The sequence below is a fragment of the Meles meles genome, chromosome 15 (assembly GCF_922984935.1).
Source record: "Meles meles chromosome 15, mMelMel3.1 paternal haplotype, whole genome shotgun sequence".
NCBI classification, from domain to species: Eukaryota; Metazoa; Chordata; class Mammalia; order Carnivora; family Mustelidae; genus Meles; species Meles meles.
In genome coordinates, this window is record NC_060080.1 from 33,042,099 (window position 1) to 33,330,456 (window position 288,358).

At 36.2% G+C, this 288,358-nt stretch overlaps 1 long non-coding RNA gene and 1 pseudogene across 1 annotated transcript; both read left to right on the plus strand.

The window, feature by feature from the left end:
- Nucleotides 1-22,650: 22,650 nt before the first annotated feature.
- On the plus strand, nucleotides 22,651-196,078 carry LOC123925651 (annotated as a pseudogene).
- Nucleotides 196,079-268,137: 72,059 nt separating this feature from the next.
- LOC123926085 lies at nucleotides 268,138-280,630 on the plus strand. The gene is made up of 4 exons (XR_006815153.1): nucleotides 268,138-268,174; nucleotides 278,608-278,745; nucleotides 279,502-279,801; nucleotides 280,595-280,630. It is a non-coding gene; the product is annotated as an uncharacterized LOC123926085 (long non-coding RNA).
- Nucleotides 280,631-288,358: the final 7,728 nt, after the last annotated feature.

Here is a 288,358-nt window from a genome sequence, read left to right on the forward strand (position 1 = left end):
AGCTTGCATTCCCATCAACAGTGTAGGAGATGCAACATGTGGGTTAGGGGGATAGGAGAAGAATAAATGAAACAAGATGGGATTGGGAGGGAGACAAACCATAAATGACTCTTAATCTCACAAAACAAACTGGGGGTTGCTGGGGGGAGGTGGGGTTGGGAGAGGGGGAGGGGGGTTAAGGACATTGGGGAGGGTATGTGCTATCGTGAGTGCTGTGAAGTATGTAAACCTGGCGATTCACAGACCTGTACCTCTGAGGATAAATATACATTATATGTTTATAGAAAAAAATAAGAAATAAAAAAAAGTGGAATACATCTAGTTTATGGGACAATTCCAATAACTAAACATTTGGGGTCATATCCACAGGAACTAAAAACTTTTATTTACTTTCCATTTATATTTATTCATCTATCCATGCAACCCCACATTTCACAAAATTTAGTGGGAATCTAATCTAATCTGATCAAATGCTCTTCTAGGTCTTGGGAATATGACAAACAATAGAACAGATAAATATCCACACCTATATGAAACTGACATTCTGGGGAAAAGGGTGTAGAATAAAAATGGTCAAGTAAATAATTTACAGTACAATATGTCAAGTAAGATAAGTGCTATTTCACGGGAAGAGAAGAAATGCCATAATGGGGCACAGATGGGTATTGTCTACAGTGTGCTTAGAAACCAATGAGAACCAGATTCCTGGGGATGAAAGACTAGCTGAGACTAGTCCTGATGGTCTCAGGTGGAGAGTGGAAGCAAGACTGTAAGTGCTGTGGACAAGGAACAGACAAACTTCTTGCCAGGAACTTGCAGAATTCTGATAGTCACATCTTCTGTTTTGCCAGAAAGATGTTCTTACTCAGAGCTCACAGAGCTTAACTCCCTTTTGACTGCTCTGAGGGGAAGCAGGGGGAGGAACAATACATTTTCCGATATCCAGACTTTTCACTTCATTTATATAATCCTTCTAGTCTATTCATTTTTTCCTGTTCCATGTGTGCATAAAGGCATAGGAGTTTATCTTTGCCCTGAATTTTTCCCAAATTATAGAGCTCAAGGGACATATAAACTTTCAGTTCTTTTAGTGAAATATAGTAGAGACAACAGAAATCCTCAGATTAAAATCTCTATAGAGGAAATTTATCTCTATCACTGGAAGAGATAGAACTGTAATTAGTAAATAAACCAAATGGGGGAAGCATTTAGATGCCATTCATAATACATACATAAAGGCACACTGAATTTTAGAAAGAGACTATGGTAGTCATCTTGGTACAAAGATGACTCCACTTTTAGGTTTATGGTACATGTTCTAGTTTTTTGTTGCTGCATAGCATATAATCCTAAAAGTTAGCGGAGTAAACCAATAATAATCTTGTTATATTTTCTATTACATGGGTCAGACATTAAAGAAGGGCTCTTTGATTACTGGTGGTGGCTTCAGTGCTTGGACACAGCTGGTTCACTTGACTGGAGTCTTAAAGCTGGGACCTTGGGTCAGGGCGTTGGATGGGTTCTTTAGTTCTTCTCTACATTATGCCTAATGGCCAGGCAACTTTCTCCATACACTCTCCCCATGGATCTTGCTTTGGGTAGAGTCTCAAAGCAGGACCAGGGTAGTCAGAAATGTTGCATAGCAACTGGCATCTCCCAGAGTATTCTGAGTAGAAAGTGGAAAACTGCTAATCTCTTAAAAGCTGGGCCTGAAAACTGGTACAGGGTCATTTCCTTATACTCTATTTGTAAAAGTAGTCATGAAGCCTTCCCAGGATCAAGAACAGAGGTCACAGAACAGCTTCTTAAGGAGAGGAGTGTCAAAGAATGTATGGCCCATCAGGAGCACAATTTTTGACCTTCTGGGAGTTGAGTGGGTCCTTCTGACTAACTGTGGCCAATGAATTGTGGGCAGAATTGTCTGTGTCACTTTCAGAGTGTGGCATTCATCTCAGATTAAAAACCTTCAGAAGTCTCTTTCCTTTAGACATAGAACCTGATAGCATTTGAGATATTAAATTGAGTCAAAATTGAAGAGCATGGAGCAGAGGTCTCAGCTAATTTACAATGGACGCATGATATATAAGTAAGAAATATACTGTACCTTATTAACTGAATACCTTATTAAAATACTGAGGTTTGAGAGTCGTTTTGTAAGTGTACAATAACCTATTCATTCTGACTGTGACACAACTGTGTTTCTGCTTTCCTTATTATCCTCCCTAACTACTGAGATATGCTAACTCTATTATCAGATGGAACTTCTAATGATTTTCATATGTGAAAACAGATTTATTCAAAGAAATGATTGCTTCCTAGACATATCACATATGGCAAAGCAACCAGAGAACAACTCAAATACTAATTCATCCTCTCACAAAGCTAAACAGAGAAAAATTGTTTTAGGCAGTATTTATTTTTCCCTAAATAGACAAAGCATCCCAAGTAGAATTTATCAAATTCTACTTGTTTTCTTGGCATTGTTATATTCCTGTCAATGTTTGCTAATTCATTTTCCTTCCCATTTTTTTCCCCATCTATTTCATCTACTTAAATTTGCTTGTGCAGGAATCAATTTCCAATGTTTTATATTTCAGGAAAGCTTCATGTATGTTTAGGAACTACAAGTGATAAGGAAGTTACTTCAGTTTCACATTAAAAAATTATTTGGCCAAATAAAGAAAATAGCACGTTTTTCAGGGCCCCTTTTTGTGCCTTAAGTATTTAATTTCAACATGCACAATGACCTTTCTTCCCATGTTTTTGCAGCTGCGCTTCATGTACAGGATTGATTTAAATTGTACATTCTGACCTTTAGGTCAAAGGGGCAACTACTAGATGATGACACTCATTAGATTTGCATTTCTTTAAATATCCTAAATTTGTAATCTTTAAAGCAGAGGTGAGAAACTAATAAGGAAGCAGGGCTTGAAACCCTGAAAAAGGTGTGACACACCCCCTGCAATATTCTATGCTTCTGTTCTATGCAAGCAGGAGAATGCTCAGGATGTTGTATCAGGTCAGTTGAGCATAATTAAAAGGGAAAACTTGAGGGCACCTGGATGGCTCAGTTGGTTAAGCAACTGCCTTCGGCTCAGGTCATGGTCCCAGAGTCCGGGGATCGAGTCCCACATCAGGCTCCCAGATCCATGGGGAGTCTGCTTCTCCCTCTGACCTCTCCTCTCATGCTCTCTCTCTCTGTTTCTCTCTCTCTCTCTCAAAATAAATAAATAAAAATCTTAAAAAAAAAAAAAGAGAGAGAAACCTTGAATTACAAAATTCGAGAATGTCAAAATTGGAATTTACAAAAGTCGTATCGCCACCTGAATCACACATTCTTTCCATAGTTCTGAATGATGATCATCTAGAATGTACTTGAGTTCTCAGGTGACAGGAAGATCAAAGGACCAGAAACAACTCATTTCCTGTATGGATTGCTCTAGGTATTAAAAAGGACATTCTTCACCGGTATGGAGTTTGTTTACTGTCAACTGGTACACCAGCATACAATTTCCAATCCTTACATGACAGAGAACAACTATGTCTTCTCATGTTTTTAACATTTGAAATGACCACCACTTTGCCTACATGGTCCCAAATTATAACACTAATACAGAAGCACTAGTGTACTGAATGGTTCTAAAGCGGGCACACTTGTAACCACCCTACAAATCAAGAAATGAATGTGTTCCTCCCATCCCACTCCTTTATTCTTCTGTGGAGGTGGTTAGTATTCTGACTGGGTATATTAGAATTTCTTGGTTTTTCTTTGTAATTTTACCATGTAAACGTTTTATCTGTCTTTGAACTTGATTTAAATCTAATCATTCTATTTGTACTGTTTTGAGTCTTGCTTTTTTTTTTTTTAAGATTTTATTTATGTATTTGACAGAGAGAGAGATCACAAGTAGGCAGAGAGGCAGGCAGAGAGAGAGGAGGAAGCAGTCTCCCTGCAGAGCAGAGAGCCCGATGTGGGTCTCGATCCCAGGACCCTGAGATCATGACCCGAGCCGAAGGCAGCGGCTTAATCCACTGAGCCACCCAGGCGCCCCGAGTCTTGCTTTTTGAACTCAGTTTTATAGTTGTAAGAATTGACCATGATGCTGTATATGAGTAGTTTATTCATTTTTGGTACACCATGGTATACCTTTGTATAACTACACCACAATTAATATGCTTTTATTTCTAAAGCCACTAAACATCATTGTACATGTGTCTTGAGTATGTAAGTATATCATTTCTGTGGATATATACTCATGACTGTAATTTCTCTATGATAGGATACATGTATCTTATATTCTACTAGATATTGCCAAAATGTTCTCTAAAGTTATTATTCTGATTTTCATTCCCACCAGCAGGGCAAAAAAGTTTCTTTTGCTTTACATCCTTCCAACATTTTTACTATCAGATTTAAAATTTTTGCCCATGATAGGGACTATAATTTTAATTTTCATGTCCTGATTATTGAAGTTGATCATATTTTCCTCTGTTTATTGGCTGTTTGAATTTTCTTTTTCGTAATATGCCTTTTTCTTCTATATGATAGCATTTTAAAATGAAATCAACTCCAGGTTTTTGCTTAGTTCTATTCTTTAATGTTCATTAAATTATAGTGTCTTAAATTACTGCTGTAGGTACTTTTTTTTTTTTCAGCGTAACAGTATTCATTGTTTTTGCACAACACCCAGTGCTCCATACAAAACGTGCCCTCCCTATTACCCACCACCTGTTCCCCCAACCTCCCACCCCTGACCCTTCAAAACCCTCAGGTTGTTTTTCAGAGTCCATAGTCTCTTATGGTTCGCCTCCCCTTCCAAATTTTTTTTTTTAATAAACATATAATGTATTTTTATCTCCAGGGGTACAGGTCTGTGAATCGCCAGGTTTACACACTTCACAGCACTCACGATAGCACATACCCTCCCCAATGTCCATAGCCCCCTCCCCCTCTCCCAATCCCACCTCCCCCCAGCAACCCCCAGTTTGTTTTGTGAGATTAAGAGTCATTTATGGTTTGTCTCCCTCCCAATCCCATCTTGCTGTAGGTACTTTAGATTGGCTTTTTCCTTACTATAATACAACACTGAGAATGAAACTCAATATGATCTGAACAATGCAGAATAAATCATTTTAAGCTGAAGTCTATACTTAGACTGTGCTTTGCATTAGTAATTTTAGGTGCTTTGTTAGAAAGTTAATTTATCCGACAGCATTGAAAGTCACTGTTCTATTAAGCTTGGTCGGATTCTTATACAGTGATGTGAACAGGTGGGTTAATTTCTCCTATTCACCGAGGTCAGTTAATAGTTGTTATGCTTTACCTACACACTAAGCAGGTTGTCTTTCCGTTGTATTGGTGAGACATTTTTGAAACATGGGTGTTTTTTCCTCCTTGGTCAAGAAGAAGAGTGAGCTAAGAACAATGATTTTCTTGTGTGTGAAAGTTGAACAAATTTTATTAGGAAGGAAATTGAGTCCCTATGAAATTTTCTTAGGGTAAGTTTTCATATGAAAAAATATAACTATTTCCTATGGAAATGATTATACTAAGAACATTGTTTTGGTTCTCAATGAATATTTAACAATATCATTGGGCAGGGCACCTGGGTGGCTCAGTGAGTTAAAGCCTCTGCCTTCGGTTCAGGTCATGATCCTAGGGTCCTGGAATAGAGCCCACATCAGGCTCTCTGCTCAGCAGGGTGCCTGCTTTACTGTCTCTCCCTGCCTGCCTCTCTGCCTACTTGTGATCTCTCTCTCTGTCAAATAAATATATAAAATCTTAAAAAAAAATCACTGGACAAACATGTTTCATGGGATATAATTAAGCAACTTAATTTTTAATTCTCATTCTGGCTTTAAGTTTATTCTGTTGGGTTAATATCTCCTCCTGCCCCTGAGATGAAATCCAGTAGTCTCATGACTTTGGTGTTATTTTTGGAAATTGAAATCAATTTACATAATTAACATATCCTTTAATATATTAATAAAATTTTAACCTTCTTGATTCCAGGATCTCCTAAGTCTTGACCTGATCCTGCACCTGTACAAATGGGATACAGACAGAAGAATCACTTTTTCCCTCCTTTGCAATTTGATTCTTCTGCATCTTCCCAACAGCGGTTGTTGGCCTCACCAGGGCTGATAAATGAGAGAAGATGAGAGAAGAAAATGGTCAGAAAAAAGTTCTCACTTGACATGTATTATTGTGAATAATTGTAATGCTCTCTGAGCTTTGAACATATTTCAAGTTCACATTGACTTCTGCGACACACTCATGGAGTCTTAGAAGAGATCCTTATTGGCTGGCATCCCTCCCCTGAAGTTCTTAGATGTAGATGATACACTCCTCACTGGTTGGCTGCTTGGTGGTGAACTTCCACATAAACCATCTCTCTGCTGGGGTCAGTTGACCCTCCTGGGTAAATACTCCTTTAAGGAGTTTCCAACTGTATTTTTCTTTTGTGCACATGGTCCACCTCTGGGATACTCACTCTTAACTCTTCATCAGGACTACATGTACTAAACTGGCACCTCTCTGCGATGAAAATATACCTCAACCAACTTCTCAAATTCTAAGTTTCCAAGGCACAAATTAGATCATGGCTTGTGTCATTTAAACTCCCCAAGTGTCCTATGGAATCCTTTCTTCCTAGCTTTGAGTTGAAAAGTAGATACCCTTCCCTCTTTCTACTTTGAAATAGGCTCTCTCTGTCCAAAAATTCTTTAACTATTAGATTTCTGACTTTTCTATGCCCTTATTATGCGTGAGGGAAGATTCTTCTTTGGAGTGTAGTGTATAGTATTAGAGAATTTGAACTGAAAATAAAACTAAAATAATTTTATTTATGCATTCAGAAATAAAAGCACATTGTATACTTCATTCTTTTATCCAACTAATATTTACTTTCTGTCAATTACATCAGACACTATTTTAGAATCTGGGATCATACTTTGGAAATAAAAAAAACCTGTGTTTTACAGAGTTTGTATTCTAGTTTGGATAAAGATATAATAACAAAGCAAATAAGTAATGTATATAGCAAGTTAGATGCTATTAAATGCTAAGACAAGGCAATAAACAAAAAAAAAGAAGACGACACAATAAGTATAGTTTTAGATAGAGTGACCAGGGAAAATCTCACAAGAGGCCAATGTTTGAACAAAGACTTGAGGAAGGTGAAGGAATGAACTATAGAGTTGTTATGTGAAGGAAATTCCAGGTAAAGTGGTGATATTGAACAAGTGCTCTGAAATGGGAAAACCTCTGGCTTGTGTGAGGTAAGGAGGGAGGCTGATATAGTTAAAAGGGGGTAAACCAGGAGAAAAGTAGTGAGAGACATGGTTAGAGAGGAAAACAGAGGAAGAAGCTACATTGTTTAGGGTCTATAAGTCATTGAGAGGACATTGGTTTTTGCCCCAAGTACAACTTGGAATTACTGATGGGTTCTGAGCAGAAAAAAGACATCATGTAGCTTATATTTTAGTAAGATGGTTCTGCTCCCACGTGGAACATAGACTATGAGGCAGGGACACAGGAGGAACCAGTGACCATTTAGGAAGCTACTAGAATCACCTAGGTAGGAAATGATGATGTCTTGAAAACAGTTCATGATGTGGGAAATGGTAAGAGGCAGTCATAATTTAGATGTATTTTAAAGTGAACTGACCGGTATTCCTAATGAACTGGAGAAGGGATGAGTCAAGGATGAATACAGCTATTTAGCCTGAGAAACTCAAAGAGAAGACATGTCATATACTGAGGTAGGAAAGCTGAAGAAGAAGCACATTGGAAGGGAAATATCAGTGGCTCAATTTTGGACATGTTAAATTTGAGATGTTGTTAGCATTTAGGTAGAAATATCAAGGAAATTTTTGGTTACTAAGTCTGAGGTTTAGTGAAGACCCCAGGCTGGAGATATAAATTTTATCCCTATTAAAGTACAACCTTATAGTAATTTAATTTTGTTGTTTTAAAACTTTTTTTTATTAATGGTAATTAGCAGTAATTAGAAGTTATCATAAATGTTATTTCTGATGAGTGTTGTGCTTGGAAATACCTAAGAAGCATTCGTGATATTAAAACATGAATACCTGAAGAACAAAAATAATCCTGAAAGCACAATCCAGGAATGAAAAATTCAAGCAACTTCCAGAAGCTTACACCAGTTTGAAAGCTAAGGATAAAAAGTACTCCTTATTGCCTTCTCCTTTCACTCTTCCATCATTGAGTGCCAGGCCCTGTGCTGTTCTGTAGGATTCAAGGATTTATGGCCTACAGGAATCCATACTCAAGGAAACAGACGAATATCTAAGATGTATGTGCCAAGAGTTAGAATAGAATAGGTACCCCCAAGTACTATATTAGCCTGATGGAAAGGAAATCATCTCTATCTGAGAATGTCTGGAAAGTGTCACAGAAGAAATAATGGATCTTAATAGCCCATTAGTATTTCAGCAAGCAGAGATAAGAATCTTATTATTTTAGACAGAGGCAGATGTGAAGTCAAGGTGTACGAGGACATGCCATTCAGAAAAGAGCTTGGCATCCTGGAACACAGTGTTTGAGTTGGAGAAAGAAGAGAAGAGATGCTTGAATAGACAAATGGTGAGTTATCTTTCTCCTAAAGGAATATATTGAATCCTAAAGTACAAAAATACCTTAGAATTGTTAAGAGCTGGGACTAAAACCTTACACTCAGATGGTGCCTATCCCTATCTATCTTTGCTGATGATAAGGAGACCTGTGTCACTGAAGCCTCCACCTTCTAGTCTTTAGCTCTTATAAAATCCTTGAGCTGAATATGAAAGTCAAGCTGAATCAAAGTGCAGTAGATATAACTTGGGATAAAGTTTGTAGTGGCCAACTCAACTTCAACCATAGTAACAGGAAAGTCAGTGCTCCTAACCTAGAGACACAGGACATTCTGTGGCACTCAACGTTGCTGATTGTCTCTCCAAGGTGGGAATGGAGATGCTGGAGGACACTTCCTTAATGTGACACGTTGCTATAAACTTCAAGCACTTTAGGGACCTATAATGTGTCCCTCTAAGGTAGTTTTGGGATGACAGGAAAGACATAGAAAGATAATAAAGTTGAAGCCCAGGAACAGTAGATTCCCAGGCAGGCTCCCCAGGGCTACTCCAAAGCGAGTCTGCACCTTGCTGCCTAAAACTAAGATTTCCAGGGTGGTGGGCCCTGGCCAAGTTCAAAGCCTACAAAGATGAAATTCTAGGTGAAGTGCCATCAAGGGAACAAAACAAAATGCAAAACTCAGTAATCTTATGTTTGGAATTATTAATTCAGTCTTATATTATTTACTTTTGCAATTTACTTCAGGTGTGGCATTTCGGGAAGTGAAGGATTGATCCAGGATTGACATAAGCTATATTTTCATTGAATAAGAAATATTTCAATCACCATGTTAAATTGGTTCAGCTGCCTTATTTTTAAATTATTCTTTAATTTATTTCATTTATTTGTGATATGGATTTTGATGGACCACGGATTCAGAATTATCCTGAAAAGAAATTGCCTTTATTAAGTCATTTTTTTAGCACATGGCTTTATTTTTCTCATTGTAGGAAGTTTACACCTGGAAATAATAAGAAACAGATCAAATTTACTACATCCCCTTTAAACTTAGGGTGCACAGTGCCATTGCCAACATCATTCCTAAAATTATACTAGTTTACAAAGAAGTGCACATAAATACACACACCTACACACAAGTGTTTCCTTTTCTTAAATCCATACACATTCATGCACATATATGAGTGGACAGTGAGTACCAGTATTTGGCTTCTGCAGGATCGTTTGAATACTTTTTGAAGAAGAAATTATCCCCAGGGTGGTCCTATGAAACACACCACGTATTCTAAATGTCATTTTGGGGGTGCCTGCGTGGTTCACTCAGTTAAGTGCCTACTTTGGCTCAAGTCATGATCCTGGGCAGGAGGTGGGGGGGGGTCCCTGCTCAGTGGGGAGTCTGCTTCTTGCTCTCCCTCTGCCCCTCCCCCTGCTCATGTTCTCTCTCTCTAGCTCTCTATCAAATCAATCAATCAATCAATCAATTAATCTTTTTTTAAAAAATGAAATAAATGTCATTCTGGCCACCAGTGTGTCTTCATTTTTTTCTACATAGCAATAGCTGTTCTAGTTCACATAAGTCATGGCTATTAATAAATCAGAAACATCCGATGGAGCCAGTCTTCTCCTCAGGCAACTTGTGCTCTCTCATGGATGGCTCTTGCTGTCTATAATCCAAGTACAAACAGTTCCTTCAGGAGAACGACAATGACAAGAGGAAACAGGAGAGGCAGAAAATGATACCCTTGAAGAAGCAGAACAATACAGACGAGTACCTAAGAGAAGTGCAAACTTGTCTAAACTTCCACACATCAAGAGATGTGAAATAATTATATCGTGTGGAATCATAGAATTTCAGAATTCAAAGAAATATTAGAGGTCTTTCAAGCCACACAGATAAGGAAAGTGAAAAGTTATGTGATTTTTACAATTTCTCAAAACTGGTTTCCAGCAGAACTAAGAATTACATGTTAAGTGTTGTCTAAAGCACCTTGGGGCAGAAGAGCAAAGGTCTTGGAAGTACCCTCATTTCCTACTCTCTGACAATGAATAGGTCAAAGCTACATAAAATCTAGAGACCAGACTTATGGTAACAATGGGGGCCTGGGGTCATTTAAAATCTTGCCCAGGCAACTGTCTAGGAGAGTGAAGGGCCACCCAAAGAGAGAAAGCATTTGGCATGGACACTGGAAAACTCAGACATAAGAGAAGTTGCTTGCCCTCTCAGCAGAAGTGTGGGTGGAGGGACCAGCAGGGGAATTTCCAAAGAAGTATCTACGAAAGAGACATCTGCCAAAAATCTAGCTATCCTTTACAAAGTAAAGGTCCTCTTATAATTATACCAGTTACATATGAATACATTTTCCTCCTCTCCTTCTCTTTCTTCCATTCTAACAGGATGGAAATTCTTATTAGCCAGCTTCAGGAAGCAGAAAGAAGGATTGGGGAGAAAATTGAGGAAGTACCACTTTCCCTTCTCTCATTGCAAGCAGCTCACAAGCAGACCCTAGCTACAGAGGGGAAAAGACTGAATTTAACAAATTCAAATTTATTTTTATTAATTATTATTATTATTTGGCACTGGAGGTAATGTTTGCTGAATTTAGTTGTGTCTGCTTGTTCTAATGAAGTATAGAATTTCTTTTTTTTTTTTTAAAGATTTTATTTATTTATTTGACAGAGAGAGATCACAAGTAGACAGAGAGGCAGGCAGAGAGAGAGAGAGGGAAGCAGGCTCCCCGCTGAGCAGAGAGCCCGATGCGGGACTCGATCCCAGGACCCTGAGATCATGACCTGAGCCGAAGGCAGCAGCTTAACCCACTGAGCCACCCAGGCGCCCTAGAATTTCTTATTATTATCTATAAGTAGTCCAAAAATGTCATGAGATAGTTTGAGCTGAAAAAGGCCTTCATTGCTCATTCCTTGCTCATTCTTAGTGTCAAAGGAATAGTGGAAGAAATTATGAACTTGTTATGATGGCATCATGAGAAACTGATTTCTTGACATGCCATTATACATGCACACACAAAGAAATGTAATTAGCTTGCATCTTGAAAGCTTGAAAGCTAAATATAACTAAATATATCTAATCAACTAAATACATTTCCTTGGGAGATCAGCTGGTTTTATCAGCCCACAGGTTACCTACATTTTAAACTTCCATGGTACTTCCTTCTGATGGGCCTTAAACCCTTTGGTCAGGTATATTCACATATAATTTAGGTATTAAAAACCTGTATATAGGAGGTTGAGGTCTTACTGTCAAAAATCCATGAGCATCTTCCCAAAAGACTTTCTAGTATTACAATTCCAAAGAAAGGAATTTACCTTATATTCATTTGAATGAAACCAAGAGTCACCAACAAGAGATCATGCTTTGAAAGAATAATCTGGAGGCCATTTGTTAAAGTGCATGTTTCAGCTCTCACCCCTACCATGTAAATAGGTCATGTATGTTTATCGAGCTTCCCTAGCGATGCGTATGTACTCTAATTAGTCCAAAGCTACTGCATTTGTGGAAAGCCCTACTTTCATTTGTCTCTAGACTAAGCAAATTAAAAGCAACACTTCTAGAATTTTATTAAACGAGAAAAGACAGCAGTGAAACCCCTCTGAGTTTTGTCCATAATTCTTCAGGAAAAGACAAGTTTTGGCATAAAGTATTTAAAGACATTCTACTCCCTTTATCTCTGTTTTATTGTGAATTGATTTGCAATATAAACTCTTACAAGGATACAGACACATCGTTAGGGTCACAATTTTGTGCGTTTCCTCAGCAATTCCTTAGAGAGCATAGTTAAAATTCACTTTTCAGGTTATCATGACCTATAGAAACACAGAGAAAATCAGCTTTGTGGTGAGTAGAAGTTCTTGACTGTCTCACAACTTGGTGTCTTTCTTAAATTCTAGGTCACTGCAATAGCTCATAAAAGCTAAATTACTTTTAAATTCCAAGTAAGATTATTGCTCAATCAGGCATTTCTTGGCCTACATAATTCTCTGCAATATACCTTACTTAGAGTTCTCAAAATGTAAAGAGAATCGATAGATTTGTTTTTGTTAATATTTGGTTGGTCATAATTTTCTCAATTCTGCTAAGCTGAAACAGTTATAAAAATACTGGCAAAGGGACACAATATTGAAAAAATGACTAGGCTCTGAGAACTGGAATTAATGTATTATTTTTATTCACTTTTCTACTAGGACTCATTGATTTATTGAATTTTCTATTGAGTCTCAGACCTTTCCATTATAGGCAGAGAGAGAAAATGATGGGTCAAGTGTTAAGAAAAGCCATCAGTGCTATTGTGCCACATTTTCCCTCAGTCAGTGTCCCCAGCCTGAGCAGGGAGAGGCAGGAACCACAGCTTAAGACCTGGAAAGAAATGTGAAGCTTCTTTGTCAAAGCCCAGAAAGAACAAGAGCAACTTTTTTTTTGCATGGAGTTTATTGCAGACATTTTAATTTAAACATTTTATTTTTATTTTTCTAAACTTAGTGTTAACATTTCTGTTGACTGAGTATGGAATTGTGCCTAGATTCCATTGAATAAAATAAATGTTTACCAGAATTGGGTCAATAATAATATTGAGTAAGGACCACCATAATGGAGTAAATACAGTGGAATAGATCATATAGAGGTATATGTTTAACTTCCTGGATACTGCCAAACTCTTTTCCAAAGTGGTGGATGCATCTACCATTTTATATACCGAACAGCAGTGTTCGAGAGTTCCAGTTGCTCTACATACTTGCCAATATTTGATGTAATTATCTTTCTAATTAGCCATTCTGGTTGCTATCATAAACAGTAGTTCATCATAAGCATAATTTGCCTTTCCCTAAATGACTAATGATATTGGGAGGACATCCTTCCATGTGCTTATTTACTATACTCATGTATCTATTTTAGTGCAATGTTCATTCAAATATTTCCTCATTTTTAATTTTTTCTTTTTTGCCTCTTATTATTAAGTTATAAGAATTCTTTATATATTCTAGATGTAAGTTACCTGTCACATATAGATTTTCTAAATATTTTTTCCCATACTGTAGCCTTCCTTTTTTTAAAATGTGTCTTTTGAAGAATAAACGTTTTGCCTTTGAAGGAAGTGCAATTTCTTTTTTTCTTTCATAATTCATGCTTTAATGCACTGTTTTGAAGAAATCTTTGCAGAAGGTAAGGTGACCCAGGTTTTCTGTTTTATTTTAGATAATTAGGTCTGTGATATATTCTGAATTAATTTTTTCATATAATTTAAAATAAGAGTCAAGGTTCCTTTTCATATATGTTTATCCAATTTCTCTAAAACCGTTGTTGAAAATATTATCCACTCCTTTATTATAGACTCCAATGATGGGAATACTAGCTTGTTTGATGTTGTTCTACTAACATGGATATACCATTAATTTTTAAATGTTTTTTGTGTGTTTCCTTTGCATAGTTTCTATTTCTTGGACTTCAAGTACACTGATATTTTCCTTGATCTGCTACTTTCCCAGCCAGAATATTTTCACCTCAGACATATTTTTTATACCCAGAAGTTTGATTTGGATATGTTTCAACATCTCCCATGTCTCTGTGTAACATGATTGATTTTCTCCTACCATCTTGAACGTAGGTATTGAGTAATAATATCTTTTTCAGGGCGCTTGGGTGACTCAGTCGTTAAGCATCTGCCTTCAGCTCAGGTCATGATCCCAGAATCCTGGGATAGAGCCCCGCATCGAGCTCTCCACTTGGTGGGAAGCCTGCTTCTCCCTCTCCCACTCTCTCTGCTTGTGTTCCCTCTCTCACTGTGTCTCTGTCAAATAAATAAATAAAATCTTTAAAAAAAAATAATAGCTCTTTCAATCTCATTGTCTAGTATTCCTGTATCACTTATCTGCATCATTTTGAAGTGTGGCTAGTACAACTGAGTGCTAATTAATTTAAATTTGAATATCCACATGTTACTTAAGCCTACTTTATTCGATAGTGCAGGCATTAAATGTCTGAGTTGTAAGGTTTTTCACAGCTATCACTAGTGTCCACAGTTTTATATTTTGTCCATTCAAGAGGGTTCCACCCAGTTAACTGGTAGTAACTGACCCTAGTAAATTTCCAAATTGCTTTCAATTTTTTTTCTAATAAACTCAATAATTTTCCAAAAAAAATACAGTTTTCTAGAAATAGAACTCTATTAAGAGCAGCCAACTTGATGAAAGCAGGAAATTCTTCCTTCAAAAGAAAGCACATGTGTTAGTGCAACAAAGTGCTTCTGTAGAAAGATGTTCCAAATCAAGCTCAATGCTAATTGTGCAAAGGGAATTTTGGTCTCCTCCGTGCATCGAAGAGTTAGTTTACTAGATAAGCTCTCAAAATAAAGGGGTATATTTATGGAAATCTTTTGTAAGTCACTCTAACAATTATAGTTGGTATTAAAAACCCATTGCTATTAAATATAATGAAAGCAAATCTAAAAGCAACCAGTCTGATGGGGGCTGAGACATAGACCAGTTCTTGTCAGTAGGAATCTTATTAAGGTATATTAATTTTGGACTGACATGAGGGAAAGGTTGTAATTGTACATGGATAATGCAAAACATCTTCAAACCATGAGAAGTTATAGCCAATTATATGAGACAAAGTAAGAATCACAACTTATAAAACTGTTCTTACCAGTCATTAGGCCCAAGCTGCACAAGTTGGTATTTACTAATCCTGATGACCATGTAACATAACCAACCCATCTCAAAATATAACTGATTCAGTTGTATATAGAAATAAAATAAGATATGAGCCAATACAGAGAAGATGAGGAATATCTACCTTATGAAAAAGTCATAAAAGAGAAAATGAAAAAATATATATATAGGAAGCCAAAATGCAAAAGCACTGACTTTTTTTTTTTTTTAAAGACTTTATTTATTTATTTGACAGAGTTTACAAGTAGGCAGAGAGGCAGGCAGAGTGAGAGGAGGAAGCAGGCTCGCCGCCTAGCAGACAGCCCGATGCGGGGTTCGATCCCAGGACTCCAGGACCATGACCTGAGCTGAAGACAGAGGCTTTAACCCACTGAGCCACCCAGGCGCCCCAAGCACTGACTTTTTTTTTAAAGCACTTGTGTCAAAACTTCTAACTCACACCTTCTCTAAATAGCACAGACCATTTTATTAAAAAATACATAAAACATGCTGCAAAACAACACATCAATCAAAGGTTTTGACACAGAGAAAACACATATACAACAAATCAGAAAAAAAAAAGTGAGGACAATGGTTTCCAGACATTATATGTTAGATAATGCAGGACAGTGATTTTTGAAAGAAGGGAGTCAAACAAGATGAGCCCCTTAATTGACTCAGCATACTTCCTAGAGATAACTTCTAAGCCACAACACAGGCAAGGAAGACTGGGGCAGGGTGGAGCAAGGGCACAAGGCAATCTCTCTGAAGCAAAGAGACAAAGCTGGATATCGAGGGGGCTAGAGTTCGCAGAGCAGAAAAACAGACTGGAGATCTGTCAGGAGTCTCCCTCTGGTCTTCAATGAGAACTGATGAATGTGTACGATAAACATGCCTGAAGTCAAGGAAAGAACTATCCAAAAGATTTCGGAGAAGCAGAAATCTTAAATAGGACTAGAAATGGTTTGTGTCTTCTCAGCCAGAGTGAAAACTCTTACAACTTAATGCAAAAACTACTCAGAGTAGAGCTTTCATAGAACCAACTGTTTTTTTTTTTAATTGTGCCTCATAACAAAGCTCAAAAATATGTAAGAATAAAAAGGTATCAGACGTTCAACAAATGTATAATGTCTACATCCAATCTAGAATTATCAAATATGTAAAAGCAGGACAATACAACTCATTATGATCAGAAAAATCAACCAATAAAATAGACCCAGAAATGATACAGATACATGACATAGAAATACTACACAATGAGATTGAAAGAGCTCTCCTTACTCAATACCATATGACCAAGACGGTAGAAGAGAATCAAGCATGTTACATAAAACATATTCAAATCAAACTTCCAAGTATAAAAAATATGTCTGAGGTGAAAAATATACTGGCTGGGAATGTGGCAGATTAGACACTGTCACGGAAAATATCAGTGTGCTTGAAGTCCAAGCAATAGAAACTACGCAAAACACATCCCAAAAAATGAAATCTTGCCATTTGCAACAACGTGGATGGGACTAGAGGGTATTATGCTGAGTGAAATAAGTCAATCAGAGAAAGACAATTATCATATGATTTCTCTGATATGAGGAATTTGAGAGAAAGGGCAGGGGGTCGTGGGGGAAGGGAGGGAAAATGAAACAAGATGGGACAGGCGAGGGAGACAAACCATAAGAAACTCTTAATCTTGGGAAACAAACTGAGCGTTGCTGAAGGAGAGGAGGGTGGGAGGGATGGGTGGCTGGGTGATGGACACTGGGAAGGGTATATGCTGTAGTGAGTGCTGTGAATTATACAGGACTGATGATTCACAGACTTGTAGCCCTGAAGCAAATAATAAATTATATGTTAATAAAAATAAAAAAATAATAAAAATAAACTATGCAAAGCAAACACACACACAAAATTTTAAAATGAGTAGTGTATCCATGTTAGGTGGAATAGCATCAAGTAACCTAGCGTATCGTTGGACCAGGATCATTGAGAACTTTCAGAGGGTTTGTATGTGAGCTGATCCATAGAAATATTTGATAATTAACTATAATAATACATGTACAATCTAGCCAAAATTTAAGGTTATTATTATAACACAGTAGTTTGGCCCAGCATGTATTGTAAAAGTCTACATCTTGCTTAGCTTCCTCTGTTCTGAATACCCAATCCATAGGCTGCAAGTATGGTGCTTCCTTAAGCATCTGGCACAGCTACCCCCTTGGGAATCACTGTGTCACTGTGTCACTGTGTCACAGCCTCCACTGACTCTTCTAATCCAGGGGATAAATGCCTGGTCTGATTCCCCTCTTCCACTGTCTAAACGAGGATAAGATTGCCAAAATGAAGCTGAGACAGAGGGAAAATAAAACTGGCTTGAGATGACTTGCATCTCAAGATGTTGTGGATCCTTCTTTCTCCCCTATTATTTTCCCTTGGGAAAAAGAGTATTTCTGTGAAAATGGCAGAGAAGCATCTACCAAACTGGGAGAGTCTTCTGTGTTCCAGAAGAAATTACTTCTGGATTTCCAGCTTCGATTTCCCTCTTTCTTCCACAGTGATACCTAGTGATAATAATGCTTACTCCCTATCCTCTTTTACTCTGGTCGATGTGTAGAAACTACAAGACCTTGTTACTCTCACAGACATAGCAAACAATTCATACAGCAGAAGTTCAGTCAAGTCCGGATCCTTTGGCATTGATGGCTGGTTTTGAAATATAAAAGTTGGCAAAATCTCATAAAGAGATGATCAGAGGTATACCTTATGGATAGTTTATTTCCAGTAGCCGATATCTTTATTCTGTCTGTTTCTCTTTGTAGTGGCTTCTACAAACTCCCCACATCTTCTCTTTGTCCCTATCATATCATGTTGGTGCAGTAGTGAAGTATGTAAGGCTGTACCAGGGTGGAAAAACTTCTTCTGATCTATGCATATCTATGTAAAGAATGCATTTGTCAAATATTTGAGAGACTATTTGTGGATCTTCATGGGACACTGGGATGATAAAATCTCTGAAGTTACTGGACGCCAAGTATGTGTATATATATATATATATATATATATATATATATATATATATAAAATACCAAACCTCAACATGACCTCAGAAAGAGAGACTTGAGCTCAAATAAGAAAAGCTGCTGTTACTCTTCTCCCCTAATCTTTCAACCCACGTATGCACACACTACCAACAAACACACACACGATGGCATTTTTATTGACTATGAACAGAATGAGCATGGCAATGGTCCACCGTTCATTACTGCAGGGTGGCTTGAGGCGTGGCGTGCCAACACAAATTTTGATCAAAGCTAAGGGCTCCTAACACTGGGAAAAACAATAGTAAAAGCAAGGATTCAAATTTTGTATCTGTTTCACAAGAAATAAACAAAAGCCACTCTGTTTGATGATACAGAGGAGAAATATAATCATAAAACAAACAGAAATTTCTTATCCAAAATATAAACTAACTAAAAAATGTTTCTCATGGAAAGCCCTGTGGTAAAATCTGAATTTATATTATTTTAAAGACTTAACTTCTGTTTTTTTTTTACCCCATCATCACCAGTCTTTCTAAGAATACTCTTATTATGAGCCAAATGAAATCTCTGTACCAGTTCGGACTGACTTCAGTTAGCAGCATATAATGCAAAACCCAAATTAAAGGGACTTAAAAGGACAGAAGCGTAATTTTGTCCCATAGAAATCGTGGAGATAAGGATTCGGGACTGGTGTGGCAGCTTCACTGGCATTAGGGAAGCCTTGTCTTGCTCTATTTTTCTATTGTGCCTTTCCTAGCACGTGTTTCCCATCCCTGAGATTGCTCCACAGCCCAAGAAGACTTGCGGTTCCAGACATTATACCTCTATTCCAGAAAGGAAGAGTGAGGAAACAGGGAAAGCTGAAGGAACAAATCTCTGCCTTTAAAAAAGTTTCCAGCAGGGGCGCCTGGGCGGCTCAGTGGGTTAAAGGCTCTGCCTTTGTCTCAGGTCATGATCCCAGGGTCCTGGGATCGAGCCCCACATCGGGCTCTCTGCTCAGCAGGGTGCCTGCTTCCCCCTCTCTCTCTGCCTGCCTCTCTCCCTACTTGTGATCTCTGTCTGTCAAATAAATAACAAATAAAATCTTTTAAAAAGAAAAAAGTTTCCAGCAGGTACCTGGGTGGCTCAGTTGTTTAAGTGTCCTACTCTTGATCTCAGCTCAGGTCATGATCTCAGGGTCATGAGATTCAGGCCCCACGCTGGGCTCCATGCTGGGAGTGGAGCCCACTTAGGATTCTTTCTCTTCCTCTGCCGCCCCCCACGCTCTCTCTGAAAATTTTTTTTTTCTTCCTAGACACTACTCTGATGACTTCTGCTTATATTTCATTGGATCCAAAGAAGACTGGGAAATATAATCTTTTATTGAGTTATTTTATTGCAGTGGATGCGATCAGGTTCTGTTAGTAAGGAGAAGTAGGGATTGACAATGGGTGAGCAACTAGCAACCAGTCTCCTGTGGCATCTGTTTACTGCTGTAGTAATAATTACCTTTAAAAAGAACTTTGATAATTTTCTTGTCTCTTCTTTTAAGTTCTCTCTTGATACTGAAGGGCTTCCTATTTCTTGTCTTCTAAAGAAAACAACTGATAAAGTTATTTATTTATACTTTTGCTTCTAATTTATTTAGATAAATATTTGCTTCTAATTTATTAGTTTCTAAAACAAGTTCCATTTAAAAGGATAATCTGGAGAAAAAAAGGCAATGATTAAGTGAATTACATGTTGACCTTCCAGCATGGGAAGGACGATGGACATATACACACACCTTGCCTCCCCCCCACACACAGTATTTCTCATGTTATGTCTTCTTTGTGGGTTAGCTACAGTCTGCTTTATGTTGTTTTCATCTCAGGGCCCAAGCTGAAGGAGTTATAGGATCTTTCTAAACATCATTGGTTTGGGCACAGGGGAAAGGACACCTGATGGCCGACTACACTTGGGGATCCTCAAAGCTTCTCAGAAGTTTGCATACATCAATTCTGCTCACTTTCCGTTGGTCACATTAAAGCCACTAGGCCAAGGGGTAAGTCAATGGGTAGGGATGTGCTAATTGGCTATAGAGGGAGGGGACAGAAAATAGTTTAAACAAAAATGCAATCTACCACCATCTTACACTTATTTTGGCATGCGAATTTTCTTTTCCTTGGTTTGACATTGTAATTGGCCTCTGTGGCATACTGGGATCTGATACTAAATATAGCTCTGGAGGAAATTAGATAGTAGTGGTAGAGCATGAAGATAATTGGTATCCCCTTCCAAGGTGACCTGTGAGATCATTTCAGCTCTCCAATAAAGCAGGCCCCTATTCAGGAGATGAGGGGTTGTTCTGGCTTCCCTGTGAGGCTCTTTTGGGTTTAGGCATTTAAAAATCTTGCTCTTATAAAATCATTCAAATATCAAATTCTGTTTCGGGGGTTATCATTTTTTTCTCAATCAGCTTTCACATTAGGGACTTGAGTGAGTCTGTGGATTTAGTGTATTTTGCAATATAGCATTGCACTAGATCAGATTTTGTTTGATCTTTGTCTGTATTAGCCCTCCAGCGAATTCAGGAAAGAAATTAATTTAGAGGGATCACAGACATTTCCCATTTCTCTGATTGTGACTTGAGCCAAGAATTTAAAGCCTTGGCTCTATGATTTTCATTTGTATGTTACTCAGTATTATTAGAAACAGCCTATTTCATAGACTTCCAATTTGCCGTGGCTGTTACAGGACGCAATGGAAGCTACCACGTCATCTGCCGGAGTCATACATTCACAAGTGAAATTTTTAGTGATGCTTTTAACACTGAGCACCCTGAACCATGCATATGCCATCCTGTAGTAGAAAAAGAGATATTTCTTGCTTTTCAAACAATCATGTCAGAGGAGCAATCAATTTCCCATCCTTAAAAGTCTATTAACCTGCAACTGCTTTTGCTACCAAATACTGTACCAACTAAGATTTGGTTTCAGATAACAAAATCCTCTAGCAATTTTAAGCAGAAGAATATTTGATATGCAGCTTCCTTCCAAGCTCCTCCTGGAAGGCCTTGAGAAGCAAGTTCCACCCTGGGTCTTCCAAAGGAAGAGCTGGACTCCCAATGGGGATTTAACTTTGCTGGAATCTGGAAATGGCCATCACAAATTTTGGTTCCAGGATCATGGTACCTTAGCCATGTGTAGGGAATAGGAAACCATCCCTGGAACTGTTGATCCAAGATGGGCTGCCAGACCCAGGAATGGGCCACTCTCATGCCACTATCTTGGACTCCTCTTCATGAAGTTCTAAATATTATAAGGCCTGTATGTGCCCATCTGATTCATGGAATCTAACACAAATCTGTTAACTCTGCAAGAGAGTCTGAGGAATCTTATACTTTGAGTTCTAATAAAGGAAGGAGCTTAAGAATAAACATTAGAAAACATAATAAATACATATAAATAAATAACAAAGATAAAAAATAAATAAATGAGAAATACCAAAAAAGCCTATCCTAAGTATGTATAGTATTAGTCTACTGTAGTTTATTTTCCATTGTTTCTGTTGAGAAGTCTGTTTTTAATTTATGGTTTGCCTTCATAGATTAAAAAAAAAAACTGGTCTGTGATTGTACTTGGTATCTTCTTTTTTCATTTATTGTGCTGCAGATTCGCTGTCATTTCTAGGTGTGGATTAATTTTTATTTACTCTTTTCAAGACTCTTTTTGGCTCCTGAAAGAAAGATTTATGTACCTTAATCATTCTTGAAAATTCTCATTGCTATATTTTCTCTCTTCCAGACACTCTGGTCTCTCCAGAAAGTTCTATTACATATATGTATATATTTATGTATGTATATACATATGTATACACACAAAAAGCTTTCTTATATCCTTTATGTCTTTTGACCTTATTGCTATATAATTTCTGTGTAATTTTTCATATATATAATACAGATAACAAACAAGCTCAGCAGTGTTTAATTTGCTATATAACCCACCCCCTGGTTTATTTTATCTCAATGACTATATAATCCAAAGTTCCACTTTGGTCTTGTAAAACTGGTAGTTATTTTTCCAGAGTGTCATATTAGTGCCTCTTTTACTAAAGAATGCAATTATTTTAGACAAACATAAAATAACTTCTTTGCTGGTTCTATTATCTGAAATTGTTTAGAGAGTTAGTGAGCTGAATGGTGGACCCACAAAAATATATGCTCTTGTTCTAATCTCCAGAACCTGCCAATGTTCCCTTATTTGGAAAAGGGTCTTTGCAGATATAATAATAAAAATGAGGATCTCAAGATGAGATCACCCTGGATTATTTGAGGGGGCACCAGAGCCAATGACAAGTGTCCTTAGATGAGACATATGGAGGAGTTCAGTAGAGGACGAGATGCGGGAGGCAGGGCCTGGAATGCCGGAGCTGCCAGCTAAGACATGCCAACAGATACCAGAAGCTGAAAAAGGCAATGAACAGGGGCTCCTCCAGAGCCTCAGAAGAGTGAGACCCTGCTGACACCTTGACTTCAGATGTCTGATCTTGGGAAAAGAAATCTCTGTGTTTTAAGCTCTGTTGTTTAAAATGACCCTTCATGGTCATTTGTTAAGGCATCCCTTGGAGATTAATACAGAGTATAACCTCCCTTTTCTCGTCTCTGCTTACTCTTACTCATGGTTGCTTAGTTCCTCATGTGCAAGATACTTGTATATTGTGTACATCTAATTATTCCAGAAGTCCGAGGGGTATCACAAAATTTCTATGTTCGTTTTTTTATGTCTTGGAGGCTCTCAATGGATCCAGGGAGTAAAAATGACCTCCAGATTCTGGGTAGGTGGAAAGTTGGTGGTGAATACCTTCAGAAACATTTCTATCCTGTCCTGGCCATTCCTCCTGTATTGATTAATTTTGTTTTAGTCCGCTGCTTCACTGAAGGTACAGCTGCTCTCCGTCTTTTGAGGAACAAAGGTCACATCATCAACTTTTGCTGCAGAATTCCATCAGTAACAGAGACCAGAGCCTCCCACCTCCACCCAGGTCCTGCTCTGCATCAGTCTGAGAACGTCATACTCTAGCTTTTAAAATCTCTGCTAATTCTTAAATTTTATGCAAGCATGATTATAATTTTTAAAGGACTTTAAAATATTTAATCCAGTTTCTATTTCTAAGTAATTCGTAGCATAAAGTATAACAGCTAGGACATATATTTGGCTTAAATTTGTGACAGAGACCCAAATGTTTGCTCCAAATAAGTATTAATTCATTAAATAAGTTTGTAATGAAGAGGCCGAATAAAATTGCAATTTCCTGGTTGTGATTATGTCACCACTGGAGGAAAATGGCTGAAGGGTTTATATCTCTATATTAATTTGTACGACTGTATGTGCATCTACAGTTGTCTCAAGACATTTTTAAAAGTAAAAATGGGGGCCCCTGGGTGGCTCAGTCAGCTGGGCGTCTGCCTTCAGGTCAGCTCATGATCCTGGGATCCTGGGATCGAGTACCACATCAGGTTCCCTGCTCTGCTCTGCAGGGAATCTGCTTCTCCTCCCTCTCCCCCTCCCCCTGCTCCTGCTTTCTCTCTCTCTATCCCTCAAATAAATAAATAAAATCTTTTTAAAAAATAAAATAAAAGTAAAAATGGTTAAGCCATGAACAAGTTTCTTTCTATCTCACATAAAAGGAAAGCTAAGTCTAAATGGCAGCAACTGAGGGTTTTACGCTTAGCTAGGAGTTGGGTTGTTTTCAACTTTCTGAGTATCTACATTGGAGGCCTTGGCCTCAAGTCCCAAATTGTACTTCAGTTGCCAGGTCCTGCTCTTTTCTTTGAGGAACAGAGGAAAAAGAGAATACTTTTCCTTTCAAGAATGCACTCTCAAAGTTTTATCTCTTACCTTTTACCTCAGAAGTTAGTTATGTAGCCGCACTCTTCAGAAGCTGCCTGAGAACTGTAGCCTTTATTCTCGGTGGCCTGTTACCCATATTAAAATTGAGGGTTCTAGTTCTATGGAAGAAAAGAATTACCTAGAAGTCTCTGCCATGACAGAATTTTCAGGGTGTGTTGTCCACATATCACCTGGTGCAAAAATCTCTTAGTAATTTTTTGGGTCTTTTTGTTTTCATTTTTTGTTTTAAACATAGGGACTTAATTTAAGCACTTCATGTAAAATACTTTTTTTTCTTAAGTAAGCTCTACGCCCTACCTGGGGTCTGAACTCACGACCCCAAGATCAAGAGTCATATGCTTTACCAACTGAGCCAGCCAGGCACCACAAAATCTTTTTGTTATAGTAGATCGTAAAAGGGAATATTATCAGGCCATATATATATATACTTATTTCAAAACAAAAACTAGAGTTGCATCACGTAATTAAAGATTCTGAAAGAATATCCATGAAATAAAATTATACAACTAGCCAGCATCTACAGACTTTCTAAATCATACTTAGAATTTATTATTTTTTATCATTATATTTAGGAGGGGTTTGGGGAATGGGCCGACACTGATGCGGTTATATGGTTAGGAATGAAATTTCTATGTTTTTAAAATAAAATATTAAGTCTGTCAGAAAGTTTCATAAAAAATCCCTAGCCTAAGAGTTTCTCATGCATGCTCCATGAAATCATAATGATCAGAACTCTGAAAGCTTCAAAATACTATATTGTGTATATAGCATTGTTCTTCAGAATTCAATGTTTGTTTTCAAAAGAAAGAACCCTTTTTTCTTCATGGAAATTTAGCAACCCATGCTGTGTCATTCACTATGGCAACTGAAAAGGAAACAGCAAAGTTTGGCATCCTGGGGCCAATGAAGAGGTAGTGGGTGCCTTTTCTTTCTAACACAAGAGCTAATTCAGTTAGTGTTCCCATTCAAATGGATTTGTTAGGTATGTTTTTTTTTTTTTTAAATTCAAGTGTGATGCCCTAACATTTAGCAGTTTCTTGAGAGAAACTCATTAGTCACTGGAGCCATTGCTTAATCTCCCACAGCCTGAAACATGATTTTAATTCAAACAAACATCATCCAGCTATACCATACATGGTTACATGTTTTCTCTTTGGTGGGTGGGAAGCTGTCACAAGCACTAATCTCTCTCTTCGTTAGCTAAATTTTTATATTCTTTGAAGACTTATATAGAAATGAGTATGCCTTGCAATTGGTATTATCTTGTTTAAAATGATACTCTGGGGCACCTGGGTGGCTCAGTGGGTTAAAGGCTCTGCCTTCGGCTCAGGTCATGATCCGAGGGTTGTGGGATCGAGCCCCACATTGGGCTCTCTGCTCAGCAGGGAGCCTGCTTCCCAGTCTCTCTCTCTGCCTGCCTCTCTGCCTACTTGTGAACTCTGTTTATCAAATAAATGGATAAAATCTTTTAAAAAATAAATAAATAAAATAAGATAAAATAAAATGGTCCTGTATCAAATATACTCTACACATCTGATGTATTCAAGTGGCAAATATGTATAAAAACATGACGCCACTGAAGCAGAAAAAAATTGCATTTTTCAGCACTGAGCATCTTTTAATAGATTATCTACCAAAGTGATCAAAAGACTACTTTATTTGATCAAGTCAAGCCTCGCTGACTTGATTTAATGCATGAAATATGCTCTTTACTGAGTAGTGTAAATTATTTTCTATAGAGACTACTGGAAATCATGCATCTAATTCTATCACGTGTAAAAATAAGATTTGGAACTCATTACATTTTCATCTAGGTATATTTTAGGTATGATGTTTCTAAATTGACAAAAATACAGTTCCATACTTTCCTTTGAAATACAACTCTTTAGTAAAATACTTTCAGGCTAGTTTCTTAAGAAAACTACTGATAGGTTTAGTACTGCATTAGATTTCACAACACAAGTTCATACTTTTTTTTTTGCTTATAGATTTTGGGGGGGGTGGGCAGGTGGAGAGAGAGAGAGAGAATCTTTTTTTTTTTTTTAGATTTTATTTATTTATTTATCAGAGAGAGAGAGAGATCACAAGTAGAAGAGAGGAAGGGAAGCAGGCTCCCTGCTGAGCAGAGAGCCCGATGCAGGACTCGATTCCTGGACCCTGAGATCACGACCTGAGCCGAAGGCAGCGGCTTAACCCACTGAGCCACCCAGGTGCCCCCATACATATTATTTTTAGTTAAAATAATATTGAAAATCTGAAGAAGTTCGTGAAATTAAAGTCAGTTTTATACTTTAGGTAAATACAATGAAGTATAAATGGGTGAAGGAGAGCAGAATTCGTCACTCAATTCGTCACTTGGCATACAGATGATCTTAGATGATTATTTTTAAGAAATGAAAGACACCAGAGAAACTCTGAAAACTGAGTAGAAGTTACCCTTTCATAAGAGACATTTACATTTATAAGGGAAATCTCCATGTGGGGGGTCTCTCTCCCTTTATATCAGCATATGATAGATATTCAGGAAATGTTTGTGAAATTAAAAACTATATATACACACATGTGTGTGTATGTATATATTATACGCCTTTACATACAGATACATACAATGAGCACATTGGGGAAATCAGGGGAAGGCAGCAATCCTCCTAAAAGTTCATTGAAATAATCAACAACTTTTTAAGAGGAAAATCTTGCATTATCACTGAAAACTGAAAATAGAAGGACTTCTGGTAAGTATAGATTCAATTAAAGAAGATATATAAGACAAACTGACAAATCTGCCTTCTATGAAGAGATAGGCTTTTCAGAAAGTAGGCAAAATGTACTCAAAATCCCAGTATAGCTCCCTAATTTAGAGTGATGAGAATGGGGAGACATTTACACATATTTTACCATAACAGAATGTTTTGAGATTGGAACAGGATGTCCATATTACTAAGAAGTTAATATGGTGGACTCATGTAAATGAAAATCCCCAATTAAAGTGGCTGAAACGTGATGTGACTATTTCTCTCTAAAATAAAGAAGTCCAGAAGTAAAAGTCCAGGGCTTGGCATGAAAACTCCCTGGTATCAACAGAGGTCATGCTCATTCTTACTGCTCTGACATTGTAAATGTGTGCAAGATCCCCTTATGGCCCCTGATGGCTGCTGGGGCCTCAGGCATCCATTTGTACTGTGGACCAATAAAAGGAGGAAACAAGAAAAGGACAAGGGGGTCCTTCTACCTGGGTCATTTCCTTTTAACCACTCATCCTTACAGAATGTACATTTTTCTCATCATCCTATTGGCCAGCACTCAGTAACTTGGCCATGCCTACCTTTAAGAGAGGCTAGCAAATGGCATCTTTTTTTTTTTTTTAAAGATTTTATTTATTTATTTGACAGAGAGAGAGATCACAAGTAGGCAGAGAGGCAGGCAGAGAGAGGAGGAAGCAGGCTCCCCGCGGAGCAGAGAGCCTGATGCGGGGCTCGATCCCAGGACCCTGAGATCATGACCCGAGCCGAAGGCAGCGGCTTAATCCACTGAGCCACATGTGTTACCTTATTCGCTAAAATTTTGGTTTTGTTACTAAGAAGATGAATTTCTTCATTTACTTTTTGAGAGAGATCCATGAGACTGGTGTGTCTAATACCTATTCCCTGTGTCTTTTTTTTTTTTTTTTTAAGAATTTATTTATTTATTTGACAGACAGAGATCACAAGTGGGCAGAGAGGTAGGCAGAGAGAGAGGAGGAAGCAGGCTCCCCGCCAAGCAGAGAGCCCGATGTGGGGCTCGATCCTAGGACCTTGAGACCATGACCCGAGCCGAAGGCAGAGGCTTTAACCCACTGCGCCACCCAGGTGCCCCTCCCCAGTGTCTTTTAGTTGTTAGCAAAACTAGAAAAATAAAATTAAAATTAAATTTCTAAGACTGCCTAAAACCAACATTCTGGACATGATTAGGTTTGTCAGTCAGATTCACTTCCACAGGATGGTAATCCAAGACTGAATTAAACAGAAACAGAGACAGGTTTGAGACCTCTCTTTTGCTGGTGAAAAATTAATTTGTGATAGTATGATTCTGTATCCAACAGTGGGTTGATTCTAGAGCTTTCTGATCTTGGTGATGCAACAGCTTCACTGGCAGGTCATTTCTGGGACATTATTTCTAGAAGCTTATTGCAGAGTCAACTTTTGCATCCCTCTAAATATGTCTCTGTCCCAGCGGATAACCCCCAAATTGGGAGACTTAATATTTTAAAGATATCAATTCTCTCCCAAACTGACCCAAATATGCAAATATCAAACAAGCACAGAAAAGATAGGCATTAGAAAATTGCAAATTAAAACCACAAATAAAACATCACCTACTAAATGACTAAAATGTTTTTTTTAAACTGAGAGTGTAAGTGCTGACAAAGATGTGGCTCAACTGGAACTCTCATACTGTTGCTGGAAGGAATGAAAATTGGGACAGCCCCTTTTTTGGACAAGGTGACAAATCGGTTTAATGGGAAGAAGTACGATTTTTCTATAAATAAGGCCATAACAACTGAACATCCTGTATAGAAATCATAAATCTCAGTCCTCACCTTGCGTTATGTATAACAACTCCATATGGATCATGGGTCTAAAAAAGAGCTAAAAGTGAAATTTCTAGAAGGAAATAGGATAAATCCTAGTGCACTGGACTGAACAAGGAAGGGTATCGTCAGTATGATATAAAAAGAACAAACATATCAAAAAACTTGATAAATTGGTCTTCTTCAAAAGAATAAAAGAAGTCAACTCTTTGAAAGACCCTGTTAATAAAATGAAAAGATAAGCCAAAAACTGGGAGAATATTTTGCAAAACACTTAACAGATTAAGAATTCCTATTCCAAATACATAAAAACCACTTACAACTCAATACTAGGATTAACAACCCAATTAAAAAATGGGGAGTAGAATTGAAGAGAGTTCATCAAGGAAAAGATATGGATGCTAAAATAAACATAAGAAAAGATGCACAACAGCATTAGTTATATGTAAAATACAAATTAATACCCAAATGAAATACCACTCTATTCTTATTAGAATATCGAAAATTTTTAAAAATCTGACATTTTTCAAGTCAGAACTTGACTTGGTAAAGAACTAGGGTGACTTGAAATCTCATTTGTTGTAAAACAGAAGAAATGTAGAAGAAATAGGTAGAAATGTAAAATAATAGATTTATTTGAGAAAAGAGTTTAGTAGTTTCTCATAAAGTTAAACATGAAATACCCTACGATTTAGCATTTTGCTCTCAGGTTTAATTATAAAGAGCAAACAAAATATATGTCTCTATAAAGACTTGTGCACAAATATTTATGGCACTTTTTTTATACTAGCACAAAACTGGAAGTAATACAAATGTCCATCAACTTCTGAATGATTAGACAGAATGCCGTCTATCCCTAAACTGGAATGCCACTGGGTAACAAAGGAGTGATGTGATGATACATGCCACGACATGGATGAATCTCAAAGCTTTTTGTGAAATGAAAGTCAAGACACCAGAGAATTCACAATTCCATGTATATCAAATTCTAGAAAGTCAAAGTCATGGCGAAAGAGAGCAAACTGCCATTTTCTAGGGGCCATGGGTTTGAGGGAGAGGACTAACTGTTAAGAGGCAAGAGGGGAATTGGGGTGATGGACATTTTCTAAATGTTGATAGTAGTGTCAGTCATGCAACGGCATCCATTTGTCAAAATGCATTGAATCACAACCTAAAATTAATGAATTTGACTGTAAGTAAAATACACCTCAGTGGATGGATTAAAATATAAATACTTAAAAACCCTCAAGGAATTATAAATAAAAATAACAATTGTGATAAACTTAGTATTAAAAAAAATCTTTACCTACCTTATTGGGTTTGGGGTTTCATCAGCACTAAATAAGATTATGTATTTAAAATCCTCAGAACAATGCCTGGGAAACATTAAGTGTTCCGTGAATGTTGGCAGTTAGTATTATTAATGTTAAAACTCTTCAACAATGCAAAACTTCCTTCCTAGGATATTTCAAAGAACTGAGAAAAACATTGCAATTTTCAAATATTACAAATGTTGTTTTTCCATATATGCATATTTTGTTTTAAGACAGGGCTCACACAGCATTATGAGCATTTGCACTGGGACTCCATCTCAGGGAGGGGTCCTAGTTCATCATCAGTCTTGCCTCCTAATGTGTGAAAGCAAGATTTTGAAGTGGACTCACCCTGCCTCCATGCCCAGGAACTCTGGGAGATCTGAGAACCTAAGAAAGCCTTACTTGTATTGTAGACTTTGACCAACCCCCCTCCCCCCCTACAAAAAAAAAAAAAAATCATGGGACAAATGGCCTGAGTGGTACAAAACTCCTAAAAGACTGTTCACAGATTTAAAAAAAAAAAAAAAAAAAAAATTTTAATTATGCCGGGATGCTCCTATTTTAGACTTTTTACACTGATTGTTCCCTATACCTGATCTGCTTTCCACTTCAGAATTGGGGAAATACAGACCATTCCCTAGCCTCCTTCAAGACTTTATTAAATAACACCCCGGTGAGGCATAGCCAAACCAACATATGCAAAACTGTGATTCCTGCTCTAGCCAGACATTCCCCATTCTGTTTTGTTCCACTTAGCAACTCCTAACACAACAAATAATGTGATTCTTTTTTTTTTCTTTTAAGATTTTATTTATTTATTTGACAGAGAGAGAGCGCACAAGGTGGGTGGGGGCTGCAGGCAGAGGGAGAGGGAGAAGCCGACTCCCCACTGAGCAAGGAGCCCAGTGTGGGGCTAGATCCTAGGACCCTGGGACCATGACCTGAGCCAAAGGCATATGCTTAACTGATTGAGCCACCCAGGCGTCCCTAATGTGATTCTTTATTATGTTTACTCACTTCCCCTTTGCTAGAATTAAACCTCCATCAGAGCAAGGAAATTTGTCATTTGTCTGTTTTTTTGTCATTCATTTTTATACCACCAGTGTCCAGCACATACAGTCTCTGTAGATATTCAGTAAATATTTGTAGAATTAAAAAAGGAATGAATGAAATCCTTGTTAATATTAAACATTGTAGACCAAGAAAGAAGAAAATAAGTCTGCACTTCAAGAAGGCACATACTTCTAGTCAAGTAGATTTGCTCACCTGCCGGGAAAGGACAGTACTTGATGTTACGCTTGTTTTTGCAAGATATGGGCCTTGTCATATCAGTAGACTTAGAACCCCATTTTCTTCCCTGTTTCTCTTTTTAAATGGTTGGCTTAATTTACTCAGGATATAGAAGGGAGTGCAGTTACTATTCTTCAAAGTTGACTGAACATAGAAGTAGCAGAGTTGCTTGGAGAAAAGAAAGGTGTCATTTGAATTGGCAGTAATTAAAATGGTATGACCTTTCTCATTCTAGAGAAGGGCATTTTCCATCAGTTGATTGATAGACAACATTTTTCTTGTCATTTTCCAACATTACTATTTACATAAAAGTACACTATTTACATAAAAGTACACTGAAATACAAGGAGTTAGCCTGATTTGAGACATTACAATAGCAGTTCAACATACAAAATAGAGACAGAACCTTTCCACACCCATTCACATGCCCCTGCAACACTGATCACATCATTTTACTGCACTTACTGCCATTATCAGGCCCCCTTTATGCCTGCAAGGTGCAGTTTAAGATCATAGGACAGCAGAGGATAATGTGATCACTGTCTGGATTTTGTTTGAGGGGTATAACAGACAGGAAATCTACTATGGAGATAACCCCTGCAAGATACCTGTTTGCTTTTTCCCCTAAAGAATCTGGGAGGAGTTGTTTTAAGAACCTGACACAATTTTACCATAGAATTTTTGAAAGAAGAAACTTTATGGTTGAATGAGGTAATTAAGCATTTAGACTGATGGGAAAAGGAGACAGTTGCCAAATCCATTCAGTCATTTTATTCCTTTCTCTGCCTTCTCTGAGTTCCTAAGAATAAATACATGTATTTGGAAATGTATATTTAACAAGCGATAGCATTTAATGCTGAGAGGCATTTCACACCAATGATGTTCTTCTAATGACCATCTTATTTCCTAATTATTACACAAAAAGAATAACTTATCATTTAACTTTTTTGGCCAACTAGATGAAAAATAAGGGATGCCAAAATCCATTCAATCACCTTACTATCATTACCTTCTCTTCTGTGCGTCTGGAAATAAACCAACACATGTATTTCTGAATGATTATTAATATTCAGGCTGCCTAACCCCAATTAGAAGGTAGAAGACCTTTCCTATTACACAGTCCATGTTAGAACTAAAATTATTTATAGCCTTATAGTCTTTACATTCATGAGAATTCTGATATTCCTTTCGTCTCCTGTTTTTTTTAATGCCAGTTCTTTGTTCAAAGCCTCTGTTAGACTTTCCTATGTCTATATACAAAGTCTAGCAAAGATTTGCATAGAAATTAATATGTTTATGGTGCTTTCTTAGATATGTCAGTTTTCCCCCCTCTCTTTATTTGATCAGCATAAACCTCCTAAGAAGATTTTTCCTGTCAAGTAGACTTGTATTACAGAAGTCATGACCACATGATCTCTTTTCCCATAGCTGGTCATATACTCTGTAGATGTGATCATTCTTGAGCCTAAGTTATACTTCTTGGAGACACCAGGCACACTGATTAATTATGTCTCATAAATACCAGTTAAGCGTAGGAGAAGAAAGCTTTTTCCTTCTTCCCTTTTGGGTTTTTTTTGGCTGGTTTGATAATTAAATTGACATAAGACAGATTAATGGAAAAACAGATCCAATTTCATACATAGAGGAGCATATAAAAATCTGAAACTCGGAGAGGTGAGCAAAGCAGGCAGCTCATATATATATATATATATATATATATATATATATATAATATACCTTTTAGACAAGGAAACAATAGATTTGTGAGGAATTGACAAGACAAAGTAGTTTGGGCTTAGAGTAGTAAATTGATGAAGAAGTAACAAGGTTCGTTTCTGCAGGCTTCTTGGCCCTAAATTCTCTCTCTGTTAATAGGGATGTGTCTCTACTTCCTGGTACAGGAAGTATACCTTTCACATGAGAGATTTATTTCCTACTTTCAGGGGAACAAAGGGCCAGAGTATCCTTCTTTTTTTTTTTTTTTTTTTTTTTGTTTATTTATTTATTTATTTGACAGAGAGAGATCACAAGTAGGCAGAGAGGCAGGCAGAGAGCGTGAGAGGGAAGCAGGCTCCCCGCCAAGCAGAGAGCCCGATGCGGGACTCGATCCCAGGACCCTGAGATCATGACCCGAGCCGAAGGCAGCGGCCCAAACCACTGAGCCACCCAGGCGCCCCCAGAGTATCCTTCTTATACCAGCTGCTTCTTAAGAGAGGAGAAAGTGGTAAATATTATTTATTTCTTTTTTTCTGGCAAAAGTATAAAGACACAATGTAATGTGTTTACAAAGATGCTACCGGGCAGTACTTGATTAGCTTATGATGGGGTTCAAGGCAGGCTGCCCCAAAATATGCCACTTTCAAAATAATCAGTATATCAAAGTGGCATATTTTGGGGCAGCCTGCCTTGAACCCCATCATAAGCTAATCAAGTACTGCCCGGTAGCATCTTTGTAAACACATTACATTGTGTCTTTATACTTTTGCCAGAAAAAAAGAAATAAATAATATTTACCACTTTCTCCTCTCAAGAGTATTGCAGGAATTAATAAGCATGCAGAACTTTCAAAAACAGATACAGTGTTTAGAATTCTGTGGAGAAACACCTGTATATAAATGCAATGTATCATTATTGTAGTATCTCCTGGAGTCTAATGAAATGAACCCAATGGGCTCTACAAACCCATTTCTTACTTGGGCTATATCCAACTCACCAAACGCAATTAGCACATGAAACTTTGTCATGACCGTAAACTAAACAGCCCGGAATTCTGTATAACGTGGGACATTTTGGACTCCGTCCAGTTAGATGTTTAAAGTCCTTTAAGTCTTCATTATACTATAAATCTATAGGGCTGATTTTTAGCACCAGGTTGTAATGTGTCATTAGGACTCCTGAGTTAGGACTCCTGAGAGGTGAACAGAATTTGTCACCCCCAAATATGCCTTTTTGGCATACGGATGATTTTAGGTTGATTATTTTAAGAAACACCAGACATAGGAAAAGCTCTAATATGGAGGAGAAGTTACCCTTTTGTAAAGAACATCTACATTTATGAGGGAAACCCCCATTTGTAAGGGTGTCTCCCTCTGGTACCAGGCAGAGAAGGATGACTAAATCTCTATTAACTCTTATCAGAGGAGAAGGCAATGATGTAAATCTGCATAACAATATTCCCCTTGTTTGCCCTGTTTATCCGGATAGCCTCCCATAAATGACTCTCCCGCCCCCAACATCTTCCTTTGTCTTTAACTGGAGATGGTATTTAACCTGGTGGCTTGGGTCATTTTGGGGAGTTATTCAGTTTTCCTGGATCTCTCCTATGTGTACAGAAGTCATACATGCCATTAAACTTGTTTTTCTCCTGGGAATCTCAGCCAAGAACCTAGAAGGGTAGAGGGGAAATTCTTTTTTTCTTCCCCCACACGCCAAAGCCAGAGTATTGCTTGTGCTTCCATTTGGTTTCGGTTTTGGCTTTGTTTTTTTCTAAAACAAATTTAATATTTGAGGCATTTAGCACACTTCTTACTAACGACTGGATCCAAGTTTCATAAATGATCTGTTTCCCATCTAAAAATGTTACCCACTCCGGGGTGCCTGGGTGGCTCAGTGGGTTAAAGCCTTTGCCTTCGGCTCGGGTCATGATCCCAGGTTCCTGGGATCGAGCCCCTCATCGAGCCCCGCATTGGGCTCTCTGCTGGGCAGGGAGCCTGCTTCCCTTCCTCTCTCTCTCTGCCTGCCTCTCTGCCTACTTGTGATCTGTCTGTCAAGTGAATAAATAAAATCTTTAAAAAAAAAAAATAAAAAAATAAAAATGTTACCCACTCTGTATGTAGTCTTCTTTATCTCCTTCCTTTTCATTTCAAACTAGTGAAAGAGTAGCCTTCACCTGTCACTTTCATTTCCTTTTCTCATACATTTGATTTGTAAAGAGAAATACCCAATTTACAGATGCAGTTTTCTGGAAGGTTACAAATAATGTTGTGCATTAATCCAGAATTTCCTTACTGATTTGTTTTTAGCATCTGCATTCTCCATTCCTATGTCTTGTTTATATTTTATAGCATTAATTCAGGGTATGCTTGATAACATTCTCTGTCTTTATCTTTCATTATACCTTATTCCTTTCCACTTAGTCCTCATTATTTCTCTCTGCCCTTTCTATTTTTTGTTAAGTAGTATCACCTTGAGTAATAAATTCCCAGAAGGCCTAAAATTCTACCCTGTCCAAATTAGAACTAAAATTATATACAGACTGTCTTTACTTATGTCCATGAGGTTTTGCCTCAAATAATCTTTTTATCATGCCAATTCCTTTCCTTGCATTTCATTATATCTTTCCATTTACAAAATCTAGCTCATAGCATGGTATATAGTGAGCATTCAAGAAATGTTTATTGAATAGGGGCACCTGGGTGGCTCAGTGGGTTAAAGCCTCTGCCTTGGCTCAGGTCATGATCCCAGGGTCCTGGGATTGAGCCCCACATCCGCCTCTCTGCTCAGCAGGGAGCCTGCTTACCCCCACCCCCTGCCTGCCTCTCTGCCTACTCGTGATCTCTCTCTGTCAAATAAATAAATAAAATCTTTAAAAAAAAAAAAAAAGAAATGTTTACTGAATAAATTGACAATTGCCTGATTCCCAGGCCTTTATTATTTCCATTTTTCTGCGTTGTTTGTCCTGTTTGGTATCTCAAATTCTGTATACCAGTTTTATGATATACCTGAGGACTACATCCTAAACCTCTGTTGTGGATAGCACTTAGATGTTCTTCTTTTATCTAATTAAGTATAAACCTCATAACTGGTCACTGATTGTTCTAATCCAAAGGTGTCAATGCGTCAAGCCACCAGCATCTGCTCCTGGCTCTCTGCTGTCCTCTAGTGGCTATATCCTGTATCCCCCTACTAGGAGTATTACAATTAAGAAAACATTTAAAAATATGCTTAAAAGTCTAGGTAAATATCTAGAATGTTCTCTTCCCGTAGACTGAGTTAGCTTGGCTGAGCTAAGTGGTAAGAACTGATGTGGCTTATCATGGGAAGACCAAATCCAGATCATTATGGGCTTGGAACTCTGCAGGTGTTCCTTTCATTGATACTCAAGGCAATGCCCACAGGCAACAGCCTCCTATCATCCCTTGGTCTTTCCGCACTTATGCACTTCTGTGCATTTCAAGACTGCAATCAGCCAAATGCAAAATATGCCTCCCAAAGTCTCTTTTCAATGGCTTAGCACATTTATTATCTTCTGCTAAAAGAGAGAGTACGGTGCTAAACCTGCAGGGTCCAGGATGATGTTGGTAAGAAAGAAAGCTCATAGAGCCAGTACTTATATGGGATTGAACAGAACCATCTCAAAGTCCCAAAACTACTATACTTATAAAATTCTAATTATAGGACACAAAGAGTGACAAAATTTTAAGCTATGTATCACGGAAATATTTATACCCCCTTATACCCTTTTGTTTCAGCATGCATACATGCCAAGTAATGGAAGTATGTTAAATTTTGAGGTTTCATTTCTAAATTACCAAAAAAAAAAAAAAAGTAGATAATACTCGCAATCCTCTATAGCTCGATTATTGTAGGACTAACTTTAGTTAACTTTACTTGGTTTGTAACTGTGTGATTTTATGCAACAGAAGGGATAATCAGATGATCATGTACTACAACACAATTACTTATAAGTATTTAGGCAATTGTGTATCTCCTTAAACTTGCAGTCATGAGGAACTTGACACTGTGAGAAGCAGTAACATTCTTGGATTATTTGATTTACTGAGTCGTAAGATCTCTTTATTCTCTGTGCAAATCTTAATATATATTAATATATGTTACGTAAAGAAAACAAAAAATATCAGCTACAGAATGCAAGAAATATATATATTTATATTTATCTCAATATTAACCAATAGCAATGGAAAATGTAAAGTTTGCCTTTTTTGTCTTGCAAAGGCATATGGCAAGGTCCAGAGAATCAGAGATACAGGACTCTATGTCTAGACTATCTCTTTCTGGGGCGCCTGGGTGGCTCAGTGGGTTAAAGCCTCTGCCTTCGGCTCAGGCCCTGATCCCAGGGTCCGGGGATCAAGCCCCGCATCAGGCTCTCTGCTCAGCAGGGAGCCTGCCTCCTCCTCTCTCTCTGCTTACCTCTCTGCCTAGTTGTGATCTCTGTCTGTCAAATAAATAAATAAAATCTTAAAAAAAAAAAGAATATCTCTTTCTGAACTGTATTCTTAGAGTAAGAAAGTTTATTGGATAGCTGAGATAAAAATATGAAAGCAAAGATATTTCAGTTTGTCCACTATCTGGCCACCTGGAAGACGGTCATTCTGAGTGTCAGGTGCCAATATGAAGATGATAATGGAGCAGCTTAGGGATGGATGAGCCTGGGCTGGCATTTCCAAGCTGTCTTCTGCAGATACATGCCCTGGCATGGACCTAGAAACTACTATATTCTCTAGGAGAGAATGCAAAAAAAAAAAAAAAAAAAAAAAAAAGGCAATATGTCTGGTTACTAGTGTAGGAGCAAATTATCTTGGTCATTAAAGGTTACTGAGCAGTTACTTTGGGGACCAAATTGGAGCAACAGTCAGGGTTCAGGAAGATACAGATTTTCTTAGGCTTCATTGGAAATGATTAAGAAGCAAGGGTGAACTTACAGGGTTATAACTAGGTTAGGAGGATAAAGCTCATTAATGTAGACTATGCTTGTGTATAGAGAAAGACTAACCCCACCTCAAGGAATATCTGAGTCCACACAGCCAGGGGAGACTAGCTCAAAGACAGGATGAAAGAAGGATAGCCATTAATCCTAATCTCACAGTAAGCCCTGATTTTTTTTATATTCCTTTTATTCAAAGGTGCCATCTTAAGAAGAGGGTAGGATAAACAGCTAAGAGACTATGTACTCTGAAAAACAACCTGAGGGTTTTGAAGGGTCAGGGGTGGGAGGTTGGGGCAACCTGAGGGTTTTGAAGGGTCAGGGGTGGGAGGTTGGGGGAACAGGTGGTGGGTAATGGGGAGGGCACGTTTTGCATGGAGCACTGGGTGTTGTGCAAAAAGAATGAATACTGTTACACTAAAAAAAATAAATAAAATGAAAAAAAAATAAAAAAAAAATAGGACTTGCAATTTTAGACCATCTATGTATTTTCTAAATAAGGATGATCTGAAACCAAAAGAAACTTAAAAATGAAAATGTATCTCTTTATCAGAATATCTAAAATTTCATTTGCTCCTATTTCCAATGAGTTCTAGAAGTGAAGCAGATATATTCTTTGTCCATATTGAAGTAAATTCTAAATTCTAAACACTGCTGTACAGCTACTAAGTCTCAGAACTAGCATTCGAATCAGGTCTATACTATTCCCTAGGCACTGAAATTATTTGTATAGAGTTGACCCTATACTGAATATGAGTAAAATATTACTAGGTGTTACATAGCTTCAGATAAACCACAGATCAAATCTTATCACAATGACATATCAATCACATCTATTAAAAGTCTGCTAAAACACTGGAGAGATATATACACATTTTTGTGTATGTATGGAATTGTAGGCCTAACAAATTACTTCATGGTTGAAGGATGTTTTTGTTCAGTAACCTGGTTGTGTTCCTGAAATGGGAAAAACTGAATCATGGAGAAGACTATCATTAATTATCGGTAAAGGCTATACAAAACTTGATGTCTCCTGGAGAAAGTTGGTTTCTGGTTCAAATTCAATCTCTCTTTTCTTTTAGCATGCTCCAAATGATCCCACAGATCTCCTTTCTGGAGAAATATAGCTATAGGGAGCACATTAGGAAGTAGTAATCTGTGTTAGGTTTCTGATTTACCAAGATGTTCTGGGAAACCACTTAACTTCTCACAGCTGCAAATTCCTTACATGAAAAAACACAGACCCTTCTTGTAGGTATTTGGAAATAACTGGTAGAAATCATCCCAAAAAAATGTTCCGCAAAATCAATGGGAGCTTTAAGCAATATTTTAAATGTGAATAAAGAGGATGTGTGTATGTGAGTGTGAGTGTGTGTGTGTGTGTGTGTGTGTGTGTGTGTGTTGAAACAAAATCTATATTGGACAGTGACAAACTACAATGGGGGAAATTGGTTTTGGAACATAAAAACCTCTCAATCACCACAGGAAGCAAATACTAAATCTGTATCACGTGATGTATATGGCAAAAGAACTCTGGAAATCCCATCCCTTAGCTCTCTAGAAGGAAATGCTAATCTTGGGTGCCTTTATTTAAATAGTACTTTGGGGCAACTTGAGTTCTTTTCCAATTGATGGCAAGTACCTGCTCTACATGGTTGAGAATGTTGACTTGTGAGGGAGATCTGCCACTTGGAAAAGTTGCTGAAGTCAGAAACAATCTTGATCCTGGCATGTGCGCTAATACATAAGAGCGGTTTCGACATGCATTTCGGTGGGAAGAAAAGATCTTAGGCTTTACGATGGGAAAGTGTCCCTTTTGAAAACAATCTTGGGAGCAAATATTTTTCACTTAATGTGTCAAGGAAGCAGATGCTAGTGAACTGAGATTTAGTATATAAAAAGCTGTCAGTTACTTTTGCCAACTTCTACTATCACTGAAAGGGAAGACTACTTCAACATCTTACTATAATCTAGTGGAATCAAGCAAGGTACCATCTATGTTGAACGGTGATGGGGGCATAAAGCAAGTTATTACCATAATGTGGAAGACTCATCCAAGTAACTGTTTTTAAAATATCTAGTTATTCCTTTTGTCATCATATACAAACCCATTTCTCAAACATGTTTAATTCTACATTTCTCTCTTGACAAATTTTATATGATTATTTTTTTTCAAACAACAGTGTTTTTTACCTAAGTATAATTGACATATAATATTAGTTTCAGGGGTCTAACATAGTGACTTGGTATTTATATCCATTTCAAAATGATCACCATAAGCCTAATTGCCATTGTCACCATACTTATACCATTACTGACTATATTCCCTACGCTGTACATTGCATCTCTGTGTCTTATTTATTTTATAAGTGAAAATTGTACGTCTTTATCTCCTTCACCTATTTTGTCTATCCTTCTGCCTCCCTCCCTTGTAGCAAACATCAGCTTTCCAACCACACAATTTGAGATGTCATTTCTCGGGGAGCCTGGTGGCTCAGTTGGTTAAGTGTCTGCCTTTGGCTCAGGTCATGATCCCAGGGTCCTAGGATGGAGCCCCACATCAGACTCCCTGCTCAGTGAGGGAGCTTGCTTCTCCCTCCACCTGCTACCCCCCCTGCTGCTCTCTCTGTCTCTCTGTCTCAAATAAATAAATAAAATCTTTAAAAAATAAAAATAAAAAATAAAATGTAATTTTTGATTTCCTCACTTCAGCTTTCTGTCAAGGTATTTCTCTGTTCTTATCCACAAATTTGACTGTAATTGGGAGTGTAAATAAAACTTTTTTTTAAAGATTTTTAAGATTTTATTTATTTATTTGACAGACAGAGATCACAAGTTGGCAGGCGGAGAGAGAGAGGAGGAAGCAGCTCGCCGCTGAGCAGAGAGCCGGATATGGGGCTCGATCCCAGGACCCTGAGATCATGACTTGAGCCGAAGGCAGAGGCTTAACCCACTGAGCCACCCAGTCGCCCCAATAAAACAGTTTTTAAAACAATAAGGCTTTCATAAAATACGAATTGGTGGCAGAAGATAAGAATATGTAAGAATCTTAGGTTGCTGCTGAATTTCCAATGAGCTGCAGGGGTCTAAGTGGGCGGGTGCGATAATTTTTAAAGCGATTAAATACCATGAATGTCCTTGTGAGTTTCATACACTAACTGATATAATTGTATAAATGAATGTTCTATTGTAGGGTTATTCTTCTGGTCTGCTGACATTTTGAAGAAGTGGGCACAGAATTGCAAGTCATTCAGCTTATGTGACTTATACACAGTTCTGGTTTCTTGGATTGTAAAAGTTGGCACTGTTTTTGAAAAACCTTGCCTTAATATTTCCAAACTAGGGTTCCTTTTAATGAACTTTACATATTACAAAGGGAAATAAAGAACAGAGACTGAGTCCCGGTAGAAAGTGAACCTCATTAAAGCACAGGCTGAAGAGGGAAGCTCGAGACTTTATTATTGTCCTGATTCAGTGCAGTTTAAATATGGCACTTAAGTGATATTGTGATTAAGTAAAAAGTGGAAAGATAGCCAAGCCCTCCCTTCAACCTTAAACCTTCCGCTGAATATTTGAGTTAATATAAATTTGAGCACTGTGCATACTCTGGTATAGCTTCCAGCAGAGAGAGAATTAAAACAGCTTTCTTTCACTGGGAAGTAAGTTAGAGGGCTGAAAGGCCCTGATCAACCAACATTCTGGTTCCAATTTTCCTTCAACACTCCTTACCCCCAACCTCCTTTTTTTTTTTTTTAAAGATAGATTTATTTATTTGACAGAGAGCATGATCACAAGTAGGCAGAGAGGAAGGCAGAGAGAGAGAGAGGGAAACAGGCTCCCCACTGAGCCGAGAGCCGGATATGGGGCTCAGATTCCAGGACCCTGAGGTCATGACCTGAGCCTAAGGCAGAGGCTTAATCCACTGAACCACCCAGGTGCCCCACCCCCCAACCCCCAACCCCAACCTCCTTTTTTAGGCCTTTTCATAACTGTTCTTCATTGATTTTGTTGATACTGTGATCTGTTACTGGCTATTTATTTGTAGGTGATGTAGGCCTCCACTACTAAAGGAAATGTCAAAAAGAGAGAGAATGCAGCATTATGGGTGAGAATGGATTCTCAGAAATGTGTGTGTGTGTGTGTGTGTGTGTGTGTGTGTGAGTTTTAAGAACATGAGTTGCAAGAGATGTTCAAGTTGTGTGAGAGGGACCAAATGGAACAGGAACAGAAACAAGAAACCTGAGCAAAGTCAGGGTTCTGTGGGGTATGTTAACCAAGGAATAAGACCATGAATGTGAGAAGACTGGGAAAAGAGAAGGATATACTTACTCCCTGATAGAAACAAAACAAACATAAAAAAACATGCAAGACAGAGGTGTTAAGCATTATTATTTAATAATTAGGACTCATACCACAATGGAACACTCTTTCCATAATACACAGTTTGAAAATTTCTTAGTAAACATCTAGACTAAAAAATGAATGGAAACAGGGCATTTGTAAAGGGAGGATTCCATGTAACATAGAAAACGGTGGCATCACAGAACATGAATGCGTCATATGTGAGATCTGGTTACCCATTTATTGATGGGAACAAATAATTCCTGTGTCTGTAGGTATATGTTGATAATATACTTGGACAATAAATATGTATCAGTAATATAAGTTACATATTGATGGGGAAAAATAATCACTGTCAATAACTTATATATATGTTTGTGTTTATGTCAACATCGTATTTCGATCTATGTAGGCAATTATTCAAAGGTGTGTACTTTTAGATTGTATGTATTGAATAATATGTACTGAATGAATGCATATTAATTTAACTATTAAAACAAGAAAACTAATTAGGTCTATTTTTTTAAAAGATTTATTTATTTATTTTGTGGGGTAGGGGCAGAGGGAGAGGGACAGAGAGTTTCAAGAAGATTCCCTGCGGAGAGCAGAGCCTGAGGCAGTGCTCCGTATCGGGTCTCTGAGATCATGACCAAGAGTCAGAGGCTCAGCTGACTTCAACATCCAGGCACCCCATTATTTTTTTTTAAAGTAGGCTCCGTGTTCGGCATGGAACCCAATGTGGGGCTTGAACTCACAGCCCTGAAATCAAGACCTGAGCTGATATCAATAGTTGGACACTTAACCAACTATAATTAGCTCTGATTTTAATTGTTTTTTTTTTTTTCCCAGAATCTTAGAGTCTAACATATGCAAAGATTGTTTCCCAGATAATATATTTGTTTTAATTTATCACTACCCCTTTAGCCATTTTTCCCATGACTAAATAAATAAATAAATAAAGTGAGGGGTGGGAGCTAGGCAGTGGATGGATGGAGACAAAAATGAACATTGTGGAGCTGGAATTCATGGTCTTGGCGTCACGGGATTAGTCAGGTCATTAACTAGTGAATAAAGTATGTGTCACACAAGGAATCTTCTCTGCTTTAGAAATCTGATATATACAGTTGCCAAAACAAAATTATTAATTAGTAGTTACAAAACTGATTTTAGAAATCTAGTAAACTATGAAAGAACTTACAATATAATTTCAGAAGTTTACCCAGAATGCGGTATTGTGTTTAAAGCAATGGCTTTTTGGTATCATGACAAACTGAGTTATCTTGTGGGAATTGATTTAACTCTTTGTGGACTTTCAGGGAAAAGAAATGCTGCCAGATAAAGGCCATATTTTGCAAAGATCATCTGGCCAGTTTGTTTGGTATGTTAATTAATATGTGATTGGTTAATATATTGAAAATCACCTGAGTTTGCATATTTGCCTTTATTGTGGAGTCTTCTAGAATTCATATTACATGAACTAAATGATGTACTTGGTATATTCTTATGTTATGCAATTAAGTATTCCCCCAGAATTAACCATGAAAATTGAAACAAAGTGCCTTCACACAAAATAAAGATTTTCATAACACTTTTTTATAAACTGAGCAGCTTTCTGAGAAAGAGAGGCTTTAGCTTAATAAATTAAAGCAGGTGTTAAATAGATCTGACTGCAAGAGAACTTACAGATCTTTTAGCCTACTCTCCTCCCCAACTGATGAAGAATCACAATCTAGAGATAAACAATGACTCAACAAAAACAGAACTCAGTTTTCTAACTTGCAGAGCAATTAACATGCTACCTGCCAATCACAGATATTTCAAGAGTTACCTTGAATCCCCACCTCTAGGATTGAGAGCCATCAGTGGACATATGTGGGGCATGGCACTCTCCTTCATCATATACAACACTTTCTACACTGGGCAAAACACAATAATAGGATATGAAGTTAGCTAAGAGTATAGTGTCTTCTTATTGAAAAGTTAAAATTTAATTTGAATTAAGTGGGGCCTAGAGAGAAGGAAAAGGCATTCTAAATTAGCATTCGCTTAGGTTAAATAGGCAATTCTGAACATCAAGTAATTTAGTTAGTTCAGTTATTTTAAAGTATCAATAGATCAGCTAAAAGCTTTACTATCTGTTAGCATACAAAAGCTACCAAAGCCTCAACTAAAAGAGAAAATAAAGGAAGGACTGAAACAATACAGAAATATTATATTCAGCTAGAAAGCAGTTGACAATAATGAAAAGTTCAATAGGTACTTATTAAAATGCACATTTTATTATTTTTCTTTAAATTCCCATCTAGAGTTGGTATCCCATTCAATTTTTAGAGTCTAATTTACTGACAACTATGTTGTTGTTCACATAATTTCTTAAGGGGAAAAAAAAATATTTCCTACTAAGTATTGTTAAGTGGCCAGCGAATTGTCAAGTTCTTATTACTTATCAAGGCAACATCATCATTATGTATGCCATAAAAAAAGGAATAGTAAAGAATATAGTTTAACAAATGTCTACTAGGGGTCAAAAGCATGACATGCATTGCAGTTAAATACCAGGTAAGAATAATTTCTAGGTAATTTTCTCTCAAGAAATAGGATTCAGACTCAGGCCTTCCTGTCAAACCCATGTTCTTAGAATCACATAAACTTAGAGATTTGTGAAAAGTTTCAGGAAAGTTATTATCAGACCGATAGCGAATTGCTATTTCCCATGGTGTCGTGATTCATTTAAAAAGTTTCATCTGGATTAATTTGGGGTTCTTTTTAATTTTTTAGTCTAAATCCATGCCAGAATAATTAGGCCAAATTTATATAATTTATTTCATAAAATCTTACATGACAATTACTGTATATCAATAACTGTTTTAAATACTTCAGGAATATTCATTCCTGTAATCCTCCTCATAGCACTCCCATGAGGCAGACGTTATTATTATCTTTATTTGATTGAGGAAGAATAAGCAAAGAGAAGCTTAGTGATTTATCTGAGTTTACACAGCAGGTAAATGGCAGAGCTGGGTGTTGAACCTAGGCAGTGTGGTTGAAACTCACTGTTATTTATCACTCAATAAGCTGCCTTATGAACTCCTGTGATAAATTTAAATGGGGAAGCTCAAAAGTCACCACATATCTGTTTTTCTTACCACTTTCTCTTGTGACTGAAATTATCCTTTTGCCACGTGTTTGGCCTAAGATCTTGAAAGCAACTGACGGTCACATTTACCTACCATGTGTGTCATTTCCCAGCTTCATTCTGAAGAACTCTAGACCCTCAGAATGTGCAGCAAATTAAAATTTTCCTAGTTATGCCAGTGTGGGAAATGCTCCCAAATATACCCCCACTTGAAAAGTCACAATGCAAAAGTCCTGCAATAAAGAAAACACTTTTTTTGTTTGTTTAATGCCAAGTAGTTGAATATGAAACTATCAAAAACATTTAGAACCCAAAAGGACATGTGGGCAATTCTCACGATGCTAAGAACTCACGATCAGGGTCAAACAGTGTGGATTCAATCCTGAATATTTAGAGAAAAAAAGCCAACAACCTTGTTAAGCCTCAGTTTTCTCATCTGTAAAATGGGAATCAAAACAACCCCTTCCTGAGAAGGTTGTTGGTGTCATAAAACAACTAGGTTACTTGGGAATCTTAGGCCATAAGCAGCCTCCTACAAAAAAGTTCACAGACTGAGTTTCAGTTGTTTAAATTCCAACAATAGATTATTTTTAATATTTCTAACCTTCCCCCAATGTACATGCCAAAAAACAAAATTCCTTCTTGTCTTCCAGAAACTTTAACAAGTCCTGACAGATTCAGAATTAAAAGAATCCATTTGATTTAGTTGTTGCTGTTGATTTGAGAATTGAAAATTCACCTACATACCATAGAATAGTGCTCGGGTCTGAACCATAATTGAACATAATTTCTTTGAGGAAATTGTACCAAACATCAAAAGCTCCAACTTTATTTTTAAATCCCTGTGTTCTCTTCTCAGAGGCATCAACATTATTCTCCTCAGCACTCATTTCTGCTCTTGACACCTCTTGTTTAAATTCTAAGCCTACCAGGTCACCTTGAGAACTGTTCACCAGCAGAGATTTTTTTTTTCCCCAAAGAAATTTATCCCATGGTGACAGAAAATGCCACTGTCTTCAAAGCCAAATTCTTTAAACAAAACAAAACAAAGAAATCTTTGTGATTTCTTCCCTTGCTGTGAGTCTGAGGGACTGGGTCTCCAGACACCAAACCGTTTTTCCTCTTCTTTTCATCCTCTTTTTACTACATTGCACATGTCACTAAATTCACTACCATGAAAGATGGACCTAAGTCATGCTCTTTCCAAGCGAGTTTTCAAGCAGCCACAGAAACTTCGGGCAAAAGAATGTTTTCTTGATTCATCATCTAGCTCTGAATTGTAAAATCAAATGTATGCAGTGAGCCTATATATCCTACAAGCAAAGCAACTAGAAAATAATGTGATATGGATGGTATGGCACGGGGGCGGGGCGGGGGGGATGGGAAGCATCCATGATTTATGGTCTTGGATTCAGCACCAGATGATAAGCACACCCTCTTGCATGTTCCCATTCGTTGCCTTTCTTTCTGCTTTTCTTTTCTTCCCTTTGCTCCTTCCACCAAGCAGAGAGCAGACAGAAGGACTTTCTTGTGAGTGATCATAAATGTGGAGGCTTTAAGTGAGCTCTAATTCTCTGCCTTTCCCGTTTCATGCATTATGTATTCCTCACCTCTAGCTCTAGCTCAAACCTCTGCTGAAGCAAATGATATTCACGGGGAATGTTTTATATCCGTACATTTCCAGCTGGGTATTACGTGTATGCTGGGGAGAAGACAAAGACTCTCTAGCATGTTACAGCACCATGAGTGAATAATTTTACTTTAAGATTTGAGGAGAAAGAAGCAATTACTTTTATGTAATAAGTAAGCATGTTCATAAGGAAGTAGCCTAAAATTCCGGTGGCTCCCCAAGATAAAACTTCTTGATGTTTCATGCTTACAGAGGTCTCTTAAGGGTCGATGCCAGGTATTGTTAAAAGTTCAAACTCTGGTGTCAGACACATGTCCTCCTACTTGGTAGCTGTTTCATCTTCAGCAAGTTGTAGAGTCTCTCCAAGCTTCCTTTATTCTCTGCGTGTAAGGTGCAAATAAAAGTAATACTCACTTCCTGAAAGTTTTGTCATAATTGAAGGAGATGAAGCCTTGCCTAGAGTAAGCATGCGATAAAATTCAATTAATATTATCACTTTCTCTCAGGCTTCTGTTCTTCCATGATCTCCCTCCTCCGATCTTTAGGTTGCTCTTATTTATTTATTTAGAAAGAAAAGTTAAAGAAACTCTGTTCATTGGTTGGCTTTCTGAAAAAAAGAGAACTTAGGTATGAGGTTCAAAAAGCCATTGAGAATGTTAAGCTCTTCTATTAAACCTGATCATCCTTTACAGCTAAGTATTGACTATAAAAGATTGAGAGAATACAATAAAAAACAGATAAAAGAGGGGTCAGTTGGTTAAGCATCTGCCTTTGGCTCAGGTCATGATCCTAGGGTCTGGGGATTGAGCCCTGGGGTGGGCTCACTGCTCAGCAGGGAGCCTGCTTCTCCCTCTCCCTCTGCTGCTCCCCTGCCTGTGCTTTCACTCTCTCTCTCTCTATCAGATAAAGAAATCTTAAAAGAAAAAACAACACAAAAAACAGACAAAAGAAACAGAGGACACTTGGCACTGTGATTAGTATATATAACTTACATGAGTGTTGCTAGAAAAACCTTAAATTTGTTAATAAAGCAACACTCTTTTTTGCATGAATTGAACTTCTATAAATTGTATGAAAAGCAAGTATTCACCTGTTATATTTTTATTGTAAACTTCCAGCTCCCAAACTACAAAGCTCCAGGTGAAACAAAAGCAAGAAAACAAAACCTAGGCCTGTATTGAAACAAAGGCCCCTTGTTGTACTCATTATGTAACCCTTGGGCAACTTACATGTGTTCTTCCTATTTCTCCTATGTGAAATGGGCATCACCCATCAGCCTCACAGAATTATTTTGTGGTTTCAGTGCAATATTATAGGTAAAGCATCTTTACCTATTTATTCAGCAACTATTTGCTGATCTCCTACCCTACGGAAGGTACTGCATAAGGTACTGAGAATAAGTGATCTACACACTAGATACACCCCAGCTCCTGGAACTTATTTCTAGTTGGGAGAGGCCTATGCATTGGGAAGTGCAACAGAGGAGACATGCAGGGATCCATGAAATCCTCTCTCGAGGGCCCAACATGGACTGATGCTCAGAAATCTGCTCTGAGCAAGAAGGATTTGAGTTGGGGCCGACCCAAGCAATCATGTCAGTTTGCCTCATCACGGTCAGCAAATAAGTTAACAAATGAGTGTGTAGATGGTTAAGTGAGAAAAGGAGGCTCCTAGGGAAAAGAGGAGACCCCAGGCCAAGTAAAAGCATACGTAAAGGAGCACAGGGCATGTATTGTGCTCAACAAATATAAGTATGATTACAAAGAAGTATTTACACTATAACAAAATTTTGGCCCACTTCAGGTCTTAGTATTTGTAAAGAATGGAGAGGCGGACATAAGGACAGCCTTTAGAGTCATTTATCGGGGTAGAGATTCTCAGGGAGAAATAGATGCAGATTTCTGATCTTGCTAAACTATGTACAAAAGTTCCTCAAGATAAGTCCTCTTCTTGGTTTCCCCCTGTTCTGCTAGCCCTTGGGGATAAAGATCCCCAGGGTTAGCAAATGGATCCTGCTAGGCATATCGTTTTAACCTATTATTCTTTATAGAATGTACAGAGGCTAACTTGTTATGTCAAGGCAGCTTGTGATAAAATATATAAATATATATATTTATATATTTTTTGTATAATATATATAATATATGTAATATATATTTTATAATATATATATTATAAAATATATAAATATATAAAAAATTTTATGTATTTAATAATAATAACAATACATTTTGTTTATAGCACTAATTTACCTTAAAGTGCTATCTCATATTCACTATCTTAACTATCTTCACAGCTTCTCCTCACTTTTGCACATTTTGTTTTTGAATGAGGCAGCTGAGTCACGGGCCTGGAACCCTCTACTTCCTGGCTTTTAAAATCCAGTATAAACAAAACACTTTTAAAGAATTGATGGTGAGAAGCTTTGCACTCCATTTCTTTCTCCCTCCTGCTTCTCCCCCCACCCCCACCCTCCCTTTACCTCTCTTGTGCTCTCTTTCTCTCTTGTATGCGTGTGTGTGTTGAGAATGGATGAAAAGCATTGCCAGACTGGACTATTACCAACACCATTACAAATGGGAACAACTTACACCAGTAATTAGTTTTCAGATTACTTTGAAATGTTTCATCATGTCTGATGTGCCCAATAAATGTCAAATGTCTCCTATCTGGAGTCAAACAACCAAAGAGCAGTAGGCCCAGGACAGGAATCAAGATCACCAAATACCTTGGGGAACAACCATGGAAGTATCCAGTCCCTTCTTTTATGAGACAAACAAGCAGAGAAACACAGTAGCTTGAAGCGGGAAAGGGTCTGTAAAGCAGACAGTGCATCTCCTAGTGTTTCAGGAGGAAATAGTGCTGTAGCCAGAGTAGGCCATGATATATATGTGTGGTTCTCGTGTGGCCGAGATGACCACAGGCTGGGATAAGGGTAGAAATAAAACTAGAGGACATTCTCAAAGGTGCTTTTTACTGTTCAGAAATGTAAGTCACACCTCCTTTAAACTGCTGCACTTTAGGTTGCTTCAAAAATCTAAACTAAACGCAATCTCTTGTACCTTGTTAATATTTTTTTTTAATCTGTTTATAGGTTTATTAGAAATGCCTGGAACTGCTGTTGATGCCTGATAAATTCTTAAACTAAGGGAACCATGAAGTCAAGGTCTATTAAAATACTGCAAGGAAACCCTTGTGCCTAAGAAATTTACATTCCAACATGTTGATCACATTCCTTTTCTTAATGAAGGAACATTTCCACACAAGGGTTCTCATAAGAATAGCACTATAAAGTTTTTTCTGGTGGGCAAGAACTCCTGAAGCTGGTGGAATGTCGAATGCATCAACTGCTATCTGCATGTAAGAGCGTCTACTCTATTATTCTTTCTGATGGAGGATAGAAGAGACAATACAGAACAGAGGACATTAAAAGCATATACACTTTTTGCTGAAATAGTTTTGAGTTGGTACAGAATTCAAGAGGCCTGAATCAAATAAAGAGAGCTCAATGTAAATAAAGGTCTCGTTCATTTGAATATATCTTTATTCTGTTTGTTTGTTTATTGTCTGTTTCCTTAAACTTGGGGCTAAAATGGTTTACTGTTTCACAACACTACAGGAAGAAAATAAAATTAATGATCTCTCTTCCCCCTCTACCCATTTTCTCTTTTTATGTACTTGTTCACCTTCTCTTTATGGCTAAAACAGGATTGTTCTAACCTAAAATGCATCTTTGTCATCAGTTATTAGAGCAAATAAAGTATTTGCTTATGTCAGGGCATTATCTTCTACTTAATACTTTAATAATACTTAATACTTTAATTTTATGCTACCTTACCAGTGTAAAGCATTTTAGCATGTATGATCTCAGATAATCCCCACAACAATATGAGAATAGGATGTGCAAGCTTTGTCTGTTGTTTCACTCAAATTTTGAGACTCAGACAAGACAGGACCATGGCCACACTCACGCAGCCAGCAAAATTCAAAGGCCCTAACTTCTAGTTTATTGCTGTTTCTACTACTTGTGTTTCTTTCATGTTTGTTGCTATCTCTATCACTTGTCCAAATAGTAATATCTAAATCTGGATCTGCCATTCAAGACATTTTCCAGTCTAGTCAAAACTTAGCTTCTTACCCTTCTCAATGTCCTGAGTATTGAGAACCAACCAATTCATTGAAAGAAGCTTCCTAACCCACAGATATCTCTGCCTCACCGGTGGTTCCCTGAACCTGGGAGGTCCTCTTCCAGGACCCAGTTCCTGCCCCATCTCCCCCTGGTCTTCCATACTCGGCTGATAACAGGACCCTACCGGCCACAAAGCCTCCATAAATATACCTCAGCAACTGATTTCTTTCTTCTCTGCACTTCCTTTTGCACTATTTGTACCACTCGTTCCTCATTTAGTAGACACTTCCTTTTAGAGTTCTCATTCTGTGATGATACTTACTTGTATATGTGTGTCCAAATATATATAACATTTCCATCCCAAACATTATACCTTCCTTTGCTGAAAAGAATATGTGTTCTACCATTCTTTTTAAACAGTGATTTTTCCATGGTAATGATTTTCAACACATAAATAAAGCATGAAGGCAAATGTCCACAAAATAGGCAAACGAAAATCAAAATCAAGATGTGTTGTAGATAACTTAATAATATTTCAGCAAATCAACTGATATTCCTGATTTAATAGCATATTTCATACTAGTAAAGTCAAATACATATAATTGTTCTAATTCATAGGTATTTTAGGAAATCTTTTTCTTAATAGGTGCTTTAAATAGTCATTAAGATATAGAAGTCTAGTTATCAAGAATATTTTTCCATAAAAATGACCTGTTAAACATTAAGAGTTGTGGTGGACAAAATAATGCCACCCAGCTCCCCACCCCCAAAAAAGATGACCTCATATTTCAGTTGCTCCCTAAATGTGTAAAATCAGAGGGAACTGGAAAGACTTAGAGATTTTAAGATTAAATTCAGTATCACCAAACAACACTCATAACTAAACTGTAATTTGGATTCACTTGGCTTACATTTATCTCATCGGCTTAGTGAAACAAAAGGTAGCTTTCCTTGTTACTGATTAAATGTACAATGATTAGGTGCTCATGGACTTAGAGGCAATTATGTTTGGTATTTCCCATTGGTTTCTTTTCCCATAGCTATTATTATTATATGAGTTCTGTTAGAGCTGATAAGAAAATCCCTAATTAATGACCGGCCTTCCATTTTTCCTTGCGTGACTTCATGGTCATCAAATACACTCAGGGAATCGACATAGTGATAAAACTCCAAACAGAATAAAACAAAACTGAAAACACTTGATAGGTCAGGCCCCAGTGACAATTTATCCTGATAACTGAAGCAAGCTCTCATCTCTTCTCAAAGGATACATACTCCAATCTGCAATCATTATCTCTGCTAACCATCAGCCCTTCTCAGTCGGGTTAAATAAATTTGGTGCATTTAAACAACTCAGCCACATAGAAATGGAATTATAGATGTGGATATATTGGTATGCCATGGATAAATGTACTTGGTAGATTGTTAAATAACAAAAAGCCCATTGCAAAACAATTTATACAACAGTAGGTCCTAACCTTTTTAGTTTCAAGACTTTTTACATGGAGGGCACCAGAGATGTTTTGTGTCTATAGATAATGTCTATCAGTTATTAGAAATTAAAACTAAGACATTTAATATATTTATTAACTCATCTAAAACAACAATAAAGAAATTTACATTAATAACATATTTTGTAAAAGTAATTCTTTTTATAAATTAAACTACAACTTTAATCTACAAATTTATTAAATTACTTTAGTGAGAATAGTGGCATTGCTTTGTATTCTGCAAATGTCTTTGATGTCTTGCTTCATAGAGGGTGCTGGATTCTCTTATTTGCTTCTGCCTCCTGGCCTCAGAAAGTTCACTTTACATTTGTGAGTGAAGAAGGCAAATCATGTCTTTGTATTGTGATGAAATAGTTTTGATGTCATGAACTCCATAAGAGGATCTGGGAGACTCCAGAGGTCCCTGGATCACACTTAGAGACTTGTGGGCTGTATGTGTCTGTATATTTGTTTCTGTATCTGTCTGTCTATCTATCTGTCCTCTATTTCCTTAGAAAAAGTTTTCGAAGAATTTTCATTCCTTCAAATACTGCTATTACTGGTATCAACATATAGTTATAGTATTATTCATAGTTAATATTTTGAGTGCTTACTATGTTTCAGGCATTGGGATTAACACTTAAAAGTATTATATTGTTCAGTCTTCATTAAAGTCTTATAAGGAACATATTACAGGTGAGGAAACCCATTTTACAGGTGATGAAACAGATGAGAATAAGTACCTTGCCATTTAACAAGTGGCAGAATCCAGGATTTTGCTTCAGTATCTCTCTAGAACCTATGTATAGGTTCTCATTATAAATCTAAGAGAAAATTAATTAATAGAGCTTTGAAGAGTTTGTGTGTGTGTGTGTGTGTGTCTATGTGTGTGTTGTGTGTATTCCTCCATACTTTTGAGTCTTTGTCTCTTTGCAGAAATGAGCCCTTTGAAGGCATAAAAAAGCCCCATAACTATAGTATTACAAATTGTAATCAAGTCAAAATTAGTGTTTTTTCTTAATAATTTGCTTTTCTTTCCTTTGGTATGAAAATATTATTTCTCATTGATACCATGAATTGAAAAGCTTTATATTTTAAGAACATAAAAATATGAGTTAAGTATTTCATTTTCTTTCAGAAGAAAGAATTTTTTAACTCTTAGAACACCAATGAATGTATTTTTTATGATTTATTGTAAATAAGTTATTCCTGGCTATCTTTTCAATAATAGTTCTGGCTTATGGAGTATCTGTTTATTTCTCATTTTTTTAAACTTACTTTTCTAGGTAATTTATCAAATCAATAATCAATGTTTCAGTCATTTAGAATAAGTTGTTTTAGATTTTTTTAGTCCCTCCATATAAAACATCAAATAAAGATGAAAGTAATTAGTTTTACAATTAACATTAAAAAACAGATTTGACTTAAAATCAGTCCTAAATCTATGGTCTAAATCGGCAGTTAATGTATCCCCAATAAGTGGTATATATTTCTGATGTATATGTGCATTTCTCTGGGAAACAGACATACACATTTCAGCAGGTTTACAAAGGGATCAGTGAACCAGAAAGGTTAAAAATCACTTCTTTGATAAAAATTCAATGCCTCATGAAAAGAAGTATACCTAAGTTATTTTAAGTTGTGTACTTTTACTTAATTTCTTTTTTTTTTAAAGATTTATTTATTTATTTATTTGACAGACAGAGATTTTCAAGTAGGCAGAGAGGCAGCAGAGAGAGAGAGAGAGGAGGAAGCAGGCTCCCTGCCGAGCAGAGAACCCGATGTGAGGCTCGATCCCAGGACCGATCCCAGGACCCTGGGATCATGACCCAAGCCGAAGGCAGAGGCTTTAACCCACTGAGCCACCCAGGCGCCCCATACTTTTACTTAATTTCTGTCATTATCAAGGCTAAAATATTTTCTTCAAATAAAAAAATACTTTTCACAAATAATTATATATTTTTATAATAGTTAACCTCTCATATATATATACAGAATCATCCACAATAGCAGGTTATCAAAATTTTTAAAAATCCAGTGGAAAGTATAAAAAGAAAATGAACTACAGCTAATTAAAAGAAAACCATAAACCTTGAATTGACAGCTAAGAATATAAAGACATTTGAGATAAATTTCTATTTTAATTTGAGATAAATATTTCCCATCATGTATTAAAATTCTGAAACATGACACCTCAAAGAATTAATATTTTACAATTCTTTGCTTTGTTTAGGACCCATCATGAATGAAATTATTTTTAAAAGTTGTTATAAATCCCCTTACTTTATTGCTGGAAGGTACTATTAGTTTTATGTTGACAAATGTTCTAATATAATTTTCAAAGAAGATTATCTTTCAAGGTGTTTATAGAAACACATTGTCCTTGAAAAAATTTCCCTTTTTCCAAATCTGCAAGGTTAAGTTCGGAATAAACCATTCTTTTTTTAATCATTCAGTTTAACCATTGGGATGACGAGTATAACATTTGCCTATTTTTTAAAGGACTGTTTAAGAAAGAAGAATGTAAAATGTAGAAACCTTCCATTTCAGCCTCATTTTAACTAATATCTATCACATTTATTCTCATTAATTTCTTCACCTTCATTATTCACAGAGGCAAAGATTCCCAATAATAATCTTCCTTCAGCTCCCTTGCATTCCTTCTCTGCTGCCCCCCCCCCCCAACTGATGGTAGTATTGATACTTAATTATACTCCAAATTATAGTGAAGAGGATAAGGAATACAAGAACACAGCATGGAGATTTACAAATATACTATCTTCTCCAGAAAAACCCAGAGGTAGACAAAATCATCAAGGTAACTTTCCTGTCTCAAGCGACTATTTAGATGTACTCTAGGACCCTTGTCCCAGTCAGAGAAGACAATGACTTCAATTTGGAAACTCTCACTGAAATTTACCCTAAAAAATAATTCAAGGCTAATGAGGCTACAGACTCTATAAACTCATTTTTTTTTTGTTTTCAATGACATTTCCCTTGTAAGACTGTTAAAGATTTATACTGGTATTAACCCAGATTGCAATTATTATTGAATTGCCTTTCATCGTTATATGTTATAGAAATGGTATTTCATGAATCTTTACACTTAAAGAAAATGTAGAATTATTGACATTTATTCCTGCATCCAAGTTTCTTCCACACACTGAAGATGGTGTTATAAAAATAAGATACTATCAATTATATTTTTCTTGCAATTACATTTTTTTAAAAAGAATAATGCAATATACATCAGTAGATAATTCAGCCTTGTCAACCCAAAAGTGTATTAGGGTTTTTGCATACTACCAATAGAACTTGAGCTTGTACAATTACTCTCAAGTCCAGGGATGGGGTTGGCGACAAGGACTCCAGACCTTGAATGGTGCCATTAGAAATCTTTCTCTTTCAGACTCTTGCTTCCCTCTTCGTGTGTTGGCCATTTTCTCTCCTACTTCCAAGATAAGGAATGAGGAGCGTGGGGTGTGTCTGCTGATAGATCTAAGCTTACAAAACTCCGTGTTTGATCTCTTGAAAGGAAGAGAGATCTTCTCTCACCCACACTCCATATATAAGGGACTGTGGTAGTCATTCAAGAGTCTTACAGACTTTGTAGCCAGAGGGATAACATTATGACTGGAAGCCTACCAAATCCACATGGGTTGCAGGAAGCCATGCTAGTCATAAACAACAGATTCTACTACAAGGGCCTTGTACAGAAACTGTGGCTTGCTCATAGGCAAGCTCTGTCTTGTTCAGGCTTTCTTGTAGCTTCTTAGATATCAGCAATGTATTCTTTCCCACCCACTCTTTTTCCTCTAGTTGTATAAAGCCAATTGTGTTACATTCAAAAGACTTTTGAAACTGGTTCTCCATAGAATCTATACTTTCATTATAAACCTCTTTCTCCTTCTTCAAGGGCCTTTTCCACATACCTCATAAACAGACAAAAAGCAAAAACTGAAAAACAAAACAAAACACCTTCACAAACCAACACCTACTTCTTTTTCTAAGTTTGCTGTAATTTGTAATGACTGTGTAGGGATTACTCTAAGGAATGTTTGAAAAGATAAATGTGGTAGAGTCCTCAAAATATTCCCTAAGTGATAAGGAAGGGTGGGGGCAAAAATCTGGATATCATGCTCTCACTTATGTAAAAACCTTTCTGGGCAGGATCAGCAAGAACTCTGTAGGTGGTTTAATGGAGAGTTTAGTAGTTTTGTACTTATTTCCAAGGTTAGCAAAGTAGAGCCTATTCAAGGCAAGTACAGACATAATAGATATGTTGAATGATTTCCCCTGTTTTCCTACCTTTAATTAGTAAACACATATATATTATATATATTATATTTATGATATGAATGTTGCTGTTAGAAAAAAAAGCAATAATATGCATATGATTCTCACCATGCAGATATATGTATTTGTCAGAGTCCTCCAAAGAAACAGAAGCAATAGAATGTCCAAAGAATTGACTTACCCAATTACAGACACTGGCAAGTCCCCACATTTGCAGGATGATTTAGTAAGCTGGAGATCCAGGAGAGTTGATGTAGTTCTAGTCCAAAGGCCAGTAGGCTTGAAACCTAGGAAGAACAAGTACTTCTGTATGAGTCCAAAAGCAAGAAAAAGTTGATGCTTTTGAAGCATCAGTTTGAAGGCCATCAGAAAGAAAAAAATTCCCTCCTACTTGAAGGAGAACTAGCATTTTTGTTCTATACAGGTCTTCAACTTATTGGATGAGGCCCACCCACATTATGGAGGACAATCTGCTTTACTCAGTCTACTGATTTAAATATTCATCTCATCCAAAAATATTCTTACAGAAATACCCAAATAATATTTCATCAAATACCTGGGCACCACATGACCTAATTAAATCGACACATAAATCCCCCAACCATAGGGTCACCTGGGTGGCTCAGTCATTAAGTGTTTGCCTTCAACTCAGGACATGATCCCAGAGTCCTGGGATCAAGCCCTGCATCTGACTGCCTGCCCAACAAAAAAGCCGCTTCTCCATCTCCCACTCCTCCTGCTTGTGTTCCCTCTCGCTGTGTCTCTCTCTGTCAAATAAATAAATAAAATCTTTAAAACAACAACAACAAAAAAAAAAACAACAACAAAACTAACCATCACAATGAATATTTCCAAGATCTTTGATTTCCTTTCTGTGAAGTGTGAGTGATTTCCCACCTTCAACATTGTCAGTTTTCCAAAAAGAGTTTGCCAGAAGAATTTGTAAAAGTATGCTAAAAAGCATTAGATGTTTTCTGAGAAATAAACATGGAACATTCTAAAGGTTCATCTGTTGTAGATTCCCTGAATTCTGTAAACCCAGAAGGCACATGCCGCCTTTTTTTTTTTACCTTTTTAAAAAAGATTTTATTTTGTTTTATTTTATTTTAATTAATTTATTTTTTCAGGGTAACAGTATTCATTGTTTTTGCACAACACCCAGTGCTCCATGTAATATGTGCCCTCCCTATTACCCACCACCTGGTTCCCCTAACCTCCCACCCCCGCCCCTTCAAAACCCTCAGGTTGTTTTTCAGAGTCCATAGTCTCTTATGGTTCGCCTCCCCTTCCAATTTCCCTCAACTTGAAGGCACATGCCTTCTTTTTTTTTTTTTTAAAGATTTTATTTATTTATTTGACAGAGAGAGATCACAAGTAGACAGAGAGGCAGGCAGAGGGAGTGAGAGGGAAGCAGGCTCCCTTCAGAGCAGAGAGCCAGACGTGGGACTCGATCCCAGGACCCTGAGATCATGACCTGAGCCGAAGGCAGCGGCTTAAACCACTGAGCCACCCAGGCGCCCAGGCACATGCCTTCTTAAATGGAAAGTAGTTGTCCTTGGCTTGCTAACTCATGTCATTTAATAGAAAGACTTTTTCATAGTTAACACAAAGGTTTACAAATATGACTCGTGCTAGCCTACAGCTTTGAGATCCCTTTGCCATTTTACATTTCCAGTAGAGCTCAATCCTTTGCTCTTCAAAACCCAGTATCCTCTTTCCTCGTGAACGTATAAAGTTCAGGATCACGAGAGACACAGAGGCCCATGCACAGATTGACAAGTACAGACCTTCTAAACGCATATGCCTGGTTTCCATTAGGCAACTAGCTGCTTCTTCTCATTTACCACATCAGGATGTGTCTCAGTGGCAGAATCTCTCTCTCAATTCAGCATGTGGTGGGGGGGGGAGAGGGTGTGCGTAACCCATTAACACATTCTATGAAATCTACGGAAAAGAATTCTCACTTTGGAGTCAGCAGAACTATGGCTGAGTTCTGGCTCTGTTGGTGGAGCTGCTTAGAAAATCAGGCAAAGGACATCACTATCATACCTTTAAAAAGCAAATGTTTTCCTGTATCCATCTATCTCTCAAGTGAATTTTAACAAGATGAACTAAAGGAAGGTTTTTAATTGTCTCACTTTAAGACACAGATATATCAGAATAATTTCTTTCATTGCAGCCAATGAGCCTGTTATGATTTTGTTTTGGTCTTAAATAATTTATTTTAGGTATTGCTTTGTTGCAACATGGTATAATTTAGAGAGTTGTTTTTCACTGATATTCAGCAGTTTTGACTCAAAGCTAATGTGTGATTTTAACTGGATAATGTTCATTCTTAAATAAAAAATATTTTGTTTAAGTCATGGTTCTGCTCTACTGTAAGTTCACTAGAAAATGTTTCCAAGAGATTTTTCTTTATGCCTCTTTCCAAAAATAATAAATTTGTATGTAGCATTTTATACTTGCAAAATGCTTCATCTATATTAATCCTCACAAATTACAAGCCATCAGAGATAAGAAATTCAAAAGACATGATTTATAGAAGACAAAAATGCGTGAATCAGGGCCCAGATTTATTCTGGAGTCAGAGCTGCCCACTGTAAATACCTGTGAACAGATGTGTAGCTCCCTCCCGTACACATTACAGTGAATGCTGCTATAGTCCATATCTTTAATCTAATAATCTAGTGAATGATTTGCCCTTACTTTTTGTTGCTTTGAGCTGAATACACATTATCCTTCAAACTCTATTTCCCAGAACAAATCACTGAATAAAAGGTCAGCCTAGCCTGAGTTATGTGAGCTGCTAATCCATTTGCCACTTCATAGTTATCACGTAATGGAAATTTACTGACTTTTTCAGAAACAAATTCACAGGGAAAGTGTAACAAGAAGGGAAGGTTTAAAATATATGTCATAGAATAAAGATTCAAAATGACCCAGACAAGCAACATCTTTTAGTTGAAATCAGGAAGAAGGATTTGATTGCTCAGAAATTTAAGTGAAAATGTGGGTGTTGGCTGTTTCTGTTGTTGTGAGTTAAGAAACTAAGGTGGCCTCCTGATTTGAGAAATAACAAGGAGGAGGAAATCAGATTGGGGCTTCTTAGGACAGACAACTCCTTTAACAACATGTAGACCTCTGGTCTATTTACTTTCCTATATTACAACCAAGGCCAAAGATGTTTTATCATAATTTGGGGGATTTTTGTCCATTGACAGTCAGCCTCGCTGTGGTTGGCACTGCCTAGTGTGAAGGCTTTCCACGACACTGAGCAGTGTAAAAACACAGGGTAGGTGGTGAGGCAGGGATAGTCTACACTTTGCTCTAGGCTGAACTCAGCCACGGCTCTTTAAAGAGTCCTGACACCACTTTGAGGTAGAGAATGTTATCATCAGTGCTTTGCAGCTGGGCTTGCTCTTCTTGGAAACTACTCTTTTTTCTGCTATGTCTGCTTCCTCCTTGTCTCTGTGGGTACTAGCCAGCTAGGACAGAAATTTGGCTTTCTGAATCCTGAGTTGGTTATAAATGTCAGATTCCCATTCTCAGTCAATTCAGATCACAGATTACATTCAGAAAGGGCTTATTCCAGAAAAGCAAGATTGTCTTCCCTTTCTAATCTCAATGGCCAGCATTAATGCAAACACTCATTCTAGCAACAAACTGCTCACGCTACAAATTGCCAACACTATCCAGCCTTTGAAAGTTTCCCGCTAAATATCTTACTGCTGTCAACTCGTAGCGTATGTTCTGCTAATCGAGGAACGATAACCCACTGTTTGAGAGAAAAAGAATTAACTTAATAGGAAAGATTGTTGATTTTTAAGTCTAGAATTCTCACTTGACTGTTCCTTCCTAATCGCAATCCATTTGATAATTCTACTGCTAACCAGGACGTTTTCTTGATAATTAAAAGAAGACTCCACTCCACTCTTTCAAATAATGAAAGGAATTAATTTTATTTTTTCATTAACTCGAAAGCTCACGTGTCAAGGTAATAATTTGATCAGAGTGCTGAATTCTATTTCTTGTCGATTGTTCTGCTTCTCTCATGATAACAAAATGGCTGCTGTTCCATGCTTCACACTTATACATGTATCCCACATTGTCTAGAATGACAGAGAGAGAGAGGGAGAGAAAATGAGTGTGTCAGCTTCCCAGAATTATCAGAAAAGAAGCTGAGGGTCATTCTGAATGTTATACACTCATCTCTGAACATACGGTCTCCCCTAACTTAGGTTACATGCTCCTCTCCTTCCACTTCCCTGGAATGGTGTTATCTACAGTAGATATTTATGTCAACGCAGAGATGTCCACCTCATTATTGAGACCAAGAGACAGTGCTTGTATAACAGGGGTCTGTACACCATGTTTATGAGGACTAGATGAGTATTAAGGAGATGGTGAATATACAGTCTGAATTTATGACTTCAAAACAATATGAGACAAATATCAGATGAAATTATAATAATAATTAATATAATCTTGGGCTGTAAAGTACATATTGGTAACAGAAAAAAGTTCTAGCCCTAGTTTAAATTTAGTCTGTTGGTCTCAACTTGGAATGCTATTTTTGGTGTGAGCCACATTTTATAAGTAACATAATGTGGACTGCAAAGAAGGCAAGTGAATTTTTAAAAATGTCATGGAAGTATGATAACCAGAAAGTCATGTTTTAGCATTTACTAAATGCATACTTTACATGACCATCCAGTTTCATTTCTGTGTATGGGAGTATAGGCTTCAGGCATACACATATGTCATGTTATTTTTTGTTTGTTTGTTTTATATGTATTTTAATTTTTTACTAATGAAAGTAAATGTATGAAAACTTTCTAACTGCAGAAATTCTAATAATATTTATTTATTTGACAGACAGAGATCACAAGTAGGCAGAGAGAGAGGAAGGGAAGCAGGCACCCCGCTAGCAGAGAGCCCAATGTGGGGCTCGATCCCAGAACCCTGGGATCATGACCTGAGCTGAAGGCAGAGGCTTTAACCCACTGAGCCACCCAGGCACCCCAATTTTTCACTGTTTCAAACAATTCAATTTATTTTATATTGTAAAACTGCTCCAAAAGCTAGTGGAACAATTTGGATTCATTCTAGCAGTGAGCAAGATTTATTGCTGACTCACCTACATTAACATGTTTGCTACCTATTCGATGGATGTAGTTTTAATCAATTACATTTTATGGTGCTTTTTATTAGTGAAATTTAACACCTTTTCTTGGCCATTTGAATTTTCTCCCTGTGAATTCAAACCTTGGTTTGTTTTTCATATTGGTTGTTTTAAATTATTCTTATTGATTTATGTAAGTTATTTGTATTAAGATAGAGAATGTATTTTTTGGAAGCTTATCTTTAATAGTCAATATGGATTAAAATAATTTTATCTGAATAGTGGCTTTTCTTTTCTATTTCTTTAAGAAATCTTTTCTTGTGAATATGTGTCTCATGTTATTGAATTCCAGCTTACCAATCTTTTCCTTGATGTTTAGGTCTCTCTCCTCTGTGATACATGTTAACCACAATATGAGTGTTTTTCTTTAAACACAATGCTTTCAATGCTTCTGCCTTTTCCCTTTTCTTATAACAACACCCAAGGTCATAATTACATCTAAAATGCATTTCTTTTTCATCTTCTTGTTATTTTTCTGATGCTCTACTCATGAAGAGACTTCCTGAGAATAATTATAACTTTTAGCAACATTAAAACTTCTTGACATCTATTGCAGAAGACAGAGGCCTGCCAATGATCTGATTAATATTAATAGTTTCCCTGACATATTCTTGGTTGGCAGAGCAAGAGACTGAAGTTGTTGATTTTGTTTCCTACAGACACGTAAAGGCCAAGGTAGTGAATAGCTCAGGGTTGGCACCTAGTCTTTCGGCAGTTCATCTGAGGTGAGGAAAGGATCCCCAAGTCATACTGACAGGACAATCTCAAACAGCTAGAAGACTTGGACAAGAGAGGATGTTTGAGGAAATTCATAATATTTAGCCTTGAAAGATAGAAGCCTTGGAGGCAGTGGGGCATGATTTACTTTAAAGGAATTGAAGTGCCATCATGCGGAAGAAGGAAGAGGACCTTCTCTGTATATCCTTAGAGACTTAGAGGATACATCAATGGGCAGAATTGGAATCAGATAGCTTCCAGTATAGCCCAAGAAAAAGCATCACTTCCTCAAAATATGAATGGATATGGGTGATTTCAAAAGCATCACTGGAAATGTTGACTCAATGGATGACCTTTTCTTCTGGAGGATTGTGGATTTTGGATGGAGGATTATGCTATCTTTTTCCACTTTAGGATTACAGAAAAATAAAAGTTACAGTGTTCAACAACCAAAGGGACTCCCTGGGGAAGTAAAGAACTCCCCATCTTTCAAGTATGAAAAACAAACTATTGAGAGATGCAATACAGAATGGTACTCAAGCTTGTAGAATATTTTGATAAATATAATAATTATTTTCTTTCAAACTCTGCTTATATAACCCTTATTAAGTCCCTAGAGAAAATAGCTATTCAGGAATGGGTAGCATGAAATCAGAGAAATACATGAGTACTATTATAAACTATTATAAAACAGCGATGCCTGTACTGGGATGAACTCAGGTTATATTTCATAGTAAATGTAATACTGTTCTCAGGAATGACTAGGGATTAGTCACAGATATATTCTTACCACACTGGGTTGGCTTCTTTAGTTTCTCTAGATTCCCCTTAGCATAGCTTTTAGTAATATGTAAATTTACATCCCTTATACTTTAGTAGTGTTAGATTAAATTAGCTAAGTTGACAAGATGGATGCTTTCTGGCACTTTAAAGGTTGCAGTTCAGAATAGCTATATTGTTTGTTCCCCAAAGAACTAAATTTTTCATACTCCACTTTTGAAGTAAGTGAATTTAGGTATAACCCAAATGTATAACTCATACCAGAAACGAAAATCCAATTTGTTTTCTCACCTCAAGGTGCAGCCCTGTGGCAGCTAGACCAATGATATAGCAAAACTTCTTACTGTGATGGAAATGTTCTATGTCTGTGTTATCCTTACGGTAGTCTGTATCTAATAAGCTCTTGAAACTTAGCTAGTGGCACTAAGAAATGGAATTTTTAATAGTATTTAATTTTATTCATTTAAATCTAACTACATATAGCCACATAAGGCTAGTAGTTACCATATTGGACAGTGAAGGCCTTAACAGATTTCCCATAGGCCCTTTTGGATAGAATGCCATATCTAAGACTGACCCAGAATTTCATAATTTCTACTTGAACTTCCTCATGCTTCGAATTAACTGGAATATGAAGATGGAGAAGGGAAGTGAACTTTTGCAAGATTCCAACATCTTTCGTATCTTGGTGACCAAGTTTTACAGATGATAGCATATGTGTTTGAATATATACACAATATATCAAAATAAATTATCTTTCATATTCTTAAATTTACAGATTAAATATTCCCTATCCCATTTGATTAGAACAAAAAGGTGAGGTGGGCAGGGCAAGGCTTTTTGCCTTTACAGTGAATGAGAAAATAAAATCAAACATATTTTCTTTCCTGAGATTACATATTTAGCTGTAAAGGCAGCACTACTTTCATCCATTTATTCAGTCAGAAAATACTGAGATTTTACAGTGTGATAGGAACTGTCTTAGGCCTTAACTATACAGCATCTAGTGACAAATTTACTATTTACTTAACTAGATGTATTTGATTTTGCCCAATTATTAGTTGGGTAATTTACTGAAACAATTCTTGGTATGGTCTCTGAACATTAATTCAAATGAATTTTATTAATCTATGAATGGGACAAGCATTATCCTCTTCTGAAGAAAATGGAGCAAGTGTATAATTTATAATGAAAGCATTAGAATTGTTTGAGTGTTTCTATAATCCTGGTAGGTATAGGAAGTATGAGAATAAATGACATAGAACTCCTTTGTAATCCTTAAGATTCTCAAAGGCAAAGAGGGCACATATTGCATGGAGCAATGGGTGAGATGCATAAACAATGACTTTTGGAACACTGAAAAAAAATAAAATTTACAAAAATAAAATTAAATTAAAAAAAAAGAAAAAAAAAGGCAAGGACCTTGACGTTTTCATTGCTTTATCAGAATATCTGAATATTTAGAATATCTGATAAACAGTGGGAATTCAATAAATATGCTAAATGAATGCATAGTTTTTTACTTCAAAGAGATATAGTCCAATGTGGAAGTCATATGTTCAAACCATAATAATGTGCAATGAGAAAGGCCTACATAGTTTAGCAGGATCTATCTTGTGAAACTTTATGTATGCATTAGGCATTGGTCTCAGAAAATCTCAGCAATAGATACAACTTCTTCAACCACCATAACATTTTTTTTTTTTACTTAAGTATACCATTTCTACCTCTTAATTCTTTTTCATTCATTCTTTGATATAGTAAGGGCCTTATGTTATCCCAGTGTCTCATTGGGCAGTTCTTAACGAACTGCCTCTCTAATATGTCAAAGTTCTTGATCCAACTTTTTAGTTCAAAGGAAATCTATGTGCTATAATAGTAAACCTCAAAATAGTAATGCATTAATCCTCTCAGAGATATTTACAGTAGGTTCATTGGTTATCAAGATTTTTGTTGATCCAAAAGAATGCCTTATGGATATTTTGACAGTTTTGATGGGAAACATTTGAGGGCTCTCTTGGTGATCCTCAGGTCTCAGGAATAGGTAATTGATTATCTTACTTTGACTGAGGCCAGTTCTAGGGAGGCACTGGGAAAACCCGTGTTTTTTTTCTGTTTGTTTGGTTTTTTTTAGCTCTAATTCATGACATAAGGCTATTAATTATTTCTTGCACCTCAATTTCTCACTCTAAAATGAGAATCTTATCTAAATTTAGCTTCTCAGGGCATGGTGCAGATTAATTAGTTAACATACAGTGAACTATTCCTTCAGAAGTTTATTATTAATAAAGGTCTATATGGGAAATCCTCGCTATTCTACTGCCAAATATTAAATCCATAAACTGATCATTTTAATCTTTCTCTGTTAAGACCTTGAAGATTTGTCTCTGATGGCTCTGGTCAATGACTTAATCAAACAATAAATGCTAATCTCTTCTTCTTAAATTGTCATAGTCATTAATTGAGAATTTATTTTCATCTACTCATAGGCATATTCTAATTTTTAAATTTAAGAGTATTTCCAACATTTATTTCCAAACAGAGCCAAAGTTTTCTTTAGTATCTAAATTCTCTGGGTGTGTGGATATTATCTTCAACTTAGTCAAAGTATTCTCTAAGTTTAACACTGAACTCATTTTCTAATGACTTTTTTTGTAGCTTGTTCAATCTGTTTGGAATGTCCCATTTCTTATAGAAACACACCAAAAGTATTTCTCTCTGTATCTACCTCAAAGTACCTTCATTTTATGAAACACAATTATTACTAACATAAGATCTTATTTTTTATTTTATATACCTTGTGATTTAAGTATTAATACATAAAATACTGCATGCATCCATTCACATACTCATTCTACACTCTGGCATAATTTATTTTAATGAGCAAAGTAAAATTACATGAGATGAAGAGAAGTTTCTCTTCTCCTGCCCCTCCTCTTTCTTCCTTTCTTACATCCATCTCCTTCTCTTTCTCCCTTTTCTCTCTCTCTCCCCTTTTTACAACTTCACACAAGGACATTTCCTGATTCAGAAAACAGACAATTTTGTTATTTCCAGCTTTCAGATTGCTCCTTAATTCCCATATAACAACTGGTTTCTGTACTACTCTCTAACTCTGCCCTTGTGATCGTGAAGCCCATGACCATAGTCTTTCAAGCCACCTTTTTTTAAAGTCAGAAACCGCAGACCTTTAATAATGCTGAGGAACACACTGCTAAGGTCTCAGCTACATTTTAGCAAGCAGAAAACAAGCCAATCCCCCTTCTATGGAGAGTGAACAGTTGCACGATGGTTATGCTCTGGTCATCTTAACCTATTTAATTGCCATCTAGACAAACTGCTCAGAGTCAGAGGTCACTTCTTGTGCAGTTTGATACATTCAGGAGGGTGTGCAGGGATGTCCTTTAGGGCTCATAATGGACTCAGTCTCACAGGAAATTGTGATACAAAAAGGATTATATTATTTACTTATGAGCATACAAATTGTAAGATACAGATTTGAACCCAGGACTATTTAATTCCATAGTTTCCATGATATAATGATGGAAACCTAGACCTATTGTACGAAAAGCTCCAAGAGATAGGGTCTAACTATTGGATATTTTTCATTATTTTAAACATTAAAAACTTTATTTGGGAGGAATCTTCCACTAAATAAACTTTGGTGGGATATAAATTCTAAAGGGGATACATATTCCCAGTTCACCTCCCCCTCCCAAAGTAATTGGAAGCAGATAAATTGCCCAGGCATTGCTAATCAAATTTATGCCTGGAACACTGAAACCAGAAAAAGAATGCAAAAACTAGAGAAGAATTAAAAATTTGTCATTGCAGTGTTGGTGACATTTCAAGTCCAGCAACAAAGATAGAATTAAAAGTCCAAGGGCTGTAGCAGGTGCTCAGGTGTGTACATAATGTACATAAATGAGCTATTTAATATTCTTTGAATACATAAATTTCTGCTTAAGCCATAATTGGGTTTTGTTGGTTACAACAAAGACCAAACCTGAATCATAATGTTTAAGATTTGGATACACTCTATAGATCTTGTGGCAGTATTTTCCTGAAACAAACAAACAAAAAGATAAGGATATAGAATCAAGGTCTTCTGATGGAGACTGAGAAGTCTCACAATCTGTCATCTGCAAACTAGAGCACCAGGAAAGCTGGAAGCATAGGTTAGTCCCACTTCAAAGGCCCAAGAACCAGGAGCGCTGATGTATGAGGGTAGGGGAAGATGGATGTCCTAGGTCAAGCGATGAGAACAAATTCACACTTTCTCTGCCTTTTGTTCTATTCATGTCCTCAAGTAATGAAGCATCTTAACTCTATGATTCCAATGCTGATCTTTTCTAGAGACACCCTCATGGACACATCCAGAAATAATATTTTACCAGGTATCTGGGCATCTCTTACCTCATTCAAGCTGACATATAAAATTAACCATCTCTTTGAAAAAAATGGATGGTATTTTGATAGGGATTGCATTAAATGTGTAGATTGCTTTAGGTAGCATAGACATTTTCACAATATTTATTCTTCCAATCCAGAAGCATGGAACATTTTTCCATTTCTTTGTGTCTTCCTCAATTTCTTTCATGAGTACTTTATAATTTTCTGCGTATAGATTCTTAGCCTCTTTGGTTAGGTTTATTCCTAGGTATCTTATAGTTTTGGGTGCAATTGTAAATGGGATTGACTCCTTAATTTCTCTTTCTTCTGTCTTGTTGTTGGTGTACAGAAATGCAACTGATTTCTGTGCATTGGTACTGGCACAAAAACAGACACATAGATCAGTGGAACAGAATAGAGAGCCCAGAAATAGACCCTCAACTCTATGGTCAACTAATCTTTGACAAAGCAGGAAAGAATGTCCAATGGAAAAAAGACAGCCTCTTCAATAAATGGTGCTGGGAAAATTGGACAGCCACATGCAGAAAAATGAAATTGGACCACTTCCTTACACCACACATGAAAATAGACTCCAAATGGATGAAGGACCTCAATGTGAGAAAGGAATCCATCAAAATCCTTGAGGAGAATGCAGGCAGCAACCTCTTCGACCTCAGCCGCAGCAACATCTTCCTAGGAACAACGGCAAAGGCAAGGGAAGGAAGGGCAAAAATGAACTATTGGGATTTCATCAAGATCAAAAGCTTTTGTACAGCAAAGGAAACAGTTAACAAAACCAAAAGACAACTGACAGAATGGGAGAAGATATTTGCAAATGACATATCAGATAAAGGGCTAGTATCCAAAATCTATAAGGAACTTAGCAAACTCAACACCCAAAGAACAAACAATCCAATCAAGAAATGGGCAGAGGACATGAACAGACATTTCTGCAAAGAAGACATCCAGATGGCCAACAGACACATGAAAAAGTGCTCCAACATCACTCGGCATCAGGGAAATACAAATCAAAACCACAATGAGATATCACTTCACACCAGTCAGAATGGCTAAAATTAACAAGTCAGGAAATGAGAGATGCTGGCAAGGATGCGGAGAAAGGGGAATCCTCCTACTCTGTTGGTGGGAATGCAAGCTGGTGCAACCACTCTGGAAAACAGCATGGAGGTTCCTCAAAATGTTGAAAATAGAACTACCCTATGACCCAGCAATTGCACTACTGTGTATTTACCCTAAAGATACAAACATAGTGATCCGAAGGGGCACGTGTACCCGAATGTTTATAGCAGCAATGTCTACAATAACCAAACTATGGAAAGAACCTAGATGTCCATCAACAGATGAATGGATAAAGAAGAAGTGGTATATATACCCAATGGAATACTATGCAGCCATCAAAAGAAATGAAATCTTGCCATTTGCGACGACGTGGATGGAACTAGAGGGTATCATGCTTAGTGAAATAAGTCAATCGGAGAAAGACGACTATCATATGATCTCCCTGATATGAGGACATGGAGAAGCAACATGGGGGGGTAGGGGGATAGGAGAAGAATAAATGAAACAAGATGGGATTGGGAGGGAGACAAACCATAAATGACTCTTAATCTCACAAAACAAACTGGGGGTTGCTGGGGGGAGGTGGGATTGGGAGAGGGGGAGGGGGTTATGGATATTGGGGAGGGTATGTGCTATCATGAGTGTTGTGAAGTGTGTAAACCTGGCGATTCACAGACCTGTACCCTTGGGGATAAAAATACATTATATGTTTATAAAAAAAAAAAATTGGAAGGGGAGGCGAACCATAAGAGACTATGGACTCTGAAAGACAACCTGAGGGTTTTGAAGGGTCAGGGGTGGGAGGTTGGGGGAACAGGTGGTGGGTAATAGGGAGGGCACGTTTTGCATGGAGCACTGGGTGTTGTGCGAAAACAATGAATACTGTTACGCTGAAAAAATAAATAAAATGGTTAAAAAAAAATTAACCATCACAAGTGCTAACAAAACATACTACTTGTGGGGCGCCTGGGTGGCTCAGTGGGTTAAAGCCTCTGCCTTCAGCCCAGGTCATGGTCCCAGGGTCCTGGGATCGAGCCCCATATCGGTCTCTCTGCGCAGAGGGGAGCCTGCTTCCTCCTCTCTCTCTCTCTGCCTGCCTCTCTGCCTACTTGTGATCTCTCTCTCTGCCTGCCTCTCTGCCTACTTGTGATCTCTCTCTCTGTCTGTCAAATAAATAAATAAAATCTTTAAAAAAAAAACCAAAAAAAACCATACTACTTGTTTACATGGAAACAACAATCCCATTTTTTTCCACACTCACATTAAATTGCTTTGTCTAATGTTTCGTTGAATGAGTGAGTAAAGAACCAGGTAAAATGGAATAAACACAGGTTTAAGGATAAATACAACTGACTATTAGAAAGCCTTAAGCTAAACTGCTGGGAATAGTAAAATAAAATGTCCTTACTTTTCCAGCTACAAAGGATACAGTGTGTTATGAAGAGCTAGCTGCCAATGCCATGTATAGATGAAATAGTTCATCTACTGAGTGAGAAAAATGGAGGTTATGTAATAGAGATTCTACTGCATCAAAATAGCCACTTAGAATAATGCCATATCACCAGGTAGAACACCTTCTAATTTGAGTAGCATCTATACTATTAAAATATTAAATAGGAAGTTGTGCTTCTTCTGGTTTTGAAAGTTACTTACAATAAATTGGACAAACTAACTTCTGTCATTGACTGATGATTCTTCAGACCAAATATTAAAAGTACCAGTCTCTTTATGCCTCAGTTTCCTCATCTGTGAACTGGAATAAATAGTAATCCTTCCTTCATGGGTCTGTAGAAGGATTAAATGAGTTAATATATATAATACCTAGAACAGTGCCTGGTACCTAAGAGTGCAGTGCAGAGCCTGTGTGGCTGAATGTGGCACAGCACACCAAGTCTACAGAAGGACTGAGAACACTTTTTGGAGCATAAATAAACACATTAGATCGCAGGTACATTTACTGTGAAAAATGAAAACCACTGTGGGAGTGTTTACTACCGTAGTTAGACGTATTAGAGTCTATTTATATGGAGTTGAGAAGCATTTTCCAAGTTAACTGATTCAGGTGCAGTTTTAGAATTCAAAAAAGAGAAAATTTTCTTAGTTTCTACATTAGTTCACCTGTTCATATAATGCTACTTTTACCAAAATCTATTGTTTTTTTTAGTATATTTTTATGACCTTCTTTGAATTCTTTGAAATAGATACTAAGAAGTTCCTCTCCCTAATCCCAAGCGGTTTTTAATGCTTGATTTTTCAAAGTCTTTTGACATTTTTTATAAACTTTAGGCCTCTGTACTTTTCTTTCTCTATATTTACCTAAAGTAGGATCTCAAATTCATTTCCTCCTTTTTCCATTTATGTGAACAATTTTTAAATATAAATCACCAGCCCTTCAATTACATTATCTCTCATGAAATAAAATCTTGTCTTACTCATAGATTCTGTCTGCCAGTGTAGGATTCTAACCTCCATGAATGGCCTCTATGTATCCCAACACCCAATTTACCCTTTGTTCACATGAGACTACAATAATTTTATAGAATTTATTTTTATACTTCTTTAGGTGACTTTTCTTAAGTTCCTATGTATTTGCTCATAATAAGAGCCACATCAGTCAGTAAGTTTTTAATTATTTCTCTTCTGGGCTTCACCTCCTGAACAGATTCTAAGGAACAGTGAACTGTTTTCAGTCAAGCAGCAGAAACAAGAAAGAGGCAGAACAAATTCTTGGCTTATCCAATTACTGGATGATTCTAAAGACTAGTTCACACCAGTACATTCACAAGATCACTATGGAGATGCATGAAAGGAAATGGTGTCAAAAGAATATGGCCATATCTTGTGCAAGAGAATGAAATCTTCAGAGTGATACTAACAGATAAGCTAGGGAATCTAGAAAAATGACTTGAGACCTTATTTCTCATTCATTGAGATGTGCGAAAGTAAGCCTCTGGCAAGTCAGACTTGATTACAAAAGGAATCCCTGAACACATGGACATCATATTTCCTTAGGTGATTAGAATTTCCTGAGAGAGTTAGTATCTTAAAGTGAAGGTCACAGGTCCCATTAATTGCCTCTCCAAAGACACTCTGTCTTCCAGATTCCCATAACTAGTCCTGCTCTTTGCCCTTTCAGGTTTGGGGGGCTGCCAGTCCTGGCGAAGGCACTGAGTCTCAAATATCTCATCTAAAAATTAAAATAGTCAAAGTATTCTCACGATGATGGATTAAAATTAAATGAGATTACATAAGTAAAATGTTTGGCATATTGTTTGATGCATCTTAAGTACCCATTTCATTTCATTTCTTGCCTCTTTCTTAACCATTTACATGATTGGTTATGTATGCCATGAAGAACTGATGGGTCAGGGAAGCTTTGCCAAGAAAGTTTCAAAGAACGTTTTTTACCCTGCTACAATTACGAATATTGTAAGCTAATAATTGACTTTTAACTCGAAACCATTTTATTACCTTTATACTCAATCTTAAGGTCTAAGATTATGTTTTTGTGTGTCCATGTGCATATATGTTTGTGTGTAACAGAAAAAGAATATTAACATGTATGTATCTATTTGAGTGTATGTGTTAGAGGTTTACATTACAGAAAGAAAGCAGTGCTTTGTAACCATTCAAACAAAAAGAAAAAAATGGAATAAAAGCAATAGTCTTTCTTTATTCCAAAGCATTCCATGATGAGGGGAGCTAAGATGGCAATGTAGTAAGAGGCTCATCTAGTCTCTGGAACAAAATTAGATAACTATCAAAACATTCTAAACACCCCAGAAATCAACCAAAGCATTCCCCTTTCCTCTCCACACGTCACTTCTGTTAAGTTGTGATGCACATGCACATACTCACACAGACACACTAATATTCATAAAAATGAAGCCCTGTATTTTTTGTTTGTTTGTTTTATCATGGAGGGGTATATGAATGAGATCCTACTACATATTAAATGATTGTGTGTTGATATTTTTTCACCGGATAATTATTTTTTTTATTTTTTTAGAACATAAAGATATGTTATTTATTTCTAATTGTTATTTTAGTCCCTAAAATTGATGCATTGTAATTAGTATTTATTTCCCCATATATGCATATTTCCCCCAGTTTTTTGCTAATAGAGTGCTTAATAAGAATTTTGCGTAAATGTGTAGTTTCTGCAGGTATATTATTAGAAGTAGAATCCTTGGGTAAAAGGATACGAGTATTTTAATTTTTGATTGACACTTCAAAATTGTCTTTTTAAAGTTCTCTCAAATTATACTTTTAATACTAGTGTAGGAATATGTTAATGTTTCCATACTTGTTTTGAATCATAAATATAATCACTTTTTAAATTTGTGTCCATTTGAGTGAACAACATTATCTTTTTAAATTTTAAATTGCATTTGATTATGTCAATATATTCATATACTAATTGTCTTTATTCTTCCAGGAAATGAATATTCATCTCCTTTGTCTCTTTGTTGGCCCAGTTTTGATATTTGTATTAACTTACAGGAGACCTTTACATGTTATGAATAAATCTTTGTTCAAAAATTTCCAACCCTTGTTTGTTTTTTGATTCAGTTTATAATGTTTTTTTTGTGCTGATGTTTTAAATTCCCGTACATTCAAATTTGTTGATTTTGTTTTTAGATTTCCAGGTCACATATTTTGTTTGGTAAATCATTCCTTGAACAAAGTTTTTTTTTTTTTTTTTTGTTTTCCTCCTACATTAATCTTCTTTGAAACTCTATAGTAGTATTCTAAACACAATTCTGTAGCTGGTATATGTTTACTGAAAGAGATATAATGAAAAATGCAACAGATCAGGAGTCTCGAGTTGATACATAAGAGGTCTTAAAAAATATTTCTGGAATAAATGGAATATTCCAGAATTCCATTTCTGGCTTTGTTGCAAACAACCAGGAGTTTATTATTAAGCTCTAATTGGTGTGACCTTAATAAATCATTCTATTTCTGCATTATTCATTTTTAAATGAAATAATTATTCATATCATGAGCTTGAAATACATGATTTTGGAATAAAACTGTTCAAAAAACAATATTTCATAAATTCCTGATATGGAAAAAAGTAAATAATAAAATTACTTGGTTGAAGAAAATGATGGTGGGTAGGTAGCTAGTGGAAAACACTGGAGATCTCACCACCATTCCCTTTTCCATCCTGCAACAGTCTTTAAGTCATCTCTGTAGAAACCTCCAAGTTCTTCAGAGCTTATTGTGAAAATACCTGTTATTGGGGCATCTGGGTGGCTCAGCTGGTTAAGCATCTGTTTTCAACTCATCTTGGGATCCTGGAATTGAGTCCCACATCAGATCCCTGCTCAATTGGGCATCTGCTTCTCCCTCTCCCTCTGCTCCACCCCAACCCCACTCGTGCTCTCTCTCAAGTGAATAAATAAAATCTTAAACAACAACAAAAAAAAAAACAGAAAACAAAAACAAAGACCTGTTGTAAATTGGTGATTTCTAAAGCTAATGCTAAGGGTGATCTAGAAGTGCTTAGGAATAAAATATTAGAACTTCCATTTATACAGAGAATCATTAATGAGATTTCAGTCCTTTTGCGTGTTTTATAATGCGCACAAAATATAAGACACAGGTTTATAATGTAAATATAAATGCAGAACTACCTGCTGGATCTTGTAGAAGAAAAGGGAGATATCATGGGTGATTATGTATAGGTCTCCTTGCTAATATTCTTTGAAGTTGTTCTCAGGTTCTACCAATGACACAAAGTCTTTCTTAGCAATTCCAAACAATAAAATGTTTGCCATTTCCCTGACTATAGCGTTTAATTGTTATCTTCATGGCCATGGACCTTCAATGGGTTTCCAATTTTAAACCATGTGAATAGTCCCATGGTGAATTCATCTCAAGCTACAGAGGTGCAGAAAGTGGGTCATAACAGCATTACAGTGTGCTGTTTCCCTGCCACCCTCTCATTAAAGGGTTTCATCTCCATTTGTGGAACTCATTTGACACTTATTAAATGGACCTTAGGCAAATAATGTTGATGACTAAACCCTTGTATATCCTGGGTAAAAACAACTCTGACTTTCCTATTCCAAGATATTGAAGCTTCTTAAAAACGCCAACTAAGAGTTAAACAACTTACATGATAATTTCTGAAACTGCAACTCAAAAGTACTATAAAAATTCTAGTAGCTTGAGAAAGGGGCAGCAAAACATAATCTAATAATAAAATATGGACTCGTGCTAAACAAAATATATAAAACCTAAACATTCTCATCAGAAATTACAAGGTAACTACCCAGACAAACAAAAACTAAAGGACTTCTTGACTACTAAATCAGCACTGTAAGAAATACTAAATATTCCCTTTGAGTGGAAAAGAAAGGCCCAAAGTGACAAAAGCAGGAAAGGATCAGAGAAAACTTCAGAACAGAACAAGTAACAAAATGGCAATAAATACATATCAATAATGTATATTATTGATAATAATAATGTATATAGATATGTATAATAAATACATATCTATCAATAATGACTCCAAATGTAAATGGAATGAATGCTCTAATCAAAAGACATAGCATATAAGAATGGAATCAAAACCAAGACCTATCTACATGCTGCCTATAAGCGATTCATTTTAAATCTAAAGACACCTGCACATTTAAAGTGAGTAGATGGAGAACCATTTATCATGCAATGGATGTCAAAAGAAAGCCAGAATAACAATGCTTATATTAGACAAACTAGACTTTAAAACAAAGACTGTAAAAAGAGATAAAGATGGCACTATATCATAATAAAGCAGTCTATCCAACAAGAAGAATTAAAAATGTAAATATTAATGCTCCCAAATTAGGAGTACCCAAATATATAAAATGATCAATAACAAACATAGAGGAACTTATTGATAATAATATAATAATAGTATGGGACTTTAACATCCCACTTACATCAACATACAGATCATCTTAAACAGAAAATCAACAAGGAAACAATGGCTTTGAATGACACATTGGATGAGATGGACTTAATAGATCTATTCAGAACAGTCCACCCTAACCCAGCAGAATACACATACATTCTTTTCAAGTACACATGGGACATTCTCCAGAACAGATCACATAATAGGTCACAAATCAGACCTCAACAAATACAAAAAGACTCAGATCATACCATGCATCTTTTCTGACCACAACCTTATGAAACTTGAAGTCAACCACAAACAAACAAACAAAACCTGGAAAGACCACAAATACATGGAGGTTAAACAACATGCTACTGAATGATGAATGGGTCAACCAAGAAATCAAAGGGCAAATTTAAAAAAAAATACATAGAAACAAATAAAAATGAGAACAGAATGATCCAAAACCTTTGGGATGCTGCAAAAGTGGTTCTAAGAGGGAAGTATATAGCAATGCAGACCTACCTTAAGAAGCAAGAAAAAGCTCAAGTAAACAACCTAATCTTACACCTAAAGGAGCTAGTAAGGGAAAAACAAATGAAGCTTAAAGCCAGCAGAAAAAAGCAAAATAATACAGATTAGAGCAGAAATAAATGATATAGAAACTAAAAAAGGTAAAAAATAAAAAAAAAATAAAAGAGATCAATGAAACCAGGAGCTAGTCCTTTGGAAAAAAAAAATATTGATAACCTCTCACCAGACTTGTTAAAAAGAAAAGAGAAAGGACCCAAATAAATAAAATCACAAGTGAGAAACAACCAACATCACACAAATGCAAACAAGTATAAGAGAATATTATAGAAAACAACATGCCAACAAATAAGACAATGTGGAAGAAATGGATAAATTCCTAGAAACATATAAACTATCAAAACTGAAAAAGAAAGAAATAGAAAACTTGAACAGACAATAGTTGGCAAAGAAACTGAATCAGTAATCACAAACTCCCAACAAATGAGAGTACAGGGTCAGATGGCTTCACAGGCAAATTCTACCAAACATAAAGTGTTAATACCTATTTTCCCTCAAACTATTCCAAACAAATTGAAAAGGAAGGAAAACTTCCAAATTCATTCTATGAGGCCAGCATTACCCTGCCACCAAAGCCAGATAAAGACTCCCCTAAAAATGAGAATGACAGGCCAATATCCCTGACGAATATGGATGCAAGAATTCTCAATAAAACACTAGCAAACTGAATCCAGCACAATACATTTTAAAAAAGTCTTTCACAATGATCAAGCTGGATTTATTCCTGGGTTGTAAATGTGGTTCAATATTCACAAATCGATCAATGTGATACACCATATTAACAAAAGAAAGGATAAGAGCCAAATGATCATTTTAATAGAGAGAAAAATTTGATAAACTACAATATCCACTCATGATAAAAACCCTCAACGAAGTAGGCTTAGAGGGAATATTCCTCAACATAATAAAGAGCATCTATTAAAAAACCTGCAGCTGAGATCATCCTTAATTGGGAAAACTGAGAGCTTTTCTTCTATGGAACAAGACAGGGATATCCCTCTCACCACTATTATTTAACATAGTACAGGAAGTCCCAGCCACAGCAATCAGACAACAGAAAGAAATAAAGGTACCCAGATGGGCAGAGAAGACTTTCACTATTTGCAGATGACATGATACTTCGTATAGAAAACCCAAAAGACTCCACCAAAAAATTGCTAAAACTGATACACAAATTCAGTAAAGTTGCAGGATACAAAACCAACATAGAGGAATCTGTTGCATTTCTATACACATATAGAAATATGTTATAAAGAAACAACAGAAAGAGAAATTAAGGAGCCAATCCCATTTACAATTACACCAAAAGCCATAAGATACCTAGGAATAAATTTAACCAAAGAGGTGAACAACCTGTACTCTGAAAACTAAGAGCAGTGATGAAATAAATTGACGGTGACACAAAGAAATGGAAAAACATTCCATTCCATACTCATGGATTAAAAAAACAAATATTATTAAATGTCTATACTACCCAAAATAATCTACAGATTTAATGCAATCCCTATCAAAATACCACCAGTATTTTTTACAGAGCTAGAATAAACAAGCCTAAAATTTGATTGGAACCACAGAAGACGCCAAATAGCCAAAGCAACCTTGAAAAAGAAAAGCAAAGCTGGGGAAAAATCACAATTTCGGACTTCAAGTTATATTACAAAGCTGAAGTAATCAAAATAGTATGGTACTGGCACAAAAACAGATACACAGATCAATAGAACAGAATAGAAGATCCAGAAATGGCACAACGATATGGTCAATTAATCTTTTGACAAAGCAGGAAATAATATCCAATGGAAAAAAGACACAATCTCTTCAACAAATGGTGTTGGGAAAACTGGACAGCAACATGCAAAAGAATGAAACTGAGGGGTGCCTGGGTGGCTCAGGGGGTTAAAGCCTCTGCCTTCGGCTCAGGTCAGGATCCCAGGGTCCTGGGATCGAGCCCCGCATTGGGCTCTCTGCTAGGCAGGGAGCCTGCTTCCTCCTCTCTCTCTGCCTGCTTCTCTGCCTACTTGTGATCTCTCTCTCTGTCAAATAGATAAATAAATAAAATCTTAAAAAAAAGAATGAAACTAAACTACTTCTTTACACATACACAAAAATAAATTTAAAATGGATGAAAAACCTAAATGTGAGATATGAAACCGTTAAAATTCTGGACACAGGCAGTAACTTCTATGACATCAGCCATGGCAACTTCTTACTAGATATGTCTCCTGAGGCAAGGGAAACAAAAGCAAAAATAAGCTATTAGAACTTCATCCAAATAAAAAACTCCTACATGGAGAAGGAAACAATCAACAAAACAAAAGGCAACCTATGGAATAGGAGAAGATATTTGCGAATGACATATCTGATGAAGGGATAGTATCCAAAATCTATAAAGAACTTATAAAACTCAATACCCAAAAAATGAATAATCCAATTAAAAATGGGAAGAACTCACGAATAGCCATTTTTCCAAAGAAAACATATAGATGGCCAACAGCCACATGAAAAGATGCTCAACATCACTGATCATTAGGGAAATATAAATCAAAACTATAGTGAGCTATCACCTCACACCAGGCAGAATGGCTAAAATCAACAACACAAGAAACACAGATGTTGGCAAGGATGTGAAGAAAGGGGAACCCTCTTGCACTATTGCTGGGAATGCAAACTGGTGCATCCACTCTGGAAAACAATATGGATCTTCCTCAAATAGTTAAAAATAGAACTATCCTAGGATCCAGTTATCACACTACTGACTATTTACTCAAAGAATACAAAAATATTAATTAAAAGGACTACATGCACCCTGATGTTTATAGCAGCATTACCTACAATAGTCAAACTATGGGAACAGCCTCAGTGTCCATCAACTGATGGGTAAAGAAGAAGTGATCTAAATATACAATGGAATATTACTCAGCCATCGAATAGAAAGAAATCTTACCATTGGCACCAATGTAGATAGAACTAGGGAATATTATGCTAAGAGAAATAAGTCAGTTAGAGAAAGACAAATATATGATTTCACTCACATATGGAATTTAAGAAACAAGACAAATAAGTAAAGGGGGAAAAAGAGAAAGAGAGACAAATCAAGAAATAGACTCAACTATAGAGAAGAAGCTGATGGTTACAGGAGGGAGGAAAGAAGGGTGAAATAGGTGATTAGGATTAAGGAGGGTACTTGCTGTTATGCGCACCTGGTGTTTTATGGAAGTGTTGAATCACTATATTGTAAACTTGAAACTTGTATTACACAGTACGCTAATGAACTGGAATTTAAATAGAAACTTAAAAAAATAAAATACATTCTGGAGAATGCTTTATATTCTAATTAGTTGGAAGTCAGATAGAAAATAGCTTATGGGAGCCTACTACATTTTCTTAAATAGTCTATGAATAAAGCATTTTTGACTGATACCCATGTAATTTTAGCAAATATATACAGAGAGATCTTTAAAGGCCCTGAATTAAAGGACTGATCATTAAGATTTACCAGCATCAAAGGGAGTACTTGAGGGGTTTCAAACTGTGAAATATTGAAATATTCAAACTGTGAGATATTGAAGAAGCTTTATAGGATTTCATAGGTTCTTCCTAGGCCACTGTAAATGTTGATGGAGGAATTCCATTATCAAGCAGCCTTTCTCAAAGAAGATATTGGCCTGTGATGATTCCAACAGACTAGCCAGTGATTCTTGGGAATCAGCAGCTTCACAGAAGAGTTGTATTTATAGCCATTTCTCAGATTTGAAATGTAAGTTAATATTATCTTCAGAAGGTTCTTAATAGCCTTTACATTCTTAAAATTGCCCATCTATTTCTGGGGCTTCATGGGCTAATTCATCCTCTCGTACATTTAATTTATAGGATAAACATTATCTTGGTGTACATATTTCATTTCATTTGCATGTTTTTATTTAGATTTGTCCAATTTACTTTCCTCTTTGTTATTTCTGTATTTTATAATATTCCTCAATTACACATATGCAGAAATCTCTTAAGAATGACACGTAGGAGCACCTGGTTGGCTAAGTTGGTTAAACCTCTGACTTCACCTCAGGTCATGATCTCAGAGTCCTGGGATCCAGCTCTGCGTGAGGCTCTGCCACTCAGCAGGGAGTCTGCTTGCCCTTCTGTCCATCTCCCCACTTGTGCGTGCTCTCTCTCTCAAATAAATAAAACCAAAAAAAAGTGACATGTAAAAATGATTATCATAATGGTGATTTAGAATGTCAACTTGAAGTGGTATCATATAGGTAAAGAGTAAACAGAAACATTCGTACAAATACAGAATTTCAGTTTGTATTTGGGTAAGAAGCAAATCTGGTGGTATGATGAGAAAAATACCAAGATTAAATAGAGGTACTCTGATAAATAATGGAAGTTGAGCTACATTGTACTGGCTTTGCATTCAGTGTTGGTCCCAAGTGAAGGTCTTCTTATGAAACATTATCAAAGACTACATGAAATCAGTGATATACTGCTATCATGTCTGAACAAAATGCAGTGACCTCTTTGGTAAATCAATTGAGTTTTTATTCCAAAAGTACACAATAATACTTTCTAGTACAAAACTATTAACTTAATTGCTGAAGGTTAATAAGAAGAGACTACACTGCAGAGATAGCATTCAAATTTACCTTTGTTCAGGGAAGGAAAAGAAATACAGGGTGCATTCTAGTTAAAAAAGCTTAAGGGTTAGATGCAAAGAAGTGACCGATATTATGGTTAGAGGAAAAGGGGGATCACAAGATTGCACTATTAAATGACTTTTAAAAAATAGTCCTATGAAATCAATGGCACTAGCAAGCTGTATGAAAGCACATTTTATATACCAACAGATAATTTGTTTTATATTTATATGAAACCCCTGATATACAAAGCATGAATCAATTAATAACACTGTGTGGTACATATATGGCATGAAAGTACTCAATGGCATTTTATTCTTTCTATTAGAAAAAAAAATCATTCATTCTACTGAAGAATACCACTTTGTTAATGGGAATGGAAAAATTGTGTTGGGAGCTTTATTTATATTCCATTATGCACAGCAAGGAAGGGAAATTACATACAATTAAAAAAGGTGACACTTAACATGCTAATTCACACACTGCTTTATTCACAGAGAATAGTTTGTACTCCATGCTTAACTTAAAAAATACTGAGAATAGTAAGTGTGATCGAAGTTGAGCCACTCTGTCCATATGCATCCTATGTTCTTGACCAAGAAATACACAATGAGTGTGTGGTAATTGACTAATGGTTTCCAAAGATGTTCATGTCCTAATCCTTGGAACTTGTGAATATGGTTCCTTACATGACAAAAGGGATTTTGCAGATGTGAGTGAATTAAGGAGCTTGAGGGAGAAAGATTACCCAGCTGGCTCCAATGAAATCACGAGGTTCCTTATTAGAAATAGACATGAGGGTGAAAGTCACAGAAGCAGCAATGAAAACACAGGACAGAGAGATGCCATTGCTGGAAAGGCCCATGAGCTGAGGAATGCAGATAGTCTCTTGAAGCCAGAAATAGCAAGGAATGGATCCTTCTCTAGAACTTCCAGAAGGAATGTGTTCTGGTCAAGATACCTGCACATTAGTTCCGTGACTTTTCAGACTTCTAACCTCAGAACTGTAAGATCATACATATGTGTTGTTTTAAGCCACTAAATTTGTTTTAATTTGTTGCAGGAGCAATAAGATACAGAATGCAAGAAAAAATCTGTATGCTGGCCGTGGAGGGGAAGAGAGTTTACTTACTTTGACCTTTTGAAATGATGATCGCACTTTAATCTCTCTACATAATCCTGACACTGGCAGTGAAAACCATTTGTAAGTGCTCAACTGATGTATCTTGCAATACATTTTGCAAAGCTCATGCTTATCACTTCAGGTTTGAAATCTCAAGATTGTAAATGTTGAGGATAGCCCATTAAGACTTCTTATGATTAAATGCTAGTGAAAATTGCACTGTTCATGAACTCGGTTCCTTTTAAATATTTGATCTTTGCCTTTACTCATCAGAGAAAGAAATCAACAACATATCCAGGACACACTTAAAAACCACATGTAAATGTAGCAACAGAGTTGAAATATTTTGCAAAGCCAAATGGCATAGGAAGGATGGACTGGAAAATAGTTTGATGCTACTTCCCAAATTAAAATATTGTGCCATCCAGCTTTCACATGTGAAATGCATTATGGAATGTTATCTTTTCCTAGTAATTGCTCTATTATACGTTGGTGCATATTTCATATAAACATACATAGAACTCTCTGTCACAATGTTATAATGCCTGAGGTTTACTCTCTCTCTCGTGGAGACAGGTTTTCTCTCTCAGAGGATACAGTTACGGTTAGCACTCAAAATATTGCATTAAGTTCATTTTTAGTCAATAAAAGCTGTGTTGAATTCAACAATACATACTAAAAATCAAACAACAGAATGTGTAGTGCAAAACACGTGTCTTCTGCCACTATCCCACTATAATCAAGATTCATATCCCAAAGAGGTAATAACCTTTCATTCTTTTGGTAAACAGATTGGTTTTCATTCAATAAATAACAAGTTTATAATCCTTTTTCTTAATTGTGTTTCCAGTTGTAGGTATTAAGTGACTTCCAGGTAATAAGTGACTTCCTACTCAGAAGATGAAGAGTTCAGCTGCTATATAATACCCTCACTTACCTCCTCACCGTCCCTAACATAGTTATTTTATGCTCTTTGTTGAAATATTCAGTGTCTAAATTATTAAAACTAGCTAGAGTTCACAACTCAGACAAATATTATCTTCCTTTTTGTACAACTTTTAAGTTAATTTATTTTTCCATTCTACTTAATAATGTTCTCCCGTTTGGTTATCTTCTTTTCCTGTGAAGATATCAATAATTAATTCCCAAACCCTTTGACAGTGCTCCAAATGTTTTAATATATTAAAAAGCATACAAAAGTGAACTCAAACTGGATCAAACACCTAAATGTAAATGATGAAACTATAAAACTCTGAGAAAAAAAAGGAGTAAATCTTCAGACCTTGAATATGACAATGATTCACTAACTATGACACCAGAAGTCTAAATGACAAAGGATAAACAGGTAAATAAATGGGACTTTTCGAAATTAAAAAGTTTTGTGCTTCAAAGGACACTATCAGGAAAGTAAAGAATCACCCCAAAGAATGGTAGAAAATGTTTGCAGATCACACATCTGATAAAGGACTTGTTTCTAGAACAAATAAAGTAATCTTACAACTCGATAAAAAAGACAAATAATAAATTTTTAAATGGGAAAAGGATATAAATAGACTGTTTTCCAAAGAAGATTCATAAATTGGCAATAAATGTATGAAAAGATGCTCAATATCAGTAGTCAGGGAAGTACAAATTTAAACCACGTTAAGATACCATGTCACCCTCTCTAGGTGACTATATGGCTATGATAAAAAAAGAGATAATAACAAATGTTGGTGACAATATGCAAAAAATGGAACCCTCATGAACTACTGGTGGGAATATAAAATGGTATAGTCACACTGGAAAACAGATTTGCAGTTTCCAAAATGTTAATCACAGACAGTGACCATTTGATCCAGCATTTCTACTCCTAGGTTTATACCCAAGAGAAATGAAAAGATATGTACATAAAACTTGGTACAGAAGTGTTCACAGCAACATTAGTAATAGCCAAAAGGTGGAAATAATCCAAATGTCCATCAACTGACAAAAAGATAACAAAATGTGGTATATCCATACAATGGAATATTATTCAGCCATAAAAAGAAATAAAATTATACTATATGGTATGGCATGGATTAACCTTAACAACATGCTGAGTGAAAGATGACAAACACAAAAGATCACATATTTTATAATTTCATTTCTCTGAAATGTTCAGAATAGGCAAATCCATTGAGATAGAAAATAGATCTTTAGCTGCCTAGGGTTAGAATGGATGTAAAAATTGAGGGGTGGTGGCTGACAAGTTTGTTTTGGGGGCAATGAAATGTTCCAACATTGATTCTAGGATGGCTGCATAAATCCTTGAATATAAAAAAATCCAGTCACTTTCATATTTAATGGTGCTAATTTATGAATTATATGGTATATGAATTATACATCAATAAAGCTGTTTCAAAAAATATATATGTAATCATGATTTCTGGAGACTTCTGTCTTCTAATTTGTATTGGATGGTCTCCAGGCCCAATGGTGAGCTATTATTCTGAAACTTCTCTGCACTTGAGTCTTTCCTTCTTTTCTCTCTTTCACAGGATGTCCTATTTTTTTCACCCCAGCTCTTCCTCTTTTGACATTTCCTCCATTGTTTTAGTGGAGTTTAACCTCTGGTAGCTTGCTAAGAATGGAATCATGGAAGATACATTTAAAAAAAAATTTAAATGGGGGCGCCTGGGTGGCTCAGTGGATTAAGCTGCTGCCTTCGGCTCAGGTCATGATCCCAGGGTCCCGGGATGGAGCCCCACATCGGGCTCTCTGCTCTGCAGGGAGCCTGCTTCCTCCTCTCTCTGCCTGCCTCTCTGCCTACTTGTGATCTCTCTCTCTCTGTCAAATAAATAAATAAATAAATCTTAAAAAAGAAAAAATTTAAATGTCATAAAGTGTTCATTTGATCCTGACACTTAATGGACAGTTTGGGTGTGAATAATATTCTAGATTTGGCACCATTTTTATTAAAAATTTTGAGACCATTTCTCCATTATATTTCAGTTTTCAATGATATAGCTAAAAATTCCAATTTTGGCTTTTGATTGTTTGTATACTACTTTTCCCTTCCCGAGAAGCATTTAGAATCTCTCTTCATTCCTGACAGTGAAAAATTTAATGATTGTGCATGTGTGTGTGCCTGTGTCTTATTGTTCATTATTCTGATTGTTCTGGTCCTTGGTCCTTTCCATACAGAAGTTTATGTCCTTCACTTCTAGAAAATATACTTGTAATTTTTCTTTGATGTTTTTTCTCAATAATGATCTATCATTTTTAGTTAGGACACTATCATTTTTAGTTAGGACACTATAATTTAGTAGGAGTGAAGGATAAAAAGTTAACTGAAGACTGAACTATTCCTCGTTACCTATTAAGGAGCTAGACACAGACTCTTTGGTGAAGATATCAACATTTCTTTCTTTCTTCAGTGTGAAAAAAAGTATTATGTTTGGAAATATTGTTATCATTTTTTAAAAAATATTAGCTAAAATCAGTGGTCTGTGGCTATTCTGAAAACAACAACAACAAAAACCAGTAACTTGTCTGTGGATGTTGTAAGTTTCAGAAGCATGGCCATAACCAATGTTTCATTTCTCCCAGGGATTACAATGGCTTTTAAATGAGAGACAGTACTGTTTTACCGCTGTCTTATGGCAAGAATTATCTGATTTTTAATAGTGGCTATTTCTCATTGAGAATATTCCCAGCAGCTAAAATTAACAAATGTGATGGAGCTCACCTCAGATGTAAACTAAGTTCTTATCTAATTCCTGATGTGACCAGCCAGTACACATCATTGAATTACTGAATCTCAACAAGGAACTCTAGAAATGCCTGTGGCTGAGCCCCCCTGTATTTCTGCTCTTGAAACATAGGCTTTTTGGTATTCTTTTAAATCACAAAAACTTCTCTCAAATTTTTTTTCTTATTGATCTCACTCAGTTTCTATATAAGAAGCAAAAGATTCAAATCTTATTCACATCATGGTTAAAAAAAAAAAAAACACAAAAAACTACTTTAAAATTCAACTAATGTAGGAACTCCAAATAGCCCAAAGGGAATCTGAGATTTAGAAATGATTGTTTATTTTCTCATCATAGACATACGCATTGGACCCTTCAGGCCAAATTTTAGCCCTTTGAGTGCCCCCTTTTGTGACAACATCTCAGAAAATTCAAATGTCCTAGCACTGATTTGGTTTGCTCCTACTTGAGCTCAGTGTTTGGAGTAATTGAACTCAGTATTTGGAGTAAACGTAGAAGAGCAGACAGAGGTCAGGATGTTGCTGAGTTCTTCCAGTTTTCTCAGAAGGAGTAAGTCACTGGGAAAAATCTAGCATTTCAGAGTACCTGGAATAATTTTTTTTAAGGTTTTATTTATTTATTTGAGAGAGAGAGCGCACGGCAGGGGAAGGGGAGGGACACAGGGAGAAACACACTCCCCTCTGAGGCGGGAAGCCCAACACAGGGCTTGATCCCAGGACCCCAGGATCCTGACCTAAGCTGAAAGCAGATGTTTAACCAACTAAGCCACCCAGGCACCCTGCAGGAATGATGTTTTTTAAACATCATTTAAAATTTGCAAAATTTGCAAGCTATAACACTGGGAAATAAGATAGGGCACTCTATTTTCCCCAAATAGTAGTTACCTGTATAGTTTTCTTGAAAGCTACACATTAAGGCTTTCTAACCCTACTTTTTTCTTTTAGAGTGAACTCTGTCTCTGAAAAACAACTGGAAATTGATGGGACACTTGTTGCTTTATGGCACTAATGAATTCATGCTTCTGACCCTGTTTAACCCCAGGGCAAGCTGTAATACATGTGGTATGTGCTGAAGTATATCTTTTGTTGCTATGTGTTGGTGAGCATCAGCTAGCTCTTGTAGACCCTGAGAATGCTGGCAACAAAATGTTTGAGACAATATAGCTTCCACACAGGGCCTTGCTGTTGGCGTGCGCTGAGATGGGTCCCTTCTAGAACACAAACACAACATGTCACTTACTACTAATCTAGTGAATGCGTAGTCTCTTTAGAAATATTTGGTTTGGCGGCTTCTGGGTGGTTCAGTCAGTTAAGTGTCTGCCTTCACCTCAGGTCATGATCTCAGAGTCCTGGGATTGAGCCTTGTCTCAGGTTTCCTACTTCTCCCTTTCCCCTGCCCCTCTAATGACTAGTGATGTTGAGCATCTTATCTCTCTCAAATAAATAAATATAATCTTAAAAAAAAAAAAGGAAGAACTACTTGGTTTGGAGGTATTTGGGTGGCTCAGTGGGTTAAGCCTCTGCCTACGGTTTATGGTCATGATCCCAGAATTCTGGGATTGAGCCCTGCATCAGGCTATCTGCTCAGTGAGGAGTCTTCTTCTACCTCACCTTCTCCCTCTGTGATCTCTCTTGCTCTGTCTCAAGTAAATAAATAAAATCTTAAAAAAAAAAAAAAAGAAAGAATTTAGTTTGTATTCTTTTAGATGACAATACGCTATCAAGCAAGACTGAAAAGGAAAAAAAGAGACAAAAATTTAGAGGGACTTTTCTTCTCCCAACTCTAACAGATTGTATAATGACCCTTTATCCCCTTCTGATGAGATGGCTGAAGGAAATGGAATTATGGTGGTAAAGAACTCTAAAGGCAGATGGAGCAAGGTTCATATTTTTTAGACTTGAGCTACTTAACTTCTCTGAGCCCATTTACTCAGTTACGAAACTGATCTATCAGTGAATGTAAAATTGCTGTTAGACCATCATGAGATACTGTAAAGACAGAGATACTCAGAAGGTGCTCAACAAATAGTAGGTTTTTAAAAGGCAAGGATACAGGATGACAGTATATAAAGGACTCTGCCCTGGGAATCAGAGAATGCCCACCTTTGGCACTGACCAGTTCTGATACTGCATAAAAGTCATTTTACATCTCTGGTTTTATTTCTCTTCTAACTGAGGTATTTAGGAGACAAGGAAGAGACCCATTTAGACACCTAAACGGGCACCTGGGTGGCACAGTCGGTTAAGTGCCCAACTCCTTGTTTTGGCTCAGGTCATGATCTCAGCACTGTGAGATGGAGCCCTGCATTGGGCTCTACGCTCAGCGTGGAGTCGACTTGAGATTCTCTCTCCCTATCCCTTTGCTCCTCCCCTTGTGCTCTCTCTTTCTAAAAAAAAAAAAAGAAAAGAAAAAAAGAAAAAGAAACAGGAAAAAAAATATTTTAAAAAATGTACCTAATCTAGTTCAAGCCAAAAAGAAAATTATTATGTCTTCCACTCTGAAGAGTGATAGATAAAATTGCAATCTCAAATTGATCTCATGTTACAGAAGAGACTATGGTTCACATGGCTCACACTCATAAACATAATTCTTTGACAGTCATCCCAGGGCCAAAATATAATACAGACAAGCTTTGTAGAGAGTTGGAGCTAGAAATTGAGAAACCGGGGTAACTTCTCAGTATCTTAGGTATTAGGACAGGTCTCATACCTTCACTTGTCTTTATGCTTTTGCTGAATCTGTCTCCCCACTCTCTCTCTCTAGACTATTTTTTCTAAGCTTACTCATGGTTGGCATGACTACTTTTACAACCCTTGCTGCTCCATTATAATCATAGCACTTCAATTGCACCTCCCAGCACAGACTGACAACAGTGCTGATTATTACTGGAGGAAAAAGAATGGCTTATTCTACCCCATGCTCTAGATTCCCTTAAGTCAGCTGTCCATCTTTAATCCACTATTGACAGAATGAAGTTGCAAGGAGATGATCTGTGGTTTGCTTTGTAGGTGGAGTGCTATTTAAGCTCTTAATATACAGCATATCATGGAAGTTTCTTGACAAGACTAGGAGCTGGTTCATATTATATCAGGTTCACAATGAAGGAAACCGAGGAGCAAGAGATTTAAATAAGCATTTCCATGTTACATAGCTAAGGTCACATGTCCATTATTTTAACCCAAGCTTGGTTAATCCCAAAGCCCATGCCCTTAACCAATATTCTCCCCAGACTCTTCTCATTGGTAAAATAATCCCAAATCAGGCTTTGGGGTTTTGTTTGTTTATTTGTTTGTTTGTTTGTTTTTAATTTTAGTAGGCTCCATGCCCAGCGTAGAGCCCAACAGGGAGCCCCAACTCATGACCCTGTGATCAAGACCTGAGCTGAGATCAAGTCAGACACTTAGCCAACTGAGCCACCCAGGTGTCCCCAGGCTCTTTTTCTAAGAGGCTATCTCAGTGCTGGAATCATGACAGCTTCTGTTACTTTTACAAGTGGTTGGCTTCCTTAAAAGGATCTCCTTCATTCAGAAGTCACACTACTTAAGACATCAGGGAGGGATATACTGAATGGCAAAGATATATGGGTAAATAGAGTGTGCTCCCCCCAATCTCTTTTCCAGGCACTATGTGTGGTCATGTGGCTAAGCATGTTGTATCTTTGCTATTCTGTGGTAGTCCGCAAATTCCAGCTCCTATTAAATGGATACTGTACTTGAACTGTCTTCCTGGTCTACACTTATTTTTTGTTATAATGTTACTGAATGCTGAAATTTTCTTCATGATTCCATCCAGTCTTTGAAGGCAGCTCAGAGTTAATGAAACACTGTCTATGTCCCGAAGCCACCTCCTGCCTCATCCACGGCTAGCCACACCTGCAGCAAGAACCCACCTCACCCAAAACCTCCAACTGCTGCCAATCCTCTTAATCCCCCTCCAGGTTTGAATTTTTCAGGATAGTTATTCATATCTTTGAATCATTAAACAAAATAGTGTTGGTTAGCGAGGAATCCTGAGCAATATCTGTACAAGCAAACATTCTGCAGTTTGCATTGTCTGTGTGTTTTAACTTTGTTAATGAGAGCTCACTGGCTCAAGAGTCAGAGACTGCATATAAATAGTATTTACATTACAAGTCATTTCTTGTAACTTTTATGATTTTTGCAGATCTGGATGCACTAGTCAACACATTCCCATGATTTCATAAATGTCAAATAAGATTCATTTAATCAGTGCTGCTGGAGAGTTTCATTATTAACCCCTCATATTCAACCATATCATAGAAAAGCATACCACACCAGAAGAGAAGACTCATTGCATGTCGGTGCAATATAAGAACAGGATATTGCCTGCATCTGTGTTTTTAAATCTCAACAAGTACTACTATAAGTTCAAAGCGACTTAGTATGATTTTCAAAATACAAGAAATGCCCCTGTACACATGAATTTCAGAAAGAAGGTGGCCAATAAACAATAACCCTTCAAGTCCAATTTATACACACAATTTGCTTTAAGTATCAGGATGGATGTTGTATTCAGACATCCATTAGTATTAACCAGAGCGAAGGGCTTCTGTCTCCCACTCTTATCCTGAATTCCGACTTTAGTATCAGAGACTGCGGTGGTTGCAAACAGGCTGGAAGAGAGCAATCCTAGTCCCCTCAAGCCATTTCTTTCACTTAGGCATTTTACAAACATTTTTGAGAGGCTGCAATGTGTCAGGCATTTTTCTGGTCAAGACAGAGTTGAACAACACGTGGCTTTTGCCTTCATGAAATTTACAATCTGACGGGCAACAGCTATTACCCAACTGTACAGCACAGTATTGGTTAGATAAAAGAGAAAGTGGGAAAGAACTGGCCAAGAGAAGAGAGAAGGAAGAGGAAGTGTGTAGTGTCATATGCATCAGTTTATGAGTTCAGATTATTTTATACAAAGAGATCAAAGGGCTCATGTGGGGAAATGGATGAAAATGAAGCTTTCAAGGTTGGCAACAGTCCTGTCATAGAGGGCACCGGATGCTCAGATATGACTTTTTTTTAAAAAAAGATATTATTTATTTGACAGACAGAGATCATGAGTAGGCAGAGAGGCAGGCAGAGACACAGGGGGAAGCAGGCTCCCTGCTGAGCAGAGAGTCCGATGTGGGGCTCAATCCCAGGACCCTGGGATCATGATCTGAGCCGAAGGCAGAGGCTTAACCCACTGAGCCACCCAGGCTCCCCTCAGATATGACTTTTATCCGAAAGACCACAGTGAAACTCGGAACAGAAACTCTTAATACTGACATTGTATATTGCCTCTTAAAAAAATATTTTCCCCCAGTTTTATTGAGAAATAATTGACATACATCAATGTGTAAGTTCAAGGCATACAGCATGGTGGTTTCATTTGCATGTATTGTGAAATGATTATCACAATAGGTTCAGCTAACATCCAGCTTCTTGTATAGATCCAATAAAAAGGAAAAAATTAAAAAGGAAAACAATTTTCTCTTTGTGATGAGGAATTTTAGGATTTACTCTCTTAACTTTCCTACATGTTATATAGTAGTATTAGGTATAATCATCATGTATATATCACATCCCTAATACTTGTTTACCTTATAACTGGCAGTTGTACTTTAGACCACTTTCTTCCATTTCCCCCTCCCCACTCTCTGCCTCTGGTAACCACAAGCCTGATCTCTTTTTCTGAGTTTCATTTTGTTTTTAGATTCCACATATAAGTGAGATCATATAGTACTTGTCTGTCTCTGTCTGACATCTCATTTAGCACTATGCCCTCAAGGTCTATTCATCTTGTTGCAGATGGTGGGATTTATGGCTGAATAATATTCCACTGTCTGTATATACCACAACCGTTCTATTCATTCATCTGCTGATGGACAGGTTGTTTCCATGTTTTGCCTATTATAAATAATGATGCTATGATCAATCATGGAGGGTGCAGATATCTTTTCAAGTTAGTATTTTCATTTCCTTTGGATACATTCCCCCAAGTGGAATTGCTGGCATATGTTAGTTCTATTTTTAAGTTTTTGAGAACCTTCATACTGTTTTCCATGGTGTTCATACCAATGTACAATCCCACCAAATGTGCACAAGCGTTCCTTTTTCTCCACATTCATGCCAGCTTTTTTATTAGTTATTATTTCTTGTCCTTTTGATGATGATCATTCTAACAGGTCATTCTAACATGTGATATCTAATTGTGGTTGTAATTTGTATTTCCTCTAATGACTAGTGCTGTTGAGCATCTTTTCATGTACCTTTTGGACTTTTGTATATTTCTTTGTAGAAATGTCTACTCAGGTACTTTGCTCATTTTTTAATTAGGTTATTTGTTTTTGTTTTTGTTTTTGTTTTTTTAACTATTGAGTTGTTTGAGTTCTGTATATATTTTGAATACTAACCCCTTATCAGATATACGGTTTGCAAATATTTTTTCCCATTCCCTAGGTTGTCTTTTCACTTTGTTGATGGTTTCTTTTTTTTTTTTTTTAAGATTTTATTTATTTATTTGACAGATAGAGATCACAAGCAGACAGAGAGGCAGGCAGAGAGAGAGAGGGAAGCAGGCTCCCTGCTGAGCAGAGAGCCCGACGTGGGACTCGATCCCAGGACCCTGAGATCATGACCTGAGCCGAAGGAGCGGCTCAACCCACTGAGCCACCCAAGTGCCCCTGTTGATGGTTTCTTTCGCTGCTCAGAAGCTTCTTAGTCTGATACAGTCCCACTTCTGTATTTTTATTGTGCCACTTGTGCTTTGTCATATCGAAAAAAATTATTACCAAGACCCATGTCAAGGAGCTTTGTTCCCATGTTTCCTTCTAGGGGTTCCAGGGTTTCAGATCTTACACTGAAGTCTCTAATTGACTTTGAGTTAATTTTTGCATTTATATTAATATGCTAAAAATAACCATCATCCTTACAGCTATAAAAGTCAAATTAAATTTTCTGTTTTGGCAGATTCCTGGTACTATTAGAGGACTTAAAAATATTTACTAAATGGAACCTGCATAAATTTAACTGGTGTGATTCCCAATTCATCCCATGAGATTAGATAGGACAGATCATTTGGAATTAAGATATTAAAAAATGTTTGATATATTTAAAAAATTTTACTTTTGTCTAAGTCAGATACAGTATGAATTAAAAGAGAAAACAGGAAGAAATCATTGAGTGAGAAGTAAGCATCCCTTATTTGTAATTCTTTATCTACTTCTTATATTGCCTTACAATGTAAAGACTTTCATTCATTTATTCCTAAAATAGTTATTACATGTTAACTTCATTAACATACTCCAGAGTAATTGTGATTTAAAACTCTATAAAAGTGAATTGTTATATAATCATTGGACGAAAATGCTGGGATTTCAGATGCCTCAAAAACTTCACTCTCGTAAATTAATTAATAATTAATTCATTGTAATGGAATTTCAATTTTCACAACAGAGAATACCTTTGACTCTAACTATTAATAATAATTTTATTATTATTATATGATATGATTTTATTAAAAATTTGATTTTATGATTTTATTAAAAATTCTGTCTTTAAAGCTGCTAGTTCACTATTCTGCAAATTCACTTCTCTAATCCCCAGGGACTACTGGCTTTCTAATAGTCTAGAATTTTATTACACTGAAATCAATGTTTCAGTCTATGTCAGAGAGATTTTTGCTGCTGATTTTGGAATATTCACCTTTTGAAATATCACATTATAGACTATTTACCTCTAAAACCAAAGTGTGCATGCAAATGTAGAAGTCAAATTTTTGAATCAAGGAAACTGCCCTTAAATTTATTTTAATTTTATTTTATGGAATATGTAATTTCCAAGTTTCTCTATATAATAAAGATAAGAAAAAATTTTATTCATCTCACATATATACTTTGCTTTTTTCTTGCTAGTGATTGTCAGTCTAGTGACAAAATTTGATTTTAGATAAAGTTCCTTTTATCTGAATTATGTTTCTAAGTAATCTAATTCTGTAATACTTACAACTTTTAAACTACATTTGGAAACTTAAATGAAAACCACTTATAAATAATTCATAGCAATTGGAATATCCTTAGAGCTGAATAGTTGGTACATTTATAAGCTTACAGGATGCAGCTGTAGCAATATTTTGTGTGAATTTATAGCCTAAATGCATATATGAGAAAAAAATTAAAAGCTAAATTTTATTGAGCTAAACATCATCCTTCAAATTCTAAAATTACTAGCAAATAGTAATCCACCCTAAAATCAAATGTGATAAAAATTAAAATAATTTAAAATTTATGGAACACATGTATTTTGGGAGAGAATCAATGAAACCATAAGGTGGTTCTTTAAAAACAGCAAACAGTAACAAAAAAGGATAAACCTCTGACAAGAGGAGATTAAAGTAATAAAACACATGAATAATAGCATGAAAGGGGAATTGTTATAGATGCTGTGGATAATATCACATATTATGGAATAAATTTATGGAATCAATTTTAAAATATTTATGAAATAAACAAATTTCAAAGCATATAATTCTTCCAAACTAACCTGAGAAGTTATGGAGTCTGAAGAGTCAGAACAAAATCTAATATAAATAGTGATTAACAGTTAAAAAGGAGGTACATCTCCATGCTCACACAGTATTGACCATGAGTTCTATGAAACAGTTTAACATATAATCCCAACCCTGCCCTATATTTCAGAATATCAGGGGAAAAAGGGATATTTTTCAAATTATTTTATGAAGTCAGCATAATCTTGATACTAAAATTCAAAAAAAGAGTGGAGTAATGGAAAATTGTCAGGCAATTTTACTCATAGATTATCAATGCAAGCCCATTTAACAAAATATGAATGAGCCCAAGAAGACAATGAATAAAATTATAAGCATGACCTATGCTTAGTTTATTCAAGTTGCACATGATTGCATTAGCATAAGAAGTCCAATGTATTTATGATACTAAACATTAAAGTGGAATGGTGTGGGGCACCTGGGTGGCTCAGTGGGTTAAGTCTCTGCCTTCGGCTTGGGTCATGATCTCAGGTTCCTGGGATCATGCCCCACATTGGGTTCTCTGCTCAGCAGGGAGCCTGCTTCCCCCTCTCTCTGCCTGCCTTCTGCTCTGCCTACTTGTACTCTCTCTGTCTGTCAAATAAATGAATAAGATTAAAAAAAAAAAAAAAGGTAGAATGGTGTTATCGTTTCAATATATGGACAAGAACCACATGATAAAATTCAACATCAGTTCCTTGTTAAAAAGAATAAAATAGAGAAGAACTCTTTGTAGTATAAGGGAACTTCCTTAACCTGTTAGAGCTACAAAAATTTTATGGAAAAATTAAAATTATACTGTGATTTTGAAATTATTATTACCTAGATTAGGAACAAGAAACAAGCTTATTATCATTTTAATTCAACATTAGTGGAGTAGTCAAATCACTAATGAAGGAATAAATAAAATAATAAATAAATAAAATGATATAATATAAATATAATATTAATTTATAAATAAAAAAATTAGAAAGTAAGAAATAAGCTGTCATTATTTGTGGATTATATGATTGTCTACCTAAAGAACTATATGGAAACAATCAATGTATATTCATACATTATTAGAGAGTTTGTATAAATTAGAGAGTTTGGCATTTTCTGGATATAAAATCAAAGTACAAAATCCAGTTGTACTTCAAAATGCCAGCAACAAAATCGTTTTAAATGCAGTAAGATAAAAACTTTTTACAATACAATAAAATGTGATGTACCTAGAAATAAATCTAACAGTACAGGAAATGACTGTGGAGAAAATTTCAAAATGTTTGACATATATGAAAAGACCGTAAGTGGAAAATTTAAAAATATGTGAATGTATGAATATTCAGTACAATTCTGATAGAATTCATAGAACTTTTGGGTTTTTCTTCTGCTCCTTAGTAAAGTGATGATAAAATGTCTTTGGTAATACAAAGATCTATTAAAAGGCAAGACTCTTGAAACTCTTAGAAAATTCTTAAGAGGCATTGCTGATAACTAGAAAGCAAAAATAATTAAGACTGTGTACAATGGGGACAGAGTTAAAGAAACTAATCAGACACAGTGGAGGTTTTTATGTGAACATAAGTTTTCATTTCTTTGGGGTAAATGCCCAGGAGCACATTGAGGTTTTATGATAAGTGCAAGTTTAGTTTTTAAGGAAAAGGTGGACTGTTTCTAGAGGTGTTATCCCATTTTCCACTCCTACCACAAAGCATGAGTGATCCAGTTTTTCTGTCTCCTTGTCAAAATTTGCTCATCAACTATTTTTTTTTAATTTAAATATTTTATTTATTTGACAGAGAGAAATCACAACTAGGCAGAGAGGCAGGCAGAGAGAGAGAGAGAGAGGAGGAAGCAGGCTCCCTGCGGAGCAGAGAGCCCAATGTGGGGCTCAATCCCAGGACCCTGAAATCATGACCTGAGCCTAAGGCAGAGGCTTTAACCCACTGAGCCACCCAGGCGCCCTCAACTATTTTCTATTGTATACATTCGGATAGAGGATTTTGGATTTCCCTAATGCTTAACGATGATGCACATTTTTTCATCTGCTAACTTTCCATCTATATACTTTCTTTGGTGAAATGTCTCTGCATGCCTTTTCAGAGGTTTTAATTGGATTGTTTATATTTTCACTGTTTACTTTTGGGAGTTCTTTCTAAATTCCAGATGCTAGTTCTTTGTTGGATATGTGGTTTGCCAATACTTCCTTCTAATACATCTTGTCTTTGTCTCCTTATTAAATCCTTTCATCAAGTCAAAGTTTAGGTTCCAGTGAAGTCCAGTATGTCCAATTCTCCTTTTAATAACCATGTTTTGGATGTCCAGTCCAATAACTCCTCACGGAGCCAGGGGTCCTGAAGATTTTCTCCTAGGTTTTCTAAAGGCTTTATAGTTTTATGTTTTACATTTTACATCTTTGATTCATATAAGTAAATTTTTGTATGAAGTATGTAACTTAACTTGAGAATCTTACTTCCCTCCTACTAGTCCAGTTGTACTAGCACCATTTATTGAAAAGCCCATCTTTCCTCCATTGAATTTGTTTTGTACCTTTGTCAAAATAAAATGGACAAATCTGTATGCAAATATTTCTGGGTTTTCTATTCTACTCTATGCTTTATGAGTCTATCCCACCACCAATACCACAGTCTTGAATAATGTAGCTGTATATAATGTGCTATATATGTTCTATATATTTATATTAAATGTATATATATACACATTTATATATATACATTTATATATACATACATATATAATAGTAATATAGATAAAATGGAGTCTAGACTGATTGCTTCTGACTTTATTTTTCCTTTTCAAAATTGTTTTAACTATAGATCCTTTGCCTTTCCATAGAAACTATTCTACATTTACAAAAATCTTGGTGAAATTTTGATATGACTTTTGTTATATCTGCTATCAGTTTGAGAAAAATTGACATTTTTACTATGCTGTGTCTTCCAATCAATGAATATGGTGTATCTCTTCATTTGTTTAGATCTTTGATTTTTTCTTAGCATTGTATAGTTTGCAGCATATAATTTCTGTATAGCTCTGTTAGATTTATACCCAAATATTTCATTTTTTTGAGTGATTGCAAACTGTATTATATTTTTAAATTTTGGTGTTCACTGTCATCCCATAGACATACAATTGACTTTTCTGTTTCTTTTGAATCCTGTGACCTTGTGCTTATTAGTTCTAAGGTTTATTTTGGTAGATTCCTTGAGAATTTCTACTTAGACAATCATGTCATATGCAAATAGCAATAGTTCCATTTCTTCCTTTCTTGTCTCTATGCCTTCTATTTCCTATTTCTGCTTTATCACATTGGCTCAAACCTCCAGCAATATTTTGAACAAGAGTGGTGAGAACAGACATCTTTTTGCTTTGCTTCTGATCATAGGAAGAAAATCATTCAATCTTTCACTACTAAGTATGTTAGTTATAAGGTATTTTGTACCTGTTCATTATCAGTTGAGGAAGTTCCCTCTCATCTTATTTTCCTGAGATTTACTATCATTAATGTGTGTTGAATTTGCCAAATGTTTTTTTCCCATCAACTAATATGATCACAAGACTTTTCTTCTTTAGCCTGTTAATACAGCAAATTATACTGACTAATCTTTCAAATATTGAACCAGTCTTATGCTAAGAACATGGCACATAGGAGACGTAAAAGTTTTATAAGCTGGAGACACATAGATGAGGACCGAGGTAGACTTTACACTTAAAAAGAAAAGAAGAAAGCAAAAGAAACAACCTAGGTTTCAGCACCAAACAAAAACAAAAACTAAACAAACAAAAAAACAGTACAGGTTTAAGGAGAGATGCAGAACAAGAAGATCTACACAGCTTGGGGTTGTAATCTGACAGCAGTAAAGGACCAGTAAAGGTGGGTCTAAGTGAGAAGTGGGGTGCCTGGGTGGCTCGTCGGTTAAGCATCTGCCTTTGGCTCAGGTCACAGTCTCCATCAGGTTTCCTGCGCGGTGGAGAGACTGCTTCTCCCTCTCCTTCTGCCTACCCCTGCTTGTGCTCTCTCTCTCTCTCTCTCCCTCTCTCTCTCAAATAAATATAAAATGGGAAAGTGTCCTCAGAGTGAGATGGAGAGAATAGAACTATGAATGAACGCATAACTTTCTTTATTTAGCTCCTCACAGCATGATGCTCAATTTAGGCATTTTCCCCACCATTCTTTAGTCCTCTGAATTTTCTATTTCCCTTTCAGTTGTGCTCGTAATTGAGGAAAAGTCTGCCTCCTTAATGAATACACACGTCTCTCTTCCTGTTCTTTTGATTACTATGGTCTGTACTTCCATGCTGAGTAAAACAACAAACTACTGAATTTCCTGGTAACTTCTAGCATTATCAATAAAACTGTCCTGGGCAGTTTAAAAGGTAGTTTGTCCCATAAGGTTTTTTTTTTTTAATATTTATAATTATGATTTAACATGTAATCTGTTAAAAATATAATTAATATATAATTTGACTTATTACTAAAGAGAATCTTCAGCCACTAGAATGCTTCTATTTTAAAACCTGTATGAATCCAGATACCTCTGAAACTTCTTTGGACAGTATTTTTTAAGGCCTTTTTCATTGGATTTATATTAATTTTCCAGCTTCCCAGATCTCCTCACATACTAGTTCTTTACAGTTTTCTGGAGCTAACTTTCAGGCTCACTCTTAATGCAAATGCTATGGTAAACTCTATCTTTTGTTAAAGATAGCTTGAGAACTCTAGTTGAGGTGCTCTAGGATACTTGTATTAAAACAGTTATGCTTTTGCTATCTTCTTACATCTAGGGTTCACTCTACTATTCTACTTCCAACACTGGGTGCACTGTTATTTTTTAACTTGTATCTCAGTTTCTTCCTGGGAAATCTATTTATATGTTCTAACACCTGGACACCTCCATGAACATTCTGAATTCCTTAAAGATTTCAATTCTTCTGAATACCAGTAATTTTTTAAAAGTCAGTCACTGCTTGCTTTCTGATCTATAGTAAATACATTAGCATAACTCTTTGTTTTTCAGGGTCTTAAAATACTAAAGACTACACATTAAAAAAAAATAGTAACATGAATTTTTTAAAAATCCAAGAAGTAATCGAATTTATACTAACCTATCATCCAGGATATCTAAAACAATGGGAAAAAAAATCCAAAAACTAAGAGTCATTTCTGAAAAAGCCCCTTTAAGTTATACTGTAGTTCATTTGAGTTATTTTACACAATGATCTCTTTCATGAACATGCCTTAGCTGTTTAATGACATCTACTACCTCAGTTTCAAGATACTCTGTTGGTGCCCACTTCACTTTCCTAACCCTGGCAGCCCTTAAGGTGGAAGGAGAATGAAGACAGTTAGTTATTTACTATTGTTCTCACTGGAGTGAATCAATATCAATTGATCTACATGAATTTGGCGGGGCGGGGGTGGGGGCTGGAGGCCCAGAATGCCTGGATGATGACCTGAAGTCTTACGGATGCTCTTAGGCTACCAGACTGGGGGTCTAAAGGATAAGGAATACACACACACACACACACACACGCATACACACTCTGGATGAATGAACTGGGGTTCTAGATCACGACCTTGAATTTAACAATTTCCTAGGTCCTTTTACTATGCTTTTTAGTAAAAAACTAGTTCCAAAAGAATATAGTAATGGTATCCACTAATTTGCAAGTATCACTCACCTCCTGACTCAGAATTTTAGAACTTTAGGGGGACTTGAGAATATTAACCCAACTTCTACATGTTACAGATGAGGAAATTACTTGATGATTGTCTCTCAGAAATTTCTTCTAAATATCTTCTCTTGGTCTACTTCATAAAGCACTCTTTATTTTATTAAGCTATTATAGTCATATTCTAAATAGTATCTCTCCACTTACTGGAGTGTAGCTAATTCCTGACACTCAGATCCCCAAACTTCTTGAGTGAGTCAAAGAAGACATCAATTCACCTAGCTGGGATAATCTTGGTAAAAATTACTGCTCTCATAATGACCACTGAGATTATGTAAGTAGGTACTGCCTTCAGTGAGTTCTCTGCTATAAACATTAACAAGGCTCATGTAGGCTATACACTTGCTTACATTGGACAGCCCCCTTTTAATTCAATCCCATCACTATGACAGCTGCATCACATTTTAAGTAGTTAAGTGTTATTCAGAGATGTAATTCTAGAAATGGGACTGAATGAATTCCAATGTTTACTTTTGATCTCAGCCATTGATGCCAAGAACTCTATGCTAATCACTGTTTTGAGAGCCCTTACCTGAGTCCAGGTGTACTTGAACTTTGGACATCAGGCCTAAAACGCAGAATCATAAGAGTTGTCTCTTGTGGATATAAACGAAATGCTTAATTTCCATTCACTTTATACGTTCAGGAATAAGAGATCATGTCAAGAATGTACAAATGCATATAAAAATAAAAGAAAGAAAACAAAAGCTAAAAAGTATTACACATTTAAATGTAGTTAAATGCACAGTAGATTTGGAATATAAAGAACTGATATTCATAAAATCCATCTTCCCAATTAATACTAATTGAGTTTTAAAATATTTTATAATTTCTTCATGCTCTTATAACCAAAGTTACAAACTTAAATTTGGTATGTCAGAGTTCTCTAAAGTTTACACTCAAGCTTATTTTTATTATACCAGAATACTTTATGAATTTGTTTTATAATTCAGTGTCTTAAAATAGTGCCCCTTATTAAAATTTGTTATTAAAAAGTCAGATAAAAGTAATGTGTTTTTTCTTTCTGCAGAGATCATGCTATTTTTTAACTTGCACTTACTTGAGCAAAATATATTTGTTTCAATTTTCTCTCTCTCACTCTCTCTTTTAAATGAAGAAGATACTTCTTAAGATAGTGCCTAGCAGGGGCGCCTGGGTAGCTCAGTGGGTTAAAGCCTCTGCCTTCCGCTCAGGTCATGATCCCAGTGTCCTGGGACCGAGCCCCGCATTGGGCTCTCTGCTCTGCAGGGAGCCTGCTTTCCCCTTTCTCTCTCTGCCTACTTGTGATCTCTGTCAAATAAATAAATAAAATATTAAAAAAAAAAAAAAGATAGTGCCTGGCAAATATAGATGCCAAAATATTAGCTGAATAAATTCTACATATCACTTAAGTTTTGTCTTCTGAGACAGTAAAAGAAGACAATAGGTAATTAATTAGATAATACTAACATGTTGATAATTCCTTTGTAGATTTTCACACCCATGATCCATTTTCTTTCTCAGAGCATTATATACAATGATGTCCTTATCATGTTTATTTATAAGAATTAGGAAGCTGGATTTTGGGCTTGCCAAAGAGCAAAGAACCAAAATGTGAATCCACATTGTATGTCTCTCAATTTTAAAAAAACTATCATTTAGGGGCACCTGGGTGACTCAGTCAGTTGGGTGTCTGCCTTTGGCATGCGTCGTGATCCCAGAGTCCTGAGATCAGCCCACATCAGGTTGCCTACTCAGGGGGAAGCTTGCTTCTCCTCTCCCTCTGCCTGCCACTCTGCCTGCTTGTGCTCTCTCTATATATACATATTCAATAAATAAATAAAATATTTTTTAAAACCCTATCATTTATTTAGCACTCATCATATTCCAATAATTGTGTAAGTGCTTCACCATAATTATCTTAGTAAAACCACATGACAACCTTATTATATGGAGAAGAAATTTAAGGATTATATAGGTTAAGTGATAAGTCCCGGATGATACAGGTAGGATTATAGGTTCTTCGCATAGCAGGACACAATGCAAAGATACTCAGAGAGATGGATGTCGGAACTCTGTTACTTCCAGCTCCAAATGATGGAAGGCTGAAGGAAGGGGCAGCATCCAGGGACAGGGTAACAGCAAGATGGAGGCAGCACGTGTATGGCAAGGGAGCTAAATTATGAGGGCTCCCTATGGATAGACTAATGTGAATAATTTCATGGGCTCCAGGGTATAGAGGCTGTCCCTCATTGTCTGTATGTAGCCCTGGGCCTTTTGAGCACAGTCATAGTGGCCCTGGAATGACAAAGCCTACTATGGGAAATGGTTGGGGTATGGACATAATCAGCCACTCAAGAGATGAACTGACCTGGGCGCCTGGGTGGCTCAGTGGTTTAGGCCGCTGCCTTCTGCTCAGGTCATGATCTCAGGGTCCTGGGATCGAGTCCCACGTCGGGCTCTCTGCACTGAAGGGAGCCTGCTTCCCTCTCACTCTCTCTGCCTGCCTCTCTGCCTACTTGTGATCTCTCTCTGTCAAAATTAATAAATAAAATCTTTAAAAAAAAAAAAAGAGAGATGAACTGACCTGCCAGTAATCAGGCCCTCAAAACTGGATCAGAACAGCACTGAAAACAATTACAGATATATAGAGAGGTATATTTTTGAGTCCACCTCTGTAATCAGTCCTCAAAACTGATCAGGACAACAGTGAAAACAACAATTACAAATATACAGAGAGGTATATTTCTGAGTCCATCTCTGTGTCCATCTCTGTGTCCACAAATGGTTTTGTAATGTTCTTTGAGTTCCAAAGGAATTGTTACATAATGTCTTAATTTTATGGAGTGCTACCAGGTGGCATATTCTCCTGTCCTCCTACACCTGGAAACAGCAAAAATTACCGGAAGAAGATTCTTTCTGCACTCTGCTCATACTAGCTCTATCACCCATGCTCAGTTACCTCCTTCCAGAAAGTTACCTAGACCACTCTCAGAAAGGGAGACCCCCCCTCAAAAGACAGGAGGATTGCAGGGACTTTCCTCTAATTTCCCCAGGATTAGAGAAAGTTCACTCCTCCTCTGTAGGTGGTCATGGTTAAGTTTCTCTTTCTTCTCTTTTCTCTCTCAGTCACTCTCCTTTCTCTTTCTCATTGAATCTTCCTGGGCCTCTGTGCTCCCAGCGTGTAAGACTTTTTTCTTAGGATACTCTCAAATTAGGACATTACGCAAAAGGAAAAAACAAGGAAGGATATGGAGAAGCCTAGGAAGGAAGAAAGTGTCCAGTGTTGGTGGAGTATCTGTTCAGTTTTTGGACAATTTAGAAGGTTTTATAATATTTCCCCCCATCTGGATTTTGTAACTTGATTGAAGTTTTACTATGCAAAGTTACTAGCACTGTTAACCAAAATGATAGTTCTAAACAAATTTTTCTTAACCAAAAGATAGTTCTAAATCGAAATAATTTAATTCGATTCTAAAACTTCCAAAAGCTTTAATTTATTTTGCCAGAATGTAGATTTCATCTTTAAATTTAATTTTCCTGACAGTATTAGGATGTGTTAATGCATGCCAAATTGTTTTTGGTTCGTTACATAATGGAATACGAGGTGATGAAAAAATTTCCAACAGACTTAATAAAAATTTTTAAATTACTTATTTTGTAAAACAAAAGGCAAAGCTTGCTCAATTCTGCCCTTGTATGGAGCCAATATCTTTATGCTCTTTTTTCCTCCGTGTCATCTTTCGGCTTTCCAAGATCTACCAGATACTCTTTCTTTAATGAATTTCAACTCAGAATTTCCCTGCCAAGGTCCAAAAAGAATTTTCAAAATGGTTTTTCCTACTTACTACCAAATTCATGATGAATAGAAATACATGAATATTTCTCTGACATTGACTCAGTGTCTTATTATTTAATAGTACAAGAGGTCAAATTTACGACCTACTACAAAGTAGGGCAGTTTGAGGAGAAGAGCATCTGGTAAATCAAGAGAGATAGACCAGAAGCTCAGTTAACTCCCTATTAACTTGTTCTACCACACAGGTTTGCTCTCCATTCCCTCCCTCCCCACTGTTGTTGCCCAGAGTCCAGGCATGGTACCAAATAGACACGCCACCTCAATCCATACCCTCCACGTGTGAAAAGCTGTGCCAGCTGGGCTGATTATCAGACATTCTTAGATTAGTTGTATCAATTAGTATAAATTCAAATTTGAACAAAAGAGAATGTAAACTAATGAAATCTTTAGGGCAAAAAAAGTTGATTCCTTGAACTTGATGAACCTGAAAATGATGTTGAACATGGAGAAAAAACTTGATAAATGTGAGTTAGTTAAACTAAAATTGATACTATAAAACTTACTGTATTAGGTAGAAAAGATACCTGAAAAAAGATGGGAAGAAATTGTAAAGGTCTAGAAGGATTCTAGACTTAGACTGCTTAACAAATGCCTATGAGTTTTCACTGTGCTTTATGGAAGCCAAAACTACAGATCATAGATAATGCATGACAAGTGTGGTTTGTAAAATAAGATGACTGGGACTCTATTTAAAGGACCTAAATACAAAATAACTTCAAGTGAATTGGCAAGTGCTTATATATTTATCTCAGTTACAGAAATATAAAATATTCATTGTGAACTTAAGTATGTTTCACTTTACATATATGTATGTACATACTTATGTGTATGTACATACTTATGTGTATTAGATATTTTTGTTTGATTACAGTATCCCACTTCAGCTGATTTTTTTTTCCAGAGCAATTACTGGCTTTAATCATGTTGGGTAACAATAAAACGTGCCTTTCATTGAGGACATACTCTGTGATGTACAAGATCCTAATTTATATGTATGAACTTTAGTTCTCATAGCAACCCTGTTATGGCCACCTTGCATAGATAAGAAAACTGAGGCAAAGAGACCTCAAGTAATTAACTGGCTCACACTTTATGGCTATCAAATGGAGTTCACATTCAAACGAGGGCAATCTGGCCCCATAGTCCATGAACAAAACCTGCATGTGTACTTCATGCTTTTCTATGTAAAGATGTTGATAAATCATTGTCTTTTTACATCAATAGACTAAACGAATGAATCAGCATGAGAAACTGAATCTGTATTTAATCAATTATCCCCATGTCACCCAACTAAAAGTCTGCCCTAAGGTTACATTCTCTGACAAATCAGCACTCGGGTTCTGAGGCTCTTCCATTTGCACAGGACAGTTCATCTCTGTAAAAATTGTTCCTAAATTATTTTGACTGACATCTTGCTCCAAACCTCTAATGCCATACCACTGGACACTTTCTTAATGACTTCTCATTCAGAAGAAAAGTTGAAAGGTCTCTGGCAAGTCTGGTTTCTCTTCTTTCTTCATTTTCAACTGCGCTAATACCACAGCTTCAACTAAATTTCCCAGTTCAATGATTTAAACCCTGACCAAGACAGAAATGGAATAAAAGCACCTTGAACCCAAAATATACTTCCAAATTTGGCTCTGCCTGCTGACCTCCATTATTGTATCCTCAGTCCATGTGTTCAGGATGCCACTGAGGCTATCAGCCTACTGACATGCCTGCCATAAGCTGATCAGAAGATAAAATAATTTTCATTTTCTCTTTTCAAAATCCAAAATTATTCACTCAAAACCCCTAGAGGTAGACACACTATATTTAACACCATAAATTCAAAATACTTACTGACCAATTCTGTTACAGTTAGCTCTAAGAAAATGTTTTCTAAAAACGTGTAAATGTATTTTGATTATGAAGAGAAGGAAAATGTTCAGGCAATTCTCATAGGTCAAGGGATGTGATGGGTGCATTAGCAAATACAACATTGAAAGATAATAGTTTTAATATTCTCAAGTGTAGCTTTAAGTATCTACTAGAAAGTATTTTTTTCTTCATTAACTATAGGTGTTCTATTCACTTAATACACTTAACTGGGCAACCCAAGAAAAAAGGGAGTCACTCCATCAGTGACTTATGGAATCATGATGGAACTCTCTCAAATGATACCTGCTGAAAACATGAATGTATTATGGTGGGGAGAATGTTTCTATCGGAAAATTACATGGCTAAGAGCAGTCTCCTTGATTGCATTCTTCTATGTACTCAATTTTTCCTGTTCTACGGTTAATGACTATTTGTTGAACTTATTTGAGAAAAACAAGTAAAAATGACTAATATCGACTAGAGTTTTCCCTCAACATGTATAATTTAATATCAACTTTCAAACAGCTCAGCCAAGAAATAACTAATGGTGGTAATTTCAGACATTGAATTTTTAATCTCATAAGGATGAATTCATTCTCCTAAGTTCTTTGTTACGCACTTGTAGGACTATATTTGCTTCTGGACATGTTTGTGCGCACAACACACATGCCTACATTGTCACACACACCAAATATAATTATTCTTTTTCTGGGTGTCAAGGAAATTACAATTAACTTTTTGTAGAAGTTGTGAATTTTTCAAATTCGGTTTAAGTGTACTTGTTTTAAAGTCAACACTAGCAGTTTGGGTTCCACATCATCTTTCCACTGAAAACAACTATAAAATATGGACAGAATGCATACAGCAGCAGTGTGAACTTTGTGAACCACAGAAAGCAGAAAGGAGAAACTGAATCTGAAATTTTATGGAAAAAGCTGTGGATTTACCACTTCCTTTCTTCTGGTATCTCCCAGCCGGAGCTCAGCATACTAGGAGAGAGTAGTGAGGCACAGGCAGGGTCCAGCAGACACCTTAGTTCTTGTGGCTTGAGAAGCAAGAAAGGGAACACCTAACACTCAGAGGAAATACTGATATCACATGGTTTCTTTTCTTTTTCTTTTCTCTGTTCCCCGATGTCCTGGCCCCCAAACAATGCCACAGTGGTAGTGACAGACATTGGAAACACAATTCTGCAAGACCCAAAACCCTGAGGAAAGGGAAACTTCCTTTCTGTTCAGTGAAGCTCAGATTCCAAGAGGATTGGGTGAATCCCTTCTTTTTTTTTCCCTTTTTTTCTCCCTGTTGCTTGCAACTCCAGACTTTGGCACAGTTATCGATGTTTAGAGCAGAAGTTGGTAACTAAAATCTCAGTTTTCACCAGAGGACCAGAAGAGAAAATCTCCAGGGAACTCAAAAGTACTGGGAAAATCATCGAAAGGAAACAGGTCAATAAGGTGACTCCAGAAAGTTTGTTTTGGTTTGGTTTGGTTTGAACTCACTAGCATATCAATCTGCTCAAGCATAGATCTAATACTATTTAGCATATCAAACATTAAGAACTAAACTGACAGACCACCAGCTATTCTCCATTGGATGTAAACAAGATTCAGGTTCTCATAAGAGAATATACAAAAAAGTCCTGTTACAATTTATTACTTGACACAAAAAAAATTAGAAAATCCTAACTTGCATAGGAAATAACTATCAATGGACTCTAGCATCAAGGGGCATAGATGTGAAAATTTTTTGACGGAGACTTCAAAGAAGGCATTTGTTAAGCAATCTGAGTATAGAAACCTTCCAGATCTTTATAATTTCTCACCATCTTTTTTCAGTTATCCTTTTCTACCTAATACAGCAGTAACTTTAATATTATCAAGTTTAGTTTAACTCACGTTTACCATGTTTTTTTCTTATGTTCAACACCATTTTCAAGGAATCAACTTTTTTTTTCCAGACTATTTCATTAGTTTACATTCTATTTTGTTAAAACAGCACTACTGGGTAATTTGCCAAAAAATACAAAAACACTAATTCAAAGGCATACATGCACCCTTATGTTTATAGCAGCATTATTTACAATAGCCGAATTATGGAAGCAGCCCAAGTGTCTACTGACTGATGAATGGATAAAGAAGATGTGGTATACACATACAACGGAATATTAGCAGCCATAAAAAATAATGAGATGTTGCTATTTGCAATGACATGGATGGGGCTAGAATATGATGCTAAGCAAAGTAAGTCAGTCAGAGAAAGACAAATGCCATATAATTTCACTCATAGGAGAAATTTAAGAGGCAAAACAAATGAGCAAAAGAAAAGAGAGAGAGAGAGAGGGAGACACCAAGGAACAGACTCTTAATTATAGAGAACAAACTGATGGTTACCAGAGGAGAGGTGGGTGGGGTGATGGCTGAAATGGGCTGTTGGGGTTGGAGGAGTCCACTTGTTTTGATGAGTACTGGGTGATACATGAAGTTGTTGAATCACTTTATTGTGCACTTGAAACTAATATAACAGTATATGTTAACTACACTGGAATTAAAATAAAATAAATAAAACAAATGTTAACAGCAAAAAAAGACCTTAAAGTTTTAAAGCAAGTATAAAAATGTCCCAGCAAGCAATTGTGAAGACTGTTCAATCCAATGATAAATAAAAAATCGCATCAAAGCAATAGCTATAACGAAGGACCAAATTGAAATTTTAGAACTAAAAATCACAATGACCGAAATAAAAATTCACAGATGGTCCTTTAGTAGGTGAACGCATAAATAAATTGTGTGTGGCATATCTAGACACCTAGACAATAAAATATTATTCAACACTAAAAGAAATGAGCTACCAAACCATAAAAAGATATGGAAGAAACTTAAAGGAGTATTACTCAGTGAAAAAAGCCATACAAGCTATATACTGAGTGATTCCAAGTATATGATATTCTGGAAAAGACAAAACTATAGAGGTGGTTGCCAGGGGTTGGGAGAAGTGAGGGGTGTATTGGCAGAGCACAGAGTTTTAGGACAATGAAAATACTCTGTATGATATCATACTCTATATGATACTAAAATGATGGATACATGTCATTATACATTTGTACAAACTCACAGAATTTACAACACCAAGAGTGAGCCTATAATATAAAGTATGGACTCTGGGTGATTATGATGTGTCAATGTAGGTTTATCAGTTGTAACAAATGTACCACTCTGGTGAGTGATCTTGATAATGGGGGAGGCTGTGCCTATGTGGAAGCAGGGAAATCTCTGTCTTTCCTCCTCAATTTTGTTGTAATCTAAAAATGCTCTTAAAAAATAAAATCTTTTTTAAAAATTTCAAACAAAAGGTCAGTGAACTTAAAGACACACCAATACATGGAAATCATCCTGTCTGTAGAATAGTGAGGAAAAAAATGAAAAATAATTGTGAGGGGCCATTGCTTGGTAGTCTCCAGAAACGTAATCTAAATTCCTTTTCATTCCAGGAGAGCAAATTAAGAACCTGGGAAGTTCGTATTATCGTATTATGCCATTTTATATAAGTGAAAGGTCTCCAATCTTGTTTATTTGTTTAGGGGTAAATGATGCCTTATCCCAATTTGCCTTAGTGACCTCTCCTGACATTCTCCCTTCCCTTGGCTGAATCATTACCCAGGGATGACTTCATCCACACACAATGTTGCTGATGGTGCATAAACATCTAAAATCACTCTCACTTAAACCAGATCCCTCACCTTATACTCATGTCTCTCTCTCTCTCTGAAAGTCCTAGCTTTAAAAGCTGTTTTTAGATCATTAGGTTTTTGAATGGCCCGAATGCTCCTCTTTGATTTCCTGCTTTCCTTGTCCCATTAAGCTTTTTCAGCTCTGCAGATTCCTTTGCAATATCAGAAGAGAAAGCCCTTCCCATTCCCTGGCTCCACAGTCTCACAGGCTAATTTTCTGATTTACCAGCCAAAAGTAAGAGTGCTTCATGCTGAGCTACAATCCATCTCCTGAGGCCAAACTCCAGAAAGGTCTATCCACACAAAGTCTTGCACAGTGTGTACTATCTCAGAATTTGCCTATGCTGGCCAAGGAGGAGCGAAGAAATATGACTTTGTTTTCTTTGCTGATTTTGTCCCCTTCAAAATCGGTCATTTAACAATTTCACAGAGCAGTGTTTCATTTCTGAGTGATAGCTATCATACTTCAGCACAAATCCCCATAGAATGACAGAATAGAAGTAGTTTAATATTTTAAGAAGACAACCTTCCCCAGGAGGCTTATTTTGTTACTCTCTATTTAAGCTATAGTTAACATTCTTTTTAAAACATCAAGTAAGCCTTTCCCATTGATCCTCTCTGGTACTCCAACCTTGTATTTTGGGTCTGTCTACTCTGATTTCTTCTTTGTTAACTCAGAGGTTTCCAGGGACTTTTATAATATATAGGATGATAACCTCAAGTGTGAACTGAGGGATGAGTTATGAATTCTAATTGCTCAGAAATAACATGTCACATAAAGCTTCCTGTTTCTCTGTTTTCTGTTCATTTGTATCCTCTGCAGTTTTTGTCAAGTTAAGAACAGTCCTACTAAAATCTGAAACTCTGGGCCTCCCCCCTCTTGCAGTGTGGTCAGAGCACTGAAATGATACTTGAAGAGCCTTTTTCCCCCCCCCCGCTTAGGTTTCCAGCTGCAAAGCACATAAGAGATCTATGTGATTCCGGGACTCCTCTGCCTCCGTAAATAATGCAACAGAATGTAGCGACTTTGCTTGGTGAATAGCGCTGCAATTGTAGGAACCTAAGTTCCTGCATGTTCTGCAGGGCATTCAGCAAGTCTAGAGTGAGTAATGGTATGAGCACTTACAAGGCCATAGTCTTATCTTATACAGGAATCAAGCTTGAATTTAAATTTTGTGCTTATTCTGTTGGGGGGGGGGGGGTAAGTAATACGGGTTGTTTATGTCTTAAAAACAATGATAGCGGGGCACCTGCGTGGCTCAATGGGTTAAGCCTCTGCGTTCAGCTGGGGTCATGATCTCAGGGTCCCGGGATGGAGCCCTGCATCGGGCTCTCTGCTCAGCAGGGAGCCTGCTTCCCCTCTCTCTCTGCCTGCCTCTCTGCCTACTTGTGATCTGTCAAATAAATAAATAACATCTTTAAAAAACAAAACAAAACAAAACAATAATAGCAAGATCCCATCTTTATCATAGCTCCAAAATTTCTATTCTAGAATATGATGTCACACCATCAATGCTAGTCCTTTGGCATGGTGTTTCTCCTGTGTGAACTGTGACCTTCAGACCACATGACTGGAATTATCTGGGCCCAGTGTCAAATCTCCGAAATCAGAATTTTTGTGGGTGAGGCTCATTAATTTACACATTTTACATCCTCCCAAGGTGATTCTTCTGCTACTAGTTAGAGAACTTTTATCCCTGGAAAAGACCGAGTTTCAGGACAATAAAAATGATGACCCAACATTACTTGATGCTATGTAATTAATGTCTGAATTACAAAAGTGTCCATCCAAGATGAAAAGAAAGGAAGAAATGACCTAGAATCAGTATATATTTCATTTCTAATATAAAAAATCATATATTAGTGGGCACCTGGGTGGTTCATGCCTTCAGGTCCATGTCTGCCTTCAGCTCAGGTCATGATCCCAGGGTCCTGAGATCGAGTCCCATCTTAGGCTCGCTGCTCAGTGGGAGTCTGCTTCTCTCTCTGCCCCTCCCTCAGCTCGTGCTCATGTGCGCGCGCTCTCTCTCTCTGAAAAAAAAACTAAATAAAATCTTTTTAAAAAGTCATATGTTAGAGCCAAAAGGGACTTTAGATATACAGCCCAAATGTCACATGTATGACTGAGGACACTGATTCCAGCAGCTGTTACTTATCAAGTGCTTATCACATGCTAGGCATTGTGCTAAGCTCTCTATGGGGAATACTTGATACTCTGTGCTCAGAGAGTTGAAAAGGACGTAAGGTCATCAAGTATGTTATTGGCAAAGATGGGGTCGAGCTAATAGATTCAGCTAATAGCTACATTCTTGTTGCACCAACTTCATGTCTTCTTCCTGGAGTAAAGGCAGATACCATCAAATAATATGTGCCCCTGAAAATGAGTTTCAAGTACCCATTTAACAAGTCACACTTGAACAAAATGTTTGCCGTCTACTTGCTGTTTCATTTTCCCTAAAGAAGGAAGAAATAGAGTTCTCTAAAATGTCATACGTTGACCTTATTCGAAGTCCAAGCACAAAGCATGTTGTGTTAAAGTGAAATGACTAGAAAACATCCAGACTTAAAGAGGTATGTGAAGAGCACCGAGAATCGTGGAATTAGTTTCCTTTTCCAACGATCTGCTCTTAATTGTATAATGAAGAATTATACATTGTGATCTTTAAGAAGTAATTTAATTGTACATTCAGTACCGTGTAGGATTGGGAGTAGGCAATTTGCTTCCTCATTATCTCTAGGGATCTGTTTGCATGTGGGCTGTGTACATATGTTTCGTGCAGTCATTTGTCAAGCATCCTTATATTTTCTATTTCCTTCAAACTTTGTCATTTATTTAAGTTCCTTGAATTTGTAAGATCAAAAACCTCTATCTTCCTTTATATTCTCTTATGGCAGACTTCAGATATGGGGACTAAGTAGTCCCTTTATTTAAAAAAAAAAAGGTTTGTTTTTTTTTTTTTTGAGACAGAGAGAGAGAGAGAGAGAGAGAAAGTGAAACAGGGGGGAATGGAGAGAGGCAGAGAATCTTCAAGCAGACTCCCCCCCTGAGCACCAAGCTTGGTGTGGGATTTGCTCTCAAGACCCATGAGATCATGATCTGAACCAAAACCAAGAGTTGGACACTTAACTGACTGAGCCACCCAGGCAACCCAGGACTAAGTATTTCTTTCTTAGTTCCACCTTAAGTATGGCTGAACTTCCATGTTCTGGTCCTGTCCTTAACTGAATTTCTTTCTTCCCTTTTTTTTTTTTTTTTTTTAAGATTTTATTTATTTACTGGGGTGCCTAGGTGGCTCAGTGTGTTTAGCATCTGCCTTCAGCTCAGGTCATGATCCCAAGGTCCTGGGATTGAGCCCCACATTGGGCTCTCTGCTCAGCAGGGAGCTTCTCCTCCCTCTCCCTACTCATGCTCACTCTCTTTCTCTCACTTTCTCAAATAAATAAATAAAAATAAACATCTTTAAAAAATGATTTTATTTATTTGAAAGTATAAGAGCAAGAGAGAGATAGCATGAGCAGGGGGAGGGGCAAAGGGAGAAGCAGACTCTGCACTGAGCAGGAACCGACATGGGGGCTCAATCCCAGAACCCTGGGATCATGACCTGAGCTGAATGCAGACTTTGAGTCCCATTTTTTTCAGCAGCACTTTTTTTTTTTTTTACCATTTTCTCTATTCTTCATTTTATATTACAACAATATTTGAAACTCCTTGAGCATATAACACTGTCTCTCATTTACCCATGTATGTGTACATATCGTTTCATCTCCCTAAGACTTTCTTTTACTTCTCTGCCTAAAGAACTACAAGGAGGGTCAACTCCAATGTTAACTCTTGGCAACATTCTCTTTAATTCTCTTTAATTTAAAGCCTCAACCTCTAAGCAGAATTTATTACTTTCTTCTCATGTTATCTCTGGACCTTACCTCTATCGTTGCATTGCTGCTATACATTTTAGTTGCTTGCTTGTATACCTGGTTTCTCACTTAATTCTGAACTGCTTAAAGGAGATACTTTGTCTGATTCTCCTTTATTTCTCCAGAACCCCAAATAAAAGCCGACAGAGTAAATGGTTATTGAATAAAGAAGATTTATATTTTCCTTGGTTTTATATTCCTAAAGACTCATGCTTTTCAATGCAATTTTCTTTGTAAAGATGAAAATCTATGTGGAGAAAACAAGGTGATTCTTCTTATACATGAGCTTATTTTGATACTACCAAGGTAGATATTCATGACTTAGTGCAACTAAACAAAGATCCCACAACGTGCTTGACCCAATTTATCTAGTTTGTACGTTTCCTTTTTTTTTTTTTTGCTTTTCATCTCAAATTGCATGTTCATTCCTTATAAAGATAGGAGATATAAATAAATAGCTTCGTGATTCCACTTCAAGGAAAATGGATAATTTATTTGTTTTATGGAAGTCTTCAAATTGAAAAATGATTGTTTTCTAAAATATTATTTAGCATAATTCTCTTTTTTTCAAGTTGAATAGAAGGACACAAACATTTATTTTATTTTACTTTTTTTTTTTTAGGATTTAATGTATTTATTTGACAGAGAGAGATACAGTGAGAGAGGAAACATAAGCAGGGGGAGTGGGAGAGGGAGAAGCAGACTTCCCACGGAGCAGACAGCCCATGTGGAGCTTGATCCCAGGACCCTCGGATCATGAACTGAACCAAAGACAGATGCTTAATGACTGAGCTACCCAGGCATCCCATCACAAGCATTTATTTTTAAAAAATGTGTATCATACCTCAGATATTAAACTATATGGCATGAGATAAGTGTTCCCCAATGCTGTTGCAAAATTTCAAAAAGACTTGTGAGAAAGGAGAATTTGCAACTATTAAAAAAAACACCAAAAACAATCATTTGCCCCTTTTTTTCCTGAATGAAGAAAAGCAAAAAGGAGTATGGGGATACATTTGATTTTTGCAATAGCTCCCTAATACTAATATAGACACACAGATTATTATAGAAATATAAATAAAATCTGTTTTATATGTTGGAATTTCTATTAACCAATGACTAGCCATTTTAGAGATGGTTATGTGATTGCAGCTCAACATTATCCTCTGGCTATTTCAACAAGAAAATAAGGAAAATAAGTTATACTCCCTACTGTCTATTTATTCAACACGCTGTTTGAAACAAAGTAAGTTTATTGAATTATGGAGTTTTGCAGCCTAGAGCTGCTACTTTTTTCCTACCCACTTCCTCCTTTCTATCCATAAATACTCTCTGGATTTTAAGTGACTAACTGCATTTGAGAGCATTGAACCACTTGCCCTCAATGCAACCTTAAGTATCATCATGGAAGGATTTGGCCAGAGCTGTATTTTCTAACAGTCACTGGAGCCAACTATTAAATGCTTATTGTCCCATTTTTTAATGTTAATTTTTATCTTAGTGTCACTAGCCATTTCTTCATGAGACTGCCACTTTGCAGATAGTCTTCCATTCCCTTATGATGTTACTCATGACCCTGGTCCTCGGTGAGGGAACACTGCTCTCCCCCTGCTGTTTCTGCTAACCCCTCCCTTCCCTGCTTTTCCAAAGCATGGACACAGACAACTGAGAACAAATAATATAAATTTAAAGGGACTTCACTAAACTTTAAGGGAAAAGTGAAAGGAGAGTGTAACTCAAGCAACAATAGAATACTCTACTCTCTCCTACTAAACTTATTCTTTACACAGGTCCTCAGTTTTGTCCTTCCCAGTTTTTCTCTATTCTCCAAACTTATATCCACTTATCACTTCTCTACATCTTAGAATATGATCCCAAACAGTTCCTGCCCACAAAGAGAGAGGAGGTTTCCCCCTATCTAAATCTCTGTTTCCTGAGTCCTCACTGTCTTTCTTTGGTGTAATCTCTCTCAAGGATGATTGAGACTGGGAACATCCATCATATTCCACGGAAAACCGAACCCCACCATAGAGATTTAGTGTGATTTTATGGCCTGCATGTGACAGTCGCAAAGCATTATAACATCGCTAAATCTTGGGGCACCTGGGTGGCTCAGTGGGTTAAGCCGCTGCCTTCGGCTCAGGTCATGATCTCAGGGTCCTGGGATCGAGCCCCACATCAGGCTCTCTGCTCAGCAGAGAGCCTGCTTCCTCCTCTCTCTCTCTCTCTGCCTGCCTCTCTGCCTACTTGTGATCTCTCTCTGTCAAATAAATAAACAAAATCTTTAAAAAAATAAAATAAAAATAACATCGCTAAATCTTAAAAAGCCTGAGTAATTTAATTTTATTCATGACCAGCTTGAGATATCTATCTATGATTATATCTATATTTTATATTATACAGATATTCATTTCAATTGCCTCCTTATACAAGGCACATTTCTACTAGAGAAATCAAGCATCTCTATGCAAACCTTTAATATTTCTCAATTACTTGCTAGATTATATTTGAACTGCTTAGTTTGCTATTCAAAACCTCTTACATTCTGGTCCCAGCCCACATTTCATGCTTATTTTTCCTGTTCCAGTGCATTCTATGTTCCACTCAATCTGGTCAACTGAACAAGCCATCTTTGCCTTTTCTCTCTCCCGTGGTTGTCCTAATGCAACTAGTTCCCCCATAGAAACAAGTCTTCATCCAATGACAGAATTTTTAACATCCTCTTTATAATTAAATTATTAATAAGGCATCATTGAACTCAAACCAGATGGACCAGGCTTTTTATAATAACCCAATTTCTCTACAAAACTTATTTTTCAGTGTATTATAAATTGTAGTTAAGCTTTATGGTTATGAAAAAATCAAGTATTAATTAAAGGATCTGTGCAGACCGAAAATAATCTGATTTCTTACAATAGATGTGCTTCCAAGAGTGAAATTCTATAGTGGTCTAACAGCACCACTGACCTACATAATTTACCACGGTGGGCATTAGGGGAGAGTCAATCAGTACAAGCCAGGAATGGTCTTCTCAACTAACTAAAGGAGAACAACTACTATTTCTTTTGTTTGTTCAGAATAAAACAAAAGGTTCTATTCTGTATAATCAAACACATGAGTCACAAAGGTAATAATACATTGAAAAGGTTTTTAGAAAAACACAATTTAGAAAAGATTCCTGAAAGTACTCTCAGAACTAAATGAATGCCAACTCATCCATTTAAGAACTAAAACATTAGATTAAAAAGATGCAAGTTCAGGGCACCTGGGTGGCTCAGTGGGTTAAGCCTCTGCCTTCGGCTTAGGTCATGATCTCAGGGTCCTGGGATTGAGCATGATCTCTGCTTAGCAGGGAGCCTGCTGCTCCCCTCTCTCTGCCTGCCTCTCCACCTACTTGTGATCTCACTCTCTCTGTCAAAAAAAAAAAAAAAAAAAAAAAAGACGCAAGTTCTTTTTATCTTATTGGCAAATGAACCTCACTTCAGGGCTTTTTGCTTTCAATGTTGTTTGTTTTTAAAAAGTTGGTATGTATAGAAGCAATGACCAAGAAACTTTGTGAGTTAATAAGTTGGCAGTTTCAGGGATAAGAAAGAATACCCCATAGAAGACAGTATATTACATGAAAAGCAGGACTATATTGTTCACTGCCTTTAGGTCTTTGTTTTTATTCTTCTCCCGCAAATAGACATAATGAAATTATCCACAATGCAACATCTATATGATGACTATATATCCAATTACTTCTCAAAACCCTCTCATGTAAGGGGAGGACTAACCACTTTGTGAGTTTGGAGATTCAGTAAGCAAAAGTAAATTCAGTCAATACATGAAATCAAATTACGAAAATAATGCAAAAGGGGAAGGGAGTGATGAGAAAAGAAGAGGAGGGAAAATCAAGTGGAGGGAACACTGCCACTACATTTCAAGTCTGGTGGTGGGTATTAAGGAGGGCACGTATTGCGTGGAGCACTGGGTGTGGTGCATAAATAATGAATCTTGGAACACTGAAAAAAAATTAAATTAAATTTTTTAAAAATTGGGAACTTCTTAACGCCCCACCCCCAAAATACAAACCAAAAAACAAAAAAAGTCCTTCAGAAGTATAAATGAGTCTTGCTAGAAAAAAAAGTCATAATGAGAACCCTCTGCAAGTGTCTGAGTCATGTTACAGGTTGGACTATGATTGAGTAAAGATTTTTATGTATTTAAATGTATATTATGCTCTTATCTGCCAAAAGGTGTTTCCATTAACACCCACTCTGCTCCTTCCTGATATTGAGGCTACCCTATATATTATTGAAATTTAACAGAAGGATATCTTTATAAATTACCTTCTCTGCAATGGTTAAAATCAATAAGAAAAGAAAATATTCAATATGCATGTAAAGAAAGGCCATAGTCCTTGAAGGTTTAAGCAACTAAAACAGAGGTATTGCCATTTATGAAGCTTCAAGGAAGTAAACAAATATGGACTGACTCCCCAAATGCAGGTCCATGGTTTTAATGATTGAGGACAAAATAATAGCACAATTTCAAGTATCAGAGGACTGGTGCAGAGGCCCCCCTCCCCCCCGAGAATAGAAAAGGTGATCCAAGTGAGGTTTTCTTATCACTGATCAAGAATAGACACATTAGGAAGAGAAATGCCTATTTTGATAGCTGAGAAAACTGGCAATCCTTGGTACCTCCTGCCAAAGAAAACTGAGTATAATAGATTCTGGATCATTCATAGAATAAAGGAAATTCACATCTTAGAAATAATAATACAATTTTACTCTAATTTCTCCACTGTATCTAGCAGACTTTTGCTTGTAAGAAATCACAAATACGTGTTGATGGACTGTTACGTGCCAGAGCTACCTATGATCGCTCAGCTTGGGTTATAACTGCCCATTTATTCACAGTTCATTTAAGATTTCTGCATTGACCTGCCATTTTTCTTTACTGCTTTGGTTTGCATTTCTTCCTCCAGCTTTCATTGCTCATCTTCCCTTGCATCCTTCTCACTTTTGATAACTTCAATGGATCATGTCAGTTAATCAGTCTGACCTAGAATCTGCTATCAGTAATTTATACTAGCTGAAATACTTGACAGATTTTACTTTGGGAACAAGTCTCTGCATATTGAGAGGCAGAATATACAAATGGACAATGGCCAGTCCTTAAAAGAAAATAGAACTCTGACCCACAAGCACTGCAGCATCAGCCCAGAATCATTAGGACTTGGTCAGTAACTGCCATTTTCCTAATTTTTGCTCATGTCCCCTTCTTACAGCTTAGGGTCAGTCAACCAGAGAAAGCTGAAAATGCTTCCCAAACCAATCTCAGTCAGTCTTTTAGCCTGATTCCAGTTTTCTCATGCCAGCAACCTCTACTCAAAGAATCTCTGAAGACTTTCCCTTTCCCTTACTATAGAGCTTTCCCATTACCCTACCCACTTTTAAGTCTCTGCCCAATGCAGGTGATGGTGTCTGGCTCCTTTGCTATAGCAAGCTCTAAATGAATAGCTTCTGTTTATTCTCATTTAGGTGGTCCTCCTTTATTTTGACAATATTACCTGCACCGGTATTTATACTGTAAATTTCCAGTTGCCTTTTTTTTTTTCCAAACTTTTATTTAAATTCTAATTGGTTAACATTTAGTATAATATTGGCTTCAGTAGTAGAATTTAGTGATTCATCACTTATATACAAGTGCCCTCCTTAATAATCATCACCCATTTAGCCCATCCCCCACCCACCTCCCTCCACCAACCCTCAGTTTGTTTTCTATCATTAAGAGTCTCTTATGGTTTGTTTCCCTCTCTCTCTTTTTCCCTTTCCCCATAAGTACATCTGTTTTGTTTCTTAAATCCCACAAATGAGTGAAATCATATGGTATTTGTCTTTCTCTGACTGACTTATTTCACTTGGCCATGATACACCCTAGCTCCATCGATATTGTTGCAAATAGCAAGATTTCATCCTTTTTGATGGCTGAGTAATATATATATATATATATGTATATATATATATATATATATCACATATTCTTTATCCATTCATCAATCAATGGATATTTGGGCTCTTTCCATAGTTTGGCTATTGTTAGTAATGCTGCTATAAACATCAGGGTGCAGGGCGCCTGGGTAGCTCAGTGGGTTAAGCCTCTGCATTTAGCTTAGGTCATGATCTCAGGGTCCTGGGATCAAGCCCTGCATCGCGCTCTCTGCTCAGCAGGGAGGCTGCTTCCACCTCTTTCTCTGCCTGCCTCTCTGCCTACTTGTGAGTTCACTCTCTCTCAGATAAATAAAAATCTTTAAAAAAATCAGGGTGCATGTATACTTCAAATCTAATTTTGCCTAATATTTGATTTATAAAAGAATATTATGTTTCTGGGCTTTTTTTTTTTCTTTTTAAGATTGTATTTATTTATGAGAGAGAGTGTGAAAGGGGAAGGAGCAGAGGGGAAAGGAAAGGGAGAAGGAGAGAATCTCCTGCAGATGCAGGCTCAATCTTACAACTCTGAGATCATGATCTGAGCCAAAATCAAGAGTAGGATACTTAACTGAATGAGCCACCCAAGCGTCCCTATTTTGCTTCTGCTTTAAGCATAAATCCAACACAAACAATGGGGGAAATTTGTTTGGATTCTTGAGAGACGCTTCAGCCAGATGATGGTCCAGCTCTAATTTCTACAGATATACCAGAACTTGCTGATAGGAAGAAAGCCTACAAATCTTTTAAAATGTATGATGGTATCTGGAAACCACCCAAACTCTGGTTTACTGAAATGCCTCTTTGCTAAGTAGCTGCTCTTCTTCTCTAGGCTATTTATGAAAATGGAAGACAGTTCCTTTTCCTCCTTTGCTCTGAGACTTCAAAATGTGCAATCTAGGATTATATTAATCTCATATTTAAGATTATATCTATCTGAATTTTTATAAATGCACACACACACACATTCACACATATATGCATGTATCTATATATAGACGACATTTTAGGATATAGCCATGGAGGAAGAAACTGAGGCTCAGAGGATGTAAAATGGTCTAATAAAAAATCAGAGTTGGTAGATACCTGATTTATGGTATGAATCTATATTGCTTTGAATTTAAACACCACTGGCTTTCCTCAATATCACACTAGCTCATATAATCAGTTTTATGTGTGTCTCATATATGGATGATCATCATTTCTTTGTGAACACTATTTGAAGGATTCAGAATGAAGATGTTCAATTAGGTTTAGTGAATGCTTAAATGAAATAGTTTTTGTTTTCTTTTATTCTATTTTTAGATTTAAAAGTCTCCAAGGATAGGAACTGTCTATTACTTTATAAGACCCTGAATAATTCATAGTCTACACCTTGTCTTTCTAATTTAATTACCATCCTCACATTTTGATCAAGATGGAATATTGTCATTTGTAAAAACTTTCAAAAACTGTATATCCAGGAATGCCTGGGTGGCTCAGTCAATTGGGCGTCTGCCTTCAGCTCAGGTCATGATCCCAAGATCCTGGGATTGAGCCTTATATCAGGCTCCTTACTCAGCAGAGACTGTTTCTCCCTCTGCCTGCCACTTTGCCTGCTTGTGCTCTGTTTCTCTCTCTCTGACATATAAAAAAATAAATAAATCTTTAAAAAAACAAAAACAAAACCAAAAAACTATATATCCAAAGTGCATGTCTCAAAAGATACTTTGGTGATTGTGGGGTTATAGGATGATTGTTTATATGTATATTCCATTCATCCTTATTTTAGAATGAATTAGAAGAATCTGGTCCATATTATACCATTGATTCTTGTCATGAATCTCTATTCAAAAGCCCAAGTAAAGCAGAATCTCCTTAGTATAAGCTAGAAATAGGAAGAGAATACTGCTCCTTGAGAAACTGAAAAAAGGAATAAAATCATTATAAAGTATAACATTATATTCCACAATACTTAAAAATGAAGAAAGGGGACATTTACAAAGAAAAATTGAAAGGTAAAACAAGTCATGAATGAATATATCCAATATTGAGGTTTAGTGGTCTATATATGAAAAAATTCTCCCAAGTTACTTAGTTCCAGGGATATTGGGAACCAATTAATGAGCCAAATCAATTACAAAATAATCTAGTAGCTCCAGTAAGTACATTTGTTAACTGTATAATTATAAAACATGTTTGTGAGATAATATTGTATATAGGAAGATAAAATTTAAGTAACAAAAGCAAGGACTTTCTCCAATTGTAATCTTGTCTCATAAGAGATATAAAAATGTTCAAAACAAAGAGATTAGAATGATAAAGAGACATAACAAATGGTTAATTAAGTGAAACTGTGATGCTTAAGAGGGAAAGCAAGAATCTAGAGCTGTCTTAAAGCATTTAAAGATTTGTCCTGAGGAAGACAGAGAATCATATTCTTCAACTAGTGGTGAACACATATTAGATTCTCAATAGATATTATGGAAATGAATGAGTGAAGGAATGAGTGGTTGAATAAACAGAACCAGTGGGTAGAAAGAAAAGCAAAGGATGGAAGTGACGGGGAACTAAATACCACCTTAACGTAAAGACTAATGTTCTCTTGGCAAGAGTTGCCCACAGAGGTTCAAATCAGCAAATTGTCTCAGGTGGATTCAAAAAAATCAGATGACAGTTAATTTTTTTTTTCAGTATCACTGAAAAGAGAGATGATGATTCTTGCCAAAATTATGCATCTTGCAAGAGGCTAGCCTTTTTTTGTAGCTACATCAAGCCATAAAATTTAACCTTCAAACTAGTATTCTTTTTAATTCCTATAAAATGGTGAAATCAATTTTTAACAAATGGGGACAATTTCAGGAAGGAAGTTGTTCTGGGAGAGAAAATGTCAAATATTTTTCAATTAAATATGCATTTCCAACTGTTTCTAGAACAAACCAGTATTTGCAATACTAATAGTATGGCTTCTTTCTCTCATCTAGGAGCTATGCTGGGAATTTCACACATCTCCAACAAGGATATGAAGCCAGGTCTAGGACAACAAAAGAATGCGATATAGTACATAAACTCCCTTGAGTTTAAGGTTAGGTAGTTATTCACTGCGGAGCTGGGATTTAAACCTGTGTCTGACTTGTTTTTTTATTGTGTGTTTTTAATGTCTGTGGGTTTTATTTCCGCCTGCAGAAAGCCTTCTACAGTTGTTTTTCTGAATTGAATTACTATCATCACTCTGTATTGCCTAATCAACATCCTCCAGTAAGGCACAATTTACAGCAGAAATAAATCTCAGTAGTTGTATCTGAGTTAAATGATATTTGAAGGTAAGTAAAAACTGAGCAAGACCTTTTCTTAGGAAGATGTTATACTAAAATACCATTGTCATTTACGGAAAATGCATACTGACAGGACATTTTAAAATTCAATAGTAGACATTTTTTGAGGAGGACTTTTTTTAGAATCAGAATATGAACTGATAATGGAATGCACCCAAGAAAGAACCAGTGAAGCACTAAGCTTTGTGTGATGGACCGAGAGATTTATAGATAGTTAGGAAGCTCTGCCATCACCGTATTTCATTCACTGGTTTTTAAAGTTATTGAAATGGAAGAGTAGAAATGATACCAGTTATAAAATATGGAAAAATCCCACAGGAGACAGGGATCACTTAAGTATTTGCTTTTCTGATGGAGACAAGATTTATTCACATATGAGCATTCTAACCACCCCCCAGCTCCTACAACTAAAAGAGCTTTCTCTTTGCACAGTAAGTTACTCTACCTTACCCACTATTTTCTTTGCAAAAGTTCGAACCCCCTCTGGGTTCCTCTGAATTGCACTCTCTCCTTCCCAAATACATAAATCCTAAATTTTGTTTATCATTTCCTTGCTTGTCGTTTTAGTTTTATCTCGTATAAGTAAATGCCCAATAGTTTTTTTCTTTGAAATTCAGATAAAATGCTTGAAACATACATATTCTTTAATGACTTGCTTGCTTTCCTCAACATATTATTTATGAGACCTATCCTATTACTGTGTATGGCTAGAGTTGATTCATTTTCATTGCTGTAGAGTGACCAATTATACATATATATCACCAATTGATATCTAAAGTGATTCCACCCATTTAAAAAGTTCTCACCAAAAGCCTAAGGGAGATCTTATTACCCCTTGACTCTCTAAAACCATTTAAGTCAAACTTCTTATAGTCAATATTGTAGGCGTGAATAGTATCTCCCTATGTTTCCTTTTATTGGTCTATTTTCTTATTTTGTTATATGAGCTCTTTTGGAATTTTAGGCTTTCTTTATCCAAACTGTCAACAAAGCAATAGTTTTGTTGACAATATGTGTACATATTCTCAGTGTGTTGTGCCCTAATTTACCATATCTTCAATAAATGTAATTTTAACTGGTATCATCTCCATTTCATACTTGATTTGTTCTCATGGGTTTTCCACCAAAAGAGAGGGAAAAAAATCTGACAGGATTTTCCTGTTTCAAGATTAGACTTGTGGTCTGATACAGCTATCAACTCACCTGAAACTGATAATGATTATACGATATGGCAACTAAATGAATCTGCTTCCATCAACACACACACACACACGCACATACACAAGGAAAGAAACAGTTTTCCTACATCTTGTTCCATGTTATCAGTAGGTCTAATAGTAGAAATATACATGTTAGTATTGGGCAGCTGCAGATCATAAATATACACTATACATATTTTTGCTCCTTGACTGACTTTTAGCAAGTTATGCAACACTGTTCCCTACTTTTTCCAAGTATTTCTTATTGCTAAATGCATTACATGTAATTATGGCAGGAATCTTTATTTGCCATTTTCCTATTGAATACTCCTACTGAGTGAATCTGTGTTCCCTTCTTTTGAATGACAATCACAATTCTCCCCAGTTCCCTGAATTTATTGTGTCACTATATCCCTGTAGAGTCATAAGTAAACCTCACCGTTACTCCTGTTTACATAGCATAACGTTGTCATACTGTGATCGACATGGAACGGTAAATACGTGGAGAAATGTTTCATGTGTTCTATTTACTTACTGGGCATTAGATTAGCTTTCCCCAAGAGGGCATATTTGAAGTCACTCAGTTCTGAGGTTGAAAGCTCAGCTTTGTACAGTAGGGGTGTGAACTTGGCCAATATTGAATCTTTTTGTGTAAATTGGTGGCCTCATCTTCATGAGGAAAAATCATAGGAAAAATATCTATCTCAAAGATTATTGCTAGCATAAAGAGAGATAAAGCAGATATAAATCGGGCTTATAGTAATTACTGACTGAAAAAATTATAGTCATCTTCACCATCAGTAACACCTTTCTTGATAGTAGATATTAAATTTACTGGGTGAGATATAAATAACAGTTAACAAATAAGATATTATCATGTCTCAGTTTGTGAAGTAGATGACCAAAGCAAGGTACAAGGCTGCCATCCTCCCACCCTGTCCTTCTGTCAGACATCACTGATGAGTAATTTTCTCCTTTATTGAGCTGACATGTACCCTCAGGTTCCTTTGCTCGCTCTTTCTTTCTTTCTTTCTTTCTTTCTTTCTTTCTTCCTTTCTTTCTTTCTCTCTCTCTTTCTTTCTTTCTTTTTTAATCAGGGACTGTATATTTAATAATGTTTTATTGAAGTGTAGTTGACATACAATATTATATTAGTCTCAGCCATACAACATAATTCAACATTTATATATAATATGAAGCAATCATCATGATAAATCACCATCTGTCACCATATAGAGTTGTTTCAATATTCCCTATGCTATCTATGATATCATCAGAACTTATTTATTTTACAACTAGTTTATACTACATAATCCCCTTCCTCCTTTTTGCTTGTTCCCCCACTCCTCAGGTTTTATTTGTTTGTTTTTTCAAAACTGGACCCTAAGCTATGCCAGTTTGATTTGTCTGTGAATTTAGAATATGGCTTGTGAAGTTTGCTGGGCAGAAGCAAGACCTACACTGGACAGACTACTTGGGATGCAGCAGAAGAGGAGGAATGGGCAAACTTGAGTTTCATATGACAAAGGCAGATGTTGGCTAAGGAACTTCTGAAAAGGATAAGTAAGGATTCCTCTGAACACCTGATTGAACCACCCATGGCTTAGAATTGCTAAACTATGTGCTATCTGAAGTGAACCTAAATTGATAAGATTCTACATAGAGTTCTTAGCAATATTTTAGCAAGCACAAAAAATGCAGCTCTCAGCCTTATATTTACACATAACCTCTTTTCACAAGAAAAAAAAAAGACTGGAAAAGACATGAAGGAAATGGTTTCTCTCTTTTTTGAGATCCCAGGAAGCATGTTCTAAATGACTAAGGTGTTTCTCATCTACTCCCATAAGGGGTATTCTGTCTACATTCCCATAGTGAGGTAATGCCACATCTTCAACTAAGGGACACTTTTTTTTTCCAAGAAAGGTGGGAACAATACCCTTCAGCTTTGCACCCATAGTTCTAAAGCTGAATTCTGAGGTTATTCCAACTTGCGATTTCTGGGGTTCTACTTTGTTTTCTCACTATCTGATAAAGAAAGAAAATGATAAAATGAAAAAATTAGGTATCAAGGAGTACTCCTTACATTGGAGCTTGACCCTCTTGATGCGGTAAACAAAGGCAAAAAAAATTAAATTTCCTTATAACTATATAAGGATATAACTACATAACTATAAAATAACTATAGCACATTGACAAGTCCTTGAAACAGGCAGAGCTGGGAGCTCAGCTGCCTCAATGTTGAACTTTGCTGAGGGCAAAGGCCATCTCAGTCTGACTTCTAGGATCCTGTGAGTCTACTTTATTTATTTTTTAAAGATTTTATTTATTTGTTTGAGAGAGAGAGGGTGAGAGAGTCCACAAGCAGCAGGGAGAGGCAGAGGGAGAGGGAAAAACAGGCTCCCAGCTCAGGAGGGAGCCCAATGAAGGGTTTAGTCCCAGGACCCTGGGATCATGACCTAAGCTGAAGGCAGACACTTAACCAACTGAGCCACCCAGGCACCTCCTGTGAGTCTACTTGAAACATAAAGAAATACCTTTGGAAATTTCCTTTATGTCTATAGCCACCCACCCCTCCCAGTTACATGTTGACAATCATCCCCCAAGCTTATGGCCTGCTGATATACATCTGAAGGGTCTTATGAGTGAGTGTATACTAAACAGTGATAAATGACATTTTCCTAACAATAGTTAGCCCCTCAGGATCCTGAAAACCTTCTTTCCAAAATACCTTGGAGGTCTGTGCTATCCCTAATCCCCTCCCAACTTGAAAGTATATAATGGGCCTCTCCTCAGGACCCCAGTGCAGCTCTTTCTTCCCTGTCCCTTTGCTTTCATAAATATGTAAATATATATATAAAATATAAATTATATATTTCCAATGGCCCACCAAGAGAGCCTGAAGCATTACATGTATTGGACTGTGGGGCAAGCACTTTCAAAGAGAGAGTAGAGTGAAAACTCAAATGTCAGACTGATTCACCCAGTCCCAAGGATACCTAACTATCCTAGACCATAGTACATGTGGTTATTCAGTTCTTCAGCTGCCCTGCCCCCATGATTCTATATTTATGTAAACATTACACGGGCATCTTTATTAAAGGGTTCAATTTTGGCATAAATCAGATCCTTTCTGTAAGGGCCTATTTAGCCAGAGTGATTCCATCCGGTTGAACAGTGATTTTGTTTATGCAGTAAAACTTAAACTGAGCCTGCCCACCACTCCCCTCCCCGGAACTTACTTAAAAGCAAGTCTGGGAAACAAGTCCCAGGTAACAAAGCCCAAATACAAAGGCGGGTCAGGTCAGGTGGAGATAACGGCCCAAATGCAGGGATGAGTTGGGTCAGGTGGAGACATCCAATCAGTAGAGTGTGCATACTGTCTCCCTAGCTACCGAGGAGTGTGGGCCCCACCTTTTGGGCGCCAATTCTGACCAAGGTGATAGGCTAGTTCAAATAGCTACTATAGGGTAAATTGTAATTCAGTTGGTCACTTATGTGTGACCTAGCATGACTGTGCAGCTTTCTCCGTGTTACAATCTCATTGGCCACCTGTGTGTGGCCAGGCCCAACCACATGGCTTTTGCCCTTAAAAGCTAGTCTGTAAGGCAGAGAGAGATCACCTCTTTGTAAAAGATGGCCCTGGCTGATCAGTTTGATTCTCGATGCTTGGCGCGAAATAAAGCTTCGCTTTGTATCAGTCTTGTTCCTTTAATCATGAACCCATTATTGGGGGACCTTTCACTTTCCATGGGCTTACACTTCAGTAACTCATTTGTCTAGAGCTCTTCGTCCCACTGTTTTCTGAGAAACGTGGTCATGTGGCACATTTTCTATCTGCCCACTGGCAGACATGACAGAACAACTGTAGAAGATGGCTGGAAAAGTCATCAGTGTGAACGAGTCCATTTATTCTTCAGGGTAATTCGCAACCTTCAACCTGCATAAAACTTGACAGGAGAGCATGACTGAACAGATACCTAGGCTACATCTAGGATCATCTAGATGATCTGGGATGAGGCTTGAGAATTGAGGTCTGGGATAAGGCTTGAGAATTTTATTTCTATCAAGTTACCGGGTAATGCTGTTATCAATTTAGGACTACACATTGAATATCACTCAATTATGACACCAGTGGCAATTTTAGGATATTTTGTTGACAGGTTTTAGAGAAAGAGCTTTCTCTTTTGCATAATCTTCTTTCTTTGTATCTTCACATTTAAAATGGCAGGTGTATTCCTCAACCAGTAATGATGCCTTATTTGACTCACAGATGGGATGTCAATTCAGTGCTGCCTGTGCAATGATCACATTCTATACATAATTCAAATGTGATCTGATATCAACTGTTATGCACTTTTGAAAGCTCAAATTACCATGGGTCTGAACGTGCTTGCTCAATCTACCCACACAGATATGTAGGACTCCTAAAAATATCTCCTGTTATTCCTAATTGTCCCCTCCCTCGACAAAGGGACAAAGCTTATAATCCAGTTTCTTTTTTTTTTTTTTTTAAAGATTTTATTTATTTATTTGACAGAGAGAGATCATAAGTAGGCAGAGAGGCAGACAGAAAGAGTGAGAGGGAAGCAGGCTCCCTGCTAAGCAGAGAGCCCGATGTGGGACTTGATCCCAGGACCCTGAGATCATGACCTGAGCTGAATAATCCAGTTTCTAAAGGCGCAAGCAGTTTCAGTTTCTACTACATTCTACCTCTGATGCCCGACTCCCCACTTCCCAAAGAGTCTCCTATTTAAGGTCCTCAGTGCTGCTGAGGTGGAGAACAAAGGCAAAAGGCAACGTAGACAAAATTAAATTTCCTTACAACTTGCAGCCCATTGACAAATACTTAAGAGAAAGGCAGGGTGGGACATTCCTCCAGGAACTCCCAATTGTCTTCATGTTAATGTTTTTGCTAAAGGCAAAAAGCAACCTTAGCTTGACGAAGAGCCAAACCTCTAGGATCCTATAAGTCTTGTTTAACATATGAACACCCATTTTTGAAAATTTACTCCTCTCTATCAACATCCCCCTCCCAACCACCAAGGACTGAAATGTCTGTAACTAAGGACTCCTCACAATCCCAGGGCAGCTTTTTATGCCCATAGGGTCTGTCCCTGTGCTTTAATAAAACCACTTTTTTTTTGCATCGAAAACGTCTCAAGAATTCTGTCTTGACTGTTCGCTCCTGGACCTCATATCAAATCACATCACTGCTACTCTGGTCACGGTCCATTAGGATTGGGAGGGAGACAAACCATAAATGACTCTTAATCTCACAAAACAAACGGGGGGGGGGTTGCTGGGGGGAGGTGGGGTTGGGAGAGGGGGAGCGGGCTATGGACATTGGGGAGGGGAGGCGAACCATAAGAGACTATGGACTCTGAAAAACAACCTGAGGGTTTTGAAGGGTCAGGGGTGGGAGGTTGGGGGAACAGGTGGTGGGTAATGGGGAGGGCACGTTTTGCATGGAGCACTGGGTGTTGTGCAAAAACAATGAATACTGTTACGCTGAAAAAATAAATAAATTAAAAAAAAATACAAGGAAGAGTAAAAAAAAAAAAAAAAAAAAGGATGTACTGTTCTCAACCTACCGATCCTCAAGCTGCTGGAGCAAGCTGGGATTCTATGCAGAAGCAGGATGAAAAAACCCCACCCACTTCTGCACCACCCTTTAGCCACTTTTATTATCCCAGAACCAGGGAAAAATCCTTTTACGTGCTTAGGATTTTTTTTAAAGTCACTCTTGAATAATTTCCCTGACAATAGGTCTTTTAATTGGTAAATATTGGTAAATTGATAAATACTTAAAATCAATCCAAGAGGATGGATGGTGAATAAACTCTATTTACACTTCTCATTCTTTCTCTTCACAATCAACAATAGCCACCTTCTTCCTTCTCTAATTATAAGGCACAGTTCCACACATATTGGTGAATACCAAATAATGGGAGTTGTCTATGCTAGGCCTATGAATCATTAATTTAGCTTTATTAACACACAGTTAGCTCCTCCTAGCACTAAAGCTCCATTTTACATATTCTTCCTTTTGTCTTGTACATAGTTTGAGGCTATTTTATAATTTTAGATGAGAAATGACAGTGACTTGTTTTTGTGGGGGGGGGGTACTAGTAAGGATGAAGAGCGGTGATCGTATTCAGAGTGTGTTTGGGGTTTGTTTCTGCAATGCTCTCCATGTTTTCCCCATTTTCATTTATGCCATTTCAAGAGAATTTAGGATGTATTGCTATTCACATTCTCCTGGTTTGTTTTTATTTTTTTGTTGTTTTTTATTTTGTTTTTAAAAAGATTTTATTTATTATTTGACACAGAGAGACACAGAGAGAGAGAGAGAGCACAAGCAGGGGGAGTGAGAGAGGGAGAAGCAGGCTTCCCGCTGGGCAGGGAGCCTGATGCGGGGCTGGATCCCAGGACCCTGGGATCATGACCTGAGCCAAAGGCAGACACTAAATGACTGAACCACCCAGGCACCCTCCTGGTTTGTTCTTAGCTCTCGATGTGGTTTTAATAGTCAAACAACTTCACATCGGATTTACATAGGTGACACAAATGTGATAGAGTCTGACAAATCCAAAGAATCTTGTCCCACCATTGCAGCAAATTGGGTGCTAGAGAGGCTTCATTAAAGTCCTCAGGGCTTCTCAAATAAAACAAAGATTTCAGAACGAGTTACATCAACTATTTGCAAAAGTGTTCCTCTAACATTTATATGCAATTTAAACATGTTTCCCTAATTCCTCTTAACTGTCCCTCTCTCAGGGGCAGAGAAGCCTGAACTGCCTTCTGTGGTGTTTTTCTCACCTAGCAGATGCAAAATATTGAGGTTAGTAGGGCAATCCTGTCCAAGTACCCATTAATTCTTTTCATAGTTAATAAAGTATGCAACAAATCATCCCAGTTTTTCCTCTGCACTTTCCTGTGATGTATCCCTACCTTTTGTTATCCTTTCATCATCTCTTAAGGATTTCATCACCTCTTGCCAAGATTACTAAATAGCCTCTTATGGTCTCCCTCCATACTTACTCCTCTCAAATCAATATTTCCTACAGTGATAGATTTACCTAAACACACAATTTAACTATGAGACTTTCACTTAGATCTGTTATTTTCCACATTGTAGGATAAAGATAAAAAATCTCTGGAGTTGAATTTTACAGTGGTTATTATCAGGCAATTTTAGGAGTTGAGAATACTTGGTAACGCTCCCAGTAAATAGTGGAATGCTTAAACATATTAATGTATCTTTTATTAAGAACAAGTGTGAAGACATTAATTTAGTACATATAAAAAAAATGTCCTAATTTTCACTATTTGCATCAGCATGTCAGAAATAACTATCTTAAGCTAAAAATAGGACTAACTAAACAAAATGGTAGAGCACTGGACATGAATCATGATGAAGTTCTAGAACCTAGGTGAGGTTCGGTGGAGTGAGATTCGGAGCCGAGGGCTAAGAAAGAATTCTTAAGACGTCTCTGGTGCAAAAACATGGTTTATTAAAGCACGGGCACAGGACCCGTGGGCAGACGGAGAGGCTGTCCTGCTATCCTGAGGAGTGGCTGATTATATACACAGGAGTTGGGTAGGTGAGGACAAAGGGGGTAATGTTAGTCTCTAAGGAATTTTGGAAGCAAGGTCTCCAGGACCTTAGGGCCTAGCCATTGTTGGGAGAAAGGTTATTTATTACTAGTAGTAAAAAATCTTCTCATGAGACCCTTTAGATGTATATCAGTGGGCCATATGCTTGGGAATGATTGCTGACGCTATCTTGGAGGTCTAGAGATAATGTTTCACATTTCTCCTATCAAGTGTCCTTGTTAGTGAGATTTGGGTTTAGAAGAAATTTAACTTTATTTAGGGCTTGAGGAACTGAATTATTTGCCTCTGGAAATTGTGCTATTGTTAAGATAGCTTCTTTGTTGTAAATCTCTAGGACATTGGCAAACTAAGGGAGACTCCTGTCTTGCAGGATTGTGATCTCTGCAAGTTAACTATTTGTTTTTCTTTTAGGGCAGTCAGGGGTGCCTGAGGAATGACACACATATTACCGAGGGGAGTGTATGGAGAGGGGGTGCAAGGTGCCAGCTTTTGCTTTGTCCTCAGCTAGCCTTCTGCTCCCTCATCAAATCACATTTTGTTTTTTTGGTTTCTTTTTTTTTTTAAGATTTTTATTTATTTATTTGACAGACAGAGATGACAAGTAGGCAGAGAGAGAGGAAGGGAAGCAGGCTCCCTGCTGAGCAGAGAGCCCAATGCGGGGCTCCATCCCAGGACCCTGGGATCATGACCTGAGCTGAAGGCAGAGGCTTTAACCCACCGAGCCACCCAGATGTCTCCATGAATCACATTTTGAAAAGAAATCTGATTTCTATAATAAAATAAATGTCCTAATATCAGTGGGTAACTAATATGAAGCAGATTATGGAGGTTATATCGATAATTAAAAGGGGAAGAGGTAATAAGAAAGATATAAGGGGAAATATCAGTATAGATTTTGAATAAAAGCTATTGGCTGTTCAAAATTCTTTTCAATAAAAGAACATTATTTTAAAGTGCCATCTATACAAGTAATAATATTGGTTGAATATGTAAAGTTTCGCAGGCAAGGTAAACAAAACACCAGGCAAGGTGGGCGCAAGGCAAGATTTATTAAAGGCACTTTCTTGCAAAGTTTCAGGGCTCAGGAGAAGGGGAGCCAGGAAAGTCGTGCAGGGAGGAGGTGGGCACCCTTGGGCGAGGTTCCTCGACTCCGGAAAGGGGAGTGGGGGAAGTCTCGCTGGGAGGGAGTTGGCGGGGGTCTTTTATCGGACCAAGGTAGGGCATGGGCTCACATCCATATATGGTAGGGTATTTGGTGACCTAAGGGTATGGGGTGGGGGGTCCTGATACTTCTGTTTCCTGCATAGGTATCGGGTTACTTATGGAGATGTGACCTGGGCATACATCCTTTTGGCCCGAGAGAGTCAAGGGTTAAGGAAGGGGTGGAAGGGGGCTGGAAGATGGTGGGAACCCGTGGTCATTTCTATTGTTCCTCCTGCACTCTCGGAGCCTGCCAACCCAACAGAATATACTATTAAGTGTCAAATATTCTATTTAACTCATCAAGGACATAATCAGCAGAGAATAAATTTTGCAGAATTCATTGGAACACAATCAGTGTTTTGATAAGGCTGGGGAAGAACAGGGGTAACGTTTTGACATACAGATACCCTGGAACCAGAACTAATCTTGCTGTTCCCACATGATGTCCTCAGAACATCAAGCAATCGCTCTCTCTACACTGCCCAGTCCCCCCAAAACTCCATTTGTATGGTGCTGGGAAGCCAGAAAACCTGTGGTTCCAAGAGATGTGAAGAAAATACACAGAAAAACACCCAGCAAGAAAGGTAGATGATATCGCCTATTTTTAAACTCAAGTGCTACTGATCCTATTCCAGGCTTCTTTAATTTAAAAAACTGATGAGCATCCTAAATGTAGTATTCAAAAGAAGAATCTTTAAAAGCTCAAAAAACAAGAAGGTTATAACTCACTTCCAAAATCTCAGGAAATTCTTTGCCTACATCTCCCAGAAAGTGTGTCTATTCCTCCTCTACATTCCCACCTCTGGCTTATCTGTTCTTCATCTGGAGAAGGTGCTAACTCTATTGACAAACAAGTCAAATGCTGTTGAATTTATAAAAATGTAAGATCTTTTTTTGAACGTGCTAATTGTATCAGTTATGTGTTGCTGTGTAATGAGCAAACTACTCAAACTTCAGCATCACGGAGCAATAAGCATTTACTATCTCTCAGAGACTGTGAGGTTCAGGAATCCAAGAGGGGCTTGGTTATGTGATTCAGGCTCAGGGTTTCTCATGAGGCTGCAGTTGAACTGCCTCTCAAGACTTGAATGGGATGGGAGAATGCACTTCAACACTCGTTCTTATGGCTGTTGGCAAGAAGGCCTCAGTTTATTTCTCTCCTGTTGTGTTTTACCATAAGCAGCAAGAGAAACCAGGCAACACTATGAATACTTTGTGTGGAAACCTCAGCTAGATCATGCAGTCACTATAGGCAACAATGGTGTCAAAAATTTCTGCCACTGGAGAGCAAGGATCTCCTCAAGTTTCCAATAACATTTATCTTACTTTCCTACAAGCCTTTGGTGGGAGCCTTATCAAATAAAGGCCTTCAACAAACTTACATAAATAAAAATAAATATAATATAAAATATTTATATATTTATTATATAAAATATATATAAATACAAATAAATAAAGGCTTCAACAAACTCCTTCTTCAAGGGCAACATTTGAGTAGGACCTAAAAGGAGTCAGGGAGAGAACCATGGAGGTATCTGGGGAAGAACATCCCCACTGGAAGAAGAAGAATGCACAAAATCACTGAAGTAGGGATGTTCAACACGTTCAAGAAATAACCCAAAGGCCAGGTGGGCTGCAGCAAAATAAATGAAGGAAAAAGTATAATGAGTAGAAAGAAGGAGCTAGAGCAAGGAGTCAGATCCTTTAGTAGCTCTAAATACTTGAATTTCTCTCTGATTGAGGTGGGGACATAATGGGGAAATGCAATCTGATTTAAATTACAAAATCACCATCTTGGATGCTATATGGAATATAACTCTGTGCATGTGGTACCTATAAGTCAGTTGGTAAACTTATTACAGTTCAAGTCAGTACAAGTATGAGACAGTGCACTAACAGTGGCTCAGAGCAGTAGAATTAGTGAGAAATTCTAAAGGAAGAGTCATAGTATCCAGAAATTCTAAAGGAAGAGTCAGTACTCAGAGGAACTGATGCTCTTTCCAAATTTTAAAACAGAATGATGAGTTGTTAAATGTACAGATAAAACTAGCTTTGAACTAAATGCTAGTCAATATGACACTAAAAAGGCAGCAAATGTCAGAGATGAATTAATGAACACAAATATTACCTTGAATATTCTATATAAGAAACAGTCAAGATACATTGAAATTGAAATGAAAGGGAAAGAAAACAACTGAAGAAGATACTTTCTTCATCTAGGAAAATCTTGTAAAAATGTTCATCTCTAATAAGGCAGTATGTGTTTGCAAGACCAATGTCAGTGTATCCATCTAAACAGTAGCTACAAAAAAAAAAAAATAAACAACAACAAAAAAATAAACAGTAGCTACATGGTTCCAGAAACAATTCTGTCACAGTTCTGGAAGTTACCTCATTCCTTTTGTAGGCATTTATAGAAAGGTCAGACACTCAGTGCTTGGGAAAGAGAGTTTACCAAAGAAGCAAACATCTCCGCCCTTTTGAAGCTTTTCTTTTTGAGGCTCTGTATTACATACTACTGGTGAGCTGATGACAAGTCATAATTTTATAACTCTCAAGACTTGGGATCATTAGCATTTGATTGAAAAAATCACACATTCATAAAATATCAAATTGCAATCCTGATAAATAGATCATTGGGGTATTCTGTTTTATGTCTAAAGTTTGAGGTTCAAGCATAAGTGAATTAAAAAAACCCAACACGTGTTCATTTCACAGATAAATCAGCATCATAATCAGGTTTGGAAATTCAAAGTTCCTTTACTCATCTTTATGCAAGTGAACTAGTTGTGATATATCATAGAATGTATTGACGCAAAGGAAAGTCTGACACATGAAAAGGACAGATGACATCTGATAATTAATGGAGCAGTACAAACAAGTCTCTTGGTGTCTGTGTTTATCAGGTAAGGAATAACGAAGCAACTGAAATTGCACATTGGTAATCAGCCTTTCAGTGGTTTTAGTGCATAGATTACCTTACCAATAACTATGACTTTAAGATGTATTTGAGAGTAGCTACCTTAAAATGCATAAAGGCAAAGAATCTGCAGAACCTGAGATATTCTGACCAGGAAAGCTGAAGATTTGGAAATGGCATTTCAAAGACAAAGTCAAAGTAGTTGGTAGTGTAGTTTTATCTCTGATCACTATTGTACTGAATATCCAATAGAAGCACTTTCAATAGAAGCACTTTACAAAGTGGCACAGGACAGGTCCCAGGTATGGGCTGGCCCTCAATCTCTTCTAGGTGTGGCCTCAGACAACTGACCCCTTTCTGTTCCAGGAGTCTGTTCTGCATCTATTTAGGTCCTATGTAGCCCCTAAAGATTAGCCCCGGCACCTCCAGTCATCCTTCACCTATTATGCTCTCATATGCTCTCTCATATGCTCTTTTTGGAGAGTTATGATGTCCAGTACTAAATTTATCTCTGTTGTTCGTGATGTACAACCAGCCACATTGTTAGAGTTATTTACTAGCTAATCATTAAGTTTGCAAGAAAACCTGGAGTTGTAAATATAGTCTGAATGGTACTGGAGGTAGTTCTGGGAGTAGAGTAGGACTTGTTAAAGTTTTTTTAATTATGGGAATCATCATTTTATGGAATACATTTGCACTATAAATCTTTCCCCAATGACCAAGATAGTCTTGACATTTATTTATTTATTTATTTATTTACAAAACCAGCACTGTTGTTGCGATCTATGCTTGAAGAATTGCCAGATGCTATACATATTTAAGGGAATGTACTGCTTGGAGGCTAGAGATTATTTTTAAAATAGGAGATTGGGGCATTTGTTTCTCCCCTATTAATATTATTAATAGGGGAATAATTAATAACCTCAATCCCTAGTTGCTGAATTCACACTCATTCTTAGGGACAAAATTATGGGATTTTTTTAGATGGTATGAGAGTTCCAGTGGAAGCTTCAGATTCATATTTAATTGATATTAATAATAACTGAATTACTACTATTTATCAGTGTCAGGTACTTTCACTGGTTGCCTTAATTTAGCCCAAACAAGCAGACATGGGTTAGTCCTTTTATTCAAAGAGAGAAACTGAAGTTTGACGAGATAAAATAACTTGCTTAAAGCATCACAGACTCTGTTTAGATTCAGGTTTTTATTCTCAGTCTAGTATTCTCTGTTATACCACACAGATCCACTTATTATTCTGCAAGGAGGATTCATATCCTTAACCTTTAGTCTTAAACAAGTGTGACAGTTATCATCAGAGACTAGCTACTAATCCTATTGTGTTCTGGGTTATTATTTCTAGAATGCCATTTTAGTCTGAGGATTATAGGGGCAAAAGTAAGCACCCAACTACATTTCACAATTAGTGATTCAAAATCTTCAACATTCCCGCAGACAGAGCTTCACTTCTAAATGATACATTTTATTTCAATTTCTCAGGGGTTTGAACAAATGCCAAGAATGGAGCTTGGTTTTCTCAAATTGAGCTAGATTAAATTATATCTTGTCTTCATTCTGTCATGCAATGGCTTGGAATTATAAATAGTACTAATACGACTGCCCCTGTTCACTTTGATATACACATGACTACTAAAACCAACCTAAATTAATTAAACAAGTTTTAATTTGATTTTTAACCTTTTAAGCAGCCTAAAAATAAGGGAGAAGATCTAATTTGGAAAACAGAGATGCCCAAGATGACAAATCAAATTTAATCCATGTAACAAGCCAGATAGTAACTTGACTGGAGACGCATTTCTATGGACCAATTTATGCCCTGAAGAGAGACTAAAAAAATGCTAATTTGGCACCTTAGAAACTTGGAATTAGGAAACATATATTGATAGACTGAGGAACCTGGGTTCTGGCTCAGTGGACAATTCCACTCTGGGATACATTCTTACTTTCTACAAAAAGCCATCTAGCTTTCTTTTCCTTACTTTAAAATTTTTTTGTTTCTATACCACACTTGGGAAGATTTTATTGGAGGAGGAGGAGAACTTGACAAAGTGTTCTGAATTATTTACAAAGGAAATATGTGGTCTGTTACTAAAGTGTTTGTGTTGGTGGTGATGATGATGAGCAGGAGGAGGAAGAGGAAGAGGATGCCAACATTTACTGAAAGTTTACTACATACCAGACCCTTTTCTGAGTTCTTTAAGTCACTTATTTAGTATTTATTTCAACCGCCCATTATCATCTCTATTTTTACAATGAGAAAACTATGGGACATTTTTTTTCCCAATTAACTGAAGCCAATTAACAGTATAAGCACTGTCTTCTTTTATTTGTTTGTTATTCAGTAGCTCCATATAGTCAATTAATGTGTACTGAGAATTGATTCTAGAGGCACAAAGGTGAATATGACATAAACCCTTATCTCAAAGGGCTTGAAAATAAATAGGAAGCAAATATCAGAGGTTATCAGTTCTGTCTAGGGACAAATTGCAGGGCACTATGAGAGCCCATGAGGGGACTCCTAAGATGTTCTTAACATTCACATGGAGGGAGACAAACATGAATCAGTCTATTTTTAAAGATTTATTTACTTATTTTAGTGAGAGAGAGAGAGAGAGAGTGGGGGAAGGTCAGATGGAGAGGGAGAGTCTCAACCAAACTCTGCACTGAGTGTGGAGCCTGATGTGGGGGTCAATCCCTGGACCCTGAGCTTACGACCTGAGCCAAAACCAAGAGTTGGATGCTTACCAGACTGAGCCACCCAGGCAACCCCCCAATCATGCATTAATTTTAAAAACCATTATGTGTTATGCAGGAAACTAAAGTAGAGAAGAATAGGGAGGTTCTAGGTGGGCAATGGTAGGATAATTTTAAATAGGAAGACTAGAAGGGAAAAAATTCTTAAAAAGAAATGTTTAATATCAGTGTTCAAATATCTGGAGAAATGCCAGTCTCATCAGAGAGAAAAGAGAGACCAAATGCAAAGGCCCCAGGGCAGAATAATTCCTGATATGTTGGTGAAACATCAAGGAGGCTGGTGTGGTTGGAGGGATGTGAGTGAGAAAGAGAGTAATAGGAGATTAGATCAGGAAAAAAATGGAGCTGCAACATCCTTTAAGGATTTGAAAGCTATTGTACGTTTTCCTTTCCTTTTCTTTTTATTGTTTGTTTATTTTTTCTCTAAAGTGAGAGGAGAAATCTTTAGAAGGCTTTGAGTGAAGGAATAAAATAATTTGTGTTCCATTTTTAAAGTGAATTTTATCTACTGCATTGAATACAGATTGTAGAAAGGTAAACAAGGAAGCTGTGATACCAGTTAGATCAAAAGGTAGACTGATGAGACATGAAGTGCGGAAATGAGGGGGCAGGGGCATCAGTGATTAAGGGTTAATCATTTTGAGAATGATAAAATGAAAATAAAACTCAAGGATCATTCTAATTTACACACTAGTGACAAAATGATTAAATATAACTGCAAACAATATAATGTAAAACATACCTTATCTTGCTTTATGCTTGGGCATTTCTATGGTCAATAAACTCAGTTAATATCAATAAAGATAAGGTCATTCATTTCTTTGCCTCCTGTACACAATAAATTTAGTTACTACCATTGGCACAGACTGTATGCTATTGAAGGTAATTATCTCTCAAAAATTTGTTAATGATTAGATATTCATGTGAAAAAATGAGCTTTCACTCTTACCCCATGCCATACACTAAGATTAACTTGACATGGATCATAGATACAAAAGTCAAGTTAAACCAAAAGGACTTTAAGAAGAAAACAAAGGAAAAATCTGTACCTGGGGTAAGTGAAAATTTCTTCAATACATATCAAAAAGCAAAACCACTTTAAAACTGATAAACTGATAAACTGGACTTTTTCAAAATGAAAATGACTTGCTTCAAAAAAAAAAAAAAAAAACCATGAAAGCAAGGGGATACATATATTCTCCCAGAATTATATACAGATAATATAATATAATATTCTTCAAAAAGCATTTAAAAAAGGGAAAGACAGCAATGCTAGAAGGATATGTGTGTGTGTGAATGTATATATATATATATATATATATATGTGCATCCACACACAACCACACCATGTCATATATATGTTAAATATAGATACATTTATATATATCAATAAATATATATATCGATTATATTCAAGCTTATATAGAGTAAATAATAACTCTTAAGACCAATACTAAAAAAACAAATAACTTAGTATAAAATAAGCAAAATATCTGAACAGACACTTCAGCAAGATATATAAATGACTAATAAGCAAATAGAAAGATGTGTAACAACAATTGTCTGAAAATGCAAATTAAAACCATAATGAGACATGATAGCTCATCCAACTATTAGAATGGTTAAAAGACAAAAAACCCAGATAACAGCAATTATTGGCAATGATTTGGATCAACTGGAACTCTCTCTACATCGCTGTTAGGAATATAAAATAAGATACCCACTTTGGGAAAAGAGTTTTAAAGCTTCTTATAAATTTAAACGTAAACTTGGCTTTGAAAAATGAAATTATGTGTCCACTCAAAGAGTTGGTACATGAATTTTCACTTCAGTTTTACTCATTACAGCTAAATCTTGGAAATAATCCAAGTATTCATCAACAGCTGAATAGATCAATTATGGTATATTCATACAATGAAATATAATTCAGCCATAAATAGATAAGAACCACTAATACACAGAACAACATGAATGAATTCCCAAAAATTCTGCTGCGTGAAAGAAGCCAAACACAAAGGACAGTGTGCTGTAAGATTCCATGAATGTGACTCTCTAAAAGAGACAAATATAATTTACACTGGTGGAGCAAGCTATGGTTTACCTGGATTTGTGGTGTTGGGGAAGGGAATTATTTAGGAAGGACATGATAGGGTTACGAAATTTAGCAATCCATCAGTCAATCAACTAAAAATATAGGACTCTCAGTTAAATTTAAATTCAGATAAAAAAATAGATTTTTTTCACTATCTCTCAAATATTTCATGAAACATATTTATTTTTTGAAGTGCAAATTTAACTTGGCATCCTGACAGGCTGTGGTGATGGGAATGTTCTTAATGTTGGCCATGGTAGTGCTTATGTAGATGTATGCTTTGTCTAAATACATCTAAATATACACTTTATTGTTTGTTTGTTTATTTATTTATTTATTTATTTATTTATTTATTTATTTTAAAGATTTTATTTGAGAGAGAGTGAGAGAGAGCATGAGCAGGGGCAAGCAGAGGGAGAAGCAGACTCCCTGCTGAGCAGGGAGGCCCTAGACAGGGCTCCATCTCAGGACTCTGAAATCATGGCCTGATCCAAAGGCAGATGCTTAACTGACTGAGCCACCAAGTTACCCCCACTTTATTATTTTAAAATTATACCTCAATAAATTAAAAAGAAAAACTGCATTGTTGCTAACGAAATTACTAGATAAAGGTAGATGAAATCATTCACCATAACCAAAAAACATTCTTCAAAATAAGATTATTACCATAGTATTAAATTTTATGTTAGAAAAGGAAAATTCATAAGACTTGCTGATTATTGAGGCTTGGTCCTAAAATTTCTCCATATAAAATTGACCGCAGGGCATAATTGCTTATTAAAGTTAAAATATTCTTATATTTCCACTTACCTGGTGAACTAGCTATCTGGAGAATTCTTCCTATAATTCTGATATGTATTTATATTTCAATCTATGAGTGCATCAGTAGAAAGAAAGGTTAATCTCCACAGACTAGACTGCTGGCCTTGAATTTGGTTTTGAGTTTCTATAAATTTATGAAGGGGAAAGAGATAACCTGGGGTGTGAGAAGCCTGGGAGCCTGGATAAGAAAGCCCCATATGAAGTCAGGGGAGGAAGAAGGGTTTCCAGTAAGTAACATCCACAGTGAATTTACTAGGAAAACAAACAAAACCAGATCTCAGATATACTGGGAATGTATTTCATCCTCAGGCTTCACTCTGGGAGGAGGAAAACAAAGAATTTGTCCCAGAATGTACCTAAATTTCAGTCTACTGGTACATAGAGGCTTGAGACCAGAATTCTACTCTTTTATTAGCCTTGAAAATCCTTAGTAAACTTTCAGTTTAAAATGGTTCTGGAATGGTGCCTGGTAGAAACAAATGTATACACTCTTTGGAAAAACACACCTAGACCTCAATTCAGACCTCAAAGATTCCCAGGATGAAAGACCTCAATATGAGACAGGAATCCATCAAAATCTTTGAGGAGAACAGAGGCAGCAGCCTCTTTAACCTCAGCCACAGCAACTTCTTCCTAGAAACATCACCTTTGGCAAGGGAAGCAAGGGCAAAAATGAACTATTGGGACTTCATCAAGATCAAAAGCTTTTGCACAGCAAGGGAAACAGTCAACAAAATCAAAAGACAACCGACAGAATGGGAGAAGATATTTGACATATCAAATGACATATCAAATAAAGGGCTAGTATCCAAAATCTATAAAGAACTTATCAAATTCAACACCCAAAGAACAAACAAGCCAATCAAGAAATGGGCAGAAGACATGAACAGACATTTCTGCAAAGAAGACATCCAAATGTCCAAAAGACACATAAAAAAGTGCTAAACATCACTCAACATCAGGGAAATACAAATCAAAACCACAGGGAGATACCACCTCACACCAAGCAGAATGACTAAAATTATCAAGTCAGGAAATGACAGGTGTTGGCGAGGATGCAAGGAAAGGGGAACCCTCCTACACTATTGGTGGGAATGCAAGCTGGTGAAGCCACTCTGGAAAACAGTATGGATGTTCCTCAAAAAGTTGAAAATAGAACTATCCTATGACCCAGCAACTACACTGCTGGGTATTTACCCTAAACGTACAAATGTAGTGATCCGAAGAAGCACATGCACCCGAATGTTTATAGCAACAATGTCCACAATAGCCAAACTATGGAAAGAGCCTAGATGTCCATCAACAACTGAATGGATAAAGAAGAGGTTTTATACACACACATACCCACACACACACAGAGAGAGAAATACTATGCAGCCATCAAAAACCCCCAAATCTTGCCATTTGCAAAGACATAGATAGAACTAGGGCGTATTATGCTAAACAAAATAAGTCAGTCAGAGAAAGACTAGTATCATATGATCTCACTGATAGGAGGAATTTGAGAAACAAGACAGAGGATCATAGGGGAAGGAAGGGAAAAATGAAACAAGATGAAACCAGAGAGAGAGACAAAACATAAGAGACTCTTAATCTCAGGAAACAAACTGAGGGTTGTTGGAGTGGAGGAGGGTGGAAGGGATAGGGTGGCTGGGTGATGGACACTGGAGAGGGTATGTGCTATGTGAGTGCTGTGAATTGTGTAAGACTGATGAATCACAACCTGTACCCCTGAAATAAATAACACATTATATGTTAATTAAAAACAAAAAACAAAAACTTTCTGGGGACACCTGGGTGCTCAGTCACTTAAGTCTTGATTTCAGCTCAGTTCATGATCTCAGGGATATGAGATGGAGTCCCACTGAGGCTCTGTGTTCAGGATGGAGTCAGCTTGAGATTCTCTCACTCCCTCTCCCTGTGCCCCTCCCCCAATTCATATTCTCTGTCAAATAAATAAATGAATAAAATCTTTAAAAATGTTTCAGAAAACACTATTACCATTCAAAAATTTCAAAACTTATGAGCAAAAAAATCACCTTGAGTAAGACTGAGCAGAAAACAAACAGCCAGACTAACAAAGCCTATAGATACTGAGCTGGTAAATGTTGATGTAAAAATAGCATGTTTATATTTCAATCCAGAATTTATCAAAATTTTGATTAAACAATTTTGATTTAACCAAAGAAAATTAAAATCATGGACAAATTTGTCCAAATAATGCCCACTTATATAAACTTAGAATAATCAAGGCAATATTGATTCATGGATAGATTACTAGAGATATGGAGGAAAAAAGGAACATAGAACAAGACACCTACATTCTTGAAAAGCTTGATGTTATGGAGATGGTTCTGTATATCAAAAGTAATCAATAAACTATTTGATAAATTGTGTTGGGAAAAAATGTTTACATTTAGAAAGAAAGTACTTGGTTTCACTCTTTGCACCATGAAAAAATTACTTTCTCAGAGATTTAAGTGTTAATTTGAAAGGTAGAAGTGCAAAGCCATTAAGAAAAGATCGTTATGATCTCAGAGTGGGTACAGATTTCTAAAGATGACAAAAATATTTTAATAAGAAAGATTTAAAAGTTTGATAAAGCCTAATAGAATACACAAGCATTAATTAGAGGAAGATGCTTGCATCACAAATAACTGGAAAAGGGTTAGTATCTAGAATACAGCAAATTCATAGCAACCAATGAGAAAATAAAAATAACCCAATAGAAAAAAAAATTCAGGAATAAAAACTCCACAGAACAACTATTATGTAAATCAATATACATATCTTATTAATAATTGGGGACACAGAAATTATGGATGAAAAAATTATGCCTGCCTGCTTGGTAAAAATTAAAATATCTAACTCAAGCACTGATTAGGATGTTGAAAGCTTTAGGACTACTTATACATTATTAATGTGAGTATATAATTATGCTCTACTTGGGAAATCATGTTAGAAAACAATTTAGAATTGTCTCATAAAGCTGAAGGTAAATATCTTTTATGGCCCAGAAATTTCATTCTTAATTCTTGATCTCCTGGAGAAACTCTTACATATGTGGAACTGTGAAAATACATTCAGTGTTAAAAGCAGTGAGGTTTTGAACTGCAAAAAAGTGAATCAACCCAAATATTTTTAATAGCAAAATGTATAAATGAGTTGTGATATATTTATTTAACAAAACAGTGTAAAACAGTTGAACTGAATGAATTCATTTCACTTATCAATCTAGGTGAATGTCAAAAAACATAGTGTAAAATGAAATATACATTCATAAAACAACACATATTTTTTTCCATTCTATAATAAGTCTCAACACTAAGCAAAAATGGATATTATATGCTTCGGAGATTCGTAAGTGTAAGACAAATATATAAAGACAAGTAAAGGCGCAGCATATGTTGAGGGCTTTAAAGGTACTAATTATGCTAGTTTTGGAAGCTAGATGTTGGATACAAGGGTGTTTGGAAATTATTCTTTATCTTGCATATGTACATTATATATACACACATACGCATACATGCATATAAATTATTTATTATTTTATATACATATTTCTATAAATACCTGTTTTTAAAAGATCAAGGAAAATATTCTAATGCCACTCTTCTTCACAAAAAAGCTATCAAATAACAACATCCTTTACCAAGTACTTCCATCTGGTATAAATATGGAAATTTTTAGTTCTCTTTGTTTCTCTGCCACTGAGGCTCAATGTAACCTAGGCAAACTTTAAAATTTCTCTGTGCTTGTGATTTTCTTCTGCAAAATGTAATGCATATTTTACATTTGCCTTGGAGGAATGTCATGGGGCCCAAAATGTAACTGCTTTAAAAACAAAGCTAACAGATTTTTATCTATTCACTTTTGGACGCCAACTACCCTAGGGAAAATTCTTAGATTGCTCACAACCATTTACCAATGGTTTTTCAAGGAATTAAATTTTTCCTTTTTCTGAGATTCACCAGCATCATTTAATAACAACATCTGGTATGTACTTTAGTTTTTTAAAGCTATTCCATATTTGTGATTTCATTTTATCCTCATAACACCCTCGTGAAACAGTGAGGAATTATTCATACCATTTTACAAAAAGTGAAGGTCACAGCATTATCAACACCCAAGGTTAGTGAGTTAATCATTTAGCTTCCACCCGTTATTCTTTTTTTTTTTTTTTGGTTTGTTTTTTAGATTTTATTTATTTATTTATTTGAGAGAGAGAGAGAATGAGAAAGAGAGCAGAGAGTGGGAAGGTCAGAGGGAGAAACAGAATCCCTGTTGAGCAGGGAGCCAGATGCAGGACTCAAGCTCAGGACTCCAGGTTCATGACCTGTCGCTTAAACAACTGAGCCCCCCAGGTATCCTCCACTCATTACTCTTTATATCAAAACATACCTTTGTAATTGTTTCTATATGTTTTGACAATATTTAACAAAAGTGTTCTCTTTCATTTAGTATATTTTTTAAAAGAGCAACGACTTTCTAATTATTGACATTGTCAATTATGTCGTTTTTAAAGGCTTTTAGAAATACTTAAACTCTTTCAGTAAGAGTAGTAGCTCATTTTGTAAAAACCAACAGAGATGCACAAAGATTGAAAATTTGCTTAGAGCCACAAAATGTGAGACCCTAAAGAAAGTCATTACATTTCTGATATTCTTTTTTTTTTTTTTTTTTTACAGCTAGTTTTCTAGGGAGTAGAATTTAGTAATTGAGTATTTTAGGGAGCTGGAAATATTATAAAAACTTACTGTGTGGGGCCCCTGGGTGGCTCAGTCGGTTAAATGGCCTACTCTTGATTTCAGCTCAGGTCATGATCTCAGGGTACTGGGATCAAGCCTGGAGCCAGGGAGTCTGCTTACGCATTCTCTCTCTCCTTCTCCCTCTGCCCCTCCCCCTGCCTCTGCTCCTGATAAGGGAACCGAAGGCAAGCTGAGGACAAAGCAGAAGCTGGCACTCCTGCCCTCTCCCCTGTGGTATGTGTGACATTCCTCAGATACTCCTGGCTGCCCTAAAGGAAAAATGAATAGTTAACTTGTAGAGATCACAATCCTGCAAGACCTGAAGTCTCCCTCAGTTTACATATGTCCTAGTGATTTACAAGGAAGAAGCTTTCTTATGAATAGCCTAACTTCCAGAGACCCATAATTCAGTTGCTGAAGCCCTAACATCACCCTCCCGTTCATAAAACTGAGGGAGGCTGAGGTAGAAAGAAATGTACATAAAGCTGAATTTCTTCTAAAGCTAAAGCTCATTGACAAGGACATGTGATAGGAGGAGTATAACATTCCTCCAGGAAACTCCCAGCTGTCTTCATGTTGCTACCTCATTAGAGGGTAATAAAACAGCTTGGCCTGATGATAACTAGGTCTCCATTATCCTGAGAGTCTTCTCTACCATATGACAGGCCTTCTGAACACACCCTTTGTCCTCACCTCCCCAACTCCTGAGTATATAATCAGCCACACCTTGGGATCGCAGGGCAGCAGCTCTTTCTGCCCATGGGTCCTGTCCCCGGGCCTTAATAATCACCATTTTGCACCAAAGAGGTCTCGAAAATTCTTTGATTGATCTGTGATTGATCTGGTCATTAGCTCTGGACTGCATCCTACTGAACATCACTTATATTCATCACTTGCGCTCTCTCTCGAAAATAAATAAGTACATAAATAAAAATAAATCTTAAAAAAACCCTTAATGTGCAACTTCATTTATCAAATCCCCTTAATTACCAGCTTAAAGAGATGAAGTGCTGCTTATATACTCCTCAATATTTAGCCTCTAAGAAAGAGGAATTCTAGACTTACGGGGTTTTTTTTTTAACCTCCATCTACTTCCTGATAAAATTAATTAACAAAACTTCTTTTATTCCTCATGAAATTGTCTAAAATCTGTCTTCCACCTCTATTTGCCTTTTCAAGATCTTGTTATATATTCATACTAGTCAGGGCTTTCCAAAGAAAGAGAACCAACAGGATATGTGTAGGTGTGTGTGTGTGTGTGTGTGTGTGTGTGTGTGTGTGTACTCGAGATAATTTTAAGGCATTACCTCAGGTGAATGTGGAAGTGTGGCAAACCCAAAATCTGATGGATTAGGCAGGTGGACTAGAAACTCAAGGAAGACTTGCAGTTTGCTGGCAGAAGTCCTTGCTTGGGGGAGGTCACCCTTTGTTCACTTAAGGCCTTTGACTGATGGGATGAGATCCTGTCACCTTATAGACAGTAATCTGCTTTACTCCAAGTCCACCTACAGAGATGTTAATCTCTTCCAGAAAACAACTTCACAGAAATACCCAGAATAATTTTCTTTGAGCACCATGGTCCAGCTAGGTTGTCACAGAAAATTAACCATCACAATTTTGAATGCCCTAGACTCCAAGCTGCCCTCTACGTGTCTTCCACGCTTACAGTATAACTCATTTTGTTGCAGGATTTCTTTTCCTTCATGGCTACCATTCTGGGTCACACCACTTAGAAGAATCGAGAGTGGCGGGCAATAGAGCACCTTATTGAGTGATAGTATTGAGTGATAGTAAAATTTATTGAGCCATAGTAAGATGCTCCTGAGGAGGGAGGAGACCTGAGAGGATTGCCAATGGAATTTCTAAGTTTAGGAGTTTTTATGGGCTTGTTGGCAGTTGTTTTAATCTGATTAACTCTCCCTGTGCTTGTCACCCAATCAGGTTTTTGCCTATGTGCTCATCTACCTATCAGGTGGGAAAGGCTGGAGGGCTCATTCTAGGGTGAAGTAAAATCCTTTTAAGGGTTCTTTCCTCTTGGGGGGGGGTGTGGGGTTGTCCCTGCCTGCCTTTATTTCAACTATCCTTCATTAATTTCAAATGCATACTTTCCATTTTTATTAAATCCATTTGATGTCCACTTTTGATAATTACTATAGACTATTTGTGTTCCCCCCAAATTCACATGTTAAAATTCTAACCCCCAATGTGAGTGTATTAGAAAGTAGGACTTTGTGTGTGTGTGGGGGGGGGGTGCTTAGGTGATGATGTGGAGCCCTATGAGTGGGATTAGTGGTCTTTTTTAAAGAGACCACAAAGAGCTCCCTTGCCCCTTCTACCATGTGGAAACTCCATGAGAAGATAGCTGTTCAAGAAACAGAAGGGGGCTTTCATTACACACCTAGTCAGCTGATGTCTTGGTCTTGGAACTCCTACTCTCCAGAATTGTAAGAAATAAATTTATGTTGTTTATTACCCACCTATCTATGGTATTATGTTATAGCAGCCCCAAAGGACCAAGACGATAGTACCCCATTAAGACAAACAGACAAGCTCAAAACTTTGTTTTTTAAAATGCTTAAAGACACTGAAGTGGTAAAATAGATTGGTAATCTTAGGAAGATTTTGAAAAGGATGGAGCTGTACCCAAGGTGTTAAGAATGGCATTTGGGACAGTTTTTTGGAGGAGGTCAAAATCAGATATAGATGCCAAGAGGCAGTGAGATTGAGTGTCTTTGGTTAACAGTCAAGGGTGAAGAAGAAAAGCAATACCATCCAGATTATACCCAGAAGGAGAAGCACATAAGTAAATCTTTCATTTTGAGTTTGGACCTTTAAAAGGTTATGCACTAGAAATAATGGTGAATTGGATGTAGGTCCTCCCAGGGACTACAGCTCAACTGGATGTCAACTCAAACCCTGAAAGTGTTATTTTTCTTGTCAAAATGGGGCAGGGGAGAGGAGCTTGGGTTATTTGGTGGAATGGTTTTGCTAGCAACAAAGGACCAAGGTTATAGCCCCAGTCTCTGCCTACTGGATGTTCCTACCATGGATTCAGCTCAGTGAAATCCTCCCTTGGTGAGGCTCCTTTCATACTTTTGTAAGTAAACACTGAGAGAGAGGAGTCTAAACCACCCTACTTTATAACATGTGTGCAAGCAATGCTAGACTCATTTTGTAGCTCATACACGTTAGCTTCATGTGTGTACTTTTTGTTACTTGTGAAAAATGGACATCTCTAAACATATTTATTTTTCTGCCACTTTTCCTAGTCTTTATTTAAAGACAAGCAATATTTTCTTGATCTCAAATATTTTGTAATGAAATATTTTCTCTTTCTTAGGGCTGTGTACACTCTTGCATAATTATATGGATGGCAGTATAGAATAAGTACATTTTTGGAAAATAGAAATTGTTATTGGTTTAAAAAGTTCTGGATATTGGTGATTTTCTTGGTGACTTGGTGGAAAGCCATTTGAGAATCTTTAGGTTCTTTTTTGTTTGTTTTTTTAACTTCTGGCAAAAAGGTGGGATTTCTGTATACAGGATAAATGAGTGAATGAAAATGTGTCTGTAGACGTTAACAGTAAGTGGGGCCTTTGCAGGTTGAGATGTTTTTAATGTAGAAGTGTATCTTTACAAATAAATCTGTTTAATTTCAAAGGAATTTGAGAAAAAAAAATACTGTGAAAATAAAACAATAGATAATTAATCTGGATCTTTTGTTCTTACACCAGAAGGGAGGCACGCCAATAAAGAGGCTCCCCTCTCCCTCTCTCTCTCTCATATAACACACACACACACACACACACACACACACACACACACACACAGAGGACTATGTCTAAAAACTGCCTTCCAAAAGCAATCACAGTTCTATAATTCTCTGTGGAAGAAAATAACATCATTTTAGACCTCAAATTATTTTTACAAAAAATTCTGCACATTTAATAATAAGAACACTATCAGAAATAAAGGGACACTATAACAGAGGCCAACCTGCATAAATTGTAAGCAACTGACCCAGAACCACAGAGCATTCTGAGTTTTCTTGAAATAGACAATAAAATTGCTATATTTACCATGTTCTGGAAGATAAAATACATGATTAAAAACTTTAACAGATAACTGAAGAATGTAAAAAATAATGCAATGGAAATTCCAGAACTGACAAACACAATAATCAAATTTGAAAATACAACTGATGGGCTCAGAAATTATTAGCTTTTTTTTAATTAATTAATTTATTTTTTCAGCGTAACAGTATTCATTGTTTTTGCACAACACCCAGTGCTCCATGCAAAACGTGCCCTCCCTATTACCCACCACCTGGTTCCCCCAACCTCCCACCCCCGCCCTTTCAAAACCCTCAGGTTGTTTTTCAGAGTCCATAGTCTCTTATGGTTAGAAATAATTAGCTTTTAATTGATGAGGAGCGAATTAGCATTTTAAGACTGGTCAGAAAAAAACAGAATTGTTAAGGAAACAAAGATGATGAGACACAGTGAAACAATCTAACAGAATTTAATCAGTATACCAGAGAACGGGGCAGAACTTATATTTAAAGAAATAGTGATTTACAATTTCACAATGCTATTGAAATACACTAATCTGTAGATTTGACAAACCCTAAGAACCTAAGCAAAATAAACGAAATTAAGTCCATGCCCAGGTCTATCACAGTAAAAGTGCTAAAAAGTAAATAAAAAGAGAAATATAGAGTGACTATCTTTTAAAAAAACAAACAAAAACAGGCAACAAATAGTCTAACAGCTGACTCCTCAGAAGAAACAATGGAAGTAAATCAAAATCCCTTACCAGTTTTATGATTTGTAAATATTCCTTCCCATTCAGTGGTTGTGTTTTCACTTTTTTGAAGATGTGGTTTGAAGCTCAAAATGTTTTAATTATAATTAAGTCCAATTTACCTGGTTTTTTTTAAGATTTTTTATTTATTTATTTGACAGAGAATGAGAGAGAGATCACAAGTAGGCAGAGAGGCTGGCAGAGTGAGAGAAGGGGAAGCAGGCTCCCTGCTGAGCGGAGAGCCCAATGTGGGGCTGGATCCCAGGATCCTGAGATCATGACCTGAGCTGAAGGCAGAGACTTATCCCACTGAACCACCCAGGCGCCCCTTGTTTTTTCTTTTATTCCTTATGTTTAAGTGTTATATCCAATAAGACTATGCATACATTTATGCATATATATGAAGATTAAGGTCTGAAATTATTTTAAAAGTCAATAGGATTGGGGCACCTGGGTGGCTCAGTTGATTAAGACTTGTCTGCCTTTAGCTCAGGTCATGATCCCAGGGTCCTGGGACTAAGCCCCACATGGGGCCCTGCTTCTTCTTCTGTCCCTCCCCAGTAGCCCCCTCCAAGCCCCCTTATGCTTTCTTTCTCAAATAAATAAAATCTTCAAAAAAAAAAAAAGTTTATAGGATTACCTACACTTCTTAACCTTATTGCTAAATAACCTGTTTTTCTCAACACATTAATTTTTCTATCTAATCATAGAAAAAGCTGTGTTTTCTATAGGCTGTTCTTTGTTCTGATTTCCAATTCTGTTGACTTTTCTTATGTTACCCAAGAAGCTGAAAAGTTGGCTTGCCACTTTAAAGATAACAAATATGAAAATGTTTGCCAAAAGCAGAACTGACATTTCCTTATGCCTTAAATCCAGACCTTCACTTCTAGTTATCAACCTCCTGCAAGATATTGAACAGTGGTGGTCAAATGTGTTTGTCAGATCATTTTTTGGTGAAGTATATTTCTTGACATCTTATTTCTTGCTTAGATAATGGAAATATTATGGTGCAATAAAGTCCTCAAATCAGAATCACAAATTGATGAAGACTGGGATGAGGGTGGAAAATATAAGGAGACTGGGGAAGTCTAGGATTCCCAGCACAAAACAAGGAGAAATATGGCCTCGATTGGTTGTTATAGTCAGGAAATGAGAAAGCTGTCCTCTGCTATGCCCAGCACCTTCTGCTCTCACAGCTTCTTCCATGATTATGTGTGTTCTTGCTCTTACTCAGAAAGAGAGAGGGTCATAGTAAGAGAATTCAAAGTGTTTGCCCGGTAGCAATGATGACAATCATTCTCTAAGCGTGTTACAGTGATTTGAGTCTTGCTCAATATTTTCATTCTGTGGATCATTCATTACTTATTGAGAGGCCATAAGTTCTTTTTATCTTTTAGAATAGAAGTAATTACTCAGATGACTAGAGTTTCCTCTAGTTCAAGAGATTAATTTTGTAACTTAAAATACTCAGCACAAATCAGCTCATTCATATTCCCTAGTAGGAAACAATAGAATACACCTCTTACATTTTTTTTTCCCGCTTCTTAACTTACTTCATGGAAACAAAGTCCTATAGGCCATGATTTGCTAGAAATACTGTGAAGAACATTCATTTTACTACTGACTTCAGCTTTTTGCTTTGGGGTAGTCTTACAGACTACCAGATAAGTTGTATTTTTGAAGTGTCTATGTTTTATGCATTTTGGAGTTACAGTCCAAATGGATCATTTATTAAGATATTTATAATAAGAGAATCTGGAAATGATTATGGAAAGTGTTAAATATGATAACAAAATAGCTCAAATAATTTTTAAATTGAGATTTTTTTCATCTCATTTTTGTTTGTTGTTTTACTTGAGCCAAGTTAATATGAGGTTGTGACAAAATTTAGAAAAGTAATCAATCTTGGACGCCTGGGTGGCTCATTTGGTTGAGTGTCTGATGCTTAATTTCTGCTCAGGCTGTGATCTCAGGTTGTGAGATCAAGGACCTGTGGGTTCTGCATTGGGCATGGAGCCTGCTTAAGATTCTCCCTCTCGCCCATCCCCCCTTTCCTTCTCTTTATCTCTAATAAATAAATAACAAAATACTAAAAAGTGATCAATCTGTTTATATAGTCAAAAATAAAGGACAGGTTAAAATCTGTACATGAAGAATAAACAGACAAGATTTGCAACCTTTCTACATTACATTTATGTGCAATCAAGTAGCTGAGCCTAAAGCAGCACTTAGAAATAGGAAATCTCTTAGAAGAAACTGACCAGTGTGAAGGAGGAGGGCTTTCTGTTGCTGTGATTGTTGGCAAAGTCAGTTTTAGTTTCAAAAAAAGAAGAAAGAAAGAACCTGAGCAACAAATGTAGGAATCTACTGCCACTTCACTGATTAGAAAAGAAATAGGACAAAAAGTCAATGACTAATCTTGGGTAATAAGCACTTCAACATAACATTTTCATCACAATACTCAAAATTAATAATCCTGTGATATTATACTACCCATTTTCTAGACAGATATTATGAAAAACTGAGTCATCTTCCCATGTTAATTCCGGGAATAAGCAATGAATTTGGACTTATGTTCTCTTTAAAAAAAATTATGACTTTACTAATTGCTCTTGGAGATTTCTCTGGAGTGGAAGATTATTTCCCCACAGCTTTCTTAGTCCTCTGGAATCTTCCATTTGTTTGGATTTTTTAAAATAATTCTTTTTAGCCCTATGACAATTTTCAGACTGCATAATTTTTGCTACCATGGATTTGGGGAATGAAGGATAAAATATCAGAATGTAAACAGTCACTGAATGTCAGACCAAGATGATCCCACCAATCTTATCTAAACTTCCCACCAATCATCTGCTTTTCCAAATATTTAAGGAGGCTGTGGGATTTAAAACTTTATTTTAGTACACATTGTGAAAATTTTCAAGTGTCAAAAATGAAATTTTAATATCACAGTTATAGTGTGTATCTGTTTACACACTCTATGTATATCTGTACTTCATCTATAAGACAGTTAATTCTGGGGACTTCAAAACACCATTTTTTTGCTCCCATAAGGATGTCATGGCTCCCGCTGAGACTACATGATCTAGATGATGGTCACTTTATTCCTAATATTGCTTGTGTCTTCTTTCATTTTCACTTGAAAATCTTTCCTGTGGTTTTCCTATTCTTTAATCTTTTTCAATTTCAGGCTATTTTGATCCTAGTTTATCTTTCACTAATTTCTGCTTATATTTATTAGTTTTTTTTCCTTGTACTTTCTTTTACTTTATATTTGTGTTCTTTATTTCTAACTTAAGTGATTAAATACTTGGCATTTTGAGGGCTTTTTTCTTCAATATAAATATTTAAGTTCAGTTGTATCCTGCAATCTTTTAAGTCACATTTCAATTATAGCTAATAACCCCTGAACACTTACTATTTTTACTGATCTGTGGTAAGATTTTACATATTGTCACTCATTTAATCCTCATACCAACACCTTTAAGTCAGGAGTGTTACTTTCTTCGTTTTTTCACTAAAAATGAAGAGAAGAAAATGACTAGGTCAAGGTCCTACAGTTAGCAAATCTTGGAGGTAAGATTCAACACAAGCAGTCTGACTCCTAAATTCATTATAATAAATCTCTCCCTCTAGAGCATTCATTTTATCAGTTCTGTTTCTCTGGAGAACTCTAATACAGATTCTTTTCTCAAACTTGTCTTAACCTAAATACATTCATATTTATAATTATATATACCATATATTTTATAAATATATATATACCATCTATTTACTTTTACTGTATATTATATATAGCATATATATTTACATATTCATATTTATAATGATATATACCATATATTTTACTTTTTATATAAATCACATATGATATATATACACCATATATTTTACCTTTCATTTATTTATTAACTTAAACATACTGTATAAACTTACTGTATAAACTGTATAAACATACTGTATAAAATTAAACCTGTATCTGATTATTTCATTATTGCAATTCCTAAGTATCTAATTCTGTTGTTTGTTGATGGGTGTTGTTGGTCTGTTTATTTACTCTCTCTCATTATGCCTTGTTTCCCAGTGGATCTTAGATTAGACAGAATTTATATGTTATCGTAGACTTACAGAGCCCTGATGAAGGGAAGTCCCTTAAAAATTATTTGAATTGACCCAGGGACCCATAAGAAATACTATTATGAGTACAGTTTGAATTTTTAACTTGATTTGAGGTTTCCTGTACCATGCAGATGGAATAAATTTGAACCTCAAATCCACATAAGACAAGCCTGATGTTACAACACTTATAGGAGACTTTATTTTCCACCCAAGCTCAAGCCAAGACAGACATACTTATTTTATGATCTTTTTTTCCCCAAAAGAAGTAGTCTTCCTTATGTCACACTTCCACTAAAGGTACAGCATTTTGACAGTCCCTTTTATATAGGGGATACAATTCTAAATTCCCCAACTTGAGGTTAAAGTCCACTCTGCGGTCAAAGTAATGCCTTTAAAACACACTCCTAGTTTCTGGGGTGGCCAACTCCCTCTGGACTGCCATACCTTCAAATTCCCGCTATGATTTTTAGCTTGTTCTTCATTTACTACCTCTGTAGGATTTCATTTATATTTTAAAAATTAGCAATACTGAGAACCATAAATATTTTATTCAGCATTCCTACCTGGTTTGTATTTTGCAGATTAGGTAGCCTTGAGATGATTTTTTTTCTTAGACTATCTAAAATTAATGTCCTTCGTGGAACAAAACCAATTATTGTCTTAATTGCTAACCTTAGTGTTTTGAATCCTAAAATTAATTTTAAAATTTATAAATCCTTTTTTATGTATGTAATTATCTTAAACATAAAAATGAAATATAAGAAGCATGGTTCTTTCACTTTACTTCTGCATGACTTACAATTCTCTCAATTCATTAAAAGAATTCCCTTCTTACTTTTTTCTAATTATTATTTTTTATTAACTTCAATTTTATTAACTTCAATTTTAATTCCAGTAAACATACAGTGTTATATTAGATTCAGGTGTACAATATAGTACAATGTACTATATATATAGCACAATATAATACAATGATTCAGCAATTCTATGCATTACTCAGCGCTCATCACAATAAGTGTGCTCTTCATCCCCTTCACCTAGTTCCCCCATCCCCCCAACCCCTCCTTTCTGGTAACCATTAATTCTCTAGAGTTAAGAGTCTGTTTCTTGATTTGTCTCCCCCCACACACCCCTCTGTTCATTTATTTGTTTTGTTTCTTAAATTCTACATATGAGTAAAATCATATGGTTTTTTGTCAATCTCTGACTGGCTTATTTCACTTAACATTACACTTTCTAGCCTCACCGTTGTTGCAAATGGTAAAGATTCTATTCCTTTTTTATGGCTAAGTAATATTCCATGATATATATACCACATCTTCTTTACCCATTCATCTTTTGATGGACACGTGGGCTGTTTCCATAATTTGGCTACTGTAAATAATGTTGCAATAAAGGTAGGGATGTATGTATCCCTTTGAATTAGTGTTTTTGTATTTTGGGGGTAAATACCTGGTAGTGCAATTACTGGATTATAGGGTAGTTCTATTTTTAACTTTTTGAGGAAGTGCCATATTGTTTTCCAGCATGTGTGTGCCAGTTTGCAGTTCCACCAATAGGACAAAACGTTCTTTTTTCTCTGCATCCTCACCAACACTTATGTCTTGTATTTTTGATTTTGGCCATTCTGACAGGCATGAGGTAATATCTCACTCAGCTTTGATTTGCATTTCTCTGATTTTGAGTGACTTTGAGCATCTATTCGTGTGTCTGTTGGCCATCTATAGGTCTTTTATAATTATTAATAAACAATGGAAAATATGTATGACATTTAAACTTTTCATTTCTTGTTTAGAGTATGGAATTTTTGTAAACACTCTTGTGACTAATTTTCTTCAAAATGTAATTTTCTGCAAAATATCATTTTCTTCAAAATATCCATTTAAGAACAGAGTAAAACATTTAAAATTATAGTGTATAATTTTAAATGTATAGTGTATAATGTATAAAGAAAGAAAAATATAGGACATGATTTCAAAATTATGCTAGTATGTCAATTTCTCTGTTGTGACAGTATGTGTGTGAATTTTGCATTTTCATCTTGGATCTTGTACGTTTAAGGTGTCAAGTAAACAAATGGGTGAAATTCTTTGTCTACTTCATCCCATAGAGGACAATTCCCAGAAGTACAAGAATATGTTTTGGAGAGTCTGTGCAAGTGGTTTTAAAAAGTAGCATAAAAAATGAACATGCCTTTGATAAAACAGACACTGTGAATGAACCTGAAGGACATTAAACGCTAAATGAAATAAGCCAGATATAGCAAGAAATAGGCCCCAGGACCGCATTTATGTATGAAATCTAAGTCAGCTCGTGGGGAGTCTGCTTGGATTCTCTCTCTCCCTCTCATTCTTCTCCTCCCCATGAATGCTTTCTCTCTCTCTCCCCCAACTAACTAACTAACTAACTAAATCTTAAAAAAAAAAAAATCTAAGCATCAAATTCATAGAAACCAAGAGTAGAACAGTGATTACCAGGGCAAGGGAGGTGGGGAAAATGGGGAGATGTTGGTCAAAAGGCATCAAGTTGTAGTTATGTAGAATGAATGATTTCTAGAGAGCTAAAGTACAGCATAGTGAGTAAACATCAGGTTGTACATCTTAAATATATACAATTTGTTAAACAATAACTATAGAATACATATTTGGGGAATGGGATGAAGAATGACAGAGGCAATATATATGTTATGCAGAGTCTTTTAGTCACATGGACACATGCACATATATACAAACACCTGCTGGCTAGAATACTAATGAAGTCACACTACTATGAATAAGTGTGTACAGACACTATATAAAACACCTCTTCTATTGAATTTTAATCACATACGTGCATTTTTGAGACAATCAACCACTCTTTAAAACAAATTTTTATAAGGCAATTTAAACTGTCTTTGGGGATAAGCCATCTGTATTGCACATTAAAGAAAAATAAAGAAAAGGTCACTTGCATATATGTTTGATTTCTTCCCAGCTAGAGACAGGACATTTCCAAAGTGGAACAGAAGTAGAAGCTCTGATCATCTTGAATCATCTTCATCTCCTTTTAGCATGTGAAAATTTTGTTTGATGAGTCAGTAGTGGTGTTTGCATTTTAATTGTACTTGGCCTATTATATCCACACCTTTTTCCTCAGAATCAAATACGTACTTTATCAGAGATGTAGATAAATGTGATGGTAACATCCATACTAATTTGATTCTAGTGTGACTTTCCTGCATCATTTATTCTAAATTAAATATTCTGATTATGATAAGATATATCTTATCTTGGGGTTAATTTTCTGAGGTATCTACCTGACTGCTTCAATACGTAGATTTAAGTCTTCTTTTTGTTAATGCAATCTCTTTTTTTAAAAGGTTTTATTTATTTATTTATTTATTTGACAGAGAGATCACAAGTAGGCAGAGAGGCAAGCAGAGAGAGACAGGAAAGCAGGCTTCCTGCTGAGCAGAGAGCCCAATGTGGGGCTCCATCCCAGGACCCTGAGATCATGACCTGAGCTGAAGGCAATGGCTTAACCCACTGAGTCACCCAGGTGCCCTATATATGCAATCTTTTCATTGATTAGAGTTTTAGATATTTTTGTTCCATTACATTGTTTTCCTTCCTCAAGTCATACAACTATACTTATGGGGATTGTCTTTGCCTTGCTTTCATTTCAAGTCTTCTTTCTTTCTCTCTCTCCTTTATTTTGCTATCACAAAGATATTGTAATATATAATCTTTTAGCACATGTCAGTAAGTTTTTCTATGACAACTGCTAGGGCAATTTTAAATTAAGCTATAACAATTTTAAAATTTAATACCTATTGCTAAAAATGACTATTACTATTCATACTACACAAATCACAGAAAAGGAAGGCTATGTCCCTTTACTCTGGATCACACTTGCTATCAAAATTCTCCTTTTCCCTGTACTGAGAAGTATAACATGATACTTAATAACTTCATTAATTTGCATTATCTTAATTATCAGATATATTAAATGGTTTATGATATGTTTATTGGCTGTCTTTATTTCTCTGTGAATTCTTGTTCATTTGTCCATTTTTCTTTTTTTCCTATTGATTTGTGGGAACTCTTTGTATATTGTTGACATTAATCCTTCCTTTTATATATTAAATATCGTCCATTATGTATGTCTATGCATATATCACATACTTTTCCACCTTTAAAATTTGTCTTTTGTTACAAAAGTTTTTAAAAATGAAGTGTAGCTGTAATTATTCATTCCTTCCTAATGACCTTTTTCTTTATCACTAAGGGGTCCTCCTTTCCCTACTCTAAATCATAAATACATTTTCCTATACATTCTCCTAATATTTCATAGAATTTTTACATTTAGGTATTTACATATCAGCAATTTATGTGTAAATTTGTGAGAAGAAATTAAATTTTTTAAAATTTTATTTATTTATTTGACAGAGAGAGAGAGATCACAAGTAGGCAGAGAGGCAGGCAGTGCTCCCTGCTGAGCAGAGAGCCCGATATGGGGCTTGATCCCAGGACCCCAAGACCATGATCTGAGCCAAAGGCAGAGGCTTAACCCACTGAGCCACCCAGGTGCCCTAATCTCTTTATTTTAATTCAAGTTAAGAGCTGAAATTTTTATGGGGAGAATATTTTTTAATATCCGAGAAACTCTTTTTCAATGGAAGGCTGCTTTATGTATCAGATAATATAATACCAAAGGAAAGTATCATTTACCTGAAAATATTTTTTATAGTTGTGAGTTTATAAAGTGTAGATAATATTCTGCATTTTGATTTACTACATTTGTAATACAAACCTATATTATATGTGATCTTGTCTGCTACATTTATCACCCAGTCTTTGGCAGAATTTACAGGGTTCTAGTCTACAGAAAATGAGAAACAAGAGTTCAACTATGCTTAGCAGTGACACAATGGAAAATGGACATAATAACATAGTATGTGTGAACAAAGGAACACCTGGGGCCTTTTGCCTAGAGAACAGAAATCTTAGAAAATTAATAGTAGTTATCTTTAAATATTTGAAATAATATCACATGTAAAGAGAACTGACCAATAAATAAGAGCTAGAGAGAAGCAACATTTAGTTTAATGATATAGAAATCTATTTAATATGAAAACTGACAAGAAGTGAGTAGGTGGTCATGGGAAGAAGGTCACTAAGAGAAGATAAATGGCTATCTTTCAGGCCATACAAAATGGAACTGGGATTAGACTGTCAGCTGAAGATTCTTTCTTTTTTTTTTTTTTTTTTAAGATTTTATTTATTTATTTGACAGATCACAAGTAGGCAGAGAAGCAGGCAGAGAGAGAGGAGGAAGCAGGCTCCCTGCGGAGCAGAGAGCCTGATGTGGGGCTGGATCCCAGGACTCTGGGATCATGACCTGAGCCGAAGACAGGCTCTTAACCCATTGAGCCACCCAGGCGCCCCTTGAAAGTTATTTCTAAGATAGTATTTAATTTTGTGCCATATCACTTGGAACTTTCAAAATTTCATGAAAAACATAATGATGGGAATATGAACTGAGGAATTTTCTAATGAAAATCTAAATTTTATTGGAAATGTAATGAAAAGTATAAAGTGAATTAACTGGGAAACAATATGTGTTTTTAAATTTTTGTTGGTTGCCATAAACATACTTATTATCACAGACAAGTGAGGGAGAAATGCAAAACTAAGAGGTTAACAGCAATGGGGTGGGGGGAAAGGCTGACATTTCTGGAGCCTACAATATTCTGGGAGCTCACAACTCATATAATCTGTTTACTGTTGACCTGTATGTTGGGTTTTCAGCACATTCCCAGACATCTAAGCCACTTATTTCCATGCTGCTTTAATCACTTTGAATTTTGCTTGCAAGGGTCCTTAAATTTCTCTCAGCGCAATTCAAAATGCTTTAAACAAAGTATTATTAAGCAAAACATGTTTTAGACTGTATCATAGCAATTGTTTTTCTAAGTTATATGCAAACAGTGTAGAGTTATATATTTTTTCTAAGAGATTTGGATACATGCAGGAGCTGGAATGTCCGTCTGTTAATGGAAGTGGAAGCCCTGAGAAAGTGTATTAATTCACCCAAAATAGTGTTTCATACTAATTTACTTTATGACACTGGTATCTGAATTTGCAGGATATATAATTATTTGGGGAATTAATAAAGTTTATGCAGGGCTGACTATGATCACATATATTATTTGCATGTTCAACATGGGAAGGCAGGAGCAGAACTGGGTAATTGGGATGACAAAGAATAAAACCAAAACCCTCCCATGGTGTTCAGCCATGGTGAGTGTGCATGGGCAAGGACCAGGGGATGGAGGGTCCAGCGGAGTCACCATGACAAATGCATGTGGCTAATATTATCAATGAAATTTTCTCATGAAGAAACAGAAAAACAGGAAGGTCATTCACTTGCCAGGGACAGAATTTCTCTTAATTTCCTTTATTATCTCTTCTCGCGTAATTCAGCCTGCCTAATGCAGGACACGGGAAAATAGAAAGAAGTATGCAGAAAGAAAACTGTGTTAAGTTCTTCATTAAGTGTCCCTAAAGGTCAAATAATGACAGCTTGTGTTCTGACATTTCGGCAAATGATTATACAGGAGACACTCAAAGAAAAATCCACTTAGCCTTGGCTAAATGGAAAGGTGATAAAACTTCAGCACATGTGTTTCCTGAATGGCATCTACTTGAAACATTCCTTCCTCTCTCTTTTCCTCCCTCCCTCCATTTTTCCTCCTTTCCATCCTATATACCTCCTTTTATTTATTTTTGTAATTTCCTCCCTGCTGACTTACTTCAATATAAAATGCACCTAAAATGAAAAAATTATAAATACTAAAATATAAATTCTGGTCTCTGAAGCAAACTATGGGTGGGTCCCTTTTCCAAAAGAAAAAGTTGTGCCCCCTCCCCTTTCTCCCTACCCTCTGGTTAAAGGGCAGTGTGCTGAATGACAAAATAATCTCTAAGTATATCTTTTAACTAAATGCACAGCATGGTATTCCTAGTACTGAATGCTTTAATTGGCTATTTTCTCCCTCTGGAACCTAGAATAAAAATGGTAATCCAATTTTGCAGACACTGTTAGCACTGTTTGGCATTTTCCTAATAAAGCCACAATGCTCCTGGCCTTTCATCATAGTTTTCCAGTAGTTTCTCCAAACCATTCTACCCTAATTACTGTAGCCTGGAAACATCATCTCCCACCCCCTGCAAGTTTTACTGAGCAATCAGCAATTTGCTGAGAGGAATGGTGACCATGTTATATTTCTCAGACTTTCATGTAGTCGGGCTTCTTTTAAATCAATTCCGCTTTCTGTTCAGCCTTTGAAGGATGGTAGTGGGGCTGCTATTTCCAATTTTCAGAGAGTAATTGGTAGCAATAGGTAGAAATGCCTCCTATGAAGAATTAATTATCATGTCCCTTAACCTGTGGATCATAGCTGGATGAGAAACTGGGTGAGGAAGTATCATGCAAGATGACATGTCGTCTCCCTGCTTGTAATATGTTTCATGAGCATGGTTTTTCCTTAGTTCTGTTTTAATCTTCATTTGAATGAGAAAGAATTGCCTCAGAAAATGGAAGTATTTGGTCCCTGACAGGATTGCCTGCGAGTCAAGCCACTGTTTTCTTCATATTAACCATCCATTTTTTTCCCCAACAAAAAAGGGAGAAGGGAGGACTTCTTTGTCTTGAGATTCCTTTTTGAACTCCAAAGGGTAGTGTTCAGGAATCGGTGAAATAGTTCTCTTCTTTTTGAGGAGAGATTTGTTATTAACGCTGTCCTCAATAAATAGAAGGCATGGAGAGTAGAGATAAGTTTGAATCAGATAAATACAGAGTGATTGATTAGAGGAGAACTCCAAATTGCACACCCCCAGAAGAGGAAGAAGGAAAGGGTGACACAGGGGGTGAGTTTACTTCAACACTGACAAAATGCCAGCAATTCATACCTGGGAGGAAATAGAACAAAAGAACCATCACATAGAATCAATACTCTCCTGAAGAAACCATATTTGAAGAGAACATGAGGCATCAGGATTTGGTCTTAGTGGGGTGCCTGGGTGGCACAATTGGTTAAGTGTCCGACTCTTGGTTTTGGCCCAGACCCTGATCTCAGGATCATAAGATCATGCCCCACATTGGCCTCTGGGCTCAGCATGGAGTCTGCTTAAGATTCTCTTTACCCCGCCCTATGCATCCCCCCCAAATAAATAAATCTTTAAAAAAGAGAATTTGATCAACATTTCACATGCAACATTTTCATTTCATCAAAGAGGAACTCTTTGATGATACATTATTTGCATTTCATACACTGAGTATTGGGAAGATTAAGACTTGTCCCCCAATCACAGAGCCAAAGGGAGAAGCAGAGAGATGTCCTGGGCTCTGAGCCCTTTGCTCTGTCCACTTGTAATACATTGTTTCAAATTAAGAAGCACTTACATGTAGTGACAAAAAGATGTTTAAATATTGTTATATAAGTTCTTCAAGCAGAGATATATAATCTTCATTAAGCTGTCTAATCATTCATTTAACATATACTTATAGGGAGTACTATATGTCTGGGGATATGGATATAATATGAAATGTAGACAAAATATGGTTTTAAAAAAACTCACCGTATAGGAGGAAAAATACAGAGTGAACAGATAATCATTATTGTGATGAACTTTCTGAGGGAATATTACTCAGTGCTATAGAAGCACATGGTGCCCCATCTAATTTATAGGTTTCTATAACATGGGAACATGAGGATGAGATCACAGGGTCCACTCACTCTCACAACTCTATTTTTTCAATTTTATTGAAAATATTAGCTAACAAATTAGGCAGAGATTAGGAAGGAGGAGATTAAACTATCACTCATTGCACTAGAAATTATCTAATACTGAAACCCACCACAGAACCATTGAAAAAACCACACAAACCGCATTAAAATGCCATCAGTAGGGTGTAAAATCAATATAATCAATAACATTTGGTATATAAAACAGAAACCACTTTGATGATGTATGGTAAAAGTGTCCTCATTTTTAATAGTAACAGACTGATTTAAAAAAAGGTAATATGCTTAACAAGAAAAGCACAAGACACATATGGAGAAATGTTTAACATACCCCCATAAAAGAAAAAAAAAAGAAAAGCAGAAACAAATGCAAAATACAGATTATGTTCTGATAGAAAGTCTTAAAATATAAACATGCCAATTTTCTCTGAGTTAATTTATAGTTCTAAGATGCTTTAAATAAGAGAACAGCACTTTCTTTTCTTTTTTGCAAATAATCAAGGTGCTTCTAAAGCTCGGTGGGAAAATAACAGAAATAGACAGGAAACTCTGAAAATGAGGATCAGAGAGATAGGCTTAGTCATACCATTTATTAAAATAATTACAAAGTCGAAATAAATAAGACTTTATGGCCATGTCTTATGAACAGACATGAAAACCAAAGGAAAAAAAAATAGAAATGCCAGAATTAGATCCAAGTGCATTTGGAAATCTGACCTATGAAGGGCAGTATAATCAGTGAAGAAAAGAGAGCTAATTCAATAAATGGTCTTAGGACAACTGGACACTCATCTAGACATATTCAGTTTCATACCTTCTATCCTTTTTTAATTTTTTTTTTAGAGATTTTATTTATTTATTTGACAGACAGAGATCACAAGTAGCCAGAGAGGCAGACAGAGAGGGAGGAGGAAGCAGGTTCCCTGCCGAGCAGAGAGCCCGATATAGGGCTCCATCCCAGGACCCTGGAATCATGACCTGAGCCGGAGGCAGAGGCTTTAACCCGCTGAGCCACCCAGGCGCCCCCATACCTTCTATCCTTCACCAGAATAAATTCTAAGGGATTAAAGACGCAAATGTAAAAAAATAAAACCATAAAACTAGACCATAAAATAATGCATTATTCCTAACCTTGGAGGAAGAATAGTATTTCTCATTTTGACTAAAAATTCAGGAGCCATTAAAATGGATATATTCAAGTAATTTTACTTTATTTTATTTAAATATTTTATTTATTTATTTGAGAGAGAGAGAACACAGATGGGGAGGGTGGGGATGGGTAGAGAGAGAAGCAGGATCCCAGAGAGAGAGGCTCAATCCCAGGACTCTGGGATCATGAGCTGAGCTGAAGGCAGCCACTTAACCAAATGAGCCACCCAGGTGCCCCACGTTCAAGTAATTTTAAAAAGGACATCTGCACGCCTTTAAATAAACAAAAGAAAAGTAAAACACATCAAAAATAACATAAGCAAAAAATACATAAACTGGTGTATTTTGAATTCATATTACCTATGAATGGGTAATTTTTGATAAATAATCTTGAAAGCTTTAAGAAAAAAATTAGACTCAAAACAGAAACAAATAAGCAAAGAATATGAATAGAGAGTTTAGCAAAAATTAATCTAAAAATTAATCTAAAAATTAATCTAAAAATTAATCTAAAAATTAATCTAGGTAATAAATCTAAAAATTAATCTAGGTAATAGCAATTATGTCCTTTCTGTTGCTCAAGCCAGAAAACTTGGAAGAGTAATTTACTCTTTTATTTCCCTTACATCACATATCCAACAGTTCAGGAAGTCTTGTTTGCTATATCTTCAAAACATATCCAGGAGCTAATAGCCCACTACCACACGGGGCCAAACTGCCATCTTGTCTATAGGATTGCTGGATTAGTCCTCTAACTGGCCTTTCTGCTTCTGTCCTTGCTCTGTATGGTCATTTCTAACAGCAACTAGAGGAGTCCTTCCTAAAATGCATGTCAGATCAAATCCATGTTCCTCTTTTGCTGGGATTCCTCAATAGCTTTCCATTTCTTCCAGAATGAAAGCCAAAATCCTTTCTCTTTTTACAAAACCCTATCCATTGTGGCTTTTCACTATCTCTCTGACAACTTCAACACCTCTTCCCCTCTCTGTTTCTGCTCCAGTCACACTGAGCTCCTTCGTATTCCTCCACAATGCTTCTCTGTGCTTGACAACTTTGCTCTGGTTGTTTCTTCTATCTGGAGCTCATTTTCTCCAGATACGTGGTTAGGCTAGTCTCCCTACTTCTTTAAGTTTTTGCCCAGATGTAATTCTACCAATGAAATCTTACATTGACTTTCGCTCCTCCTTCACCTTATACTATTTTTATTTCTTCATCATTATCACCATTCAATGTACTACATAATTATATATATGAATATATGCATAATCATATACCTATATGATTTTTTTTTTCTGCTCAGTACACTTTTATATTCCCATTACTTAGAATAAGGCTGGCAATTAGTAAAGACTCAATAGATACCTATTCAACGAATAAATTTAATTCTACTCTTTAATTCTACTCTTTCTCTTACAGAGAAGGTAAATTGAAATTCCAATGAGATGCCATTTTCACATAACAAATTGGCAAAAATCAGAAGGTGGTAAGATGTTCTGGAAACATACTTTCATAAATTACTGGTGGGAGTATAAAATGGTACAAACCATATGGAGGGAAATTTGGTAATATCTCCAAAAACACATTGGTACATGTCCTTTAACATAGCAAGTCTAATACCAGTTATGCAAAGAGGAAATGACATATGCTCAGGTTATTCATCATGTTGTTGTTAAAATTAAAAAAAAAAAGAAAACAGAAAAAACTAAATATTAATAAAGAACTGATTGAACAAATTATATGATACATTAATACACTAGAATACTATATGGCTGGAAAAAATTATGAGTACGTCTCTGTGCATGGATTTGAAAAGCTTTCCAAAGCATCTTGCTACATTTTAAAGAAGGGCAGAGCAGTGCATGCAATAATCTAGCATTAGTGTAGTAAGGGAAACTAAGCAAATATATATTTACATTTGTTTGTATCCATCAACTATGGCAAGATACAGGAGAGATTAACTGGTGTTTGCAGTATGGAAGTAGCAAGAAAAGGAAAAGTGGAGAGCAAAGGTGAACAAGAGATATTTCTCTTTATATTTTAATTTTTTTGGAGTTTTGGACCATGTTAAAATGATATATTTAAAATACTGAATATATAAACAATTTTAAAATTACTAAAAGATCATATAGACTAGAAACCACAAGAGAGGAATAGAAAAAGATTGACTTTTCAGTCACATTCTGAAGAGTAACAAAAAACCACAGGCTGGGTGGCTTATGAACAATGACAGGCTGGGAAGTCCAAGATCGCAAGCATCAGTTTTCTTCAGAACTTAAGTCTATTAAACTTTTGAGAATAGATCGCAGAAAATCAATATGTAAATGGATGAACCCAGCCATATGGAAAAACACCCACCTAAGTAATTATTTCTTAGAAATAGGCGGTCTTAATCAAGAGATGGGGGTGTATTTTCTATCAAAATATGACTACATTAGCATGTTTAAATTGTGACTAAGACAATGCGATTAATAAATAAAAAGGAAAAGGATAGCTACTGAAGATCAATGGTTGATTAGAAACAGAAATGCCAGAGTCAGATTGAGAAGCTGGCAGTTTAATTCACAATGGCTCATGGTGGAGGTCCTCTGGACAAAGGTCATTAGCTTGTGGTCTGCTTAGCATATGTACTGACTGTGGAGATGGATGCAACAGACTGTTAATATCTGATGTCAAAAATCCATAGAAAGAATCCCACTTCACTGTGTTACTTTAACTAAAAACAACTTTCTAATTATTATCAGATGCAGCTTTCAGAAAGTGAATAAAGGATAAGGCTCATTTGAAACATTCCATTTTATTTTATGTTTTTTTTTCCCCCAGTGGAAATCAATACATGTACGTTTTGTTCTCTGGATGTTTTGGTGAATGTAAATCCATTTCCCTGTCTTAGATTATCTTAGGGATACTAACAAATGCTACAAAACCCATGAAACTGAAGGCTAGGTACAAAACTGATGTCATATCAGAAAGGTGCTGCCAGAGGGCATTGTCTGGATGACCAGCCAGTGACATTACTGAGGTTACCTTCTATTACTGTGCTCCTCCTCCTCCAATGATAAAATCAAAGGTTATTTGCTAGAGGAACACAGGATTGGAAGAATAAGGTGAATGAATTAACATCCAGTATGTTCCAGTTGTTTTTAATGTTACTAGGATGAAAATGTGAAAAGTTTTTTGTTTTCCAGAATAAGTAGCTGTCAAAAAAGAGAATTGTGTAATCCAAAAAAGAGAATATATTATCTCTTATTCTGTTAATATAGAACAACCATGAAATGCACTGCCAATTAATTACCAAGTAGGGCATCTTTCATAAAAAACTGAATTCCCTCCTTCTCAATCACTGTGCAAATAAAAATTGATAAGAAAATCCATGTCTCCTTCTGTTAATGATCACTCATGCAAAGAGAGTATTCCATTAGGAAAAAAACAACACTTCCCACACAGCATCACTCCCCCACCCCCCCAAAACATGGGTATGGTGACTAATAGCTTTCTTTTAAGTATAGAATTACGGAGGTAGAGAACTTATAAGAACATAGTTCTAGAAGCTCATGCCTAATTATTCAAATTAGTTTTATGGGGTTTTATTTTATTTCTCTTAAACCATTTTCTTTTAAATGTTTGGCCATGAGAGTTCTTCTTTTTTGCCTCATATGATGAATTTTTGAAAAAAAATTAAGTATTTACTGAATACTAGAGAATAGACTAAGGTAATAGAGGCCTCTGTCCTAAGTTCTGCTCTGTCTCTTAAAGCTACTTGACATTCTGGGCCATTTGATCTCTTCTTCCTCCCAAACTATAATCTACTGACTATTGCATACCTTTTGGTTTCTTTCTTTCCATCATTCTTATGCTACTTAATTACTCACTGTTGCAGGCAAAAGATGCTACCTTACATATTATGCGGAGAATTAAATAAGGTAATAGTTGTAAACATACAAGGAAGTGCTCCTTATTTTCTGTAACAAGTATGCACTTCACAAATATTACTTCAGATAGTACTCAAAATCAGCTTCTGTATCTCTGTATTGCAGAGGAAAATACTAGCAATCACTTCTGACCACACAGAGCTCATTTCTATTTTTTTTGTTTATTTTTCTGGGGTTTTTTGTTTGTTTTTTGTTTAAACTCCATGACATATTCCTCCAAGAAGGAAACAAGATTGTTGACTGGCTTTCTATTTTCCTATTGATCCTTTTCATACTACTCCTTTCCAGCCCTTCTGAGATGGGAGCTCTGGGGATGAGTTCCAGATTCATAGGTACCAACCCTTATCCACGGATTGCACTTCAACCTGGATTCTGTAAAAGGAGACTGATTAGATCATCTCTAACATTCTCCTTATCTACCATAGTAGTGGAACCCAACTCTGGTATCTTTGCTTGGGTTCCCCAGGAATAAATTCTAAGAAATGATTACAATGCAGGACGTTTTCAGGAAGTGTCTGTGTTAGTTCAGGGGGTTTTGGTAGGATGCCATAGATTGGGTGGCTTATGAACAACAGATAGGCTGGGAAATCCAAGATCACAGAACCAGCATACTTGGTGTTTGGAGAAAGCTCACTTCCTGGTCCATAGATAGTCATCCTTTCCCTCTGTTCTCACAGAGGGTAAAGGCCAGATTGTTCTCTGGAGTCTCTTTTATAAGGGTACTAATCTCATTCATGAAGGCTCTAGCCTTGTGACCTAATCTCACCTCCCACAGGCCCCACCTCCTAACACCATCTCATTGGGGGTTGGGATTTCAACATAGGAATTTTGGTGGGACGCAAACATTTAGTCCATAACAGCGTACTTGGTGACAACAAGAAAATGAAGAAAGCAGGATTCGTTTCAGGGGGAACCTCAACTATAATGCAGTAGCAAAAGCCTCAGTCCATTCCACAGTGAACCTTGGGGCTTGACTGGCCTTTCAGAGTTTTCCCAAAGTTAGGCAAGAAGTCAGGTCCTTGTATTCCCACATCAGAAGTCATTAGATGTAGACTACCTGGGAAGAGGCATAAGTTTGACAAGGTACATCCCTTTATCCTGAGGCAAAGCCTGGGGAAGAACTCAGCTATAAGCCATCAACACAAATCATATCTTAGTGGGTGGGGAGAATGAAAGCCTTGTCCCGAAGAGCGAATTTTGATGGCACACGAGAGTATTCACTACACCTGATCTCTCTTCTCCACTGTGGTACTCCTGGGCTCCTGCCTAGATTTTATCTGTCTCTTTGCCCAGAGTCATAGTCTAGTTGGATCCTTTATTTCTCTAATTGATTCAAGTCCAGCAGGTTGGTGAAGTCTTTTTTGGAAGGAAGCCCATGAGGTCTACCCAAAAGCTGGTCATATATATTGGGTTTTTCAGAATACTTCACCCCATTATGAATATATTAACAAGAGTTGATTAGCTATTCTGAAATTGATTGCTCATTCACTATACAATTTGAAAATAGTCAATATTGACCTCTCTGTCTCATGTCTTTACTGAGCTTCGGCCCAGTCCGCATTTCTATAAATTTTGTGGATTTCAGCTTTGGTATGTTACTTGTAAACTGATCTTTAACTTTCTGGCACTCACATGTTCATTTGGACATGGATTGGGAAGTATTAAAAATCTCCAAAAGTTGTGATGTTGGACATGTATGATTTGACATTTTTATCAACATTTGTTACTACTTACTTTAATATTTTGCAAGATTAAAAAAGCTTTTTTTAACACAGTCTACAAGAATGCAAAGCTCTACAAAAGTCATCTCGAATGATAGACCATAGGCTCTAAAACACTACAAAGACCACTATGCCTATGCAAGGCAGTAGAAGCTGAAATAGAGGGTCAGGATTCAACTAGCAAGTATTTTTTTATTTGCCTTCCTTTCTAACACACTTAGTTCTCTTTTGGCCATTTCTTTCCCTTGAAAAAAGTCTCACTTCTCTTATGTAAATATGAAATCTGGCAGAGTATTTCAAACATGAATACTGACATTTGAGAGAAAGGTTTAATTGGTTGGGTGCCATTATCACTGATGGGAGAGTTGTAGAAGGAGTGGGGTTGGTTAAGAAGGATAAGATGATTCATGAACTGTAAATAGCTGTGAAGAATGTGACCATAAGGCTTAGTAGAAGGGCTGAGGTATTTTTTTTAACATATTTTTGGCTTTAATAATTAGGCCTTGTGAGGAGAAAATTGCTGGGGAGGAAAGTCAGGTGGTAGGGACTTAAGGACAGAGCCAGTGGAAAGAAGATGGCAAGAGCTGGCAGAGATCACTTAAGCGTGAACTCACTCTTCTAAGACTAAAAGAAAAAAAGACAAAGGCAAAGAACAGAGAGAAAATGTGTTGAGGTAGGGGACAGTGACAATGGAAAATATAAGTGCTATGTGCAATAATATAAAAAAGAGATGAGGTCAACTCAACTTTTGAGGTTGTGAGATGAATGAAAAATGAATGTGGGAGTGGTGCCTAGATAGCTCAGTTGGTTGGGCATCTGACTCTTGGTTTTGACTCTGGTTGTGATCTTGGGGTCATGGGATCGAGTCCCACATCTGGCTCCATGTTCATCATGGAGTCTGCTTGAGATTATCTCCCTCTGCCCCCTCCCTGCTTTCTCTCTCTCCCTCCCTCTCTCTCTCAAAATGAGTAAATAAATCTTTTTAAAAATGAATGTGGGAATAAGAAGAGTGAATGGATTTTGTTTTTCAAAATGGAAATGCAATCTTTTGCTATACAAAAATACCATGACAAAAAAAATTGTATTTTGACCCAGTAAATCTCAATAAGAAACATACATTTTGTGGCTCTAAAGTTTAAATGAGGTCATCTGAGAATTAAGTCTGATAGCCCTAACTATGCATGTTTGGGGCAGGTAGCAAGCAGCCATGTTACAAGGAGAAAAGGAGATTTGAATTGTGATCTAAGAGAAAAAGACTACATGGGGCGCCTGGGTGGCTCAGTGGGTTAAGACTCTGCCTTCGGCTCAGGTCATGATCTCAGGGTCCTAGGATCGAGCCCCACATCGGGCTCTCTGCTCACTGCTCCCCGCCCCCACCTGCCTGCCTCTCTGCCTACTTGTGATCTCTGTCTGCCAAATGAATAAATAAAATCTTTAAAAAATAAATAAATAAAAGAAAAAGACTACAAATTCAAGTCCAATAAGATTACTGCACACTAAAACAAAAATATCAATACTCTGTAATAATATAAAGTAATCCTGAGTTTCCATGATACTATATTCACATAGTTCTGGATATAGAAATAAAAATACCCTTGACATAAATAAAACAGGAGAAGGCAACATTTTCAAGAAAAAATGTACTTCATAGAGGCCAACTCTGAGATGACCCAGATATTGGAATTAACAGGAAAAGACTTTAGATTTTATTATTTTGTTAACGATTTTATTTATTTGACAGAGAGCGACAGTGAGCGAGGGAACACAAGCAGGGGGAGTGGGAGAGGGAGAAGCAGGCTTCCTGCCAAGTAGGGAGCCTGACATAGGGCTGAATCTCAGGGCCCTGGGATCATGACATGACTGAAGGCAGATGTTTAATGACTGAGCCACCCAGGCACCCCAGACTTTAGAGTTTAAGTAACTATTAAAAACACTCGGAATGTGGTACAGCATAACATGCTCATAGTAAATAAAGAGATAAATCTCACATAGAACTAGAATTTATTAAAAATAATTAAATACAAAATCAAGAACCAAAGAATACAATATCTGAAATTAAAAATTCACTGGGTGGGCTTACCAGCAGAATAGAGTTGTTAGTCAATAAATTTGATCAATAGTATTCTCTATTTTTTTTAAGATTTTTTTTCAGTATTCCAAAATTCATGGTTTATGCACCACACCCAGTACTCCATGCAATACTTGCCTTCCATAATACACACCACCAGGCTCACCCCCTCCCAAGCCTCCCCCCAAAAAACCTTAGTTTGTTTCTCAGAGTCCACAATCTCTTATGGTTTTTTCCCCCCTCTGATTTCCCCCAACTCACTTCTCTTCTCCATCTCCCAATGTCTTCTGTGTTATTCCTTATGCTCCACAAGTAAGTGAAACCATGTGATAATTGACTCTCTCTGCTTGACTTATTTCACTGAGCATAATCTCTTCTAGTCCATCCATGCTGATACAAAAGTTGGGTATTCAGCCTTTCTGATGGAGGCATAATACTCCATTATATAAATGGACCATATCTTCTTTATCCATTTGTCTGTTGGAGGGCATCTTGGTTCTTTCCACAGTTTGGCCACTGTGGCCATTGTTGCTATGGACATTGGGGTACAGGTGGCCCTTCTTTTCACTACATCTATATCTTTGGGGTAAATACCCAGTAGTGCAATTGCAGGGTCATAGCGTAGCTCCATTTTTAATTTCTTAAGGAATCTCCACACTGTTTTCTAAAGTGGCTACACCAATTTGCATTCCCACCAAGAGTGAAGAGGGTTCCCCTTTCTCCCCATCCTGTCCAACACTTGTTGTTTACTGTCTTGTTAATTTTGGCAATTCTAACTGGTGTAAGGTGGTATCTCAATACGGTTTTGATTTGAATCTCCCTGATGGCTAATGATGATGAATATTTTTTCATGTGTCTGTTAGCCATTTGCATGTCTTCTTTGGAGAAGTGGAGAAAAGAGTCTCTTCAATAAATGGTTCTGGGAAAATTGGACTGCAATGTGTAGAAGAATGAAGCTCGACCATTCTCCTACACCATACACAAAGATAAACTAAAATGGATAAAAGACCTCAATGTGAGGCAAGAATCTATCAAAATCCTAGAGAATATAGGCAGTTATCTCTTCGACATCGGCCACAGCAACTTCTTTCAAGATATGTCTCCAAAGGCAAAGGAAACAAAAGCAAAAATGAACTTTCAGAACTTCGTCAAGATCAAAAGCTTCTGCACAGCAAAGGAAACAGTCAACAAAACAAAGAGGCAACCCATGGAATGGGAGAAGATATTTCCAAATGACAGGACAGACAAAGGGCTGATATCCAAGATCTATAAAGAACTTCTCAAACTCAACACACACAAAACGGATAATCACATCAAAAAAATGGGCAGAAGACATGATCAATAATATTTTCTAATCTTAAGAACAGTTAAAGAAAAAACTTTTTTAATGTATAGAAACTTAAAGAACCATGTAATATCAAAATGCTAAATATATTTGTAAATGGAGGCCCTGCCAAAGAGATAAATGGAGAAAAAAAGCATTTGAAAAATATGACTGAAAAATTTCACAATTAGGTGAAACAGCAAAATCCTAACGCTTGTGACAGCATATATGCATTTGAGGACATTGTGCTAAGTGAAATATGCCAGACACACAAAGATAAGAATGAGGTGACTGAATTAACTCTGAGTATGTCCCAGTTTTTTAAATGTTATTTAATTTAATTTAATATTGAGTTTATGTTGAAGTTCTATTGCAATCCCTTGTCCATTTGATCTTCATATTCTTGTTGCCCATGGAGACCAAAGAAAGGCAAATGATAGTAATCCAGTATCTCTCCAGCATTTAAGAGACTTTGCCTCTAACACATAATTCTCAACTACTAAAATTAACACTTAGTAAACAAAACTGTCATGAAAAAAATTGATGAGAAATGAGCCCTGTCTAGTTACTCTAACCTCACAGCTATTTTTAATATTATCTCAAAGGAATAGATCATATGCTTTGGAATTTCTGCTCCCCTTTCCAAAGGTTGGTAATTTGTTGAACCTTACTCAAAATAAAATCAAAAAGTTATTTCTCTATCATTTCCTCTGATATTCTGTCAGTATTTTCTACCTAGATGTTGAATTGGTTTTCTTCAAATGGAAAAGTTGTTTTATTAAGACTTCATAATCAACAGCATCTTTTAACATGTTTAAATAAGAGCATGATTCTTTTTCCTCTCATGGTATGTATCATATGAGACCCACTGATTAAATTTTATATGGTTGCAAAACACAGTGGATGCTATTGACTGAACAAGTTTAATTAGGACATGATGTGTAAATGGCTGAAATATTAGTAGAATTTGATTTAGTACCTCCATAAGGAGCAGCAAATGTAATCTGTCAAAATGGGTTCACACATACACCCACAAAACTGGAGAGGCAGAAGTATCCAGTACTACAAAAATGATGAGCCTGACTGTAATAGGGATGTTTCGTTGAAAAGTTTTATGAAGGAAGCTGGTGACCCTTGATTTTATCCTGAAATCAACACTGAACCATTGAACGTGTCATGTAGAAAAATAGGTCTTTAGGGAAGAACAAACAAAAACAAATGGTATGAAATACAGATATTAATTTTTTAAAGAATCCTAATTTAAAAATAAATTTTCATATCAAAAAAAATGTAGCTACCTTAAATGTATGAAATTTTTACTTCAAATCAAATCTTTCCTATGGAAGGGTTGGGAAGAACTTAAGTAATGTTATTTGATCACAGAAGTAGTACCATCTTTCACAGTCCCCAGTGGTCTCCAGGAAAATGACATTAGTAAGAGCAATGAAAATTACCTTAACTGCCATTTGTGGCAAAATAAAACCAGTTGCAAAACTTATTTCCACAGGATGGTCTGTTGCTTGGTATAGGTCTCCTCGTATTTGTCCTTTGAGAACCCCAGCTGAAGTGATACCTTTGGAATCTGACTATATTTTACCATGCTATTTAAACAGAATATAGTTCAATGCAGCAATGAGTTAGGCAGTTTTGGACCCATTCTTGGAAATATTAACATACAATCTGATAGGTAAACCTGTTTATAATGCCATTTTCCCCTTAATATTTCTTATTTTGAAGCACAGATATTTAAGTAATAATTTTAAGCAATTACCAGATACATCATCAGGAGATTTTCCCAAATCATAAACATCACCCTTCAGAGCTTTGTATCTTGTAGTACTATTTTCAAAATATGCTGGGAGATTCCTTAGCGATTTTTAACAAAGTCCTTCACTTCTGACTTTGAGGAGACTGTGAGAGGGAGGGACGGCCTCCAACTTTCACCTGTGTATTTTTTGACTAGAAAAGCTGGCATACTTTATATTGGACCACCTCTACGTAAGATTACTTTTGAAGAAACAGATCTTCTGCCTTAAAAAAGAAAAAAATTACTTTTTCTCCTTTACAAAGTTACTGTCTTTTTTTTTTTTTTTTAATTGGAACTTTTTTTGAGCTGGAACCATTGACCTTGTGTGCTTTATTTAAATAACTCATTTAATTTCATGTATTCTCTGGGGAGTCAGTAAAAACGGAGTGAAATGTTTCTTTTATTATTGTTCTTTTCCACAATAGTAGGAAATTCATCTTCTCTAGACCTGTTACCACTACTTACGGATGCTAACATTCTTGTCGGAAAGAAAGGGCAGACAGGATAAAAGAGGTGTTTGGTCTGAAGAGAAGTTCACTGTGGCTGGCTGTAACTCCAATTTAATAAGACTGCTTTTGCTATTTGAATTAAGGAAAGAGCCTTTACATCTAGAGCTCTTGTCCTAGTAATGTAAATAGCAACGTCTCCAAGAGGTAAAGATTCTCAAGTGACATTAGGTAGAGTGTGTAGGATGTGTGAGTGGCAAAAACAAAAAAGAGAAAAAAGATGATCAAATTCAAAGAATGGATACTTTTGTTCCTTTAGAGAAACAAAAACTGAACAAAAGAACAGAGTCAATGAGAAGATGGAGTTTTATGAGTGTTTAGCAAAAGGAGAAGTTGGCAGCTTGGTAAAAGATGGCTCCAATAAATGAGAGCCCTGCCACGTGGGGATGGGGGAGGCAATATCTGAGGCTTCTTATTAAAGTGCTGCAGTTCCAATACAATTTGGTTTATGTGCTTGGCAAGATATCCAGGACTCTTAAAATTTAAAGAGAAGAACATTGAATGCCATCCAAAATATCAATTCAAATTTTTTTTAAATCTACTTGATCTGTGAGGAAAAATTAGATATTCAGAAGTTTTAAATATATATATATTTTAAATATATTAAATTTTATATTTTAAATATATATATGTATATATACATATATATATATATATATATATATATATATTTGGCATCTGTTCTTCTCTCAAGTAATAGCTTTGAAGAAAACATAATTCTGTGATAAGCATAATGTGCCAGAGCAAAGCAGAGATTGTCCTTGGAAACTGAGTTTAGGCATCCAGAGAGGATTTTCAGTTTTATAAGGACAGAAACCATGCAAAATAACTGTGCCTTCCTTTTCAGAATAGACCCAGTTTTCTCTTTCCCTCTGAGAAGTTTGAGGATTCTCCTGTCAGTTGACCCCCCCATGTCTGTAGTGATTTGTATGGACTATGGGTATGCATACATGCGTGCAAATGTACATTCATAAATGCATCATATTCTAAAACAATGACCTGGATCTTTTCAAAGATCCAATTGAACCCTATATGCATTGCTGATAATGTACATGTTACTGTATAGTTATTGTGGAGCACACAGCTATCTCCTAGGACAGTTAGAACCAGTTTTGCATCCTTCCATTTCAAAGATTATCCTAGGTCAGCCTTCATATAATCTCTCCTGGAAATTCTGTCTCTTCATCCACATACCTTCTCTACCTTATCCAGTAGAATTTCCTGGATCCTCTGAAAACACATCCACACAAAAACACACAGCTCCCTTGAGATCCTCCAGTGAAAGCCATGGAGCTCTGCACAGGTTTGGCACATCATCAAGGTTTTGACTGACAGGCTGGTACCCCAAGGTAGCTGTGTTTCCCAGGTAGTGCTGCACAGAAGGGGTGCATGGCTATGGTATTGAAACTATACGATCATTTTTCTAAGGATGCCTGTGATGATATAGGATAATACATATTGCCCTTGAATTGGCTAAATCATACCTCTGAAAGTAGTTCTTCAACAATATTTTTTTGTTTGTTTCTGTTATTGCTGGGGGTGGAAAGGGAATGAAGAGGGAAGGATATGTCTTGTAACAATATTCTGGGAACCCACCACTTCTCTATGGGTACAGCCCTTAGGCATGTAATTTTCCCCCAGAGGATAGTTCAAAATATAATGTTTCTATTTTATCTTTCTGTATCAAAAAGGTCCTCTGAACTAACAAAGAGAAAAACCTTGTCAAATGATTCATAAATTGCATCTAATTCATCAAATTCTTTCATAAACCACTTTGGGGTGGGGAAATCACCACGGCCTAAGTACTGGGAAAAAATGGGTCTGTAGCTATAGAAAATAATAATTTTAATGATACCTTTTTTTGGTATTGGTCTTTAAAGCACACAACATTTTCAATTATCTAGGAAACTTAAATATGTCAATAAAGTCTTTGGTTTTTCACAGAAATCATTTTGCTAATTTCTGTAGACCTACCAAAAGCCTGATTTGGAAGCACATGGTTATCTGTTTTGTGTGTGTTGAGTTTGAGAAGTTCTTTGTAGATCCTGGATATCAGTCTTTTGTCTGTACTGTCATTTGCAAATATCTTCTCCCATTCCCTGGGTTGCCTCTTTGTTTTGTTGACTGTTTCCTTTGCTGTGCAGAAGCTTTTGATCTTGATGAAGTCCCAAAAGTTCATTTTTGCTTTTGTTTCCTTTGCCTTTGGAGACGTATCTTGAAAGAAGTTGCTATGGCTGATATCGAAGAGGTTACTGCCTATGTGCTCCTCTAGGATCTTGATAGATTCCTGTCTCATGTTGAGGTCTTTTATCCATTTCGAGTTTATCTTTGCATATGGTGTTAAGAGAACGGTCAAGTTTCATTCTTTTGCATATAGCTGTCCAGTTTTCCCAGCACTATTTATTGAAGAGACTGTCTTTTTTCCACTGTATATTTTTTCCTGCTTTGTCGAAGATTATTTGACCATACAGGTGAGGGTTCATATCTGGGCTCTCTACTCTGTTCCACTGGTCTATGTGTCTGTATTTATGCCAGTACCATGCTGTCTTGGTGATCACAGCTTTGTAATAAAGCTTGAAATCAGGTAACGTGATGCCACCAGTTTTGTTTTTGTTTTTCAACATTTCCTTAGCAATTCGGGGTCTCTTCTGATTCCATACAAATTTTAGGATTATTTGCTCCAGCTCTTTGAAAAATATCGGTGGAATTTTGATCAGAATGGCATTAAAATTATAGATTGCTCTAGGCAGTATAGACATTTTAACAATGTTTATTCTTCTAATCCAAGAGCATGAAATGGACTTCCATCTTTTTGTGTCTTCTTCAATTTCTTTCATTACTGTTCTGTAGTTCCTCAAGTACAGATCCTTTACCTCTTTGGTTAGGTTTACTCCCAGGTATCTTATGGCTCTTGGTGCTATAGTAAATGGAATCGATTCTCTAATTTCCCTTTCTGTATTTTCATTGTTAGTGTACAAGAAAGCCGCTGATTTCTGTACATTGATTTTGTATCCTGCTACATTACTGAATTGCTGTATGAGTTCTAGTAGTTTGGGGATGGAGTCTTTTGGGTTTTCCATATAAAGAATCATGTCATCTGCAAAGAGAGAGAGTTTGACTTCTTCATTGCCAATTTGGATACTTTTCTTTCTCTTTGTTGTCTGATTGCTGTTGCTAGGACTTCTAATACTATGTTGAACAAGAGTGGTGAGAGTGGGCGTCCTTGTCGTGTTCCTGATCTCAGCGGGAAGGCTTTGAGCTTTTTCCCATTGAGGATGATATTTGCTGTGGGTGTTTCATAGATAGATTTTATGAAGTTCAGGAATGTTCCCTCCATCCCTATACTTTGAAGCATTTTAATCAGGAACGGATGCTGGATTTTGTCAAATGCTTTTTCTGCATCAATTGAGAGGACCATGTGGTTCTTCTCTCTTCTCTTATTGATTTGCTCTATCACATTGATTGATTTGCAAATGTTGAACCATCCTCGCAACCCAGGGATGAATCCCACCTGGTCATGGTGGATAATCTTTTTAATGTGTTATTGGATCCTATTTGCTAGGATCTTATTGAAAATCTTGGCATCCATATTCATCAGTGATATTGGTCTGAAATTCTCCTTTTTGGTGGGGTCTTTGCCTGGTTTGGGGATCAGGGTAATGCTGGCTTCATAAAAAGAGTCTGGAAGTTTTCCTTCTGCTTCAATTTTTTGAAACAGCTTCAGGAGAATAGGTGTTATTTCTTCTTTGAAAGTTTGGTAGAATTCCCCAGGGAATCCATCAGGTCCTGGGCTCTTGTTTTTTGGGAGGTTTTGATCACTGCTTCAACCTCATTACTAGATGGTCTTTTTAATAAATCAGGGTCTAGGGAGTATTATGATTTTCCAACATGTAACTTATGGTCTTTCTTTTGGGGGCTAAGGAATTAGTTTTTGTTTTTTAAGATGTTGTAGGTCCAATCTCTTTGTTAACTTTCTATATTACTGTAGCCATGTAAGACATATTTATGTTTCTCATATGCATTGAGCTTGTTCAGAAAGAATGAAGTAATTTGCCTGAGTCGTTTCAGGCAGGTTCATATAATCCATTCTCTTTAATGGCTTCACAGAATGTTAGTTACCTTTCTCTACATTGTCTCATAGTGTGAAATACAGCATTTCCTACACCTAGGTTAATCCTACCGGTACTCTTTTCCAAAATCAGTCATGATCTGGTACCAAATTAGGGTGGTCGACTTTTTTAAAGTATCAGTCAGGCAGTGCGGGAAAGGCAGAGGAATAAAATGGCCTGTCTAGTCATAGCACAGGGTCCTGCATGATCAAGTTATCTCATTTCCCATGGGCTTCACATTAGCAGCGCCCTGTCTGTTCTGTTAATTTATCACCAGCACCTCCCATCTCCTAGGGCTGGATCAGTGTTGGCTAAATATATAATAAATGAATAAAACTCTATTAGGCATGTATGTATCCTGCAAGGAAAGCACTGTGAGCAGTTTGAAGGACATAAATACCATGACTTAAACTCAGCCATCCATTGGAATAGAGCAGAGGGTGAGTAAAGGGCTGGTGTCCCTTCTTTCAGCATCGAGAATGAACACTTTAAGGCTTAAGAGGAGAGGTGCTACTGTGTATAGTCTTACTAGTACAAATCATCTTTTTTGTATTTTCAATACTTTGTTCCTTTCCAACATCCTTCCAGTTGCCCAAGCCAAAAACCTTAGAATGATCTGCGATTCCTCTTTTTTCCCCTACCTAACCTGATTCATCTATCGGATCCAATTTCAAAATATATCTAGACTCTTAACATGAGATATTCTACTGGCACCCTAATCTGAGCAATCATTCATTCTTCCTTCCTTCCTTCCTTTCTTTTTAAAGATTTTATTTATTTATTTGAGAGAGAGAGCATGAGAAAGCATGAACAGGGTGGGGGAGAGGAGGAGAAAGAGACAGACTCCCCAATGAGCAGGGAGCTAGACATGGGGCTTTAGCCCAGGACCCTGGAATCATGACCTGAGCCAAAGATGCTTAACTGACTGAACCACCCAGTGCCCCAATCATTCTTTCTTTCCTAGGTCATTGCAAGATCCTTCTGGTTTATTCCAATGCTATTACCCTTGTACTCTGGTTTGTTCTCATCCAGCAACTAGTGATCCATTTAAAAGATGAGTCAGATGATATCACTCCAGTGTCTTCCTATTAGACTCCAAGTAAAAGCCCAGATCTTTCTACATGGCCGGCAAGGTCTTCCACTATCTCCCTCACTTCCTCTCCATTCACAGTGCTCACGCTTGTGCACACTGATCCAGTCACACTGGTCACCATGATACTCTTTAAATACCGCAGGCATGCTCCTACTTTACAGGCTTTCTCTCTCCATAGACAGCCCTTCACACAGATGCCTGGTTGGTTTTCTCTTCCACCTCCTTCCACTCAAATCTCACTTTCTCTCTGGGGGTTACACTATCTACTCCAGTCAATGTTGCAAATGGCTTCCCTTAACCCCCTTCCTCCACAACTCTTAATCTCTTTACCCTGCTTGCTCTCTAGTTTCTGTAGTATTTATTGTTCTCAAGTGTAATATATAATTCATACTTCAATGTTTATTGCTTCTTTTCTGACTCCCCCATGGGAAGGTATCTCTTCCAGGGCAAGGCTCTTTGTGTGTTTTGCTCACTGGGTATCCTCACAATTTGGAATAATACTTGGCACTTAATGAGTATTTACACACTTAATGAATATTTGTTGAGGAAGTGAACGGCAGGGGTTTATCTATCCTACTCACCACTACCACAGAAAAACACCTAAATGGCAAGGAACTTGGTCCAGGATGAACATGCCTGGTATTCTATCATTTTAGGTGTAGAAATCACCTTCAAACACACAGGAGCAAGTTAAGCAGCACATATTATTGAGAACTCAGTGCATGTTTCGCATTTATCTAGATCATGGGTATATACAAAAGAATCATAGATACAATTCTCTACCTCCAACCTCTTGGTTGTAACTGGTTAAGGAACAAACCTAATTTATTTAATTAGAAAGATTAAAACTCTCCATAAGGCTTTATGACATTATTCACAAATTTGAGTAAGCATTAAAATCACCTGGAGGGCATGTTATAACTGTGAATGCTGGGCTCCATCTGTCAGAATTTCTCATTCAGTAGGTCAAAATTGGACCAGAGAATCTGCATTTCCAGCAGGTTCCCAGATGATGCTAATGTTGCTATGCCACACTCTGAGAATCATTGCTCTATGGTTCACAACTCTGGTTGCGTGTTAAAGTCATTTGAATTTTTATTAATTAAAAAATATGTATTGATGGCTAGGCACTGAGCCTATAGATGTATATTTAATTAGCTTAGGGTAAACCATCATCAATTTGATGATGTCAATCCACTGAAGCATCACTGTTCTAGAAATATCCAGAATTACAGTTTTCATATTCAACCTATAGATCACAGAAATACCATTCAAGGTCACTAGGCCCTTGGCAGTGAGCAGTGCATTATACCAGTCAATTGATCTTGTTTCCTTCTAGCACAATTTTTAGACTTTGAGGAAATAATTCCTTCTACCATAATTTTTGGATTTTAATTTGAGGAAATAAGCTAGGGCATTATCTTCTTTTCAGTTCCCATCCTATTCTAGCTTATAACAAGACTGGAAAGTAAAATGCAAACTTACATATCCAGGTATATTCCCTTCAGGGTTCAATGACCTTTTGAGCAAAGGTTGGCTTTTTTTCCTTTTTATTAATAATTTCAATTAATAACTCCAGGAAGACCAGCATCATCCTCTTAATTTTCTATACTATTAGCCCAGAGTTTTTAATGTTCTTCATAAGGGCAAGGGTTGGAGAACCTATTGAGACCACTTGCCCGATGCTATATTCCCACTGCAACCTAAATATTGTCAATGGTGAGCATTGATGCAACCTTGTCCAATACATTTGCATTCAGTGGCTCATAGATAACTTTACCAGCCTAGGTACCAGTAGATAGTACTGAAGGATGGCCCCGTACTCTGCTCTGAAGGTACAGTTCTTCTGGATTACACTGACATGGTCAAACATTTTACTTAAAATGGACCTGCTCTGTCAATGTGGTTGGGTCAGGTAGGGCTTCCATGCCTACATAACATGTTCTGCTAGAATGAGCCCTTCATTCAAGAACAGATAAGGTTTTCTGTCACATTTATACATTTTAGTTTGAGGTTCGTTTCCTGCAGGAAATATCCATCTGGAACCTTTCAATCTATGAGAGAAGCTCTAATAAGGTAGATCCTAAAAGAGGAAGAAACCTGGATTCCTTTTCCTCGAGGTGCTCATTGGCCCCATACATATTTTTTACGTACACTCCAGCTATCATCCCTGTATACTAGGAAGATTTCAGAATAAGAGCTATGGGTAGCCCTAAAAGTTGCTGTCATGTTCCTTTTCACAGGGCAATGAGCCTTACTAAAAGTACTGTCTATTGGCATTACTAAGTGTGGTCATTCAATTCATTATTTTCCTGGTAATAAAAATCTACTCTAGGCTGATAAAATTTGTATACCATATAGCCACAAAAGGACTGGCATTTTTTTAAAAAAAAATTCTTCCTTAAAGGGAATTTGCTTTTTGAACTGGAACTTTCTTCTCCAAACAACCCAAGGAAAGAGACTATGTTTTATTCATTTGATATTTACATTCGCTCTCCTAGTCTAGCATACCATGTGGAAAGCACTGATTGAATGTTAAACTGAATTAAATTCCTCCCATTCATTCTATTTCTACTTACACAAAATATGTCTCTCTGATGTTTTTATCTTTCTCATTGGAGATACATAAAATAAATATAATAACTCTCAAACATAAAAATTCTTCAACTGTTTGATGGCAGCTATTTTCTTCCTACCCTTTTGGTATTCTTTACTCCAAACTAAACATCTTTAATTCCCTTAACTGTTTTCTTATGTTAGAGAATCAATAATTCTTACTGCCTCACTACTTGTTCTTAGATCAGACATTCTTCAGCTAAAGTCCATGAACACCTGGGAAATTCATACATGGTTTCATGGATGCTGTAAACCTTCTGAAATTGTATATAAAATTCTGTGTATATGTATTTTTTTTCCTGGGGAGGTATCTATAGCTACTTTTAAAGTCCTAATGAATATTATCTATGATCTCCCAAAGATTAAGACTCACTGTTGGAAAAGTTATCCAGTTTGTCATTGTTGACCCTAAAATGTGGTTCCCAAACTTGCATATAATGCTGCAGTACAACCAGAGAGGGCACAGAGGAATTGGTATTTCTCTCGTCAAGACAATATCTTTCTATCAGTGAAACTCAGGCTTCCAGGCACCTCTAATTGTCATTTGATATTCCTAGTTAACATTAAATTTATTTGTAAATAAAGCTACTAACTCTCTTACCAGCATACACATGAACACACACACACACACACACACACATTTGCATACACAAAACTACACAAGTTGGTTTTCACTGTTACTTTTATATATCTTTTAGTGTGAAATACATATTCTACATTTATACCTGTCAAAATTCATCATGCTGACTTGGCTTTTCATAGTAATAGACATTTCCTTGCATCTTATTTCTTACATTAATTAACCTTTCTGGTTTGTAGTCATTTATAAATTTGATAACCATGTCTTCTCTCTCATCTTCCAAGTTGTTAATAGTACTGTTGACAGCTCTGTACCAGTTCATAAAAGACATCCTTTCCCATTGCTATGAACCCATTAAGATCCACACTCTTTGGGAGTTTTTCAGTAGAGTATATTGCTGTGCCAGTAAATACCTTCCCAGTATTTTAGAAGAGATAACATGAAAGATTTTGGTAATGCCTAAATAAAATTAGGGGCTTTCTCTATAAAAACATGCAATCTGCTACTCCTGTCACCACAGAAAATAAGGTTAGTTTCAACAAGGCCTTACTGAACACAATATAATCAGTTAACATCCAGTTACTGACTTTTCAAATTTTTGGCTGGTAATTCTAGAACATCACCAATTTGAAATAATCACTGGAAGAAGATCATCATGCATAACAATACATTAATCCATAATAACTGCATGCATAAAAGTCAGCATTTTAGAATAGTCTAAAGTTTAGGAATTTTTACCTTTCAAAATGGTTTATCTTCAGATATTGGTTTTTAAAGCAACAAATTTGCTCTATGATATAGAAACAAACATTTTAAGAAGAATGATAAAAACTGACCCACCTTGGTACAAGAGCCTGCTGTCATTCTCCCAATGGCAGAGTGATGGTTCTTTATAATAAACACTGCCACACATATCATGGCATAATGTATAGAATTGTCAAATCACTGCGGTGTGCACCTGAAAAGAGTATAACACTGAATGTCAGACATACTTTAATAAAACAAAACAAAATAAAAAACACTACAAACTATGATCCTTATATAGATTATGGATATTGAATTATTTATGCAAAACTGAATATCATGATTTTATTATATTTTCTTAAAAATGAACATTTTTTTCTTTGGTTGAATGGTGCATGACTAGAATAAATAATAATGTAGAAAAAAGGAGCACTTATGAATTACTGACCAAATCAAATATTTTAATTTATTTTAATATCATAGCTGGTAAAAAATAATTATAAAACTTTAAGAATTATCATATCTATAACAGATGTCTTATTAATTTTAATAGTATAACTTTAAGATATATTGATCTATTCTATGATGTGATTTATCTACAAATGTTAATAGTTTTCTAGAACTAAATATAAGAGTATAATTTGATTTTTGGCCTCTCCTACAAGTGAAATAAGAGTAGATAAATAATTAATAAGAGAAAATATGAAGCAAAATGGAACACATAATTGTAAAATACTTGTTATTTATTTAAAGATCAATACATTGCATCAAGAAAATTTTCTACATTTTATAAATATAAAAGCACACAAAAACAAAATTTTAAGGAATGAAATAAAATCATTTTTTAATTTTTTCTATGAATATTAAAAGTTTATAAAACATGTTTATAATCAAAACATTTAATTGCTGCAGAAAAGAAAGCAGTGAACTACTTCAAGAATAATAACCTTGGTCCTGAATAATATGTAATTTTATTTGCTGAGATAAAAACCATACTTCTGAATAAAAGGGCTGCCATCCAGGTTCCTAGCAAAGGTGAGAGCTAGAGGTATTCAGATAACAGGAAATAAATCACGATAGCTTAATTACATACAATACATTTCACATGTTTATCATATAGGAAATTATTTGAAAAACTGGAAAATTATTTGAAACTTTGGAAAAGCTGAGGGCATTTAGATCAAATGATGTATAAAGATCTATTGAGCACAAGGACCCTTTGAACCTGAATTTGTTGAGTTCTTCATGCAACAGTTCAAACGATACTAACATCTTTCTCAAATCATGTCCATCAATACGTGACTGCCTATCTGCACGTTCCTGAGCACACGTGCCCTGTCCATCCACCTGAAGAATGACTAGGCTGCTTCTGTCCTAATCCCCTTCCTCTTCCTACCCTCTGCCTACAGCTGTCAGAGATGATTCATGTTTATCCCTCTTTGAGTCCTGCCATTCTATTAAGAATGGAACAGAGGGGCGCCTGGGTGGCTCAGTGGATTAAGCCGCTGCCTTCGGCTCAGGTCATGGTTTCAGGGTCCTGGGATCGAGGCCCGCATCGGGCTCTCTGCTCAGCAGGGAGACTGCTTCCCCCTCTCTCTCTGCCTGCCTCTCTGCCTACTTGTGATCTCTCTCTGTGTCAAATAAATAAATAAAATCTTAAAAAAAAAAAAAAAAGAATGGAACAGAGTAGCTCTCTTTGGGTTTTGAATTCTGAGTTCAGAGGTTTATTTATTCATGATCATTGAACTGTGGAGAACAAGGAAATAACATAGTGCATAAAAGATGGGGATCTTCCACTTTGGGTTTCACCATGGTTCCTTCTCCATTGGAGATGAGAGGTGGCAAAAGAAACTGTGATGGGCATATTTGAATAGCCGGTGTACTGAGAACAAGAGGTTTGACCTGCCCATTACTAGTAACATGCTCGTATAAATAATTTGTGGTGTAAATCCTGTGGCATACCACTTAGAAATAAAGAATGAACTAATGTTACCCTCAACAGTATAGATAAATATCACAGATATAAAGATGAGAAAAAGATGGTGGTCACACAAAATACATAGCATATTTTGAAATCCAAGTGTACATGAAATTGGCAAAACTAAGCTATTGTGATAGGTTAGCAAGAATGCTAGTTACCTTGAGTGTGCAGGGTACTCCCTGAGATGGAGCATGATGAGAACTTTTGAAATGTCTTATATTTTAATCTGCCTGGTGCTTACCTGAGTATATATATATACATAGAAGCTCCTAGAGCTGTAGTGTACTATATTATACTTTAATAAAACATTTTAAAAGCAGTATTACTAACAGGGTGCAATTAAATATAAACCCACATCTATTGCATTTGGGGATATATAACTTTAAGTTTTTTTCTTTTGTTTTTTAGCTATTCTTGCTACTTAGCTAAACTACCACCTAAGACATTCTAAATTTTATTTATGGTTCCTCTCTTTTATCCCAACTATTATGTATCATTTTTATTCCACTTTTAATTTAAGCCACCTTTTAATATTTTGTAACCCAATTTAAAAAATTCTTCCTAAACAGGTATATCTTAATTTTTATTTAACTAGATTCTAAATTAGTGTACTTCATAAATTTTATGAAGATTCTGGGTAGGATTCCAGAAACAGGGTTCAGAAACAGAATCTAACAAAGCCCTTCATTTACACACAAGATTAATTATGATAGAATACAAAAAACTGTTACCTTTGAGTTTATAAAAGCCCGTGTCCTTTTTCATGACTGGGAAAATCATGATTTTGAATTAAGAAACACTGTCTAGTGTATCCACATAATAACATTTGGCAAGAGATTAACAGAAACATTTTTGCTATACGAGGATGATTTATAGAATATTTGTGTTTAAATTTTTATTTTATGCTAAATAAGATTTTTGGTTAGGCTTATGTAATTCTTCAAATGTGTGGGATGCAGATTAATGAGCCAGGACAGCAAAGAGATTCAAATTGCTGCTAAAGAACTCTATGATCTATAGAACATCTTTCCTGCCCACCTAGTCACATTTAGCTTCCGTACAGGGAGAAAGAAAATATAGAAGGAAGAAAACATCTGTCAATATGCTGAGATTGCTGGAAGACCATGCAAATATTTTGTAAAGAAAAGTCATACTTGGCCCCTTGGGTTTACTTTCTCAGGAAAGGGAAATATAGATTTTTTTTTCTTCTGAAATTTATGTTTCCAAGAAAATATAGTACTTCCTGGAATTAAACAAAAATCTAATGAAGACACAATTTGCATATACCACGTGATGCCTATGTGTGTGTTTGGTGATGTCTATCTCCCCCAGTGACACAGAACCACTCTATGTGATGGATCAGTCATGCTCATATCAAAATGAAACCTCTGCCTAGAAAAGTACATACTCTCTTCCTCAAAATAATTACCTAAGAAGCACATTCCTTCCATTGTTTAAAATCTTATGGGAATAGGCTCAACCTTCAAATTTCTTGTTCAGTGAAATTTGTGCTATAATAGGGGAAGAGGAGAATTAGAAAGATAATTTGTGTGTGTGTGTGTGTGTGTGTGAGAGAGAGAGAGAGAGAGAGAGAGAGAAGACACTAATGTGTTCCTATCATAAAAGTTGGGAAAGGAATTTTGTGTATTTCTGACTGGGTAAAGGAAGAGGTCCCGTATTGGTGCTTAAAAAATAAAAATACGGAAGGATTCCTATTTTAATGATTTTGTAACCTAATTTAACTATAGTACAGTATTTACAGATTAACTATTAGAAGTTTTTCTTCATTATTACAAGGTTTCAGAATATATGCAAAGTATTAACTTTTAGGTCAGAATGATCACGTAATTTTCTCCATGGTATGTATAATCTTGGGATATAATAATATGGGATTTCCATTTCCCACAATCAGGCTCATGGAAACTAGAATCTTTGTGGGATGCCCAATTATTGCACTGCTGTAAGATCAAGAAGGACACTGGTGCTTCCAAAATACATAACAACCAAGAACTATAAAATTCTATGTTGGTGAACTGGAATTTCATAGAAGTTATGATCGCTTTTGAAGTTTGTCCCATTTATTCAGAATGTTGAACACTGTATTAATAAGCTATGGATTCTAAACCATTTTCACCCATTTACAGTATTTAGTCTGGCAATATTCGAGCATAAGTGAAATAAACTTTCTTACAGGGTATTGGAAACACTTCCAAGGATGATATTTTGAATTAAATAGAATTAATAGTATTTAAAATAAGTAGATATTTGTATTTTATTGACGAAACTTCATAGATTTATTTAAGTTTTCTTTTTCTGGATCTTCATTTATTAACCTTTGAAACAAGAAAATCATAAGGATTCATCTTCATTTATTAATCCTTTTTTTTTTAAAAGATTTTATTTATTTATTTGACAGGGAGAGATCACAAGTAGGCAGAGAGGCAGGCAGAGAGAGAGGAGGAAGCAGGCTCCCTGCCAAGCAGAGAGCCCGATGCGGGACTCAATCCCAGGAACCTGAGATCATGACCTGAGTCAAAGGCAGAGGTTCAACCCACTGAGCCACCCAGGCGCTCCATTTATTAATCTTTTTAACAAATGTTTTTACCTCAGGGAAGAAGATTTTCTTCCTTCCTTCCTTTTTTTTTTTTTTTTTTTTTTTTGAGGAAGAGAGAGAAAGATGGAGAGAGAGGGTAAGAGGAGAGGCAGAAGGAAAGGGTGAGAATCTTAAGCAGGCTCCATGGCCAGCGCGGAGCCTAATGTGGGGCTCAGTCTTACATCCCTGAGATTATAACCTGAGCTAAAAGCAAGAGTCAGACAATTAACCCACTGAGCCACCCAGGAACCCCATCTCAGGGCAGATTTTTAAAAATTATAAATATTCCACCTGTCTTAACAGAGCTATTCCCTGAGTTATCAGCATCCTCTAATTAGAAATCTATGTATTTGAACAAACGTAGGGATAGTTACACAGTGACAGCTACTGGTGCTCCTTCCCCCCCTATTTTTAACACAAATTTTTAAAGTGTGAGGGGTATCAGGATTTAGATGGAGTTGAGCAAATCTCTCATTCTGAATGAAACTAAATGACCATTAGCTTTTTAAATTTTTTAATTGTTTTATTTCCCAGCGAGCATGCCAGCACCAGTAAAGAGCTCTCTCTCTCAAATCATGTCTCTCGGTAACTTTCAAAATCAAAGAAGGCAGTGAAACAGATTAAATATCTCTAAAATCATTTGTCTTCAAATATTACAAATAAAGATTTTTAAAAGTCCATCTATGCTACTGAATTTTAATTGCAGCTTTTGTGAGAACATCTCTCCCACTCTTCTTTATTGAAAATGGACCGTTTTTACTTTGGCAGTCAAATTAGTTTTCTTTTCTTTTCTCTTTTCTCACTTTACCTTAAAGTGTTTCCATGGGAAAATGCTTTCCATCTCCCAAGTCGCCAACTTATGAACAAATCTATGCCTCACAACCTGGCTTTTAAGTGGGGAACTTATTATATTAAAAATGTCTATCTTTTAGTGACATGCTGGTGTCATTATTTATAGCAATAATAAGTTCTAACTGCCACTTTTCAGAGCTAGATTTAATTACAGATCTTAGAAGGCACCATAGAGAGAATTTATTCTAATAGTTACAAGCACTTAAAAATAGATTTCTAAGTCCATTTTCTAAAAAAAAAAAAAAAAAAAAAAGTCCAGCAAACCCAGTCTAGAAATATCTAATAAATAGCAGTATTTACTGCTGAGTGGGAGTGAGGATGGGCAGCAGGGGACAAACATTTGCCCAGTCGCTCCCCATTCTGATCCTTAGGGTCCTCTGAGGTATATCTTTGGAGGCCTTGATTGAATGATTCAGATCTAGTCTATCCACCTCATTTAAAGATATAACGTAGATTCAAAAAGGGGAGGGGTGCCTGGGTGGCTAAGTGGGGTAAATCCTCTGCCTTCGGCTCCGGTCATGATCTCGGGTTCCTGGAATTGAGCCCCACATTGGGTTCTCTGCTCAGCAGGGAGTTTGCTTCCCTTTTTGTCTCTGCCTGCTTGTGATCTCTCTCTGTCAAATAAATAAATAAAATCTTTTGAAAAGGGAGTGGGGGAATAACTCACAGAAGTCAACACACAGGTCAATGGAAATAAAGATGTGAGTCTGATCTATGGAATCACTTAACTATCTTGCCTTGAACAGTGTTGGCTTATATATTGTGTAAGAAATTAAGTCACAAAATGAAGCTCAAGTGTGCTTTGTGTATACTATGTGAGCCCTTTTCCACAGTTCTCTTTTGGAAAAAGTGGTAGAAATTTTATTAGGTGGATTTCAATGTATAAAAAAATAACTGGCCACATGAAAGGTATCATTGAATATTTCCACTTTAAGTCCTAATAGTTTTGATTAACTTTCCCATAAAAATAATCTGCTCTTTGTTAAACCCATCATAAGGACACACTTGGGAAAAACTTCTCTTCTAAAAACAAAGGAATGCTGGGGTGCCTGCAGTTAGTTGGTTAAGCGTCAGACACTTGCTTTCAGCTCAGGTCATGATCTGGATCATGAGATCAAGCCCCGCATTGGGCTCCAAGCTTGAGCTTCTCTCTCCCTCTCCTGCTCTCTGTCTCTCTCTCTCTCTCTCTCTCAAATAAATAAATAAATAAATAAATCCTTAAAAACAAGGAAATGCTATCTTTTTGTTGACTGTGAAATAGATTCCAAGGCCCACTGGCCAGTTGTTGTTGGACAGGAACAAAAGAAAAGCAAGGGCAGGGAGAGATTTTGTTATGAAATTTTTTTTCCATTACAACTTTTGGCTTTCTCTACTAGGAATTCTTGTTTTGTTGTTTTTCCTGTCGCTCTAAGTGGAGTGAATCATAGCAGCTTACTTGCTTCCATTAGAGGCTTGAGGTAGGATTTTCAGGTTTATTGAAATGCAGCACGTGAGGAAATCCTCAGGAAATGCCTTTATGCTGGTTTAGCATTAGCTCTAACAAATGGACTCACAGAATTTTCTCAGTCTTCAGTTTTCTCATTAGGTACCCTGGTTGGTAAGGAAAATATGCTTGTTTTCTAATATAACCAACAGGGAAATTATCAGAAATATCTTTTAAAAATGCAGTTTTCAAGAAAAAAAGTATATTGATGCTGCCAGTTCTTCAAAAATCTTGTCATACATATCTGTAATCCCCATCTGTGAACTGCTTATGTTCTATACCTTCGATGACTGCAATTTATAAACAGAAATGAACTTTCATAGTGTCTGAATGAAGTCAGTCATTTATCAGGACAAGTCAATAAGTGATATTAGTTTATAATATCACTAAAATATTATATATTTACAATGAACAACCAGAGGGAATATTATGACTTCAAATGAACAATGCTTCCATACTGCATTTTAATGACACACTACTTTTGATAGAAGTAACATTGGCAGATAAAAATTACAACAAAATTGTCAACATTGTCAAAGTGATCTTGTTAGGTATTTCTTAAATTTGAATAATTTTAAAATTCCTTTTAAAGAAAAATGACTTTTAGCCATTTTTCTAATAATATTTAACCTGTACAAGTATAAATAATTGTATCTGACATAAAGCTATCCTACGTGTAATACATCTATTAAAAAAACCTATAAAACCAAAAAGTAAAATTCAAACATTAAAAGTTTTTTTTTTCTCTCTCACTGTATAAGTATGGCAAGCACTTTTGAGGTGAGATGTTAACAATATGCCTACTTTGTAGAGATTTAAAAGATACATTTTTCCCTTTTCTGAACTTCTGCAAATCTTTGGTTGGTTGACACAAATTAACATTCACTTAATTGAAAGAATAATTTATATATAAAATCTATACCACTTCTTTTCTGATCCATAGCAACAATGCTTAGAATACTATAGCTCTACTACGTAGCACCAAAGAATTATAGGCATATCTCAGAGATATTGTGGATTTATTTCCAGACCACTGCAATAAAGCAAATGTTGCAATAAGCCATCAAAGGGATTTTTGGTGGTTTCCCAGTGCATACAAAAGTTATGTGTACCCTACACCATAGTATATTAAGCGAGCAATAGCATTATGTCTGAAAAACACTGTACATACCTTAATTTAAAAAAAAAAAACTTCATTGTTTAAAATGTTAACAATCATCTGAGCTATCAGTGAGTTGTAGTCCCTGATCACAGATCACCATAACAAATATAATAATAACACTTTAAACATCTGAAATACTATGGAAATTACCAAACATGGAGATAGGAAGTGAGCATATGCTGTTGGAAAAATGGCACCAACAGACTTACTCCAGGCAGGATTGCCACAAACCTTCAATTTGTAAGAAATGCAGGGTCTGGGAAGTGCAACAAAGCAAAGCACAATAAAATGAGGTAGGCCAGCATACACACAAATGAACATGTGTTTGAATAGCACCTATCGGTTCAGAGCAAAGAAGTTGTCATCTGTGAAAAATACTTAATCTTTTTACATTTTGTGATTGAGAACACAGAACTGAAAAATTATTGTAGAAAGCTTGTAAGATCAAAATAATACATTTTGGCTCCTCTCGGGTTTGACACACTCTAGTCGACTCTTGCTGAAATCTTGAATCTCTAGGATTTTTTAATAACTTTATTGTGATAAAATTTATACCAACAAACTGTGCCTATCTAAAGAGTACATTTCCATAAGTTTCAAGAGGTGTATATGTCTGAGAAACCACCAACACAAGATACGAAGTTGTTTCCAACAACTTCAGAAGTGTCCTTATGCCCCTCTGCAGTCTATCTCAAACCCCAACCCCCCAAGTCCTAGATAACTACTGGCCCACTTTCTATCACTATGGATAAGTTTGCATTTTTGAGTTTTATTCAGGTAGAACTATTCAATATGTACTATTTTGTGTCTGACTTGTTTCACTAAGAATAATGACTTTGAGTTTCATCTATGTCGTGTGCATGATCAGTTTGTTCCTTTTAAGATTTTATTTATTTATTTGACAGAGAGAGATAGCAGGAGACAGCATGAACAGGGGGCAGGGAGAGGGAGAAGCAGCCTCTCTGAAAAGCAGGGAGCCTGAGAGGGGAGTCTCCTGGGATCATGACCTGAGCAGAAGGCAGATATTTAACTGACTGAGCCATCCAGGTGCTTGAGTTTGTTCCTTTCTCTTTGCTGTGATTTTATCTTTGCTATATATCTAATAACACTACAGCTTGAGGATCTCTAGGTTTGATGAGTGGTTCCTTGGCAGATACCATGGAGACACATGGTTCTGAAGCTGTGAAAAAGGCCCAATAACAGTTCCATCAGTTCCATTGGTAGTGGGAGCAGTGAGCAGACCCCAAAGATCCCAGAGCAGCCCCGTTACGGCCAGGGGAAGTTACCCCTGTACCACAGGAGAAGGTGCCCCAGTCAGTCACCATCCCCACAACCTAGACCAACAAGGATAAGACCCAGCAGCCACCATAACCCCTGCCCTTGGCACTGCTAACACCAAGCCTGGCACCATTGGCAGCAGCGAAGGTAGTGGTGGCCAGGTGACCTCACATCGCTGGTGCCTGCCTGGGTTGACAAGAAGGTCATCACAAGGAAGGTTTTGAGAATAGTCAAATGGCTCAGTGTAAGAAACAGATAATAGTTTCATCAACAGGAATGATGCCAAAGAAGTGTATTTGCACAACGGACCACCATAAAGAATAGGCCTAGGAAGTTCTTTGGCAGTGTAGGAGATGGGGAGGTGGTGGGGTTTGATGTTGCTGAAGGAGAAGAGAGTGTGGGGGCAGCTTCTGTGATAGGTCCTGGTGGAGCTCCCGTGCAGGGCAGTAAATATGCAGCCCACTGTAACCATTACAGACCCTCTCCACATGGCTGGGGTCCTCCACACAACTGCCAACAGAACTTCTAGGACAGTGAGAGTGGGGAAAAGAAGGGCTAAGAAAGTGCTCCCAAAGTCCATGCCCCACGGAGCCACTCTCTGGCAGGGGAGGGTTCCCAGCTTACCACAGGCAGAGACCCTAAAGTCTCGGCCACAGTCCTCTAACCCTCCTGTGCTAGGAGAGGTGATGGCGGGAGCTGACAATCAGGGTGCAGAGGAACAAGGTAGGCCACTGAGACAATATGTATCAGGGTACAGATCACGATTCTACAAGGACCTCCTGGCCAATTATAGCCTAAGGAAGATGGCAATGAAGAAAATAAGGAAAATCAAGGAGATGAGACCCAAGGTCAGCAGTCATCTCAAAGTAGGTACCATGGCAAATTCAATTACCTGCACAGAAGCCTGGAAAACCCTAATGCTGAAGAGAAAAGCTTGAGACAAAGCTAAGAGACAAAAGCAGCAAGCATATCCACCAACTGAGAATTCATCAGCTCCCAGGCTGAGCAAGGTGGCACTGAGTAAATGCCATTTTACCATCTCTACTAGCATCATCTGGTTTAATCATCCAACATGAAGACATGAGTATGAAATTCCAGCAATAAGAAATGAACAAAAGATTGGAGCTGAAGGCCTTAAGTGCTTGCTTTTTCCCCACTGACAAGATAAACAGAACTATCGTCATCATCTATGCAGCATGGATTTTTTTTAAATTACTTTTTACCTAAAGACATCTATTTTTGGTAATGACAAACATTTTATTTTCAATATACCTTCAAAGGTTTTTTAATTGTTTCATATCTGGTCAAGTTGAGAGTTTTAAGAACCTCATTTTTCATTTGTAATGAAAGTTTATGACTTTTTTTCTTTCAAAAAAGTCAACGAACAATAAGCATCTGTTAATAAAGGTGTTAAAATAATTGTCAAAAAGAAAAAAAAAAAGGACCAATAATTGCTGTTAAGAGAGGAGGTCCTCAGAAACCTCTCATTTTAATCTTGCTGAGTCATTGGATATTATGGGAGATTATGCCTAGCTCAATTTTATCGTTGAGAAAGCACCATTCCTTCTGTTACTGTAGATGTCTTTCTTACTAAGAATTCAGACTAAGATCAGAACGGTGAAGTTTTTTTCAGTTGAGTTAGAAAAAATAAACTCTCACCAGAAATATTTTTCTCTTTATTATTGATAAGTTAAGTTCTCTCATCACGTAACAAAATTACTCTCAGATGAAGACATGCACATGTATTTCATACTGGAAGTTAAAACCTTAATATCGACAACCGGCACAGCCCCTGGGTGGCTCAGTGGTTTGGGCCGCTGCCTTCGGTTCAGGTCATGATCTCAGAGTCCTGGGATCGAGTCCCGCATCGGGCTCTCTGATCAGCAGGGAGCCTGCTTCCCTCTCACTCTCTCTGCCTGCCTCTCTGCCTACTTGTGATCTCTCTCTCTCTCTGTCAAATAAATAAATAAATAAAATCTTTAAAAAAAAAACAACAAAAACCTTAATATCATTTATGTAGTCCTTCATATGGCAGTGCAATATTGTGAAACTCGACTGTGAAGCCTGAGACTGTGGAATCTTAATAATTGATAAGAAAGATTATGATTGTTCCCCGATCTTTAAAATTTTTGTCAAATCATTCAAAGCACTCTTACTGTCAGTTGTAAATGTATAGAAAAATGCAAAAAACAGTAAAATTAATATTTAGTACACTGAAATTTATAATACTAGAAGCCCTGAGAATTAAAGTGTTTTATTTCTTTGTAAAAACTTAGTAAGGGGGAGAGGGGACCTGGATGGCTCAGTTGCTTAAGCGACTGCCTTTGGCTCTGGTCATAATCCCAGGGTACTGGGATCAAGCTCTGCATCAGGCTCCTAGCTCAGTGGGGAGCCTGCTTCTCCTTTTGCTCCTCCTGCTTGTACTCTTTTTCTCTCTCTCTGTTAAATAAATAAATAAAATCTTAAAAAAAAAAAAAAGACTTAGCAAGGGTCGTTTGAACAATGCTTGCCTTACTCTTGTTACATAATTTATATATGAAGGATCTTTTATATATGAAAGGACCATTTATATTGAAAGATCTCTTCTGTGCCTTAGCAAACTATCATACTTCTTTCTAAATTTAGATTAGCTCCCAACACTTTAGTTTTTGTGCTTGCAATGTTCAAAATATCTTTGAGAGTTCCTTTAATGTGGAGTATTTCCCTAGCATCACTTACTCTGGACATGCTGCCAGTTCATGAACTAACAGGTGAGTAGCAACCACTCATGGATGGATTTGGAGAGAAATGACATGACTGATCATTGATTGTGATGCACTTCTGTTATTTATGCAGTGATCTGTGGGCCAATGACCTTGTAGTAAAGCTGGTACTTTGTGCAATTGTTCACAGGTAGTATACTATAATTAAAGTTTGAACTGTATTTCTGGGGAGTGGTGTTATTTAACTAAATCACCATAACTAAAATTCATGCACACTGGAACTGAGAAAAACAAGGTCTGTGTGTGTGTGTGTGTGTGTGTGTGTGTGTGTGTGTGTGTTACATTTTTCCATAGTTCTCTAATAATCAAAACTAGGACTTGGATTTGTTCTGCATTTGGTAACTAATCAGTATTGGACAGCTGTTTCATTTAAAAATATACATCCACTCTTGATCTACTCTTCCTACTTTTAATTCTTTATCTGAGTCTGTCTGGGGGATTTGTCTTCATCACAGGTTTATACCACTGTATTATGACAGTTTATACTTGATGGTACACAGGAGCAAAGAAATGGAGAAGCTGAACAAAAACCGTGACAAATCTCTCATTCCAAAATTTAGGAACTTTTATGTTCTCCTGACCTCAGATGCTTTAGGCAGCAAAAAACCATGATGAAATGTTTTGAATGAAAAATTCTACTTCTGCAATTAGAAGGCAACAAACATTAAGCCCTACTTTTTACAATGAGAATCAGTTCTAACTTCTCTGCATATTAGGATGCAAAAGTCTTTATGAAAGACTTTATGAAAGCCATATGAAAGCCTGCGTGGCTCAGTCATTAAGTGTCTGCCTTCTGCTCAGGTCATGATCCAGGGTCCTGGGATGGAGCCCCACATTGGACTCTGCTCAGTGAGGATCTTGCTTCTCCCTCTCTCACTCCCTCTGCTTGTTTTCCCTCACTTGCTGTCTCTCTCTGTCAAATAAATAAAATCTTTAGAAAGAAAGAAAGAAAGAAAGAAAGAAAAGGAGGGAGGGAGGGAGGAAGGAAGGAAGGAATGAAGGAAGAAGAGAGGCAAGGCAAGGCAAGGCAAGAAAGAGAGAGAGAGAGAGAGAGAAAGAAAGAAGAAAGAAAAATTGGCTTTCAATTCTTTACATGTAGTTCACTTCCTGGTATTCAAATTCTAACTCTCAAAATATTGAGTTCTTTCTTAAATAATAGAATGTTATGTGCCAATTTCTGCCTATGAGAAATAGCCCTTTCTGTTCTTTTAATTGTGCTTAAAATGGAAAATATAAGACAGAAGATACCAACCCTCAATATTATTTGCAATAAAATCCTCTCATATAAATGTATTTAAAACCAGATTCTAAATATTTCAACTTTTAATATAGGCACATGCTGCACAAAGAATTAGAGTAGAAAGTGAAGATTTACATTTTTTAATCACAGCCTTCCTTGACTGAAGGTGGTACATAAATTGACCAGACAAAAATTGTCCTTCATTAGGACAGTCCCAGGTTTAGCAACGTCTTTTGCTTTATATTCTATTTTCAAAAGCTGCAGACATATTTGGGCTCCTATTCTTCTTAACCTTTAGCTACTTTTAACCTTGAAAGAGGTATCTTGGCTTTAGGCTGGTATATGTAATTTGTGAAGTATTCACTCTAAGTCCTAGTTTCCTATTCTTGCCCTCAAGGAATCTTCTGTGTTTCAACACTAACAAAACTGAACAATCTCTGGGGGAAAGACTGGGATGGGGAGGGGGCTCTAAAATATCTTTCTGTATTTCCAACATTGACTTGGGTGAGGTAATAGAGTATAACCATTAAGCATGTGACCTCTGAAGCCAAAATACATAAATCTAAATTCCAGCTCCACCATTTGGTGTCTATGAGACCAGAGAGAGTTACTTACTCTGTCAATGTTCTAATCTTTTCCTCTGTAAAATGTGGGTGATACAAGTGTCTAGCATACGGAGTTTGAATGACGTGATGTCATAGTACTCCTCACATATTATGTTCAATACATACTAGTTTTTATTAGTATTATTAATATTATGATGATGATAAAAAATTTATATTTGTTTCATTTTAAATCTTCCAGAGAATCTATAATTTTAGGTTTTATTACCCCGATCAATCACTTATAAAACATTCATTTATAACAAATATGGCTATCCCCATAGCCATATTTCCTATAAAAATAGGACTTTTCCTATAAAAGTAGATATGGCTGGAAACAACTTAAGAAGTATTAGAAAGCCTCTTCCCATACTTGAAGAGACTTTAGTTTTCTGTAAAGCACCATATGCTATAATTATTTTTGTGACCTGAATGTGACAATTCTGTTAAAAATAGTACAAGTTATGTTAAAAATATCTTCTTATTTCTGTGAGCCAGAGTCTCAGGAAAGAGTGCTCTCATTTCAAATAATTACTTCATATTGGTCATTCTGAATTCCCCTTAGGAACATAAAATGAAGACTTAAAAAAAATGCATTGTGTACTGATTGCAATGAAACATTTTTTTTCCCATTGAGAAACAAAGTTCACCATTTACCTAATAATTTTTTGTTATTATGTAGAAAGTGGTGCTCTACAGTAGAACTAAAAGATAATGCATTATATCATTTATTAAAAAAATCAGAAGAGGAAGGTACAGCCACTTCATCAGTCTTTCCTTTCCATACACTACAGTCATGAAGTCTTGTATTTTAGTTTTCCATCTATTATCTTAAGCATATAAAAGCTGCACTTTCTTTTCAAATTCATACTGATGGAAAGATAAATCATGTCAGAAGCTTAAGGATAAAACACAGTATTTTTAAAGGAAGAGACAATGTTATTTTGGCTGGACTTATATTTTTTTATATGAATTAGAAACTGAAATCATCCAAAGTTTGATATTTAGAGTGAGGGCAGTTAGTACGGAATAATGAGACTCGGTAGCTGTATATGTATTTGTCTAAGTATGTAATTTTCCAAAACAATATTTCAGATGTAACTTTCAGCTGAATATTTAAAGTCAGTTTGGTTGACTTTCCTCTTGGTTGTAAAATATTTCATAATGGACTTCACATATTTTCTGATAAAATATCAACTTATTATATCATAAATATTTCATCAGCATCTGACAGATAACAAACAACTTATCAGGCTTCAAGAAATTAAAAAATGAGTGAAATACGCAATTCCCTCTCAGAAAGCTCAATCTTTTTGCATGTGAACTTTTATTACAAAACAAGAAACTTTAGCCCCCTCCCGGGGCTATGGACATTGGGGAGGGGAGGCGAACCATAAGAGACTATGGACTCTGAAAAACAACCTGAGGGTTTTGAAGGGTCAGGGGTGGGAGGTTGGGGGAACAGGTGGTGGGTGATGGGGAGGGCACGTTTTGCATGGAGCACTGGGTGTTGTGCAAAAAGAATGAATACTGTTACGCTGAAAAAAAATAAATAAAAAAAAATAAAAATAAAAATTAAAAAAAAAAAAAAAAACAAGAAACTTTAAAGATTCTCTACTGAGGTTAATTTTATAGTTGTAATCTTGTTTCCTAATTATACACCTATTGTAATTAGTTTCACCTGTTTGACTCTGCAGAGGCATCATTGTGTGGTCATATTGGGAGTAGACTGTTCTTTAGTCTGCCCAGACATGCTCAAAAATTGATCAATGTAACATTTTATATTTCTCTTGATGACTTCAACATTTTTGCATCTACTTGATTATACTCCACCAAGCCTTTCATTCCCTTTATTTTCCGGAAATATTTTATGTAAAGTAATCAATAAATGAGACATATATAATAAAAATATGACATAATTAAAATTGTGTTTGGTTAAGGATAAAATAATGAACCCAGCTACCAAGGTCATGCTAATGGTTGGACTAGTGACATGGAGCATGTGGAATGATCAGACAAGACATGTAACAAATAGTTATTTGAATATTTCTATATTATTGTTTATATTATATAAATAATATAATGAGTAATATATACTATAAATAGTCTCAGAGATAATTTATTCTCTTTTATAGAATCACGGATTATTCAAACTCATACCTTCTATTCAGATGATTTAAAAAAAAAGAAAAGAAAATAATTCAGTTGTATGGAAATAAAAAAGGTTCAGGAAAACTCACATTTTGACATTCAAAGAACCTTATTAATTTGCTAAGGCCTAATATTTCCTTTAAAAAAAGTATTACACAACAACGGTTCTGTGGTAAATATGCTCAAAAAGCTAAAACTAAATGTAGTTTCAGTGGAAAATGATGAAAGTTAATTAGTATAATTCTATACAATGTTTTCAGACTTCTGTCTTCTTCTTTGTCATAATTTTCAGTATTCATCCTATGTAAGTACCTATAGTTTGAACATTATATCATCCTTACATTATATTGAATACAGTAATTAAAAGAAATACAAACAAAAATTAGGTCTTAAAGTCACTTACCTTTCTTTACATGAGTATCAGAAGACTGAAGAAAACAACTCTATTTCTATTTCCATACGGATAGGAAATCCAGCTAGAAAGGAAGGCATTCAGGAAATGTTGATATTCTTAAGACAGTGGTCTTCCTTCTATATTTGTTTTCAAATTCTGCTCAAAAAGAAATTTACTAGTTTCTCCCAAAAGCCAGTCATCCCATATCTTCTCCCTAAAGCTGATTCTCTTTTATTTTCAACAATTTTAATTATTTCCCCCCTTTCTTATATAAAAGAAAATACACATGGAAAGATTAATACCTATGTAACAGCCCTTTCTGTATAAGTATATATGAATATATTATAAGTATAGTCAAGAATGTGACTAAACACAATATTTTCCTGAAATTTTTTCTTGCGTGGTATTATTTTAATATGCAACACTTTGGTTCTTTATACAAAAGAGATTTTAAAAATTCTCAATATGTTAAAACCTAAATTCATTATTTCTGTGGTGATTATATTTGAATGCTCATCTTTGTTTTTCTAATCATTTAAATAAAAAAATACATCAAAATAATACATACACCTGTGATATCCCAGAATATAAGGTAACTTCCTTTTGCAATTCTGTTGTTCTCCAATCACAGAAGAAATTCTGAATCTCAAATAAAATAGCAATGATAATAATACATCAATTTGAGTGATCTTAGAAGACTATCAGCTCCTTATGATGATTTATGAGTAGGCTTTTATAGGAATTCACTATTGGTTTTCTACTAACTGGTTTATAATTGGAGAATGCATATACCTAGGATCTAAAATTTTAGAAAATCAAAACATAAAATGTTGAGTGTAGATGAATTTACCAACGCTGTGGTCAACTGAGTAAACTTTTCCTCCTTATTTCCATGGATGTTTAATTTATAAATATACAAATATCCAAAGCACTTTTTAATTACAATATATTTACAAATGGAAAAATAACTATCTTCCAAGAATTACTTTAGGTAAAAGCAAAGTTTCAATTGTAAGTATTAACATAAAGAACAGAAATTCTTCCAGTGTTATATAGGCAAATTTTCTATATTAATATGAAAAAGTTAAAAAATAAATTGTATAAAATACACTCACTGTTACTTTTATGCTTGTCACTGTTTTCCTTATATTCTTTTCAATTAATAGTGTATTTTTAGAAAGTGGCTATAATAGGGGCGCTTGGGTGGCTCAGTCAGTAAAGCTCTGACTTCAGCTCAGGTCATGATCTGGGCCTGGGATGGAGCCTGTCACTAGCTCTGCACTCAGCAGGGAGTCTGCCCCTCCCCCAATTGTGTTTTCTCTCTCTCTCTCTCTCTCTCAAATAAGTAAAATTTTTAAAAAAAAAATTAAAAACAAAAAGTGGCTATGATAACAAAATATATGTATGTGGTTGTTCTCCGCTCCAAATAGTTTCCTTTAAAATTGTCTAAATAATGGTTCAGTGAATTTGTGAAATCACATTGTCTTGATGTCTAATAAATTACAGAAATGTAAATAATAATACTTGTTAATAAAAAATCAGTATTTAGATGTTAAAATTCCCACCATTTCTTACAAATCTGATTTCCTTTCAAGCTTCAGCAATTTTGAATGTATCTTATTTTAGATGGTGGTGAAATGTGACAGTTTCCTAGCAGTGGATCTCCAGAAGGTAAGGAACATTATTACCAAGTATCCAAACACCCAGTGGTTCAAAAAAAAAAAAAAAAAAAAAAAATCATTAATTATAGCTGCTCTTTCCAAAAAAACCATAAAATATACTAAAATGAAATGATTTTAAAATGCTTGGTGATATATTGGGGCTCCTAGGTAGCTCAGTCAGTTAAGTGCCCAACTCCTGGTTTTGGCTCTGATCATGATCTTAGGGTTGTGAGATCGAATCCCATATCAGCTCTGTGCTCAGCACTGAGGCCACTTGATTCTCCTCCCTCCTCAGTCCTTCCCCTGGCTCAAGCTTAAATAAATAAATAAATAAATAAAATCTTTAAAAAAGAGAGAAGATGCTTGGTGATGTAATCCATTCTGGTTTTGTTCTTCACTCTGAGGAGGAAGTTTTTTTTCTATTCCTTGTATAGCATCTCAGAGTTGACTCCATGACAAAGGACAGAGTTATAACTGGAATACCAGGTTTCATTTAACTGAAGGATTTTCTTTTGTGCTCTGGATTTTTCCACTGTAATGCAAATGTCAAGTGTTTTGTTGGTAATTTACCCCCAAAACCCAGTGGCTTTAGAGTTGAGAGAATAATTACAGTCACAATAGTGCATTATAACAGGATTTGGGAATACTCAATTTACCAAGAAATAAACCAGTCGCTGGAGATCCTGCTGGCTCATTTCGATGACCTCACTTAAAAACTAAAATAAAGCCCTTTAGTAATGGACACATAGTTGTAGATGTGCTCCTGAGAACATGTTTTTAGGAGGACTGCTATTCTAGAATGAAGTTGGCTCTTCTCGTTTTTTATGAGCAGTAAAACTCTTTTCCTAAAGTTGAGCAAAATTTTGAAGAGGTGATTTGTACAAAAACAAAGTATGTCTGAAGTCTCAAGTAAGTGTCATAAAGTGATGTCCACCAAGAAATTACATTTCCCATTTTATTTTCCTAATAATAGCTATATTTATAGAGAAGTTAGTATGCTCCAGTTACAAAGTAGAAAGAGAACATGAGAAAATTGATATCATTCACAAAAACTGCAAACAAGTCAGAAAAGAAGGACTCATTAAAATAATGCCTATATTTGTCAACTCTTTTATTAAGCTGATATATATTTATTACTTAAAATCATTTTTTTTAAAGCACTGGCTTGAAAGTGAAAGGACCTGAAAGTTCTTCATTAATCTAAAAACCATGACACTTTTCACAAAGAACAATTTAACCTATGGGTTTCAATATATTTTTTAAGGACAATAGGGATAGAATATGAACCTCAACAGAAGTATTCAAAGAGAACTTCCACAAATTCCTCTAAGATCATATCTACCAACCTACCTTTATCTCTGTTATTATGGACAAAATATTCATGTTCTTATACATTATATTTAACCCTCTCTTGTCTATTCAGTTTCCTTTCCATCTGCTTCATTATCAATTTTTCATGTTTGCTGGATCATTTTGATTTAGTATAAAAATCTGATACAATATATGCCATATTAAATTTTTTATTTGTGCACACATTCTGCTCCAGTTAATGACCCATTTCTTTGCATCCTTACACAATAAAACTCTTTGAAAATACTGTCTCCACTTGTTATCCTTCATTTACTCTTTAAACCAGTATAATTACACCTTCTCCTGCACTACTCCAACAAATGGCTACTGTCAAGGTCAATAGTGGCCAACACACTGCTAAATCCAATGGTTTTACTTACCAGGACAGTTGACCATTTATTCCATCATAAACTCTTTCCTCGCTTGATTTTCAAGATATCAGTCTCTCTCAATTCTACTCCTACCTCCATTACTGCTACTTTCCTTCCCAATAACCTATAAATATTGGAAAGTGCCAGGATTTAGGTCTCAGACTTCTCCTTTACCTGCAGTTACTCCATAGGAAAACCCATTCACTCTTATAGCATTATTTACATGCTTAGGATTCCCCATTTTATATCTCTGAAGCTGACTATTCCTTTGAATTCTAGATTTTCATATACAACAAATTAGTCAACATGGATAGTTCAGTATCTAATATTCATTTCAAACTTAACATAAAACTATTAATCTTTTTATTCCTTACCTCTCCCCAAAACTCCACCTTATCCATCCTACCTCATTTGGAGTATTGTTTCCTCTGTTTCTTTCATACACCATATCCAATCTATCAGCAAATTCTATTGGCTTGAGCTTCAAAATAGATCTGGAATTTTACCCTCAGAATTTCTAATGCTGCAAGCAAATTCCAAGCCATCATTGTCTCTTATCTAGATTACTGCAATAATTTATAACTAGTATCCCTGTTTTTGCCCTTGCTCCCTACTCTGCCACCATAAATAAAATCATGTCACTCAGGGGTGGGGGGCGGGGGGAGCGGTGCTGGGGAATAAATCTTGTATGAGAACAAAAAAAAAAAAAAAAAATCATGTCACTCATGGAAAATCCTTTAATGAATTCCCTTCTCAGAGTAAATACCAAAATCTAAACAATATCTTACAAGACACTACATGTTCTGGCCTACCCCAGCTACCTTCCTGATAACTCATCTGCTATCCCTCTTCCCTGTCCTGAACTCTGCTCTGTCATACACACAAAGTATTCTTGGAGGGCTGAAACCCTCCAAGCACATTTTTGGCTTAGTAGTTTGCACTAGGTCTTTCCTCTGCCTGAAATTCTCTGCTTTAGATAAGCTTGCAATTCCCTTCTTCACACTTTTCAAGTTTCAAATGCTCTATTTGCAGTATACCCCTCTCTCTCTCACACACACACACCAAACTTCCTATTCTCTTGACCTATTCTGTTACTCAGAGTTTTACTATTTCCTTACCTGTTTGTTTATTGACTGTCTCTTCTCCAAAAATAAAAGGTCACTGAGGGCAAGGACTCTCTTCCCTGCTGTATATAACCCAGAACCTCCGAGAATTTCTGACATGAGGAAGGCATTCTGTAAATCTCTGGAATGGCTGAGGAGAAAACTCCATGTTTTCTTTCTACCTCAAAACTTAACCCATGATATGTTTCCTAATACATTTTATCATTAGCTTTGACCTCTCTACAAAATTGTCTACCTACATTCTTCTAATTTCTCACTTTTGATATCTGTTCATTGTAGGGAAGATTTTATATCTAATCATTAAAAAGAAATTTTAGAATTCAGTCTAAAGATACAGAAATACCTGATTGAAATACAAATACTATAAAGCTGCCTAATACTTAAATTCTAAATTAAATATTTTAGGTTTAAATGAAATTAAATTACTTCTAAATTAAAATGCTTGCTGCATAAGTCAAACTCATAGAAATAGAAAGAAGCATGGTAGTTGCCAGGGGGTGGTGGATGGGGGAAATGAGGAGATAATGGTTAAAGAGTAAAATCTTTAGTTATAAGGTGAACAAATTCTGATGATCTAATTTATATCATGGTGAATATTGTTAATAATACTGTATTTCATATTTTAAATGTACTGAGAGTAGTTCTTAATCTTTCTCACTAAAAAAATTGTATGTGAGATGATGGTAGTGGACATGGTAATTAACTTGATTGTGGTAATCATTTCATAGTGTGGGTATATATCAAATTCATCAATCTGTATCCTTTAAATATATATAAATTTTGTCAATTATACTCAATAAATCTGGGAAAAAAATAACTGCAGTATAATGTATTTCAGCTGAACAATTTTTATAAATGATGTTACATTACAGAATGTGTTCTTTCCAGAACAAGCTAAAGAAATATACACATCTAGACCATAATTTTGATTTGGTTACCATCTGGCCAAAAACTTTTGATGGCTCCCCACTGAGTGTAGCAGCAAGTCCAAGTTTCTAACACTGGTGTTTAAGGTTTTCTTTAACCTGGAAAGTTAGTTATAGGCTACCTTTTAGGTTGACTCCACTTTTACCTCATAATCCAAGCTTCTGCCACTTCCCCATTACCCACACACATTATGATAGTTCACATCTCATTGTTGTTCTGCCCACATGATACTATCATGTGTAATAAGTTTTGGAATCACACAAGTAAGTTTGTATAATGGTAAGTTTTTCTGAATTCCCAAGTAAACCCCATAGAAGTATCTCAACCAAGACACTACAAATAGTTTTGGATCTAAAACTATCAACTGTGTGACCTTAGCTAAGGAATGTCACTTAACCAGTTTGCTCAGCTATAAAATGAATACCTACTTTATCACTCTGTTACTATTTTTGAAAATAGAAAGTGCCCAATAAAATGCCTGAAACAAATAGACACAAAGGGCTGCATACTTTCTTTATTTCCTTCTCCCAGTCATTCAACTCTATTGTCTATACCAAAGATCTAGCTCTATCATATAACTTCTAATTTATCTGTTTTGATTAGTTTATTTTTGGCTTTGATTAGTTTAACCCTCGTTCTTGAAGTTATTTTTTTCTACATTACACATACATCCTCCCTGGGTACTGATCTACTACTGTTTATGAGTTTTATTTATTTATTTTTTAAAGTAAGCTCCATGCCTAGAATGGGGCTTGAAACTCATGAACCTGAGATCAAGATCTGAGCTGAGATCAAGAGTTGGATGCTCAACCAACTAAGCCACCCAGGTACCCCTGTTTTTAAGTTTTGGACATATGATTTGAAGTTTCAAAATTGTTATAAGGCATTGTAGAGAATAAGATAGCTCCCTATGAGTTATGCACCTATTAAAAGGTACATTTATTGTGAAATCTTTCAAATGTATGAGTTTGATATAGCCATCAATCATTGTTTAATTTTCTGGTTAACATTACTAAAAATGATTTGGTGTGTCATGATAGGATGGTAATAACTTTGGTGCAATTAGTTTCTGATATTATTCACAGAAACATTAAATAGCTTGTGTAAGATTATTTTCTATAAACAGTATGTTTTAAAATAGCATAATCTTACTTTAGAATTACTGTCGCTTTTCTTTAAATCAAAGATGCTTAAAACTTTTTCAATAGCTGATCTAGATAAATAACTTATAAGTCAAGTTAAAGTCAGAGCTCTATGTTGAAATTAGATTTTCTCTGAAGAAGTAAAAAACAACAATTTGGAGAAGGTTAACTCTGATTAGGTAAAAAGAATTTCTTCCAAGTGATGCTATTTCTGTCACATTATCCAAAATTGCACATTTCCTTCTGGCTTTATAGATTGTGTTTTTAGTCCCTGTTGGGGTGTTTTGTCCATTAAGTACTTTTCCTTCAAGGTACTGAGGAGTTGTTCCTTTTAAACACAATACAGCAAATAATTTGTTATCAAATGTCCCGGTTGTTTCCTATTTTTTTTTAAAGTACTAGATTTTTTTTTTTTATATCAATTGAATCTGCAATCATAACTATTCATTCAGGAGAAAAGGAGCCTGCAGATTGAAAAATAGACCAATTTAAAGGAAAGTTCATTTTGACATTTAAACCTCAAGTAAAAATTAAACTTTGCCCATAGTATTGAATTAGAAATAAAAATTTTGTTTTTGGGGTAAAAATGTAAAATCGGTAGTCTATAATTAATTTTAAATAAGAAAATTTGTACTCTTTCATTTTATCTTTATTTTCTATAATATTACTTTAAATATATATTCTTGCAACTTGTCTGAATGTCACATTGCCAAGACAAACAAAATGTGTCTCAAGTTTGGAAGAAATATTATTTTGAATACACTGAATATTCTGAAGAATTTATTATCTATTTTATTTGTCATTACAACTGTTCTGCCAAGATTCTTTTCCACAAGTTCCAATTTACTTGAGAAATTCCCATATATATTCCCAAATCTATTGTATAATAAAGAAGCCTTTGGGAAAACTTAGAAAAATGCTGAAATGATTAATAAAACAAATAAGTCATCAGCATCAGTACTAGGTTTATAAGTGCATTTCTAAGGTTAAAATAACTTTAGATGGATAGACAAATATAAACAGAGCTAAAGATACAGGTACACATATATCTACTATCTATCTATATATTTACTTATTATCTATGAATCTATCATCTCCTGTAATGATTCCAGACATCTTTATAAGAAAGATGTCTTTTTAAAAATGTTTTTAAAAACTAAATTAAATGGGACAGGAAATGGCATACCATCTTGATCTGACCAAATCAGCTTGGTCATAAAAAGACCTGTTAATATTAGCTATATAAACTTTCCTCAACCAAGAAATTTTTCAGTAAGGAACATGCTTAAAACTGTATTCTGCTTTCATTAAATCTCATTTTATAAAAAATTAATGTATCTTCCTTCTGAAGAGATGCTGAGGAAACCTTTTCTGAGGGACAGAACTGAAGGAAATGGATTTCCTTCCAACAGTTCTGCCTCTGACATTCTCCTTATTGCTCATTTCTTTATTACCAGGAAATACTTAGTTAAATACTCTCCCTGTCTTATAACTGAGAATACACTGAAACTATACCCATAGGAGGAATTTCTAAAGTAAGATTGAGGAAGCCAAGGAGGTGTCTGACAGATCCATCCCAAGGCTCCTGAGGAGGCTTTGCACTCTGTAACTCTATTTCGTATTACATCTCCTTTTCTGAGCGTAGTTCATAGTAACTAAAGTTGTCTGTTATGGTTTTAAATTCAGAGCCAAGTTCTCTAGAAACAGTGAATATAATCATTCCACAATAGATAGAAATAGATAAATATTTTTCTTGTATTTTCCCACCAAATGTTCTAATGTGGCTATTTAATTTCATATATGCTTCACACTGATCTTCTAAAAAATATAACCAGCACTGTGGATAGTTTCCACTGCATCCTACTGGGCTAGACTTGGAGAATCAATCAAAATGGTGTACCTTCAACTTTCCAAAAACTTCTAAAAACTGTATATCCCCCCAAAATTCTAGTCATATCTTTTCCATAAGACTTTGTCCATGGAAAGGATTTCACAGCAGGACACACAATTTATTCACATTCTTTTTAACATAGGTTAATTTTTCTTTTCTTTATCTATTGGGGGTATTATTTATTATTGAATTAAAATTTTAATTGGAAAATCTATTTTTTTAATGAAAGGGATTCCAATATGATTTAAATTAATTGATTTTATTATTGATTATTTTTATAATTAAGAAGGGTAATAATTTCTGTTATGTCTATGTCTATACTAATCAATTTAAAAGAAATATGCTCTCTTACTAGATTGTTATCCACTGAGAGAAATAAGTGTTTCTAAAGAAAAATAAAGCCTGGTAAAATAAGAAAGGCTAGCCTGAAATTCCCAGTCTTCTATATATTTAAAGAATATATTATTGGGAACATAAATGGGAAATAAAAGAGTATAAAACATATGATAATGGTTTATATAAACCCTAAACTTGTGATTTACAGATAGTGATTAACAGAACAAAATGAAATTTTAAAAAATTATATAAATTGATAGACAATCTGACTACATTATTATCTATTGCTAAGTAATAAATACTCTGAAACGTAGTAGCTTAAAGCAAAAAAAAAAACTTATTATCTCAGTCTCTGTGGATCATGAATTAGAGCATTTATCTGGGTGCCTCTGGCTCAGAGTGTCTCAATAACGTAGCATTCAAGGTATTAGCCAGAGTGGCAATCATCACAAAGCTTAACTGTGAGCCCTTGATCTATCTGACCTGGACTTCACCCAGTCTGTTGACAGACCACAGTTCCTTACTGGCTATTGGCTAGAAACATCAGTTCTTTGCCATGTGATTCTCTCTGTAGAGCAGCTCATAACATGCCAGCTAGTTTCTCAAAGAACAAGTAAGCCAGAAAGTGAGAGACGGAAGCCCAAGGAAGGGAAAACAGTAATCCTGTAACCTAATTAGAAAGGTGACTTCCCATTACAGTTGTACATTATTTGTTAGAAGCCAGCCTTTAGGTAAAGCCCACACTCAACAGAAGGCATCAATACCCAAAGGCAGAGATCACTGGAGACCATCTTGGAGCCACCTAGCAGACTCTCTATATGAAAATAAAGGTGTTATTATGAAGCAAATTAAGTGTTACAGAGGCTTAATTATCTCAAATTTAAAGTTGCTATAAACATTGCTTGGTTGTATTAGGTAATCTGAGCACTTCAACAGTGATATATTTAGCTACTTCCTTCTCATTATCCAAGAAAGCAAATCTGATGCATGAATTGGGAAAACTACTGTCAGCTATTGATTGATAAAATTAGGCAATTAGAATAAAAGCTAAAAATGAAAGAATGACTATATTTGACTTTCTCAAAATCTGATGCCAATTCACCATTGTTAGAGAGAAGATAGCAAGGGGACCTGGTGTCTTTGATCCTAATCCCCTGTATTTGTTATGTTATTTGCTTTATCTTGAAGAGAATGAAACTAATGTATATTTTTCCTCTTTTTGTATTTGAAATCTAGTTAGGGGCACTGGATGTTTTGTAAAATATTTTTTTAGTCATGGTTAGTGATTAATAATATTCAAAATATGGGTGTAATTATTATCAAACAGGTACTCTACAATTTTAAAATCCCATATACACCCCCCCCCCCACACACACACATGCTGAGAGTAGAAGACACTGACGGCTGAGATGATCTTAATACAACCTACTTCCCCAAGCAAATAATGAAAGAAATAAAGGAAACAGAGGAACTACCTATGTGTTTTTATTATCATCAAGCTAAAGAAATGAAAGTATATTATTGATGTCTTTTGTTCACATGGGGAAGGAAGATGTGGACATTTGATAAATGGAAAGGAGACCACCTCAATCATTTATGTTTGAAAATTTAATAAAGATGTCCTCTCAATGACCATAGAAATATTGCACTCAAGGAATGAACACTAGAATCTGAAATCTAAAAATTCATTCCATGGGATTCCGGGGTACCTCAGTCGGTTAAGCATCTATTCTCTAATGTGGGTCTACAGCAAGGAAGCACTGCTCTGCTCCTATCAACTAGGAAACTATTGTAAAAGACAGTGATGTATACAGTAAATTCAATGGACACATTTCTGAAGACCTCTCAGCACACAGAGTTGCTTTGTGTGATCTGGGGATCTGCTTTGTGTGATCTAGGAGAATTTTTGACCCCCAATATGCCTTTTTGGCATAAGGATTATTTCGAGCTAATTATTTTTAAGAATCAACAAACATAAGAAGAGCTCTGTTACTCCTTTATAAGAGACATTTACAGGGTGCCTGGGTGGCTCAGTGGGTTAAGCTTCTGCCTTCAGCTTAGGTCATGATCCCAGGGCTCTGGGATCAAGCCCAGCATCAGGCTCTCTGCTTTGTGGAAAGCCTGCTTCCCCCACCCTCTCTCTCTCTGCCTACTTCTCTGCCTACTTGTGATCCCTGTCAAATAAATAAATAAAATCTTAAAAAAAAAAAGAGAGAGAGAGAGAGAGAGAGAGAGACATTTACATTTGTAAGGGGAACCTCCATATACAAGGTCCTCTCCCTCCCTGTACCAAGAAAAAGATGGCCCTAAATCTTTAGAAACTCTTGTCAATGGAGAAGGCAGGACTTAAATCTACATAACAAACCATATCCTTGGTAACTGTGTTTTCTTGGTACCCTCCCATAACCAACCCACTCCTAATACCTTTCTTTTGTCTTCAGCTCGAGATAGTACTTAAGATGACAATGTGGGCTATTCCTGGGGGGGTGACGCAGTAATTCCTGGATATCTCCTATTTAAACAAGAGTATACATGTTATTAAATTTCTGTTTATTCTCTCCTGTTAATTTGTCTCTTATTATGGGTGGAGGAGGTCTCAGCCAAGAACTTAAAAGGGTAGGGGTAAATATTTTTTTCTTGCCTCACACCTGCATGTGGGGAGTCTTAGAAAGAAGTGTATTTTCCAAAAGGGGAGAATTTCACAAAAGTCAAATGAGAATAACTGCTAAACTTCATTAAGAACTTAATATATCCATGTTATATGCGTTATATCACAGAATCCAGGGAAGTATAGACTATTATTTTGCACATTTTACAGTTAAAGAAAAAGAGATACAGGGGTGCCTGGGTGGCTCAGTGGTTTAAGCCTCTGCCTTCGGCTCAGGTCATGATCCCAGGGTCCTGGGATCGAATCCCACATCAGGCTCTCTGCTTGGCAGGAAGCCTGCTTCCTCCTCTCTCTCTCTCTCTGCCTGCCTCTCTGCCTACTTGTGATCTCTCTGTGTCAAATAAATAAATAAAATCTTTAAAAAAAAAAGAGAGAGAGATACAAAGAGCCTATATAATTTGCCTAAAGCAAAAAATAAACGGAGGGGCGAAGATGTGAATGTAGGCTGTTAGGCTTCAGAATGGATACACCGCACTTTAGAAGCAGTGCCCTCTTTGTCTGGGATTAAATGGTTAAACTGTACTCGAAAATTTGGGTTTCTTGGAATCCATGCCTTCCAGGATACATGCAAAAACATTCCCAATGTATTAATGCAAAAGTGATGTATGAACATACCTAGGATAAAGGAAGTTACTTCAATTGCTAATCAAAGCCTATTAATAATTGAGAATCCAAAATTATGTCTTGACTGTCGAAACCATGGAAATCAGTGAAGGGTACAAATTAGAGCTTGTTTAGTTTTGTTTCCTGCTTATTGAACATTTAGCAGCACATCACAGATGGAAGTCCTTCAAGTCTATATATATTTTATACATAAGCCAGATGAACTGTGGAAACCTTGGGCCCTGAGGTCTCAACCTGTCCTGTCCGAAAGATGTCACCAGAGTCTCTTGGTCTCATGAGAAAGAACTCAAGAATAGACACAGCAAAGCAGATGAGTGACACAAGCAGGAAGATTTATTAAAACAAAAGCACACTCAATGAGATGTGAGAGCAGGCCAAGGTTAAGAGAGAGATAGAGCTGTGTCCCTGGGGCCGTGTTCCTATCTTTTATGGACAGTCATTAACAAGGGGGAAGAATATTCATTATTTGAGGTGGGGATTTCTTGGAAGCAGGGTTTTACAATCTTTCTTCCTTATTTGTTCGAGGGTTTTTGGCCAACTTTGTCAGCCATCTTGGGACTCTCTGGTTTTATCTGGCTTCTTATGGCTTTGTTTTGGAGTGCTGCCAGGACAAGCCTCAGACTTATCCTGCAGCTGACCATGGCTTCCTTTTTGCTGGTTTCCAGGCATCCTGTTAGAACCTAACTAATTGCCTCCATATGTGTGTGTGTGTGTGTGTGTTTATCTTTATTTTTAAAGATTTTATTTGTCAGAGGAGAGAGAGAGAGCACAAGCAGGGATAACAGCAGGCAGAGGGAGAGAGAGAAGGAGATTCCCTGTTGGCAAGGAGCCCAATGTGGAACTCAATACCAGGACCCTGGAGTCATGACCTGAGTCGAAGGCAGATGTTTAATTGACTGAACCATCCAGGTGTCCCTATATCTTTATTGTTATTATTATTTTTTAAAGATTTTATTTATTTATTGACAGAGAGAGATCACAAGTAGGCAGAGAGGCAGGCAGAGAGAGAGGAGGGGAAGAAGGCTCCCTGCTGAGCAGAAAGCCTGATGTGGGGCTCGATCCCAGGACCCTGGGATCATGACCCAAGCTGAAAGCAGAGGCTTTAACCCACTGAGCCACCCAGGCGCCCCTAGACTTTGTTTTGTAGAGGAGTTTTGGGTATAAAATATGGTGATCTCGCATACACACTGTGCCCCCACATATGCATTGCCTCCCCCATTATCAACATCTTCTACCAAAATGGTGTATTTGTTACAACTGATAAACCTATATTGACACACAATTATCACCTGAAATCCAGAGTTTACAATTAGGGTTCACTCTTGGCTTGGTATATTTTATTGGTGTGGGTAAGTGTATAATAACATGTATCCACCACTATCGTATCATTCAGAATAGTTTCATTATCAAAATAATTACCTGTGCTTCATCTCTTCTCTTCCCTAACTTTTGACAAACATTGATCTTTTCACTCTCCTCATAGCTTTCCTTTCTAGGATATAATTAAAGGCTTACATCCTTTCTAGGATGTAATATAATTGAATCATAACAGGATGTAGACTTTTCAGACTGACTTCTTTCATGTAGTAATAAATAAGCATTTCCGTTTTCTCCATGTCTTCCCATAGCTCAATAGCATATTTCTTCTTAGTGTTGAATAAGTTCCTTTGTCCAGATGTACCACTGTTTATACATTTACCTATGGAAGGATATCTTGGTTGCTTCCATGTTTTGGCAATTATGAATAAAGTTGCTACAAACATTTGTGTGGACATAAGTTTTCAACTCCTTTGGGTAGATACCAAGGAGTACAATTGCTAGATCATATGGTAAAAGTATGTTAAGTTTTGTAAGAAACTGCCAAACTGTCTTCCAATGTGGTTATACTATTTTGCATTCCCAACAGCAATGAATGAGAGTTCCTGTGGCTCCACATCCTTGCCAGCATTTGGTGTTGTCAGTGTTTTGGATTTTGTTCATTCTAATTGGTGTATAGTGGTATCTCATCATTGGTTTAATTTGCATTTCCTTGATGGCTTATGACATGAAGCATCTTTTCATGTGCTTATTTGCATCTGTATATCCTTTCTAGTTGTGTATCTGTTAAGGTTTTTGGCCTATTTTTTAGTCACTCTTTACATTTTTATTGTTTAGTTTTAAGAATTCTTTCTGGATTTTAGATAATAGTCCTTTAGTCACATGTATTTATTGCAAGTATTTTCTCTCATATAAATTTTCTTCTTAAGGAAAAATTGTACCTATGGTTCTGCACTGATTTCAAACCATCTGTTTTAAAAGTAAAAACAACTCAACAAAAGAACTGGGAGGCATTGTTTAAAACAGCTTGTGGGGAGCAAGTCCAAAGATCATTATTATGTAAGGGCCTTGTTTCAATGGGAGAGAGAAGAGGAATGGTGGGGAAAAGCAGAGCATTTAGGTTTTACATATCCATTTGATTAGAGGCTGCTTAGGGAAATGGTAGGTCTTTGAATTCATACTGCCTCTAAATCTATTTCTCTTCAGTTGAAATCCTTTCATTTTAAATGTAATTGCCCAAAGTTAAGCTGTACTTGTAAAACATATGACTTGGAGAAAGATTAAATTTTATATTTGTGTAATCAGTTCCAGCATGCCATCAGAGGAGGGTAGGAATTAAGACTCTGAAGAATAATCATTACAGAACAGCACCAATAACTATATAAAATAATCAACAGTATATATTGCCCACATTACAGCTTCAAGTAAAATTATTTTTTTAAATTTTATAATGTGCTTCTTTTTAAGCCTCCAGGTGCATGTACCTAATTTAACATTCTTGCATGTGTAGCTTTTTTCCACATGAAATTATTCTGATTCAATAGTATATGACTTTTTCCTAGGGGGGACATCCTGAATGCATGGAGTAAAAACCACATTCTAATCACATAAGCACATGAAACTCTTCTGGATGCTGGAAACTTCACAGACTATAAAAAGGGCTACATTCAGTAATGTATTATAGAGGAGTAAAAATAATTTTCCCTTCACCTTTCTGACTTCTTAGCCGAGACCCCTATAATAAAAGACGTTAACAAGAGAAAAATAATCAGAAGTTTATGAACATGTATACCTCATGTATATTTGGACTATATATACCCAGGGGAAAATGAGTCACTCCCTGAGGAAGCTTGGAATAGGCTTAAATACTATGATAGGGAAAAAGGGGAGATGATGTAGGACTCTCAGGGCAAACAATGTTTAGGAAAGATGAATGGGCCCTTACAAGAACAGATGGGAGGAATAATGGTTTGTGACAAAGTTTGTCTGGGTGTGATGTTGACCTCTAGTCTCCTTCCCTGTGATGAGGCAATCTTCTGTGGTTGAAAAAATCCCAGGAAGGTCTAGGACAGTTGAGTTACTTTTGGAGGATATGTCTTCAGGCAGATAGGGGGGAATTCAAGATTCAAGATTCAGAGATTCTCCCTGCATTTGCTATTTTTCAAGTGCTTACAGCTTAAAATAATATACCAAAATGGCATATTTTGGGGTGGCACATCTTGAATTCCTACAGTCATATTTTGGGTTGACATATTCTGCTACTTTTCAGTATCGTTAGTTTTACTTATTTTTCATCCCAAATCAATTGTCCAATCCATGCTTTTTGTGTTTTGTTACAGGAAGAACTCTAGCTGTGCTTATGCAAATGTTTCAAGTGGGAGGGGAAAAAAAAAACAAACCTGTTTTAGTTATATAGATATTAACCTTTTAAGTCTGAAGAGATTAAGAAAAAGAAATTCGTGTTTCCATATCATGTATTACTAATTCAGACTCTGGGGGCCCTTACGTGGCTCAGTCAGTTAAATGGCTGCCTTTGACTCAGGTCATGATCTCTGGGGGTCCTGGAAGGGAGCCCCTCATTGGGCTCCCTGCTCAGTAGAGAGTCTGCTTCTTCCTCTGCGCTTTCCCCTCCTCCTCCTCAATCTCTCTTAAATAAATAAATAAAATCTTAAAAAATCCTCTTTAAAAAAAATTCAGACTCTCAACACTAAGGCTTGAGATTTTCAATTGTGTTTTTCTGTCTAACACATACTGTCAAGGCACTGAGTAAAAAACAAGGAGGCACATATATTTTTTGTTGGAGAGAAAGAATTTCTTGCTCCATTCAAGGTCTCTCTATCTGGACTAAAATCAAATTGACATAGAAAAGATTAACAGGAGGGGTGCCTGGGTGGCTCAGTGTTTTAAAGCCTCTGCCTTCAGCTCAGGTCATGATTCCAGGGTCCTCGGATCAAGCCCTGCATTGTGCTCTCTGCTCAGCAGGGAGCCTGCTTCCCTTCCTCCCTCTCTCTCTGCCTGCCTCTCTGCCTACTTGTGATCTCTGTCTGTCAAATGAATAAATAAAATCTTTAAAAAAAAAAAAAGATTAACAGGAGAAAACTAAATTCAGTTTTGTCACATTCAGACAGATGTGAAATTATAAAGACAGGCAAAATAGGATCTATATCTCCGAACTCAGGAGAACGGGGAACGGGGTAGTAGGCCAGAGACTTCAAAGGCGAAGAATGTAATTCATAGAGTAATAAGAAGAGCAGATGTTTGATAATTAGATGTTTGCCCTGCCATTACAGATGGGTCACTCAGACAAACTTTATCTCTGACAATAGCTCTACTCTGGAAAAGACCCCAATTTAGAGTCTTCTATGTAATTAAGGGAGGCAAAAAAGTTTCTCTTGAGCCTGCAGGGTTTCAATTACCTTCACCTCAAAATAGTCCACATGCCAAAGTGGCACATTCTAGGGGACGTGCCCCGAGCCCTTTCAACTGGAAATGGCCAAAGCAAATGAATAAACAAAATGCCAAGGAAAATAAAAACTTTTTTTTTCCTTAAAGTCTTAAACAAACAAACAAACATGTTTTAAGTTTAATATAGCCCTTCCTCCTTTGTTAATTTTTTTGTCTGGGTCATTTATGGATAAGAAGCCATTTAAAAGTTCTGTAGAGTTAAAACCTACTTAAAAACATTTTGCATTGGAATCTGTCCCCAGAAAATAGTCTGAATACAATTACTAATATATTGCTCTTTAAAGAGAACACAAGCCTTTCCTTCAGAAAGTAAAGTTGTTTTCCTGGTTATAGTCCATAATGTGTAAATTCAGCATATCTATGTCCCAGCCACTCCCTCCAAATTCTCTCCTTTTCCCTCCATCCCCACCCTCCCACTCATACCCACTGGATCAAAAACACACATCCACTCGCTGAAGTCTCTAATTCTACCGTTAGTCTTTTAAAGCTTATAACGTGGCAGAGGAGCCGCTGCCTTCGGCTCAGGTCATGATCTCAGGGTCCTGGGATCGAGTCCCGCCTCGGGCTCTCTGCTCAGCAGGGATCCTGCTTCCCTCTCTCTCTCTCTCTCTGCCTGCCTCTCTATCTACTTGTGATCTCTCTCTGTCAAATAAATAAAAATAAAATCTTTAAAAAAAAAAAAAAAAAAAAAAAAAAAAAAAAAAATAATAGAGCTCAGTGTGAATGGATTACAGATTTTTCTCCTTACAGGAGAGGCATTGATCAGGGCTGATGACAAGCACTAAGCGACCACACGAAGATTAATGGTTTGGAAAGGGGGAACTGGATGCTGACAAAGATAAACCCTGTACTGCTCAGTTTTGAGGAAGATCAAGGGTGACTTCAAGCCATGTCTTCTATAGATCCCAATTTGTTCTGGAATTAGTTTTTTGAAGAGCAATCCATATTTTGAGTATCTGCTATGTGCCAGCCTTGTTCTTTTATGTTTTGACCGAATTTTCATAAGTCTTTAAGATATAGGGGGGATACTTACTACACAAATGAGCAAAATGAAAGCTCCAAAATGTTCAGTAACTTATGTTCAGTTATTCTTCTAGAAAGTTGTACTATTAAGAATCAAAATAGGTCTCTCTGTCTCAAAAACTTTACTGTTTTATGCCACCTATAATTCCTCAAACAGGTAGGGTAGGTATGAATTGTATTAATTAAGGAACAAAAGATAAATTTCACTATGACTTCTGATACATTCTAGCAAAGAGCTCAAAAAGCACATTAGGGAATAGATTTATGAGGCCTCAGCAGAGTTCTGCTGAATTCGTCTGTGTGGATTTCCTGCGGTCAAAATAGGCTTGAAGCTCTATTAGTACCTTCCTTTGGTTTAAGCACTCGTTCCTTCTCCCAGGCAGTAGTATCCTATGAATGTGGTCTCCTGTTCATTGGGCATAAAGCCAGCACACTGTGGATCACTCCCTCTCCATGCTGAGACAATCACTGGCACCATAGAACTTATGAGTACAATTACCTCTTATCTTGAAAAATCAACTACATGATTCATGATTTATGTATGGATCAGGAGGGGTGTAGTAATACATGAACAATTACCAAAGATTCATGGGATTATTCATATACACATGACTTCTCAAATCCTTCTCAAGTATTAATCACGTCATAAATAAATTGAATCATATGCGTGTTAAAAGCTTTAAAAAGTACTTCCATATACATGTTATCTATAAATGTCATTTGCTGGAATCGATTTAGTAGTTTTTATTCCATTTTATGAATTTCCAAGTTACATAATACGTAGATTTTTAAGAGCTGTGATAGGATGGTGTTCCCATTACTGCCACAAGTTCTTTTCATTAATGATCTGTTAGAAATTTTACTTGGCCTTTACAAAATCTGAGCATTATAAAAGAAAAAAAAGCATGGTAAACCACAGGTGAGCAGAATGCAATTTAACAGTGTGTGTTCAGCTTTTGTGTTCTTTGTAAGCCAGAATTGATTTCAGTAATTATCCCAATTTTCTAGGATCCCTGGCCTCTAGGCTATTTCTGCTTCCACAGCCAGCTTTTCTTTAGGTGTTCTTGGAACTCCAGCTTTAAAATGTCAATGATCTGCCCCCTACTTCAGAGTGATGTTGCCTGGATACAGAAGTTTATGTCCAAAAGCATCATATGTTCTTCAGGACATTCCTTTTAAAAATAAAAGCAAAAGCCTAGGTTCATTTTGCCTTCAGGAAAAAAAAAAATCAGAAAAATCCCTGCTTTTGAGAATGAGCATCATTCAGATACATTTTTTAATCTATTACTTGATCAAATGCAGTTAAAAATAAATGTAAAACCTGAAAATTTTAATGTTACATCTCAGTTAAGTCCTTTGCTAGGAAATCACTTACTTCCAGATTCACAGCTTCATTCATTACCTTCTCCACAAAAATCCTCTACCTTCCCTCATCCAACAGACACACGCATTCCTCCAAGCACTGCTTTCTCTTATCTCCCATAGAGCCTTTCCACGTTGCAGCCAACAAGGCTAAGGCACTTGGCGTTGCATAGGTTTGCACTAGTTGTATACTGTGTTTGCTTCCTTTTTGTTCTCTTGCGCGGGTTATCCAGTCTCTAATATTACACTCTAAATTCCTTTATGACAAAGATGAAGTATTTTAAAATATAGTTCTTCTTATTATTTAGCTATAGCAAGGCTAACAGATCATGATACAATTGCCATGACTAAGGTAGTTTGTTATAGTCATAGAGTCTAAGAGAAGGCCACACCAAGGGGTGCTACACTGGGGAGAACCAGGATCAGTTAGGAGGCAGAGGAAAATATGGACAGGAGCCTTTATTTTGGTTTTCATGGGAAGGAATGGGCAAGGCAGCATAAGTAAACCTAGGACTGGCTAGTTTGAATAATTTCACTGGGTGGTGGGGCATAGAAGCTACCTCCAGTTGCCTGGTACTCGGCCTGGGGTGTGATTAGGGCGGGGGAATAGTGACCCAGGATGTGAGAGTGTAAAGGAGTTGCTAGGGTTATGTGGCTCTGCCTTGTTTGGTTTGCCCAAGAAAGGAGTGGACGAGTGGTTTGCTAGGAATTAGCTAATGCTAGAAGAAGCCATCTCTCCAAAGTCAGCAAGGCTCCAAGCTGTCAAAGCATCTGTAAATAAAAGCCATGGGTAATACACTCAGGTTTCTGTATTTCAACTTCTTATAATACAATGCAAAACAATAAATAGATTGAAACAGTTTGAAAAACAAAATCAACTGTCTGTAAGAGAGGTATACTCTACAGGTTGCTGTGTTATTGTTTTGTTGTTGTTGTTGTATGTTTTTAGCCCATCTGGGATCATTAGCATGGGCTAGCTTGAAAAATGTACTTATAAAATTAACAAAACCACTATTACCTCTTAGTTACGTCTATTGTCGACACCCTCCAGCCAGAGACCACCAGAAGCACAGGTGTAGTTAAAGGAGATGGGCTTATTTCTCACGGCAGTAAAAGATAATTTACCATGGGGAACCGTGGCGTGTCTCGGTGAGAGTTTTCGAAAAGATTTGGACTTCGGTTAGTTGGTTGATTCTGGAGAGAGTCCACAGCAATGGGAATTTGCTCTGGATTGAGTGCTGTCTGAGAGTAAGGGCAATTCTATAACTGGGCATCTCGATAAAGCTTATCTGTAGGGAGGGCAGACTGGAGGGAGCTATCAGGCAAACAGCAAAGAGGCTGTAGTCACTCATGTTACCTCAGAGAGGGAGGGTTTGGCATGGTTCTCTGTGGGCTGGAAATGCTCATGCTTCATCTGTGACCAGACCCAATTACAGAGTCGTCTTATTTTTATCTTGATTCCTCATGGTCATGGAGTCACCTTGTCTTGATGTAGATGTTCTGTGAAATTGTTGATGCTCAGCAGGAGGGCATCAATATTTAACTGTGAGTGTCAGGCCAGCTCCCAGATATAAGAAGCTGCTCTTCTGCTTCTCACTATTTGATATATATAAATGTCAACTTTCATTATTAGTGAACATTTACATATTCACAGTCATTGTGAACTCTGAGTTAACATGGACACTGTCCTCCTAGTGGAAGTAGAGGGTTAGGTTCCTGTCAGCCACTAATCACATTTTCATCAACTAATCATTACATAACCTTGTTTTATGGTCTTTCTGCTTAAAGACACCTTATTTAGTATATACTGCGGATCTGTTAACATTGAACTCCCAACAAAGCTTGTCTAACACACGCATCTTCTCTACATGGCCCGTCACAGCCTTCTGGCATTTAGGAACATGAGACAATACTTCACCACCACTTAGGGGCCATTTTAAAGAGTGACATCACCAACGAAAAGCACAAATATGGCAAAAATGCGGGACTACCTAGACCATACCTTTTACAGTGTGGGAGCTGAAATAAGAAGGCGAACATAGATTTGTTCCAACTCTAAGGATGGGCAGTGCACATAAGAGGATTCAAATTTTTTGCTGTTTTGAGCATACCCATGTGTGACCATAAAGGAACCATGAGTATTGGCCTTGGGGTTATAATGAAATTTCAGTGAGTAGGCATATTTACAAATATGGAATATACATGTAGTGAGGATCAACTGTATACATTCTCCCTAGTCCTTGAAGAATTCTTTAAGGTAATACTGCACTAAAATCAATTAATCAATCAATCTGAGGCAAAATGACATATGTCATTTGCTTGTGGTCACAAAGTTAGTTGGCAGCTCAAGAATTTAAACTCAGGTCCCTTTGATTTAAAATCCTGTTCCTTCCAGCACCCCATAACAGCTGCTCTTTGAAATGAATGCAGGGGCGCCTGGGTGGCTCAATGGGTTAAAGCCTCTGCCTTCGGCTCAGGTCATGATCCCAGAGTCCTGGGATTGAGCCCCGCATCAGGATCCCTGTTCTGTCAATAAATAAATAAAATCTTAAAAAAAAAAAAGAAAGAAATGAGAATGCATTCTCTTTAAACATTAAGGCCTTTTCTTAAATTTAAGAAGGACATTGTAAGCAACATTTCCAATATATCAGCATATTAGTAAAATCAAGTAATTTGGTAGTAAGCCTAATGTTCCTTTCTTAATTATTAAGTAAATAGGAGTTATTGCAATTCACTCAGCACATAATTCAGTGCCTGCATGTGTTAGGCAATGTTCTGTAATTATAGGCGACTATAATTAAGGGAGTGGCTAAGTTCTTTCCTTTCAGAAGCTGCAGGAGGCCACCAGTACTTATTTATTGAAGAGTTTATTATTTGAATCTGGAAGCAAGGCTAGAGTCTTGGATACTGTGTGTCAGTTTTCCACCTGAAATGGGGTAAACTCTGATACAAACATGAATCACAGAACTATAGCTGTCTCTTGTTATTTGCCTACCAAAGATTGAGAAACTGGAAATCCAGACATTTGGCTACATTCTGACAAGGTATGATCCTGAAAAACAGAGATGGTTAAAGACATCCCATCTCCTCCGTGTTCCAGAAAAGAGTTTAACCACCACATTTCCCCACATGATTTATATAAGACTTGGGATGCCCCCCCTTCATCTATGACAAGGCCAGATAAAGATTCTCTAAATTCCATTCTTCGCTTTATAAAAGATTCGCTGAACTATTGTCTCCACTAATCCATCTGAACAAAATGGTTGTGAATTTGACCAAACATCAGTGAAGCTTTTCTCCTGCACACAGGACCCTGAACTTGGAGCTACACTCAGCTTTAGGCATCTGAGTAACAGGTGCCTCCCCAAAATCACTGACCATGAAGAAAGACATTTCCTGATCAACTGCCTGAAACCTGTTCTTTCTAGCCTTGTTTACGCTTTCTGATAGAAGAAAAACCCTTTCCTACCAGATCTTTCTGATGCTTGCAGATCCTAGGCCAGAGCTCTCTCCATATTGCAGTGCCCACCACCCCCCGCCCCGTCACTATTGCAGGAATCTTTTTGAATGAAGTCTCTCCTTTAAAGTCTGGATTTGTTTTTCATTTGACATTTTTTATGTCATAAAACTCTGACGATAAGCGAAAGTGGAAAACAAAAAAGACTGTAGTCTTTGAAATATTCTATTTTCTGGGTATAGACCTGGGTAAATATGACAAGTGACATTTTCCTGAAGTTCTCTTTATTCACCCTAGTAAAGCTGAAGTTGAGAACTAAATGCACTGTCTTAAGAAGCCACATTTCAGAGGAAAAAATATATCCTCTTTCATCAATTTACTGAAATATTTTATGTAAATCGAAGTAGGTTCTAGCCTTGGATTATATACCTGAATTTATGACTTATTATAAGTAATCTCAGGGAAGTAGAAATATTGTTTCAGTTTCTAAACTTCTTGAAAAGAGTAAATAGAGGACACCAAACAAATTGATGAAAATCTTTGGGTGAAATACTTAAAGTGAAGGTTATCGGTGTGAATGCTAACATAAATAACATTTGACATAAAAGGAGTCTTTATGTATGATCCCATTCTAAGTTATTAAATTGACCTGAATACTGGTACTGGGTTGCAAATAGTCTATGTAAGGTACAAATTAAAACAAAGGTACAAATTAAACTTTGCTCGTGAAAAAGTGATAACATTCAAATAAACAAGATAGTTTTCATCTTTGTTAGAAGGAAGGATGATAGTATTTAATGGAGAGTTCAAAGTTTCAGACACTGTGTTGACTATTTTCTATATACATAATTTTATTTAATGCTCTTAATCTTATGAGGTAAGAATATTATACCCCAAATTACTCAAACACTGAGAAGAAGACATTGAAACCAGACTTTCCAAGTAGAAACTGCAGAGACAAACTATGGACACGAAAGACTTCCGCTATTACGTCTAGAACTTCTGTTGAACATTTCTCTCTCTACCACCTTAAATGAAAACAGACTTAGAATTTTCCACAGTGCCTGATGAGTAGAATAGCTAACATTTTACTCACAAAAATGGATTTTAAGGCAGGAATTCTGCAAATAAGAGGAAAGGATGGTCAACAATTAAAAAAATTTTTTTTTTGTTTACTTAAAGAAATGAGTGTGGTGAGCACAGATACTCTGTAAATGAAAGCTACCTCAGATATTAAAGTAAGGAAAAAAAGGATGGTTCTCCAAGTCAAAGAGAAGTTATTACTAGGACCTTCTTCCTTGTCATTTATGTGGTTCAAGATTCCAAAGCATTTACATGATGTACACTCAAGCTCAAGAGAGGAGTGTGGCCTTTATGGAATATAAAGAAAATTTTATCTGTTTATCATGACTGTCATTTTATTTCAAATAAATTTTTACCAAGATAAAGCTAATTATGAAAATACTTTACAAAAATTTTCTCTATAAAATAGCCACAAAATAAGGATGCTAATGTAAATCCTCAGAACATATAAAAAATTCTCTGGGAATTTTGATGAAGCTTTAAGACACCTGATGCTCAGATACAGATTTGCCTTTGTTAAAATGTGTAAGTACTTCATATCTTTCTTTCATGTCTTCAAATTATGATTTCCTTCCCCATTCCCAAACTTGTTCTCTGACAAGGACTCAGTCTGTTGTGGAAAATTATATTACTTAAAGAAGTAATCTTATTAAAAAATTATAAATAGTAAATGCAGAATACTTGCCAATAGAGGGAAATTAAAAAAGCATGTTTCATTAAGGTGGGGGAAGGATTAATGGCTTATAAATTAGTTTTTTGGGAATATTCAAATAGAAAAGTTAGTGAGATATGTGGTCAGTTCTAATCTTTTCTAAGCTTCAGAAATAATTGTCCTTTTTCAGAAAGACAGTGTCAGGAACTATACCTATGAATTAGCTACTTGGAAATAAATGAATTACTGAAATACAATACGTATAAATTACTTGCAAAATAACACACTGACATGCTGCTTTAAATAAAATAAAATAAAATATCAAAAGTACCATGCCCTCTCATGATTTTTTATAATTAATGTATAACCCAATACTTACTTTTTCAAATCATTATTGACTCAAGCACGTTCAAGGTCAGTGTTAAATTTAAAATTTCTAATAATGCTAAGAAGTGTTATTTCCCCTTAATTTATCTGTCCTCTTAATATCTTTGAGAGAGGTATGTTAAATATTTCTCACTATGGCTGTAGAATTGTAAATTTCTTACAGTTCTTTGCTTTTTGCTTCTCATATTTTCAATCTACATTATTGGGTTCATACAGATTTAAAATAGCAATATCTTCCTTTTGAAAATGTCCTTCTGTACATCTAATAGTGCTTCATGTTTTAAAGATTACTTTATTTGATACATAGTATTTATTTTGGTTAGTATTTTCATAATTTTTCCCAATACTTTTAGTTTTAGGTGTTCTGGATTACATTTCCTTTGTAAGTAGCATATACATTTTAATATACTTGAACAAATTTTTTTGTCTAATTGGATAGTCTAAATGTAAGCTTTTTTTTCTCTCCACCATCTTTTTAGCTTTCTCTTTTATCTCATTTATTCATTGTTTGAAATAAAAAATATATTAATTTTTCCCATTTCCTACTCTTTTAGCTCATCAGATATAAATTCTTATATTTTTATTATACTTCTTACCCCAGAATATGTCTCCTTGCCTTATTTGAGTCTAATATAAATTGATATCTTACCACTTTCCAGTGTTAGAATCTTAAACACTTTACTCTTTCCCTCCTTTATCTCCTTGTGCTATTGTTACCATTCATTTTAACTCTACATTTATTTTACCCCATAGATATTATTGTCTTATAAAGTGAATATTTAGTTAGATTTATATAGATATTTATCCTTTATAGTGCTTTTTAGTTTCTCCTACTTTCAATTCTTCTCCATGGGATTGTTTACCTGCAGTCTAAAGAATGTTTTTCAGTGTTTTCATTATAGCAGGTGTGCTGGCAATAACTTTGTTAAGCTATTGTTTTTGCTGGAAATGTCTTTATTCCTTTCTAAAGATAAATTTTTAATTTTGGAGTAATTTTAGATTAAAAAAAGGGTTAAAAGATAATATAGACTGTTCCCATATACCCTCTCCCCCGCTCAGCTTCTATAATGTTATTATATTACCATGAAGTAAGAACTCAAAATTATGCTATTATAAATTAATTATATTTATATACTTATTAATATATTTATACATCATATATATGTTTATGTTTATCATATATATATTTATATGTTTATCATATATATATTTGATATATATGTTTATCATATATATTTATATGTTTATCATATATATATTTGATATATATATCATATATATGTTTATCATATATATATTTATACATCATATATAATATAGTATATTATAATATATTATATATGTTATATTATATATATTATAATATAGTATATTATAATAAAATATGTAATAAATATATACTTACATATTTATTAATTATAATTAATAGCATTAAGCTATTAACTAATCTCCAGATTTTGAGTTTTATCAGTTTCTATAACAATGTCAACAAAAGAGACAAATATAAAATAATAGTTATTCCCCAAAAAAGTAGAAAAAGAAGAAACATGGGGCAAAGAACAGATGAGTAAACAGAAAACAAGAGAGTTGATAGACTTAAACTGAACCTATCAATAACACACTAAATGTAAATGTAAATGCCTATATGCTGCATCACACTGGTCATATACATGTTAGAGACACAGACTCATGGCAGAGCTGAAATATATTCCATCCACTCTACTGTAGAAAGTTAGTCACTCAAAATTAATGATCTTCAAATGTCTCATTTTTAAATTACTTTTACTGAGTTCCTAACTTGTAGAGTTGTGAATATCAAAGGTAATGTTTAGAAGTTCCTAATGCTAAGCCAAACCTAGAGGAGGCCCTTCTGCTAATAGCAGTTATCATCTTAAGTTTTTAAAAAATTTTCATTTTAGAAAATCACACACAAAGTATTACTTTTAATTCCAACTCTAGGGTATGACACTCAACCATCTGAAAAATTCATTGAGGAAATCTGAATAACCAGTAATCAGCCTAATGTATTCAGCACTACAAATATTCTATTTCATGAAATCCTGGCAGTATTATGAGGCAAAACTTATGACTATGTTTACACATGAAGGGAATGAAGATAAATGCTGTTAAATACTTTGTGTGAGGGTACAGAGTAAGTACAAAGACAAAATTCAAATCCTCTTTTTTTTTTTAAGATTTTATTTATTTATTTGAGAGAGAGAGAGAGGGAGCATGAGAGGGGAAAAGGGCAAAGGGAGAAGCAGACTCCCCATGGAGCTTGGAGCCTGATGTGTGACTCAATCCTGGGACTCCGGGATCATGACCTGAGCCGAAAGCAATTGCCCAACCAATTGAGTCACCCCGGTGCCCAAAATTCAAATCCTCCTTTGTCTGATTATAAAGCCTATGTTCTTTATATTACTACTTGACAACATGAAATTCATAATTAGTATCAGAGGAAACAAAGTAGGAAAAAAAGTAAAAGGAGACGATTATAATAAGTTTTAGTCTTCTGATTGAATGTCTTAGATATTTTTTCTCCAATTCCTGAAGAAAAATTAAAATTATATTCTTTCATTCTGCCTCCGATAGAATGATTTTTCATCTTATTTTTATGTCAACTCTTTATTCTTTTACTGAAAAGGTATTGAGAAATGTAGAATACAGCAAGGAATATAAACCAATTTTAATTAATCCATTTGTATGTTTTTTAAGATTTTATTTATCTACTTGTCAGAGAGAGCAGGGAGAGCGGCAGACAGAGGGAGGAGCAGGTTCCCCACTGAGCCTAATGCAGGACTCGATCTTAGGACCCTGGGATTAGGACTTGAGCCGAAGGCAGAACGCTTAACTCACTGAGCCACCCAGATAGCCCCATTTGTACTTTTCAGATAAAATAAAACTAGACCAGAATTCACTCACTTTAATACTAAAAGGAGCAGGGGGTTGTTGGGGTGTAAAACATACACAAACTATTTAAAAGGGGCACCTGGGTGGCTCAGTCAGTTAGGCTTCCCACCCTTGACTTGGGATCAGGACATGGTCTCAGCGTCCTGAGATGGAGCCTGCTTGGGATTCTCCACCTCTTCTTCTCCCTTTGCCAAACCGCCCCCCCCCCCCCCCGCCATTGTGCTTTCTCTCACACTCTCTCCTAAAAAAAAAAAAAAAAAAAAAAAAAAATCATTGAGCCCTCATAGAATAACATACCTCTGAAAATAAAACTTCATTAAAAATTTAAAATAATCACATGTAATGTCTGCTCATAAATAAGGCATTTCTAGTCTGAAAAATCACACATTGACTTTATCCCCAAACGTAGGTCTGCAATCTTTTTTGGAGGATATATTTCCTACCCATAGTCAATACCATTTTTAGCAGCAGGTAAAATGCTAAGATTGGTTTTTCTTTTTTCAAACCAATAATTAAATTTTAAATACTGTACATTACTGTAACTTTGTGCTTGTATTAGAAGAAACAGCTGCTACAAACTTCCTTATGAAATATGAAGAAATATGCTGCAATGTGCAAGTCAGTTCTTACATGTTTACATATTATATAATGCTTTTCCTCTTAGTCCAGAAATGTAAACCAGATGCTACTCTCCAGAAAAATACAATATGTTGTTGGTGAAAATGGATAACCAATATTTGGAGGGTATCATTAAGAAATACTACATTGTTTTCCAACAATTGTTTTCATGTCATTATCTAAATTTAAAGTATTATGCTTTAGACTATGCTATTTAACTTTGTCGAATTAAGCAAATATTTATGCAAATCTTATTTTGGAAAAGGCATTCTGAGAGTCTAAGGAAATATGACATAGCTTATCAATATTTAACTACTTCTGTAATTATTAAAGTGCCACTGGTATGTCTCTTCATATCAAAAATGATACAGCTGCAACCAAGCAAAGAAATATCTCAGGAAAACATTTATGTACAAATATTGGCTTTACATAAAAATATGAAATATAATGACAGTTAAATTATATTAATAAAGAAATATTACTATTAAGGCCTATCCTCACAGGAAATTTACCAACATCCATTTTTCTAACTCTACAGATAAATTACATCGAAAAACAAATTATAATCAGAATACTTGGTAAGCATGAAATGAAAGGAAGAAGAATTAAGCAGAAAATGAAATATTTAGTGGTTTTGGAATCCAATCGTCTAATGAATTAATATGATTTCATTTTATAATCACCCAAACTGAATCAGTTAAGCTTATAAACATTTGGTATCTACAATAGTAGGAATAAAATATTCAACTTGTTTATGCTCCAAGATGTACATTGTATACATATAATGGTTTTAATATTCTCTGAGCTGTTAAGCCCATATTGATAATAATGATAAGATACAGATATCAGCAATGCTTACAGTTTATCAAAAAGTATATAATGGGAAATCAAAGGTCAATAAAATACACAGTTGGGCATTTAAAACATGTCTCCAGAGAGAATTTCATATTGTTTCTAATCAAATGGGATTTCTTTAACTTTCTTTTTTAAAAGATTTATTTATTTGAGAGAGAGAGAGAGAGTAGCACAAGAGGAGGGGCAGAGGGAAAGGGAGAATCTCAAGCAGACCCCTGGCTTAGTGTGGAGCCTGATGTCAGGCTTGATCTCAGAACCCTGAGATCATGACCTTAGCCAAAATCAAGAGTCACACAAGTGAAAAGTGACTGAGCCACTCAGGCATGCCTTTTTGTTATTTAACTACACTACCCAACAAACAGAAAGAAAGGATAAGGTAAATAATAAAGTACATTTTTCTAAGGTATAGGCAGAGAGAAGTTTGCTTAATAAATGCTGATTATTTCATATTTTACAGATCTATAGAGCCTAACAAGTCTCAGTGATAGCAGAAAGAAAGTTCCACATGGAAGAAACTTTAGCTGTCATGATCACCCCTACATTCTTTATACTTGGAATTTTGCCTGACAAAGTTGCTGCTTAAAAAATTATTTATAGAATGAATATATGACTGAATATATAAAAGTACTTATGAAATACTGTTGCCAAAAGTTACAATGGATTTGTTCAACCTTCCCATTAAGTAACATTTTAGTCACCTGTTTTACCATATTGATTACCCACCTGCTGTATGCATGGGGAGTGGGGACTGCGTGAGCAGAAGGCGAAACAAGAGAGAGATAGGTGATACAGGGCTGCAGAGGCCATGTAAAAATGTGGCTTTTATCCTTAGTGAAGGAGAATCATTTGGATTGTTTTGAGCCAAGCAGTGGTGGGACCTCACTGTGTGGTGATACTCTGGCTTCTCTGCAGAGGGCCCACCGGAGGGAGGCAAAAGTGAAAACAGGAGAACATGTGGAGGCATACTGTAATATTGAGGGTAGGAAATGGCAGTATTTTGACCACTGTAGGAGTGGTAGGAACAAATAACCAAAATCTGTGTATGATTTGTTTGTAGACCTGACAGGATATGGTGAATGGATGGTGCAAGGTATAAATGAGAGAGTTATAAAGCACGATCTTGAAGATTTGGGCTTGAGCAAAATCAAACCAGGGAGTTGCCTACCATGGAGAGGGAGCAGATTTCAGGGAAATCAGCATTTTGGTTTTGAACTTGTTAAATTTTAGATGAGTGCTTGAGATTCAAATGGAAATGTCAAGAATTTGAGAATTTGGATCTCAGGGAAGTAATCTGGGCCAAAGAGAAAACTTCGGGAGTTCACAAATGCCTCGATGGTGTTTTAAAGACTTGGTGTTTTAAAGACACTGGAGGTGATCCAAAGGACTGTATGAAGAGAGAGTAGTTCCAAGGCCCAAACTCTGAGCAGCTCCAAGATACCGAGTTCAGGAAGATGAAGGAGCACCAATGCAGGGAACAAAAATAAGAAACCGGAAAAATTAGGAGAAAACCGAAGAGAAAGTGGTGTCCCAAGGGAAGAAAATTAAGGAAGTGTTTAAAGAAGGATGAAGTGATCAAGAGTTTTAAATGCTGATGTCAGATCGTCTACTAGAAGGTCTATCAAATTAGCCATTGTATTGACAATCAGAAGAAGGCATTAGGGACTATGAGAAGAAAGGTTTTGCTGGAATGCGGGGGATGAAACTCCAACTGGAATGTGTTAAAATGGGGTAAGAGTAGAAAAATTGGAAAAAGAAAATAGAAATCAATTATTTGCAAAAATTTTCTGGAAAGGAAACTGGACAGATTGTGTATTATCTGGAAGGGAAAGTGGGTTGATCGGTGGGGCTTGTTTCAAGCCATACCAGCTGTGCAGGTCCCCCTTTGCAAGAAAACAAAAGCTTTGGGGAGTAAAATGCTATGAACTTCCACACGTCTCCTGGGTCAGGTTGTGTTTCATGTCCAATTCCCACAGCAAGGGAGGCTGGGAAAATGACTGCTTATGCGGGAACAGTTTTCCTGAACACAATCAAGATTCTACTAACAAGGAACAGTGGGTGAATATATATTGGGAGGCAACTAACAGTGTCTGTTATAAACCCCTAGGGAGTGTCAGATAGTGTGCTTAATCATATGCAAGTTTCTTTTCAAATATTGTCACTGATACTAAATAAGGGTGCACTTTTTGTTCATCTTCTCGGTGCACTTAGCTCGCTCTACCTCCTTCTATATTATTGCGATTATAATACCAATTTCAAGGGCTAACCCTTCAAGGAATTTAGTTTGGACTCACAGACACAGAGGCCATATGAAAACAATTAGGGACATCCATGATTTCTCACTGCCATGGCTCTTAAGGACCCTACTTCCCTTCTGATTGCTTTGTTTCATCTCTCCTAGTGGATGATGAGTTGCCAGAGCTTGGGATACTGATGATTTCTTCAAGTCTTAAGTATGACATTTAAGATTCATTATAATGTCATTTAAGCATATGCTGAATTATATAGCTCTAAAGGTGTCTCAAGGACAGAGAAATGCCCCCAAGCCCGAGCTAGCAGAATGTGGGACAGATGGCATCTCCATAAGTCCAGCTCCCTAATTACCTATGAAGTTTCACTCAGGACAGGTGATTCTATCCCTAAAGTTATCAAAACAAGCACTTAGGTTGTATTTCCCAGGGGCAAGGCGGGGTGGGGGGTGGGGGGAAGCACTTTCATAGGGTGATTCTACATAAAGAGGAAATCCTTTAGCGAATTATTTCTACGTTTTGTACAATTCTCAAATCAATACATTTGGTCTGAGCAAGCAGTAAATAAGGTACTGTTAAAGAGAACATTTCCAAAGATAGATGCATTATTACTCATGTTTCCCAGTCTCTGAATTTATGTACATCCCTTCTCAGAATCTGCAGTGTTAGTGAGTAAGAGGGGCAGGATGTGTTCAAATGTAACCCCTAACATGCTCTTAAAAAGACAGAAATATTTTTCCTGAAAGTGAGTCACTGTTTCAATGTGACTGTTTCTGCACTCAATCTCGGAAGATTTCTGCATACAGTTTCCCCTGTGGGGAGTAAAGAGAGTCTTCAGCCTTGGCTGGAGCTTGTGCCGGGCTTTCATTTTCAGTATTTCAACCAAATTTATAGACTGCCTACATTGTATCCTACTTACAAGAAACTGGGAATATAAAAGTGAAAAAGACAGTTGTGTTGCCCTAAAGGAGTTCAGATTCAGCGATCTCGTTCAGCAAATGAGATGTGTGCTGAGGGTACAGGGCTATGGAGAGGTTCTAGGTACGTGGGAGGTAGTCAGTGGAAAGGTAAAAGGAGGTGGGGCATGGATTTAAAAAAATAGCATTTAGGACCTTATCACAGACCACAAACATGTAATTCTCCCCTCTTTGTTTCACTATTCCAATATAAATTTATAGTTTTAAGGATTAACTCAAGAGCCAAATAATACATCTATGAAACTATTCTCCAGTTTAACTATAAAAACAATTGTCATTCTTTAAACTTTATTATTTTCTTGTGGTTTTTAATAGTTCTTGTTTCTATTTGCATTGGCTTCCACTGAAGTTGGAAGGATTGTCTTATATGTTTATGTATTCCATGGTGTCTTAGCACAGGTACCCAGTATGAATTATCTTATACGGTCCCTCCTGGTCTCACCCTCTGCCCTCCATTTTCCAGAATGCTCGAGAGTCCCTCCTGATTATTATATGGGCTGCAAACTGTCTTTTGTTAACTCTTCTTTGCATTTCTTTCTGAGGCTGCTGTTACTTTCATACATGTTGACTAGAATTCCAATGATGCACATATTTTGAATGGCTGAAATCCTATGAAGGTATAAAATCAATTTCTTCAATCTGAAAATGCCAGTACTAAAAAATACCTTAATTTGTTCTGGGCAAGGCTCTCTCCTCTAAGTAAATGTAAATGGCTATTTTGCAGTTAACAGTTAACAAGGTGATACCCAAGTCTTGTTTGGAGATGCTCCAAATCTGAAGCTATGTTTGGAGTTTTAAACTCTCTTTCTGTTTTACATTTAGTATTTATGAGAATTAATAACCTGATGTTTCTGGTGTTTCCCATGAAATACTAATTTTCACATGATCTATAACTGATTTTTTTAAAAAGATTTTAAAAATCTTTTAAAAGATTTAAAAAAAAAAGATTTGACAGACAGAGATCACAAGTAGGCAGAGAAGCAGGCAGAGAGAGAGGGGGAAGCAGGCTTCCCACTGAGCAGAGAGCCCGATGCGGGGCTCGATCCCAGGACCCTGAGATCATGACCTGAGTCGAAGGCAGAGGCTTTAACCCACTGAGCCACCCAGGCGCCCCTATAACTGATTTTCTAGATCTAAAACTATGGATTTTTTTTTTCCGGGTGATTTCAGAGATCACGAACCTGTTGATGACTTCATATTACAAATCTATAATTTGTTTCATATAGGAAGAATTCTCAAAATGATGACAATAACTTCAGACAAATCAATAAACCTTTGGGGAAAGAAGTGAGTCTACTATTATCCAAAAGAAAGAAAAGAAAGTATTCAAATATATGTTAGTAAATATTTTTTATGTTTGTATATATGTATATATGTGCTTATATATGTATATACCTGTGAATATGTACACATATATGCATGCATGTATTTTAATATATATGTTAATATGATGCTTTTGTATTCCTTGGAGTCAACTAATTTTGACACTTTCTTGGATCATTCTCATTCCCTAATAAACTTCATTATCTTCACAAGAATAGGTGAGAAGTTATGTAACAATGGTAAAGGAGTTGAACATATTCCAACACCTTCCCTGGAATGTGGAAACAATTATATACATCTTCTACTACTTCAAGTAGCTAAATGGTTTCTATTTCCACATCTACTAGGAATTTTTTTTTCTAAAATTGCAAAAGGTACAGTATATGGGACAGATAGAAACTCCCTAAGATCAACTCCTTAATTATCTACAAAATATTTTTAAAGATTTCATTTATTTATTTGAGAGAGAGAGACAGAGAGCGCACAAGCAGGGGGAGGGGCAGAGGAAGAAGCAGACTCTCCACTGAGCAGGGAGCCTGCGGTGGGGCTCCATTCTAGGACCCTGAGATCATGACCTGAGTAGAAGGCAGATGCTTAAACAACTGAGCCACCCAGATGCCCCCCTACAAACTTTTGTCTAAGTTTGCCCTGCCTGAATCCAAAGTCCCAGCACTCTGATATTGGAGTGGAATAACCCTTTAGTGTGTGCATGTGCACATGTCTTGGGACATTTTTTCTACATTGTAGGATGTATAACAACATCCCTGACTGTTACCAATATGATAATGGCACCAATATGGTGCCAGTAGTACCATACCCTAAATCTATAACAATTAAAAATGTCTCCAGGCATGCCTGGGTAGCTCAGTTGGTTAGGCATCAGACTCTTAATTTGGGCTCAGGTCGTGACCTCAGTGTTGTGATACGGAGCCCCAAGCTGGGCTCTGAGCTGAGCTGGAGTCTGCTTAAGATTCTTTCTCTCCCTCTCCCCGCCACCAGTCCCACCTCTGCTTACACACCCTCTCTAAAGAAAAATAAAAAATAAAAAATAAAACAAAACAAAGACCAGAAAAGCTAAAAAGCCTTCCAGCATTGCCACATGTCCCCTGAGGGTAATAGCATCCTGGTTCTATGTCTTGCCGTGAATGATCAGATTCTCACTTTGGTCAGGTCTATACTGTTAACCCTGGGAAAGTCATTGAAACACTTCTTTTTTTTTTTTTTTTTAATGTTCTTATCTTTAAAAATGAGCATTTCATGCTTATGTGTTATTGTGGAAATGAGAATTAAAAATAAATGTCCTAGTAGAGATGGATGTAGATGTAAAAGGTATTACTCATGGTTCTTTTTTCTTTCTCTTTTTTTTTTCCAGAAAGAGATGTTTAAAACAGACATTAAATTCTATTTAAAATATAATTAAAACCAAAGGGTTACTTTTGCCTGAAATATGTATGTAACTGGAGTGTTTTTTACTTGAGTCTTCTAGCCCCATAATGCTAAGATACCTACACACTACTGGCATCCTACCTTATGGGAACCCACAGCACAACACTCAGCTGCCGCAGCTGCCCTCATTTCACAATAGGGAAAGGCAAAATAGCACATGTCCTGAGGTTGCGCAGGCAACATGAGGAAAGCCCCCTTGAGCACAGCCAGGAAGAGTTCCAACTTTCCACCCCATCGTGCAGGATACTGAGATCCCCACACACTCCCCTTCACATCCTATTCCTAGCATGCTCAGCAGTCACTGAATTATGTTAACAAATCAATTTCAAGCTACAAATGCTCCTGGTAAATAGAACAAACTACTGCAGGTTGACTGGCTCTGACATACGTCACAATACGACGTGCATGGGGTGAGACAGGACAGAGTTCATCCAGTTGAAACACTGGTTAGAGCAAACCTCCACTGTGGAAAATTTCTCTGCCATGCTTTATCAGGGCCATGCTGACCACAGTGCCCTAGTCCAAAAAGTAAACAAACTAACAAATCCCTTATCTTTCCACAAAACCCTTTCCAAGTCCATGAATTCTCTTTTGAAGAAAATAAATGATTCCAAGTTTGAACTAATAATCTATATATATGTATATGTCTATATCTGTATATATGGTCCCATTTGTTCTCTGAGTTCCTTATGACATCATCATATTATCCTGGTTGCTAGACTAAGAAATCCAGGCATCCTCTTCCACCTACCTCTTTCCCTCATTCCTCCCTCTCATCAATCCACCTGATGGCTATTAAGGCTTTCTTATTCCTGTATTTAAGTATCTACTACATTCACCCACTCCCTATATCTCACTACCACTCCACTCCTTATTATACATATTACTTTCAAGGGGATCATCATAATATTATCCTCAGTGGTCACCCAGCTTTACACCACACATCAAACTGCTCTCTAAATAGAGATATATTCACTTCTTGTAATGCAAATTGGATAGTATCTTTGTATGGTCAAGACCATTCTCAAGTGAGACAGATGAGGGTCCAAGTTCCCTTTCTCCCTATATCTACTGCAATGCCACATAAAAGGTGCGAGCTCAAGAAATAGCTGCTGAATGTGTCCTTTTGGAACAATCTCCATATTTGACTGCATTCCAGTAGAGGGCAGATTCTCACTCAGAAACTTCGAAATGAGCACTTTCCAAATGAGGCTGTTTGGGTTTGAGTGCTAACTCTACTAACTTGTTCCATCATTCAAATGACACATAAGACAGGAAGGAAATTATGACAAAGAACATTAAAATCCACATGTGAATATGTTGTAGATAACTGAGGCTTATTCCATCTTTGAAATTACAAGAAACGTGGATTCAAATAGGATTCTGGTTCTGTGGTTTTGAGAGGATGTCCAGTGAAGTGGAAAGAGCAGAGAATTGGAATTAAAAAAACCCTGGGTCCTGAGTCCCAGAGTCCTGTCCAAATAATTTGTCATCTTCGCTTAGATTCTTCATCTACAAAATGAGAAGGAGGAATGCTATTTATGTTACTAAGGGAAACACTGAGATACAAAAAAGAAGTGCTCAACTGTGAGCTACTACACATCCACCAACGAATTTTTCTTATACTTTGGGTCATTCTCAATTCCCTAAAATTTGTGCATAAACCCTGACAGCTTTGACAGTGACAATTTGACCCTAGATCTCTGGTTAAGAACACTTTCCTTTTAATTTGCACCACCATTGCCTGTTTGGCATATCATTTAATCCTCTGAAAAATCCTGGAGTGTTATATATTTTTATTCTCTCTAATTACATGAGGAATGAACATGAAAAAGAGGATTTAAACTTAATTGAAAACGCTATATTCGCTTTCTTCATCTTCCAGTCTTCAAAAAGGAAAGATGGTTGGAAACAAACTATATTGAGAAAATGTCATCATCTTCACAAATACATCTGAAAAATATTAGGATTGAAGAATGGTTTACCATAAGTGGGGAGAAAATGGATTTTCCTGTTTTCTACTGACACAATTACCTCAAATTACCACTGCATTGCAGTTAAGTTTTTGTGGAGATCAAGGAGTATATTTAAACAGAACAAAGAGGCTTTAGTCCAGAGTTAAATATAGGATGTGCAGTACATACAGCAGGGCTGTGCAAATCACACCAGCACAAATGTTTAATCCAAAGAGGAGAAAAATCTTTCAAATCAGTTCTCTAAAGTTCAGTGCAGCTCTACACTTCAAATGGTTGTTCGGACATTAGATTTCCCATACCTGAAGAGCAGGACGTGTGATGAGGGACTATCAGAACTATTCCCCTTCCTTGAAACTGTGGTTAGTATTTTAAGATCATGCTTCATTTTTATGGACCTAAAATGACTGGTGTCAGAAATTCCACTATTCGACTTATTAAAACAGCAAGGCAATGCCTACAAAGTAGCATTATGTTAAACTTCCTTAATATATTGAGCAGTATTACAGCTTGTTCCCAAACTAGGTGTCTGTGTTACTCTATATTTGCATACTACTGTATCTATATATTCTATGTCTGCCCATACTCATTAATTGGGAATAAGTATTAAAGAGTTGAAAGTCAGGTAGCTGAGATCTAGAGCCATTCTGAATTTAGGAAAGAAAACAGCTTTCTCAATGACTTGTACTTTTGGTCTCTTTTTTAATCTTATATAAGAAGTGGAATCACTTTAATCTACCTCCTTCAGCTATTTAAAGAATTACAGTAGAAAAGAATCTAAAGTGTTTCATAAATTGTAAATACCGTATATATCCATGGTAGTGTTTTTATTATTGTTTTGTTTCAAAGAAAGTAGAACTAAAATAGAACTAAAGAAAGCTTCTTGGATGAGCAGACAGGTCTAAAGAATTGAATAAGGTATTTGCTTGTGATTAAGGATACTTCTGTGGGAGCAGTTACTATAACAAAGAGAATTCCAGAAGGATCTAGCCTAAACTGGACTTGGCTTGCCGCTGCATCTTAATACTGCCTGTGTCTGTCACTGCACTCCAAGGTATATTGTCTCTCCTGAAACCCTCTCATTTTTTTAGATGGACAAAACACTTAATCTGCAATTGTTTTGGCTCTTGGTGATATATGGCTGGAGGGAAATTCAGACACGATAAAGAAAGAGGGAGGGATGCTTTCCTAAAGTTGTCTTCACAGAGTGGAAATTTCCTAAGGCTACAGTTAAGGAATGTCTGAAATGTGGTATGCAGTTTGCCAGGGTCTCATATCTGAAGCTACTTAGAAGCTGGGTCACAGATTATGACTCCTTCTCATTGTAATCCCAGCAGCCACCACTCAGCAATTGGGAACTGGCATGCAGACAGAACTCATTCATCATTCCTGTGCTAGACTTAAGGTGAAAGCTACAACCTGAGCCTGGCCTGTCTTCACAGGCAGTTATACCTTTTTTCATTAGAAGAGAAATACTGCTATCATCATCTCTAGCTCTTATACTTATATACTATAAAATACTAAAGTTCAACCTCTGGTCATTAACGTTGGGATGACTTCATTAAACTTCTTTTAATGATCACACACTATACCCCACTGATTTGAGAATTCAAATGAAATAGATTGCAACTATGTATTGTTGTCTCAATATCATTGTCTCTTTGGAATGTTTTCCGTTTTAGTTCTTTATACCTATCAACACACATCAGAGCTCTCCCCCTATGTGCAGGCCATTGTACAGTTTCATTTTTCTTTTACAACAGAACATTCTCAATGTCTTAGTAGTTTGTTCATCTTTGCTATAGGCTGACAAGGATCGCTGGGAGATAAGCAAGACAAATTCGAGACAATTCTGTTATGGAAACAGTCACCTACAGTTTAGTACTTGATTAAATTCAGGATGTGGTCTGTGACAACCATAGTTATAAAGTGTGGACAGTGTGCAAGCCATATTAGCAAAGCTTTAGAGCCAGAAGAGAAATACTCAAGTTCAATTGTGCTAGTTACTAACTTCTGGGTTTTGGAGAAATCCTTCAACTTCATTCTACTTTTCATTTAACAGTGAAATGAACATGTTGACAGTTTATGGAGCTATTAAGGGTTGAATGAGGAAACAGCTGCAGGCGCTTTGCAAACCACAAAGCATAATAATGGTATCATGTACGTTTGTGGTCCACCAACCAGACAAAAGTGGGTGACATATAAGGACATTTAAAGATATAAAACAGACTGACGTCAAATTTAGCAAGTGACTGGCCTTCAGCCATGGAAACATATATAGTCCTGGGACTGCTTGAGTAAGTCAAATATTTGTGATAAGTCCACATTTGATGATTTAATAATTGTTTCCTTGTTATTTTCTCTTCGTTTATTAAAAAAAGAAATATAAAACTTACATGTCATACAATAATTAATTTTGGTTTGAGTTCTGTGAGTTTTGATAACTGTATACACTGTCCCACCACCCAAAATAAGAGTTAGAACATTCCCGTTATTCCTGAATGTTCCTTTCTGTACTATAGACAATATATCCAGGTTAGCAGGGGCAATCATTTCTATCACCATAAATTTGTTTTTTCCAGTCTTTTGAGTTTTATAGTACTCTTATCTCTGGCCTCTTTTGTTCAGTAAAATGTTGGAGAGTCACCTGTGTTGAAGGCTATCAGTAATTTGTATGGTCCTTATATTGCTGAGTAGTATTCTAAATTGCACAAATATGTCAAAAATTTTACCTTTTTTTTTTTTTTTCCTGTGAAGGACACTTTTGTCCAGCCTGTGGCTATATAAATGAGTTTTGTTATAAACATTCCTGAACAAGTCTTTTTGCGAACTTTTCTGTTGAGAGTGGGGCCTCTCTTAGGAGTGCTGTTTCCCCGAGGGTGTTATTTCTTTGGGAGTGGAAATGCTGAATCATAGAATAGATGCTGGTATGAGTGTAAAATTGTATGTCTACATTGGAAAATTACCAGTATTTTGTAAAAGTAAATATGTATCTAGCCTATCTAACCTCTACTGCCTGTTTGCTAGACTTTAAAGAAAATTTCCAAATTGTTCTTTAAAATGTCTGTACAGGGGCACCTGGGTGGCTCAGTGGGTTAAAGCCTCTGCCTTCGGCTCAGGTCATGATCCCAGGGTCATGGGATCAAGCCCTGCATCAGGCTCTCTGCTCAGCGGGGAGACTGCTTCTCCCCCCCTTCTTTCTGCCTGCCTCTCTGCCTACTCGTGAGCTCTGTCTGTCAAATAAATAAAATCTTTAAAAAAAAAGTCTGTACAAATTTTATACTTTTAACAGCAATGCACGATGATCCCAGTCACTCTCCATCGTAACCAACTGCGCTTGCGTTGGCCATTCATTCATCTTCAGTTGGCATTGTATATTGGTTTTTTTAATTTTTAATTTTTTCCAGGTTAGTTGCATGTACTAGTATTTCATTCTTTTTAATTGTTGAGTGGTATTTTATTATACAAATAACTGAATTTATTTATCTACTTCTCTTGTTGGTAGACATCTGGGTTGTTTCCAGATTTTGTTTGTTGTGGATAAAGCTGTTATAGACATCAGCATGCACGTTTTCTAATAGACTAATATTTTCATTTCTCTGTAAGAGTTGAATTTCAATGAATAGTTTAGATGAGGGATTTGCAAACACTATCTGCGGGCCAGACCTGGCCTACTACCTGTCTTTGTAACAAAAATGTTACTAACACCCTGTCATGTTCATTTGTTTATATATTGTCTGTGGCTGCTTTTGAGCTGCAATGGCCAAATTGAGAAGTTGTAGTAGAAACCATATGAACTGCAAAACTATTTATTTCTGGCCAGTTACAGAAAAAGTTTGCCAACCCTTAGTTTAGATGTACATTTATGTTTATTTAAAAAAAAAAAAAAAGCAAAACTGCCATAATTCACCAAAGCAGAGACATGCTTTTAAATTCACACCAGTATTGGGATGCCTGGGTGGCTCAGCTGGTTAAGTGGCTGCCTTCGGCTCAGGTCATGATCCCAGCGTCCTGGGATTGAGTCCCACATCAGGCTCCTTGCTCAGCAGGGAGCCTGCTTCTCCCTCTGCCTCTGCCTGCCACTCTGTCTGCCTGTGCTCAATCTCTCTCTCTGACAAATAAATAAATAAAATCTTTAAAAAAAAAATTCACACCAGTATTGCATGGTAGTTTCATCTAATCCCCATCTTTGCCATTCTTGATATCGTTACTTTTTATTTTACACATTCTAATTTATTAAAATGACCATACATTGTGAGTTTTAATTGTTATCTTGATAACCAAAAATGTTGATTGCTTTTTCATGAGTTTGTTGATCATCCATATACGTTCTTTTGTGAATTGTCTGATGAAGTCGTTTGCCAATTGTGAAATTTACATTGTCTATACTTTTATTGTTCATTTGTAGGACTTCCTTCTCTACTCAAGACACAAGTCTTTTATTTTTATTTTTATTTTTATTTATTTGAGAGAGAGACAGTGAGAGAGAGCATGAGAGGGGAGAGGGTTAGAGGGAGAAGCAGACTCCCCGTAGAGCTGGGAGCCCAATGCGGCATTTGATCCTGGGACTCTGACCTGAGCTGAAGGTAGCTGCCCAACCAACTGAGCCACCCAGGGCGCCCCGATACAAGTCTTTTTTAAAGATACATGTATTTCAGTTTTATGCCAGTCTATGACTTTGTCATTCTTTTAATGGTATCTTTTGGTGAACAGGAAATTTATATTTCAATGAGATTTTATTTGTCACTTCTCATTTGGGATTAAGTGCTTGCCATGTCTTGTCTGAAAAATCTTTGCCTATTCCAAGGTAACAAACATATTCTGTTGAACTTTTTTATAAACTTAGGAGTATACTCCACACCTCACATTAATTATTGTGTCTGGAAGGGGGTGAGGGGCAAAAATTCAGTTTCTTGCCATGTGGCTATCCAGATGTTAAGGCACTGTTTATTTCCCCATTCAACTGATTTGGAACCTTGGCCAAAAATCACTTAATCATATATGTTTGAGTTAACTCCTGGATTCTGTACTCCACTTATCTCTTTGTCTATCCTTATACAAACACCATACTGTCTACCACTGCAGCTTTATATGATATTAAAATCACTTGTGTAAGCCCTCCAAATTTTTTTATCTTTTAAAAAGGTGTTAGTTTTTTAAGTTTTTCCATTTCAGTACGCATTTTAGAATAAAGGTGTCAATATCTTTAAAAGAACATCTGGGGTTTCGTCTGAGATTATATTGGATCCATACATCAACTAGGGGATAATGGAAATCTTAACACTGAGATTTACACTTAACATTAACATTTCTAAACACTGAGTCATAATAATCCATGTATAATCCATAAGTCATATATTTAGGTCTATTTTAATTTGTCTCAGCATTTCTCTATTTTTTTCTATTTCTATTTTCTATTTATATTATAGAGATTTTGCATGTATTTTTGTCTTCTATCTAGGCATTTTGGGTGTTAAATTTAAAATATTTATTTCCAGTCATTTACTTCTAATACACATATATGTAGCTTTATACATAATTATGTACCTCTAGCATACAGACGTACAATTAGTTTTATTAGCCTGACTGGGCTGCCAGGACTAACCTACGTGACAAACACAGACAAGTAAAGTAGGCAACATCACACAGTCAAGGTTTCTGTCCTTCTTCCTTTCTCTCTCTTTTTTTTTCAAGCTCCTTTCTCCCTCCAAATAGACAAAGAAGAAAAGAGAGTTTTCCAGCATGATATATAAACACATTTTACAGCAAAGACTGCTAATAAGACTTCCAAGTCATTATCAAATATAAGTAATTGCCAGACAGACTTCAGAGTCTATAACAGAGGCTGAAACTAACCTGCTTGACCCAAGTTAAAGTAACCAGACTATGTTGCATGCTGGCCACATATATCACAAAATCCACACAACCACTCAAGGGATAGTGCCCATTGACCAAAGGAGCAGAGGACACCCTGAATGAGCCGCTGAATCCCTATTCCCTGCTTTATAGACAGATGAGCCAAACCCTGACACCCTTCTCCCTATACACTCTGACCCCATCTTCAGGAAAGAAGAAGAGGGAAGGGACACGTCCCTGAGATGCTAAAAAATGGTACCCAAAAGAGAATATAATTTGATTGATATTAGGTCACTTATAGATTTCTTCCCCTCAAATTTATATATTCTCTGTACATATGAGTTACAGTGCAAGCTTTAAAAATCAATATATATGCATATAATTTATGAAATATAAAAATATATATGATCACATAAATATCTGCATATATTTTTATGATGGATATGTCATAGTTTATGATGTAACTAATACTTTAATACTTTTTAAAAATCTTCACATATGCTATCTATAGTAAAATACAGTAAATAAACATGAAATAAGTTTATGACATATGACATAAGTGCCTTATATACGTTACTTCATTGAATTATCTAAGAATTCTTATAGGTTACATACTATAACGACCTTCTTTTAAAGATTTAAAAAAATGAAGTCAGAGGAAGTGGATAGGCAGGGTGGTACATATCAGGCAAGGTCCTTGATACATACTCTTTATCCGCTCACAGAGTGAAGTAATTATCACCTAGCAAAGAAATCAGCTCTAGAGCAGTAAAGGTGTCTACATGTAAAAACTGTGATATTTGAAAAAGGAGTAGGACTTGTTTCAAATTCTAGCTTGGGTACCTCCTAATTGAATGGTTTTTGTCAATTCATTTTACCCTTCTGATCTTTAATAAAACGAACCACCCGTGGACATACTGAACATAAATTCAAAGAGATAATGTGTACAAAAGTACATGGTGGCAGATAGCCAATAAATCTGAGTAGGATATTAGTGACAAAATAGAACATACAGTGTTGGACTCCTATCTGTACCACAGACTTACTTAAAATATTCTAGATGTTTGTTAAATATGCTTCCTACTTCCCTTGTACCAGTTCTGAAGTAATAACTATATAAAGGCAAATCATTGTGGAAATTTCAAATGCATTTATTGGCTAAGATTTAATAAGTCTATTTCTATTTCACACTTAATCTTTTTCAGTGAAAAATAATCACTTTTTGCTTTAAGATGAAATATTTTGAAAACAACAAAAAGAATGACATGCCTTGTTTGCTTATATAACATATTATTCCATAGCCTTATATGTGTAGCATATCATTTATCCATATGCTTTTGGTACAATGTAACTGATTTGTGAAATGGAAATAATTACTTACATTTCCCTCTCAGGATAAAGTCATACATAATAACTCTTACAATGAATATAAACCCCTGACTACAGAAAGGGATTGGCTTAAGTCTCTGGAAACTTTATAAGCTCAACTTCTTGGGAGGTTTCTGTTTCAAATTTGCATTTTCCTAACAGTATTGAATGGCATAAGATCCCTCATTTCTAGGAGGGGCATTGTTTTTGGCCGTTCAACATTTCTAAAGCACTTGTAACTTAAATTCTCTCAGCTCTGTCAGCCTTTACTTAAGCTAAATTAAAAGGTGCTCTCTGTATCTATAATACAGTGATTTCCAAAAGCTCTTTTTAAAGTGAATTACATGCCATGAAAAGAATCAATGTACCTGAAAAGACAGATAGAAAGAAAACATTCATTATAAATTTTAAAAGGGGAAAACCTGGCGACCTGTCTTTAACTTCTTCATAGAACTGACTCCTATCCTCTCATTTTGAATATGTTTTTCTTTTCCCTCTTTTGCTAAGAGCTTTCCTACTTGGTGGGTTTTTTAGGCACCACCACTCATGTGATGGAACAATAGTTCCATCACGTTAACAATTAACAATAGTTACCTCAATTAACAATAGTTACCTCAAATAATCCTACGTGAAGGTTGACAACTGTTTAATTTCTTTGGGTAAAAAAGCACTTCCTATTCTCAAAAACTGTAGAGCTGAACTCCTCCTGAGAGTTCAAATGTGAAAGCTTTTTAATCAAACTTTACTCACGCGTGTTTAGAAGATAAAATAGCAATACTAATTATAAAATATATCGAGGTGATTATAATGATAATGTACACTCTCTTCTTTTCCCAGCTGGGAATCACCTAATGTACTCACACAGTGGCCTCAGACAGAAATGCAGAAATTCCCAATCTCCTCCCAGAGAGGTCCAGAAGTGGTTTTAAGGCAAAGGTGGGGGATTCAGTGAAGGATCCTCATTGGGTAGTCAAATCATGTGGCACCCAAAGGCTGAAGACACACACAGGGTATTTCTTTCATTTGCATAAAGGCTGATCAAACAACTTACAGTCTGATCCTGGCCAGCCTGTGTCCCCTCAACTGTGACCGGATAATAGAAGACAAAGGCAATTCTCACACTACACTAAGGCATTTTGTCTCAGAAGAAGGGCTTACTTAGATTGCTTCTCCAATCCAGCGCCATTCTTTGGAAATTTCCATGGATCTAGCAGTCTTTCCATAAATCCATTCACCCACTGTCTGGGTAGTGGATCCCCTGTGGAACCTCTTTCAGCTCAGGATGTGGCCCACGAGTATAACCCCCTGGTACCAGGGCACCACTGCTCTCTCCTTGTTCCCACTCCCTTCTGGGTGTTCAGCTCTTAGTTCTCATAACTAAAAGAATCTGTCCCTCCCGTTTCCCTTCAGACAATTCAGCTTCAATGGCTACATGAGCCCTGAATAAAAAAGTTTAAGACTTCGAATCAACCCCAACACTGACCGCCACCAACTCCTTTGAAACCCAGAAACATAAAAATGGTAATTAATTCTCTTGAGGAAAGATAAATTTACTCCTTATGAATAACACCTGTCTGTCTTCCTAGGGATGGGATTGAGAGTGCCTATTATCTTGGCAGAGGGCACGGGGGTCATCTTGGTGGTAAAAAACAAGATACAACTTGTAACCAACAGGTTATCTAGCTACATCTGATTAATGGGCTACCCCAGTTTCTAACCAGATCTAAAATTTACTTAGTACTAATGGTTCTATAGGCATTATTCAATCTAATGTCAAAACACAGCCATGGGTTTTGTAACTTCTTAGAACTGAGGAGACGGAGGCTTAAGGAGGTCACATGTCCAAGGTCACACAATTAATAAAAACACAGCCAGAATTCCAACTTCAGTTAGTCTAATTTGAGAACCACTATGAAACCATTTCACTCCACTACTTCTAAATCTGTCCAGATTTCTGAAAGCTCACTACTTCATAACATAACAGTCTCATGCATCATCGCATCATTGTTGCTTCAACTGGTTGACATCAGCCTATATACAAATAGAATACATCAGATCTGCCAAAATTTACTTTTTTTTTTTTTAAGATTTTATTTATTTATTTGACAGAGATCACAAGTAGGCAGACAGGCAGGTAGAGAGAGAGGGAGAGAGGGAAGCAGGCTCCCCGCTGATCCCAGGGCTCGATCCCAGGACCCCAGGATCACGACCTGAGCCGAAGGCAGAGGCTTTAACCCACTGAGTCACCCAGGCACCCTCAAAATTTACTTTTAAGAAAAAAAGAATCCTCACCTTATGAGGCAGACCTATCATTATTAAATGTTAAAAGAAAAAATTGCATGGTTATGATTATTAATACAATAGATTGATTTTCTTCTTCAAATGTGTGTTTCTGAGCTGGATAGGTATATTAGCTCAGAAAGTTTCCTCTGCAAGCTTGTATCTTTGATCATCAATCTGCATTTAACTTTGAAGCTATTGTTAAAAAAGGTCTGGAGTGCTCAATTTCTGATTCATTTTAGGAGAACAGCTGGAGTCAAGAATGTGTGGCTATTTTTTTTCCTCCAGAATTACTTCTGTAATTAGTGCTGTATACTGTGGGCTGTGGAATATGTCTTTTTACTCAGAATTATAGGAGGATTTGCACAAGGTCACCGAGAAACTAATTTAAGGAGTAATTACTAACTTCATTCTCTTCCTTTGTCGGTACTCCCTAAGAAAATGTGTTCAAATGAAGTAATGTGATTGGTTTTACCAGAATCAGTACTGTTTCGCAGCCATATTTTGGGCTCAGATTGTATACACTGAATTCTTTTAAATTTCACACTTAGGCAACAGTTAGAAGAAAAGGAAATATGGAATATTGATGAGGCCCAGTTCTCCATCTTAAGGCCCAGAAACAATTAAGATATTGTAACTACAAAAATGTCCTATCTGTAATAAGGCCATGTATTCAAATTTGAAAAGAGTTGACTGATGTGAAAAAATATCTGGCTATCTTGTTGTCACTGTAAATCTCTCACTGGGTTGAACTGAACACTATGAAATTGTGCCACTCAAATTTACTTTTACACTTTGGAGTGTGAACAGTAACTTCAAGCCTCAGTGCTTCTCCCCCACTTAAATAAAAGCATGCACAGCTCAGAAAAACCGAGCATTTCTACTCCAATACTATATATGTATTCTTCTGAAAAACCTCAGCTCGAAAAAATTAGAGTTTATGGACAAAAGTAGGATTGAGGAAGACTACTCAAAACCTATGGAACTTTGCAATCTCAACATTCAGAAAAATTATAATAATCTTAATAAAAATACTAGAACTGGGCAGTTTTTTAAAATCTCAATTCATACTTTTCTTTAAGAGAACACAAAGAAAAAAAAAAAGTAGAAAAAACTGCCTGTGACTTGCATATCAGTCTTCAGAAACATATGTTTCTTCAAATGTTAAGACTAACATTTGAACGAAAAGACAAATGGAAACTAGGATTACTGATTTGGAATATTTAATAAGGTAATAAACATCCAATGAGACTATTTTGATTCTGAGGTTCTGATTCTATTAAAAATGAAACTGGAAATTAATTAGGGAACTATGAAAAAATGTTTGCCATTAAGGGAATATATGAACAATCTGAGGAAATGTTATAATCTAATAAATTTATATAAATGATGCAAAATATAATCTTAAACGTGCCTCAATTTTCCCATGCAATTCAAAAATATGTGTGCAATTGTGTATAATATTAATGCCATATTGGATACTTCCTACTGTCTAAAACTTCACAACTTGATTTTCTAATATCTCAAATAATTTTAAATAACACAAATAATTTTAAATTTAATGTAAATTTTAGAGTTATAGACAAGATTAAAATGATCAAATAAGTGGATTTCTGTTTCCTTTAAGTTAGGGGCTAAGAATGAGAATCAAGAGCACCTAAAAATAATTTGTGGCCATCTTTCTGTTGCTGAGAAGGGCCAGAGAAAGCTTTTTCTCAGACTGTGTGAAATCACAAGTAAATCCTAGCATTGAGTATAGTGCTCTGTGACTTGATGTGTACTATGTTCTTGTTCTGTTGACTGAATTTAACAATCTGTAAATAAGCTATTGATTCATGACTTTAAAAGCATTTCCTCTTGATGTACTAAGTGGGTTGCATATATTTATGAATTTAAAATCAACAATTTAAATTATATTTTAAAAATGCTACAGAACTATAGAGCTAAAACAGACCAAAGTTACAGTTTTTTTTTTTTTAATTTATACACTAATTCTCATTTCATTTTACTTGAAGTCTTTGTATGGAGTCATGTGCTAATAAATCCCTATTCTTCTCCAGCCAGTTAGTTATAACTGGCTACTTATAACCATCAACTAGAGACTGGCCCAGCAAATTTATTTTGCATTCTACAAGATGTATCTGTGTAATCACACACAGTGATGATGGAGGGAATGAGTCCTATTATTTGACCCAAGAAACTAGAAGTACATAGTCTAAACCTTGTTCAACTGTTTTTATAATAGATGATTTTTAAAAAGTAGTTGCTTATTAATAGTAATCATTTACATCTATGCCACATAAATCAAATGCATTTCCATTATTCACAGTGTTGGCAGCTGTAAATCCTAAACCACTTAACAAGACACCAATCTGAAACACTTTATTCCGCTTTCCTGAAACTAATCACAGGATTATATTGGGCTTATAAAGACTGGCTATGAATGCACCTAGAACATTCTAGGACTATCTCCAATATAGAAGGTTGTGATTTCGTCATCACTGCAATCAACTGCGTTATAGTAGCACTATGTGCAAAGAAATTGGTTATTTTATTTTATTTTATTTTTTAAAGAATTTATTTATCTGACAGACAGAGATCACAAGTAGGCAGAGAGGTAGGCACAGAGAGAGGAGGAAGCAGGCTCCCCGCTGAGCAGAGAGCCCGATGTGGGGCTCGATGTGGGGCTCGATCCCAGGACCCTGGGATCATGACCTAAGCCGAAGGCAGAGGCTTAACCCACTGAGCCACCCAGGCGCCCCAGAAATTGGTTATTTTAAAAACAACAACAACAAATTTCTTCTAAGCTCTCTTCATCAAAAAAAAGCTTTCATCCTGAAATGGAAGAAAGTGAGTCAGGCATACCCACAGCACAGTATTAGTAAAGAACTGAGTAGCAAAACAGACCCTCAAGCAATACAGAACTTCATCAAATGCCCAAAGTATGCAGCACTGCTTTTAGTTTCAAATGATCTTGAATTTGAGTTTTCAAGTCAAATTTTTTAATTACAGCATTGTTCTCTAACAAGCAATATTTTAACTCAAAAAAATTTTATAGGTGAGGAAGATTTTATTATTTCCTAAAGTAGAGAATATTTGTATCTTTTCTAATGCCAGACATAATATATGTTGCTTTATTCCCTTCAGAAAATTTTGTCAACAATTTTAGAATATGCCTTCTCTTATATAGCTTTTCAGAATGCTGTGAACAAAAGAGCCAATATAGCCAACAGTAGTAAAGATGACATTTTATTTTATTTATTTATTTTTAAGATTTTATTTATTTGACAGACAGAGATCACAAGTAGGCAGAGAGGCAGGCAGAGAAAGAGAGGGAAGCAGGCTCCCTGCTGAGCAGAGAGCCCCATGTGGGGCTGGATCCCAGGACCCTGGGATCATGACCTGAGCTGAAGGCAGAGGCTTAACACACTGAGCCACCCAGGTGCCCCAAAGATGACATTTTAAAGTAGAAAGCTCCAATGCTTTAAAATTCAGATTCAAAGAACTTCTAAATAACTATTTCTAAACCTTTATCCAACCTAATTTTTCTGAGCATGCTACTACCGTAACTGGTAACGTACTTCAAAACATAACTTTTAGGAGGAACAATGTCATTTTTGAGGCCCAAAAGAGGTTGAACAAGTTCTATATGTTTAAAATTAGGTTAGCATTCTATGGGTTTCTTACTCAAAATAGCATTGGTTATTATTTTAGTCAATATTTTAACAATACTTGCAGAGCAGTTTGAACATTTCAGGACACATGTACACATCTCTGATGTGATCGTGGAACTGACGTTATATCTAATTAAATGAAGAAAATTAGAAAGAAATGTAATGATATTTCTCAAATAGTTCTGCAAATTAGAAGGTCTTGCATTCAAGATATCCTTTCTTTCAATACTTATGTTTTCCCGTGTGCTTTTTGTAACCAAAAGTATTTTTGAGGTCTTTCAGCCCCAATACTACTTTTTTTAACAAAAGATTCTGGCATAAAATTAGGACAAAAAAGCTTGTGAAGCTTCCTTGTGAGACTTTCCACTCAGATAATGAATTATAGAAATGATCTCTAGAGCTGTGAATGACCAAAAAATGATGCCTATATTCAAGACAGCAGTTTAATCTTCATTGTCAGAAAACATAGGCGAAGTGATCCCAGTTCAGAGATTATTTCATTATCCAGAGTCTAGATTGTTTTCCACCTTAATTGACAGGTCTTAAAAGGGCTTTTTAATGATATAGAATGTCCACATTGCTAGAGACATCATATAAATATAGAAAAATTTACACTTGTCTAAACAGCCAAATAAAGATGGATAAATGAGGAGGTAACCTGTGGATCTTAATAATAATATTTTGGTAAAAAAGACAGATAGTATTCAAACAAATGGCTAAAAACTGCTCCTTAACATGTGAACCACTGCCAAAGTCTCTTAAGGACTTTCTCTTACTTTTCTCTATTCTGCATGGCATACCTAGAGTAATGTCCATAAATGCCATATGGGTTGAATATTCCTTTCTTTCTAAAGGGTCAATAGCAGAGAGGCAGCACAGGAAAGGGAGCGTATATGGATTAATGTTTGAGGCAAAAATTCCCAAACTGACTTTATTTGCTAACTGATCCTGTGAAAATTATTTAATTAATTTTCCTTGTCTTAGCTGAAATTTTCTGAATATGTCCTATCTTCTACTAGCTCAATCTTTTGCTGGTACATTCCTCTTTCTGAAATCCTCTCCTTTATTTCTACTCACTCAAAGCCACCCAGTCTTTAAGACTCAAATCAAATTTGAATCTCCTTCCTAGGATCAACTAAGATAAAAGGTATTTTTTCCTATTCTGGTCTTCAATACCTCTAAGCTTGTTCTTGTCATATAATCTTTGAAACATACTATATAAGCCATACATATATATTTCTTCTAGTAAAATGTAAACATAGTAAACATAGCAACTAGTAAACATAGCAACAACTCAGTAACGCTATCACAGCTACAAAATGCTCATAGCATCAATGATTGTATAGTTAGAAATATTAGTAGTTGATTAACCAAAAGACCAGCTGATGGCATATTTAAATGCAAAACAAATGAAATTCCCATATGGAAATGTAAGAACTCTTCCATACTCAATATTTTTATAAACTTGAATAAGAATATCAATAGAATGCTCTTTAAATATAGCAGTAACATTAAATGAGAAATAATATGTAATATATTGGAAGACAAAATCAGTACCCTGTTCAATGCCTAGACTTTCATACTCATATGCAAATCCAATGATTTGACTCATTTTTTAAGAATGTTTCCCACACAATGACTCACTCAACTATTCAATATAAGTTGCATGTATTTTATTGCCTCTATAATCAATTCCTAGAACACCAACAAATTCTTAAAAAAACAAAATCTATAGAAGGAAGAAGCCAAAGAGAGTTATTTTTTACAACACCTTTCTCCTTCAGTTCAGATTAACACCCTCTACCTTTTTGCCCTTCAAATAATTATATGACTCTTCATTTTTCCACTTAGTGTTAACTATCTCCTTTTTTATCTTTTCCTTTTTCTCTTCTATACACACACACACACACACACACACACACACAGTCAATTAGTAGAGTAGGCCAGAAGAGAAGTTAACTGATTTAGGACAGGAAGGGATTCTCCCTACCCTGAAATAACCTCACTTAGATAGGAATACTCTGATTTCCCATGAGGCTTACCTACAGCCACATTTTTGTTTTGTTTTTTTTTAAATAACATTTGTGATGAGAACAAATCCTAGACGCTGGGTTACTTAGCACTAAAAAGTTCTCTAACTAGATTTTTATGTTTTCTTTGAATTGACTTCTATCTATTTGCCTTTTTCTTCTTTTCCTACTCAGAACTCTCTTTTTTTTTTTTCCATTTTATTTATTTTTTCAGCGTAACAGTATTCATTCTTTTTGCACAATACCCAGTGCTCCATGCAAAACGTGCCCTCCCCATTACCCACCACCTGTTCCCCCAACCTCCCACCCCTGACCCTTCAAAACCCTCAGGTTGTTTTTCAGAGTCCATAGTCTCTTATGGTTCGCCTCCCCTCCCCAATGTCCATAGCCCGCTCCCCCTCTCCCAATCCCACCTCCCCCCAGCAACCCCCAGTTTGTTTTGTGAGATTAAGAGTTCTCAAACACAATGTGACAGATCCTTTAAAATTATAGCCAAACTAGAAAAAAATTAACATAAAATTAAATGATATATCTCTGATTTATATGAAAATTTTACATAATAAAACATTTTGTTTTATAAATATAATTTATTCCCTGCTAGCTTCCAGAGAACAGCAATTTGAGAGGGCAATTCAAACACAAGTGAAAATAAGTAAAATAAAATAAATAAAGGAAATGTGCAAATTAAACTATAATAAGAGAAATTTTTAAGTCATACAGAATTAATACATTTATTTTATATTAAAAATAAAATGCTCAAATTATTGAATAAATATTTTAAAAACCCATATCCTTTACCCCATGATTACAAGTGTAACTCCTGCTAAAATTTTGCTGATTCCTTATAGTTCTTTTCGAAGTATCTTTTTAGTTATAATTATGTTGTACATATAATTGCACATTATTTTTTTCACTTAACGTCACCATATGAATTTTAAAAACAAAGTCCTCCAACCAACCCAAAATAACAGTTACTGCACTTAAGTGTTTTGCTCAGTTATGAGTTTTCTAGAAGAAAAAACAAAACAAAAACCAAAAGAGAAAGCTGGTATTCTCTATTTTTGTCCTTGTCTGATGAGAGAAATCTATGATGTCAATAGGAGTAATAGAGTTTTCCTAGTGCTAATTTCTAATAGAAAGTCACATGGCATCTTACATGAGATCGAATATGAGAATACATTGAGCAGTCATGCTGTTTCTGTATTGTAATTTCTCATGAAATAAAAGAGAAGAAAGAACTGTTTAGCTTACCCTGACCACAGTCCAAACATTGGCTACACTAAATCACCATACTTCTGGGGTAAGCTACAACAATTGCAATATTTTTTCACTCGAAGAAAGCACAGCTCTGGCCCAACTGACCATGAGTCTCCTGACAGTCTGTCATTGCCACAGGAAAACACCAATGCCAGTCTTTACCTTTACACAACTGTACATAGGACCACCTATAAATATAGCACATCTGGGAAGCCAGTCAAGCCACAGAAATGTAATAATGTTGTCTATTTGAGAAGCATTTCTAAGGTCTTATATTCTTTCTTGGCAGGGCTTTCCAATATGACTAAACAGAGACAGAGCAATAGCAAAGGTGAAGTCAATGACATTCTGAGGAACTGAGAGAAGACTGGGTCAAAAGTAACTTTTTTCTCCTATCTTGAACTCCTTTCACAGTATCTCAGTCTCACCATCACAGAATGCCTTCATGGGTTTACTTAAGATACACCCAGTCTAGATCTTTGGCTAGAATGTTAATCCTTCCATCTATTATCTAGATTACATTCCATCTCAATTGTTTCAAAACTAATATCTCTATTATTTCTCCATCTGTGGTCTGTTCCTTATCTTCAAGCAAGACCACTGTCTTTCAGTATTTAAGTCCTCCAGAGCTAATAATATCTAATAATTAGGTACTTATTCTTGTAACAATATTAATCAGCTATTATTGTCCCTCTTTTTCAGATAAGAAACTGCAGTCCAAACAGGTTAGTTGAATGGTCAAAGTTATGGCCACCAAATAGCAGAATCAAGGTTCAATCTCAAACCCATTTTTTTTTTTTTAAAGATTTTATTTATTTATTTGACAGATAGAGATCACAAGTAGGGAGAGAGGCAGGCAGAGAGAGAGAGAGGAGGAAGCAGGCTCCCTGCCAAGCAGAGAGCTCGACGCGGGGCTCGATCCCAGGACCCTGGGATCATGACCTGAGCGAAAAGCAGAGGCTTTAACCCACTGAGCCACCCAGGCGCCCCTCAATCTCAAACCCATTTAACTCCATTCCCATTTCTTTGCATCAAAAGATGTTTTTCTTCCAATCTTCTACTTGCTGTCCCTTCCCTTTCTTTTCCTTTAGTGCTTTCATTTTGACAATGAATTTTTTATCTCTACATTTCCTATCAAAGAGTTCCTCAAACTCCTTGGAATTTGCCATCTGAACCATCATCATGCCAATACTCTTCTTGTGCAGGCTAGTGAGTCTAATTCAGTGGCTTCCTTCTAATCCCAAGTTCTTCCTAGTCTCTTTTCAAAAATGTGATATTGAACACACAATCTTCAAAATTTGCATTGCCCCTATTAACAAGACAACACTATTTCCTTCTTTTACTCCCCTCCAGAACTACATTTAAAGAAAAACAACAACAACAACAAAAACAACCCTTTCTTAGCTTTTGCTAAAGTGTATTATTGGTTTATTATCTATAATAGAGTCAGATTCAAATCTCAGCTCCACCACACATCGTCTGTGTGATCTCGTTCAAGTTTCCTAATGGCTCTGAGCCTCAGTTACACCATCTATGAAAGGTGGTTTAAAGAGATAAAGGAAAAGTTGCTCACAAAGCGCACAGCACACAGTGCACACTCAAGACATGTTGATTCACACAAACATAGAGGTGGCACAGAAATGAATTTCAAATGAATTAACTGTTGTTTATAGTAACGTCAGAAGTTCCATAAAAGGAAGACAGCTTACCATAGAATAATTCCTCTTGGCACACAGCACCATGAACTTGCCAAACAGATATCAAAATTACAACAATATTTAAAAAAATAAGATGTGACCCACTTATTCTGTTTATTTAATTCTTGTTGGTTATTCCAATAAATAAAGAAATAATAATAAGCAATATATTATGGTGTCAAAGAACTGCAACCCTGAATAGGGAATCGCATCTGAAACAGAACATCTAATCTCAAATTCCCAAATGAAGTCAAAGGATGTAAGCATTTGAGACATTTCAAGTATAAGGGCTTGTCTCTGCAAGTAAGCATATTAGGAATGTTTCCTTGATTGATTATTATAGTTAGCAGAATAATGGTTTCCCCTACCTCCCAAAATGTCCATGTCCTAATCCCTGGAACATCTGAATGTGTTCTATTACATATCAAGGGGGAATTATATTTATAGATGGAATTCAGGTTGCTAATCAGCTGACTTTGGCATGGGGGGATTACACTGGGTTATTTGGGTATTCACTCTAATCACAAGTGTCCTCATAAGTGAAGGAGGGAGGCAAAAAAAGTGAGTGTCAGATCAGAGATATCATAAGATGCTGGCTTTGAAGATGGAGGAAGAAGCTATGAGGCAAGGAATGTATGCACCTATACAATTTGGAAAAGGCAAGGAAACACTCTTCTTCCCTAAAGCCTACAGAGAAGAACACAGCTTTGCACACATCTGATTTTAGCCCACTAAGACATTTTTTGGACTTCTGATCTCCAGAACTGTAAGAGAACACAGCTGTATTATTTATATCACTGTTTGCAGTGGTTTTTTTATGACAGCAGTAATAATGCAACTATTATTATAAAATTATTTCTTTTAAATTATTATTTAAAGTTTCCCTGTGGTAAATCTTTCTGGGTAAAATAAATAAACAGAAAAGATTAGTAGTTGAATTTTCTCCAGGGAATAATGATGGTCCTTTGAGAGTACAACCCTTAAAACAGAATAAACTACAACCAAAAAACCCCACCTATTTTAAATATTAGGTTTTTCAAAGAACTAGAATCAAGTTTGAGGGAATATGTTTCTGAGAAAATAATATTCTTCAAGGAAGAACAACCAGACAGACAGACACACAGACACACACACACACACAGACACACACACACACACACACTTCTAAATAGGTCCTGATATTTATGGATATTCATGGACTGTTTTAGACACTAATTCCTTCTGAGCCTGAAAGCAGCAGATATTTAATGCTTCTTTAACTTTGTTCCTTACTGTCAACCTACATCCCATAAAGAGACAATCTTAAAAAAAAAAAAAAAAAAGTAGCACAGCACCTGGGTGGCTCGGTCCTTAAGCCTCTGCCTTAGGCTCAGGTCATGATCCCCACATCTGGCTCCCCGCTTCCAGGAAGCCTGCTTCTCCCTCTCCCACTCCCCCTGCTTATGTTCCTTCTCTTGCTGCATTTCTCTCCATCAAATAAATAAACCTTAAAAAAAAAAAGAAAGAAAATAATAAGCAGCTTCATAAATGCAATACATGATGTTAATTTACCTTAGAATTTTGATAATGTCTGTGCTTTTATGATGCCATACTCATAAATAAAAACCAGAAATAGTAAATGGACCATACACAATAATAGCAATCAGAATATTTCTTAAAAAATAGTTTATTACACTTGCTAACTTAAATCAGCCATACCTACAAACGTGGCTCCTCTGCAACTCAGATCATTTGGAAATAAAGGACAGTAAGCTTCCAGAAAGTGGAATCTGGTTGCATATTCATTATAAGCAGGAGATGTGTATGAGACTAAGTCACTCAATTTGAATGTCTCTAATGAAATAAATCAGAGTCTTAGCCGGGTCTTAATTAGACCACCCCAACTGAAGGTTGTGATAAACAACTATTCAAGTGGTGTTCCCTTAGCCAGACAGCAAGTTGTTGTGATTTAAGAATTAGTTTCATTTTGTGGTTCCAGGAAGCTATATCACTTTACTCCTATGAGATTCAAAGTTTAAGTGAGAAAAGTATGATTTATATATCCAAACATCCATTTTTGTGAATAGTCTCCAAAATAAAATGTTATTCTTTTTGTAGTTAGAGCTGCTATAAACAATTAACTAGAAGGCCACATGAGAACATTAGAAAAGGAAATGTGTGCACCATCTGAACATCTGGGGTTGTTTTTTCTCCTGGCTTGAGGAAAGCTCCATGGTAAAACCTCAAGCAATATTTTACTATCATTCTTCATCCAGCCTCAATTAAATAGGACGTGGTTTTATACCTTTGGTGGTTTTGAGGTTTTGGCATGGCTTGCACATTTGGGGTTGGATCCTTCTCTAATTTTACAGCTGTTTTCAATAAAGACATTGAAAACTGGAGGAAATGTACTAACTTTACCACTTTACTGAGTGTTGTTGATTTTTTACTTTTCTAGCACTTGCTTTAGGCAACCTGTTCTAGAGTAATCCAAAATCATTCTTTTGATACACTGAGTTTCCTGTCAAAATAGATATAAGTTGCCTGTGCATTTCGTAGTCCCTTTATTCATACAAAATTCCATTTGAATCTTTAGCTACAGATGAGTAACTTTGGTCATGACAACCACAAAAGAAACGACGACAAATTTTAGTAGATCCTTCAGAAGCACTAATAATCTAAATCTACAATGTATATATTATCAATCTAGCAAGTTCTGTTCTCTCATCTCCCTGCCTGTGGCCCCCTCCCCATCTGTCAAATATCAGAGGACTTTTTCTATTGGAAAACTCACTAGTCACAGAGTCACAGCTGGTCATAAGTTACTAATTTCAAGACATTTAGGTTATTTTTTAAACCTCAGATACAATATCCCATACTGAGATTTCAATAAAGCCTGAAGAACAGCGACAGCAGTGATGGTGATAATAACTGAATAAAGTGATAGAATTTTTCATTAAAATTTCAAAGCACTTTTATACATGGTCCTTATTTTGTCATCTGTGAAGTAGGCTATGTAGGATTATTAAACATTTTGGAAAACAAGAAAAATGAAGTCCAAGGAAATTAAATGTCTTATGTGAGATGACACTTTCATGAAGTGGAAAATCCAGGTTTCTTGGATTTAGCCCTGCAGTCTTTACCGTCAGCAGTTTTCTTTACTAGTTTCTCTTGTGACTAGAAGAATGACCTGGACACCTTTATCCCAAAACTTTCTGGAAAATACATTAATGAATTTGTAAGGAATTTCTGAACACAGTGTTACTCAGGGACTCAATTAGACTGTGACATTTTGTGGCTCCTGTCATCTAAAGAGCAAAACTATTCTTGGCAAAAGGACTAATATTATGTACTAATCATTATAAAAACTCATCTTGAATTTGGTCCTACTAGTCTATGCACACATAATCTGAAAACCATGACAAAATTATTGTGGAGATACAATGGGGGCAATTGCTTAGAGGCAAGAAGTGTCTTGGAGGATTTAGTGCATCTAACTTCCCCAGAACTTTTTATTTCTTCAAGACAAATGCTTTATTAGCCTATCTCTAACTACTCACTCAGTTTATAAATAGCAATGAAATAGGAACTAACTTTAAAAAATGCTAGCAAAAATTTCTGCAATTACAGATTTTAGTAAAATGCAAAGTGTAATTATTTTTCAGACCAATGCTAAAACTATAGAGGGTAATAAAAATACCATAGTACCTTACATATTTTTGTTCATTGAATGCTTGCCAAAACTGAGATTAATCTGTCTCTTCCATAATAAGCCCTCAAATGAAATTAGTTGTGTCCAACTAGTCTCTTTATTTGAACAATTATAACAACAATATTAATGTAACATGATGTAAAAGGGAAGTTGTAGTTGAAGTACCATGATAGTAGATACCACATTCCAAAGAGAGGTGCAAGGACATAACTCCAGCAGTGTCCATCAACCAGTTATCACTTCTAAATACTTTGTTCCCATTAAGGAGATGAAAGGTGGTGGTTGAGATGGCTAGAGGTGGTTAGAGATGGTGATATTTTGACAGAAAGATATTGGCATGTTGCCTATCACGAGGGTTAGAGAGGACCTGTCCCTCACTTCAAGCATAAGAAAGGAGCTTTAATTGGGATCTCTTAGAGCATCCTATATGGTTCCACTTCGGCACAGCATGAACTGGTGTTTCACATACAACAAAAAAATATATAAAGTTATATTGTGTGATCAACCAGTTGCTTTGATGGCAGAGAAAAGGAACATATATTATTGTAAAAGAACTGGCCTGAATTCATAAATTTTTAAGGGTTTTATGGTAGTAAAAGCATATATGCATGGAGAGAGAGAGAAAGGAAGGAAAGAGCACACAGAGCTAGCACTGGGTATTTTGAACATATCCAAATTCTCAGCAAAAAGAAGTTGAACATGATGACAGATGCCTAGGCTATGTGAAAGAAATCACAAGGGAAAAGTTAGAATAGAGATGAGCTCACCACTGCTTATGGACCCTCAGCTGAGTGATCAAGGTGATAGGAAGTTTTCTAGAGTTAGCTTAAACTTCTGCCAAGTTCAGAGTGGTAGATCTCCATAATGACAACAATCATTAGAAATTTTCTCACTACCATTTCCTCTTTTCTCTCCTACTGCTCTAATCATAAAGAAGGCCCAACACTGTAGTTAACAAGGCAGAGAAAAAGTAATAGAGGCATTTGGTACAGATGTGAGGGGAACTACATACTCCTTTCTCCATTTTCTCATTTATAATAAGCAATTTGGGAAAGAATTTTTAACTTGAGAGCAAGACTGAAGCAATCAGGGTGCCTGGGTGGCTCAGTGGGTTAAAGCCTCTGCTTTCGGCTTGGGTCATGATCCCAGGGTCCTGGGATTGAGCCCCGCATTGGGCTCTCTGCTCCACATTGAGAAGAGAAGCTGTTTGGACCAGGCTTATTTGTCATTCAGGGAGCAGGAAAAAGCTTAGGCCCTCAGAGTAAATTTAAAGGGATTGTACCCCCTTCAATTTCAATCTGGAGGTGTCTTTGGATCTAAAATGAGTCTCTTGTAAGTAGCATGTTGATGGATCTTGTTGTTGATCCATTCTGATACCCTACATCTTTTGATTGGAGCATTTAGTCCATTTATATTCAGATATGAACCCACATTCTTTTCAAGTGCACATGGGACATTCTCCAGAATATATCACATACTGGATCACAAATCAGGACCTAACTGGTACAAAAAGACTGAGATCATACCATATGTGTTTTCAGACCACAATGCTATGAAAGTTGAAGTCAACCACAAGAAAAAATTTGGAAGGACCACAAATACATAGAGGTAAAAGAACTTCCTAAAGAATGAATGGGTCAGTCAGGAAATTAAAGAAGAATTTTAAAAAATACATGAAAGCAAATGAAAATGAAAACATGACAGTTCAAAACCTTTGGGATGCAGCAAAGGCAGTTCTAAAAGGGAAGTAAATAGCAATTCAGGTCTTTCTCAAGAAGCCAGAAAAGTCTCAAATATACAATTTAACCTAACATCCTAAAGGAACTGGAAAAAGTATGGCAAATGATGGCAAAATCCAGCAGGAGAAGAGAAGTAGTAATGATCAGAGCAGAAATTAATGACAGAAAAATTAAAAAAACAAAGAAAAACAAGAAAAAATACAGTAGAACAGATCAATAAAACTAGGAGCTGGTTCTTTGAAAGAATTAACAACTCCTAGTCAGACTCTTCAAAAAGAAAAGAGAAAGGATCCAAATGAATTAATTAATTTAATTTAATTAAATCACAAATTAAATACAAACAATTATAAGAGAATACTATGAGCAATTATGTGCAAACAAATTAGTCAGTCTGGAAGAAATGGATGCATTCCTAGAATGTTCCTAGAAACATATAAATTAGAAAAACTGAAAAAAGAAGTAATAGAAAACCTGAACAGACACAAAACCAGCAAAGAAATTGAATCAGTAATCAAAAATCTCCCAACAAACAAAAGTCTAGGGCAAGATGGCTTTCCAGGTAATTCTACCAAACATTTAAAGAAGAATTAGGGCACCTCCATGGTTCAGTGGGTTAAAGCCTCTGCCTTTGGCTCAGGTCATGATCCCAGGGTCCTGGGATCGAGCCCCACATTGGGCTCTCTGCTTAGCAGGAAGCCTGCTCCCTCCTCTCTCTCTCTCTCTCTCTGCCTGCCTCTCTGCCTACTTGTGATCTCTGCCTGTCAAATAAATAGATAAAATCTTTAAAAAAAAAAAAGGAGAATTAATATGTATTCTTTTGAAAATGTTCCAAAAAATAGAAATGGAAAGAAAACTTCCAAACTCATTCTATGAGGCCACCATTATCTTGATCCCCAAATGAGACAAAGACCTCACTAAAAAGGTGAATTACAGACCAATATCCCTGATGAACATGGATGCAAAGGATGCAAACATTCTCAATAAGATACTAGCTAATAGGATCAAACAGCACATTAGAAGGATTATTCACCACAACCAAGTGGGATTTATTCCTGGGCCATCAGGGTGGGTCAACATTCATAAATCAATCAATGTAATACACCACAAAAATAAAAGAAAGGATATGAACAACATGATTCTCTCAATAGATACAAAATGCATTTGACAAAATACAGTATCCTTTCTTGATAAAAAGCTTCTACCATCTAGGAGTAGAGGGAATGTACCTCAACATCATAAAGGCCATATACAGAAGACCCACAGCAAATATCATCATCAGTGGGGAAAACTAAAAGCTTTTCCCCTAAGGTCAGGAACATGACAAGGATGTCCACTCTCACCACTGTTTTTCAACATAGTACTGGGAACCCCAGCCTCAGCAATCAGTCAACAAAAAGAAATAAAAGCATTTAAATTGGCAAAGTGAAGTCAAACTTTCACTCTTCACAGACAACATAATACTCTATATAGAAAACCTGAAAGATTGCACCAAAAAATTGCTGGAACTAATACATGAATTCAGCAAAGTCACGGGAAATGCAGAGACATCTGTTGCATTCCTATACACAAACAATGAAGCAGCAGAAAGCCAAATGAAGGAATTGATCCCATTTATAATTGTACCAAAAACCATAAGGTACCTAGGAATAAACCTAACCAAACAGGTAAAAGATCTGTATTCTGAAAACTATAGAACACTTAGGAAATAAGTGAGCCACTGGGTGGCTCAGTGGGTTAAGCCGCTGCCTTCGGCTCAGGTCATGATCTCGGGGTCCTGGGATTGAGTCCCGCATTGGGCTCTCTGCTCAGCAGGGAGCCTGCTTCCCTCTGTCTCTCTCTCTCTCTGCCTGCCTCTCTATCTACTTGTGATCTCTGTCAAATAAATAAATAAAATCTTTAAAAAAAAGAAATTGAGGAAGACACACAGAAGTGGAAAAATATTTCATGCTCATGATTGGAAGAAAAAAATATTGTTAAAATTTCTATGCTATCCAAAGCATTCTACACATTCAATACAATGCCTATCAAAATACCACCAGAATTTTTCACAGAACTGGAAAAAACAATTTAAAAATTTGTATGGAACCAGAAAAGACTCCAAATAACCAAAGTAATGTTGAAAAAGAACACCAAGGCTAGAGGCATCAAAATTTTAGACTTCAAGTTGTAGTGTAAACCTATAATCATTAGGACAGTATGGTACTGGCACAAAAACAGACACATAGACCAATGGAACAGAATAGAGAACCCAGAAATGGACCCTCAGCTCTATGGTCAACTAATCTTTTTTTTTTTTTTCCCCAGATTTTATTTATTTACTTATAAAAGAGAGAGAAGGAAGGAGAGAGAGTGCAAGCAGGAAGAGTGACAGAGAGACAAGGAGAAGAAGGTTTGCTGCTGAGCAGGAAGCAATGAGGGGCTCAATCCCAGGACCCTGGTATCATGACCTGAACTGAAGGCAGACACTTAACAGGCAGAAACAACCAAGTACCCCAGTAATCAACTAATCTTTGACAAAGCAAGAAACAATATCCAATGGGGAAAAGACAGTCTCTTCAACAACTGGTGTTGGGAAAATTGGACAGCCACATGCAGAAGAATGAAACCACTTTCTTACACCATACACAAAAAATAGACTCAAAATGGATGAAAGACCTAAATGTGAGATAGGAATCCACCAAAATCCTAAAGAACACAGGCAGCAACCTCTTTGACCTCAGCTAGACATGTCTCCAAAGGCAAGGGAAACAAAAGCAAGAATGATACTATTGAGACTTCATTAGGATAAAAAGCTTTTGCACAGCAAAGGAAACAATCAACAAACTATAAGACAACCTATGGAATAGGAGAAAGCATTCGCAAATGACATAGCTGATAAAGAGCTAGAATCCAAAATCTATAAGGAACTTATCAAACTCAAACCCAAAACAAAAAATCCAGTCCAGATATGGGCAAAAGACATGAACAAACACTTCTCCAAAGAAGACACACAAATGGCTAAGAGACACACAAAAAAATGGTCAACATCACTGGGCATCAGGGAAATACAAATCAAAACCACAACGAGATACCACCTTACACCAGTCAGAATGGCTAAAATTAACAAGACAGGAAATAACAAATATTGGTGAAATGTGAAGAAAGGGGAATCCTCTTACACTGTTGGTTGGAATGCAAACTGGTGCAACCACTCTGGAAAACAGTATGGAGGTTCCACAAAAAGCAAAAAATTGAGCAACCCTATGACCTAGAAATTGCACTACTAGGCATTTATCCATAGAATACAAAAATAGTGATTCAAAGGGGCACCTGTACCCCAATGTTTATAGCAGCAATGTCTACAATAGCTAAAATACAAAAAGAGCTCAGATGTCCATCCACAGATGAATGGATAAAGAAGATATTGTGTGTATGTATGTATGAAAATGTGTGTGTGCATATATATATATATATATATATATATATATATATATGTTTATATTTATATATAATGGAATATAAGCCATAAAAAGAAAGAAACCTTGCCATTTGCAACAACTGGATGGAACTAGAGGATAATTATGCTAAGCAAAATAAATCAGTCAGAGAAAGAAAAATACCATATGATTTCACTCATATGTGGAATTTAAGAAACAAAACAGATGAACATAGGGGAAGGTAAGGAAAAATAAAATAAGATAAAGACAGAGAGGGAGTCAAATCATAAAAGAGTCTTAACTATGGGGAAAAACTGAGAGTTGCTGGAAGGGAGGTAGGTGGGAGATGGGGTAATTGGATGATGGGCATTAAGGAGGGCACTAGATGAATGAGCACTGGGTGTTATATGCAACTGATGAATCACTAAATTCTAACCCTGAAACTAATAATGCGCTGTATGTTAACTAAATTGAATTTAAATAAAAAATTTTAAAAATAAAAAAAAAGAGGGATTGTAGAAGGGAAGTTGTTATCTGATAATATTCTGTTGAGTCCTGTGTGTTCAATATTACAGTAGACTATTGAAAAACCAATAATAATAATCACTAAGAATACAGCAAAGTTATATGAATGGTCCCTAATGCAATTCATGATTTTTTTAAAAATTTTCCTTCTGACTAAAATTTCAGTGTATGTTTTCAGACTCAGAACATTTCTTTTCTTTTATCTATTATCCACTTCTGTTCTCAAGTTTCCATTCTGTTTCTAAAAATATTCTAATGTAAAGCAAGAGGTTCTCTTTTTCCTACCCAGCTGAGAACATTTTGAACCATGTTGCAGGAAAATAGTAATCTAAACACTTTTTAAGCTACAGCATTAAGTATCTGCATTTCCCTCTTTTTATGAAAGAGCAGGGAGTGATAGAACAAGTCATGGGAAATTAATAATAGAATGGTAGCTGGACTAGTTTAGACATGTTCCTCTTTAGCTGTGTTTTCAAGTTAATGATGAAAGAACAGTAATATTATGCAGTAATGACATTCCCCCCTATTGGTTTTCAAAACTGCACTCATTAAACCACAGTCTTCTTATGCTCCTTCAATAATCAGCTATATAGTTAGGAGCAGTATAAAAGCACTCCTATATTTTATAGTAACTAAGAATCCCTGCTATCTATAATTACAGTCAGTACTTGGACAAAGAGGGAAAGACTAATTTTCTTAATGTTTTCATGCATGGAAAAACAATCAAGTTTTCCTTTTTATTTGTAATTGCATTGACTGGCCCTAGCTGGGTTTACTTTTCCAAATTATAAGCAAGCCAGGCTATTGAAATGTTAAAGTCTTTAAACATCTAGCTGTTATTTTATTTCTATAGTTCTAATGGCAGTGATAAGAATCTTTCCAAGGCACATTTATCTTTTGCTCTTACTCCCTCAAGAGTTAGACTGACTCTTTTCATTGACCTTAAATCTTGATTAAGTTTTGGCTGGAAACTAATAAAGCTGAAAACAGGAAAATGGAATAGTCCATTATTGATGGAATCTTGCCTTAAGAAGCAGTGTGGGAAGCAATAATAAATGTTCTTTTATTAAAGATTGTGCTAAGCTAAAATGGGTCTGATTCTATCAAGTTACTAACATACAAGAAAGTTGAACACAATGTTCACAGAGTGAACAAGAGGGGAAAGGATGACAGAGGTGAGGTCTCAAAAAATTTTACTTTCAGACCTTGTAAATTAATTTTATTAAATGATACATAGCTATTCTAAACTTGGCAATGATATCAAATTTGCATCATGTCTAATGTGTGACAGAGCTGAATTTTGATGCTTTTATATCATAACCTCAAATAGAAGAAGATACCATATTCTGGTATGTAATAAAATAATTTCTTTTTCACAGAAATTAATTACTGCATAAGAAATTTCTGAGGGAACTCTTCACTAGTAATATTAATTTTCTTATATTTTATGCTCATATTATATTGACTTTTCCATCTTATTCTATAAAATATTAAGAGTATAGTTCAAATCTCCCACTATAATTGTTCAATTTATTATTTCTTTTCATAGATCTGTTATTTTTTGCTTTCTACATTTTGTGGCTATGTTATTGGGTGTATATAAATTGTAAACGGCTATACCCTCCTGGTATATCTTTATAATTTGGAACTCCTTACCTCTAATATTTTTTTCTGCATTGAAGCCTAGTTCACTGATGTTAAGATAGCTCACAATCTTTCTTTTTTTTTTTTTTTAAGATTTTTATTTATTTATTTGACAGAGAGAGAGATCACAAGTAGGCAGAGAGGCGGGCAGAGAGAGAGGAGGAAGCAGGCTCCCTGCGGAGCAGAGAGCCCGATGCGGGGCTCGATCCCAGGACTCTGGGATCATGACCTGAGCCGAAGGCAGCGGCTTAATCCACTGAGCCACCCAGGTGCCCCACAATCTTTCTTTTGAATACAGTTTGTAAAGTGTTTTTCTCTCAACTTACTTCTTTTAGTTTTGTATCAGTATATTTACAAGCACCTTTTGTAAACAACTCAAAGCTGGATTTTTAAAACTTTGAATGTAGTCTTTTAAATGAAACATTTAGTACAGAATATTTTTCTGTATGGGTTTATATCTACCAGTTTTGGTTTTTTGTTTTTTTTTTTTAATGCTATTTAGCCACCCTCTCCTGTCTTTTTTACTTTATTTTTTTGGTTTGTGTCAGATTATGTGAATATTTTTATCACTGCATTTTCCCACAGTAAGTGGCTTTCATTAGTAATTTTTATGTAGGAGGAAACTAAGTCATAGGAAAGATCACTCATGACCCATGATTTGAAAACCAGTTGAGTGCCTTCAGGGACCATGCTTTTATCTATCACTGCTACTGATCCAGAAATCAAGATGAGATTATCATTAGTCCCACCATATCTGACACAGTGCTAAATCCATCAGGCTAACATCTTTAAACTGAATTCTTTTACTTAAGTTCTCTTCTTTTTGTTTCTATGTTGTAATTTGAAACTCCAGCCTCCCCATTCAGCATTAGGCTAGTAAGGCAGGAAAGCATAGGTCCAAGGATAGATTATATATCATCAACTCTGTGACTTCCTGATGATCCTTGCAGATCCACATTTTCAAGAAGTATGTTTAGAAAGCCATGGTAATGAATTATCTTTCAAACTGTCTACAATCTTAACAACAATATTATTGCTTAAGTATAGTTTTGATTAAGCATCACTAATTCCCAATGAATTTATGTTTGGCTCTGTGAATAAAACTAAGCAGATGAGGGAACAGAAAATTGTTTGTATATTGGCATATATCTTTGAATTAAGATATTTTAAAAGACTTTTTTTTAAGATTTTATTTATTTATTTGACAGACAGAGATCACAAGTAGGCAGAGAGGCAGGCAGAGAGAGGAGGAAGCAGGCTTCCCACTAAGAAGAGAGCCCGATGTGGGGCTCGATTCCAGGACCCCGGGATCATGACCGGAGCCAAAGGCAGAGGCTTTAACCCACTGAGCCACCCAGGTGCCCCTTAAAAGACATTTTTAAGGCTTCTTTCAATTTCCCAGTTTTATTAAAATTAAATTATTAAATTCCCAATTTAGTGGCTTAGTTTGATTGTATTTGTTTATAGTGATAAGAGGGAGATTAGAGGTTAGAAAAGCAATGTTAAAGAAGGTGGTCAGGTAGACTCTTATTTGATTGCCATAAATAATTGATAATAAAAAATATTTTAATTTCATGAAAGGTATATTTTATAATACTTTCAAACAGACCTCCTGATTATAATGCAATTTCAGAAAAATTTGGCTGAGTTACCTTTCTAATATTTATAGTTCATACTTAATGGTGCTTTTCTCTTTGGCAAGGCTAATTTTTCTTAACTTTTCAAGTTATTATTTATGAAGGGCAGTACAAGTTGCTTTAGAGAGTTTAGTTTCCCAAACAGAATTATAAACAGAGCACTGAGGAAACCATTTAGAATCAAAGAATGATATGTTCACAATAACTTACAAATAACATCAAATATAGTTTAGACAATCTGAAAAGTGTGTGTGTTTGTGTTTGTGTGTGTGTATCTGTGTGTAGCTGTGACTGTTGTTTTCCTCAATGGGGAAACTTTAAATTGAATTAGATTCAATCTTATGATGGTTTTGATTCCTTTTTATGTGTTTTTGTTTGTTTGTTTTTTCCTTAAATTAGTAAAGGCAGTAGACTTAACATAGACCAAATAAAAGTACTGGAAGGAAAGGCTTCCAAAGCAAATTCACTCAAATAATTCTCTTTGGGCAAAACATTTGCAATATGACAAAACTTTTCAGATCTTTGGATTCCTTCCTGGGAGTTAAGTATATTATAAACTCAGATTGGTTTGTATTTTTTACTCAACAAGTACCAACATTATTCCATTGGTTCGATTTCATCAGAACACATTTTTCTGGTAGAGCTGGTTTTGTGGTTCTTATTTTAAAATCTGGGAGTAATTCCAATGCTATTAAATGAGCTCTCAAGAAGATGAAAGAGGGAAAAAGGGACATGGCAGGACCTACAAACACATAATAAAAAGTGATTCTCAGATCAAATCTTATATATCAAAGTGAGAAATAATTTATTATTTAAGGTGTTTTCACTTTTCAAAAAATTTTGACATACCATTTTTGGTGTTGTTAAAAATTAATTTACAAGGCATGACAGAATATTAACCCCATCACTTTATAATCACATATAATTTTTGGCCAAATATAATATGATGCATATTGATCACTCATTCTTTTTGTCAGATGAAGTTCTTGCTGCCATTTATTTATTTTTCAAAAGCAAGTCCTGCCACAAATTAGAGATGGTCCACTGCAGGGAATATTTAAAAATCCAAAAGGCAAAGCTTTGTCTTACTGTTCTTAGTATCACCATGTAGCAGGGCTGACAATACTAACTGCAGCACTGGCCTTCCACTTTGTTCATGTTTCCTCCTTGACCTCTCTTGGGGTGACTTGTTCTAGTCTTCTTAGAAATTAATATACACGCCTTAGAAATGCCTGCCAAGGCCAGTATGGGGGAAAGCTTGTTTTGGCCTTCCGTGAGTCTGTTATGACATAGTCTTTCCTCTTCCTGATGCATAGGTTGTGTCACAAGATCTAATTGAAGGGTAGCTATGAATTAGGTGCAGGAAAGCCCTTTGTGGTGTGTGTGAACCCTTTGATCTCACTACAATGTCCTCCTGCATGTCCCCTCGCTCTATAAAACCTGTGAACTAAGGTTCAGATTTTGCAGAGAATTGCTATGCAGTTGCTGTGGATAGACCATCCTCCACCCCATCCCCCCATCAGAAAGTTACCCTGAATAAAACTCCGTGTAAACTGTTATGGAGTGGCCTCCTTTGTCTTCTGGTCTCAAAGTGCCTTCTCAGTTTGGGCGGTCCTTTACTGTCTTCCTCCACCTTCTAACACAACAACAGTGCCTAGAAGATTGTATATAATCTAGTTGGAAATCTATGATTCAGAAATATTAGTTTAACTGAATTTAAAGAGCCACAGATTCTAAGTTAACTTTAAAAAAAATGGGCTCAGGGGCGCCTGGGTGGCTCAGTGGTTTAAGCCGCTGCCTTCGGCTCAGGTCATGATCTCAGGGTCCTGGGATCGAGTCCCACATCGGGCTCTCTGCTCGGCAGGGGGCCTGCTTCCCTCTCACTCTCTCTGCCTGCCTCTCTGCCTGCTTGTGATCTCTCTCTGTCAAATAAATAAATAAGAAATCTTTAAAAAAAAAAAAAAGGGCTCAAATTGGTACTAATTTTGTGACAGTATGAATGGTTATATCTAAATTTGACCTCGGATTTTATATTTCTAGCCTAGACTTCTCAGGGTGGGTCACAAAACTCTCCTCTGTGATGCCAGGGTGCTCTGGATACCTTGCTTTTGCAGCCTGCTTCACACCACATTTCTATTGCCTACTCTCAATCTTACACCTAGGTACAGGCACAATCTCCTTGGTTGCAGAGACTGTGTCCCATTTACACTGTGTCCTTCGTACCTTTTATAGTTATTGCAACATAGCAGAAACTCGGTACTTGTTAAATGAATGAATTGTATGTTTTTAAGACATATTGGGAAGCTAGTAAGTTTCTGTGAAGGGTGTTGACCCATTCAGTTGAGTCTTTGGACTTGCTCCATCAATAATCCTGTGCAAAGGGACATAGTGTTCCAAACAATGAACCTGAAGTGCTATAAGATTCTGAGGTGGTGTAAGTTAATATGCTCAAAGTAAATATTTATTACAATATTTGGACCACTGTGGTGGTAAATGTTATATAAGTTAATATGCTCAAAGTAAATATTTATTACAATATTTGGACCACTGTGGTGGTAAATGAAAGGAACACAAGCATATGTGCAATATAGACACAATATGTTATACACAATGTACATGAATCATATGTAAATGAAGGTGTGTAAATGAATCAAAAAACCAAGTAACTCACTTGCCATTATCATATTCACCCAAAAACTGATTATAATGATACTGATATAACTAAGTACAAGTAGAAATTATCAAAATAATATTGACTTCAAAGCTTTATAAAAGCACATCTCATAAAGTATAAAATATATATTTTATGATTCAAAAAACTAGTAATTAGAGATATACCAACTGACTTAAGCTTGTACTTGACGCAAAAGAAAAAGTTTGTCATGTTCTCAAAGTGTTTATAATCTTAGAAGACTTACCTAAAACCAATAGACAAGAGTTAAGCATTAAATGGTGATTATAAACACTAAAGGTCTTCTGACAGAAAGGATATGAATGTGGTTTGGAGGATCAATGAAAAACACAGAGTTTGATTTCAGTATAAAAGAAAGGCTGGAATTTCAGATATTCCAAAATAAGTTAGATGGGATTCTTTACTGGGGAGAAGGCTTAAGCGCAGACTCTGGTCTGAGAATAGGTATATCACATGCTAAAGACAAAAAGTTGTGGATATCTAAAATTTTCAATGATATTGTATAGCTGGCAGTGGGAGGGGGAAGAAGTGGGAAATTTTATGAAGTCTGGATAGGATATAGAATCACAGGGATGTTCTGAGAGCTTGAAGAACCTGAAGAAACTACTATGTCTTAGAATGACTGGTCTGGAAATTGTCATCAGGATATTTAAGGAGATGATAAAACTGTTTCAGAGCGATGAGATATTGTTATGGTCACTTTGTGTTTCAGGATTGAGGCCCAGGGCCAGAATGAAGGTATGAATAAGAATCAAATTGAACTAAAGTTTTAACAGAATAAATAAAAATACTTAACATGAATATCCAAGATGAAAAAACAGAGGTAAGAAAGGTGTCCTCAGTGTTCTGGACTGGAAAATTGATGAAATGGCTATTATTCTGGAGGGAAAAAATTATTTCAGTTTAGTCTTTCTTTTTTTCTTCCTTTTTTTAAAGTAGGCCCCTTTGTGGAGCCCAACGTGGGGCTTGAACTCACAGCCCTGAGATCAAGACCTGAGCAGAGATCAGAAGTCAGACGCCCAACAAACTGAGCCACCCCAGGCACCTCTCAGTTTAGTCTCTTTTTATTTCAGCTTAAATACAATGGATTATTTTCTTTATTGTTTGCATGTTTCATTTCCAAATACCATTTCCCAATCAGAAAGAAAAGTAGAGAGGAGCCCATATCAGAAGTCTGACTTCATTTTCAGATACTTTAATATATCTAGATTCAAGATTTTTTTTCTTTTTGAGAGAGAGAGATTGAGCATGAGTGAGTGGGGGTGAGGGGGTACAAAGAGAGAGAGAGAATCTTAAGCAGGCTTCATGCCCAGCATGGAGCCTGATGTGGGGCTTGATTTCATGGCCCTGAGCTGAAATCAGAGTTGGTTGTTTAACTGACTGTTTTTAATACATAATTTCCAGTTCCACAAAGAAATTAATTAAGGTAAGACCAAAAAAATTACCATATTTATTTTTTTTAAGATTTTATTTATTTATTTGACAGACAGAGATCACAAGTAGGCAGAGAGGCAAGCAGAGAGAGGAGGAAGCAGGCTCCCCGCAGAGCAGAGAGCCCGATGCAGGGCTCGATCCCAGGACCCCGGGACCATGACCCGAACCAAAGGTAGAGGCTTTAACCCACTGAGCCACCCAGGCACCCCAAAATTACCATATTTAATGAGCAACTTGCATGGATAATCAGATTAATTATATGTATTTTCTCAGACTTTGTGTTCTATCTCAAACAATAATGGTCAGATGAGAAGAATTTGATAAGCTTCTCAGATGACTGAAACAAAGACAGCAAATGGCTCTTCATAAATATTGAGCTACTCACACCAAAATAGACAATGAAATGTTCTGGGCAGGACTGAAAATTAACTCCAGTGAGGGTGGGGGCTTACAGGAAGATAAAGAACTGTGGGATGCAAATTTTACTCAAGCTTTTTAAAAATTGTTTTAAGTTGATTTTAAGTGATATTAAAGTAAAATACCAGCATTAGTAAGATCAAATATGTTATAAAGAAAATAGATGCTGGAATCAGAGTGCCTAATTTTGAGTTCTGGTCCTGTAACTCAGTAGGTCGGTGACCCTGGGCAACCTACATAGCTTCTCCAACCTGTTTTGCCTTCTACAAAATGAGCATAATAATTTTACTTTCAGGATATACATGTCATCAATATGAAGGAATTTCCTCCATACAATGCTCTTGATACAGAAGGTCTGACACATAGTGGATGCTCAATTTTGAAACATTTTTAGAAGAGGGATGAGAATTCTGACTAGCCATTCTGACTAGTGTGAAGTGATAACTCATTGTGGTTTTGATTTGCATTTCCCTGATGTTTAGTGACCTTGTGTATCCTTTTATGTGTCTGCTGGTTATCTGTATGTCTTCTTTGGAAAAATGTCTATTCAGGCCCTCTATCTATTTGCTAATCAGATTTGTTCAGGGGGTTGTCCTGAGTTCTATAAATTCTTTACATATTTTGGATATGAACCCTTTATCAGATATATCATCTGCAAATATCTTCTCCCATTTCGTAGGTTTCTTTTTTTTTTTATTGTTTCCTTTGCTGTGCAAAAGCCTTTTATTTTGGTGTAGTTCTAATAGTTCATTTTTTTCTTGTTCCCCTTGCCTGAAGAGACATATCCATAAATATGTTGTGAAAGCCAATGGCTAAAAAAAATACTTTCTATGTTTTCTTTTATGAGTTTTATGTTTTGGATCTCACATTTAGGTCCTTAATCCATTTTGAGTTTACTTTTGTGTATAGTGTAAGAAAGTGGACCAGTTACAAGTATATTTACCATTTCCATTATTCTTCATTTCTTTGTATAAACCCCTATTTCCGTCTGGTATCATTTTCCCTCTTCCTAAAAGAACTTCTTTTAAAATTTCCCATGCAGCAGGCCTACTGGTGGATAAATTCTTTTAGACTTTACATGCCTGAAAAAAATTTTACACTGTATTTTTAAAAGATTTTTTTTTAGGGTTCCTGGGTGGCGCAGTTGGTTAAGTGTCTGAATCTTGGTTTTGGATCTGTGTTGTGAACTCAGGGTCATGAGATTGGGCCCCTTGTCCAGCTGCACACTGAGCATAGAGTCACCCTCTCTCTCTCTGTCCTTCCTGCTTATGCCCTCTTCTTGCCTCTCTCTAAAATAAATAAATAAATATTTTTAAATTCTTTTTTTTTTTTAAGATTCCACTTATTTATTTGACAGAGAGAGGTCACAAATAGGCAGAGAGGCAGGCAGAGAGAGAGGGAAACAGGCTCTCCGCTGAGCAGAGAGCCCAATGCGGGGCTCGATCCCAGGAACCTGAGATCATGACCTGAGCTGAAGGCAGAGGCTTTAACCCACTGAGCCACCCAGGCGTCCCAATAAATAAATATTTTTAAAAAGAGAGATATTTTTGCTTGGTGCAGATTCCAAGAGACTTTTCTATTATGTTTAAATATGTCACTTCGCTATTATCAGACTTGTACTTCAAAGTAATTCTGTTGTCATTGTTTTCTTTATTCTTCTGTACATATTATATCTTTCTTCTCTGGTTGTTTGTAACATTCTCTGTTTATCATTAGCTTAAGCCATTTGATTATGATGTGCTTTTGTGGAATTTTATTCAGGTTTCTTATACTTGGTATTTGTTAATTTTCTTGATCTGTGAATTTTTGGTTTTCATTAAATTTGGAAAACTTTTAGCCTTATTTCTTCAAATATTTATTTTCAATTATTTATTTTGCTCTCTCCTTCAGAAAATTCACTCACATATCTGGCCACTTAAAGTTATCTCACAGCTTACTGGTACTTTATTTATTATTATTATTGTTGTTATTATTATTAATCACCATTATATTGTTTAGTCTTTGTGTTTTACTTGGCGTAATTTCTGCTGCTATGTCTTCAAGTTTACTAGTCACTTTTCCTGCAGTGTCTAATTATGTATTAATCCAACCACTATGTTTTTCATATTAAACTTCAGATTTGTTAATATTTATAAATTCAATTTTTGTCTTTGGTTGCAGCTGTCCCCTTAACAGAGTCATGCTCTTCTCTATCTTCTTGAACATAACTAATATAGCTATAATAACTCTTTAATGTCCTCGCATACTATGTTATCTATTTCTTATCTGTATTGGTTTTTTTTCTTTTATTTTCTTGCTTCTTTACATGCTTGGTAATCTTTTGTAGTCAGGTATTGTTAATTTTATTTTGTTTGATGCTGGATATTTTTAATCTTTTAAAATATTCTTTTTTTTTTTAAAGATTTTACTTATTTATTTGAGGGACAGAAGGAGTGAGAGCATGAGCAGGCAGGGAGGGGTAGAGGGAGAGGAGCAAGCAGACTCCCCACTGAGTTTGGGAGCCAGACACAGGGCTTGGTCCTATGACCCCGAGATCATGACCTGACCTAAAGACAGATGCTTAACTGACTGAGCCATCCAGGTACCACTCCTTCCCACCTCCTTAAATATTCTTTATCTTTGTTCTGAAATGCTGTTAAATTATGTAGAAACTGTTCTATCCTTTGGAGATTTGCTTTTAAGCTTTATTAGGTAGAGCTATAGCAATTTCTTGTCTATGACTAATTTTCCGATCTGGTACAAAGGCATTATTATTCCTTTGGGTTTTCTAATATGTCTTTAATATGGATATATATCCCAAAACTTGATTACAAATTTTAAAAATACAGAAAAACTAAAAGATGTTTATAGTGAGTAACTATAGATCTACCACCTATGTTCTATGATTACCATTTATTACATATAGTTATAAACCATAGCATATAAATGTGTGCATCCCTTTGTCCACCTCTCAATCCATCTGAATTTTCCTCTATCTGGTATTAATCTAGTCACTCCTGCTTTTCCTTTGATTAGCTTTTATACTGTATGTCCTTTTCCATACTTTTAATATCAGCCTAGAGATACTGTTATATTTGAAGTGAATTTCTTATAGACAGTATACTATTTAGTCATATTTTTTAATCCACCTACTAAACTCTTTCCCTTAATTTGTAAATTTACCATTTATATTAAATTTAATTTTTGATATATTAAGTTTTAAGTCTGACATTCTATTTTTGGTTTTCTACCTGTTTTGTGTTTTGTTTTGTTTTTTCCAGCATTCCTGGAATGAGTTTATTGGAGATTTTAAAAAATTTCCAATTTGCTTTCTCTGTAGTATATTTGTGTGTATCTCTTTGTATAATTTTTAGTTTTTGCTCTAGGTGTTCTATTATATATACATAATTTATGTCAATCTGTTGGTGTCAACATTTTACTGGTTCAAGTGAAGTGTAGAAACTCCATGTCCCTTTACCTTCCCTTGTATATAACAGTCTTAAATATTTCATTTACATATATGGAGAACCGCATCAAAGAGTGTTATAAATTTTGCTTCAGCTGTCATCCATAGTTTAGAAAACTCAAGAAAACAAGGAAAGTGTATTTTTCTACTGTATTTTTCCATATATTTGCTCTTTTGGTTGTTCTTTCTCATGTTCTGATATTTCAAGACTTTTTTTTAAACTGTGTACTTTAGGTTTAGACACCTTCCTTTAGCCATTCTTTTATAGATATGATGGTGACACATTCTTTTAGTTTTTCCTCATTTGAGAATATCTTGATCTCCTCTTCATTCCTGAAGTCTGTTCCCTATGGATGAAGAATTTTGATTTGACAGTTCTCTTCTTTAACTACTTGAAAAATGTGGTGCTGCTTCAATTTGGCCTCCATGGTTTAATATGAAACCTCTGCCGTCATTTGAATTGTGTTTACTCTACAGGTAAGATGTCATTTCTCACTCACTGCTTTATCCCTAGTTTTCATAAGTTTGACTATGATTTTTTTGGCATTTTTAAAAATACTATTTGGGATTTGCTCAGTTTCTTGAATCTGTGGTTTAAGTCTTTTGCTAAGTTTGAGAAATTTTCAGTTATTATTTTTTTTTAATACCTCTTCATCCCAACCCTCTTTTTCCTCTCCTTCTGGAATTCTGATGACACAAATGCTAGATCTTTTGTTATGGTTCCACAAGTCCCTGAGGTTTTTGTTTTTGTTTCCCTCAGTCGCTTTTCTCTCCATTGTTCAGATTATTATCTATTGTCCTCACTTCAACTTCACTGATTGTTTCCTTTGTTCCCTCCATTCTAATGTTGTGCATATCCACTGAGGATTGCTTCACTATTCTTTTACTTTATTTCTAAAATTTCCATTTTGTTCTTCTTTGTCTATTGTATTTCTTTTCTGAGAATTTCTATATCTTTGCTAAATTTCTATTTTTTCTTCATTTGTTTTAAATGTATTCATAATAGTTCACTGAATCAATTTTCTAAATGTTTTTCTAAAATCCTTTTCCAATAATTCTAACAGCTATAGGATTCCTTCGATTGCTTTCTCTCATTCGAGTTCAGTTATTTCTAGGTTTTGGTATGAGGGGTGGTTTTCAAATAAAACCTGGGCATTTCAAGTATTATTTTATGAGACTCTGGGTCTTATTTAGGTATTCTTGTCTTTTGTCCTTTCTCTGATGCCACTCCAGCAAGTGAAGGAGATGCCGCCTCACTTCTGCTATATGGAACAATGAATGAAAAATACAGGTTCCCTCCTCCACTGACACCCTGGAGTCTATACCCACATGACCTATATTGACACTGATTGGAGGAGCCCTTATTCCTGGCTGTCATGAAGGTTCTGAATCTTCAAAAAACTTCCTCTCATTCTACTCCAGCAGGAAGGAGGCATCATGTCTCATTAATACCATGGGAGTTGGAAGTCCAGCTCCCCAAATGGTCTCCATTGACACCATGGAAGAGGGGCCTTGTTCACCACCTGATGGAAGGTAAATGCCTCAGACCCTACTGAGCCTCTAACACCACTCTAGTAGAGTGTTAGAGCACCTCGTTATAACCTGACAATGGCAGATATCTAGGTTCTTTGCTCAGCCTTTCCTGCTAGGGGTATAAGTGGGGCCACAGTTTTTTCTATGGTGCTTGTTTTGAGTGAATAGTTATTTTCTTTCTAAGTAGACTGCCCCTTTCCTGGTCTTCTAGTTAGAGAGAACAGACTTTTGTTCAGGCTTTGTTTTGTCTGTGCCCATTGGTATTTTTAGATTGCTGACTTCTCCAACACTCAGCCCAAGATTGATGAGGCAAAAAGAAAGCCAAGGGAACCTAGCACATGTCATTCCTTATATCCTGAGATCCCTAGATATTCTGTCTCTTCCTCCCTCACCTGCTTGAAAAATGGCCATGAAATTAATGTACAAGGAACCCAATATGGCTTAATACAGGATGAGAGGCCAAGGGAGAACTTACATGTCCCAAATATGTAAGCAAAGCCATCTTGGATCATCTAAACCAACTAATACTCCAGCTGAATGTAGCTGCATGAACCCAGGTGAATTTAGCAAGGAACCATTCAGTCAACTGATCAAATCATAAGAAATATAACAACTAATGTTAAAAGCCACTATGATTTAGGAAGTCTTTTTTCTGGAGAGAACTGACAGAGTGGTCATATTAGAATAACATTCCTAAAATTGTGGTCCTTGGCATTCAGAAATTCTACAAGTTTGGGAGGTAGAAAGTTGTGGTACTATCAGGTTTATTTGGATATTCTTTATGTTTTTACAGAAATGACAGGACATCAAGGAGAAGCATCATATTTTTAAACATTATGCATTTTAATTTTTTTTAAGCAAAACTTCATTGCAGTGTCTCTTTCTTTATTCATTTTCCCCTTAAAAAGAGACCCTCTCTGCAGGTGAGGAATCTTCATTGCAGTAAACTATCCACACTTCCTCCACCCCATTTGCACAAATATACCACCTTTCCAAGAATAAGAAGAAAATGGAAGGCCACCAGAAAGAATGCTTTTGTGAGGGTATACTTCTAAGGATAATCTGGGCTCATTTGTGGAATTAGCCAAAAAGGAAAGCCCCATGTTGGGAATTGGATCGGGCAGTGGAAGAAAGAGCATGTCCCAATGGGGGAGTCCACAAAGCTCTTAGACGCTGTGGGTTTTCACACAGGTGAGCATTTTGATCCAAGTATGCTCTATGCTTGTTTAATCCTTTTTTTACTTGTAGAAAAAGGAAGAATTTGTTCATCTATATGGAGAGTTGGGGGTATTATCTATTACAAGCCCTGGAGTTTCATTAGTTCCCACCACAGGAGTTGTTACTAAATGAGCTATAGGAATTAATGGCCCTCCAAACGGTCAAAAATTTCATCCCTTTACTAACAGTTGGTAATATAACATAAAGCAATGGCAAATGCCAGTGAAGTGAAGACCATATTGTACAGACTACTAAATTTTGCTGGCATCTAGAAATGTTATGAATTACTGTAGTAAAAGAAGCCAATGTGGCATATGGCACATGGCATATTTTTAAATGTTACACATTTTAATTTTGGGCAAAAGTTCACTGCAGTGCCTGTTTCTTCATTCCTTTTTTTTTCCCCCTTGAAAACAGACCCTCTCTCAGTAGCTGAAGAATGCCAATTGTAAGATGTCAATACAGTTATATTAATTGGCATCCTTTATAAAATATCTCAATTTAGTTAACAGAGCTAGAGTAGATATTAAAATTTATAAAATAGTAAAAGGCTGTATTTTGTTATATAAATATACATACCAAACACACATATACAAAAACATACATGTGGATATTTCAATGTATTATATGGATGATCCTAGGAATAGAACAATGACTATTATTTCAGTTATCTTTGGATGCATAGAAGCCATGACAAAACTTAATGATTTAAAACAAAAAAAAAGTTACTATCTCCTATGATTCTATGGGTTATTTGGGTGGTTTATCTGATTTGTCCCTGATATTCGATTTGTGCCTGTGTCTTATATTCACGGTTAACAGGAGTCTCAGCTAGGGTTGGATGACTTAGGATGGCCTCACTGCCACATCTCTTGTTGGCAGACTGGTTAATCTGGGGAGTCTCATCTGTGATGGCTCATTTCTGCACCACATGATCTCTTATCCTCCAGTAGGGTGTCCTGATGCTAGTCTCTGGATCCAAAAGAGCAGCAAGAAAAGATAAGCCCAATTCTGAAGAATAGGTGAGCCTCTGCTTATATCACCTTTGTCAGTGTGCTATTATCAGAGCAAATCTCATGGCCAAAGCTTGATTCAAGATGTGGGGAAATGGATTCCACCTCTTGAATGTGGAGGAGTTGCCAAATACTCTGACAGTTTTGAAATCTACCACAGCTGGGGACTTTGAGAGTCTATTCATTTTTTAAAATAGATTTATAATGTTAATCCTACTCTCTTTGCATATGAATAAAGACATATCATGAGAATAACATTTGTTTTGTTTGTTTGTTTCCATTTGGGAAAGGGATTGTGCCTTATTCATCTTTGTTATCTTGGTACAAGGTCCATCCAATGTTTGGGACTTGACTGTTACTTTATGGATATCTGATGAATAAATAAATATGTAAACAAATGAAGATATGCATGCACAGAAATAGTACTTAATTATAATTAAATAATGATAGTGTATAATAAAAGATGTAACATATCTCAGATACTTGAGGTCAAATTTGTAACATTTACATTACTTTGAAAAGTACCAAATAAACTTGTGATAGTCTGTCTTCGGAGTCAGCAAACATGTGGTCGGCTGCCTGTTTTTATAAAGAAAGTTTTATTGAAACTTAATGAACAGCCACATCCATTCATGTAGGTATTCTCTATGCCTGCTTTCATAATTATATGGCAAATTTGAGTAGTTGGTGACAGAGACTGTGTGGTCAGCAAAGTGAAAAGAAAGATTTAATATCTGACCTTTTAAGATAATATTTGCTGACTATTGTAGTATTTGAATATTTGAAACCATGAACTGGTATAATATTTTCATTGTTATATTTAGTAGAATATCATAAATATATATATATATATATATACACACACACATACATATATAGTCATTTATACTGACTGTATCATAGGTTACTAAGCATTGTGCTAAGGGCTTTATATACACATTATAAAATCTGGTATTTACAATAACTGTGATTTGGGTATTTTTAAAACACTATTTTTAGCTAGTAAGTAGTATAACCGGGAATCTAAATCAGTTCTGTATGTTTCTAAATTTGCGCTCTTAATCTCTATGCTATATTGATAGCTGGTATGTAAAGAATAACAATGTGGAGAACAAGATTTATTAAATGATCCCCCACAAAAGGAGTCAAGTTTGGATAGGTAAATAACAACGTACTAGCATCTTTTAATTCTACAAAAGACATTTTCTGGATACCCAGAAGTGAGATGGTTGGATCATATGGTATTTCTATTTTTAATTTCTTGAGGAATCTCCATTCTGATTTCCAAAGTGGCTATACCAGTTTATATCGCCATTAACAAGGGTTCTCTTTTCTCCACATCCTAGCCAGCATTTAGTGTCTCTTGTATTTTTCATAATAGACTCCTAACAGGTGTTATCTCACTGGGCTGGGTGTATATATCCTAAGGAAACAAAACCATCATCTTGAAGACATAACTCCCACACTTATTGTAGCACTGTCCACAAGAGCAAAGATGGAACTAACCCAAGTTTCCATGGACGCTTATGGAAATGTTACACACCACAAACACACACACACAGTGGTATACTATTCAGTCTTTAAAAAAAAGAAGGAAACTATTATTTGTGACGATGTGGATGAATCTGGAGGTCATTATGTTAAGTGAAATAAGCCAGACAAAGAAAGAAAAGTACTTCAGGGTATCGCTTACATGTGGAATCTTAAACAAACAAGAGAAAGCTGAACTCACAGAAACAGAAAGTAAAATGGTGGTTGTCATGAGGTAGGAGAAATAGAGAAGCTGGTAAGGATACAAACTTTCACTTAAAAGATGAATTGGTTTGAGGATATCTTACAATTTCATCTGTCAACTAAACTTCAACAAAGCTAAAAAAGAAGAGAGAGACATCCTTTTCAACTGAGTGGGGATTTCTAAAGAAATGTGAAAGAAGTGACAAAAATAAAAGAGGATAGTTACCTATGAAATTAGATCAAGACTTTCTGTGGATATAGAGATACTACATCCTTACAAAAAACCAAAACGCTGTGATCAACTGTATTGATCTAAGCAACTACTGAGTGCCCAATTTTCAGGGTTGGCAAAAGCGTTCCTGTAAGCCTTTCCTGAGTCTCCTGGCATTTTTAATGAGGAGGGATGGATGTCTGGGAGGACTTCTTGCTTACTCAATAAATCAACAGATGCATAAGGACTGATCTTCCCCATAGTAATTTTTGTTAAGTTTTAGTAATTGAATTCCCTTCCTCTAACTGGTCATGCCACTTGAAGAAATGAAAAGTTAACTGCCCTCAAAACAGAAATAAAGAAAAAGAGAAGATAGGCTGAATAGGTAGAAAACCAGGAAAGTAGGGATAAGTAAATAGATAGAGTATCAAATGGCATCAAATAATCCATAGAACCTTATAATATTCCTGTGTTGATTTTATAGCTACTTAGAAATAAGTGTAGGATGGCTGAAAACACATGAAACAGAAATGTTTATAAAGGTAGGATTTTCCTTTGTGCACAATCATTTCATTAAAATAAGATGAAACCAAAAAGCTGACTTAATTGTAGCTTTGGACAGTAAATTTTCATATAACATATACCACCCAGAGCATACATAGTTGTTAGTTGAAAATCATGGATTTTAGGGGCACCTGGGTGGCTCAGTCAGTTAAGCACAGACTCTTGATTTCAGCTTAAGTCATGATCTTGGGGTCATGAAATTGAGCCCCACGTTGGGCTCTGCACTCAGTGAGGAGTCTGCTTGCCCCTCTCAGCCTGTGCTCCTCCTCCAGCTTGTGCTCTCTCCCCCTTCCTAAAATAAATAAATAAAATCTTTTTTTTTAAAACATGGATTTTTTATATGGATATATGGCAGGCAAACTTACTTTACTCTGTCTTGCTTAGTATGACTTTTTTTACATTATGTATCCCTTAGATCAAGTAAGATAAAAGAATGAAAAGCTGTAATACTTTATAAGATGGGTATATTATCTGTTTTATTCCATTTTTAATATTATAAACCAACTAGTAAATAAAATAACAGTGTAATTTATTTAATGTTTATTAGGTGCCAGGCATAGTGTTAAATGTTTTAAGTCTATTAACTTAGTAAACCATAAACCAAAAATGATACTATTTCTGTTTTATAGTTAAGAAATCAGAGCAAGAGCTTAGAGAGAAAAATGACCTAGGCTAGCTCATGTACTTCTTAGAAGTAAGGAAATTAGCCCAGATTTTTCTGAGTCCAAGTTCATTCCAGATATATATTTAACACCTTTGATTTAAAAGAATGTTATTTTATTTTGTCCTAAAATAATTTTTTTATGATTTGGCTAACTTTATTTGTGTAAGAGAAAAATGTTAGCATGTTTATCAGTTTCCCTAAAATGGTAACCAAAGTTTATGCTTGATGATATAATGCATTAAAGTGTATTAACCCTGATTTCCCCAGACACTCTTTTCAGAATAACTTTAAGGCAAGTTTTCAATTGTGCCCTGACAAAAGACATTAATGAGTATGCAGTCTGTTCTTGGATTGGGAAAGGGGCTTGATTTTATAAGAACTGCCATATCCTCCTACTCACTGCTCCATTCTCAGAACAGCTGTTAGCAACAAGATATGTGGGAATTTTTTTTTTTTTTATCAGAACAAAATACACAACATCATTCTCTAGCAAAGCCCAGGAAGTAAGGTAAAAAGGCTCCATCCCATTAGGTTGCAAAGTGTAGCAGAATATTCTTTAAATGTGACATACTCTGAGCTGTTCACTGAGCAACCCGTTCAGCAGGCTGAAATTCCTAACAATGAATATAGAAACAATAGCCACAAAAATCACAAACTCAGGCTTTAATATATTCTGGTAACTTTGGTTACCATTTCAGGAAAACTGAAAAACTAGAAAATAAAAAGTTAGAATTTATATTGTATATCCAATATTTCAGGATGATTCCAACTATAAAATAGAGAGTGACTTATTTTTGAGAACTTGTTAGGTATTGTATTTTACCTATATATTATTTAGTATAAGGGAGCAAATAATCTTGAGTGTTAGTGACACTATCTATGGCTGTGTATTGGTTCATCCCCTAGAAATAGTCCTTAGGGTTCATGAAATCGAATTTTTCTAGTACTCCAGCACATGCTAATATTTTCCTCTTGCACAAATAAAGTTAGCCAAATCATAAAGAAATTATTTTTTCTCAAACCTCTCAAGTGTAACGAAATATAAACATACCTCTAGTAGAGTAACTAGACATTTATTAAATTGAATTGGGTATAATGAAATAATTCAGCAATGACTTTAACAATATTCATTTAAAAAGTAAAGCAACAAGCATTTCAGAGGCTCACTATGTGTCAGATACAGATAAGATACCAGAAGTCATGTAAAAATTTCTTCTAATTTTCACAATCCCCTTCCTTCCAGTTTAAAATTATCATCCTCATTTAGCTAGGTTTGGACTGAAAAACTAAAGTGGATTGGCTTTACCAACTTATGTAGCTGCTACTCTCAACACAAGGTTTCTGGCTCCAAATCCCACCCCCTTACCACTACAAAGATTCATTAAGCACCTGCCATTTGCAAGATGTTTCTAGGTCTTGGTAAGGAATCAAATATACCTTCAAATATTTACAAGGTAGGAAAAATAACAAGAAAAGAACAGACAACTATGTTCCAGGAAGAATTTTATACTGTTCAAAAGTGAATGATCACGTGATCATAGACTTTGAGACAGAAAAGAAACAGAAAGAGTCCTTGGAAGAACTCTTGGAAATGCATGTTTCTAAGACTAAACACCGATGGTGATAAATCTGGCAAAGGGTGGGTGTAGACTGATACTCTGTTGCAAAAAGTATTCATAAAATGTACTACTTCAAAGGTAGCGTCCTGAGTTCCCAACATTCCTGATTACCCATCAGGAATGGTTAATTATCAATAAAATTTTACAAAGAAAAGTCATAGGGGATATAGCTCGGTATAAAAGAAACACACTGAGTAATGATGAATACATGGATGTAACTAGACCTATAATAGGTAATACTCTCCAGAAAAGTTACTTTTATATTTATTTTTTTATGTGCTTACTCTCAAACTCTGAGAAGAACCCAAGAAGCTGATGTTACTAACTATGATCATCCTTCCCATTGCAAAAACTGATCTGTTTTTGTTAGTTTTCTAAATTGGAATTTTATATAGGACTCAGGTTGATGGACTGGGAGAATAAATATTGTTACTATGTCTAAGCTATCCAATGCAATTTACAGATTTAATGCAATCGCTATTAAAATTCAAACAACATTTTTCATAGAAGTAGAACAAATGATACTAAAATTTATATGGAACTATAAAAGAGCCCAAAGAGCCAAAGCAATCTTGAAAAAGCAGAACAAAACTGGAGGTATCACATCACATTCCCAGGTTTCAAGATATATTACAAAGCTCTAGCAATGAGAACAGTATGGTACTGGCATGAAAACAGACACAGATAAGTGGAATAGGATAGAAAACTCAGAAATAAACCCACAATTATCAATTGTAGGTCAATTAATCTTCCACAAAGAAGGCAAGAATATGCAATGAGGAAAAGTCTCTTCAACAAATGGTGGGAAAACTGGACAACTACATGCAAAAGAATGAAACTGGATCACCTTCTTACACCATACACAAAAATAAACTCAAAATGGTTTAAAGACCCCAATGTGAGACCTGAAATCATATAAATACTAGAAGAGAGCACATGTGGTAATTTCTCTGACATTGGCTACAGCAGTATTTTTCTAAATATGTCTCCTGAGGCAAGGAAAACAAATGCAAAGACAAACTATTGAGACTACATCAAAATAAAAAGTTTCTCACAGCAAGGGAAACAATTAACAAAAAAACAACCTACCAAGTAGTGGAAGATATTTGTAAATGACATAAAAGGTCATTTTTATCCAATAAAAGGTTAGTATTCAACTGCATAAAAACAGACACATAGATCAAGGGAACAGAATAGAGAGCCCAGAAATGGACCCTCAACACAATGGCCAACTAATTTTCAACAAAGCAGGAAAGAATATCCAATGGAAAAAAGACAATCTCTTCAATCACTGGTGCTGGGGAAATTGGACAGTCACATAAAGAAGAATGAGACTAGACCACTCTCCTATACCATACATAAAGATAAACCCCAAATGGATGAAAGACCTAAATATGAGACAGGAATCCATCAAAATCCCAGAGGAGAACACAGGCAGTACCCTTTGCAACCTTGGCCACAGCAACTTCTTGCAAGACATGTCTGTAAGGCAAGGGAAACAAAAGCAAAAAGGAACTATTGGGACTTCATCAAG